The sequence below is a fragment of the Myotis yumanensis genome, unplaced genomic scaffold, assembly GCF_028538775.1.
Source record: "Myotis yumanensis isolate MYYU_CA2020_CCGP unplaced genomic scaffold, mMyoYum1.0.hap1 SCAF_8, whole genome shotgun sequence".
NCBI classification, from domain to species: Eukaryota; Metazoa; Chordata; class Mammalia; order Chiroptera; family Vespertilionidae; genus Myotis; species Myotis yumanensis.
The window spans coordinates 35,039,652-35,326,094 of record NW_027223759.1 but is presented as its reverse complement, the minus strand read 5'-3'; the positions used below and the strand labels follow the sequence as shown (position 1 = coordinate 35,326,094).

The 286,443-nt window shown below is 49.0% G+C and overlaps 1 protein-coding gene across 6 annotated transcripts; it reads left to right on the top strand.

Moving 5' to 3' along the window:
- The first annotated feature begins 45,529 nt into the window (after nt 1-45,529).
- HDAC4 (histone deacetylase 4) lies at nt 45,530-279,050 on the top strand. Of its 6 annotated transcripts, XM_070422528.1 has the most exons (28): nt 45,530-45,613; nt 76,420-76,622; nt 131,281-131,342; nt 156,382-156,453; nt 182,972-183,216; nt 196,863-197,013; nt 205,783-205,903; nt 209,018-209,139; nt 215,246-215,377; nt 217,649-217,761; nt 221,741-221,857; nt 221,942-222,140; nt 225,197-225,435; nt 231,993-232,250; nt 235,083-235,269; nt 236,882-237,015; nt 240,508-240,628; nt 243,047-243,093; nt 246,628-246,735; nt 248,777-248,832; nt 250,789-250,876; nt 252,742-252,861; nt 253,661-253,758; nt 260,573-260,691; nt 262,510-262,643; nt 276,466-276,550; nt 277,406-277,547; nt 277,893-279,050. In XM_070422528.1, the coding sequence occupies exons 3-28, from the start codon at nt 131,330-131,332 to the stop codon at nt 277,930-277,932; spliced, it is 3,261 nt and encodes a 1,086-aa protein (XP_070278629.1). In that variant the 5' UTR covers nt 45,530-45,613; nt 76,420-76,622; nt 131,281-131,329; the 3' UTR covers nt 277,933-279,050. The 6 variants fall into 6 exon arrangements, with proteins under 6 accessions (XP_070278629.1, XP_070278628.1, XP_070278632.1 ...); XM_070422527.1 differs by lacking the exon at nt 131,281-131,342 and having other exon boundaries at nt 205,783-205,897; XM_070422531.1 differs by lacking the exon at nt 131,281-131,342 and having other exon boundaries at nt 225,212-225,435; nt 240,508-240,613.
- Nucleotides 279,051-286,443: the final 7,393 nt, after the last annotated feature.

The following is a 286,443-nucleotide window of genomic DNA, read 5'->3' as shown; positions in this document are numbered from 1 at the left end:
GTAATTACAGGCGGCTGTGGCTCCAGCTCACACGCGTTTAAAAAGTCCGAAAGCAATTACCACGCAGCCTCCCCGTGCTTGGGAAGACGGAGTAATCAGGGCTAATGACACAGCACTTACTGTGTGATCGCCTGCGCGGCACTGTAATTACTATGTAATTAAGTGGTCACCAGTTGCCACGTAAACACGGCTTACACTGGATGTGTCTGTGGCTTAAACAGCCCTACACACTCATTTTAATTTCAAAGTATTGAATGAAAAACAGTTGGTTGGCACGTAGAGAGAACACAGGATTGGAAAACGTAAGGACCCTGGGGAAGGGTGAAGATGCCATTTCAGATGTCAGCTCCACAGGGGCGGGGCGGCGGGAGGAACCTGACGGAGCCCAGGGACAGAGGACAGGGCGGGTCCCCTGCAGGGGAGGCTGTGAGGTGACAGCGGGCTCGAGGGTGTATCACTGTCTGTGGTGGTCCTTTGGAACTTCGGTTTTTAAGAGAATGCATTCCAGACCGTCCCACAAAATGGCTCAGGAAGGACCTCCTCTTTCCCAGGGTAAAGACGTCCTGAGTCGGGCCGTTCAAGACGTGTGTTTTCCTCGGGCAGAGTCCCTGGTCTTGGGCTGGGCAGAGGAGAGGGGCGGCTCCTTCGTAGGTCCCACCACCTGTGAGAGTCTGGGCGGCAGAACCCTGCGGATCCCCTCAGGGAGCAGAGGTCCCTGCTCCACCGCTTGGGTCAGAGGGGAGCAAATCCCTGGAGTTCTCCGCTCTCACCCCTAAGGTGAGAGAGACTTCGTGCCGGAAGTCCTGTGTCCCACTGCACAGGCCACAGGGAGTCCTCTGGGCCGGGAGACAGACAGAGCCTCCGCCTCCACACCATCAGCTGCTGCAGACACTGGGGCCTCTTCCCGGGTCTCCAGAACAGAGCCGGGGGGCCGGGCGTGAGGTCCCCGGTCACCATTTTAAGGCAACGCAAGAAAGTTGAGGGCCTCCCTGAGAGCACGTGGGGAGATGCCCTGTCCTGCAGCAGAGGACTGAATCCCTGAGGACGAGGCCAGGACTTGGTGGAGCCGCAACTCATTACCACAAACTCAGGGGCTTCACATACATCCGTGCCATACATTCTGGAGGTCACAGGTCTGAGAGGAGTCCCACCGGGCTCAGACCAAGGTGTGGGCAGATGCCTTCTGGAGTCTCCCGAGGAGCGAGCATCCGTTTCCTATCTTTTCCAGATTCCAGCGGCGCCCACATGCCTTGGCTCATGGCCCCTCCTCCACCCTCAAATCCAGCAGCGGCTGATTGAGTCCTCAGTGCATCATTCCTACCTGCTTCCGTCATCACAGCTCCTCTGACTCAGACCCTCCTGCTCCCTCTCCCACTGGCAAGGACCTCGTGATTACAGTGGCCCACCCACATAATCCAGGGTAACTTATTTATTTTCAGATCAGCTGGTTAGCAACTCAATTCCATCTGCAACCTTCATTTCCTCTTGCCACATAACATAGCTCATTCCTAGTCCTGGGGTGACGGGTGCGGGACAGGTACATCTTCGGGAGCCATTATTCTGCCTGCCCCATGTGGAGTGGCGGCTCCAGGTGAGTTTCAGTTCTCAGCCACGGCACGTCTTCTGCACACTCACACATGCCACACACAGCCTGCTCCTCCCACAGAAGCAGGAGTGGACGTTTCAGCACACAGATCAGACCAGGTCACACCCCTGCTTAAAACGGCCACTGCCCCATCATGCCCAGGGAACCCCAGTCCTTCCATCCTCAGAGACCCTGCACCACCGCTGCCGCTCACCTCTTCAACTTCAACCTGCCCCTCACTCCTCCTCAGCCCCTCTGCTCCTTCCAGAACTTGATCACTCAACGCCATCCCACCTCAGGGCTTGCCCAAGGCCCTTCCCTCTGCTTGGAACTTTGTTCCCACAGACATTCATGGCTCTCTTCCTCACTAACTCCAGTCCCAGCTCCAATGTTACCTCCTCAGGTAATGCCACCCATCCCCCTAGGACCCCAGTCCTCATTCTGTTATTTGGCCTAAGGAAGCGCAGAGAGTGGGGAGGGAGGGAGAGCCCACCCTGTCAGTTCGGGAAGTGAGTTTGAACGGCTGAGATGCCTGCATTTGTACTCCCACCCCAGGCAGGGCCCCAGGTGCCAACTAAGCTAATTGTGGGGTGTCACCAGGGGTTATTTTCCCATTTCTGTGCTCATTCCTTTGGTACCAAGCAGATTCCTGCTACATATAATTAGCACCTTGACATTTACCAGTGAGGGGTAGAAGTCATCAGTGATTTGGGCTCACCTGGGGCTGCCTGCTCCAAAAGCAGATGAACTCTGACAAGTGAGAGGGATGGGGACTACAGAGTCAGAAAAAATTGTCACCACCAATCGGTACCCGAGATGAAACTCCACCACCCCCACCAGCATGGGCTCAGTCCCCCACTACTACCCCCACAGCCTCCTTTTAATTAGCCTCTCCCTCCTGATTACAGAGGCTCGCACCACATGGGGCCACAGAGCCACAGAGGTGGGGAAGAGAGACCCTGGAGCAAAACGGAACCAAGTGGAAATTGGCCATAAAAGATTAATTAAAGGGACACAGGCACTCCAACCCATCCCCCTGTGTGGGCTTTTAAAGACCTTTGCAGGGAGTCACAGAGCAGGAGAGCTGGGGTCTTAATTTACTCCCTGTGGTTTACTTAAGAAAGGGGATACAAAAGTGCCTGCCTCTCCTGCCCCCAGCCATGAGCTCCTCACACCTCACAAAGGCACTGGGGTGGTCGGTGCGGGGTCGAGGGAGCAATAAGGTCTGTACACGGGCCAGCCAGGTGCTTGCCAGGTGCCAAACAGGTACTGGCAGGCTCCTAACAGGTGTCCTACAGGTACTCAACAGATGCCTGCCAGCTGCTTGCCAGGTGCCCACCAAGGGCTCTGGTCACACTACCTGTCGCCTCCTAGGCCTGAGCACACAGTCTTCTACTCCAACTGTGGTTCTTGATTACCTGCAGCTTCGGTGCCACCTGGGAGCTCATTAGAAATGCCATCTCTCTGTACCCCCATCACTGTCTCCATCCCGTCTTCCTCCCACACTGTGTAAGTGGCCTCTCCCATCATCTGGAGGCTGTGCCCACTGACCTCCTCCACAGCCTCCAGCTGGGACTTCCTGGTAAAGATGCCCCCTGGAGGATCTCCTCTGAGCTCACTGGATAGTCCCACAGGGCAGGGGCCCATGGCACTTAGAATGGAGCTCTCCACCCCCACAAATCGCTCCTCCTTGCTGAAGGGTGTCCCTTGCCCCCACTCCCAAGCTCCAGGTCAGCCCTCCACTCTCCGCTCCCCCACTGTCACCCTTCGTTGAGCCTCACTCAGGTTATGGTCACAGTGCCACCCTTTGGTGTACCTTAGGCCATGACCCAGACTCCTGTGGGTGTCAGGAGTAAGGACCTGAGCTGAGTGAGTAGCCCCCTCTGTCCCTAATGAGATGGTGACTAGGTTTCAACTCGTTTGCCAATTCTGCGTGGTTGGGAAGGGCTGTCTGGAGCATTGTGTTGAGAAGAATTGAGGTGGCACTTGTCCCAGGATGGGGAGCGAGGGCTGAGGCCACCCTGGGGTCCAGGCTCTCTGTCCCTTGGAGGTTAGAGTGCACAGGGCATCCCGCCTTCATGGGCTCTTCATGCTCCCTCTCCTGCCTCCCCAAGAGGGGCCCCCAGGCATGTGGAGGGACCTAAGAGCCCCCTGCAAGGTCACCATTGAGAGTCCCAGGCTGGTGACAGCACCTCTGATACCCCTGGACCAGCTCTACCTCCCTCCTGGGTGTCACTGCCTCTCAGCCGGCCCCACCCTGCTTTCCTGGGACCACAGTGCTCCTGAGACACTCAGTCAAGGCCTAACTTTACAAATGGCAGCCAGGAGCCTCGAGGGGGGTGTGAGGGTGCCGGCTGGTAGTAGAGACTCAGCCCACTGGGCGAGGCCTCCTTCTGTGCCCCCAGGCCACGGCCAGCTCTGTCCCACTGGACAGCACATAGCTCCTGTGTGAGTACCTGCGCCCTTGTCTTCCCTGATGTGGTTGCACTGGGAATGGCCACCCTGGGTCTCTGTCAGCAGCCACCAGCTCTAGCCTGATGTTAAAGAGCCTATTTAGAAAAATGACCTATATTTAGGCAAATCTTTTGCCGATCGCTAAATATCTGTTTAAATACATGAATTAACACATCTGTCAACAGTCCTTAAGAGTGGGAATGAAACACGTTCTCGTAGCGAAAGGCAATTTAAAACAAAACACGCAGCATGTGAGCTGCTCTGAGCTTGGAGCCTTGGGCGGCAGCAGGGCCTCAGTCACCTCTCCAGAAAGGACAAAGGTGCCACAAGGTTGCGGATGGACAGGCTGGAGAGGGGTCTGAATGAGTAGCAGCAAGGAGCACCCCCCCCACACACACACACACACACATACACAGCAGTTGCTTCTCTGGTGTCTGAGCGTCATGGGAGGCTCAGTGCACAACACTGCTGTCAGGAGCAGCACCAGGTCGGGGAGTGGAATATTCATGACATTCTTCAGGGGTGCTTCCAGCTCAGATGGGGTAGAGGCCTGGGACCTGCTGGAGACACTGCTATCAGATCTGAGAGAAGCCTGCAGAGGGGCATGCTGCCACCCCGTGATGGCAGCAGGGTGTCCACAGGGCTCCTGAGACAGGGCAGTCCCCAGGGCCTTGCCCAACTGGGCTTTGAGCCAGCTTCTGAGTCCCTGCCCAGTCGTGTGGAAAAGTATGATTAGAGACTCTCATTCTTCATGTCCTCACAATTTGAACTACAGAGGGCTATATCCTGGGTAAGGGAAAACAAGAAGGAAGTAGCAGAAAAATCCCCATGATCCTGATCAAAATATGGGAACTATAGTTCCTGAGAAATTATAATCACACCGACCCTTGCAGAATTTGCAGCCCAAATTCACATCACCCATGTGGTTGAGAAAACCTCAAGTTTTGAATTTCTTTTAAAGTGTTCATGTACTAAAAATTTCCCTAAATACTGGACAGAAACAAACGCACATTCTCTCTGGAGGAGTACATATTCACCTTAGGCCCCAAAGAATATCCACACAAAATTTTAAGGAAAGATTGCTTCCCACACAAAAGAAACAACTAATCAAACACAACAAAACAAGTCACTATCCATGAGAAAAGTAGAGAAACATCAAGCTGCAAATGCTCAAATGTTCCTGATCGATCAGGAATGTTCAAATGTTATTATTTTCAGTCACAGATTTAGAAACAAGTATATGTACTGTGTTTACAAAAATAAAACACAAACTTGAAACTCTCTGTAGCCCCATAGGAACCCATAGGATGTGACTTATAGGTTAATTGATTCAGATAGAGTGTATAGAAACTAAAAATACAATAATCAATATGATAGAGACAGAATTATCAAGTTCTTAGATACAGCTGAGGAGAGAATTAGTAAGTTGGAAGAAAACTCAAAAGAAATTATCCAGAATGTACCACAGGGAAACAGAGAAACAACAAATATACCTATAATAGAAAAGTTGATACATAAACAATGAAGTGAGAAGTCCTAACATCCTCCTAGGTCAAAGTATCAACAGAGAGCAGAGAATAGAACACAGATAGTAAAGATTTAATGGCCAGAATTATTCATAATAGCTGGAAGACACAAATGTACAGATTCAAAAAGCCCACTGAATCTAAAGTGAAATGCCTATAAATTAATCACAACTAGTCCCACTCGTTAATGAGACTGAATTTCACTAAAGACAAGGGAAAAAAATTAAAATCTGTAAGATAAAATAAAAGACTAGTCTATTCAAAGAAATATGTGTTAGCTAATTTTTGTAGTCAATAATAGTGGAATGAAATCTTCAATGTATTAAGGGGGGAATGGCAATCTAGAATGCTATCATCATAAAATGTATCTTTCAAAAATAAGAAATAAATATGTTTTAGGTAAATAAACAAAACACAACAGAGAATTTTCTATCAATAATATATAAAAGCATATTAATAATCAGTAAAGATACAGGTTTGTACAATAAAATTTAAAACTTAATGAACATATATAGAGCATTGCATTGTGCCCATCAACAGCACAATACACATTTTTCTCAAATACACATGGGATGTTTACAAAAATAATTGACTATATGCTGGACTGAATCACAAATGGCAAGTTCCCTCACTACTGAAATTAAGCTACAAAATAATAACAAAAAATAACTAGAATCCTTATATGTTTGGAAATTAATATGCTTCTGAATTGGATTTGAAACATCACAAAGAACACCAGAAATTATTTGTACTGAACAATAACAAATATCACATAACAAAATTTGTGAGATGCAGGTAATGCTGTATTTAGAGGATAAAATATAGGCTTATGGAACTATATTAGGGGAAAAAAAACTAAACATAAATAAGCTAACCATTCATCTCAGGTCATTTCAAAAAGAAAACCAAAATAAACCCAACAAAAATATCAAGAAAGAATAACATTAATAGGATCACAGATTAATAAAATAAAACATTTATTAGAGCAGATAAACACAGTGGTTATTTGAAAAAAAAAACTAATATTAGTGTCAGTTCTCTGATGAGGCTCATTAGGAATAAATACAGAGGCCCTAAATACAATATTAAAAATAAGAAAGGGGCATCATTACAGATCCTGCAGATATGGGAAAGGTAATAAGAGGATACTGTAAAAAAAATTCCAATAATTGCAAATAAATGTAAAAGTTAGATGAAATGGAAAATTTCTAAACATATATCAAAACTTAAGATAAAATAGAAAGCCTATACTCATTAAAGAAACTGCATCATCAGTGAAATTTTTTTCTCAAAGAATTCCAGATCTAGACAGCATCACTGGAAAATTCAATCAAAACAGGACAGATAAATTGTGTTAATTCCATGCACTAGAATACTGTAAAGCAGTAAAAATGGAGAAACAACAGCTGCACTTGAATAAAACTCACAAATACAATGTTGAATAAAAGAAGCAAACTACAGAAGCATACCTACAGTAAGCTCCCATTGATTTAAACTTCGGAAAGTTGCCCCAAAGAGTTGGGAGACGGCTGCTTTCTGAGAAGGGCGGGCAGACCGTTCTCCCACGGCCAGGACCACAGGAAGAAGCGTTGCCTTCTTTGGAACTAAATCACACAGCTAATTCCAGGACCTGAAACCATCTACGGAACTGAATTGCATGGAACATACCGAGTTTATACCCACCCTTCTTGGTCCTTCACCATTTACTCCTGGCCTAGAACACAGTAGGCACTCTGTAACGTTTTTCTGGTTGAAAACAACAACAACACTAGGGCCTTTTCCCACTTCTCAGCCATATTCCAGCTACCATTCCTATCAAAGACACTGGAAGTTTTAGAGTTGGGAATAAGGAAGGAAAAAGCTCCTAAAATAAACCTAGAAATGTCTCAAGACCCCATTTTATAAAAGTCTTCCATTTGATGTTCCTGACAAGTAGTCCCCCTTTATACTTCCTTTTAGTGCAAGGAAAAGTTCCTAGAGCTTAAAACAGCTCTACCATCAATAACTGGGAAATACCGATACCTCCCACATTATCCCGTCATTCATTCATGCTCATATGTTACAGCAGTACTGATGAGCAGACTTTCTGATTATAAATTGGGCTTTTTCTCTACTTAGTGATCTAATGGGGAAGTCCCACATTCTTAGCAGATTTAAAAAAAAAAAAAAAAAAAAAAAGCCCTCTGTTGCCAAAAAGTTTTCAAAAGTTACTATTTTTGTGAGGCCTGTAAAAATTCAGCACATTCACTCTGTCTGCTGAGTCGGCAGAGTGTAACTCAGGCCCCGTTTCCAGCGCCCTGTTGCCATCTGGGCCTGCACAGATGTTCTGGCAGGGCAGAAGCCTGCAAGCAGGAGGTTTTGTTCATTGTATCAAACAAAAGCAGCCCTGTTAATTTCAGCTCCATTCAGGACCAAGTTGGGGTGGGGGGGGGCGGGGGGGAGAGAACCAATATTTGCTAAGAGGAGAGGTACAAATCAGTAGGGGGAAAACAATTATTTGCTGGTTTTTCAGAGAATATTGCAAATAATGATGGTTCAAAAACCATTAAAAAACTGTTCAAAGAATCGCCTGACACGAGTCTTTTCATCTGTGGCGCAGTTTACCCTCCAGTTCATTCTTCCTACAAAGAACTTGAATCCATGAAAATTTTTGTAGGAATACAAGCTAATTGCTATGCAAATACCAGCCTTCTCTGGTGCAGAACGCTTTCAGCTGGAAGGAACCGCCCAGCAGCCAAGCTCATTGCAACATGCGCCATTGGCAAGGGGGCAGAAGACACCGCCTTACACAATAGGCAGTTTCACAATTCCGAACATTGGGCATTCCTGCAAATGAGCCGATCCCAGCGGCCGCCAAGATCAGCCAAGAAACATGGCTCCTTTTCCTTCCACACCCCAACTAAATGGTCTTCCGTAGACATCATTAAAGCGTTGTGAGACACAAGTGATGGTTATCAGATGCAATCTCGTATAAATAGGCTGTAACAGCAGAAATCATTTTCTCCCTGGGACAAAAGAAGACTTAAGCCAGCGGTTCTCAACCTGTGGGTCGCGACCCCTTTGGCGGTCGAATGACCCTTTCACAGGGGTCGCCTAAGACCATCCTGCATATCAGATATTTATATTACGATTCATAACAGTAGCAACATCACAGTTATGAAGTAGCAACAAAAATAATTTTATGGTTGGGTCACAACATGAGGGACTGTATTTAAAGGGCCAGAAGGTTGAGAACCACTGCTTTAAGCCCAAAAGGGAGTCACTCCCTTAACCTGGGGTTCAGGCTGTTTTGCACAAAGCCAGAGGCCTGCACCTTTCAAGACGCCCTTCGAGGATGTGGCAACTAAGGTGCCTGGAACAAGAAAGCAGGGAGGGGCTCCTGGTGTAGACGATGAAATCTGAGTATTTGTGTTGTTCCAGCTGAAAGGGCTGCCACTAGCAGGACTGACTGTGCATGACTCCTGGTCCCTTCCCCACACCAAGGATATCTCTTGCTTTAAGTGACTTACCCACGCAAATACGGAGCAGGTGAAGATAGCTGCTGACTCTGAGTGATAGATGGGGAAACTGAGGCAGTGCTCACTGTGAACCCGAGGGGGGAAAAGGCTCCTACCAAGAAGGACTCTTGGTGGCTAAGTGGGCTCAAACAAAATAAGATAAAGTAAAATTAAAAAAAAAAAAAAACAAACAAACACAGAGCCTAGCAGCCATTTCTGCACCAGGGGCCTCTCAGGCAAACTGCACTTCAGGGAGGAGCCTCTGCCCTGAACTACAGGCCTCTACACTGAATGCCTGCCTGCACTGTTTCTGCCCTTTGAGCAGACCCTATAGAGGAGTTCTTGGAATCCTATTTCAACCAATAGGCTTGAAGCTGTTCCCATCCAATCAGAGCTGTGCAGCTCTGACCAATCAGAGCAGCTCTATTCTGATCCATCAGGAACCAGGGGCAGGACTTCTGTCTATATAAGCCAGCTTCCCTCTGGCTTGGAGAGTGTTCTCTGACGAAGAATGTAGTTCTGAAACACTAAAGACTTCTCCCGAGCAGAGTGGAGCAGACCAAGCAGAGAGGACCATCATGGACCAGACCGTTAGAGCTGCCGAAGAGGGGCCTGGCCTCGGGGCTGCCTGGCCCGGCACAGCCTCACAGCCATACTGTTTGTGCAGCTGCGCTGTAGCATGTTGAGCTGTTCCACAGCAGTGCTGTTTTCACAGCCGTGCTGTATTACCGTTGAGCTGTTGGCACTAAATAAAGTTTCCTTCTTCACCACACCCCAAATTGGGGATTCCTGTTGGTGTTTGAAACGGCGCCAACAAGCACTGGTTGACATCAATGAACTAACGTGGCCGGAAAGGAGCTTTATGGGCACGGCACAGCAACAGGAAGCTAGGTTCCCTTCCCTTCCCTGTGTCTTACCCACTTAAAGGAGAATCACCTGTGGCCTCGGGGGCTCGGCATCGCTCGTCTCTACACCTGGGTGCTTCGCCCCAAACGACTGGATGTGGACATTTCATTTATCATTCTCTAAGTGCGTTCTTTTACACAAGCAACAAAGTTGAAACACACAGTGCAAAGGTGGAGGAGCCAGGGCCAGAAAGAAGCCAGCACATGTAACCCAAAGGCCAGCATCCTGGACTTGCGTGAATAGAACAAGAGGGTGAGGATCCCTGAGCAAACCACCACTTCCTGCCCAGTTAGTCATGACTCCGCCATGACCTCATAGCCTCCAGCGAGGAGCCGCAAATACGTGCAGCCACCACCAGACCTCAATGATGATGGGGTCCTCTCAGCTCTGGGAGCACACAGGCTATTCTCGTCTGAGTGCCAGAAAACCCCAGCCCCACCTCAACTCCAAGGCACACTGGGCAGCCGCGGGGAGCAGGGACAGTGATGTGGAGGAGGGAGGGAGGCTGCCCATGCTGTCTGCAGCCCATCTCCTATGTGATGTGAGTTGAGAAGCAGTGAGGGTGAGGACTGGCTGTGACCCATGGTCAAAGGGGTGGTGGCTGGGAGTTCAGAGTTGCTGGACATTGGAGCAAACAGGCAGTTTCTTTTTTTTTTTTAATATATTTTATTGATTTTTTACAGAGAGGAAGGGAGAGGGATAGAGAGTTAGAAACATCGATGATAGAGAAGCATCGATCAGCTGCCTCCTGCACACCCCCTACTGGGGATGTGCCTGCAACCAAGGTACATGCCCTTGACCGGAATCGAACCTGGGACCCTTCAGTCCCCAGGCCGACGCTCTATCCAGTGAGCCAAACCAGCTAGGGCTAAACAGGCAGTTTCTGAAAGAGCTGGCCCTTGGGCTGGCCTTGAGGATGGAAAAGAGGCCTCCAGGCAGCTGGAAAAGGAACCAAGGCAGCCCCAGGTAGAGAGCACCCTGGGGACGGGAGTGAGAAGCTGAGAAAAATAGCCGAGTCTGGAATATCAGGCAAAGAATGTCAGTGATGGGGATCCTGTGACCAGCCAGCAGGGCCGTGATGAGAGCAGGCAACAGCGTAAGGGTGGAAGATGGGGACTGGCCCCTGGTTGTTCTCATGGGCAATTCTTGAAGCTCTCTTTCATTGCAAAAAAATGAATTTTGTAGGAATTTTAAATAATTTCCCAGTTTGTTTCTCTGTGTATGTAGGTTTAGGAATGTTAAAGGTCAGTTTCCCTAAAGATGCCTCCTTCCCAATCTCAAGGACCCTTTTCACTTGGGGTGATGCTCTGCAGGGAGTCCTGGGATCCTGAGGGGAGGAGCTGGTGACTGGCTCTGGGCTGGAAATGGAGAAGTTTAGCGGGAGGAGGAGAATTTAGGGTGCATGCAAGCTACTCTCAGACACTGAAAGCTTTATTGTAGGAGACAGAGGAGATACTTGGTGTAGCAGCAGAACAGTCACAGAAAGGAGGGAAGTAAAGAGCGCTGGGCTTCAGCTCAACACAAGGGAGTTCTCCAATTAACCAGACTCCCAGCAGCACCAGGGCTCCCCTACAAGGCACAGAGCTGGAGGACCACCTTCCAAAAGTGTTCTTCAAAATGAGAGTCCTGCTATGACCAGAGACTGAACAAAATGGTGACTATAGCTCCTTCCATGCGAAGGTGCCATGATTGCACCTGCAAGTTCCTGGTGCCGCCCTGGCACAGGAGTTGGGTCGTGAAGCTGTTCCCAACTCTGTAAACATCTAGTTTCCAAACAACATGTGTCTGTTGTCCTTCATGGTGTCCTTCATGGTGGAGCCGGACCTGTTTGCTGCTGCTCCCGAGACTCGAGGTGCCTTGTGGACTTCTCTCCCTTTACCCTGTCCTTTGGTCAGATGACTTTCCAGTGGTGTCTCAGAGCCAACCTGGGCTCCTAAGACCCAACCGTGCATCTTCCAGCTCTACTTTTAGTGACATCACATTAGCAGATTGACATCTGCCACAAGGGGAGTATTTACACCAGAAAAAGTGGCAGATGCTACAAATCAGGGCTTTTTTCATTTCTTGTCAGAAAGCTAGTTGTTAAGCATTTCCCAGCACACCCAGGGCAAAATGCCTAGGTACCCCAAAAGTCAAAGTCTTGCTTCTTGACGTCGTTTCTAGAGCTCTGTCCCCATCCCACACCCAATGTCTGGAACTCACATTCAGCCTCATTCAGGCAGCTGTGCCTGGCTCTGTCTCCCATCCTCTCCACTTTTTCCATCACTCCTGCTGTCTTATAAGATAACAAACATCTGATGAGTGGCTTCGCTGTGCCAGGAGCTGAGATGAACCCTGCACATATGTGAGCTCAATGAATCTCCCAGCTACCCCAGGGAGGTGTCCCCAGCACTCTCCCTTCCCCACAGAGGGGGAGTCTGAGGCTCACAGACCCTCCATGACTCGCCACCAAACACAGATAATCCAACATAATGGTGAATCCAAAACTGGCTCCTCTTTGGGCGAAGGGTGGATCCATTGCCTAGTTCTTGGTGGCAGATTTAGTCCCCTCACAGCCTGAAATTTATCCTTAATGAGGTTGTACCACCCCAGGCAGAAGGGAGGAGAGAGCCAGTGATGACAACTTGCTGAGGAAAATCCACAAAAAGGACCACTTCTACATGGGTTCCCTGAAAGCAATCCTAGACACATACAAAGTGTCATAGGTGCGCAGCTTAACCTTGTGCCTGGGAACAAGGGCAAGTTCTCCGTAGCCGCTTTTCTTCCTCGCAGGCATGTGTGGCTCTGTGTCTGAGAGACATCTGACATGTAGAAACGAGTTCTGGGGCACTTGCAAAAACCTCCAGTCAGTGCTTGGTTTAGTTTAGAAAATTTAGGCTTCCAGACGCTTCAAACAGAAATGCAGCGATCATAGGGCCCCTTTGGACTTCCCATGATCACAAACGCGTGTCCAGAGGGTGGGTCAGGTTCGTCCATGTTTCTAACTCGTGAAGCCCGCTCGGTAAACGTGCAAGACAGAAGGGCCCTCTCCCCTGTCGGATGCAAGGCCATGTCTTTCATGTCAGCAGCTCTCCTCTGACGTGATCGCACCAGGTAGGTAAACGCTGGCCTGAGTTCACCTAACCATCACCTAACCAGGGTATAGAGTTGTGCTCTGCTTGGGGCCGCCGGTCCTGTTTCCACCTGGCCTCCCTCGCTGCCCTGGACCTCGACGCCGGCACCGTCCACATTCGGAGCCTTTGAGCACAGGCCAGGAGCCCTGACCCGGCCAGTGTTTTCACAGCTGTGAGAACACTTTTCCACTTGAGTCTTTAAAAATAGGTTGTCATCCCCCCCGGGAGGCATAATCCAAGCAGAGCCAGGTCCCTTTCCAGCTAACAGAAGTTACAGGCCTGTTGTATGTGTTTGTGCCTCATCCACCAACCACACGGAGCCTGAGTCCCAGCAGCTCCCAAGGGCCGGTGCAGCTCCCATTAACTTGTCTGTGGGGGCATCTCAGAGCCCAGCCCCAAGGAAGGGAGGGAGAGGCCCCAGCCTGAGGCGGTCAACAGCTCAGCCCCAGGGGGTCTGCAGCCTCCTTTTCTTCCAGCTGAGGCTTCACAACAGCCAAGATTCAACTTCAGAGAGAGCCCTGCTGGGCAGAGCCAAGCAGGGACCAGAGACTGGCTTTGGTCCCAGGCCGCCTGCCCCACAGCCTGGCATCCGAGGCCAGAGCCCATCCAAGTGCTGATCCTCGCGTGTCTCACACTGCGTCCTGCAGTGCAGCGGGCAGCCGTTTGGAAACAGGACCGACAACCACGTGGGAAACAATTCTGCAGCTTGTTTTGGTCAGAAGACAAGAGTCCCCAGCTGAGCCCCAAGGCAAGCTCCGGTGGGCACCGGGTGGGCACGGGGAGCAGAGGAGCTTCCATTTTGTGCGTCGACCCTCGCTTACTCCTCTTAGCCCTTCTACCAAAGCCAGGCCACCGGTGGGCAACGAGACGGCAGACTTGGGGACTTAGGCATTTTATATGCACTGCAGTAATTTTCCAGAACAGCTGCCTCAGGACCTGGCCATTTTCCTGGGAAGATGTGCTCCCAGTTTACTGTTAATCCATGAGGAATTCTGAGCGCCAGTACCTTGGGAGGTGGCCTGCGGATGGTGCCGGGAAAAGCAAGGTCTTGCCCGGCGAGGGCAGTTAGCATGGCCACTGGTGGATTATACGGCACTTAGAGGCCCCGGCCCTCACCCCACTGAGCTGAGAGCTGGGACTCCGGCAGGATGGGCACTTAGCTGCCTCAAGGGGCTCACAGGCCATGTAGACAAGCCAGTGGCAGAGGGACCTGTGAGCTACAGCCTGGGGGACATGGGACAGAGGAGGTGCCGTGGTGCACTCTTAGGGACGAGGGGACCAGAGCCTCTGAGTCCTGTCCTGGGACTGTTTTGTGCAGTGACCCAGCACACCGGCAGCGGTGGGAGTCCAAAACCTTGTGTTGACATCACCGTGTACTGTTTCTATCACATTGGGGAAACCAAGGCAATGACGGCCTAGGGTCTTTCAGGAGCTACCACCATCAACTCACTGTTGGCACCACCGTGCCCTGCTAGGGAAGAGAATGTCATCCAATTTTACAGGGGTAGAGTCAGGCTCTAAGAGGTCAATAATTTTGACAAAACGTGCCTGATAGGAAATGGTGGGCCAGGACCGAAGCCTGGAGCCTCTGCCCGTATCTAGTCCTTCCCAGGACTAGCCCCACAGTGAGGCCAGCTCCTCAGTGCCGTGGAGAACTTAGACCAGGGCTCCCGCCTTACACAGTTAAAGCCTAGGGTTTTCCACAGGTTCTTGTTGCTCCATCGTCTCTGCAAACTCCAACCCTCGGGAGCATTTGCACAGAGCACACAGACCGGTCCTCCCTCTTTTCCTCCCTTAAACGGTGTGGAGATGGACGAAGACCACCCGAGGAGAAGAGGAGGGCTGCTCACTCAGAACTGCTGCAGCTGGGGTCAGCCACTGTCACTGTGCTGGGCAGAGACTCGGGGCAGGCAGAGGAGGGGGGCTTCATGGTGAACTGGGGGGAGGCTCGGGTGCTCTGATGGGAACCGGGGGGTCTGGGGAAGATGAGGGGGCTAGCTGGAAGTGGGGCGTCCCATGTGACTGCCTGGGTGCATGATTAGCTTTCTCTGATTGGTCCTAAGTTGGAAGTGAGGACAGAATAGTAGGGAAAATCAGTTATTAATCAAGTTCTGGTTGTTTGGGGCTGATAGTTACAGGATTATTGTTTCACTTCCTGGATTGTTACTAGAGACAGAGATCTGACTTGTGACAATAACAGGTCTGACTTGTACATAAACAGTGGTGGCTCCCTGGGCTGGTTACTATAGACAAGGGGTTGGTCCTGGACTGGTGACTGTAAACGAGGGGTTGTTTCCTGGGCTGGTGACTGCAGGTTGTGCATCAATGCTCTATTTCCATATATGGTCAGGCCACTATCCCTTTGTATTTCAGTAGCTCAACAGATCCCCCCAACCCTGAACGTAGTCCTTCACCCCAGGGACCTGAGGATGCCAGAGGGGCTGCCGGCAATGAGTGCACCTGCGATAATTGGTTCACAGCAAGACCCGCATCCTCTGGAGCTTCACACACAACCCCCCTCCCCCCCCCCCCCCCCACCCCACCCACACACACACCCGGCAGCTCAGGGTCTGCATCGTTAACTACAACTCTAGCCAGAGGGCAATGCCACTTCTCTTATTTCATCATAACTGAATTTAACTTTGTTTTGGGGTCTCCAGACTCAATAATTTTTGGTTTAAAACTCAGTCTCTGTAAGTCCTGGATTCTCATCACTTCTCTGCTCTCCAGGTGGCAGCCAGTACCAAGGGGCCTTCTTTCCACACCACAGTCTGTCCCAAGTGCCACCTGTGGGGGTGTGGCCTCCATAAGCATGACTCTTCCTGTCCAGCCTCAGGCAGAGAGCAGCCTGTCCCTGGTGTGTCTTAGCCGGCCTGATCCTGTGGCCTGGCAAGGCCCCCCATGGACTCGGGTTGCCCTGTTGGTATCTTTCTGACCTTCTGGGTGGCAGATATACCCTCAGGCAGCCTCTTCCCACCTTTTTCTTGGACCTGCCTAGACCTTCCTGCTGCTATGACTGCTCCTCCCCTGGGAGAGACCCTCACCCCTCAGGTTCTACCTGGGTCGTTATGCCACCACCACCACCCCTTGCTCCTTTTGTGAGCCCTAACTTTATTAAAGTCCTTATCTCGACTCCCAGTGTTTAAAGATAACAAGGCAGGTGAGGAAGAGCAGGGGCCTCGCCTCCTGCTCTGGGCTCTCCGTTCAAGTTCTCCTAAGCTCCTCCTCCAGCCCCACCTGCTCCTGCCCCTGGGCATCGAGCGAGAGGCCTTGCTCAGGTACCTCTCCCAGCAGAACTGGCCCAACCAGGAGAGGGCAGCCCAGGTCAAAAAGTGACCAAGAAGGCCAAGGTCGGGGGCTGGGGGGAGAAGTTGCAGGTAAAACCTGTGGCCCCAAATAGGTGCACTTAAGAAGCAGCAGGCAGGTTTAGCAATGATCCACAGCAAGTAGGGTGACCAAGGGAGCAGTGAGAATACCGCCGACCCAGCACAGAGGACCTGGGCGGGCTCTCATCACCCTTCCCTGGCTGTGTGACACAGGGCATCCATGAAGCCTCCAGGTCAGCCACGTCAGCCCCAGGGGGCATCTGGCAATATTTGGAGGTTCTGGGTCCTCACAGCTGGGGATGGAGGAGGTGTGCTCCTGGCCCCTAGTGGGTAGAGGCCAGGGATGCTGTTAACCATCCTCATATGCACAGGACAGTCCCCAACAAGAACCTCCTAGGCCCAGATGTCAAGAGTAGCACACTGGGCTCTAAATTTCCTTTTCTCCAAGTTCTTTTGCAAACAGAGCTGTGCACCTCCAGGAGGTGAGAGGAGATTGTCCCCTGGCTGCCTGCAGGCCAGAGGGTTGTGGGAGGAGCAGCCCCAACTCCACACAGCCTTTTGTGTCCAGGTCTGAATCAGTGTTTCCCTGGAGACCAGGTCCTCTTCATGCGCTGTGTCCAGGGCGAGTATTTCTGAAATCCCTGGGTAGCCGACTGTGGTCAACACTGCTCTTGGGGGACCATATGGGCCTCAGCATGGCCAGCTCCCGCCAGTTCACAAAGATGCTTAGTGGGTGACCAGCACATCACATGCCTTGAGGCACTGCACACATCCTATCTAATAAAAGAGAAACATGGTAATTAGCTGTACCTCCGCTACCCTCCCCATTGGCTAATCAGGGCGATATGCAAATTAACTGCCAGCCAGGCAGCTTGAAGCGAACATGAGGCTTGCTTGCTTCAGTGACAGAGGAAGCCAACATTCCTCACCTGCCGCTGCCAGCCTCTGAGCTTGCAGTTTGAAACATTGTTACAAATATAGAAGCTAAACAAAACCCCAGTAACCTGCTTTCAGCCAGCCGGGATCTCAGAGCTGGAGTGAGCAGGACCGCAACAGTGTTACAATTATAGAACCCAAACAAACCAGATACCTGCTTTCAGCAGCCGAGGCCTCGGAGCTGGAGCCAAGCTGGCCCAGAATAAAAAAAGAAAAAAAGAAGCGGTTGGGAGCTTCAGTCACCCGCCAGCCTGAAAACAGCCCTCAGCCCCTCACCCAGACTGGCCAGGCACCCCAGTGGGGACCCCCACCCTGAAGGGGGTGTGAGCAGCTGCAAACAGCCATCAGCCCCTCACCCAGGCTGGCCAGGCACCCAAGCGGGACCCCCACCCTGATCCAGGACACCCTTCAGGGCAAACCAGCCAGCCCCCACCCATGCACCAGGCCTCTATCCTATATAGTAAAAGGATAATATGCCTCCCAGCACCGGGATCAGCGGAACTGCGAGGCCTCCCGCCACCGGGATCAGCGTGACAGGGGGCAGCGACCAAACCCCCTGATCGCCCTGCGGCTCTGTGTGTGACAGGGTGCGGCGCCCCAACACCCCTCCCCCCACGGGCCCTGCTCTGTGTGTGACAGGGGGGAGCTCCCCAACCCCCTGATGGGCCCTGCTCTGTGCGTGACAGGGGGGAGCTCCCAAACCCCTTGATCGACCCTGCTCTGTGCGTGACAGGGTACGGAGCCCCAACCCCCTGATTGGCCCTGCTCTGTGTGTGACAGGGGGCGGTGCCCCAACTCCCCTATCGGCCCTACTCTGTGAGTGACAGCGGGGAGCTCCTCAACCCCGTGATCGGCCCTGCTCTGTGCGTGACAGGGGGCAGCGCCCCAACCCCCTGATAGGCCCTGCTCTGTGCATGACAGGGGGCGGTGCCCCAACTCCCCAATCAGCCCTGCTCTGAGCCCAACCAGGGGCTGCACCTAGGGATTGGGCCTGCCCTCTGCCACCCAGGAGCAGGCCTAAGCCAGCAGGTCGTTATCTCCCGAGGGGTCCCAGACTGCGAGAGGGCACAGGCCGGGCTGAGGGACCCCCCTTCCCCCCGAGTGCACAAATTTTTGTGCACCGGGCCTCTAGTATGTACTATAAACTCTGGTGAAGGAGGCATGTGGGTCCCTCCCAGTCACTTCCCAGTAGGGTTAGAGCCATCAGTGTCTACTGTGTGGCTGTGGAGAGGTGAGACCTGGCGGGGGCGTTGAGGAAAGGGGACAGAGCCCAGGCCTGTTGTTTGGGGAATGTCCCTGACCTCTCTGGCCTGGCTGCATAAAGGAATGTCCTTCTTACTGACCGAGGCACCCCCGATGAGGACCAAATGAAGTCCTGGGGTGGGGCAGAGTTTGGGAACAATGAGCTGGCTGTGTCCCCGTGGGTCCCGGCATGGTCTGCTCCAGCTGCCTGCTGCTGCACAGACAGGCCATCTCACCTCCTGGCACCACTTCCCTCCTTTCCTTCTGCGTCCCTTCTCTTCTACTGGGCATTCTTGGGGAACCCTGCCTCTTCCCCATTGAGGCCAGAAACTCATCTTGCCATGTCCCCTCCTCGTGTCGCAGAGGCCAAGGGGCCACAGTGCCAGGCCTGCTGGGACTTTCCGACTGGGTACAGAGCAGGATGGCACTGCCCCTGGTCATGACCTGCAGGGGTGCGACTCCCACCTGGAAGAGACAGGCAGACAGGACCTCATCCTCCAGCCGTGTCCGAGTGTGCCCACACCAGCCTCTCGGGTCATCCACACGTGAAACCTCCAAAGAGAGATGTGAGAAGGAAGCAGTGTGTGGCCCATGGAGTGTCCTCCTCTGAAGGCTTTGGATTGCCCCGCTCAGCACTCCGCCTCGCAGCTGCAAATTAAAAGCGTCAGAAATGCGTATTGACTAAAACATCTCCAAGATGGCATGTGATTTCGGTGAGAGGATCTTTTCTTCTTCCTATTCTTTTTCACTGGGCTGTTTCTCACTTTTAAAAAACACAGTCATTAAAGAAGACCCCTAAGGAAATGAAACCCAGAACACTATGTTGAGATATCGTAGACGTTCTGACTTTCAATACTCAATTCCCCAGAAAATTTTGAATTAAGCCAGTTAGTTCCACATTGACAGAAACATGGGAAATTTTCTGGGGAAATTATTCAGAATGAAATGAGTAGCTGATATAGTCTCTCTCTGCTCTCAATCTGCCCAAAGCTATTATTTCACTTATGAAATTTTTATGAATGAGCAACACCGAGACTCCCAGCAGCCTCAATGTGCCAGCAGCCAGCCGTTCGCAAGTGGGACGGGCCTGGAGATGGGCTCGGCGGGGGCTGCTGGTGTCATCTGAGCCTCTGTCAGATCTGTGTCGTGGGACACGCCTGGAGATGTTTTGAAAGCTTAAAAGATAAATGTAACTCCATATCTTAATAAATGACCTTATAAAGTTCACCTTCTATAAGTTCATTAATTTCTAAAGTCACAAACTCCTCAGATCAAAATAGGACACATGACTATAACTCGTTCAATGCTAAACTCTCTTGGAAATTACAGGAGAGGAAAATGTAAATATATGTATATATTTGAAAATAGTCCGTGATAATATAATACCTTAGTTCAATGGAAATGTAATTATTGGAATTTACTGCATAATTGTATTGTGTAATTGCACAATATGAGACTGATCATTTCAATAATTCTTTACAATTCACAATTCTTCAGGAAGAATAATCTTTGTTATGCAGAAATAAGATGTTTTTTTATAATCAGGAAATATTTTCAATAAGGCATAGTCATACAATCTTAATAAGACATTACATAATAATATTGTGTCATTATATTCACAAAATTCAAATATATTGTGCATAATCCAATTCACTTGATTATGTACAATATATTTCTAATTTTCCAGTAGGCATAAAGTAAAAATGACTGGATCTTAAAACATGTATAGGAAAAAACCTTGGCGCAGTAAGAAATAATTTTCATCAAGCATTTGTCAAACATCAATATGACAATACATTCTAAAATACTGTTACCATAATAAAGTAAGAGATATATTCTTTATAATATTCTAAGGATAGCCAAGAAAGCAAAGGTAAATGAGGAAAAGCTGAAAATACTGTGTTTTTATAGACAACTAGTGGCCCTGTGCATGGATTCATGCACATTGAAAGGAAAATAATTAGAAGAAATATTCTAATATTGCTATTTCCCTTTCTCCCTCAGCCCCTGGGAGCCAGGCGGCAGCCCAGCCCCTCCACCTCCGCTGCTGGTCGCCATCGCAGGGTGATGGGTGGGGCAATCGGGCCCCACTCACACCCACCTTGGCCTGGCACCGCCCACTCACCTGCTCCACCATCCCGCCATGATCCCACTCTCCTTGGGACCCATTGGGGCCTGCAGCACCTCCACTGCCACCCCCGGTGGTCAGTGCACATCATAGCAAGCGATTGAACTCTCGGTCTCCCGGTCAAACTCCTGGTTGAACAACCGATCGAGGGGACAGTTGGCATATTAGGCTTTTATTATATAGGATTCTGTTTCTTTGGTTATCATTGTTCTTATCACCTCTGGTCAAAATCCTTCTTTATCGACTTTATGAGTTGGTCAACATTACAAAATCTAGCTGCTGCCTCTGTTGAGTATCCTCCCTTGAAATAAACGAAAGTAAATAAGAAAAGGTAATACTATGAAACAATTTTTAACAAGTCAGTATGAGTGATATTTTATACAAATTAATAGTCAATTGTGAATCTTTAATGCCTGTGAATGAAGATGTTGAATTTAAGAAAAGTAATGAACTGAACCAAATGGTGACATCATACCTTCCTGTATATAATATGACCTTCACATTCCTCTGGGACTAAATCCAGAAGACTTTTTATTGTAGCAGACTCCTTAAAATCACTTTAAGGAAAAATAGGACCAGTGCGTATAACAAGATGGAGGGAATGGGATTCTCTGAGCAGCCAGAATCAGAACTGTTTTTAGGGCAGAATCCACTTTTTTTGCAAACTTTCTTGCAGCAGGTGAATTGCTATGGGTGACAGGTGAGAACCCAGAAGCTCCTGAAAGCCTAGCAGGTAAGTAAGGGTGTGGGGACTCAGCCTAGGTGGTGACCACAGAGAACAGGAATGGTGGCCTGGACCAGTGGTCAGCAAACTGCGGCTCGAGAGCCACATGCGGCTCTTTGGCCCCTTGAGTGTGACTCTTCCACAAAATGCTGACTTCTGAGCATGGGCCATGAAATTTCAATTGCACTGTACGTGCCCGCACGTGGTATTTTGTGGAAGAGCCACACTCAAGGTGCCAAAGAGCCGCATGTGGCTCGTGAGCCGCGCAGTTTGCCGACCACTGGCCTGGACCATCTGCAGGGGAGATTAGACCCTCAGCTCCAATCAATTTTTGGAGAAACTTGGCCGATTCTCCCCATTTTTTTTTTTCAAAGAAATCCAGGAATCTTGGTGTTTATCTGAAATCTCTCACTTTTTAATTCACTCAAAAAATTTATCTGTGGGTTTTTGCTGCAAAAAGCTTTATTGTTTCCTTTGGTCCCAGGCATGGAGGGGGCTCCAGGGTGATCCAAAGGCTGCCTAGTGGTGCCGGAGAGGCTCAGGCAGAAGCCAGACACCGGGGGAGGCAGAGGGGCCCTTCAGAGGCCTCTGGACTCCAAAAGTTCCTGGTCGTGCTTGAGGGGGAGTCTTTCGAAGACACGCTCAGCAGCCTACAGCGGTGAATCAGGTGTTGCCCATCTTCTTGATGAGTTTCACCTGCTCATCCAGGACGTGGGTCTCGGGAAGTCACAGGCTGAGAATCTGTGCGGGCAGAACACAGGGCATGCAGGTCCACAAGGGCCCGGTTCAGGTTCTTCTCCAGGACCACGGTGGCTTCTCTGCTCGGCCAACTGTCAGAAGAAGTGGCCCATGCCCTCCAGAGCCACACTGTCGACGTTGAAATAGAAGCCCAGAGAAAGAAGTGTAGGAGGCCCGCAGATGCAGGGTGACCAAGTGGTTGATGGGGCCTCCATCCCGGTGGAATCATTCTGATGAGTCTGGGAGCTCATGGTTGTTTGGTAATAAGGAATTAAGCTCAGAAACCAGTGTTGGCTGGTCCCGGAAGCAGAGGATGGCTGAGATGGTTCCAAAGATGGCAACTGGAAAAGAGGTTGGAGGGTGGTCGGAGGCTGGAAGAAGGGGCGTCCCTGGGTCTGTGCTGTCCAAACACTATTGAAGCAAGATACAAGTCCGGGAACCACCCAGGGCACTGCCTAAAAAGAAATGGGTTTTAAAGGTGTCAGGAACCCCAGTTTGCAGTTTGAAGCAAGAAAGCCTAACCTGCAGGAGGCCCAAGGATTTCCTTTGATCCTGGGTGGAGCAAAGGAAAAGGAGACGTGAAATACAGGTGCTGTGAGTGTGAAGGGGGGTTATGTCCTTCAGAGCCCACCTCCACTTTCAGCGGATCCCTTAGGTCAAACATGTCAAACTCACGGCCCACAATGAATATTTTTGTGGCCCAGACAATATAACGGTATGTAAAAAACGTTTCAATAAAAATTTTGTAATTTAATTTTTACAATATCCTGTTATACATAATTACTAATAACGAACTATAACATTCACTAATGACTGGTTACTATAATCAGGTTGCATTCATTTCCCTTACATGACTTACTCGCTTTACGCGCAGGCACACCATTTCTCTCCACTAATACTTGCAGGGAATATTTTAGCAGCTGATTGCCATGTCAATTGGTCTTGAACTGACATGTTTGGTGTGTGCAACAGGAAATATTTTGCCTTCGGAGAACAAGAAAAAATAGGTTTATTTGCATTACGCTTATTAATTTGTGCAGTTATCCAATGTCTGATAAGTTAATGTTCAAGAAAAAAATATTAATTTTTATTAAGATGTTCTATTATTTTATGTTAATGATTACTCACTTATTTCAACCCTTTGTATTCAGCATGTCTTTATCGTAATAAACCTACGTTTCTATGAAAATTGAAGCTTTTGGTTTTTTGAAGCTGACATGAACTTACACCTTGTTTATTTGGCCTGTGTTAGCCTTTGAGTTTGACATGCTTGCCTTAGGTTGGGTCACTCAGCCCACTCCAAACCCCTCTCACTCGGCAACTTCTACTGTAGAGAATGGGAGTTAATGAGTCAATGCCCAGCTCCCTTGAAGGTGGTGGTTGCCAGCACCTGAGCAGCACTGCTGTCCTGAATAAAACATAAAACCTTATCAGAATGTAGCTCTTGGCCCCCTTTCCCCTCCTCCTCCCCCTCCCCTTCCTTCCTTCCTGGAATTTGGATGAAAGACGGAGAGGCAGCATCCCTATTGTGACCATGAGGACAAAAGCCTCAAGTTATAAATGGTGAGCAGGAAGAAGGAAAGAGTCTGGGCCCGGAAGGATACACTGGAGTCACTTCACTAGCCCTGGACCATTTAACTCCAGGCTTCTTGTTATGTGAGAAGAGCAAGTGCTCTTTCCTATCTGGGTTCCCTAGGAAACAGCCTAAGGCCAGGATTAGGTGTGGCCTTAGTTCCCAAGAGTGAGGAAAAGAGGCAATAGGCCACGCAGGATGAGAAGGAAGGTGAGGTGAGGGTGCATTGTCACACTGCCCACTGCCTCACAAGGGATCCTAGGCTGTGGAGGCAGGTGCTTCTCCGGACAGGCTAGACCAGTGGTCGGCAAACTCATTAGTCAACAGAGACAAATATCAACAGTACAACGATTGAAATTTCTTTTGAGAGCCAAATTTTTTAAACTTAAACTATATAGGTAGGTACATTGTTATTAACTTAATTAGGGTACTCCTAAGGCTTAGGAAGAGCCACACTGAAGGGGCCAAAGAGCCGCATGTGGCTCGAGAGCTGCAGTTTGCCAACCACGGGGACAAGCAGATCTCTTGGAACAGGCTGTCGGAGGAAGAAGAAAATGGAATCCATCTGCCTGACTCCCTCCCATCTCGTTTCTGATTGGTCAGTGAGTCCCCCACAGGATGTTAACTCCAGCTGACGCCAGGCTGCATCTCAGACCCCTTGGCAGCTGCTCTGGCTGCCTGATCGAAGGCCCTGTGATGTTGTGTGAGGGACAAGGGGACCAGCAGCCCCAAAGCCACTGCTGGTCACTCAGGCTTAACAGCAGCAATGGGGGAGGGGGAAGGTGCCTGGCTCTCCCCAGGCAAAGGAGTAGTCGTCTGGAGAGCAAGTGCCTACAGCTGAGCAGAGCCCGTGGCCCCAGGGCAGGCTGAGGCAACAGCCAGGCCCCGGGGTGGCAGTGCCTGGGTGCAGGAGGTGCCTGAGGCCCGTCTGAAAGGCTCCATCTGCTGTGTTGGGATTAGGCCAGCATCGCAGCACTTGCAGCTGGACTGTGGCTAACTGATTGCTCTTTACTTCTTGCCAAATTTTTAGCAAGGTTTAACAATTCACAAAATGCTTAAACAAATTGTATTTCTTTGGGAACTGTGTGTGTGTTTGTGTGCAAGCAACTTTTCATAAAGCTAAATGTATTAATATTAATTTTGAAATGGTCGTTTGTTTTTAAATAACATCATTTTTACCTTATTGATTTTAAAATGTCGTTTGTTTAGTGACATGTTGGTGATGATAGGTGGCAAATTGTATTCGCATTATCATGTGTTTCTTGTTAAATAATTTTTTTAAACTTTCTCTTTGTAAAGGTTTCAAGCATTACAGAAAAAGCTACAGTCCCCCCTGACTATTACTCCCAGTGATACTCACCCTCACCAAGGTCATCCAAGTTACGGGTTTGGTGTGTAAGTTTTTAGTCCTTTCCTGGGTTCCTGCATACGTGGTTTTTTTCGTCTGAGTTCTGTTTTTTTATCCCACTGATCTACTTTTTTAAATCAGTGGGAGAAATAAAAAGAAACTAAATAAAATGTAAAGATGGAGAGAAACTATTTGCCAATCACATATCCAACAAAGGGTTTGTATCCCGAATATACAGGATGGGGGCTAAAGTAGGTTTACAGTTGTGAGTACATGAAACAGAGAGTTTACTCTTGTATTACTATTTATTAATTATGGTATTATTTTTCATACAAACAACTGTAAAACTACTTTTGCTCCACCCTATATAAAGAACACTCAAAATTCAATAGTGAGAAAACAAACAATGCAATTTTAAAATGAGCAAAAGAATTGAACAGTTTACTAAAGAGGATACAGGGATGGGAAGCAAGCATATGAGAAAATGCTCACTGCTCTGGCTGGTGTGATTCAGTTGGTTGAGGGTCATCCTTTGCACAGACAGGTTACCTGGTACATTCCTGGTCAGGGCACATACCTGGGTTATGGGCTCGATCTCCCAGTAGGGGGCATGCAAGAGGCAGCTGATCAATGTTTCACTCTCACATTGATGTTTCTCTCTCTCTCCCTCTCCCTTCCTCTCTCTCTAAAAATTAAATTTAAAAAAATGCAGGTGTTAGGGAAATGCAAGTTAAAACTACACTGAGGATACCACTATACACTTATTTAAATGGCTAAAATAAAAAAAATACATACATACATGTGAGTAAGTAAGTAAATAAACAGAACATGGTGGCACCCAGTACAGGGTGCAAAGCCCTGGCCTGCTCAGCACTGCAGGTGGAAATGAGAATGGTACAGCCACTTGGGAAAACAGCATGGTGCTCCTTATGAATCTGAACATACACTCACTATGTAAGCCAATGATCCCACTGTGTTGTCCTAGACCAGTGGTTGGCAAACCGAGGCTCACGAGCCACATGCGGCTCTTTGGCCCCTTGAGTGTGGCTCTCCCACAAAATACCACGTGCAGGCACGCACGTACAGTGCAATTGAAACTTCGTAGCCCATGTGTAGAAGTCGGTTTTCGGCCTGGGCGAGTCTATTTTGAAGAAGTGGCGTTAGAAGAAGTGGGGGGTATTGGTCAGTCCAGCGAGCTGAGACTCGGCGCAGGTGGGCTGCGGGATATGCAGCGCCAGGGGGAGTGGGGGGGGGGGGGGGCGGGCGGGGGGAGGCACGCACGATTCATGCACGAGTTGAGTGAGCCAGTCAGTCAGCAGCCTCATTGTGCAGTGGTTAGTGCTAGTCATGTCCGCAAATCGCACGCGGGTGACAAAAGTACCTACTCAAAGCATAAAGTTACCTGTATTTTTCCAACCAGCTGCAAATCCTACAGGTATTTTTGTCATCAATTTAAGAATTGTAATTATTTTGTGTTGGTGGCTTTATTATTATTTTAGCAAAGGCCAGCTTAGGAGTACCCTAATTAAGTTAATAACAATATACCTACCTATATAGTTTAAGTTTAAAAAATTTGGCTCTCAAAAGAAATTTCAATCGTTGTACTGTTGATATTTGGCTCTGTTGACTAATGAGTTTGCCGACCACTGTCCTAGACAAATTAAGACATGCGCGTACCTAAAACCCTATGCACAAATGTTTACAGCAACTCTTTTCATCATTGCCAAAACTGTGAAACAACCCAAGGAAGACCAACATTCAGTGAGACCAATGGACTTTAACTGATGTGGGAAAGGAGGTTAAGAGGCTGGGTTATACATCTAACAGCCTTGTTGGGCTTTGGAAATAAAAGTTGGAGTGTGGAGCCTGCCAAGGGCAGGGAGCCTGGTAAACAACCCCACACTTTAGGTAGAGACCCCAAAGAGCTGAAACCTAGGAGCAATCACATGGCAATAAATTTTTAACAAGTGGTTCGCTAAGATAAAAACTCTTGATTTCTAACATTTGCCAATTTCCATGGTGTAAATATTCCCATCAGAGCCAATTTTTACACTGCCAATATGATCTCCCCAAACACATAATTAGGAGAAGACGCACAAAGTCCGCTCCTGGGAGCCAGTGCAGGCTGGCTCCTGCACACCACTTCCTAGAAGTTAGGATGGACTTGCGTAATCTACCCCATGTCACCAGCTCTGAGTCACCCCCTTGGTGCAGAAAAACTTTCAAACCCTGAAACTGGATTGAAGTGGCCATGGATTGCCAGTGACTCACAGGGGCCTCACACACATGACTCACCTATAAATGAAACTCCTCTGAAAAAAGGGGCATACACCACCGCTCTCAATTGTATTCTAAAAAAAAAAAACAAAACTCTATTCACCACACCACCAAACATGACCAGGCAGACATGAATGCATGAACGACAACCAGTACAAACAACAGACTGAAGACACAGTCTCCTCATCCTCACAGACTGGAATGACCAGGAAAGAGGCCAGACATACTTGATGGTTGATTCCACTTACATCAAGGTCAAAGGGGCAAATGAACTTAGAGTGTTTGGAGATGCATATTTAAGTTGAAAAGTAAAAGAAAATAAAAAGTGAGTACAACAAAAGCCCAGGTTGTGGCTGGTTTGGGCGTGAGAAGGGTCTGGGACCAGGAAGGGCCAGGCAGGGGGGCGGTTCAGTTTCTTCTCCCGAGTGACGGTGACTCTGTGCTCCATGCAGTGATTGGTTAAACTGGAGATGTGTAGTTTCTGCATTTCTCTCTCTATTACATTTCGGGGGGAAGGGGTGTTAAAAGTAATGCGTCATGTCCAAGTCATCTTTATCCAAGTAATCCAGAGTTGATTCAACATTTGAAAAATCTATCAGTGAAACTCTCTATAATAATACATTAATGAGAAAAGAATCTCCAATTTTACTTGCCAAATAAGAAAGCTTGGATGGATTAAAACCACATGTGCATGATTGAAAACAAAACTCTTAGGAAACGAAGAATAAAACTTTTTTACTTGATAAAAAGCATTGACCAGAAATCTAAAGCAAGACACAAAGTTAATGGTCAGTGAGCAGAAGCATTTGTCATCGAAGTCAGAAAAAGGGAGATGTGCTTAGCATCCTCACTACCATGTGGCATTTTACTAGATGTTCCCGCTGGTACAATGGTAAGGAAAAGGAATATGGAGAATAACAATTCAAACAGAAGAGAGAAAAACTGTCCTTCTTTGCTGATATGTGATTGTCTACATAGAACACTCAGGAATCAATCTGTTCCGCGGGCAGGCCTGCCTCCCAGGGCGGCCACTTACAAGGACACAGCGTGCTGGGTCCCTATGTTCGTGCCACAAGAGGCTGGTCAACTAGCAGACTATTAAAATTAATACCCCGGTCAGGTGTCCCAGTTAGTGAACGTTGTCTTGTGCACCAAAAAGTTGCGGGTTCAATTCCCAGTCAGGGCACATACCTGGGTTGCAAGTTTGATCCCCAGTTGGGGCACATACAGGAGGCAGCCGATTGATGGTCTTCTCTCTCTCTCTCTCTCCCTTTCTCTCTCTCTCAAGTCAATAAAAACATATCCCAGAGTTAGGATTTAAAAAATTAATAAGAATTTGCAAGGAGACAGGATAGCAGATCCAGACGTACAACAGTCACCTTGAAAATGTCAAAACAAAACAAAACAGCAAAAAGCCCTTACAATAACAGCAAAAACTGAATCGCCGAAGAATAAATCCAATAGAAGTGTGCCTTGTCTGTCTAAAGAAAGCGGAGAGACTGCATGCAAGGATTTCTGTTTAACCTGACCTTAAGAAAACAGAGAAAAGTATCACACCTGTTGATGAGAAGACTCAAATCACGCAGACACCAACTCTTCCCTAAATGAATCTAAAAGTTCAACAAAATCTCAACAAGATTGCATATGGACCACGGCAAACCATTCCTAAAATTCCTGTGTAAGTGTTAGGCCATGAATAGGACGATTTGGGAGAAGCACAGTGTGGGCACTTACTGGCCAGATATCAGAATACATAGCAGAGTCACCATAAGTCTTGCAGCACGGGAGCAGCATGAACAGACGCACTGGTCCTCAGTCTGTTTCCTGGGGACCCTCGGACAAGGTGCAAAGGTTGAGTCACAGGCAGGAGTTGCAGGGGTGCTCAAAACACTTGTAGAAGATGCTGGGTTTTTCTAGAACGTGGAATTGGGATGTGGGAAGTTTCTGTCATAATGCAAAGGGCAGGAGGCTCCCCACTACCATGGCGACCAGCCCATGCATCCACCATTAAGGAGGATAAAGATGATGGGGACCCAGTGAGGCAGAGAATTGTTTAATAGTTGTATGACCTTTATTCATCATCATAAGAACTTTGTGGAATTTTCCCCAAATACTTAGTGTTTCAGTTTTTAAATTTTATTTATTTATTTATAGTGGTAAAATATACTTAACATAAGATTTACCATTTTGATCATTTTGAAGTGTATAGTTCAGTGGTATTAGGTACATTCACATTGTTATGAAACCATCACCATTCATTATCTCCAGAACTTTGCCAATATCCCAAACTGAACCTCTGCCCCCATTAAACACTAACTTTCCATTCCCCTCCCCCAGCCCCCAGCCACCACTCTACTTTCTGTGTATGTGAATTTAACTCTTCTAGGGACCTCATATAAGTGGAATTTACAAGAAATATTTGTCCTTTTGTGACTGGTTTATTTCACTTAGCATAGTGTCCTCAAGGTTCGCCCACAACAAGGTCCGTTGTAGCAGGTATCAGAATTTCCTTCCATTTTAAGGCTGAGCAATATTCCCCTGGGTGGATGGACCACACTTTAGTTTTGCATTTCTCTATGGACACTTGTGTTGCTTCCACCTTTTGGCTGTTGTGGGTGATGCTGCTGTGAACCTGGGTGTGCAAATATCGCTTTAAGACCCTGCTTTCCATTCTTTGGGGTATGTACCAGAAATGGAATTGCTAGGTTATAGGGTAACTCTATGTTTAATTTTTAAGGGATATTTCAATGTTTGAATGCATGCATTGTTAATCTACTGCAATGTGTTAGCTCTATCAGATGTATCCAGGTACTTTTTTGTGTGGTTTACAGAGGATCCCAAAGCTTGGGGAAGATTTGGGAAAGGAGCAGTTTTTCAGATATGAGTAAGGTAGAATGTAGTGTTTGTAGAACAAACTAAATCTCAGGGATCTCACAGCTTTTATCATAACAGGTCTGCACCCCTTCATGAAGCTGATGATCACAATGGAATGGTGGTGAATGGCAGCCAAAGGCCACCTCCCCAAGGCCTGGCCATGTGGGGCACCTCCCACAAGGGTGCTTGGGGCTAGACCAGCCGTGGGCAAACTATGGCCCGCGGGTCGGATCCGGCCAGTTTGAAATGAATAAAACTAAAAAAAAAAGACCGTACCCTTTTATGTAATGATGTTTACTTTGAATTTATATTATTTCACACAAACACTCTATCCATGCTTTTGTTCCGGCCCTCCGGTCCAGTTTAAGAACCCATTGTGACCCTCGAGTCAAAAAGTTTGCCCACCCCTGGGCTAGACCTTGCTCCCAGGACCCACCCGCTGCCCATCCACATGCCCGTCCACACCGCACTTTTCAGCTACACTAGTGTCCAGGGTAGGAACCTCAGAGTCCATCACCCCAATGCTGGGAAGAAAGAAGGCGGCTCAATTGCTCTCCCTATCTGTGTCCTTTACGGGAGAACAGTTTTGCATCGTTTTCCATTGAATCCACTGTCCCTATTGTGAATCAAGAGTTAAGGGAGATTTTAAAAATTAAATCTGAAACCACAGGATATGTACAAGAGGGTGATGATTATGCTGGGATTTTTATCAGTCGCAGCTGTTCCATTCTGTTTGTTTACTTTCGGGTAGAAATGGTCCTTTGAAATACACGACCAAAATAAACACACTGGCAGCTGTACTTAGCTCCAGTGAGGGAGCCAGCGAGTGGGGCCAGCCCGGGGCCACCGGCGCAGTCACCATGTCAATGGCAGAATAAATAGCCCTGTGCTCTCATCCCGACAATACCCCAGAAGAGAGATCTTCTATGAAAAATCCTACTGGAATCTAGGAATTGTGAAATTCTGTGGAATGTTGCAGTGCCAGCAAAAGCCAAACATTTTCTTAAAAAATACTGAATCTGACATTTAATGTGGTGTTATGAAGAAGCCACAATGATACCATAAAGCAGTTATACTGTCAATAATTATTATATGCAAGTTTTATTGCACACTTACTGTGTGACCAGCATTCTCCTCCATGCTGGGCACCCAGCCATAAAAAGGATTCCTTTCTCATGGGAAAACCAAAAGCGACAAGCAAACCAACAAGTAATATAATTTCAGGTAATGATTAATGTTATAAAAAGTCTCAATAACAACTCAATTTGAATTATTAAACTTGGTTGATCACCTATGTACAGATACATGTTACCTGAATTAGGGTAAAAACTGCTTTTATAAACCCCAGATCATCTCTAACCAAAACTCAATAGAAGAAAATAAGAGCAAAAGAAGTCCTGAGAGACTTTCTGTTTTCCTCAGACACATATAGAAACGCACATTGTTCCTGGATTCGTGTTTCACTTCCATTACATAACTTATTTTAGAATGTTAGGAAATTTTCAGATATGAAATTTTTTATTTCAAGGAAAAATGCCAAAAAATATTTTTTTTTGAAAGGTTGGCATTTGTGCCTCCATCTGAGATCATGAAATCACGGTTTCTGACAGCGTTTCCCTTTTTTCTAAAATTGAAACCACTCTGTGAAGAAGGGACTACTTATAAAAACATCAATTAAAATATCTGTTTCCATCGCGGTGGCACAGTCGTCGTCTGCGGTAACGACCCAGAGATTTACAAGAGATTTCTGTTGACTTCTCACTCCCCGCAACTCGAAATGCATCAGCGGAGAGAAAATGGAACCACAGAGCAGTTGTACAAGGGGACATTGTGTGGGGGCTTCCTGTGAGTGTTTTGCCCCTGGCTCTGAAGGAATGTTCTGGAAGAGGCCATGCTGCGACTCCAGGACCGGAGAACCAACTAGGCGCAAGCCAAAGAATGAGCCGAACAGGTGAAGCCAGGCGGCGCCTCTCCTGCCCAGCCCACGCAGGAGGTTGGTCATCACACACACCTAAGTGTCTACCTCCCTCTCCACAAAGGCACGCTCTTCACACAGCTCTCCTCTGGGAGACATGGATCCTGGGTCCTCCGGGTCAGATTGGAATTTGCCTCCATCTGAGATACAGACTTGACCCTCAGTTAATGTTTATAGCAGGTGTTTCCTATACTAGATAAACACGTGACTGAGTTCAGTAGGACTTCTCTAAATTACAGACAGCTACACAATGTCCACCCTGGTCCTGTTTCACCTCCAAATATATGTGAAAAAAAATCAAATTATACTCCTCCCACTTAGGATAGCCTAATGCTTTAGGCTGCAAGGAAAGGGTGTCCAACCTCAGAAGCTAGAATCTTTCATACAGTTTTTACCTATTGCTAGAATCATTCCCCTCAGTCTCCAAACTCATTGGGTTTATTTTTCTCACAAGTAAGACGTCTGTAGGTGGAGAGCCCACGGCTGCCACAGCTCCTTGCTGGTGTCTTTCAGGATACGGGCTTCTCTGCATATTCTACTCCAGGACCCACAGAAAATCAGCTTCCATCTTTGTGCTCATTGCCTCGTGGTTCCAGCAGGTGGCTGCACCTCCACCATCACATCCATGTTCAAGTATAAAAAATATATATATTGGGAAAAACAACAGGCAGCCCTTGCCAGTTTGGCTCAGTGGTTGGAACATTGGCCCAATGACTGAAGGGTCTTGGGTTCAATTCCCCGTCAAGGGCATGTACCTGGGTTGCAAGTTCGATCCTTGGTCTAGTCGGGACTCAAGTAAAAGGCGGCCAATAGATGTGTCTCTCTTACATCGATGCTTCTCTCTCTGTGTCTCTCCTCTCTTCCACTCTCTCTAAAAATCAATGGAAAAAATATGCTTGGGTGAAGATTTAAAAACAAAAGCAACAATGGGCAGAGGAAGGATGGCGTCCCCTGGTAACCAACCTGACCGACTTCCATCGACATCTTGTTGGCACTGGGAATTTCCAAAGGTCTGGTCTCTCCTACCCCACCCAGTTCCATGAAACTATTCCCCAAACCCAAATCCTGAGTCTGCAACTCTCTGTTCTCAGAGTGCCTTGGTCTCCAGAGTAAAAAGATGTCAGTATTGTCCAGGCACCCAGGGCCAGGTGGGCTTGGAAGCTCTAAGTCAGTGAGCACAGGAAGCAAGAACCCACTGGGACTACAGAACCCGCCCTCTCGGGGGACAGCTGTCAGGGCGGGGCCGGGAGGGTTTCCTGTGTTGGCGGCATGAAGATGAGCACTCCCAGGCTCCAGGCTGCAGTGTGTCAGCACACCGACACTTTCAGTGCCCAGGGGTACATACAGGCTACACCTGCACGGGGCCAACGGATCAATGCGGGGTTGGTGGCTTCTACCTGACTACCTGGTGGGCTGAGTGTTCGGGAGGCTGGCACTGAGGCTCCATTTAACGTTGGGCATTTGCACTTCACCCAAATGACCCTGCCTGAGTTAGAGTGTTGCCATAGCTTTGTGTTCTTTCCTCCCTGAGCCACAGAGATAACCCTGGGAAAGGGCCATGACAGTTGGAGTGCATTCATACACAGTAATTGGCTATCAACTCCCTCGCGAATCTGTTTCGAGAAGAAAAGAATTTCAGAAACTCAAGGTTCGTTCTGGGAGCTGGGAGCGTTGCCTTCCCTGCTGCCCTGTGTTCTGGGGAGCACTCCCAACCCCACCGTGCTCTGCAGGAATGAATTGTTACCAAGAGGGCTTGTGCTGGGCAGGGCCTTCAAGGGCAACAGACAAAACACACAGTCTTTCAGGGTAAGAGCGGAGATTTATGGGCAAAACGCAGCTATTCGGAGACTTTTCAATAAAGATATACAGCCTGAACAAAAGGTAACTGTTTCCCCTAGTCTGTGAAAGCCTGTGAAATTTATTTTTTGCAAGCTTTTACAGTCCGTGGCCTTCCATTCAATCTTGAATAATAGCACTGAATTGAGCTGTAAAAGCTTCCGAAGTTTGAAGCCTTTTGACAAGTTAATTTAGCAGTATGGTAAAAAGTTTTTCCCCAAGATAGAATAAAGCCATCATATCATGAGTGTAGCAGTCATCCAGAGGGAAGAAAACACCATTAGGGTTAGAAATAGTGTGCTTTATGGAGATAGTTTGTGGTTTCGTGTAATCTACTATCAATATTTCAGGAGAAAGACGCTCCACTCATCAGTCAGCTGAAAGTCAATATCTCCACTTAAAACCAACACCCAGGGGCCAGATCACATATATCTTTTATTGGAAAAATAACATTCTCTCCGCAGCTTCCTTTCTGCAGTTCTTTAGATTCTAATTGTGTTGTGAGTGCGTTACAAAGAGGTCTTTTCTTTTCCCTAGGAAAAAACAAAGAAAAGAAAGAAGCAATATTTTCTTTGTCTCCTCCCCACACATACATCTCCCACCCACAATTCTCCAGCTGCTGGGAGCTGCCTTTCCTTGCCCATTCAAACAGAAATAGAATGAGCCAAGTCCTTTCTTTAGATAAGAAGAAAGCCAATGGAGAATGGCTTTTTGTTTGTTGTTTGTTTGTTTATTGTTTGTTTGTCTGGCTCAGGTTGCTTCTCCTTTCACAATATGAAGACAAGAAAGGAAACGGAACTGCCACCCGTCCCAGGTCTCAGGGGTTGTTGCTGAGAATCTTCGGGGAAGGGTAATATTCACCTATAAATAGGATCAATGGTACAGATCCAGCTTTGTCATGCTGGAGAAAGAAACCAAGAAAAATTAATTATATTTAACAGAGAAATGCTGCAGATGCCACCTGGCCTTGTGCCCTGAATATAAATCTCCAAATGTTTCTCACTTGAATATTTTAGTGGGAAAAAATAAAATTTAAATGAAAAACACACATATCTCCTATTATTGTGTTTATGTAGTGATTGCACGGGTCGCTTTGAAGCACTCCTGGGTGGTCGGGCTGGATCAGCCACGGGTCAGGGGTCTTACCCTCGAGCGTGTAGCTAGAGCAGGTCCGTGTGACATCGAGCACCGGCTCCACGCTCTGCATAAGCAGAAGGAGAAAATTGTGATTTCTTACCTTAATAAAAGGACGGCTATTTTGTTGTTCTTATTCTACTAGAGCATTTTAGGAGGAAAATGCACAGTGGGTTGGAGTTGAAGAAGGAGAAATAACAAAATTTATGGTGCTGGCTCAAAAAGGAAGAGTATGCTTCGAAGCAGCTAGGCCTGGGTCCAGACTAATGTCTAATGATGTTGAACAATGACGTCAAATTTGTTAATGTTTCCCTTTGTGGTTTATGCTTTTTTGTAGAAGAAATCTGTGTAAGAAATCCTGCAATGGATCCTAAAACTTTAAAGTCCCCAAACTTTAAAGTTTTGCTTTTTATGTATAGATTTTTCTCCCGTCAAGTTTATGTGTTTGGTGTGAGATTGTATTGTATTTTATTTATTTCAGCATGTTTAGCCAATTCTCCAAGCATCGATTATTTACAGTCCTTCCTCACTGCTGGGTAACACAATCGCTGTCAGAGATCAAGTTTCTGCGAAGATGTGTCGCTGTCTGGACTCTACTCTGTTACACGGCTCTGTCCCTGAGCCAATGCCATGTGATCAGATTCCTGTAGCTTAAAAAAGATCCTGACATCTGGTAAACACACCTCCCCCCACTCCCCCACACATGTATTTATTAAATCTGCCTAGCCTATTCTGAGCTCTTAGCTATTCAATGATTTTCAGAAGCAACTCAATAAAAATTACATTGAAATTATAAAATACATTGGAGAGAATAGCCATTTTTACAATTTTAAGTCTTTCCATCCATGGACATGGTATTCATTCAATCTAAGATCCCATGGAGTAAAAGACTCACCATTATTTTGTGTGCTATGAAGAAAGAAAAAGTCTAATTGATCCATGGCCTATGACACAAAGCTAAGGCACTGTTAATTTTAAGACATATCTGATTTCTGAGAGCTTACCGGTAAAACAAAACAAAAACAAAACAAAACAAAAACAAAAAAAACATGTTTCTGAATTGATGAAATTTGGTCTGTCTCCAGTTATTTGGGTCCTTTTAAAACATCTTTCAATAAAGTTTCATAATTGTCTCCATAAATATACAACATTTGTAAGATCTATTCCCAAGCATCATGAGGTGTTTGCATCATAAATGGTATCTTTACAATTCTGAGTGTTTCTGTGTATAGGAATGTAGTAAACTTTGATATGTGGATGTTAAACCCATTAATCTTCCTGAGCTCTCTTATTAGTTCCAATGGTTTCCATAAAGATGTTTGTGAAGTTATCTTTTTGTAATTGCTTTCTAACACAATCACATTTTAGTTAAAGAAGTTTTGCATGGCCTTGATTTTTTGGAATGTGTTGAGAGTTGCTTGGTGGTCTAGTATGTGGCCATGGCCACTATTCTATATATACCTGATAAGAATCGTTGCTAATTTATAAGTACAGAATTCTTTTAACATGTAAACATTACTATAAAGGTGTTGATTTTATTATTCAAATCTTGTACATCAGTTGTAGAAAGACTAGTGTTCTCCACTATTTTGGGTTTATAAATTTCTCTCGGAACTTTAAACATTTTGCTTTATATTATTTTGAGGCTAAATGACTAGATGATAAGTTGAAACAGATACATCTCCCTGGAGAATTGTCCCTCTTGCCTTTATGTAGTGGCCACTTTGTCTCAATGGGTTCTTTCCTTGGAGCCAGTTTTGACTGATACTAAAGTAACTGGGACTCCTTTGCTTAGTGTTGCATAGAACATCATGTTTTGAATCTATAGACTCTCAGCTTTTTAGTATTCTCATGTTTAGGGCTATCACTTATAAACAGTAAGAAGATGGAGTGTATTTTTAGACCAAACGTGATAATCTGTCTTTAACTGAAAAATTTAGTCTGTTTACGTTCATTGTGATAACTGACCTAGTTGGACTCGGTGCCTAGGGCTATCCTGGGTTTTCTGCTAACCCCACTCCTTCCATGCTTTTGTTTTCCTTCTGTAACTTCTACTGGACTGGTGGATTTCATTCCCCCTTTTCTTGACAGCCCCGCTTTCAAAGTTGAACATTCTATTTCAAGTCTGTTAGTGTTTTCTTTAAAATTTGTAACAAGAATTTTGCTTAACAAAATCTAGACAATACAAGGATCTTAAAATGCTTAAACGCCAATGTCTCTAATCATTGTATTTTATATCCTTGTTTGCTATAGCTCATGCTTGCTTAAATTACTCACACATTTATAGTTTCTCTGATCACTTTTTCTTGCAGCTGATTCGCTGTCTTGGACAGGGCAAGGGGCAGGGACAGGCACCAGGGGGCAGGGGTCCAGGGGGAGGGGCAGGGGGCATCTTGAGGAGCTTCCACTTGGCCTCTCCCACCATCATAACTGTGACTCCACAGGTGAGGGAACCAAAGTGAGGGCTCTGCCATGTGCCATGGACGTCCATCCCAAGCTTAAACTGATGTTCACATATCACTCCTAAATTAGCAAACACATTCTTTTCAGGTATATACAGGGTGGGGCAAAAGTAGGTTTACAATTGTTAGGACTCAAAACAGATTTTATTCTTGTATTAATTATTATTTATTGGTCATTGTACTATTTTCCATATGAACAACTGTAAACCTACTTTTGTTCTACCCTTTGTAGAACATTTACAAACATGGGCCATGGCCACATACTAGGCCACAAAACATAGCATGTACCATGAATCAATACCATCTGTACTTGGAGTGTATCTGCAAACCCCTTAAACTCACTGGGAGACAGATCTGATATGGCAGGAAGAATTCTCATGTAGCCCCAAGATTGAGAGCCACTTAAATCCCTTCCCGCATGCCCTCCTCTCATACGCCTAATTCTTAGAGCCAAGGCACAGCCCTCTGCCACTGTTAGCCACTGTCTCCATGCTTCCAGGGGACATTCTGGCATCCATTCCGGCTCCTGGTGTCCCTTCTAGGATGTGCAATCCTGAGTCACCAAGGAGGACCTGTTGGCCCTGTCCAGCTCTGTTCTGCTCTCCTTGGTCCGCATCTTCAGGATCTCCTGTGCCTACCTGTACATTAGTCAACTCCTGCAGGTCTTTGTTTGATGCCCATGCCTGGAGTTGGCCTTTACTGTAGAAGCAAGAAGGGTGGGGGCAGGTCCTGAACCGGGCAAGCGTCACTTCCTGAGGCTCCTCTTAGCTGAGGCTTGGCAGGCTCTCCTCTGTGTGGGGAAGCTACTTCTGCTGGCCTAGGACCTAGGAGAATGCGGAGTTCAAGGTGTGCAGCCCCTTCTGCAATCAGGGTCGCATTTCTTCTCCACCAGACTCCTGACTTTAGCCAAGGTAGGAAGTCAGCCTCCTGTTAACTCTGCCGCCCTGGCCCTCAGTGCTCAGGCTTGACTTTCTGCACCGTGTGTCCTTCAACTGCAGAAGCTGGGGGCGTCTCTCAGTGCTGCCTCTGTGCCGTGCCCAGAGGTGTCCACTGTCTGGGCTTCTGCTGCCGCCAGTGACAGTGAAATCAACCCCATCGTACTTATGATTGCTGTTGCCTCAGTATCTGCCACGTGCAGGTTCCTGAGCAGAACACCTGTGACAGAGCCTTCTCTGCCTCCCTGTACCGCCCCATTTGCTTCCTTCCCATAGGTGCCTTAGGAACTGTGCTGCCAGGGCACACCATGGTTATCACTCATGTTACTCTAGCAATGGGATCCCATTTCGAGGTCAGCTTCCTAGGCCCAGTGCTGGTGCCATATCTTAAGATGCCTGTGAGTGCCAGGGTGTGTGTGCAAGTCATTAATTTGGGAGGTGATCCCAGGACACAGGTTAGGAGAGGGGGGATGTGAGAAAGAGGAAGAAGGCAGCCAATACAGAGCTGCAGCTCATTGCTAGGGCAACTGGGGCTCATTCTGATGGAACCTTGGGCAATGCCCACAGCACCCCCAGAGTGTCCCACCTGCGGGGATAGGGACATGGTGTCACTACAAGGCAGTTTGAAAGTATCTCCCTAGCATTTCCAGGCTGCCCTCGGGGCAGGAGCCCCAGTCTGAGGCTCTAGAGCAGTGGGTACCCTGGGACTTGGGCTGGGCACCCACATTGTCTGCTACTTGGTTGATGTCCCTCCTTCCCCAGCTTCTCCAAGTTCCTTTGGGAGTCTTTGAGTGGTGAACTCTCTCAGTGTTTGTCTGGGAAATGTCATGATTGTACCTCTATCATGGAAGGAAAGTTCAGCTGGCACAGAACTCTGGGCTAAGCAGTGTTTTCTCTGAGCACCTTGTAAATTTGATGTGGTCCCATCAGCCCAGTGGTCACTCCTTAGGAGGCAACCTGCCATTTCCTTTGGGTGCCTTTGGGAAAGCACCTTTCTCTTTGGCATTGTGCAATACCAATGCTGGGGTGTGTCCAGAGTGAAATACTTTTATTTCTCACCCTTGGGACTTGCAGACTTCCAGGATCTGAGGCTGTCTTCCTTCCTTCCCAGCCATTATCCTGCCCCTCGTTTTTTTCGCGGTAGAGCCCTCTCCTGGTTTAGGGCTTTTCTGCCTGGGCTCCTCAGCACCTCCCTTTAACCTGAGCAGGAGGGGCCTGGCCTGGGCTCAGGCTCTCCAGGACCCACTCTAGCCCCTTCCAGCATATCTTCCCCCAGTGAGTGGGGTCGAGAGGTAGTGCCCATCTGGGCCCATGCTCCCCACTCTGAACCCTGCTCCAGGTAACTGAGGTCCAGGATTCCCTGTCCGAACCGCCAGAAACCACATCCTGAACCCCTGCAGGGGGCTCTCCTCGGGTCCCTCAGGGCTGAGGGGAGGCCAGTGTGCAGGTGAGGGAGAGCTTGGACTAGTGGGCGGGGGTGTCTGTATGCATGCAGGTGATGTGCCTGCAGGTGTGTGATGCGGTGGAGGTAGGACAGAAGGGGACAAGCCAGGGCTGAGGCTCTGCTCTGGCATGGAACCCGGAGGAGGAACTCTGAAGTCAAGACAGTTACACAGCATGTGTGTTGGGGTGGATGGGGGGAGGGCACACAGAGCATGTTTGATGAACCGTTTGTCAGCTTGGCTTGCTCTTTTTAAGGTTTCAGACATATATGTGTGAGCCTCCATCGGCACCCAGGCCAGGGCTGTTCCAGAGCTTCCCTCTGGTCCTCTACATTGCTTGGGGAACAACGCTGGCAAGAGAAAAACAACAAACAAGAGAGTATCACCCTCTTTGGTAGCTTTTGATTGGATCATCCAGATCAGCTCCATCTAAGCAATGATCCAAACCAGACCGGCCAGGTGAGCTTCCCTGCCAGCTATCCTGTGGTGGTAGTTCCAGTCACCTGGCTGGGCATCCTCATCTGCAGTGGGCTTGGGGAGAGAGCTGTGGGGGCCAGGTCTTGGGGCTGGGAGATGAGCCTGAACTCCCCCTTCTCTGCTCCAGGATCCCTCTCTGTTGCCCCGACTCCTAAGATCCTGTTCTTCAGTGACCCACCTGACAGCTTCTCTCAGCTACTCACCCTACTGGGTCCTCAATGAACTTCATCTCCTTTTGGAGAATTTTTAAAAATATACATACCAAAGTAACGCATGTTCACTGGAGGACGTAGAAGGTTGGGATGAACAAGAGAACGTTAATCTGCCATCTCCCACAGATTCCAAAGAAAACATTGGAACATTCCGATGGACATCTTCCTGTCTTTTCTGTGTCTATAAATGTTCCCATTGATAAAAAACTGCACTATACTGTAATGATGTTTTCCTTTTCACGAAAACTATAACGTGAATTTCTTTCTATGATAGTAAACCCCATATTTTTGGAAACTTGGAGATAGATCTCCATAAACCTTTATTTACATATATTCCAATCATTGTTGCTGTAAATCTTTTAGCTAAATCTTTATCAACATCCATGTGTATTTCACTAAGCTAAAGTTCTAGAGGTGAAATCACTGGTGAAAGAATATGCAAAAGTTTTAAGGTTTTATTTGTGTCTTGTTGAGTAGCTAACAGTTTCTACCAATTGACGCTGTTAGTGTGTAATAGTGTTTATTCTCATTGGTTTGTATCAGATACATAAAGCATTGTGCTTCTCTTGTTATTAGGGAGTGGCATGTTTTGTCATGTTTATTGGGCATTTCTTCTTTTGTGTCTGTTCATGTCTCTGCCCGTCTCATTTCTGGAATGTTCATCTTCGCTCTCAACTTTGAAAGCCCTTTTACCTGTGACGTTGATTATGCCTTTTTGAAATAGGATGCAAACTCTTTCCCCAGTCCTTTGTCTTTTAAACTTAAAAATTTAAGTTTTGAACCAAGAGGTCCCACCCCTCCCCCCAAATTGGCACCTCCAATCTTCCTTTTGAGGTAAAACCTCCTTGTGAAAGGCACAGCTCTTGAATTCGGTTAGTTTTGATAAGTCTTTAGCCCTGTGAGATCTCAACCCCAATCAAGACGTCTAACATCTCCATCTCCTCAGAAAGTTCTTTTATGCCTGTTTTCCAATCAATTCTCTGCCTGCCCCACTCCTGCAGAGAACCAGGCTTCTGGTTTCTATCCCCATTGATTCTTTAGCTGGTACCTGAATGTCACAGTAAGAGACACATAGTATAGACTCTTTCGTGAACTTTTTTTTTATGATGTTCTTGACTTTCACCATTTGCATCAGTAGTACATTCTTTTTTTTGTTGTTAATCCTTACCCAAGGATATATTTTTTTCCATTGAATTTTAGAGAGAGTGGAAGGGAGGGAGGGAGAGGGAGAGAGAGAAAGATTGATGTGAGCGAGACTCGTGGATTGATTGTCTCCTGCACGCACCCTGACGGGGGCTGGGGATGAAGTTCATCTGGCATGTCTCTCCCATTTTTGTACTTGTACAATTAATCTTACTGGACTTTCTCCTGATTATTGCACACTTTTAATACTTTGTGAAATAACACTGTACCTTAATTTTTATCATCTAAACGTTACTCAGCCACTGGTCCTTTTTACCATATGCCAACTTTTGGTTGTGTACTGCTTGCATCATTACCCAGGTCCCTGGTGGTAATTTTCTTCAGCTGTATCTTTTAACATGCTGCAATTTACCATTCATTTGCTTCAAAGTTAAGTTATCTTGGGGTAGGCATTTCTACTTAGACTGCTCAAGGTTATCTAGTCATTACTTTTTATTTCAAGATACTTAAAATATTGTAAAATTGTGCATTTTCATTTTGAAAATTGTATTTTCATCTACATAGCTACATTTTCCTAAGAGTCACTGATCAATAATGATATTAAAACCAATCTCTGTTCATTTCTAAAAGGATAGACCTAAAAACAAGCAACTACAAATCTCTGCTGGCCTCATTCAGGCTGAGTTTGTCACAGATGCTCCATCAGGCTTCAGCTGCTCCATCAGGTCTGCCTTGAGGACTATTCTGAGATCGATACTTAAACTGACCTGCTTTGATTTTATTTTCTGTTCTGCAGAGGTTAAAAAAATTCAAACTCAACATTATAAGATAAATAGAAGAACATAATACCACAAAGGATTGATTTTGATTAAATCTGAAATGCTGCTTTTCTCTCCTGAAAAAGCATCTGGGCCATAAATCTTGGAAAAGCTCAAGGGTAAGTTCAGGAGTGATCAAGGCTTATCAATGTCTTTTTTTCTTGATAGAACAGTGAGAAGTGATGGTGTCAATACCTGGGCAGCTCAGGCCTCTCCTCTCCCTCCTGTAATCCAGCAGGTAATTTCAGGTAACCTAGTCACCTCTGGTAATCTCTCCATTGAGTTTTTTCTTAATTTTTTTTTAGAAGTTATCTTTATTGTTGAAAGCATTATAGATGCCTCCCTCTTCCCCTCATTGATGTCATCCACTTCCCCACCCCGTCTACCGCACTATTGTCTGTGTCCAAGTTTTTTCGGTTAATCTCTCTCCCCACCCCTTTCTTCTGAGATTGGTCAGTCTGTTCCATGCTTCCATGTCTCTGGATCTATTTTGTCCATCAGTTTATTTTACTCATTATATTCCACATATAAGTGAGATCATGTATACTTGTCTTTCTCTGACTTTCTAGGAATATATCCTAAAAATAACAAAACACCAATCAGAAAGAGTATATGCACCGCTGTGGTCATAGCAGTGCTATTTACAATATCTAAGATTTAGAAACAGCCCAGTGCCTATCAAAGATGAGTGGATAAAAAGATGTGTACATTTGTAGAATGGAATACTATGCAGCTGTAAAAAAGGATCTCTTACCCTTTGAGACAGTATGGAGAGACCTGGAGAGTACTATGCTAAGGGAAATAAGCCATCAGAGAATGACTTCTCTTCTTTTATGATCAAGTTCTCAAGATCAGTATTATTTCTGTTCCCTCCACCTGCCTGTATATATTTCTGTGCGGTTCAGTAGAATGCTGTCTCTGGGTTCGTGTTACCAGAGCCTGACAAGTAAGAATATATTGGTACTTGAGAAAAAAAAAATCCCTTGAATGCAGTTTTTAAATGATCTACCTAAATTCTGCTTTCTAGGAAAAAGGCTGCTTTAATTGAGCGCCAACATATTTAACCAGATTTTGGTCAGTAAGATCTCAAGTTTTTTTGTTTGTTTGTTTTTTTTTTTTTTTTAGCAATAGTCACTATTTTTCTGTTGTAAAACATTCTGAGAGATTTCACAGTATCCTGAAGGTATAGGTTTTATGGAAGCACATCAATTATACAACCCTTTTAATGTAGAATATAGATTCCACACATCACTCTGATTAAAGGAAGCTTTTTATAAACAACACAACCATAAAGTGCTGCAATCTGAATACCAATGTTTTAGTCTTTTAGTCTATCAAGACTCCCTCTAAGAACTCCCAACGGTGCTACCACCACGTCGGTCTGAACACTCATGACAGGCTGACCAGCAAAACTGTTTCTGGAGTCCAGTGGGGAAGCACAGCCCTGCAGCTCCAGGCCTTGGCCCACATGGTCACCCCAACACTGGGACTTTGACACACTCGGTGCACCGAGGCTGAAAAGCTGTCACACTCCCTGGGAAGGAAACGGCCAGGGGTTGGCGTCGGAGACCTCGCCCAAGCCCAAGCCGCGGCGAGGGCAGCCTAGGTGCCTCACTGAGCCCACGGGACCTCCGGAGGTCCTGAGCGGGACAAAGCACAAACCACCCAGCGGCCTTAAAATGCTGAGCGCTGGGGCGAGCGGGCCGGTCGTGACCGCCGAGCAGCACGGATGAGGCTGTGATGACCGCGAGAGCCCAACGTCCCGGCCACTCAGACTCTGGACGCACGACCGCAGCGCCCAAGGGGTTGGCACCTAGCTCAGCCCGGCCACCTCCCGCCGGCGCAGGCGCCTCAGCCGGCTCCACGCCCGCCTGGAAGGCCCACCGCCCGCGTTCCCGCCGCGGGGCAGGGCGGGGCCCGCCACGCCTGCGCACTACCCCTTCGCACCGCCCCAGCGAATCTGGGCGCACGCAGCGACACGTGACCGTTGCCAGTGTCCAAGATGGAGGCTATGGCCAGGCCCCGCAGGCACCCCGCCTCAGTCCCAGCCCCGGCATGCGCCCGCTAAGCGCGCAGGCACGCGCTCTTGACCGCTGGGCCGGCACGGGGCTGGAAAGTCGGGCAGGGAAACGCCAGGGCCCGTGTTTTCAGTCACTTCCCGCGCCGTGCGCCTTCTCAACGGCGAAGCACCCAGAGGCTGGCGCCTGCAGCGTCCTTTGGTCGCCCCGCCCCCCTGGGATTGGCAGCTTCGGCAGCCAACGGGGTTCAGGACTTGTGCGGGAAGGCGGGCAGGGGTGGAGCATCCCTGCTGTTCGTAGGGCGTCTGGCCTGGCCGTTGGCCTCTGCCGGACGAGGGGCGGGAACAGATGGGGCTGTACTTTGGCTGCCAGCGGACCAATGAAAGGACAGCCGGGCGCTCGGGAAGGGCGGGCGGAGGGCGGGGCCGAACCGTAATTGACGAGCTCTTCATTAGAAACCAGGCAGGAGGGAGGAGCCCGGGAGGGAGGTGATGCAAAGCCGCCGCAGCCAATGGCTGCAGAACTTTCGGCTGGGGGGCAGGGCCTTGGCGGCTGACGGGCATCGGAGCTAGCCTATCAACGCTTGATTCTGTGCTGGAGGGGGGAGCAGCATCATGGTTCAACGTGGGTCAATTTTTTGTGAATGAGGAGGGGAGGTTGTGGGGCCGCCGCCGCGGTGCACTGTCCCCGCCGCCGCCCGCGCTCGAGCCCGCGCGCCCGCCCGCCGCCCGTCCGCCCGCGCCGCCGCCTGAGCCGCCTGGGCCGGGCGCGCCGTGGCCGCGTCCGTGCTGTCGCCGCCGCCCGAGCGCCTGCCCGCCTGCCCGCCGCCAGTGGTGGTGGTGGCGGTGCAGGCTGAGGAGATGCGGCTCGGAGCGCCCGCCGCCGCCGCCGCCGTCTCCCCGCCTGCCGCCGCGGTAAGCGCAGCCCGGTCCGGCCTGGCCCGCGGGCCATTGTCCGCCGTCGTCAGCAGGCCGCCGGCCTCCACGCCCTCCGCCCACCGCCCTGCCCGGCAGGTGGACGCCGGTCCGCGCCCCCGGCCCAGCCCGGCCCCGGCCCGGGCACCCAGGCCGCGCGCGCCGCCTAGCTCGAGGGTTCCCGGGCGAGAGCGGCAGCCGGTCGGGACCGTCCTTGCAACCGAAGCCAAACGACGGCCCTCCGCCGGGGCCGGGAGGGGCCAGGACGGCCGCTCGTCTCCGGGGTCGCACGGCGCCTCTGTCGCTCGGGCCAGGCCGAGTCCCCAGCAGGTGGGCCGGGGGCTCCTGGAGCCCGGCGGGCGCCGTTTATGTAACTTTGTCAGGGCTGTGAGTTTGCAGAAAACCGCCCCTCCCGGGGCTCGCGGCGTGGAGTGCGCCGTCGCGCCGTGTGTGTGCGCGCCCCGGCCCGCGACGGGGTGACGGGTGCTGCCCGCGACCCCGTCTGGGTGCCCGCAGGGTTTCCGCAGGCCGAGATGTGGCTGGTCCTGCCCCGAGGATGTGAGCCGCGTCTCCCGGCGTTGTAAAAACACACCATGGCATTATAAGCAAATTATCTCGTATTTACATTTATCGCTGAATTATTTGACACTGTTACAGCGGGAGACCGTGCGGATCTGTTGGAAAGGCCGGGGGTGGAACCCAGTGTACTCATTTAGGGCACATCAGAAATTTGTAATAACTCGCAGCAGCTGATATAAGTGTTTTCCTTATTGCATGTTGTAAATTGACCTGCTGTGACACAATTTTCAAATAAAGCGTTGTAGAAATTAAACTTAAGTTATTTTAAAACTAATGACTTTCTTAACTAAATCCTAATTGCATGACTGTAGAGACCTACCTAATTGCTTGCTGAGAGCAGCGCTGCCTTGCCCTCGCTGAGGGAGGAAAGGGCCTGGTAGTTACTTCGCTTCCTCTTTTCTCCACTCAGGCTTTTCTGTTTATTCCCACAAACCACCTAAGCATGGAAGGCCTGGGAGTAAACATGCAAACAGCCCTCACCCAGAGCCCGCCCAGCGAGACTGGGGGAGTGCCAGTGGGTCTGTACCTTGGCCTGGTTTCACTTTTTCTTTGTAGCATGGTCATGGTTACCTGGAGTTTTAATTGCTTCTGATAATTATGTGCATTTTGTGAGGGGCGGTGCTGTGATCGTGGTGGTTTCACAGTACAGCCAGGAAAGGTGGTGGTGGTGACGGGAGAGGGAGAGACATTGAATTAAGAAAATCAGCTGCTTGTACACAAATATACACTACAGCATTTACAAAGCAACAAAAGTTATTGCAGAATTTTGCAGTAACTATGGCAACACAATTACTCTATTATCATTGGAAATGCAAAATGCCACCCTGCTAGAAGTTCCTTCAGAATGGAGTTTTGGATATTGAAAATATGTAGATTTTATTTTATTTTTTTCAGGTAGCTCCTGAGAATCCTAAAATCTGTGTTCAATTATCTATTTTTAAGACTGATCAAGCTTTCCCAGATCGTCTACTTACTTGGGTCTGTGGCATCTTGCCCTAGAACTCACATTTGTGTGGGAGGAAAGTGTTTTCCTGCTTTAAAAACACACACACCCTGACACATTGTAAGACTTCTACAGCGATCTGGGCTTTTATTTTAAAGATCAAATACCTTCCTAAAAAGAACAAGGATCAGTCAGAAAAGAAGCAGGGTTTCTACAGCAGGCAGATGTAACACTGCCCTCTTTAGGGTTCTTTCTCCTGCCAGGGGCGCAGGCAGCATGAGTGCCCCTGGGGGAGCACTGGGGCTGGGGGTGGGGTGGATGACTTGAGGATGGTTTGTAGGCCTAGAAGGCCTAGGGACCAAGGACAGATGTGGCCTGAGCCAGAGAGAATGTTCTGTGGTCAGCAGCTTCACAGCCGTGCAAAATAAAAATCTCCAAATGCCATGTTCTCCGAGGCCTTGGGGGCTGTTACTGTAGTGGGATCAATGGAACATGGCATCCTGGCCATGTGCAGCTGGAGTGCGGGTCTTGATTTTCGGTGGTTGGAACCTGCTTTATGAGGATAGGATGCCCCTCATTATGTTTACCAGGAAGACTCTAGTTCTGGAAGTTTCCACACATTGTGGGGTTGCTGCAGTTTAATTTTGTTATAATCCTTTCCTTTTAACTACTGCATATTTATGCCCAGTAATCGACTTCCATTTTCCAGCTTCATTGTGAGGTTTCAATGCAGCATGAACGGCTTTGAATTCTCATCCTTTGATGTTGGGGGTGGCACCAGAGGAAAGGGGACTTTGTGCCGTCTTAATTGCCAGAGCAGAAGAAACATTTCATCACTCCTGTAGAATGCGTCCATACCGTTCTCTATTGAAAACGGCTGGGCTTTCATGGCTCAGAAGCTGCCATGAGTAATAGATTAATACCTGATGTAGGGAGTGAGCCAAACGCAGGGAAGGAGGGACAACTGCTGGTGCTGGGCTGCCTCAGGCGACAGGCCGTGCTGGGCTTTTTGTCCCTGGACCAGAATCAGTGACTGGGGGAAAGGGTACCTAGTTTTGGTGGGAGCTTCAGATTTGGAACCTGGTTCTTCAGCCTGTGAAGCTGGGCCCCAGTCCCTGCTGTTCTAGCCAGAGGGCAAGTCCCTGCCCCATTGGTTGCAGCCCCCACCTTGATCCTGGGGTGGGTGTCAGGGATCAAGTTTGGAAGGGGTTTTTGTTTCAATCTCAGATGGTCAGCATATGCTGTGAACTGCATGGGCTCAGCGCTTTTGGCCTTGACCTTAGAGAAAGGTACAGTGTCTCCTGGTTCAAGTCAGAAGAGGGGCCCCGTGTCCAAAGTGATGCTGCATTTTAGCATACCTTATTAAGTATGTTTATAGAGTGATTCTTTTGGGGAAAATTGTCACTGAAGTAAGAATCGTGAGTTCTTTTTGTAAGGTCATGTTTATTGTCTCTTGGGCTTATGTGAAGAGAAGGGGTGGTTGGGGCTTGTATGGGGTACAGCGTGGGCTGTGTCATCTGCAGCTGCTCAGGATCTCTCTGCTGCCTGCCTATTCTGACATGCCTCCTTCTTACTTTCTGGAAGGACAGTCCAGGGCCCTACATAGGTTTCCTCCACTGTGACCTCTCATAGAACCACAGGGACAGATCAGCATCTGTATCAGCCCATGCAGAAGCCAGAATGCCCCTCCTGGGAGGAGAGTGTTACCCTTACATAGCCAGTGGCTAGCATTTAATGAGCACTTACTTGGGCCACATGCCATATAGGCTCCGTTTCTCTCCCCACAGCCTGAGGTGGCTCCTATTCTGTACTCAGTTTGCAGAGGAGAGACCTGAGATAGAGGTGAAAGTACAACAACTGGCACCCAAATGCTGGTCCCTTCTTCCATGCCTTGGCTTCCAGGCAGTGGTGGTCTTAAAGTTGAAGTTCATTGTAGGTGAGCCCTTTGGGAGAGCACAGCCTCTTTGAGAAGATGACAGTTTGGAATACTTTCTGGGTTCAGTGTTGTGGTCACTGCTGTTGGAGCTGTCCTAGCTGACAGAGTTGCAGCATCCTCTGGGAAGTAGCTCTGGCTTTCTTAGGCTGTCTCCTACTCCTCCAGTGCGCCATAGAATTGGGAGGGATCTTAACAATCCTGTCAGCCAGCAGTGGTGGTTGCATGGAGTGCTTGGATGTCTCCTGAGGCTGCCTGGGGGTAAGTGAGAGTGGTGGAGGACACCTGGTGCTCCACAACCATTTCAGCCAGAGCAGGGTGGCCCTCAGTGTTTTTCTGGAAGATTACCTTGGAAGAATGCTCTCCAAGGACCTAAAACTTTGAAAAACCACTGATTTAATCTGTTATTATAATTCAGCCAGACACCTTAAAGAAAAAATATTGACAGATTTAATATAAGAATCAAAGAAAATTCTCTTTGACAAAAGATTCTGTAAGTGAGGTTAAGAGATTATGGGAGAAAAAATATACAAAAAAGTACCTATATGAGCTTAATTGTCAATATGTAAAGAGCTTTTACAAACCAATAAAAAAGGATGCGCATCCCTATTACAAGAGGAGCAAAGCACATAAATATGCAGATCACAGTGGCTACTGTAAAAAACTCAAGCTTTATTAGTAAAGAAATTCAGCTGAAAGGAGAGCCCCTTTATGCTCATCATATTAGCAAAGGTAAGTTTGATAACACCCATTCGTGGTGTTATTGATAATTTCTATCTTCTGTGGTTTTTGAGAAACTGAAGTAAGTTAATATATGGCAAGTGCTTAGAATAGGGCCTGGCACATAGTAAGCAAAATATGAGTGTTGGCTATTATGATTTTTTGCTCTCCGTAGAGCAAAAAATCATGATTAATTATTCTCCAGAAAAGTTTTATGTGTCAAAATTTTAAGTGGTCAGTCCCCTTTCCCCAGCAATTCTACTAACTAGAATATTTATTCTTAGGAAATAATATGATGAACATAAAGCCATCCAGATGTGCACAGGATATTTTCTTATGTTATTTATAAAGGTGACACTTATTAAATACATTTTGGCATTTCGGCCTGAGGAGTGTGTGTGTGTGTGCAGGCTCCCAGCCAGCAGAAGTGCATTGTGTTAGGAAAGCAGGTCCTGAGTAATACCCAGGTTTTTTTTTTGTTTTTTTGTCTTTTTAAGTATTTGGGTCTAAAGCAGCGGTTCTCAACCTGTGGGTCACGACCCCTTTGGCGGTCGAACGACCCTTTCACAGGGGTCGCCTAAGACCATCCTGCATATCAGATATTTACATTACGATTCATAACAGTAGCAACATTACAGTTATGAAGTAGCAATGAAAATAATTTTATGGTTGGGTCACAACATGAAGAACTGTATTTAAAAGGCCAGAAGGTTGAGAACCCTGGTCTAAAGTGATAATGGTGGTTCTCTGGGGTTTCAGGAAAATGAGCTGTGAGGGACTTTGATTGTCTTTTTATATATAATTCTATATAATAAAAGGCGGAACAACAGGTCGCTATGATGTGCACTTACCACCAGGAGGCAGATGCTCAATGCAGGAGCTGCCCCCTGGTGTCAGTGCGCTCTCACAGGGGGAGTGCCGCTCATCCAGAAGCCAAGCTCAAGGTTGGCCAGCTTCTCCCGCCTCTACGGCAGTGCTAAGGATGTCCCCGTGGGTCACGGCCTAAGTCGGCAGTCGGACATCCTGGACTGCAAGAGGGCTCAGAAATTTCGTGCACTGGGCCTCTAGTGTTATATAACTTTTTGCTCTAAGCATGGAATACTTTTAAAGAGAAAGTTGATTTTCCACTGGGGGAAATACTCTTCAATTACATTATTTATAAGGGAGAAAGACCAAATCCTTGGGAAGTTGATAAATATGCTTAGCATTAGAAGAATTTAGGGGATTTGTTTCTCTGACTTGCTAGTGAGCTCTCTGAGCAGAGAGCTGGCCTCCTGGGTCTGGGTGTATCTGGTGTAGTTTGTCCGTGCTGCAAATGGTATTTTTAGTGGTCTCAACCAAAAGCAGGTTTGTACCCTTCATTCCCTTTCTCAAATCCTGCCTGATGCTGGCCTTTATTTATCAGCCTCTTCTGATAGCACTTGTCTGTTTACTGAGCTTTGGTCCCTCCCTGCTTGCTTCCTTGTTCTCAGTAAGCTCCTCTAACCTCAGGGCCTTTGCACACATTGTTTCATTTCTTAGAACCACCTCTCTTCATCTTCCTTTCCCTCAGCCCCTCAATCCATGCATATCCTTTGACACTTGTTACATATAAGCCTAACATCTTTTCTTCTCCTTTCTGATAGGATTCAGTTGTGCAATTTCAATAGCTCATCATGATGTTAGTGGTTCAGTGTCACCACTAACATCATTACGAGCTGGGGGCTCATGGGGTTGAGGGCCTCCTGCCCACTCTGTCTCTAAGGCCTGGCTGTAGGTGTTCCAGGAATGAATGAATGAGTTGCTGAGGGAAGGGCACAGTGTAGGCCAGTGGCTCTCAACCTTCTGGCCCTTTAAATACAGTTCCTCATGTTGTGACCCAACCATAACATTATTTTTGTTGCTACTTCATAACTGTAATGTTGCTACTGTTATGAATCATAATGTAAATATCTGATATGCAGGATGGTCTTAGGCGACCCCTGTGAAAGGGTCGTTCGACCGCCAAAAGGGTCGCGACCCACAGGTTGAGAACCGCTGGTGTAGGCCCTGGTGGAGAGCTTGGCCGAGGACTGGTGCTTCTCCCTATTCTCTGGAATTGCCTGTTTCCTTCCTGCCACCACCTGGGAACTTCTTGGTTCTGATTTTGGAGATTACATGCTTTTAAGTAGATGCCATAAATAAAAGTGATGTGGATTCTGTGATCCAGTGAGGAATGAGCAGAAAAAGGGCCTCAAACACACAGCTGTCAAGTGGCACATGGTGGGGCCATTGTGCATACAGTCAAGGTGGGTGCACGTGGCTTGTCCTCGGCCCGGGCTTCAGTGTTCCAGGTGGCCAGCTGCTGCTTTTATTAATGGCATTTTCCCATTTTGTTTCATATTGGAGTTAATGACATTGTTTAGTCATTTCTTATTTAACCTCATAATTTTAATATGATACTTTAATATAGTCGTGTATGTAAACATTTTGGAGTCTGCTCTGTTTAAAAACGCGAATGTTAGGCTGTGTGAATTTACTATTGTTTACGAAGTATTCCGTCTGAGTGAGTCAAGTGCTTTTGTTGGATTGATGTTTGCGCTTGAAACAATAAATCGGTTCTTAGGGCCTGAAAGCCCAAGCCCGCCCTCCAAGTAGGAGTGTTCAGCGGTGATGGAATTAAGTCCTCACTAGGGAGCATGTCATCTACCTTCTGCGGTGCTCTTTGCTGGAGTGGTCTTTTTCAGACTTCAGAGAGAAGTTTTGTGATCCCTTATGGCAGTGGTTCTCAGCCTTCCTAATGCCTCGACCTTTTAATACAGTTCCTCATGTTGTGGTGACCCCCAACCATAAAATTATTTTCGTTGCTACTTCATAACTGTAATTTTGCTGCTGTTATGAATCGTAATGTAAATATCTGATATGCAGGATGGATTTTCATTGTTACAAATTGAACATAATTAAAGCATTACAAAAACAATATGTAATTATATGTGTTTTCCGATGGTCTTAGACGACCCCTGTGAAAGGGTCATTTGACCCCCAAAGGGGTCGCGACCCACAGGTTGAGAACTGCTGCCCTATGGCCTCTCTTTGATGGGGGAGTGGTGCTGGTGGTGTTTGGGAGTGTTTCCTGCAGTTTTTAATTGGTCGGTCAATATTTTGCAAATCTTAAGCCTGTACCCAACCCCAAGGTGAGGGGACAGAGAGGGGATGGAGTCGAGCAAATAAATGCTCCTTGCCTGGGGGGGCGGGGAACTCAGTGGCGGATGCAGTGGCAGGTCCTATGACCCCAGTCTCCATCAGGAAGACCTGGCCTCTGCCCACAAGGAGTGTAGTCGTTGGTGGGGTTCTGGGGTGGGGGAGAGGAAACACTCACAGGTGCACCAGGCTGGGGAGGCTGGTGCCGGGGATCTGGGGGCCACGGTGGTAGAGGAGCAGGGCCCACATGGAGGGAGGCAGAAGCAGGGCTGGAAATGGATGTGGTCCTCTTTAGTGAGAGTAGGGCTGTGGCCTCTGCAGAGTGGGAAGGCCATCATGATCAGATGGTGGCCAGCTCTGAGGGTTCCAGGACCAGAGGGCTGAGGAAGGATGAGCTGGAGAGCCTTCCGGACTGGCTGGTGGGGCTGGTCTTCGTGAAGGACTCCCTGCTGCTTCCTTGCACACAATTTGCTTGCATTTCATTGAGGTTTCTGAACTTCTGTTCCTTCTGTTTTTTTTTTTTTTTTCCAAGTGCCATGAACCTGACCTCTCTGCATCTAACCTGGCTGAGGGAATAGAGTGAGGGACACAATTGTGCACAGCCCCAGCCAGAAGCCCCCCCCCCCCCCCCCCCAGCCTGGGGCATGTGTTTGGACTGAGCGCTTCCAGGGAGGACCCTAGGGCACCTCACACTAGGGGGGGGAGGTGGGGGGTGAGGGGGGGTGGGGGGGTGGGGAAGCAGGAAGGGCCATGTCCTGAGGGAGGTGACCGTTTCTTTCCTCCTTCCCTCAGCCAGTGTTCCTGAGAGCCCTCTTCTAGGTCTGGGGCTCCTTGGAGTAGCTGTCAGGACCTGAGCTCCATGGGAGTCATTCTAGAGAACATTCTAGAAGGGACCCGAGCCAACCTTTAATCCAGCTGTTGGTTTTGTACATCTGGAGTCAAAAGCTGATTCTGAGCCCCTCTTGGCCCTCTGCAGGGGCTTTCCTGGCAGAATGCAGGGCTCTGGCAGACCTACAGGTCGTGAGATGGACACTGAGCAAATCAGCGGATGGCGCAGGTTCTTTAAGGACTGATGTTTGAGCCCTGCTAGGGCGAAAGGTTTAGAGTTCTGATTAGCCTGGCCCCCACCCCATTTTTGGGGCTGTGGACACCCAGGGGGAGGTACAGTCATGTACCATGGCCTGGGCCACCAGTGCAGGGCATGGGGTTAATTAGTGAGTGCTAAGAGCAGAACCACTCGGGCTGGGGGGCCCTCGGCCCTGTGGGCCTTCAAAGAATCATATAGACTTCCTCGGCAGGCACTACTGTGGATTGCAACCCTCTCTGCTGTAAATGTATGTACAATTTTGCACTGAAAAGGTCATAATAGGTGGTTTCAGTTCCTGTTCTTTGCAAAACCTTTCTTTGCCAGCTTAAGGGCTGGGTTGTAATTCCTTCCCAGCTTCCAGGTCAGAGGGACACATTGAAGGACATGACACTGGGGCATTTCTGTTCCAACTTTGGTCTCCTCCCCAGTACCTTCTCTGAAGCTGGTGTTCACCTTTAACTAGTTTACTGGCAGCCTGAGCCCATCCCCTGTTGTCAGCTTAGACAGCAGCCCACCTGCAACCTCCTAATGGTCCTTTCTACTCAAGGTCCCCGAGGAAGTGTGGGCCAAGTGGCCTGCCTTTCTCTGGGCAGCTGGAAGTGGCCTCCTCTGCCCACAGCAGCCCTGAGCCCCCAGTGGAGCAGCATCGAGGTCACCTCCTGGCCACTTCCCTGGGCTGATGGAGAGTCGACCTTTTGGATCAAGGAGTTAAAAAAACAACAGTGTGAAATGTGTCCTAACTTGTGCCCTGAAGAAGAATGTCCTTTTGCGTCAGTATGCGTAGTGTTCGGCCAAGTGTGGGCTGCCTTTGGGGGAAGCTATTATTTTCAGAATTCTTTAATGAAGTGGAGGACAGAGCTGAAGGGGCAGAGTGGCACACAGCGCACTCTGCTCCTTCCCAATGCTTTCTTTCTCCTCCTTGTGGCTCCTCTGTGGGCTCATTGAGGTTTTGTTGCAGCCAGGTGCTGAGTAAAGGGTGGAGGTGCGAGTTCTGTTGTGCCCAAGAGGGGTTTCCATGGTTGCAGATATCCTGCTTTCCATGGCTGTGAGTGCTGAGGACACAACATGGGTGTTGAGTCACACCTCGGTTGAGACCCCACCTTCACTGTTGTGCCTCTGTTGACTGGCTGTTATCACCTCGCTTCTGCCAGTTGAATGTTCTGTCTGTAGGATGGGCGATGGGCTCCTCCCTGGGAGCCATTAGGAGGCCGAATGGGGGTGCTGGGCAGTCGACCCTCTCCCTAAGCTCTGCCCCTCTCTGCCCCCTCTCTGTGGGCAGGCCTCAGGTATGCTGTCATCTGCAGGGAACTGTGGGGGACTGAGCCTTTGACTCCCTGAGACCCCTGTGCTGGCTCAGGCCACTCAGGGCATTTTTGCCTGCATCTGTCTGCTGAAGTCCCAGTGGGTCAGATCCTCCTTGAAGGACTTCATTTGGGAGCGAGTTGTTATCTGTCTTTGTCCTCGCAGGCCCTGTTTCTTAGCCTTTGGAGATGTTCTTGAAAGATCAGCAGCACCTGTTACATGGAGCACGATCAGCTTCAAGGGTGCTGCTGTGTGTGTCCCACACATAGGGCTGACCACAGCCGTGCTGTCCCAATGTTCCTGGCTTGGACATGGTGTGATTTGTTTCTAGGCCAGGGCTGTTGAGGTCTCTGGCTCTGAAGGTGATCCATGAGCTAGAGTGATGGAGATTTCTTGCCGGGTCTTCACCTCAGAGCATTGCTTGGTGTCCCGGGATGCTGGCTGCATGTTGCAACGCCAGTTGCAGGTTTCCCTGTCCCGGCTTCCCTTCTTGTCACTGTTCTTTATCATGCAACAGCAGGGAGCCTCAGGGACAGAACATTCTACCCCTTCCTCACCCTCTATGGATGGCAGCGTGGGAAGACCTTGGGAAGGCCGCTCCCCGAGGCAGCTGTGGCTTGAGGGAACCTGCATGGCCTTGGTGTTGGGTTCTGTGTGGAGGGGACTGTAAGCACCAGGACTTAGAGATCAGAGAGGCTGGGTGCTTCTGGTGCCCTGTGGGCATGGCCCTCCACAGGAGATGGTGCTCCATGGGCCATGTGTATGTGGGGGCCAGGTGTAACTGTGTTGTAGGACAGGTGGCCTCTGGCGAATGGAGGAGCATGAAGACAGGAAACCAGATTATGTCCTCCCTGGGATTATGGGAAAAACACTTCAAGGGCATCTTTTTTGTTGTTGTTGTTAATCCTCACCCAAGGATATTCCCCCCACTCCCCATTGATTTCTAAAGAGAGTAGAAGGGAGGGGGAGAGACACAGAGAGAGAAACATCGATGTGAGAGAGATCCTTCAGTTCTCAGGCCAGTGCTCTAACCACTTAGCAAAACTGGCTAGGGCTTTAAGGGAATCTTTTGTGAGTGGCTCTCAGTATTGAGCAGGAGGATATTTCTGGTAGCTCTCCATCAGTTAGTTTCTCTCCATGGCAAGTTCAGAGAGTACTGTGTAGATATTGATAGACTTGCTTCCTCAGAAGGTGCAGGTGAAGGAAGAGTTCAGGTATGGCTTGATCCAGCTTCTCCACACTGTCATCAAGACAGACTTGTTTCTTCCCCCCTTCTTGGGTGAGTCAGCTTCCTGGTCCCAAGAGGGTCCTGCCAGTTGCTGTCAGGGCTGCACACCTGCTAGTTTATGTCACCAGGAAAGAGAGTATCTTTGCCCCAACAAAAGTCTTGATTCACTTTCCTTGGGTTGCCTTAAGTCACCTGTTCACCTCTGAACCGTCACTGTGGCCATGGAATGGAATGTGCTGAATGGTTCAGCCTCTTCCAGAAGCTGGTTGGGGAGTCCTCTTCCCTCATCTGGAAATTACTGTGGTGGGGAAGGAAGGAGAGAGATGGTGATGAGGGAACCAGCTGACAGCATCCTGCATGGAGCTCCTTGCTCTCAGCAGCCCCAGCAGCATTCCACACGGCCTTTTCTGTGAGCCCCAGTGTGTGGTGCCACACTGAACGCTTCACAGACCTTGTCTCATGGAATTTCGCAGTAGCCCTCATTAGAGGAAGGGATGATGCCCATCCGCAGAGGGGAAGTGAGGCCTTGACCAGGACTTCTGTGGCAGTGGATGCCAGGGCATCCGGCCTCCCTGCGTCTCCTTCATGGGTATGACCTGGGCCCTACAAGTTGGGCATGTGGCTAGAACTGGCCAGTTGGCAAGGTGGACAGAGGTCAGGGAAATTCCTCCACTCTCTCCCTGTGTTGCTGTCTGGCAAGACCCTCAGATAGTGGGGCTAGGCCTCCTGGCATCTTGAGTGCTTCCTACTGACCAGTCCCGCTGCCCTCAGAGTTGTGCCCCAGCAACCCAGAGGGACCAAGGCAGTTGTCTGAGGATGTTCTGGGGGCAATGCTGAGGGGGGCAAATGCTGAGGGTATCCTGGGAAGGGTGAAAGCAAGTCCCGGCAGTCCCGGGAACCCCATCAGCCATACCCACCTCTCTCCAGGCAAGGGGTGCATTGGAAAGGATGTGCTTTGGGATCAGATAGATGGGCTTAACATTTGGCCTTCACAACCCTCCAGTGTGTAGGTGGTCGGTTGTCCAGCTCCTCTGTGCCTCAGTCTTCCCACCTGCAAGGTGGGCATGGGGGTTTCTGCAGGGGAGAATTGTTGTCAGGATTGAGTGGGATATGGAGGCCTGTGGCCTAGCTCTAGACCTGCCGAGAGGCACAGGATGAAGAAATGCTATTGCCCTTCCTTAGGTTCATGTGCCTGAGGGTTGGGTAGACCCTGCCCAGCGACCGGTGCCTTAGCACTGTGTGTTACTAAGTACCATCTGTTAGTCCTTCAACACTCTGTGGCATAGAGACCCTTATCCCAGTTGACTGTTGAGGAAGCTGACACCGAAGCAGGAGCAGATGGCTTGATGGTAAGGAATTGGGCCCTGAGCTCCTGCCTTTCTCTCCTTCTGTAACTGGTGGGAATGTGCGGTTCTGCTGTCTATGCCCGAATGGGAGGTGCTGGGCCCATTCTGGGATGCACTTCTGGGTCTGACAGGCCGAGTTGTGAGGGGCTGGCGTGTGTCCTTTCACATGTCCAGGTGTGGAGGGTGTCCCAACCAGAGAGAGAGGCCAGGGACCTCAGAGCTGCACCTCCTCCCAACCCCGAGGATTTCCTTCTCAGGGAGGTAGGGCTTTTCACCAGGGTGGGAGGGGGAGGCTCCCTTGGGCATCCTGTTGCTGTTGGTGGTAGCTGGCCCTGTGGCCCATGCTGGCCAGGAGCACAGCTGGATAGTGTGAGGAACCAGCAGCCCATATGGTGGAGCTATGCTGGATGTGGCCTTGGCCTGGGAGGGTGGGAAGATGTTCCTACCCCTCTCCCTGCTCCAGTCCCTGCCCCCTTACACCTGTGTCCTCCTCTCCTGCCCTGCCTCAGTTGTGCTGCCAAGTGGAGTTGCCCCTGCTTATGGTCACCCAGGACATTTGTTACCGGTGCCTTCTTCTCCCTCTTCTTTAGCCCAGCTGAATTCTGGATGCACAGCTCTGGGAATGCCCCTGACAACCCCCATGACAGGCACACACACAGTTACACAGTGCAGGCCCACATGGGGCAGTACGTGCCCACATGTGCACACACACAGGCACATGTGCATGCGGTGCCACATGGGAAATATGAAAACCCAGCTCCTCTCTTGTGATTCTCATTGAGCTGATTTTAGCCGCATGTCTACGTGCCCATCACTTAATGAGGAACAGTGGAGTTTGTGGAACTTGGTACATCTGATGACGGTTGGGGTGATGAAATTCTCCCTCCATGGAGTGCAACTCTCACCAGTTCCTCATCTCTAGGTATAGATCCTTTGTTTTTTAATCCTTACAAGTTTGGCTTTCTCCAGACAGTTTGGCTTTCTCCTAACTCCCCTTCTCCTGGCCATAGCACTCCTGCCCAGACAGTCATGGCTCCTGTTGTCTAGAATAAAATTCGAGTCCTTTTGTATCACCTGCAGGGTCCACAGGTCTTGGTGTAGGTGCTCTTCCCCAGATTCATCATCTGTGTCTCTGGCCTGGCTACATGGATCTGTTTGGTCCATTTGCTGGGCTCTCTGGCCCTGGTCTTTACTTGTGCTTGGGGCTTCCAGGTCCACAACTGGAGACTCTTATTAGAGACTCATTCTGGTGGCTGGATGGCTCCCTTTCGATTCCATAATGATGGAAGTGTGATCACAGCCTCCATGGAGTTTCTGACCCCTGACCTGTTCTCCTGTCCTCTATCCTCTCCATGCTTTGTAATGGGTAATGGATGAGGCCACAGTTAGGGTCTCTAAGTCCTGATACATCACGCTATCCTTCAGTCCCCGGGGGCAAAGACTCCTCCATAGAAATGGGGGCTAGGGTGTGCTGTTCTTCATTGTCATGGAGGCCTGACCCTGCCTCAGCTGTGCTGCCAAGTGGAGTTGCAAGACTTCTCATAGCTTAAGGTTAAGACTCCAAAAGCAGGTGGAACTTGTCGTCTCCCATCCTGTAGTCCACCTTGCCTTCCAGCACCTACCCTGAGGGGCTGGGCTGAGGCAGAGTCCCCACTGGGCTTTCACTGTTGAAGCTCCATTTCCTTCTGCCCTTGTACCCTGCTCAGTGCTTAGAGCAGCCCCACCTGCTACCCCAGTGTGCAGGGCATGGCTCACTTTCCTTGCAGGCCCTGATGGAGGCCTCGGAACAAAGGAAGCTGAGAGTCAGCGATTCTCCGCAAGGCCTGCAGCAGAGCATTTATCAGAGGGGCTGGGAGAGGGTTTCCTCCCACAGCAGGAGGAGGCCTAGGGTCTGTGACTACACCATACCTGGGCAGCAGGTGTCTGAACTAAGGGGAGAGACTTCCGAAGGGCTCCCAGGGATGCCCCTCTGCCTATAGGTGCTGAGCATCTACATTTGTCCGTCTCCCGCACCCAGGCTCACCGTGTTCTTGGACTAAAGAGCTTGGGATTAGCTGCCTTCTGGTGGCCTTTCCCATTCACGGGTCCCTCCTTGGCACTCTGCAGGCTTTTGTGGTCTCAGCCTCACTTTGCATTCTTATTTCTACTTCATGGCTGGTTTCCTCAGTTTTCTAGCATCAGGGATTGTCCCTGCCTCTGCTGTTTTTACTGGGCTGTGCCTGATGTTTGAACTTGGCGTCCTGCGGTGCTCCCTCAGTTGTTCCAGAAAGGAATACATTATAATTGACTATCAGAACACCCATGTGCTGTGCAGCAGGTAGAAGGCTCCTACCTAGCGGTGGGGGTGGGTGGAGGGGTGGGTGGTGGTGCGGTGGTTCTCCTGGCCCAGCCCTGCCCAGGGCAAGCTCACAGCCAGTCCCTGGGTGACTGATCAGGTCCGCACTGGGGGTCCTGCAGTTATAGGATCAGAGGGCAGATAACAGAAATCATTTCTCTTGTATTGCCTGAGAGTGTAAAGCATTTCTAATATCATTAATATTAAAGGAACTAAATTGGGAGAATAAATCAGCAATACAAGTAATCAGTTACTGTAATTGGGAAAAATTTTAATGATTTAATTGCATATGTGGCAATAGCATTTTTTTTTTTTTTATGACTGCCTTGATAATAAAAGACAGGCTGCTTGTCACAAATGTAAGCAAATAGAGAAATCCATTAATTCTCCTATTAAAAAAACAAACAAAAGGTGTTCCCGGCTTTTCCAGTGACAGTTTAATAATGAGTGCCTAATTTTAATCTGTTCTGTGGTTGCATGCCCTCCCTTGCCTGGGAAACCAGCTAGTATTGGTGTGATTCTCTGCTAGTTGATGGCCCCAGGAGGTCCAAGGGACCTTACCTGAAATCAGCCTGTGGCCCTGTGGGACTCTGTGATTTCCATCACTCTGGCTGCTTTGGGGGCCTGAGTAATCCGGGGAACTTCCTGTTGTGCCCAGAGAGGCAGTCTTAGCTGGTAGAGTGTGTGTGTGGCACAGGGAATTTGGGTGTTGGTTTAATGACATTCCTTTTTAGAGAGAGTCCCACATGCTTCAGGGGTTCTCGCCCCAAGGCGATTTTGCTGTCACTGGTGCAGAGGTTGGGAAACCCAGAACACAGTCCTTGCATTTCTTTCAGCTTTGAAGTAAACTGCACTGCATCTGGAACAAGCTGGATTTGGTTCCCCTGCACAGTCATGTAATAATTCAAGTAGTAATTTTGAAACCACTCCAGGGCAAGTTACACACGTCATATGCGTACCAGCTTGGGGTGAGGAAGTGAAGTCAGCTTTCATTTACTTTGTTTGCATATGAATGAAATGTACCTTTGTTCTCTCCTTTCCCTTTTCTTCCAAATTTGAAGAATGGGTGTGAGTCCCCAGGACTTAACTTTTCCTAGCTAAAGCGAGTTTTTCATGCAGATGTCCTTGGAGATAACCGAGAGGCATGTTGTGCTATAGTGACAAAAGAGAGGAACTTGCTGAATGGAAAATTGCGTTTTTAGAATATGCTAACACGGGGGCCGAGATGTTTGTCTCCTATTGCTCACTTGCGGTGCTGCTGTGCCTTTTCACTGTAAGGATCAGGGAAGGCTGTTGAAGGAAGGAAGGCAGGGCCCTCGCTCCTCATTCCTAGAATCTGTTTCCTTCGTCATAACAGTGCATGTTAGTCATGTGTTCTGGTGACAACTCAGTGACCATGGGTGTACTTTAAATATCCTGATGTGTGTGATGGGGGGTGCGGGTTGCTTTAGTCACTTCCAGTCATTTTCTCCAGTTATTGGGACACAAACGTTTGTTTGCTCAGTCGCATCCTGGAGATGCCGCCGAGCTGTGTAGTTGTGACTCGTCCAGTGTAGTTGTGAGAAACACATAACGTGAAAATTATCACCTTAACCAATTTTAGGCATTCAGTAGTGTTAAGTATATTCACACTGTTGTGCAGCTAACCTCTTCATCTCGCAGAACTGAAACTGTTACCATTAAACACTACTTCTAGTAGATTTTAAAAAATAGATGGTTCTTACGAAACACAAGGTCACCATTGATCCCATGCTGAACACCAACACTAGCTAAAGGAAAAGAAATTTATATAGACAACACACACACACATATATATATATATACATATATATATATGCATATTATAAAGTACATGTGTATAAGTATTATGTTAATATTATATATATAATAAATATATAACTTAGTGAGTCCTGTTAAGTTACATATATGCTAACACGCTGCAGGCTCTTGAATGTGCATAGTGCGTGGTTGGGCTGCAGGGGTTGCTTTCCTTTGGGAAGAGGAGGGAAAGCGACACCTCCTGGGTCCCTGGACAGAGTCGGAAGTCTGCAGAGAGGTCTGTTTGTTTCTTGTTGCTGAAAACCTGAGGCCACACTGTCTGACTGGGCCAAGGCAAAGGAGAGCTTGAGCTGCAGGCGAGCTCCTGAGTGAAAGAGGGGGGCCTGGGGACAATGTTGGGGGCCCAGGGACTAGTGCATGTCAGACATGAGACTGGCCCCTCATCCCTCAGCTTCTCAGGGCTCCCTACCTCCCTGCTTTTCTCTGTCATTACTTGGTCAGAGTTGGCCCTGACCCCTGGCCCTACACCCCTGTCCTGACTGCTTTAGTTTTCTCCCAGCCCTTGTCACCCTGACATTCTGCCTGCTTGTCTCCTTCTAGGAGCATGAGCCCCAAAGCTACTGCCCGTGACCAGGGGACCAGGGGACCAGGGGACCAGGGGACCAGGGGCTGCCTTCCCTGGCTGACACGGGCAGTGGCTAGTCAGGTGCATGTGGATGGGTCTGCTCTGGGAGCTGTGCATCCCCACGGGTGCCGCCCGCTGCTGCCTGGGCAGAGGTGCTGCTCTGGGACCAGTTTCCCTGCTACCTGACACTTTGCCTCCTCCATAGTCTTTTTGAAAAAAACAAAAACAAACAAAAAAACAGGAAAAGTTTAAAAACCAGGCATTTTGGTTTTCATAGAACTTCAGTTTCCAGAGGAAGTTAGAGGTCACTGAGATGAGTCAGAACTGCGCAGGTGAGGTGCTCATTTGGTATTTGGAGATAGAGTCCTGGCTCAAAGCTGAAGGACGTGTTGGGGAATTGTCTCATCCCAGAACCTGTCTGCAGTTCACTGCCCCAAAGGCAGGGTCAGTATCCTGGAGTCGGTGGCCTCTTCACCTCTTGGAACTTTGCCATGCTTTGGCACCTGCCCGGACATGCTGTGAGCTCTGGCCTGCGTTAAAAGGCCGTGGCGTGAATAGAGGGCACTGTACTTCCTGCCTGCATGCTTCGGGGCTGGTGTAGATTTTTCCCAACTGGACCATGTTCTCCCAGGTTGTGGGAAAGTGAGACAGGACACACTGGGGGTCTCACTGGGGCCAAGGGCAGGACCCTGAGACCTGCCTCCTCTTACTTGAGGTGACAGAGATGTGGGGCATCTCATTGTGTAGGCTGGGAGTACCTTGGGGCCGGGCACAGCTAGCAGGACAGGAGTGCTTCATTTAGGGGGGTCTGGACTGGGGTCTGTCCAGCAGCCTGGTCCCAGGTGCCATGTACAGTAGTGGTGCCTGCGTGCAGCAGGCTGACTGTTACCCTGTGGTGATAATCCACAACAGTTTTGTTTATTTTTTAAAATAGAAATAGCTTTGTTGTCTTCATTATAATAACAATGATCCTTGTAGACCATTTCAACATTAAGGAAGTTTAGGAAGTAGGAATTTAAAGGAACCCTGAATTCTACCCCCTCACTCCCTAGGAAACTGGGTCTCTGTGGGGATATCCCTACTGGACAGGCTGATGCTGCGGCTGCCCCTGCGACTCCCTCCACTGCCAGCACTGTGAGCTCTGGGCACGGATTTGCCCTTGGTCCAGACACACATTTATTGGGACCAAAATTCAGAACTTTGGATAGTTAGGATGCCAGAGGCCGAGTCCCTTCTCCCTGCTCTGTGTGTCAGGGCCGAAGCTCTCTGTCCTGGAGGAAGCCAGCAGGGCCGCTGGGTGAGCCGGTCCATTTCAGATCTAGCAAGCAGTCGGTTTCCAGTTTTCCAAATATGCTTAACTTGGCTGGTATCTAGTGATACTCACTGTATTAGAAATGAATACAGAAATTTAAAAAATATTTATTTCAAACAACCCATTCCACAGTGATAAAGATTACATACTTTTTCATAAAAAAGATTTATTTTGTAAAACAGAATAGGTAGTAACAAGAGAGGCACCCTTCTACATTTGTGCTGGTCTTCTCAGTGTCTGCTTATCGGATGATGGGGCTTCTTGTAGCTGCCTCTGCATCTCATCTGTTGTCATTTCACATGACTTGTAGCCCCTGGAAAACTCCTCTGTATATTCGTGAGGGCAAGGGTGAGGAAGGCACATACCATCTCGGTGTTACCATGGAAATGGTCCCGGGACACTTCCACAACCAGTTCAACAGACAGTGGTTTCCATGTGGTTGGGAGGAGTAGGAGGAGAGGTCTCACCTCTGTTTGTGGCAGTTGATCAGGCATTTGGCCTACGGAGCCTCCTGTCACTGAGCTGGTTTTCAATTTCCTGTGACTGTCAGTGATGGCAGTTCCATGTTGTTGGTGAAGCACATGCACTTGTGTTTATGGTGTTAATAGTTGAAAGGTTATGCGGCTGCTTGTCCCCTGCCCTGAGGTGTTCTGTGTAGGACACTGGTCTAGGCCCTGTTTTCCTTAGGGGGTTTACAGCTGTCTGTCTGCTCAGGACACCCTTGGCCTCTGGCTGGTGTATATGGGCTCATGGCCTTTTGATGTTAGATGATCCAGAATTTTACACTTAAAAGTCCAATCTCTAGTCCCTGCCTGCCAGAATCTTAAATATTATTTTATTTAGCAGCTAAAGGAAATAGATATTATTTTATCTGGGTGCTTTATCCATGTGGACCCTTAATCTAAAAAGTTTATTTTATCAAGAAGTTTAAACATATTAGCACTACACCATGGCTGTTTATCAATGAGTAGATGTAGCTCTCTGGAAAAGGAGCCCAGGGCCTGGAAGGCATTTTCTTTCATGGAGAGAATTGATGCTGTTTTGCTCCTGACAGACAGTTGTTCCTATGTACACATGTGAGTGTTTGTGTGTGTGAGTGTGTGTGCACATGCTGTGTGTCTGTGCACCAGGGCTCCGAGGGCCTGGTGGTGCCTGCTGCCAGCACCGGTCCCCTCTGTCCCCAGCATCTGGCCTGGTCTTTCCAGAATGGCTGGAAGGAATCTGCCACTCCCGTATTACTCAGAGTGAGTGAAGCGTTTCCTTTTAGAATGTACTGAAATGAAATTTTATTACTCTCAAGTGTAGAGCCTATTAGGAAACTAAAATATAAATCTGTCCCAACAAATTATGGGGAAAGAAATCTTAAGTCTTCTGTGATGTGACCATCTATATATATAAAAGCCTAAGTGACCGTAATGGCGGAACGACTGGTCACTATGAAGCACACTGTACAGGCAGCGGTTAGGGGTGAGCAGGCAGGTGAGTGGTTAGGGGTGAGCGGTCTGGGATTGTGAGAGGGATCCCAGATTGTGAGAGGAATGTCCAACTGCTGGATGTCCAACTGCAGGAATCGGGCCTAAACCAGCAGTCGGACATCCCTCGAGGGGTCTTGGATTGTGAGAGGGCGCAGGATTCCTCCCCCCCCCACCCGTGCACGAATTTCGTGCACTGGGCCTCTAGTCTATCATAGAATAATACTCTTCTAAAACATGATTGCTAGACTTTATGGTCCATATTTCATTGAGGACGTTCACTGAACAAAACAATGCTTATTAAAAAGCTCACTGTACAAACAGGTCTCAGGAATATCAGTCAAGTCTGTTTTTGATTAAAATTTGAATTAATTTAAATGAATTAAATCCAAATTAAATTATTTAATGGGAGAACGTTTACATTAAAAATTATTTCATGTATACATTTTTCTGTCTGATAACCTGACTCAGGGCCTCCAAGAACTATCCTATAGCCCCTCAGTTTGAATGGCCTGCCCTTGGAACGAGGCCTGTGCAGTGTGAGGTTTAGTGGTTCCAAGAGGGGGTAATTTGACAAATATTCCATGTGTACATGCTGATTGTGAGAATATGGTAGAACTATAAAATACTCATCCATTGCCCAGAAAGTGTAAGGGAAATAATGCAGGTAGAATGGGTCAACCAAGGAGGTTTTATTTTTGGATCTTTCTTTGATGCAAGATGATCTTTGAGGAGTTGATTCATTCAGTCTCTCTCTCTGCTTCCCCCGACTCCCCACCCAGCCAGATTTGTTCAGTGGGTGAATTTCCACCAGGCGAACTGTCTCACTGATCCTTACTAACCTTCTCTTGGATCAGGAAATAGAACATTACCAGCCCCCTTGTTTCTCCTTCCATCTCCCCCCCTTTTCAAGGGTGTCACCTGTTTTCTAACAGCACAGATTAGTTTCACTTGGTGTCAAACTTTATCACATGGGTCATACAGTGTGTACTTTTGTGTATCTGTCTTCCCTTGCAGACAGATTGTTTGTTTGATTCATCTGTGTTGCTGCTTATAGGTGTAGTTTGTTTGTTCTCATTGCTATGCGGTATACTATGATATGACTGTTCTCGGGTTATTTATCCATTCTACTGTTGATGGCCATTTGGGATGTTCCCAGTTTCTGACTACCACAGATTTTGCTGCTGTGTCATTCATGTAAATAACTTTGATGAGCAATCCATTCCTTTCTGTAGGGTATGCACCTAGGCATGGTCTTGCTGGGGCACAGGTGTGTGTAGATTCAGCATCAGTGCTTGTCACCAGGCAGGTTCCCATAGTGTTGTGCCTTTCACACTCATGGCAGAGTTGAGAGTCTCAGTTGTTCCATATCCTTGCCAAACTTGATTTTGCTTTGCTTTTAAATTTTAGTCATTCGCAGTATTCCGTTGCAGTTTTAATTTGTATTTTCCTGTGAGTACAGGTGCTGTGTACCTCTTCATGTGGTGACTGACCATGTGGAATCCTCCTTTATAAAACTACCTGTTCATGTGTTTTGACCATTTTCTTTTTTACTTGGGTCATCTGCTTTTTTAAACTTAGTGATTTGTAAGAACTACCTATATATTTGGGATCCCGGTCCTTTGTAGGATGTATTTTGGGCAAATTAACTTCTGCTCTCTGGGTTGCCTTTTCACTCTTCCACTGTCTTTGATAAACTACAGTTCTGAATTTGATGCATTACAATGTATTTTCCCCCCATTTATGGTCAGTACCTTAAAAAAATATTTAAACAACTATTTAAGAATCTTTGTCTACCTGCAGATCTTTCCCTTTGCTGTCCTTCAGGTTGGGCTTTGTTGTCTGACCTTTAACATGTACGATCCATCTCACACTGATTTTCGTAATGGTGGGTCATGGTTTAGTTGTTTCCACAAAGGTAGCAGTTAACCTAGCAGCTGGCCTGTTTCCCTATGGATTTGGAGTGTACTAGCTTCTGCTCTAATCATATTATTCTATTTGTGTTGGTCTCACTCTGGAATATTCTGTTTTTTGTTTTATTTGTCTAGTTTTATACCAATGTCTTAATTACAGAGTTGTATAATAAATCTTGGTATTTAGTAGCATAAGTCCTCCAGGTCTTTTTTTTCTCTCAAGATTGCTATTCTGGGTCCTTTGTGCATCCATGTAAAATTTTAAAATTACCTTGTCAATTTTCAAAGAATTTCTGGTGGGATTTGATTGAGAATGATTGACTACCAATTAATTTGGGGAACATGGACATCTTAACTATATTGAGTCTTCCAATCCATGCACATAGTATATTCCTCCATTTATTTAGGTATTTAATTTCACTTAAAACATTTCATAGTTTAATGTGTAAGGTTCTTATACTTCTTTTGGTAGATTTGGCCCTGGATATTTGCCGATATTATATGCTATTGTAAATTTTATCTTTTTTATTTTCTGTTTGTTGCTGGTATGTATAATAGATTTTTGTATATTGACCTTGTACCTAATGTTTTGTTGCATGCACTTAGGAATTTTGATAGTTATTGGTAGATCATTTTGAGTTTTCTGTGTACATAGTATATTGTCTGTGAATAAAGCAGTATATGCTTCTTTTTCAATATTTGTGCCTTTCATTTCTTTTTCTTGCCGTGTTGTACTGGCTAGCATCTCCAGCAGGCTGTTGACTAGAAGTGGTGAGTGGGTATCCTGATTCAGAGAAGGCTCTCCGTTGACTTCTTTTTTTAATTTGCATGCTTTCTCCTGAATTGGGGTGCCATAGCCTGTGTGGCATCTTTTTGGTTCACCCACCAGCCTGGCAGGCTGAGGCCGTGGTGAGGAGGTGTATGGACTTTGAGCCATGGTTATTGTTTGCCCATGTGACAGGATGTGGAAGGTGTGGTCAGTGAGAAAACATGTCCTCCTTCCTCTCTGCCACATTTCTTTGTGGTCACTTAATAAGATTTTAAAGAGTGTATTCTCCTAAAGATTTATAATTATAAGACTTTTACTCTTTGTAAGGTTTATTGTCTGTTCCATGAAATTAGGCCAACTAAAATTTCCAAGGGCAGCTGCAGGATGGAAGAACTATAGGTAATCTTAGATCCAAAACCTTTGGTGGAGGAAATATTAGCACACACTGAAGCCATAGTGACACATTTGGTTTCATTTATTCTGTATGGAACGGAAGTAAAAATAAAGAAAGCGATGTCTTTATGTAAATATATGCTTAGTGTCAGAGGCTGCCTAATTAGTAGAGTGACCATGCCCTTTTTAAAGCAGCATGTAAATTAAAATTACAGATTTTTCTCTACCGCTCACCCTCCCCACTGTGGGCTTTGCATTTATGTCATATATCAGGGAAGACTGCAGTCATAAAAGCAGTTGTGTTTCAAGTCATAATATGTTCAACATGTGTCTAATATGTATCGGAAGTATATGCTTTAGTTAGAGATGTACAGATATACACTTCAGACGTTCACCGTGAATAGGTTTCTGAAAGCTTCAGTTTCTGTCATTTTTTGAGATCTCAGAACCATGTGTTTCCTTAGAAAAGCAATGCTTTATTGTTAGTTAAGATGTTTACATCAAGAGAAAAGAACTATATCACACGTGAATTTTATTTTATTTAAATGTTAAATTTCTAGTGTGTTTTATATTGTGAACATTGCATTGGGCTGTTCAGAGACTTTCTGCCTAACAGGATGCCAATAAGAAGGGGAAAAGAGGAGAAATATGGTTGAACAAGTCAGACTGTTATCCACAGGCTCTCCTTTTTGAGTGTGAAGATTTTGCTCTCATTGTGGGATTTTTGTGGTATTGCTTTAGTTTCAGGAGTTTTAGTTTTCAGGTAGAAAATGATTTGTTCTTAATTTTCTTCTCTCTGTCCCACCATTTTCATTAAAATATGCAAATTATGTATTTAGCCAGGTGTTCTGAGGGTTGAGAAGGCTGTTACCTGTTGCTTTGCTGCTCTGCCCACAGCCCTGCTGTTCTCTAAGGCAGTGGCTTCCTGAGGCCACGTGTTTTTGAATTTCTGGAATCTTTTGCGTTAGATGTGGTCCTTAACTTTTTCCTGGAACCCCCCAAAGGCAGTGCACTGTTGTTTTGCAATTCTCTTTGACCTGAGCCCTTTTGAGGTGACTTCTGAGGTGCATACAGGACGACTTTCAAAAAATGTCATTCCCTTCAGCACCTCTAGGAATGTCATACTGTGCCCCACATAATAGAGTAGATCTAGCAGGGCAACCAAGTGGGGCCCCTGGCAGATACACCTTTGTTCTAACATGCCTGTACCTGAACCTGAGTCCTTACCTCCTTTGGTTCACACACTGTGTTCTAGTTACTTGCTTCTAGAAAGAAGGTTCCCAAGCTGGGTGTTGATCCTGTCTCAGATCCTGGAATTGGTTCTTCAGCCTCTATTCCTGGTCCACTGTCGTCTATATTCCCCTAGTCTCGGCTTCTCCAGACCCAGCTCCCACTGCCTTTCTCTCAGGGGGCCATGAGCCCTGGCACAACCTGGCTCTGAGACAACCTTAACCAGAGGTGGTCAGGTGGTGACCATATCTGGGCTAGCAGGGGCCACTGATGGCCATAGAGGAGCCCTGATACTGGAACAGGCTGAGTGGAGGGAGTGTCCAGGGCCTGAGCTCTGGCTCTGCAGAGGGCTACCTCCTGGGGAGGGAGGCCATGTCTGGGTTGGTACTGCTACTTGGCATACCCCAGAGCCCATCCCAGACTCTCTGTACTGCTCAAACACCTACAGGGGGCTCTTGTTTCCCACAGGATGGAGAACACGATATTCTGACAGGCCCCCATTATTTATGACAGAACTGGATTCTGAATAAATTATATCAAAGGTATTTATTTCTCACTAGTTTGGCAATGCATTTAAAAGCAAGAAAAACCTCATATGGTAATAGGGTTACACACATCTACCCATTTTTACAAGTGTACAGTTACATTTTGGGCATTTAGTATATGTAAAAAGAGATAGAGGTGAATGTTGGTAATTGCTGAAGTGGGTGTTAGAAGCTCATTATACTGTTCTGTTCACTTTGTATATGTTTGAAATTTCCATAATACAAAAGCTGTGTTTTAAAGCAAGATAAATTTACAGGAAAACTCTGTAAAATCTTAAAACTTAAATTGCAAATATCAACATGAACACACTTTTTTTCACTTAATGTTTGTATTTCTTACTTTTCACATATGCAAAAAATAAACAGAACCAACCAGGATGTGGGGGGTACCCAAAATGAAATACAAATACTTACAAATGACTCAAGTTCTATCACAAATGCAGCACCCTCTACGCTGAATGGGTGAAGAAGAAAAGAACTGAGCTGAGGAACTGGGGATTGTGGACTGGACTGCAGGGCTGGAGGACGAGAGAATGGGACATGGGCTGGAGCTTCGTGGGAGAATGTTTCTCATGTGGGTGGGTCAGCAGTTCTGAAACTACTCTGTACTAGAATTGAATAAATAAGTAACTTTATTGGAGATAATAAAAACCAAGGTTTCTCAATGGTGGAGAAATAAGTCGAACACCAGGAAATGGGTATGATGTTGGATTGGAATCTGAGAAGGTATACGCATATACTCAGGCTCCTTGGAGAAGTGGTTGATTCCGGGCTGCAACAGGGACATCTTGTGGAACCAGAAAGTAAAGAATGCTTTAAAAAAATGATGTTCTGGCCGCTGTGGCTAAGTTGGTTGGGCATCTTCCCATGCACTGAAAGGTTGCCAGTAAGGTTCCTGGTCAGGACACATGCCTGGGTTGTGGGCTGGAACCCTGGTAGGGGGTGTGCAGGAGGCAGCCGGTCGATGTTATGCTCTCACATTGATGTTTCCTTCTCCCCTTCTCCCTTCCCTTCTCTCTAAAAAGTCAATAAAAAAAAAATCTTTAAACAAAACAAAACAAAACAAAACAGCTGGGGGAGGGTACTTGTCAGAAAAACGTAGGAGTTGACCTAAAGGAGCTCCCAATGGCCAAAGCTTGAGCAACAAAATAAATGATAGCGTTGTATTATAACACAGAGACTAAAATAAATACCTATGAGCCCATGCTGATATAAATAAATAATTGATTAACTAGAGAGATAGAGAAGTGACAGCTCATCCTTGCAGTGAAATGCTAAGAAGTAAGAAAGAAAGGACGGACTGAACAAGAAGAGTCATAGCTGGGATCTCCTGAGGGGCACTGACTGTGGGTGGGCTCTCTCCTTGAGTGACTTTGTAGTTTGGGTTTTTAAGACATTTGTTGATTTCATCTAGATTGTCAAAGTTACTGGCATAAGGTTGTTTCATTTAATATCCATTTGGTCCATGTTAATCTCCTCTCTCATTCTTGATATTAACTGGTCTTCTTTCTCTTTTTTTCTGATCAGTTTAGGTAGAGGTTTATCAATTTTACCAGAGGCCTGGTGCACGAAATTTGTGCATGGGTAGGGTCCCTAGGCCTGGCCGGCGATCAGGGCTGATCTGTGGGGTGACCAGTGGGGCGATCTGCAGGGGTAGCCACTGGCACCCGCCTTGGCTGGCCTGGGGCCTGCGGGTTGGGGGCAGCTCTTGCATTGAGTGTCTGCCCCCTTGTGGTCAGTGCGCCATCATAGCCACCAGCTGTGCCACCGGTTGTTCTTCTGTTCGGTTGATTTGCATATAAGGCTTTTATTATATAGGATTGTCTCAAGGAATCTGCTTTTGTTTAATTGCTTTTTTCTCTTTTCTATTATGTTGATTTCTGCTCTTTGTCATTGTCTCTTCTTTGCTTATTTTGAGTTTAATTTCTTCTTCTTCTTCTTTTTTTTTTTTTTTTTAGCTTTTTAAGGCAACGCCTGAAGTTATTGACTGGAGATCTTTTCTAATACAGGCTTTCAGTGCCAGGAATTTCCCTCTAAGTACACATTGTGATACGTTGTGTTTCATTTTCATTCATTTCATCATCTCAAATACTCTCTATATTTTAATTTCTTCTTTGCCCCATGAAGTATATTAGTTTCCAAATATTTGGAGTTTTCCAGATATCTTTCTGTGCTTGATTTCTTGCTTAATTTCAGTTTAGTCAGAGAACGTATTTGTTTGGCTGGACTTGAGTCCTTTAAAATTTACTGAGACTTGTTTTATGGCCCCAAAGATGTGTATCTTGGTAAATGGTCTATGTGCTTTAAAAAATGTGAAGAATGTGTGTTCTGTTGAATACAGAGTATTCTATAAATGCCTTTTGGTCAGATTGGGTGATAGTGTCATATCTTTTCTGTTTTTACTCGTTTTCTGTCTGCTTGTTCTAATAATTCCCAAGAGCAGGGTGTTGAAATTTCCAACTGTAACTGTAGATCTCCATTTCTCCATACACTTCTATTAATTTTTGTTTGTGTAGGAAGCTCTGTTATTAGCTGCACATGACTATTTAGGATTGTTATGTCCTTTTTTTTTTTTAAAGATGGAAACTTTTTTAAAAAAAATATATTTTACTGATTTTCTACAGAGAGGAAGGGATAGGGATAGAGAGTTAGAAACATCGATGAGAGAGAAACATCGATCAGCTGCCTCCCGCACACCCCCTACTGGGGATGTGCCCGCAACCAAGGTACATGCCCTTGACCAGAATCGAACCTGGGACCCTTCAGTCTGCAGGCCGACGCTCTATCCACTGAGCCAAACCGGTCAGGGCTGTTATGTCCTTTTGATGAATCTTTATGAAATGGCTTCTTTGTCCCAGGTGAGATCCTTTCTTTAATATCTCCTTTATCTGATATTAGTGCAACTGTTGCAGCTTTCTTTTGATTTGCATTTGCATGCTGTATCTTTTTCATCTCTGACTTTTAATCCATCTGTATCTTTATACTTAAAGTGGGTTCCTTGTAAGCAGTATTATACTTGGGTCTGTAAACTTGGGGAAGATTTATTTTACAACTAGAGGCCCGATGCACGAAATTCATGCAAGGCCTTGGCCCTGGCCCCTGCCTGATGCTTCTGTGTCCAGGGCCTCTGCTGCCTCTGCCTCTGCCTCGGCCCCCGCCCGCTGTGGCTTTGTCCTGAAGGAAGGACGTCCAGAAGGACATCCGGTCTAATTAGCATATTATGCTTTTGTTATTATAGATATCAAGTGCATGACCTCCTCTCTGAGTCATTTTCTGTTGTACCTCACATGATGCCTCTTTGAACTCTGGGAAAGTGGGTTCTTGTGTTTTTCTCCAATCTCACAACCTCTGTCCTCTGACTAGGGGGGATGAGTGGACCATTTGATATGGTAATTGATAGATTTGGGTTTAAAGCTACCATCTTTCTGTTTTATATTTGTCACTTTTTGGTTCTTTTTCCTTTTTTGGCCTTCATTTGGGTTATGTTTAAATTGTATTGTTTTTAATTGACTTGCTAACTAGAACTTCGTGGCTCCTTTAGGATTTATAGTGGATAGTCTGCCATTAGGTGATGGTATGGCACACTCCACACCTGGGGACACAGGACTGTGTGCTTCCTGGACCCCCTCTTAGTTTGGGTTATTTTTGAGAGGTTCTTAGTATATGCTATAAATGTCTCAATACAGTATTCTTTTTGCTTTAAACAGTTCTCTTTTTAAGAAACTCATCATAAGAGAACACTTTTACATTTACCTATATGGCTCCCATTTCCAGGGCTCTTCACTTCTGTATGTGGAGCTGTGTTCCTGTCTGGTGTTATATTCCTTCTGCCTGAAGACTCTGTAATAGTTTGTGTGTGTGTGTGTGTGTGTGTGTGTGTGTGTGTGTGTAGATCTGCTGCAGATGGGTATTTTCAGTTTTTGCATATCTGAAAATCTCCATTTCTACCTCACCTTGTGTTTGAAAGCTAACTGCATGTGAGGTGCCAGTGCAGAGCCCTGAGAAGGTGCTTAGCCAACCTTGTGGTGGACACTGGGGTAGGAGCAGGTGCGCACAGAGTTTGGGCAAAACCCAGCTCTGGGTAGAGCTGTTCATATTTGAGGATAAATAAACAGAAAGAACCAACACTGTGGACCTCAGCAAGGTGTCCCAGGCTATGGGGAGAGGGAATTACACTGAAATGCAGAAGGCGAACTTACCTTTAAAAATGATTTATGGTTGAAATCAGAAGACAAATTTCAAAAGACTGGCTGGGAGAAGACGTGACTCCACAAACTGGAGCAGAAGGTCATTAAGAGTGAATGCACGGAGAGGACAAGATAATGGATGAGTTGTAAAGGGAAATGGTTGGAAACAAATGGTTTAGTTAAAATCCACAGTACAAGCTATAGGAGTACAGCTGGTCACATGAAAAATAGCAGTGATGTGAATACCAGAGAACACCCTTGAGAAGATGCCTGGGCATGAGAATAAACAGCAGACGTGCCTGTGGTGATGGAGTGAGTCCAGCCAAATGTAGAGGGATCCTTGAAGAGCATTTCCTGAGCAGAAAGACCAATATGTATGGAAAGGTTCATGTTTGGAGCAAAATAAATGAAAGGAGACTCTTACCATATATCTTCTGAAAACATTTTTTAATTTCAAGATTAAAAATATAATTCTAGCTGAATTCAGACAGAATAAAGTAACAATAGCACCACCACCACCACCATAACTCTGCCCCCAGGTGCTCCCTGAGAAGGAAACACTATTCAGCTGATGGAGTTTTCTGCAATGTGAAGGTTGGGGCAATGTCTACAGATTTTCAGCCAAAAATGTCTGTGAGCTAAGACTTTTATACCCAGCCAAGGTGTGACTTGTGTGAAGGATACAGAACCACCTAAGGTTTATTAAGGGTTTGCAAAACATATCATCTACATTGCCTTTAAGAAAATGATGTTACTTCTGACCAAGAGATGAATAAAAATTCTGAACCTGAGGAAAATATGTCACTGTGTTTCATAGGGAAATAACCAGATACAGAACCATAATATAAAGATATTAGATATTAACCACAGAGTTACAGATCCATGTCCTTGGAAACCACCTGAAGAGCAATCTCGGAGAGGGATCCCTTCCATGGTGTGTTGGCTGGGGTTCTTTGGTTATAAGGCATAGGGAAAGACTGCCCTTGAGTAATTTAATCAAGAGCAGGAATTTGTCACCCTAGCAAAGGAAGAAATGACAGAGGCCCCAGAAGGGCCTTCAGCCAGGGTCAATAGGAGAATTTTCAGAATTACCATTTTTTCAGTGTATTTCTATATTCTGATGATAAATGTAATATCTGCTCATCGCAAAGTTTAAGAAGTCCCTCATGATGCCACTGCCCAGAGCAGGGGCTTGGTGGTGGGAGTTCCTAGACTTGTCTCAGGCTCTCTGTCCAGTGACTGACCTGTGGGCAAGTCTGGTCTTGGGGAGAGGGTTTGATGAGCTGGCCCAGTCACATGCCACCCACCTGGCATGGGGGAGGGGCAGCTCTGTCACCAAGCCTTTCAATTCGTGCTGCCAGGAGTGGTATGGACACTAAAACTGGCTGTAATGTCAGCACAGATAGTAGGAGATGAGGCTGGGAGCTGGCAGTGTGGGCAAAAGGCAAAGGAAAGCATGTCAGGATATTACCAAATGTCTGCCTCTGTGATGGCATCATGGGTGACTTTAAATACTTTCCTGTGATGAGTGCATGTTACTTTATAATGAGAAAATGGAAATCAGCTGAGGAAATGGTAATTGTGGAGGTGGAAACGTGGGGGATGATTTAAGTGAGGAGGGCTTCACACTGGGACTCAGGTTGCAGCTAGGTGAGATTTGGTATGTGTGTGGATGTGGGCTGGATGGGAGTATGCACACGTGGAAACTGGTGGGAATGGGCCAGAGTGACTCCCTGAGACACATTCTCCACCCGTGGTGCCCTGGTTAGAAACGCTGCCCTGCGGATCGTTTCACTCCTGTTCACATGTGTTTACTAACAACCCCAGTGCTTCCTGTCAGCAGAAACGTCCAGATGAATTGTTTTACCAGTTGGTGGTGAAATGATGAAAACATATTCGGGTTTCCTTGGGTCGTCTCCTGACTGGCCTATTTCTGTCTCACCATGCAGGTCCTCCCCTGAGCTGGTGGACACGTTGCTGTGGACCGCCCAGCATTGACGTGGCCGTGGCTGTGGCCCCCGCCCGCTGCTGCATTTGGATGTGTTGGCGGGACTCTGGAGCTCTGTGCAGCATTGTGTCCGTGGAAGTTTCGAGCCATTGAGTTGCGAAGAGGAGCAGACGGTGCTAGCGATGAGCTCCCAAAGCCACCCAGGTAAGGGGCTGTGGGCTGTCCCTGGCAGAAAGGAAGTCACTGCAACTGCAACGTGTCACTGGGTGGTAGACTGGTTCTCTTGACAGTGGCCCCTGGTGGTCTGACAGCACCTGGTGCAGAGTAAATTGCCCTTGGGAAAGACACACTGTAGAGCCCTCGGGAGACTCAGGCCCCGTCTTTGCTGCTTTGCACACTGACTTGAGTGGCAGACGTGTGTCCTAGACACCAGGAGACAAGAATGTTGCTTTAGCGAGGTGGGGTTCAAAGGTCAGTTTGTGATTTGGAGAGTTAATTTCTCACCCAGTTTCTTTGTTCCTGGGGCTCGGGGGTGGGGGTGATTCTGTGACCGGGCCCTGCTGCTGGAGTGTGTTTTATTAGGCCCTGCACTAAGCATGTCACATGATTCAGTCTTCACAATGCCCCGAAAATCTCATCCTGTAGGGAAGGGGTGCCTTGTTCAGGGTCATAGAGTTAGTAAGTGGCTGAACAGGACTGGGAACCATGCTCGTGTGGCCCTTGGCTTCAGAAATGTGTTGTGGGCACCCACTGTTAGGACAAGTCCCAGTGCAGTTGCCTGATGCAAGCCTGAGTCCTGCTTGCTGCCACTCCCAGCTACCTGGCCTGTAAGAGCACTTACAGCAGGTCTATCCTGTGTCCATGTGGGAGGGGTGGCAGTGGCCACCGGACAGAGCTGGGCATCCTCAGGCACCCACACCCCTGTCAGTGTGACTGGGGAGTCCGGGGCTGTGCCTCTGGGATGGCCCAGAACCTGCACATACCCTCCCTCCCTTGGCCAGACTGGAGTTGTCTGAAACTCTGGAGGCTAGGATTCCCAGTTATATTTAGATAGGAAGGCTTTATTGATATAAATTGTTCATGTATTGATTGGTAAAATGTGTAAAACAAATTTAAGCATCTGGATCGAAGTGTGTCAAGCAGACCTTGAGGGGTGCCCAGCTCTCCCTCCCAATGAGGGAGCTGGGCCTCCTTCTCATGTCTGAGCACAGGGGCTGTGTACAGGTATTTCAGTGGCGTGCAGTCATCCCATCTGTGGGCTTCTGTGTTATTTTTTTTCATCTTAATGTATTATGAGCACTTTTCAATGTCAGTATGTGTATAAGTCTAACTTATTTTGATAGCTTGTAGATGAATATTTATGTGGTTGCAGCACTATTTATAGCAGCCCCAAATTGGCATCGGACAATTATATGTATAGTTTGTACTTGCACTTCTATAAGCATCTATCTGCACTGGATCAATTCCAAGAGGCAGAATTATTCCGTCAGTGGGCATGGTGGGTGTGCACGTTTAAAACGTTAAGTTTATTCTCAGATAACTCTAGAACCTGTCATCTTATCTCTTGGTAACCCAGGTGTCTAAATAAAATACAATGTATTTCTCTTTGTTACCTGTGTCTTTGCCAAGAAGTTAATTGAATTTCCTGAAAGCGTTTCTGCCCTTGGTTTCTTGGGCTGAACAACATCTCCCCACCCGCTTATCATAACTTATCATAACCTCCCAAGCCTTCCTTCTCTTTAGGCTTATCTCAGGGAGGAGAAGAGTACTGCGCTGGCTTTCTCTCCCCTGAGAGTCTGCCTTTATATGTGGGTTCGCCCATCCGTGTTTATTGCAATCACTGTCCTGTCTGGCCTTGTGTGTTGTTGCCACCAGCTGACTCCTGTGGTCTCTGTCCCTCCTGGGGTTGGAGACTGAAGATGGAAGAGGGGCTGGAGCTGGTGAGGGCAGGGCTTCCTTGGAGGCTGAGCCTTCTCTGTCAGTGGTGGTGGCATGCTCGGGGCCTAAACTCTTGGGTACTCCTGCTCTCTGCAGTGCTCAGGTGTCCTTCAGGAGCCACCTTTCCTCCCAGAGCAGCCCCTGGAGTTGCAGCAAGGGACCACAAACAGCGCTGGCCTCGCTGCAGGGGGCTGGGCTGGGCTTGGACCTGTACCCTCCCTGTGTGTGGGGCTGTTGTCTGTCTTGCCAGGTGGTGGGTTGATCACTAGAGATTGTTTTCCTGTCACTTTGATCCCATCAGATTTATATTTTCTTGGAAATTCCTCCAAGTTTTGGTCAGCTGAGCTATTCCCCACTGTCTAGCATTGCTATATATCCTTTTATATTTCTGTTTATATTTAGTAAATTAGTGGATTTGGGAGGAAGAGATATAATGAATACTCACTTATTCAGTTTGCTATTTTGAATGGGAAGTTTCTTCAACCCAAGGAGGAGACTGTCTCTCTCATTCCCACTGGACCCGCACTGCACAGCCTCCCTGATGTGGGCCTCTCGCCTCCCTCATAATCCAAGCGGCTTCTGTCTGGCTGTGACCTGCTCTGCCTTGCCCCCTGGAGCCCTCACTGTCCCCCAGAGTCCTCTTCCCTGGGGCCCTCACTGCTCCCCCCTCACTGTCCCCTGGGCCTTCACTGTCCCCCCTCACTGTCCCCTGGGGCCTTCACTGTCCCCTAGGGTCTTCACTCTTCCCTGGGGCCCTCACTGCCCCCCCTCACTGTCCCCTGGGGCCTTCACTGTCCCCCAGGGTCTTCACTCTTCCCTGGGGCCCTCACTGCCCCCCCTCACTGTCCCCTGGGGCCTTCACTCTTCCTTGGGGGCCTCACTGCCCCCCTCACTGTTTCCTGGGGCCCTCACTGTCCCCTGGGGCCCTTGCTGTTGTCTCCTTACTCACACTTGCAGTGCAACTCGCCTTTGCCCTGATGATAAAATGACCTTTTTATTTGAAGTGCTTGATTTTTTCTCTCCTGTTTTCCCTTCAAACTCCCTCTGGTGGGTGAGGCATGCAGTAGGGTTTTATTGCTGTTCTTTATGAACGCCGCCAGAGCTGGGCTCTGGTTCTCTGACGTAAAACTGCTCACTGCTGGTTTTATTGCTCTGAATCAGTGTTTGTACTGATGGGAGCAGCCTGCGGAAAGGGTCTGAATTGATTTAGCCTCAAAGAACTCCTCTTTGACAGTAAGAACAGTGGGAAGAGGTTCTGAAATATGGTGCTTTTTGCCTAATTCCATGCTCCAAACCTTTGCCTGTTGGGATGTGCTGAAACAGATCAGGATGGACACAGGGCCCCTGCCTGGACGAGGCATCCCGAGTGAGAGGGAGGGAACTTGACCCGTGTGGGCCTGTCCTCGGGACAAGCAAAGGCTCCCTTTCCTACCCCGCCTTTGTTCCACTCCCATGTAGACTGCTGGCTGGCCTGTGAGCAGTGTGCTGGGATATGGGAGCCTGGCTGGCTTACTGAGAACTGTCCCTCGGCAGCTTTCTAACACCACCTGCCCCCCACCCTACAATTCACCTTCTTCGCACCATTTCTGCCTGAAGAAACACTGTCAGTCACAAGGCTCATACTGGTGGGCGTTATGGGCCTGTGTGTAGTCATGTAGACTTGACCCTTGATAGGAAACTGGTTGAGCAGGATGGAATTGGGAAACTCAAGGGTTCCATCTCCCCCTACATCTCTGGAAGAGGTGTGTAACAGTGTTTAGTTATAAGCAAGTAATTATTTTAAGGGAAACTTGTATACTTAAGATCAGTGTTTTAATTTGGACCATTCTTTGGTTTCTTAATATTCTATTGAGTCTGAAATATCCCCTCCGCACAAAAGCAGCTAAAAAGTCTTGTCAGCAATAGCTTAGTTGAGTGGTTTGATTTCTTTAGATCATACTAAGGTTTTCATCTGGAGGTCTTCCTGGGGGGGAGGCTCTGCCCTGCTCTGGTCTGAGCTGGGCTGGCTGCCTCAGTCTTTGTGCTCCTGTCTTCCTGTGCTTAATCTTGAGTCTTTTCATTGCAACCAGTTTGGCCACCAAGGTTAGTATATTTTAGAATATGTTTTCTTAAAAAGAAACATTTTTATGTCACTTAAATTGTGCTTTGCAGTGACAGATTGTTTTAGGATACTACAAAGTATTAAGGACCTTAAAGAGAGAAAATGAATTTTGAGGACCTGCATTTAACATAGAGAAGACATCAATTCCAAGCTGCAGATAATAGGCAGGTTCTGGACTTAGTGAGGCCCTAGTTGGGAGAAGTGACTAACCTGAGAGCTGGGGGGTTCCTGGCAGGGGTGGGGCTGAGCCCCGAGGATGCAGGGACAGTAGAACAGTCACTGACACGGGCTGCATGCAGGTGTGTTGGAGGGAAGACTGATCGGAAGGATTGAACTGTTGGGACAGTAGGGCTCTGAGCCTCTTGTGAGGCTTCCTTCTGCGCCTGAAGGAAGGGTTTCAGAAATGCCCCTGAGCCTTCCCACCCCAGGCCCTCTAGGCTGTTGAGGAGCCCAAGGGCCCATTTGCAGCTTGAGCTGTCACTCCTCGATTCTCCACAACATCCACTCTCCGGGAATTTAATCAGTCAGGATTTGTTCTGGAAATCACGGAGACAGAACGACTTCTCTTTCAACCTGCTTCTTTTTTAATCCTCAAATTGTGTTTTGTCTTTAAAAATCACAAATCCTTAGTCGTTATGAAGAGCTCAGAACATTCACTGTCAATAGAGCATTGATGGTTTGTTTTGGCAATTCTCTGAAATCCTTATACAGTTTGTGGAGCATTTGCATTTATGCCCCTTTTTTTCAAAGCCACCATTGTGGAAATGCAAATTTCTGAGTTCTGAGATGCTGAATGTTGGGTGATTAATGACATTGAGATTTAAGAATGAGTTCCCGGATGGATTTGACATACAAACTCAACATCAGAGACCATTGAGTGCAGCTTGGTGCCGGAACCAGAAGCTATAATTGGGATGCCTGGCAGTGGGCAGTCAAAGCAGACAGGTGTGCAGGTGTGCCGCCCCCTCCTGATGCTGGGCTCCAGCAGGGAGTGCTGGCGCAGTTTGGGCTCTGTTTTACCGTAGGTGTTTAAAACTTGTAGTAGTAATACGTTCGTGTTGGTTATGTGCTTGCTCCAAGTCAAAACCTGCTGTGCTTTTAGGCCATAATGAGTAGTGGCTTTGTTCTGGGTTGTGCTCTACAGTTATTTCATTGGTTTTACATGATACGTTGTATAGGGAGCTCCAATGCCATTATTCTCATTTTATAGCTAAATAAATCAGTAATTACTGCTATCCAGTGCTTAGCCAATCAGAGGCCAACCTAGAACCAGAATTAGTCATCTGTCCTTGAGGGACATGAGCCCCCCTGCTGGCAGATGCAGGGTGCCCTGGGCCCACTTAGGAGTTGGTCCTACCAGCGTGCATGGAGCTCCCAGGCCAGGCAGAGGCTCCAGGGCCCTTGGTACAGTGTGGTTCATGAGGTGAGGGGGGAGAGGCGAGAGACAGGTGAGCTGAGTCTAGGAAGCAGAGCATGAGTTCGCCTGCCTGGGTGGGGGATGGAGGGCTGGGCCCAGGGCCCTGGAGGTGAGAGCCTGGTGTGGCAGAGGAAGGAGATTGGGAGTGGAGGGTGGATGTCGGGGGACAGGGGTCGTGAGCAGGGAAGGCTGCTGCCACCTAGGTAGATGTGGTCCCATGGCCCTGTAGGTGTGGAGAAGGGATTGTGGGCCCCTCGTCCCCTGCTCCCTGCACTGTGCCCCCTTTTTGGTTTTTGTATTGTTTATGTTGTGTCCTGAGTATATTATGAACTTTCCCTGGACTCTTTGCCAATCTTTAGAAAGTTGGGACTGAAAGGGCTCATTGGGTGACTGGCAAACCAGAGTCATTGGGGAGATTTGGGTTGAAACTTTTCATTGTGCTTCCACTCAAGATCCTTTTATTTGCTTATTTCATGAAAACATGATAAATTTAGGGGATTATAATGATAAAGAAAAGATTTAATGAGGTGGGAGAGCAGCAGCACATGGCAGGTGATGAGTGCCCTTGGCACTGCAGCAACTCCCAGCTCGGAGTTACGGGTGATTTCCATTGTGCTCACTCGTGGGCAGGTGCCCAGCTCTCTGGGCCCCATGTCCATGCTCAGCTGGCCAGCACCTCTGTCCAGGATAAAACTCACACGGCCTGCTGCCCTGGCCTGAACATAGTGGTAACTTTTTTGGTTCTTGTTGGCTTTCCTTGAACTCCCCATGGGGCTATAGGACTAGATGTATGAGAACCAGAGGGGATGTTTCTTTGAAGGTATGTGCATCCTATTATGAGTGGATTTGGTGGACCTGTTTGCATGGATGTGGCCTCAATGATTGGGGTCTTAACACATTGCGTACCGCATAGAAATCTCTAAGACATACGCCAGGGACCGCACGTTTTTGGGCAAACTGCACGTTATTTAAATCATCATCATGCACTTTAGGTGTTGTTTTTCAATAATTATAACATTTTTATTTACAAAAACAATTAAACAATTAAAGTTCCTAGTACTTTTTAAACGTATGGTACTGCGTAAAACATTTTCCTCTATGAAGAGGGACCAAACACAATTTACATAAGTATCTAGATTCGCTCCTTTTTCCATGTGCGTGAAAAACGAGAACACTCGTGAGCGGTCTTTAACAAGATGGTGCGCGAAACATGAGAAAACTCCTGAGCGGTACGGAATGTGTTAAGGAGGTGGTTTTTTGCTTGTTTGTTTTTGAAGAGCCTTTTCCAGCAGTTTTGTGATCTGATGGGATAAGCCTGCTCTGGCTGAAGGATATTATTTCCAACATCAGTATTACTTATGAGAAGAAAAGAGCAATTGGGTCTGTCTCAAGTTGCTTAAATTGTCTGAGAGAACATTGGTAGCATTTCTCAACAGTTTCCAGTCTGAAATATATGGGCTTCACCTGGATCATGGGTACTGGGCGGCGCTGGGTGAGCCACTTGGCAGAGGCAGCCCTGTGTCCATTGGTTTCTGTGTGTGACCATGCCATCTCTACTGAGGGAATGTCCTTGGGGTTTCTCAGCCCAGCCTGGTTCCCTCCTAAGAGCGGGACCACATTGCCTTGTACAGGCCCTGGCCCTTCAGAAGGATACCTGGCTTTTGGTTTTGCCCTTAGGGGGCACTATGTTGGGGCTTGATAGAGGTTAGCAGTATGGCCAGTAGGTGATCTGTCTTCTTCCCTCAAGAGGTCTCCACTGGGGAGGAAGAGAGCTGCGGAGGACAAGGAGAAGGGTCCCAAGTAGGGTGGCCTGTATTTATAGTCAAAATCCAGATCCTTTTACAGCTGGAAGGCGGTGGGCATCCAGAGTAACCAGGCCTGGCCCACTGCACCTGGCTGGCTGGGCATGCTCCTTCTCACCTGCACGGATTTGGGTCCAAGTCTTCACCTGGACACAAGTGGATAGGCAGCTTATTGTATCAGTTCCTATATTCATTTTGTGACATTGGTTAAAATTACTTATCAAAATAACTTCGTTACCATTGTTTCTACAAGCGAGATTCTACATTTCCGGTTTTATGTAAACTAAATACATAGTTTTCACAAGTTTTTGTTAAATACAGGTTTCCTGTGCCTTCACAGTTCTTTTTGGATACCCTTCAAGTCAATTCTACATGCACGTTCTTGCTAGAAATAGAACTGTATTCCTGGGAAGCTGAAACTAAGCTCTGGGTGGGCAACGACTGCAAGAGTGGGCCACGCCTGACATTCGAGTCCTGCTCCAGAACCTTCCACCAGCGGTTTGTGAAATGCTCTCTGGCAGAGTCTCACTCTTGCCTTGGATACTAATGAAATCTTCTGGGGTTGACTGAGCTCAGAATCCCATGGAACACAGGGGTCTTTGTCAGTCCTATCTATATCATAAAAGGCCCATGGTCGTCACGCCGTAATGCCATCACGACCAAACAGCGGGCAGGGCAGGGGGCAGGGCGGGGCGAGAACTACTAGCTTGGGAGAGCTAGGAGTGGTGATGAGCAGGGCGGCCAGCTGAGGCAAGCAGAAGCGAGCTACTCACAATTTTGTGCGCGCTGGGCCTCTACTAATATATATGTCAAAATCCACGAAAGTCCCATGACAGTTGCAGAAGATTGAGAAAACTGTCTGAAAAAAATAATACAAAGTTATCTTCTCATATTTTATATAGTGATATGTAAATTTTGAACATCAAATTTTAGTTTGGGATTTAAAAAACAAATATGAATAAACTTTGAACTTGAATGGGCCATTGTTATTTATTAGCAAGTGAGTTAGCAAATCCATGTTTACACTGGGTAGGGGGGGGATGGAGGGTCACACAGAATTTGGGGTGCTCTGCAGAGGTTGGAAAGGTGTCACATAAAAGGTGTTTCAGGTACTGCTTGGAAGAAGCCAGGTGGGGACTGTGGCCAGACTGAGGACTTGGGGGGAGGAGATGGTGATGGGAGAGGTTGCCTGCCAGGCCTTGCAGAGGGGTGTGAGGGGGAGGAAGCCAGGCAGGCCCTTGGGATGCACCAATTTTGGACTGTAAGGTGTCCTGGGAGGTCTCAGAGCAGTTCCCGTGGGGACCAAGGTGAGACCTATGCTGTTGGTGGCGTGGACCCCCTGGCTGAGAGCTGGGATCTCACTCTACTCTTTTGTGGCACCCATCTCTTTTCTGTGAGCAGCCTGGGCACCTGGCTGGTGGGCAGGGCTGAGCCACACCTTTCCCCAAGGCCATTAGTGTTGTGGGCGTGTCCTTCTGTATGCCAGGCCTGTGCTCAAACCCATCTCTGGTTCTTTCACTAAGCGTAGCCCCTGAGATTACAAACCTGAGGGGTTCCCTCCATTTCTTTTTCTCCCTGTGCAGACATAGCAGTGTCCGAAAACAAGCCTACGTTCCTTGTTCTCCTTATTTGTCACTTGCCCCCGCTTGGGCTGGATCCAAGCTGCCTGTTTATTCTTCAGTGGCAGGTCTGCAGCCCTCAGCTGAAGCAGTTGTCCTGTTGTTGGGCTCTCGCTGTTCCTAGAAAGCCTTGTCACGCACAACCAGGGCCACCGGGGGTGTATCCTGTCCCCTCTGTCGCCATGTGTGTGGGAGCAGAAGCCGGCTCTGGGTGGATCTGGGATGTACTGTTAAATTCATCCTACTTCTTGGAAGCAGGAGGGGAGTGCAGAGGAGAGGAAGAGCCACGAAATGTCAGACCCAGCAGTGGCCATCTGACTTAGTGGCTAATCACCACCATGTGTAATTGAGATGGAAGCTTTTGATTTTTCTTCCTTGTCTGCCAAATTCAGGCCTCATTTTGTTTACTCTCATGAGTCTTGATTTCTTCTGGTTAAAAAGAGGTAGCTGGTTGGGTTGTCTTCAGATGGGCTCCTGTGGGGGACACTGGAGGCAGGGAGGGCCTTTGTGCCCAGCGGCCTGGTGCTGGTTTCCAACTTCCAGCCTTCCTGGGGTGCTTTTTTATTGTGAGTACTGGGGAATTGCTGTTTGCTGCACTCCCTGGGGCTGTTGTGTGTCACTGATTGGCACCAGCAGTGGAGTGCAGTGGCAGTGTGCTGAGTTTAGGCCATGAATTTCACTTGTGTGATGAGAATGCTCTTTACCTATGTGGTCTTTCTTCCCAAGGCCCAGTCTGACCAGAAAGACATAACATTCCAGGAGAAGCTTGTCCTTTACGATCCCTGTTCAACCACTCAATACTGTCAAGGCCAACCATGACAGGGACAGTCTGAGAAACTGTCACAGCCCAGAGTAGCCAAGGAGGCAGTGTGGGGTCCTGGCTGGCATCCTGGCACAGGAGAAAAACATGAGGGAGGAACTAGGGAAACCTGAAAGAAGTATAATGACATGTCAGTGTTGGTTCATTAGTTGTGACTAATGAACTATAGAAATGTGAACTGGGTGCAGGTTGGTGGTGGTTGGGTCTGTGTGAGCACTGTACTGTCCACTTGATTTTTAATAAAGTCTTGATCAAATTTAAGTTGACACATAAAGGAAACTTGTAGTTATTCCTGCTCACTCATCCTGTTCATGAATAGTGGTTCCCCGGAGATGCTCAGCACCTAGCTCTTGAGACTTTTCTTTTGGAGATTATTCTAAATCGGTGCAAAAGCAGTGTCTTGTCCTTTCTCATGGTTGTGTGTTGCTGTAATGTCATTCATTTAACACCTATCACTGTTGGTGGGCACTGAGTTTGTTTCTAGTCTTCCCACTACTGTTCTGTAAACAGCTGCTGTGAGCGTTGCATTCCTGCGTGAACTTTCTGTGGAAGTGTAACAGGCAGAACACACAGCCCTCTGGGTTTACCTGGTGCTTTCTCGTGGAGGGCATGCCCATGACAGCCGCGCAGGTCAAGAACCAGAGCATTCCGACCCCAGAGCCCTGCATGTTCCCTCTCGGTTATTGCACCACCACCTATCCTGCCCTAGGAATCACTTTCCAGCTTCTAACATGTTATATTCAATTTTTCTGTCTTTGACCTTGATATGAATATAATCCTAAAATACTTGGTCTTTTAGTCTGGCTTCCTTCACTTAACAGTACGCCTGTGTGAGTTTCTGGTGGTATGGCTTCTAGCCATTGTTCATTCCCATGGGTGTATGGTGTTCATCGTGTGGACATGTCTATTTGTTCAGTTATTGAGGACTTTCGGGTGCCCTCTAGTTTGGGTGGGTACATCTGATGCTGCTATAGCGTTTTTATGTGTGTCTTGGGTCTGCACAAGTACACATTTCTTTCAATGAGGCATGTGTATGCCCAATTGGTTTCCCATTGAATGTACCCATTTATGCTCTGACAGAGAGAGACCTAAGAGCTCTTCCGCCCACCATGCTTGGTACTGTTATTCTTTGTCATTGTAGCCACTGTGGTTCACTCTGCCTTTCCCTGATTGCTAAAGACATTGGGCATCTCTTTGCACTTGAATTGAACAGCTAGGTGAAGTACCTGTTCCAGCCTTTTCATTAAAAAAAATGGGTTGTCTTTATTTTTCTCACTGACTGGAGGAGTTATTTATATGGATGAGGGATAAGTCCTTTGTTGGTTATTCCCTTTGTTGTTTTCTCTCTGACTCTGGGTTGCCTCTTCACTCTCTTAATGATGCTCTCTGGTGAATAGAAGTTCTTAATTTTAACATTGTCCAATTTCTTGGTCATTTTATTTAAGCCTCCTTGAAGGTCATGGAGATACTCTATTATTTTGCAGGAGTTTCATTGTTCTGCCACTCACATTTAGATTTCTGGTCCACCTGGAATTGATTTTTTTAAGAAAACACAGTATGACGGACGTAGTAGCTGAGGGTTACTTTTCCCATTTGGATATTCAATTGGCCCAACAGTACTTATTAGAACAATTCATCCTTTCCCCACTGCTCTACAGTGCTGCCTTGTCACAAGTCAAGTATCTGTATCTGGGTCTGCTCTGGCGTTTATTCTTGTCCATTGTTTATGGGTCTATTTCTGTGTCAGCGCAACACCCTCTCATCGAGCTGTGGCTTTATAATTAGTCATGATATCTGGTAATGTGGGTCCTCCAACTGCAGGTCATTTCAGAGGTTGTCTCGGTTCTTCTTAGCCCTTTGCATTTCCATGTGAATTTTATAGTCAGCTTTTCAATTTCATCAGAACACTGGGATCTCTTTAGGGAGTGTATCAATTTGCACATAAATGAATTTGATTAGAATCTTTCCATCCATGAATATGTCTATTTGTTTAGGTCTTCTTTCATTTCTTCAGTTACATTTTGTAGATCGCATTGTAGAGGTCTTTCATTTCTTTGGATAGATTTACTTGGTAGTTTTTTCAATACTGTTTTGCTTTAAAATTTTTATTTTTTGTTTGTGTGCTTGTATTTAGAAATATAATTAACTTTTGGATAGCTTCTTGTCTCTTGACAGCTTGCAGAATTTGCTAATTATTATACTAGCTTAACTGTGGATTCTTTTGGGTGTTTTAATGTATATTGCTAGCACTTGTTTTATTTCTTTTGTGCTAATTTTTAAACCTTTATGTCTTTTTCTTGCTTTACTACATTGTCTAGGGCCTGCAATCAAATGTTAAACAGAGCTGGTGGTAGTGGACACCTGTAGACAGCTGAACAAGACTGTCACAAGGAACATTCTCAGCATTTCATCATTCTGTGTGGAACTGCTGTAGCTTTCTTATAAATAGGCTTCATCCAGTCAGTGCAGATCTCTTCTATCCTTTGGTTGCCGATTGTTCTCATGAGTAGGTGCTAAAATATTAGGTTGAACCACAAGATAGTGCAAATGTTTGATATTTCTTGTACAAAATGGCACTTCCATTGGGTTCAACTTAATAGATTTTTTTCTGCATCTATTAATCATAGGATTTTTCTCCTTTATTTGAGCCATATGATGAATTTTCTTGATGGATTTTTGAGTGTTTAACCAATCTTACAATTTTTAGTAATTCTAACTTGATTTTAATATATTATTGTTCTTATATATTCCTGGATTTGCTTTCTTATATTTGGCATACTTTTTTTCATGTAAATTCATGGGTGAGATTGACTTGCTATTTTCTTTTCTTGAAATATTCTTGTGAGGTTTTGATGTTAAGGTTATGCTGGCCTTTACATGGGATGACGTTTCCTCTTTCTCTGTTCCTAAGGTTGACAGAGTTTTCTTTGAAGAGTTAGATGGTAAATACTTTTGGCTTTGTGGAGCCCACATGGCCTCTGTTGTATGTTTTCTCTTCTTTTTAATTATTTATGTAGCCATTTAAAAATGAATAACTAGTTTTTCCTAGCAGGTCTTATAGGTTGTGTTGGCTCTTGTGTGATTCTCTGGAAGAGTTTATATGAAGTTGATATTATTTCATTCTTAAATATTTGGAAGAATTCATTGGGAAACCATTCTGGGAGTTTTCCTTGTAGGAAGATTTAGAAATTACACCCCGAAGTGTTCAGATTTTCTATTTTTTCTTGTGTCAGTTTTCATGTGTTTTTTTTTTTCAGTAATTTTTCCATTTCTTTTAAATTTTCAAATGTTTTAATGTAAATTGTTTAAATGCCCTCTCCATTTCTTTGTAATGTTTGTGGGAGTTATATTGTCATCTTCTTTTTCATACTTTATATTATTTATTTGCTCTTCCTCTTTTTTCCTTCATGACCTGCTATGATAATTACATTAATGTTTTTAAAGAACCATGTTTAGTTTTGTCGATTCTCTCTATTGGATTTTTAAATAAATCAATTTCTGCTTTTACTGCTATTATTTTCTTTTGTTATTTGGATTTACTTTGCTTTTTAAAAACTCATTGAAATAAATATTTAGAATATTGAGTTTTTTTCAGACTTTCCTAAGAAATATTATTACATGCACTTAAAGCTATGCTTTTCACCTATCTACAGCTTTAGCTGAATTACATACATTTTTATTGTCATTTTCTTTATAATACAGTTTAGAATAATATCTGATTTCCTTTTTTATTTCTTTTTTGACCCATTACATGAAAAAGTATTTTCTTATTTCAGTCATTTGTGAATTTCTTAGTATTTTGCTTTTGTTATTGATTTCTAGTATAATTTCACTGTGGTCATTTTATTTATTACATATAATTTCAGTTCTTGAAAATTCTTTGAGTTTTGCATTATCATTATATGATCAATTTTGTAAATGTTTTATGTATATTTGAGTAGAATATGTTAATTAAGATTTGTCAATTCTCCAATTAAGTGAAGTTTGTTAATCTTGATGTTTAGATTTGTTTACCAATTTCATTGTTTGCTTTTTTCTATCAGTTACTGAGAATGGTATTTAAAAATCCCCAGTTGTAATTGTGAGTTAGTATTATTTCTGTCAGTTTTTACTTTTGTATATTTGAGGCTATTTTAAGCCCATGCAAATTTAGAATTTTTATAATGAAATGTCTGATTTCAGTGTCTATGAGGATCCGCCTTCTCCTTGTCCTCATTCCCCATATGGAAGCTCCATATCTACTCAGACCTCTCCATGTGGCAGGTCCTGGATCTGGCTCAGGTTCCCAGACTCAGCTCCTCACCCTCCATCCAGGCCGGGGCTTGGGTGTCAGCAAATGCCTCTGCGGGGAGAATGGGCCCCAAGTCCTGGCTGCCTCCATAGCGTTCTGATTCTAGCCTTAGTAGTACACACATTTGCACGTGTGTTTTATAATTTTACCAAGCTGCTGTCAGTTGTTAGCTACAGCCAAAGTGGAAGTGAGCTGTACCTGTCAGTGCCAGGGCTGCTGCCAGTGTCATGGTGGAGATGTGATTTTGTTTGTCCCTCGTTCATATCATTCTTGTGTCAGGGTCCCTGGCTGATCTTTCTGTGGCCATGAAATCCCTACTGGTGTATTTGAAAGTGGACTGAAATATACCTGCAGCCTCAAGCTGCTCTCAGAGCACTTTTATTCAGATAGTTTACGAGGTGATTTATGTCGCACCTTGTAAACGGTCAAACCTCCCAGGTCCGAATGCAGGGCACACTTGTTCAGCGCCTTCCTGCCTTCCTGCCCTCCCCACCTTTCCCCCTCGGTTTTTACTGAGTTGTTTTTTTTCTTCCCCCAATATGAATGAAGAATTCATTTCAGATTTACCTTGAGAAGTCATTTGTAGGACGTTGCTTTTCATGCTATTAATGTCATGACTGTACCAACTTTGGTTCCAGCATGGGGCGGGGCGGGGCAGAGCATGAATGTGACACAAGGCCTCTCTTGGCCTCAAGTTTGTCATGCATTGAGCTGGGGCTGAATTAAATGATATCTTAGTTCCTTTCGACTCTGAGATTTCATGATCCTCACATCCAGGTAGTAGCCAAATCCTGAAAGGTTGGAAGTAAGCCATAGATTGGCAGTACATGTTCTAGGAATTTTTATATTTGGGGTTGGGGTGCAAACAACTTCTCTTCTTTAATGGCAGTATTGGGGTGGGGGAGACTGTGGGCGGGAACTATTTTTCCACATTAAAATTTACTTTTTAGTATTCTAACCGATGCATTTTATGTTATATGATTAGGTTATAAATACCAGGTTTGGTCTATTACATTTAGAAGTGCATTTTATTCATATAATTGCTAATTTAAATAATTTAAAAGAACTATAATTTTATTTGCAAATTGAATTATGGATTATTTAGTTTTAAGGAAGCCAGGCTTTATGAACAGAAGACCATCTCAGCGTTGCAGTAAAACAGTACTTCAGTACTTTGTTTTTCTAGAATTTATTCCTCTTTAGAGATAGTAAAACAAACCTCGTGTGGAGGTTAGCTGACCTATAACACTATACCAAGATGGCCTTTGTCACTCCACAGGGTTCATGGTGGGTCAGGGCTCAGACAGTTCTGCCTAGCCCCCTGTAACCTTGGTTGCCTGGAATGGGTACTGAGATCTGTGTCCAGGCAGCTGGCAGGGTCCCCAGGGGTCCTTGTTCAGGCTTTCGGAACTAGGCAGAATAAAGCACTGCCACTTGTCACTCATGCATGATGTCCCCTCCCCTGGCTTGGGTGCCCTATAGAGGACGGGCTGTGGACCCCTTCCTCCCCATGGTCTCCCACCTATGGTGTAGGACAGTGGTTCTCAACCTGTGGGTCGCGACCCCTTTGCGGGTCGAACTACCCTTTCACAGGGGTCGCCTAAGACCATCGGAAAACACATATATAATTACATATTGTTTTTGTGATTAATCGCTATGCTTTAATTATGTTCAATTTGTAACAATGAAATTGGAGGTCACCCCAACATGAGGAACTGTATTAAAGGGTCGCAGCATTAGGAAGGTTGAGAACCAGTGGTCTAGGACAGTGATGGCGAACCTATGACACGTGTGTCAGAGGTGACACACGAACTCATTTTTTTGGTTGATTTTTCTTTGTTAAATGGTATTTAAATATATAAAATAAATATCAAAAATATAAATCTTTGTTTTACTATGGTTGCAAATATCAAAAAATTTCTATATGTGACACAGCACCAGAGTTAAGTTAGGGTTTTTCAAAATGCTGACACGTCGAGCTCAAAAGGTTCGCCATCACTGGTCTCGGAGGTGCTAATGCTGGTAGAAGCCCCCTCCCCCCACTATTGCATAGTCTCCCTGTCAGCATGTCCTGGAGTAGGGAGCAGTTGGTAGGTCAGTTGTTCGAGATGGAGGTGGTGCCCTCTCATTGGTAGCCCTGCGAAGGTGCAGCCGCAGAGCTGTGTGCCATCCTTTTCAGCCAGCAGATGACAGTCCCACAGACCTTGGGTGGGAGGAGCACCTGTTCTGTAGCTGCCATTGCCCCTGCTTGGTGTCCTAGCTGTGAGGATCAGGAAGTGAGCTGGGAGGTACCACTGACTGTCAGGGGTGCAGGATCAGGAGTCGGGACTGCTCGGCCCCCGGGCATGGCTCTGTGCCTATGGAAAACTGGAGGTTGGGCCACTTGGGGCCCTTCCTTGTTCTTCCCTCTGTTCTCTCCTGAGTCTCTGGAAGTGGATGTCTGAGCTCAGACCCCCTCCATCCCCACGTGAGCAGGGCCCCTCCCTCTGAGCTGGCTTCCTTATCTGAAAAGTGAGGACTCGAGGCTGCACTGAGAGGTTGCACCGTGTAGGGTTGTTGTGAGGAGTAACTGATGTGGCATGTAGCCAGTGCCTGGTTGTTCCCTGGATGTCAGCTGCTGTCATCATCACAGGCATCTAGAACCATCTGTAGCCTAGGACCGGTCCCAGAGCATGAGGCAAGTCTCAGTGTAGCTGACCTGGTCAGACTCATGCCCTTTTTGAGAAATATGAATACCCTGTGCCCCTCCCTGTTTGAGATTCCAGAATGCTGTGACATCATTTCTCAAAGCAAGGGTGTTTGCACACATGCAGCCTCCCCTACTCCGGCTGGGAACCACCTGCTGGCCTGGTCTAAATAGTCCCCACCTGATGTGGTCCTGAGCCCAGGCCGCACAGATGGGGGAGCACTGAGAGAGGAGGGGTATGGAGAAGACAGCGGGAGAGAAGCTCATGCAGAGTTGCTACCTTGCCCTGCAGGGTGCAGACACCCCACCCTCCAAGTCCTACTGTGACAAGGGACCAGTGTCAAACTCATGTACTTTAACTTTTTTCTCTTTGGTGATTGTAAACTTTAAAACCCAGCTCTTAAGAAAGGGATTTTTGCAACAGGTGACAGAGTTTGGGGGCACCCATCATTCCTGCAGGTTCTGCCCAGCTGGCACTGGTCCACTCTGACCATCAGGATAAGCCTCTGGAGTGGCCTGGGCCCGGGTCTCTGTTTGGAGAGATACAGCTAGAGGTGGACCGGACTCCCTGCCCCGGTTCTGGGGACCTTCATTTCCCTCTGGTGAGCTCTGCCTAAGCTTGACCCTGTGGCCTAGGAGTGCTGCTACTCTGGTGGCCCTGGGCCTGGAGTAAGAGCTCAGTTTACACTCTCCGCCTTTCAGGCCGGCAGCGGTCGCCAAGTGGTTTCTTAAAAAGAATCCTCTTGCCTGGTTAACTTCTGGCATGCGGCTGGGCTCTTGCGTCAGTAAATCGTCATAAACCCTCCGTTGTCTGGATCAGACATAAACACCAAGCCCAGCTCCACCGCCCCTGACGCTCGGCCAGCGCTGGCGCCCTCAGAGCTGCAGGCGGGGCAGTGGAGGGGAAGGGGTCTTGTGTTCATCCCAAAGCCCTTTCTCCCAGGGCATCACTTGGCACTCGCACAATCTGTCAGGAGGGTGCTGGGCACAGGTGTGATTTATTCACTGAAAGGCAAGTGTTGCTTCCCCCAGCTCCCCTTCTTCCTGAGACGAAGTTTGCCTCTTTCCACTGGGTCTTCCCTAGTGGTGTGGAAGGGCCCATGTGAGAGGGTTAGAACCTGATTTCAGCCCTGGGAACCCTGGGAACCCAGGGGTGTTTAGCAGGCTGCTCGTTGCCCAGATCACAAGCTCCCTGTGGCCTCTGTCATCCTCATTCAAGGCTTTGTCATTGGCACTTGGGATCTTGGAGTCCCTGGGCTGAACTCGTCTTGGCTTTTTTTTTGGAGAACCCTTTTCATCTGAGGCGCCTTGTGGTGCTCTGCACTTCTCATCAAAAGAGGCAGGAATGGGAACTGTTGTCTGCACAGCCCTCAGATACTGTTAGTGTGCTGGGACGGAGCTGAACACAACGTCCCTGTGTCCTGGCTCTCCCTGGGTCCTCTCAGGAGAAACAGCTCGCGCCTCTAGTTTTTTCATGGGTGACTCAGGCAGTTGGCAGATGGTCATTGAGCCCCACTAAGGTGGATGGTGCAAAAATCATGGCTTCCAGAGTGTCCTCAAGGAGCTTACATTTGAGATGGGTGCAGGGGACGACAGTCCCGGAGGCAGTAGCTGGCAGATGCTGAGAGATGTGTCTCAAGGGCCCCTGTGGACGGCCCCTAATGGGCGTGCAGGAGAAGCAGTAAGAAGGTAGGGCAGAGGCACCCAGGGGAGGGAGGTCTGTTGGATGCTAGCTGGCAGAAGTGGGGTGGGGGTGGGCAACTAAATGAGATTTGGCCCGTGCCCTTGTACTTGGCCAGTGGTTCTATAGTCTTGCTTCAGTTTCTGGGCACCTGCAGGGCACAGGATGCACTTGGGAGAGTTTTGTCAAATCCCATCTTGTAAACCTGGCACAGTTCCCACAGAACACCCCATTGATGGAACAACAGCCTCAAGGCCATGCCGCTCCAGCCAGGGAGCTGAGCTGATGGTCTGATTTCAGGATCTTTAGTTTCTACTGTGTACATAAGCTGTGGTGAGGACCATGATTTTAAGGAAAACCTGTAAATGAAAAACAAGTAGGAGGCATCTGTAATGTGAACTTTGTGTAAAATTGAGCAGAGACGGCCCTGTTCCAGTTGAGGAACAGAGCCGAGTCCTGCTCCCTGAGCCCTGGGGCTCCACAGCAGGCAGCAGAGCAGGGGTCTGGACCCATGTGTCCTCTGCTGTAGGAGGGTAGACATGCCACCTCTCTGTGGTAGCCCCTCACCCCGCAGGAAGGGGACAGTGCTCATGAGGCCTAAGACAACCTCGTTTATGCCCTCAGCTCATCTAATGGGATGGGTGCAGCTTTCGTTCCAGGAGGGGACAGTGAGGCTCAGCTGAGTGCTGGCAGAAGCACCAGCTGGTAAGGGCAGGCCAGGGCTGGCCCCGCTCTGTGGTTTCCTGGGGGCTGTGCGTGTCAGAGACTTGGAAACAGTTGTTCAGGAGGCCGTTCGTTAATCGTTACAGTCTCAGCACAGTGTCTCCAGAAACAGGTGCAGATAGCTGGGAACCCTGAGTGAGTGAAGTGGTCTCACTTTGTATCTCATGCTTTGAACTCACAGGGCTGGAGAAGGTTAGAGTTGGGGGTTTAAGAACACGCCGGGGAGTGTCTTCTGTGTGGTCAGAGTTGGCGTGCAGCTGCTTACCTGCCCCGTGTCGCTGTTGAGAACCTCAGGTGCTGTAGATGTGGTGCTCTGGGGCTGGAGCCGAGCTGCAAGGTGCCAACGTGTCTGGGATACCCGATGGAAAGGCCTGGGACTCTCGAGAAATCACATGGGTTCTAACAACAAACTGTCCCTGTGCTTTTTCCCAGTCACTTGCTCTTTTCACTTTTGAGTCTTGAAGATTATTCCCTGTCAATTAGTGAGGCAATCTCTTATTCTCTTGGACACTTGGGTATTATTTCTATTTACCAGCATGTATACCAATTTCTTTGTTCTCTGTGTGTCTCTTTTATTGTGATAAAATATAAATAGCATACATTTACCATTTTAATCATTTCGAAGTGTACAGTTCGGTGGCATTAAGTATAATTCACAATATTGTGTAATCGTCACCACTGTCTATTTCTAGAACTTTTTCATTATCCGAAACAGAAACACTAACTCCTGACTTCCCCCTCCTCTCAGACCCTACGAACCCCCAGTCTACTTGTCTCTGAATCTGTCTATTCTAGGGATCTCAGACAAGTGGAATCATACAACATTTGTCCTTCTGTGACTGGCTTTCTTCACTTGCTACAACATTGTAAAGTTCATTCAGGTTGTTGCATATACTCTAATGTACCGCTCTGCTGTTTCCACAGTGGCTGCACCATTTTACAGTCCAACCAGCAGTGCACACATCCTCACCACACTTGTCATTTTCCCTTTGAAAAAATAATAGCCATTCTAGTAATAGGAGGTGGTGTCTGTGCTTCTGAATTGCTTTTCTGTAATGACTAATGAATCGAGCATCTTTCCATGGGCTTGTTGGCCATGCATGTGTATGTCCCTTTGAGAGAAATGTCTATTCATGTTCTTTGCTCATATTTCATTGGGTTGTTTGTTTTTTGTTGTTGAGTTGTAGGAGTTCTCCATATATTCTGCCTATATGCTTTGTAAATATTTTCTCCCATTCTGTAAGTTGCTTGTTCCCTGTCTATAAAATTTTAAATTTGATGAAGTCTTTTGTTGCTTATCCTTTGATGTCACATCTAAGGACTCATAGCCTAATTCAGTGTCTTGCAGATTTTCCTTTGTTTTCTGCTAAGAGGTCATAGTTTAATTCTCTTTAGGTCACTGATCCATCTTGAGTTAATTTTTGTATATGGTGCGAGGTCAGGGTGCAACTTCATTTCTTGCCTGTGGGTACCCAGTTATCCCAGCACCATTTGTTGACAAGGACCTGGCTCGCTTTTCCATTTGTAGATGAGGACCCAGTTTACTTTTCAAGATTTTCTCTGGAAGTATGAGCAACAGTCCAGGTTGGTATCGATCTTGCTCATCTTCAACCAGGATGTTGCAGCCACATTTACAGTTTCTCCTCCACTTCCTGTCACTGTGTTCCTCATTTGGAACCTTTTCCGTACCCCATTCACTTTGCCTACCTCTCTGGGGATGACAAATTTGAGAACAGCCAACATGGTGTTCTATAGAAGACAGGATAGGCAGACTTGGCTCAGGTTCACTGTTGTTCCACACGTTGGCAGTTGCCTGCCACTCATGTGGGACTCTGCGGCCACTGTCTCTCAGCCTGCCTGCCACATGGAGTCCTGATTAGTATCTACACAGGCATCTGCAGCTCGGTGGCTGCAGCCAGGAGGCAGGTGGGTTGCGAGCAGGGACGTGTAGTATGCACACACGAACACCTTGGCCTTGCCCTGCGCCTGCCACAGCAGGTACACAATAGCAGTAGGCTTCCCAGGAACTTTATTTATTTAGTATAGGATGTATTTATTTTATTTAGATTAAACGTTGTTCTTGTATTTAATTGAAACAAAAAGACCCAAATTGCTATTGTTCTCTTGCTTTTAATTTTCATCCTTCAGCCCCTTTGGTATTGGATGTTGGGTAGTGGAGATTTTCCAGGTTTCATTCACATTGTGACCTGCGGCAGGAGTAGTTTTCTCTTGGGATGCCTCAGGGCTGTGTTTCTTTCAGCTACCTGTGGCTAAATTTTTACTTTGCAAAGGCTAAACTTGGGTTTGAAGTTCAGGATTGTCTTTTGAGTGCTTTAGGTTTGGAAATATTCCTTGGATACACAAAGTTATTTTTGTCTTCCTACAGCTGTTGGTTTTTTTGTTAGCTGCCATCTGATTTCACACTTTCCACTGTGTTACTCCTTAGCAGTTAAAGTTACATCAGCCTTTGTCAGTGCTTAGAAAACACACACCACTGTGTCTGTGTCCCCATCAGATACACTTGTTATAATTTGTATCCAGGGGAAGCTACAAAGAAAATATTTCATTCTGAAATTTTCATTTGTTTGTAAGCTAAAAAATTTAAGAGTAATGCATTTCTTGTCTTTAAAACACACACACACACACACACACACACGCGCGCGCACACACACAGTGTTTTGTGACACTTCTGTGCCTACTTGGAGACAGGCATTTCTTTTTGCATAGGCCCAGTGAGTGTGTCACCTGTTGTCCCCAGCTCCTCCTTCTCTGGGCTCCATGGTGAGCTGCTGGCCTTTCCTCCTCCCCAAAGGGCCTCCCTCCTCCTCTGGTTGGGCTGGGAGCCTTGGGGGAAGCCGGGGCAGAGAGAGTGATTGCCAGCCTTCTTCCCGGCTCCTCCTGAGTGTTGTGTTGTGCAGGGACAGCTTTGCACCTCTGCCCACCTACAGTGGCCCTGCCATAAAACAGTCCTCCAGGGCTCAGCCAGACTTACTGTACTGATTTTGTTTTCCCGAGAGCAGTTTATTTAATGGGAAAACACTCCCCTCACCCAATTTTTTAAAGTTAATATGTCTCATCTCCACGTAAATTCAGACAATGCCAAATGATAGAAAAAGGAAGGAAAGCACCTCATCCCCCCACCAGACCACAGTGACTGAGAGGGACAGATTACGTTTTGTAGAGATTCTCAAGCGGGATCTACAATGTGTATGTGTACCTGTCCTCTTATGTGTGTTGGTATAAGAGCATAAGGTATTGTGATAGCTGCATAATATTCTAGTACTTAAAAGTCCTGGATGGGTGGAAGTTGAATGTTTTATTCTGTAGTAGGTAACATTTGAGTTGAACATTCATAGACACATTTTTATTTGTGGTTGATTACATTTATTATTATTGTTTTACTGGGCTGAAGCCCTAGAAATAGCAATTTCGGGGCTATGCTTACTGCTGGTTACCAGGCAGGTATTGGGCTCTGGTACCAATTGCATTGGAGGTTGCTGGTTCCTCACTGCCAACTGCTCAAAGGGAAAATGCTAGTTTCAGTTGGGAATATTCCTGACAAGAAGGACAGCTGTTACTTTTATTGGCATGTGAGTCTCTGCCCTGGAGGTGCACTTCTCTTTAATGTTGTGTGTGACACGTGGGTGTGCACACAGAGGTTTGCTGCCTGGTGATGTGTGGTGACCGTCTCCAGGAACACTTCCTGTGACCGAGTTCCAGCTGAACTAACCATGCTCTTTGGGGGATACCATTTTTACTTGAAAGAGTGATTTACAGATAGAATTTGGTTGTTCAGACTTGAGTACTTGCCAGATATTTTCTTACAAATGAAGCGAGGCTGTCACTTGAAAGAAAATAAATGATGGTTTGTGTGGTCAGTGATGACATCCAGCTTCCAAGTGAGACATTGTTTACGGCACATGTCTACCTGGGGACAATCTCAATGAGGCAGTCTGTCCACACGACCAAGTCCTGATGTCTCAGGCACACTCAAGATGACTCGCAGGTGCCCACAAAGGCTATGCATCTCTGCGAGGTGGGTGTCTTCCTCACTTCCACCTAACTAACCTGTCAGAGCACTCGGAGCATGGAACAGACGTGAGTGTCCCTGACTTCCACTGAGCCAGACAGCAGAGATCTGCAGAAGGCAGACAGTGTCACCCACTCACAGTTGTCTGTGTTGTGGAAAAGGTACTTACTTTTTCGTAAAAACAGGTAATTTATGTTAACATTCAGTGACACTCATTATTATTGTTAAACTAGTGACTCGGTGCATGAAATTCGTACACATTAAAAGGAAATTAGAGGAAATATTTTAATATTGCTATTTGCCCTTTCTCTATAATAGAAGTGTTAGAGATGAAAGAAAATTAGTAAAATGTATATGAAAATCTTCCTCCTGTCAGAGTCTGGGGCGCACCATGGGAACCAGAGTCAAGTCCCTGCCCACCCATGTGCGCCTCAAAATCGTGCGAGACCCAGACCCGGCCAGCCCCACCCACATTGGGCTAGATCCAGACACAGCCGGCCCCACCCCCATCAAGCCCTACTGGGTGGGGGGATCGCGGCCTCAGGTCGCCTGGCCTGGCGCCAGGGTGGGGGGTGCGGCCTGAGGTCCCCCATCAAGCCCTGCCAGGTGGGGGGTGCGGCCTCAGGTCCCCCGGCCCGGCGCCAGGGAAGAGGGCATGCCTTGAGGTCCCCATCAAGCCCCGCTGGCTGGGGGGCGCAGCCTCAGGTCCCTCGGCCCAGTGCCAGGGCGGGGGGTGCAGCCTGAGGTCCCCCGTCAAGCCCCGCATGGCTGGGGGTGTGGCCTCAGGTCCCCCGGCCCGAGGTCCACCGTCAAGCCCCGCCAGGCAGGGGGTGCAGCCTCAGGTCCCCTGCCCCGGCCCAGCGCCACACAGCCTCAGGTCCCTGCTGATTGCTCATTAAAGATCGTTATGGGAACTCGGCCTCCGCCGTGGGTACAGCCATCTTGTGTTATGGGATCCTCACCTCCCCTGTGGGCACAGCCATCTAGTTACTGCATGACAGTCAATTTGCATATTCACACTTTATTAGATAGGATAGTTTAAAATATTCAGTTCTAATTTCCGATAGTAAATATTGGTAGTAATTGCTACAAAACTGTGAGAACTGTTGATCCAAGCCCTCTGTGTTGACATACATAGGTTCTTAAGAAGCACTTAAACCTATTTTGTCTGTGTGTCTCATCTGCAGGTGCTGAGGAGGCTGAGGTGTCCTGTGCTGGCACAGGGCAGTGCCAGTCTCATCAGGCGCGGGTGCACGCGGGGCAGTGAGCCAGCCTATGCTGAGGGCTTCTTCGTGGTCCCCCAAGGGGGTGGGCGGGCAGGCCTACAGGATGATAGCTCACAGGTGTCGCTGAACAGGACTTGCAGCTGCTATGATTGATGACTTCATGTTTGTGTTGTATTTGTTACATTTAATTATACATGATTATGACTTATTACGTGAATAAGTTCTAGGTGATGAGAATAAATTTGCTGGAGTTTTTGTTCTCATTTAGCATTTTGTCATTTTGCAGAGAGGCAAACTTCAAGGAGGATGGTTGACTAGTGTGGGTCTTCCAAACCCAAACTGTCAGGATCAACATAGTCACACTGAAAATTCATGATGACAGTGTTCAAAGTGCTGAGTAATGAAGAAAAAAAGACAGGAAGAGCCAGGAGAAATCTACAGGCAGAGAGGAAAATCCATTCAATAAGAAGTTTAGGTAGAAACATTCTCAACAAGTGAACTTTTTTGGCCATAAAAATGAGACTTCACATTGTTCTTAGAAATTTAAGCACAGCTTCTCTGGACTGCAGGTGCATAAATGAAAGGGCGTTGCAGGGTCTGGGAACATGGGCCCTGGGCAGATGTCACGTAGAAGAAGGGCACTGGGCTCCATAGGGTCCCCTGACTGTGAGACATAAGTGACCTGCAGACAGTGGGGGCAGTTGGGCTTCTGGAGGAACAGGAAAGACAGTCACCTGGAGGAACGACACTGAGGGAAACTTGGAAAATCTTATTTGAAGGGTTCTCAGCTTTTAGATGGAGAGTTAGGGACCCCAGTGAGAGGTGTGCCAGAGTGCTCATAATGTTAACATGTCTAAACTCCACACTGCAGGAGGCATCCTTCCTCTGCCCCAGGAGAACTGTGAATGGTGGTAACCGAGACATGCTGTGGACTCGGGATTGCTGGTGCAAGAGCCAGCTGGATGTTTCTCAAAAGAAAAGCACCTACTCGTTGGGGGATCACTCAGTTTTTCCCCAAAGTTGATGCAAGGTTGACCCTCCTGCAGATTGCCCCTAAATCTAGAAAAGGTTATTGATGTTTATGAGGCTAAAAGTGCCTTCATCCTAGAAACGTACTAGAGACAGCAATAAAACAAAAACTATAAAGCAGATGTTGCTTATGAGCAGAGACATCAAACCCTAAACAGAATATTGGGAAAGCCCTTGAGAGCGCGTGAGAGATATCCATCACCAAGGGCTTTATTGCAGGATTCTTGCTGTACAGGGGAAGATGTAGAATTCGTATAAATAAGGGAGAATGCCCTGGCTGTGTGCTCAGTTGGTTGGAGCATCATCCTGTGCATCAAAAGGTTGTGGGTTCGATTCCCAGTCTGGGTATATGCAGGAGGAAACCCATTGATGTTTCTCTCTCACGTCAATGTTTCTCCCTCTCCCTCTCTCTCTAAAGTCAATAAAAACATACCCTCAGGTAAGGATAAAAGAAAAAAAAAACATGGGAAAATGTTTTAAGAAGATCAGATAGATAAGTACTCCTGTTATCATAATTAATTAAAAATATCCCCAAACGGGGAGGAACCATAGCTTTAATAAGTAGGTTAAAGATTATTTGAAAGCAGAAACTAGCCTTTCCTACGGTTACTGAGCTAGAGGCCTTGTACTAACAAGAGCCGTGCACTGTGTACTCAGAACAACTATTCTGTGTCCTTCCAGAGGCCCACAATTAAATACTATATAGACCTTGTGGCATCACTTAAAGAAGTAAAATGGAACCACAGTGTACCCACTCCCCTCTCCACAGTGGAGGCCGATCGTGACTTTTGCATGTTTGCTTATCATTCCCTGGCTTTAATGAAAATGTATATAATGTTTCTCAATAATATGGTTTTAGTTTTATATGTTATCATATTATATGTTTTTTATTTTAGATTTTTTTTTAAAACAAAACTGTTTTGGAGAATGATCCATGTTTGTGCATGTAGCTGTAAATTGACTATTTTGATTGGTGTTTAGTAATCCATTTTTTGAATTTTCATAACTAATTTTCCTGTGGATGGCTTATGGCCTGTTTCAGATATTACCACCCACAGATGTGATGTTGTGAACATTTTCTTGTTTATTTTCTGGCACTCATACGCCCTGGGAATGGGGTGCTGGACCAATGGGCTGGTGATGCTTCCCTCTCTGGGCCATGCCAGCCTGTTGCCCTGCATGGCTGTACTGTCTGCTCCGTTTGTCAGCCCCACCAGCACCACATGTCAAGCCTCTTGGGCCGGTCTCATGAAACTGGATCTTACTGTGCTTGTCCCAGATTGCCAGTGAACTTGAGCATCTTGTTTTGGCCACTTGTATCTTCTCATATGTTGTACTCACTGTTCTTTTTAGATGTTTATTTCATTTTCTTACTGATTTGTAGACTTGATATATCTGTGTGCGTACATGTGTGAGCATACATGCACACATGTGTGTGTTTCCTTATAGCAGCTGGATGCAAAGCTGGTTAAGCATGTTGCTTTTTAAAGATATGTCTCCTCTTTTCACTCTGGTCTCTCTCAGTGAATACAGCTTTTTAATTTTAATGTTATACTTATTAGTCTTTTATTATTATTGCTTTCTATAATGTTTATATTTATTTTCATGCCGTGTTTTGGATCTTATTCTGCTGAAGGTGACATCCTTTAGAAATTTCTTAAGCTGCTATAGTAGTAAGTTCTTCCATTTTCGTTGGTCTGAAATGGCCTCTTTCACCTGCACTGTTGGCTGTTGTCACGGGCAGTAGTTTTGGGTGGACAGTTGTTTTTCACTTTGGAAATATTATTGGTTCATTAAATTTTACTGTCACTGTGCAGAGTTCCACATTGGTGTAGTCCTGCCCTTTTTCTCTGGGTGCTTTTACAATCTGTCTTAGTCTTCTAAGCATTTTTACTAAGGTTTTCACTTATCTGTCTTGATACTTCTTGGCCTTCTTGAATCTAGAGATTATTGTCTTTCAAAAATTCTGGGGAGCTTTTAGCCCTTAAGTCTTTCTGTTTTCCTTTTAATTTTGCTATAATTTCAGACTTACAGAAAAGCTGCAAGAACAGTACAAAGAATTACTTTTATACATTTATTTATGCAAATAATTCTTTCAGGACCATTGGAGATTAGTGGGCAAGATGCTGCCCTTCGCCCCAGCTCATCCGGCAGGTATCACCCAAAAGCAAGGGCAGCGTCCCATTGGCCACACAGGACATGGTTAGTATTAGGAGGTCACCAGCAAGCAGTGCTGTCATCCAATCACAGGCCCTACTCATACTTGGCCTGTTGTCCTAATGCCACCTTCCATCTCCCCAGCAAGTCCCGGGTCCTGCATGTCCCCATGCCTCCTTTAATCTGGAATAGTCGTATAGTCTTTGTTTTATGGCAGGACATAAAGTACAGGGAGCTATTTTGTAAAATTTCCCTCAGATTTGGATTTTCTAGTGTTCCTCAAGATTAGGTTCAGGTGATCCCTTTGGGGCTGAAGCCCAAAGTGATGTGTTTGCCAGCATGTCATGTCCAGGGGCCGCATTTCCACCTGGCCTGCTGTGAGGACGCTGACTCTGGCCACTTGGTTAAGGGGGTACTGCCAGACTTCTTCTCTGTGAAGTTACTCTTTTTGAAGTTACTATTTTTCCCTTTGTAATTCACCAACACCTTGTGGGGAGATACTTGGGGACTGCACTGATCCTTGTTACTCCGCAGCACTGACTTGCAGCACTGACCCATCCATTGGTGCTTCAGGCCTGAGTCTGTGATTGGGATGTTGGTACTGGACAGTGCGGTCTGAGGCTGTCATTCTCACTGCATTCACTAGTGGGCTTTCTGCTGCACAGAACTTCCCTTTCTTCCTTTTTGTCTACTCATCTTGTGGATTCTTATTTTATTCACTGGGTTATAATCCTGTTATTATCTATTCTGGTGCCCTATTGCCCCTTCATGTTGGCTCCTCTGTCAGGTCCCCAACACTTTAGAGCCTCTCTTTATTTTCTGGTGCAAGAAAATGGTCTGGTCTCTCCTGTGCCCCCTGCCCTGCCCTGGAGTCTGCTGCTGCTCCCATGAGGCCTGGTTCCTTTCTCAGAGGCTGGTGTTTAAAAAGCAAGTTCTATGTGCTGGATGTGCTCATTGCTTGTAGGCCCTCTCACAGACAGAGCTGGGAAATGGATGTCTTTGTGCACACACACACCACACAACACATACCACACAACAACTACCACACAGCAACCACCACACACCACACAACACACACTACACCACACATACTGCACAACACCCTTCATATAACACCCTGCCATCTCCATCTGTGACTGTGGGTGCATATGAGCCCATGAGCTCACACTGATCCCTCCAGTTAAAATTCAGCTCAGCAGGTTCATTAATTGTCTTTCTTCTGCATGTTTGTTTTCCCTCCTCCCACACTGAGATACTCAGCTCCTAGAATGCACAACAGAAAATAATCTACACCTCTGTGAGAAAACTCCACTATCCAGAGTTCAGCATTTGTTTAAGGTGTGTAGTCCAAATATAGCCCAAATATCACATCCCAAAGCCACTTCGGACAGCTCTCACTGCCTCCACCCTGCCCCAGTGTGCTTATTTAATACCATTTAATATGTGGTTTGGTTCATTTGTTTCTGTTTGTATTTCGTTTTCGAGTTTTTTCCCTCATCTTTTTTAATTTTATTTATTTTTATTTTTCGAGTGCCTGAGATATGAGTGTGGTTCCTAAAGTTCTAACTGTATGGGAAACTAGGCTCAAGAGGTGGCGTCCCCCATCCTGCCATGCTTCTGTCCTTCCCTGGTCTACCCCAACTCCACCCTTGGCCTCCTGAGTCCCCTCTGGACAATTGAGCAAACACATGCACTTTGTTTTGCTTCTTTCTTGTGCAACCGGAACTTCCTATAGGTGGCTCTTCTGCATTTGGTTTCTCACTCAGCCTGTCCTGGAAACCTTCCCCTCCCTCTACAGAACTGCTCCTCATTGTCTCTGACAGTCCCATCTGCTCTGTCCTACACTCAGACATCAGGGCAGGTGACAGCATTGGCCCTTCAGACCAGTGTTCAGTGGGTAAGGTCATGCCCATGCACTTTCCTGTTGTCAGGTTGTATCTTCAGACTTCCTTTACAGAAGGGATTCCTATCAGACAATGAGAAATATACAATTCTGTTAGATTCTGCCAAATTTTCCTGTATGAAGCTTGTACCAATTTGCATTCCTACCAGCAACGTACGAGCATGCCTGTTCCCACATGGTCTAAAGAGCAGAGGAGGTTACTTTTTTTACCACTTTGATAGATAAGAAATGCAGTCTCAGTGTAGCCTTTTTTTTTCTTTTATGCATTTGGCCTGTTTTTTTGTATGGATTTGATTTTTCACAATTTTTAAGAGTCTTTATACATAAGTAATATTAGCTTTTATCTGTGAGATACATTGCAGGCAACTTCTCCCAGTTTGTCTATTGTTTTTTGAATTCTTTATAGTATGTATTTCTTTTGCCATGTAAGCCCCTCCCCACTGTGGTTCAGACTTAGAGTTTTTTTCTTTTTTCTTTTAAGTGCATCTGGATTTGAGTTGCAGGCCATGTTTTCTTTTGGAGCTCATGTGCTTTCCTGCCTTACAGTGAGGTCCCTGAGTCGTGCAGGGTGTGCTCCTGTGTGTGAGATCTGGATCTAGTTTTATCTTTTCCCAAGTGGCTTCCAGTTGTCCCAGCACCACCGAAGAAGCAGCCTTGCTCATCACAGTGATTGTCAAGACTGGAGCTCCATGAGCCTGGTCCATGGGCTTGGCCCATCTGCCTGGCCCTTCTGCCTGGTTATGAGCCTGTCCTACACACTCTAGCATGGGGCTTCTTAGGATATTTCATGTGTGGGAGGGCTCATGGCTCTTCTCTGAATGCTTCTGTAGTCCTCATGCGTTTATCTCGTGTGTCTCTGTCTGTTGTCTCTCTCTTCTCCTGAATTCTGACAGATGCATGTTAGTGTACTTCCTCTGCCCCAACCCCCCCAGCCTCTCTTACTTTTTATGGCCTTCTCTTTTTGTGTTGCATTCTGGGTTATTTCCTTAGTGCCATTTTACTGTTCACCAATTCTCTCTTCAGCTCTACCTAATTGATTACCTCATTCATTTAAATTTTAATTATTATAGTTTTCATTTCTACAAGTTCTATTTGGATCATTGTCAAATGTGTCTGCTTTTTTTATATTAGTGATAACAGCTACCACATAATTTCATCTGCTCCTACATGTTCCTCAGGGGAAGGCTTGGCTGTTACAGCCACTCCTGGCAGATGAGGTCCTGAGCACAGAGGCTGAGGGGGCCCAGGGCTGTGCAGCTACTGAGCGACAGTCCTGGACAGTCGCCTGCTCCAGTGTGACCCTTGCACAACAATGCTGTTCTCCGGCCTGTGGCTGAGATGTGCTGAGATGGTTAGAGCAGATTTCCTATAACTGAAGTCTGTCTTGGCTAAACTCCCACTCTCTGGGTTTTCTGATTTGTGATTTTTGATTGTGACTTTATGCCCTGAGAATGTTTTACAGACATTCTTTGGGGTTGATAGCACACTTGTGCAGGGCAGATGTACGTATTTCTGCCCAGTGCCAGAGGCAAGGCCTGGTCATCTCCAGGCTCATCTGGCTTCTCCCTAAACCCCCTCCAAGTGACCTCTGGTGATGGATTCTTAGAGGAGTCTTCTTTCTTTCTTGTTTAATCCTCAATTGAGGATATTTTTTCCATTGATATCTAGAGAGAGTGGAAGGGAAGGAGGAGGGGGAGATAGAGGGAGAGAAATATCAAGGTGAGAGACACACATCAATTGGTTGCCTCCTGCACGCACACCTATTGGGGCTGGGGAATTTTCAACTGAGGTACATGCCCTTGATCAGGGATGGAACCTAAGACCCTTTTGGTCTGAGGGCCAATGCTGTAACCACTGAGTACAACCAGCCAGGGTGGGAGTCTTCTTTCTTGACCTGCCTCCTTCCAGCAGCGGTCAAATCTGGACATGGGCACGTCCCTCCAGCAGTGCCATTTCCCAGCTTCTCCCCAAGGGAGCCACAGGCCCAGTGCCCCTCTCTGGGCCCCAGTGTGGTCTCCTGCGTGGTGGCCTTTCACAGTGACCCAATGAGCTACAGCCCAGGCAGTGGCCCCAGGACAGCCTTAAGACAGGCCCTGGCTTCCACACCCTTTCCCTCTGACCCCCCAAGTTCCTGCCTTCTGAGAGTTCCTTTACTCTCACTCAGCTCCCGTGTAGAAGGCTTGTCTTGCCACCACATGGCTCACCCAGGCCTCTCCATGCACTGTCACCAGCACTGTGAGTGGGCTTTCTCTTAAGGGCACTTCTTTTCCCAAGAAATAAACTCTATCTGCACATGATGCGAGGCTGTGAGGGCCTGGCCCTGTATCTGTTAAACGATGTAGAAGACTGTGAATAATTTCTGTTGTTGGCATACTGATAGCTTATGCAGAGTCCAAACTGTTATATCAAAGCTCTATTTTAACAGTCACACTGATGTGAAGCCAGTCCCAATCTTTGTGTCTTCAGGGAGGAGAAGGTTCCGGTGTGACGACTGGGCACATCTGCCTGCAACACTCCCCGTGGGCATCCTCTCTGGGCTCTAAGCCCCTTACTTTTATGCTGCTATAATTAGTCACTGGCTATGGTAGGGACACTTACATCAGTTGGTTTTGTCAAGTGATTGTTTTTTCCAATAAGAGTATATTTGAAAATGAAGTGAATCCAAGCAGAAGGCGGCCTCTGCTGCTCAGCACATCTGTGTGCCTGGACGAGGAAGAGGTTAGATAGCGGACTGAGCTTCCAACCTCCCCTCTCCACATTCCTAGGCACAGAGCTCACGCCTAGCAAATGGACTTCTTACCACCAGCCTATAGCCCTCAGAATGTCCCGGCAACATGGTGCAGAGGAGCTCAGGGGACCGAGCACTTTCGAGCTATTAGCACTTCCATCCTCACAGGTCAGAACTGGGAGGAATGTAAAACTTTACTTTATAGATGAAAACGCCCAGAAGGAGCCTGGTTTGCCCAAGGTTTCCTGCTCTTGTCAACCTTGGTAGCCTGGGCCTTGGCCCAGGGGCCCTGCCTTCCACTGAAGCCCTGTCTCTATTTCACCAGTGGTGTCCTCAGGGACAGGACAGAGTGACGATGCAAGATTTCTGTTATTGGTGCTGCAGGACAGAGCTGAGGGCCACTGTCTTGAAAGACCATCGCAGAAGAATTAACTGTGTGTCCTTGGGACACGCTGGCAAGACCCCCATGGTCCTGGCTCCACATGCAGTTTTCTGTTTTAGTAGAAGGCGAATGTGCAGGTTTCATTATAGTTGACACATGAAAGAATGAATTTGAGTTTCCTATGCAACAACCCGGTGGTCCATTTTTCTTAACAAAATTAAATAACAGCTGAGTGTTTGCTTCAGATGGAGGACAATAGGGGACTTTTTTTCTCCTGGATTTTACTATCTTTTTAGACAGTTGAGGAAGAAAGGGCAAACTGTGAAAGCTGGTATGTGCGTGCTGCGCGGGCATCTTTTGTTTCCTTGGTGAACACAGTGGAGGTGCAGGTGCAGGGCCGCATTCCCTGAGGGCACGGTTAGGGAAGGGTGGCTGTGTGTTTGCCTCCTGGCATGCAGGAAGAGATGGCAGTGCTCCTAGTCATGTGACAGAGTCCTCCTCGGAGCCCAGGGCAGAGGTGGCGATGGCAATGAGGTCTCTTAGGAGCCATTGCTGGAGTCCTGGTGAGCGTCTTTCAACTCCATGCCACTCTGCCCAGGGCTTGCCTGCCAGGTCTGGTATGCAGTCCATGCCAGGGTGGTGTCCCTACTTGGTCCTTGCCAAGGAGGTGGTGCATTAGGCCAGCAGTGAGGATGCATGGCTTCTGGTGCTTTTTGATGGTGACAGTTTTATCTCACTGCTGAGATCCCTCAAATCCAAACTGAGAAAACAGGCTGTGAACTTGTGACTTTGGAGTTTTCATTAGGAATTTTATTGATTTTATCTAACAGTCTCCCCACCCCCCAAGTGTTACTTTAGTGCTTGAGGGAACCACAGGATCTTGGCTTTGGGGACTTGTAAAGTAACCTTTTCTTAACTCTTTGTTCCAGGAGAGGCCCAGAGTCACCTGGGGATGGGGATGAGGCTGGCCTGGCCTAGGTCCTTGCTGGGTCACCCTGGGGAGAAGCTGCGGTGTCCTCATCTGTGGGGCTGTTATTAGCAAGTCTCGGCATATTGTGTGAAAATGCAGTGAAAATGTGTTTCTTATTGTTGGTTTAAAACAGAAACATGGAGTCCCCTGTGTGGTTTTGGAGGCCAGCCTGCCCTCCCCCATCGCCTCCCCCTTACCTGTGAAGTGATTACAGGGCTTGTTCCTACAGAGGCTGTAGTGCTCAGTGTCACTTCCTTCCTTGACTCTGATAGTTCCAGCTTGCTGGCTACACTCAGGCTTTCGCATTCCCCTGATACCCAGGAGGAAAGCTAGTGCTGTGTGTGTGGATCAGACAGCTGACGAGGGCTCAGAACAATCCATCCCACTTTGGGTGTGCCCGTGACATGCTGCCCGAGACAACAGCCAGGCTGGCTGCCTGCAGTCTGCGTGCACTGCTGGTGCCAACATTGCGACATGATGCAGAGCCAGCGTGCTGTCCACACCGCTGTGTTTACTCGCAGGTTGTGAAGGCGGCAGGGTGCTTGGGAGTTCTGGGAGCCCCGGGTGGACCAGGCGCTGCCAGGCTGTGGGGCCACCAGGCTGCCGAGGGGTTACTACTCTGAGACTCTTTTCTTTGTGGCGTGGACTAACACTGCCTGACCTAGCAGAAAACTTTGAGCCAGGAAGTTCACCCAGGCCTGGGTGATGCTTCTCAACTTAGGTAAATACTGTCAGCATCTGTGGCAGAGACAAGTGTGGGGTGGTTTGCGATGTGGCCTGGTAGGGATTCATTCTCTCTCAGTGGCTGATTCAGCATGGTGGTGAACACCTTTGCCCTGAGCCCAGGCCCAGCTTCCTGGGGAAAGGCAGCCATAGGGAGTGCAGCCACAGGTCAGACATCTGTGGGCTCCCTCCTCAGGTCCCTGGCCCATGGGCTCAGGCAGCGACTCTGTGCTCTCAAACAAGCCACAGGCACAGAGGGCTGTCCTGGGCACTGGTTTCTTTTCTCTCTCTCTGTTTATAAGAGACCCATCCCCATCCCAAGGAAAGAGTGTCCTGCCCGCTGCCTGAGGCATGGGTTCCCTAGCCCTTCCCTGGGAGTCTTTCCTTGCAGCTGAGGAGGGGCACCTTTGCCTATGGTGACTGAACTGGGACGTGGAGGCCCAGGAGCTGCTCCACTCAGATTTGTGTGCCCAGGAAGGAGAAGTGGGCAAATGGGTGGGTAGAGCACGGCCACAGACCTGGGAAGTGTGGTGGTGCTAGTCCTTAAGGCTCCTGAGCTGCCTGGTGCCACCGATCCACAGAGGCATGGGGTTCTCTGGTTTCTGGGAGCTGCCCCGGGTTTACAGACAGGTGCAACTCTTGGCTCCATCCTTGTCAACAGCTCAGACTTGTACTGAGTGTGATAAAGAATCCGAACCTGCTATAGGCAGGACTAGGAGGGGAGGTGGGACCTGCCACGCCTGGGTCAGCGGGAGGGCCCCTTGGGAGACAGGGCATCCGAGGGAGGTCCAGAGGGAGTTGGGCTCGCAGGCCTGGGCTGGCCGCCAGGGCCAGGGTGTTAGCAGGCTGGATCCATCTTCCCACCTCGCTATTTAGGTACAAGTTTGTGGTTGACCCTGATGCTCAAACAAGCGTGCCTGTACCCTCCAGACCTACAGAGCTCTGTGGGGACCCTGCTGCTGAGGGCAGAGGGTCTGTTTACTCTTTGCCTTAAAGTGACTTTTCTGTTTTGGTCTGACTAGCCCAGACAGAAAGCTCCTTAAGAGCAGGGCCTGACACTCGGTGCCCAGTCATGCTTGAAGAGTGTTGCGTGAAGTCACAGGTCCCTACTTGTCCAGACAGCTGCTGGCCCACTGAATGGTAAAGGGCATTTCTTAGTCTATGACCCATGTTGGTGCAGACAGATTAAAGTCAGGAAGGTTGTGGCCTTGGACATGGCTATCTCATGAGGGGCAGCAGTGATCCTGGTGTTAGGTCATAGGGTGGGGTGAAAGCCCTTTATGTCGGGTCTGTTTCAGAGAAAGCTGTTTCTCAGGTCCTGCTTTGCATGCAGCAAGCCTGGCCTGGCCTCTTCTGTTGAATTTTATTTTGACTCTCCTTGCTGTTCCTTTAGCCCCTGCCCTACTCACATTAACATGATGAGAAAGGACAGCACACTCCACAGGAAGAACCCCAAATTAGGAAAACAACCATATATTTACATGACATCTTCCACAAGCCCCTCCCAGTGAGTGGGATCCTGACAGCTCTTCTCTCATCTGCTCCATGGCAGCAGGGTCGGTCCTTGCTGTGTTTGGGACCACTGTTTGGGACCACTGTTTGCTCAATTTTTTCCTATCATACTTGAAGTAGCTTCTCCCCAGCAATTGTCCAAGGTCCCTGGTGGGGCCAGGGGAGTGGATCTCAAACCTGCTGAGTTAGAGTGATCTGTGTCCTCAAGACTGGAACCCAGTGGGGAGTGGGGGTGGGGTGGGGTGGGGAGAGATGGAAAGTACCCGCGCTCCGCACGTGGTGACAGACCAGACCCCAGGTCCACTGGCTCATGACTTCTGCCCCTAACATCAGCCTTGCATGGCTGTGTATTAATAAGAAAACATTTTGAATTCTCGCATCCCCCCAGGAAGGACAGTTTGCTCCGCAGCTGAGTCATTGCTCTGGGCCCCTGTCTGAGGTTAGTAGTTCAGTTTCTACCTGCACGAAGCCCCCCAGGGGCCAGCTGTCAGGTGTCTACCTCTACCATGGAGCCAGGTTCTTCTTGATCAGGTTGTGGGCCATTCCGGCCACTCTGGAGAACCTCTGTGTTCCTGGCCCCTCACACTGCCTTGCCACGTCCCCCAGGCTCAGGTGAGTGAGGTTCAGACGGCAGGCAGCTGGGAGGGCAGCTTCAGGGAGGAGCATGTGCTCGCAGAGGCTTTTTACTTCCATGCTCCCATAGCCATGTGCATGGCCTGAGGTGCGCTTAGCCTGTGTTCCTAGCGAATGCCCTCACAGCCTCCCCAGTAAGCCGAGGGGAGGGCGGGCGCTGCCCCCACATAAGGCTCCAGAGCTCTCAGGATACTCACAGCCGTGTGCTCCCTTTGGGTGCCTTGATAGCCTTCTTCCCCCTGGGTTGGTACAACACATGTCCCCGTGGTGGCAGGGACTCCTGGCCTTTGTTATCTGATCTTTCCCCAACCCATGTGCGACCACCTTCCTGAACCTGTTGGAGGCTGAGGCCTCTTTCCAGACCTGGGAAGATGAACTCCAGGCCACAGAAAACTCATCCTTTCCTCACATTTGAATGTGGCACCAGAGGTAGAAATTCAGAATGGAATGATTTCAATCAAAGGTACGAAGCAGGTGGTGTCTTTTTGCTGCTGAGGGCATGAGCTGTAAGTGCTGACTTTGAGCTTGGATGGTGCGGCTTCCACGCTAAATTTGGTTGGGTGAGCATTCGTGGCTCGGGATAAACAGCAGTGCTCTGGGGCGTTCACCGAGAGTCCTGAGCCAAGTCTGGCGATCCGAGTATCTGAGTATCGTCTGCTTGTTATGTAATGTAACAACAGGGGTATGAAATAGAAACCATACGTCAGGCAGGGTGGTGGAGCGCTTCCTCGGTGAGCGCTGGGAGTGCACGCCTCGCCTTTTATCCACTGTCACAGGCTCAGTGCCCCAAAGGACCGGAGCGGGTGGCCTCTGGAAGCTGCAGCAAAGCCTGGCCTGAAGGTAAAGTATAAGCTCGGTATGATGAACACTTTTTAGGGTTCCCATGCTCTGCTATTAACCAAAGAGTATCATTCTGAGGGACCTGCTGCCTTGCTACCAGGAATCAACCTAGAGCCTTTGAACTGTGAGGGGATGAGCAGTGGCTTTGTGCCACCTTCTTAGCCTCTGTGCAAAGGTTTTGGGTTTAAGAATGAAGGAGATCCATGTTTCAGCGGTGAGGGGCTTGGTCTCAAGAAAGGAAGCAGACTATGGGCCACACATACAGACCTGTGGGGAGCACAGGTCCGTGGGGCGAGGTTGCTGCCAGCACACAGCAGCTCCCAAACATGGGCACTTGGATGCTCTAGATGTCCTTGGCCCAGCCCCTGTGCCAGCTGCAGGAAAGTGCTTCATCTCTCCTGGGACACCAGCAACCTCCTCACCATGCTCTGTTTGAATGCACCATGAACACAGATCTCTGTCCTTTTCAAATGTGCCAAGTAAACTCACCTAGGTCAGCAGTGAAGCGAGGCTCCCTCGCTGAAAGCAACAGCCACTGGGGTTCATGGCCACGTGTTTCACTCTTATCTAAATTCACAAATGCTGGCTGAGCGAGAGGGACCTGCAGACTCCTCCTTCGCCAGGAAAACCCCCTGGAAACAGAAACCTTGGCTGGGACCCCACCCTCCAAGGCTGCTGTACAGCCTCATGGAAGTGTGACATTCTTATTGGGAAAACCTGTGCTAAATACCACTCGGGTTCTACTGCCATCGGTGTCCCTCTGAACAAGCCCCGTGAGGAGGGTAGGGTCTGTGGCTCCTAGTCCCCGTGTGGACCCCTGTCTCTCTGGGTTCCCACACCTTCCTCTATTAGATGATCATATTCATGGTGTACCTTTCTGGGTGCTACGCCCCATGCTAAATGCATTCATTAAATTTCTTAATGCTCAAAACATACCTATAAAGGTAGGTCTGTTTATGACCTGTAGTTTACAGATGAGGAAAGTGAGGCCCGGAGAGGGTGAGACTTGCCCAGGGTCATCTCCCAGGTGGGGGCTGTTGCTGGGGTCCAGCTCAGTCAGGGCCTCAGGAGACAGCCGGCTGTCTTTGGCTTCTCCCAGCTCATGGTGTGGCCATCTGCTTCGATGGACGCAGGATCTTTGCTTATGCTGCTACTAGGGCCTTATGTTCAGATTGCTGTGAACATCGGAAGAAAGTGGCAGAAATCGTGACAGGACAGAGTGTGACACTGTAGAAATGAGTGCCATAGTTCCTAAATCAGTGGTTATGGGAGAGAACATGGAAGGCTCAGACATCCTTAGTCCACTTTGCTTGTTTTAAGAGAACTTGAAACACCCACCCCAGCAGGTTTGCAGGACCAGTGTGGCCAAGTCAGGGGCTGACAGGCTCATTCTCCATTACAACAGCTTGTTTGGATTCAGTAGTAAGTCGTGTGAAGTGCCATGAGACAGAGCACCGAGTTTGAATTTTCTAGACAAGAGGGGCGTTGCTGCAAAGATGTGGAGGACCTGGCCTTCTTACCACAGGGCCAAGAACCCCTGGCCCTCAAGGCCCCTGCACCCTGGTCCAAGCAGTGGCCCTTGGTCATCACTGGGAAGACCAGTCACATCTCAGCCTTAGGCCCTGCGCTGCTTTGTTTTTAAATATAACCCTCCAATGAAGAGAGAGGCGTGGAGCAGAGGGCCCTGTCCTAGCACCCTACAGCCCCTCTGGAGCAGCGTGGGACTCCAGCTCTTCCTTCTCCTTCGTTTCTCCCTATCAGCATTGTGCCCTCATGAAACAGGGAGGAAGGGCGGGCTGTTTGGAAAAACTCTGTAAGAGCTGGTGAGGGGAGATCGGGTTTTTCTACAGCTCCCAGGCTCACTGGGGCCCAGAGCTGTGCTCTTTCCTGTTTGCAGGAGACTCAATCTGGCTCAATCCACGTTTATAGGACAGAGTCAGGGACAGCAGTTTTTTCTGCTCACTTGAGGGAAGAGGAAGACACTGGGAACAATGGTTGCTTTGTGAAGAGGAGACTTTGGCCGCTAATCCAGAACTCTACCATGGTGGACATGATCTGTAGCTGCCCACTCCCTGCTGTGGCTGTCGAGCACTTCAAATGCCTCTAGTGTGACTGAGGAGCTGAAGTTTACATTTTACTTAATTTTAATTAATGTTAGAAGCCACACAAGGCCCGTGGCTAACTACAGTGCATCACTGAGGAGGCTCTACAGTGAGGACCTGCTCTTCATTCAGTTACTATATCTATAATAATAAAAGTGTAATATGCAAATCGATTGAACGGCCGAACAGCAGAATGGCTGTCCGGATGACCTTCCCGACGACCACGCTATGACACGCACGGGCGCCAGGCCAGCCAAGGCGGGTGCGATGTGATTGGTTGAGGGGTCCCGCCATCACTTCATGATCGATCGCTCCGCAGAGGGAGCAGAGGGAGACCCAGGCCACCAGCCAGCAGGGTGATCCATTGGGGGGGGGGGGGGGGGGGCGCTCCACGATCGCCCCAAAGAGGGAGGCCCAGGCTACCTAGCTGGTGGCGCTGCAGCGGGTGGGCGAGGCCGGCCAGTGATCGCCCTGCAGAGGGAGACCTAGGCCAGCCAAGTGATCGCACCCGACACCTGTCACTTGTAGAGGGAGGTGACCGGTGGTGGGGGAGGGGGGGTGGCTATGCCGGATGGCAAGCAGTGGCAGCAGCGGGGGCAGGGTCAGCTGTTGGCAGCCAAGGGAAGGAAAGCCCTGGTAGACCCTGATTACTAGCCAGGCCTAGGGACCCTACTCAAGGGGTCCCGGATTGTGAGAGGATGCAGGCCAGGCTGAGGGACAACCTCCCATCCCTGCACAAATTTTGTGCACCGGGCCTCTAGTTTGAAAATATAAGCCTTCGTTTTTTTAAACATCCTGGTTGGATAAAAAGAGCTGAATCTGTCACTGCTTTGGCTTGATCCCACCCCAACCCACTCACTTAGGGAGTTCTCTTTTGCTGCTGTGTACACCGTTGAAAATTAGCCAGGAAGTAAGTGTGGGTCATTAGCTTGGGAAATCTCAGTTGCACTGCATGGTGGAGGGACCCCTCCTAGCAGGCTCACCTCTTCTGTTTCTGCATCTTGAGCTCCTTAGCTACTGAGGGGCTCGGAGCATCTGTCTGAGACGAGATCAAGTGCATGTGGGACTGAGTATCCAGATACACTGTAATCCTCTGTCCTGGTTGCTCAACTGCTCTGTGCCCATCTCTGAAATGCCTTGGTTTGGCAGTGGCCACACTACTATCAAAAGAAATATTTTTATCATTGATGTGTTGACTTTTGGGGACCACTAATGGTGGCAGGGTGCCACTTAATTCCAATTTTAAGAGGAAGGTGGTTTTGTGACACAGCACATTTTTGAGGAAATAGTGTTATTCATAGTATGACATGGTTAAGTGTCTGGGAGGTTTTTAGCAAGGAGATGAGAATAGTTCTAACATGTTTTGTGCTATTAGGCAAATGCCATCTTCAGCCCCTGCAGGTGGACAGTGGTGATGTCCACCTTGTTGGGTTCTGGGTAAGTGAGCTTTTCGGTTTTAGGGCTTTGTGGATGTGGCATGTGTTTCTATTCACATGGTCATTCCTGTGCTGTCTCTGGGATTAGATGAAGTAGAGTTAGAATGAGGAGGTAGAGACAGGGCCAGATGCCTCTGAGGATGCTCATCGGGACTTTTCCATGAAGCACTCAGCACAAGGAGACCCCTGAACTCCAGAGACAGTAGTGGCATAGGGACTGTAACTGCGAGGGTTGCTGGACTCGTAGAGTATTTCAGTGTGGACACATTCGAACTTAAGGTGCCTCGAATCTCCCTAAGATGCAAGGCATTAGTGTTATGGGTCCTTACTGTGAGTCAGGTTCTGGAAGCATCTTCTCGCATCCCCGTGATGCCCAGGTGGTCTGCCAGCCTCCAAGGAGCCCCGCTTGTCCAGAGAGACCAGCCAGATCAGTGAGAAGCCTGGGTCAGGTCCCAGGTACCTGTGCTTGTGGACTGACTGTGCAGCATCCCTGCTGAGCCCTAGAATGGGCCACTGGAAAGGGGAGTGGCTTTCTCTAGGGAGCAGAATCTCCATTGCTTCAGAAGAGGACCCTCAGTGTGACAGTGACCCACAGGCCGATGGCAAGCAGAACACTGTGTGCGGGTCAACCCTCCAGCCTGTACCTGTGTCAGTGTACAAACTGTGCTCGGTCTGCTCCTGGCTCTGTTACCCATTTCCCTTATTTAGAGGGGTTCCAATTAGGAGGCCAACAAAAACAGCTCCTTCCTCATCCTGTGGCTCTCAGAAGCAGACTGGATTTGCTGGGGTTTGGATTCTGCAGTGGACAGTGTCTGTGTCCTCAGGAGGCCCCTCCTTGCAGGCTCTGAGCTAAGCCCCAGTCTTCATGAGGTTCTCCCGTGGCATAGTGGCAGCTCAGTGGCACCACGCCCAGGTCTCTGGGACTTCATCTCTAAAGTGTCCACCTTCCAAGTAGGTCACTGCCTTGGCTTAGCAATGATGCCCCTCGTCCCCATTTTGAGAGGTTTGGGGGCACAGGGCTTCCCTGGTTGCTCACCCTAGTCCCCACTCCCGGCAGAGCCCACAGGTCACTGGGTCAGGCTGAGCGGGGGAGGGGATACGCTGACTGGGACCAGCCCTTGTATTAAGTAGCATAAAGTGAATACCTTTTTTAAAATAAAAAAGTAAACATAAATACAAGTTTTGTAACTTTTTTTCTATGCCCCAGGGGATATCTTTGGGAAGCCATCTAGATCACTATCTCATTTCTTTGGCAAGAATAATCGATTATTGAATATCGAGGGAAATTACAGCAAATAGGTCCAAGATCATATGACAGGTCTGGTGAGTGAGGTTAACCATTAACCCCATGTTTTCTAAATTTATCTGCTACCCAGAATCTCTGGATGTAGGTGGAACCCTGATCCCTGAGCCCCACTCCTGGACCTCGGGTAAGCCACCTCCAGAGTTTGGGTGTCTGACAAGCACCCAGTTCACTGTCCCCAAGCCGATTGGGATGCATCGCTGAGGTTTGTTATTTATTGACTGTTCAAGGAAAAAGAGCCAGAAATGATGAGATAAAGGGAAGCCCTGAAAAAAACAGCATGGGTTCTCTTAAATGCCAGCCAGCGTTGTGACCCTGATCCCAGGAAACCTTGCAAAGATATCTGAGGCCACGGGAAATGTCATGACCTTTAGATAACGCTCAGCTGGTTGTCTGCCTTTTAAAAAGAGAGACAATAAGCAGTGAAACAAGCTACCAGCAGAAGAGGTACTCTGGGACAGGGTTTGGGCCTGCCCACCATGGCTGTCAGCAGGGACCATGCACTGGGCTGATAGTGAAGGCTTCCTTTGGATAGCACCCGCGTCCATTCCCAAGGCACATGTGTGGCCATGACTGCCGTGTGTGCTAGATGGTGACACGGACATGTGCAGATGTGCGTTCTGCGCATGACTGCTCTCTGACTGTACAAGCAGAGTGCTCGGGGCATGGCTCCTGATGTCAGTCTGCTTGGGCTCCTGCTTGAGCATTATCCTTTCCTGCCTGGGACCTTGGGCAGTCCCTGAGCCTCTCTGTGCCTCGTCTGTAAAATGGGAGCATTGGGGATCCTGGAAAACTGTTCTCTCTTGAGTGAAAGTTAATGGTCAGTTCATACGAGAGCTCGAGGCTTGGCTGGCTGTCATTTAAGGGAAAGACTGGCAATGGGGCCCAGTGGGAAGCAAATGCAGTGGGAGTTTGCGACAGAGCAGGGAAGCTTCCCCAGAGTTCTCAGTTCCCAGTTCCTAAGATGCTCCTTTCTGGTGTCAGTAGAAGGTGGCTGTGGGAGACACAGGTGGCCGATTTTCCGCTCTGTTCACACAGAATGTCATTGGGAGTGATTCTGTTGCTGCTCTTGATTCTGGTGAGAACATGTTGTGTAAGAAATGAAATGAGGCTCCACGCGGCAGTGAGCAGAAAAGAGCAACTTTGGAGAGGTGCAGGCATGGAGGGTGCAGCCACTTCAGAGGAAGCCCACAGATCTGTGTTCTTTGTCTCTAACCGTAAGGTGGGAACTGTTTGTTGGAGAAAATGCTGAAAAGAATAAAACATTTGAAGATGGGGAAAATTTCCTTTTAATCCTGTCACTGGTTTCAATGTTCTGACCACATCACTATTTCCTTCCAGTCCACTGCCATGTCCTTGTCCTGTTTTGTTGGTTCCTGCGTGACTGGCTCCTTGATGAATGCTAGATTTGGCTATTTTGCATTTTACTCTTTATATTTTGTAATTCCATATTATAGGAAACCCTTTGGACTGATCAACGGCATGAGAGTTGCCTTGGTGGGTGTTGTCCCAAGTTGGCCTGACAGTTGCTTCACACTGGGCCGGTAGAGTCTTTGAGGTTAATTGTGGGGTAAGAACAGGAACAGAATTTTTCTGACCCTCTGGCCTTGTTCTGAGGCTTACCAGTATTGACCAGGTGACCCTCCCAGTATCCCTGGGGAGAGGCCAAGAAGCAGGGGCCAGACCAAGGCCCAATCTTCCAGCTTATCCCTTCCCTCTTGTGCTCCTGCCCTGGGCAGGGTGAGTCCTGACAGCTGCCTTTCCTGTGCCCAGCTCTGCTCTCTCGCCTGAGCCTTGCCCATGATGGACTTTGAGTCACCTGTGAACATTGTTCTGCATCCTTAACTGTCTCTACGCCTGTTCTTCCCCTCCCAGAAGAGACAGCCCCACCCACCCAAAACCCTGGCCCAGACATGGCTCTTCTCTTTCTCTCCACCCTCAACTTTTCATCAGCTTCGCAAATGTTCTTATCCTTTCTAAAAATTGTTTAATTCCTGTGCTTTACTCTGACCCTACTGAAGCTCCGATTTCCCATTATCCTATCCCACGGCTTCTAGAAGAACCTTTCCAAAATGCAGATCTGACCAGTGGGTTGCTGTGGTCCCTGGCGGCAAGGACAAGTCCCTCCATGACTCACCCATCTCTCCGCCTTAGGGCCTTGCTCACCTGCCTGGGGTGGTACATGCATGGTTAGTGGGGTCCTCGCCTCAGCCACCTGGGTATAGAGCACATGAACATGACCTAAACCACCCAGCCTTTTGGGAGGGCACTGTGTATGTGGCAGGATGTGGAGGGTAGGGGAGGGAGGGAATAACTTGGATGGCCTCTTTCTAAAAATGTCTTCTAGTACATTTGCTTCCTTTTTTCTTACTGCAAGTAGATCATTGAAAGCCCTCTGGTGCTTAGCACATACTTGTAATGAATATTTTCCCATTAAAGTCTTTTGAGGAAGGGTGGAGCCAGTGTTCCTGTCTTCAGGGTGTGCATGCCACTGAGATGTGCTAGGACACACATTTGAGCTGTGTGTCCAGGTGACGCAGGTCAGTGTCCCAGTGCAGGGTGTGGATGACCTGAGAGGAGGGTAGCCAGGCGAGGCAGAGGTCAGGGCTTGCAGGCCAGCTGGGTAGTCTCATTTCCTGTCTAGCTCCTTTTTATTAGAAAGAGTAATCTCTTTAATGAAGTTTCCTGTTTATTGTTTGGATGGTAACTGAAGTTGAAAATGTTCTCTTCCCGCTTAGAGGCCCGAATGGGCTGTGCTCATGGGCTGGCTATTAAAGGAGGTCTGTCCACCCCAAGTCCCCATAAAGCACAGCTTCCCTGGCTCCTGGGAACTTGCTTCCATCCCAACCCTATTCCAAAAAAGAACAAGAAAAAAAAAGAAAGAAAAAGAAACTGTATCTTGTCCACCTCCTGCCCCACTCACTCACTGGTCCTCACATGGGAAATGGCACACCCTTTGACCTGATCACTGTTTTGGCATTCATGTCCAGAAGGCATACTCATTTGCTCTTCTGAAGGTAAAGGTGCTCATTTTAAATAAGGGTGAGAGGGTGTGTGTGTTTTTCAGACCCTGCCAAGTGGCCGAGGCTGCTCTGGTTTCTTGCTGGGACTGCCTGGTCAAGGCTGCTCGGCAGATTTCTTGGCTCAGCAGGGTCCATTGGTGTTTACGCGCTGTTGACATTCTCATCGCAGATGCTCTCAAAGGCCTTTGCGTCAGGCCTCAGACTAAGAACAAATGCTGAAAGGGTCTGTGTTCCTGCCACACAAGAGCAGCAGCCAGAGCACTTTGTTTACTGCCAGGCCAGGCCTGGGGCCTCGGGGCCTCACCGTGACTGTCATGCCGAGGCCTCACAGGTATTCTGGAAAAGGCTGCTGCCTGAGTTCCCGCACACGCTTTGCAGCACCAGCATTGCTGAGACAGGTGCCTCCCAGGACTGAGGACTGTGTGTGTCAGAACACCCCATGTCCAGCCCCACTGCCTTGGGGTGGGGATGGCCTCCCTGCGCTCCTCCTGCCGGGAATGCATGGGGGTCTGCAGACAAGGCTGCACGGTGACCTCCTCAGAACTAAGGTTCTGTTTCCTTGCACATGCAGCTGGCCACTTCCAGGAGGAGGCTACAGCCTGAGTTAGGAGCTATCTGTCGGGAGCTCAGGCCCTTTTTCTAGAAGAAGCTGGCGGACGTTTTAAATCTTCTTTACGATATTTAAAATGTGTGGCCTTGGAGAAGAAAATAAAAAGCACCCACATGGATGTCTCCAGTGCATCCTCCCCCCCCAACCTGCCAACCAGCGCTGCGCAGTAGAATTAACCTAAATTAGGAAGATAATTGTTCCCATGTTAATTGTAGGTTGTCCTTTAAAGCTGTTTTCAGTTGTGAGGTCTCAACAGCAGGCTGGCTTGGGCCCAACCCTGCCTTACTGAGCATCTGCTCCCCTTAGAGGCCAAGTTCCAGAAAACAGCAGTGGAATTCGGTCATTTCCTGAGTCACCTATTGCTCCACCATTTCTAGATGACGTTCTTCTGAAGTCCCCACTGTTGACTGCATGTCCCCCACGCCCCTGCCCTCACCTCCACCCCAGGACAACCCTCCCAAAGGGCTGAAAGGCTCGCTCTCAGGCGATATAAACAAATGCTGCTATTTTCAGCGGGCCCCTCAGCATCACAGCTGTTATGGCCTGTGCGCTCACTGCATGGACCCCAGCCCCGCACTTGGCCTTGGCCAGCAGCACCAACTCTGGCAAGCAAGTGATGACCTTAAGCCTTCTTTCCTTGCTAGTTTCAGGTTTCTCATAAGGCCCTCTGGCACAGGCTATAGGCTTTACAACAAAATGGTGCTGTCAGAGCCCACGGGGTGATTCTGTTATGGTTCTTCTCCCTTGGGAACTTGGGTTTCTGTTTGAAGGTACTCAGATGGAACTTGTTCATTTCATCTAAATCTTTTATCGCTGTGAAGTGTTCATCATATTTTCTTATCTTTTGAAATCTCTGCTGGATTTGGAGTTATGTACCCTTTTTCATTTCAAACATTATATATCTTTCTTTTGACCATATTTTGTTAATTTTTAAGAACCAATTTTTGATGTTATTCCCTTTTTAGTTTGCTTTCTAGTTTTTAAATTTCCGCTCTTCTACTTTATTTTGCTGTCATCTGGTATCATTCCTAACTTCTGAGGTTGAATTGCAGCCCATTAGTCCTCAGCCTTTCTCCTATATAGGCTGCACGTTGCCTTGAAATCCAGTGTGAGGCATATCGAACAGGTGCTGGCGCCTAGTATTTTCATATTCATTCCGGTTTTTGAAAGTCGTGTTGATAGGTATACTCCTTTGGTATAGTGTAAGGAGAAGGGCACTTCACCTCTGGGGTGTTTTTTTCTGAAAACATAAAACCCTATGAAAAAAACATCAGACACATCCAACTGAGGGACATTCCACAGAATAGCTGACCAGTACAGCCCAGAGGAGCCAGAGGAGACATGACCACTGAATGTCAGGTGGGCTCCTGGAGCACACAGAGGGAAAACTCAGAAACCTACATGGAGTATGGTCTTTAGCTAATGATAATATATCACTGTTGGTTCATTATTGTGACAAGTGCATCATCCTGTTGCCGTGGAAATAGGGTTCTTCCACGGTGTCATGAGAAAAATATTTCAGGGACCCATACGTACGAGAATGAGGTGTACTGGTAAGATTTATTGGAGCAGTAACAAAGGACTGCCCCCAGCTGCCCAATGTGTCATCCATGACCAGGTGGCTCAGCTCCGTTCTCACTCCGGAAGAAGTCCTGGGCCTGGTGAGCGTAAGTGCCCACCAGGAGGCTCAGGATACAGAACTGTGATTCCATCACCTGGGGCTCCAGTAGTCCAGTATAGTCTCTGCTCCCATCTGGCTAGCTGTTCCTAGCTGCACTCCAGCTGGAGCTGCGCTGCCACACCCAGGACCATGCTTGGACCCAACTTGGACCTGCACTTAGAGCCTCATGGCTGCTACTAAGAGAGAATGCAGGCAAACCAATGGAGGAACGGATACGTGCTACTGAGCGGGGCCTTTGTTAAGCTTTGATTATATTACCTCAGGATTGGGAGAGAATAGGCTTTCTTTCAAGCTAACCAATCTTTTTCTTGATCCTTCATAGGCTTATATTGGGCCCTCCCCCTTATCCAACACAATCCTTTCCTCAGATTTTTCCAGGCTAGACTCTGCCCATTTATGTTGCTATTTGGCTCCTACTGCCCATGCCTCAAAGTTTTGCCTCATCCCTGCACGGTTTTGGTTTCTACAGTGCATAGGAGTTCCCCCTTTATTGTTTATTCCTCCCCATAGTCCAGGCAAGTGGACTGGTTGCCCTCTGGGGAGATGGGAAAGCCTGTTCTTCCTTCCTACCTGGGGTAAAGAGGGAAGTGAATCCCCTTAGTGGGGGTTCGGCTTTCACCTGTGGTGTCTGACGCAGTAACTTCGAGACTTAATCAGGCTTAGGCTTAGCCAGTTTTGTTCCCTTCTCTTTTGTTAATATCGAGCTAGCTGCCTACACTAACAATCCTAATGTCAGGTGTTAACAAACATCCAGTTCTCCTGTAGTGCACAGTCCTCAGAACCTGCAGTGCTCCGGTCATCTCCAGTCCTGTGGTGTCCCAGTGCAGGTGCTTTTCATTCCCTGCTGCATGGCAGACCCTCCTTCCTGGTCCCACTCTTTCCACCTGATGCACATCCCTCAAGAACAGTGTTAGAAGGTCTATTGGTGATAAAGTGGTTTTGGTTACCTGAAAATGTCTCTTATCTCACCCTCATTCTTGAAGGATCATTTAAAACCTCTCAAGAGGACCTTTCCCCCCACCTTTTGCAACAGGTAGGGTGTTCTTCCTGTCTGTGGCTCCTGTGATTGTGAAGTGTGATGCCTGCACAGTGGTCGTCCCTTCCATGTCGGCCTGTTCTGACTGCTAACATTGTCTTCGTCATCACAGTTCTGTGCAGATGTGTTAGGTGTGGACACACCTTTGTCCCTTGGTGTAAGTTTTCCTTCTGTGCTTGTGAATCTGTGCTTTTATCAATGCTAGAAATCCTCAGCCAGTGCTTCTTCAAACATCGTATCGTTTTCTTTGCTCTTTTCGCCAGAGATCCCGAGTAAATAAATGTTGTGCCATCTCATTTTACTCCCTAAGTCTTTCACCTCTGTATGTTCACTCTCAGTTCTGCCTCTGTATCCAGCTAATTTCTTCACAACTACCCTGTCATTCACTCAATGGCTTTGTTGGTCACAGGTACCAGAATGCTTACTGTGGCCAGCTACTCTGAAACAGCTTTGTCTTTGTCCACCTTCTTGGGCATTCACACAGAGGAGTTTGGAACAAGTGTATCTGAGTGCTGTGGCTCGCTTTCTTCAGGTGATACAAATGGTTTCTCACTTTGTCCCCATCTCATGGGATGTTGGCGTAGTTACAAATGAAAGCATGTACAGTGTGAACTTCCATATGGCATGTTCTGTTTTCTTTTTACCAACATGTTTTCTTTCCATGGTTGACAAAACAGAGCCAGTGTGCATCTCAGGTGTTAGGAGGAACTTTTATCAACAGTGACTAGTTCCTCAGCCAACAAGCCTAAAATCCCAGGTTCCTGGAGATTAGTGTGCTTTGGAGAGAGGCTCAAGGGCCCTGTTAGTGAAGGTTCCTGAGGTGGGCTGAACATGGTTCATGGGCCACAGTACACGTTCTGGAATGTGGGGAGGGAAACTTACGAGAGCTACACTCCTGGCTTTGAAAAGGGCTGGAGAAACCCAGCAAGAAGAATTTGCATTTGTTCTTTTTCCCAGAAGGAATATCTCTATTTAATTATGCAGCCAAGCTTCTCTGCTGGGGAGGACATGGAAACATTTTCACTGACTAGCCTTCTTCCAGTTTCTTTCTTGCAGCCCGGCTGGCAGGGGCTAATTCTGGGTCCCATTTGTCACCTACTGGCAGGAGGCACAGTGGGTGTTTCACTGGAGATCTGCAGCTAATGACTTTGCTTCTTTTGTTGTGTTCACTCCTCCCTTTGCCTGTCACACCTGTCCTCCTGGTGGGACATTTTCCTCCATCCGTGCTCCATCTGGGAGCCAGGACTCTGGTTTCTGTTCGGATAGTGGAGGGGACTGACTTTGATGTTAGCGAGGCCAGTCTGCATCCATGCTTTGCATCTCAGACAGTGGCAACGTTGCTCAATTTCTTTGTGCCTCACTCTTTCTCATCTGTCAGATGGGGGTAACAAACCCTATCTCATGCATTTGTCATAAGGCTTAGGGGATTGAGTGTAAGCTTGTAGCTTGGTGCCAGGTAGACAGTTTGTCCATTGATTCATTTAATAATTCATTTATTTAGTCACTGTTTTCAGCACATAAAACAAAGTCTCCTCTGCTGGCACAGATCTCAGGCCTCACCCTCTAGGAGGCAAGTCTCCAGGGGACTGCAAATCATGGCTTTGTTTTTGCAAGTAAAGGCTATTATTATGCTTGAATTTGAAAGTGCTCTGAGATCTAGAGAGGGCACAGGGCCTGTGGGCCACTGCTGCTGAGCAGTCACCTCCCAGCTCCTTTCCCTGCCTGGGGATGTGGCCACACACCTGTCCTGCCCTTTATCTCCAGTTCCTAGACCTCTCTGCAGTTGCTCCTGAATTAGTCTTTCCTGGCTGAAGAGGATGAGTGCTGTGTCAGTGTTAGGGGCAGGGAGGTGGTTGTAGAGGGAGGGTCAAGAAGCTTTTTAGGAGGTAAGCTAAAGCAAGCTAAAACCCTCGGGCAAGTTACTTTGATACATAGTAGGAGATATGTCTCCATACTCAAAAATTTTTCTTTGCAAATTAGACTGTCAAGTATTTTTAAAAGCAGCTTAAATGCTTGTGGTAGCAGGGATCCTGGCTGGGGAGGCACTTCTCAGCAGACTGCCCTGGAGGGCTCACTCAGAGTTAAGTGAACCACACCTTCCTCTCCCCTGGGCTTGCCACTCTCTTGCTGATCTGTTTTCTCTCTCTTTCCCATCTGTGTGGGGGGTTTGGTGACATAATGATCTGAAGCTGATGGTGAGCACAAATTTATTTCTCAGAAACCCCAGTCTCCAGGTGGCTTTGAGTGGTAGAGAACTTGGTGTGGAGGTTGTCCTATTGGGAGAAGAGTTGTCTTACTTATTTGTGTCCGCCAGACCTGAGAACCCGAGTGTTTGGAGTTAGTTAAGGCCAGAACTCCTGGGGAACGTCCCTGCCCAGGATGGAATTGCTGGGAAAGCAGCAGTGCTTGCTGTCCCAGTGCTGTGGGGGCGATTGGGGGACACAGAGGCAACCAGGTCAGGGCTTTGGGGGCAGGCCAGCTGCGTGCAGGGCTGCTCTTCTGTTTCAGAGGACCCAGTGATGCCTGCTATGTGACCTGCATGGCATGGGGCCCTGTGGTGGGAGCAGAGGTGGTTCACCCTTATGCTATTAGTGTCAGCCTTTCGGAGACCTTCAGTGTGCTCTTTTCCACTCAACCTGTGTATGTCTCTTTGGGGTGTGGCCTGTGTGCCCACTTGGACCTGCACTTGGCTTGGACAAAGGCCCTTCTCCCCTGTGCACCTTCCCTCCCAGACTTGGGCCCTCACCCTGTGCCTTCAGGAAGGCCTAACGTGACAGGGAACAGGAAAGAAATTGCTGTGCCCATTCTCAGGGGAAGCTTGGAATGCCAGTCCTGACTGGTGTGCCATCTCCTGGGTTGGTTGTCTCCCAAGCCCTTCCATGGTTTTCCCCTGCCGAGAAGTGCACCCAGGGCCCCTCCTGACTGCTTGTGGTTCTCTAGCCTCATGTGCTGCCCTCTCACCCCGCAGGGCCACCTTCCCTGCACTGCATCGCTGTCAGCCTGCTGTGCCTTGCACATGCTGTTCCATCTGCCTGGAAGGTGTCCCCCCCTCCCGCCCCAACCACCTAGAAAGTTCCTGCTCACCTCCTCTGGGAGGCTTTTCCAACTGAGGCAGGCAATGGGGGGCTGTGTCTTCCTTGTCCCTTGGGGTGGAACTAGGCATCATGGGGGGATTTCTGGGACCCCTCATCTTGTCACCTCCCCATGGGCTCCTAGAAGGCAGGGATCCTGGTGTGCATGACACTGAGGTACTAGAAGTAGGACCAATGACTGAGGTTGGAGCTGGTGTATAAGGGACCCACGCCCAGCGTCCCCAGCGCATGTATGCACGCACCAGCTGAGCAGGCACAGGGCTAGTGGTCACTGCCACTGCCTCTTCACTCCGGTCCCCCTGTCCCCCTATCCTGTTGCTGGTTGGCAGGGCTAGTGTCCGGTATTTCTTTATGCTGTGGCCCTGCCAGCGCCGCCGCCGCACTTAGGAGCCCAAACGTGTGTCTGCGTGTGGAAGTTCAGACCAGCAGCGCCTCCAGAGCGAGGGGAACGTTCTCCGGTGACTCAGCAAGCTTGGGCTCTGCCATTTCTGTGGGAGCGGTGCTGGGACAGTGATGAATCACTTGCTTGCCTCTTGATTTGCGTCAATCAAACCACATGTGAAGAAAGCAGCAGTGAGTGAGGCTTTGCTGGCAGCCTGGCGTCCAGCATGGGGACACTCGCCAGGGACAGCCACAGAGGGCCGGCCGCTCACCCCGGTGGTCCAGGCTGCAGGCTTCCGCCGGCTTCGCCCCCGCCATCCCTGCCATTCCCGCCAAGCCGCAGTGGTAATTATGGCTCTCTCTCTCTCTCTCTCTCTCTCTCTCTCTGCCGGCTTCCTCCACTCTGTCCTGGGTGAGGGACGCTTTCAGTCACGGGAGTGTTTGCAGCTGTCTCCTCTGACCTTTCACAGAATCGTCCTAGGACGTGGCTCTTTGAAAAGGTTCCTTGTAAGACAGATTCCCTTGTAAGACAGACTCACTGAAAAGGCGTGTCACTGCTCCCTGCCCCCATGATATCCCAGAAACCTGATAGGAAGGACGTTTCCAGAGTGGGACGGGCAAGCCTGGGGAGGCTGCCTGCAACACAGTTTGTTCAAGCAGATGCCTCAGAGACTGTGAGACTTTCCCCGGTCAAGGTGTATTCTCCATGTGGTCCCAGGAGCCGTGCCAGAGGAATCCCAGAGATTCCTGTGGCATCTCCAGTTGAGTGTTTGCTTTGTTTGAAGTAGGCAAGTTAAGTTTTTATTTTTAAAGTAACTTTATGGTATTATTGTAGTTTAAATTGTAGCTGATATCCTAATTACTTGGCTAATGACAGCTATGGTTGCATCTTAGGAGGACATTGCCCTCACCTTCCCAATGTCATCTTCTCTCAGTGAACCCCTACCTTTGCCCTGGAAACAAGGCAGAACTCCAGGGCACTTTGGCAGAGATCAGAATTGTGTGTAGGTGCAGCTGCTCTAGGGGATCAGAGAAACTTAGTGCGGGTGAAGTCTTCCGAAGTGTCTCTGAGTAGATTGTGGCCTTCCAGAACGGCAAGCAACCTGCAGACAGCCAGTAAACACCAGCAGAGTAGCCACCACATGGACAGAGTAACCCCAGAGTCCAAATCCAGCCCTGTCATGAGGTAGCTTTCCATTTTTTACTATAAAAATTTTCTAACACAAAAGCAAAAGAAGACAGAATCAGGAATGACCAGGTGGCCATCCTCAACTTCAGCCACACCCAACCAGGGCCAGTCTGGGCCTTCTTCCTCACTGGTGTGTGCACGTGATTCCTGCTGTCTTACATATGTCTAAAAGATACCATTATCACAACTGAAATGTTGACACTTTAATGCTGTCAAGTAGTTATTGTTTAAAACTTCAGTTGTATCAATATTGCTTCAGTATTTTCCTGGTTATTCAAGGGTCAACTGAGGTTCATACAGGACCTCTCTCCCCTTCTTTCTTTGCTTGCAGTTTAAAAAAATTAATTTATTTTTACATACATTATTATGTTAGTTTCAGGAGTATGACATAGTGATTCATTGTTTATATACCTTACAAAGTAATCACCACAATAAGTCTTTAATGGGCTTGTTGACTATTTGTATTTTTATTTTTGGAGAGATGTCTACTCAAATCTTTTGCCTAACATTTTCAAATTGGGTTATTTGCCTTTTTATTATTGTGTTGGAAGGGTTCTTTCTATATTCTAGATACAACTCTTCTATCAGATCTGTGATTTGCAAGTATTCTGTCCCATTCTGTGGATTGTCTTTTCATTTCCTGGATGGTGACATTTGAAGTACAAAAGTTGTTAGGTTTGATGAAGTATAGTTTATCTAGTTTTTCTTTTCTTGCTTGTTGATTTTGGTGTCATCAGAATTATTTATTAAAGTCAATTTGGATCAAAAATTACAGTGCAGGTCTCCTCCTAGGGTTGCTGGCTCTGACTTGGGTACAATGTGAATAAATGCTAAAAGGCTTCTGGGCTAGCAGAGGCTTGTGTCCTTGCCTGGTTGTGCAGTGCTCACGGTGGCTCACTTTCTCACAGTTGTTTTTAATTGAACGTCCATGGGAAAATGGCCAAGTAAATGGAAAGTTTCACAGAGAGAACCGAGTTTAACCATGGTTTTATTCATCGTTATTGTGGGTAGTTTGTTAGAATTTGGCATCATGTTGTGAATTTTCATTGAGATTATTATTGCTGGTCTTGCTGAATATCCTAGCATTAGAGTGGTTCCCTCCGCTCCCCAAACAAAAATTCCACATCATTCGGAATGCTCCCTGTAACATACAGATAGACATTTCCCTATCCGCAGGTTAATTGTGGGACTCTGTATTTCCTGGGAGGGAGGCTAGGGCATGGACTCTGCAACCTGCTGGCGGGGTGCACAACTGGCCCACCAGTCACCCACTGTCATCAGTCTCGGCCACCCCAGCTTCATGTCTACAGTGGGGTGACGGTAGCACCTGCCTGAGAGTCAGGTGGATTCACTGTGGTTGGGTGGAAGCCACAGGGAGGCTGCCGGTTGTAGAGTTTACGTATACTGAACAGTCACTCAGAACAAGGGGGCAGATCTGAACTGTCCAGGTGAGCATCTTGGCAGTGACAACATTGAAACTTAGAATGCACTTTGTGAAATTTAGAAACTTTGGAATAGTCTGCTGCTGTCTTAGGCCATTTAAAGATAAAACATACTGAACACCAACCTTTGTACCAGTTTTTAATTCTGAATCTCCTGTTTCCTTCAGGTATGGTCTGTCAAAGAAACCTAGTCCTTTGATTTGCAAGTGTCTCTTGAGCTGTCTCACTAACCAGGGTATATTTAGTATCAATCCAGATAGTTACTGCCTTTCCCAATGAGGAAGGGTCGCTTCGCGTTTTCCTTGCCACCAGCCAGCCCCCAGTATATGGTTTACTCTGTGTTTGCTTTTTCCAAGGTCCGTGTACAGTGTACTGGTCTGAAGTAAGAGCCACTTAAATCTCCACATGCTGCTCACAGGTAATATTCACACCCATTCACAGCATCAGCTGGTTGTCTTATCCTTTCCATTAAGTGGCTGGTTGGTCTCCTTTTCTTTGTCTCTGCATTTGCTCTGTTTTGCTGCAGTAATTCCTGATTTTTGCACGGTGTCAACTTACTCTTTTCCCCTTCCAGTGGAACACATGGGAGGATAGCTAATGAGTGTCCCTTTGAGGTGACAGTTATTTGCACTTGCCAAGAACTTGCCTCTCTGTCCCTGTTGAATTGCCTTCAGCAGATTTCTGTGTTTATCATCGTGTATTTTCACGTGTACTGATGGGGACAGGCAGCTCTTCATTGGCACAGTTACTCCTGTGCAGCCCCTGGCTCTGTCTCTAGGGCTAACCTCCCTGCTCCAGAAAGGGTGTTGGGCTCTGTGATCTCAGAGCCGCCTGTAAGGAGCTGACTCTTTTTCTCGGAGTCGCTTGTTTGTATCGTGTAAGGACATTATTGAAAGGCAAAGATCAGGCACAACCACTGTGCTTGTTTGAGGAGTGGGTACCTAGGAAGCCTCAACAAGTTCTGATGAGCCATTAATTAGGACGACAGGAAGCAGGCCCCAACCCCATCATGTGTCCTTGTAACTGCTCTTTGTTTCATGTGCACAGTGTGTCCCTTCCCATTTATGGCTGATGTGTAAGATTGGCAGTGTCTGTACGTTGACATGGTTTGAGTCATCTTCTCATAAAACCCTCAGTGAGGAACTTGGCTGCTGAGCACATGGGGGGTTGGCGGAGCCTGAAAGGGCATCAATCCCAGTGGCTGGCCCATGGGAGCCTCTGAGAGTCTCATTTCTGAGTGGACCAGATGGTCATTCTTGATGCTGAGTCCAAGACACCAAGTGGAAAGAGGGGCCTGCTGAGCGTTCCTGGGCGCCGACCCGAAAGGCCTGGAGGTTGCCTGACCCTTGCTCCAGCCTGCAAATCCCATTATGCTGGTTATACACATATGCATACACACTCACATATGTATGTGTGTACATATGTGTGATGACAGGTGCTTGGGTGTTTCCACCTATTAGTAAATTAAGTGCTGATGTGGAAATTTCCACAACGGCTGAGAATACCGTTGCTTGAAGCTCAGCCATACAGGTGACTGGCCCTGTATTCCCTGCCAGAGCTGGTAGCTTCCTTCATGGCAGCTAAACTCAGACCTCCCACCTAGTTGCTTCTTTGTTCCTTTCATTTTGGAGGCTGAGGAGGGATGGGGCTCCTTAAGTCTCTGTTTGAGTCCTGGGTCTAGGGGGGCTCTCCTGTGCTTGTCCTCTAACTGACCCCTTGGTCCCAAGCCCATCATGATCCCAGTGTCCAGAGGTCCCCTGGAGGCCTCTCTGCAGAAAAACTGAGGCTTATTTCTTCCCAGAACCTTTTATTTTTTCCCCTCTCTGTTGATCCTGGTCTATGTTAGGTGGATGAAAAAGCATAAAGAAGTTTGGCTCTCATAGTCTAGTATATAGTTTCCTGGGAAATCTCGTTGGGAGCCCCTCGCATCAGGGACAAGAGATTGGGCAGTCAGCTGGCTACCTCATCACCACCTGGAGCCCCTACTTTCCCCTGGCCTCTGAGTGCTTCCTAACAAAGGGGGCAGGCCATCTCTCCTGGCACTTCTGAGATAAAGCTGTTTGTGGAAATGCTTGGGAAAAGTCAGTGTGGAAGAAGTATTTTGATTCCTTGTTATGATAAGTCAGAACTCTGAGAGACCTTTGTTCACTATCATGATGAGTATCTTTCTCCTCAACATGTGGCTTATTTACTCAGCATCTTTTCAAAATCACACTTCGCCCCAAGAAATTCTAAACTTCCCTCCAATATCTCTTGGCTTGCTTTCTCTTTTTGAGGTACAGAGCTGGGTATTCTCCCCAAGAGGGCCCCTTTGCCGTCCCAGGAGAGGCTCGGGCCTGGAGTAGGCTATTCAGCAGGCCACCAGCTCTTTCGGGCTTGCTGAGAATTTTTTTTGCCTCTTCCAGCACATACTCATACCTTGTAAGGAGGAGCTCAGCAGAGGGAATGAGTGAAGAATTAGACAAATTAAAAAATGACTTGTAAAAAATATTTTCTATTTTGATAACTCTTAGATTTAATTAAGATAAGTGAGAATTCCAATATATGCATGGAATTCATAGGCAGTTCATAGTGTGGTGTTTAGTTTTTTGAAAATTGCTTGATGGTCTTTGTCTTTTTAGGAAAATGCCTTCATTCTTAAATGGGATGGCATTTGAAAGACCACGTGTATGGAATTATACAAAAATCCAGAAGCTAGAAACAATGAGCAATAGTAGACTTCATGTTGAAAACTGACCAGCTGAGCACCAGTAGGCTCTGGTCCTATAAGAGAGAGAGAGAGAGAGAGAGAGAGAGAGAGAGACCTGAGCCCAGGAGCTGAGGCCCTGGGGGTGGGGGTAGGTGGATGCCTTTCCCATGCCCTCAGTCCCCATCACCCTGTTGTGATCACATGCGCAGGGTTGCTGGTGCACAGGCCTTTCGTGCGAGAGATCTGGTGGCCAGCCTGCTGGGCCTCCTACACCCTCCTGGTGCTCCCCGTGAGGAAGTGCTCCTGAGCTGTGGTTTAACATTTCCGGCTTGTGGCTGGTTTCTTGAGTGTACAACTCTCTCTATAGCTGCAGTAGAGCAGGGAACCCTTCCGTGAACAGTCATAGATGTTTGCTGTCTTCATGGCATCTGGAGGGGTTTGGCAGTCTCTTCTGACTTTGGGGAACCCTGGCTGTGATGTGGTCCTGGTGGCCCTGGCAGGGGCTTTGGGGCACTAATGATTTCAGATTTGATCAGTTTCCACATGAGGGTTCAGCTCCAACGTGGAGGAGGGAGTCTGGGTATCCCCACCGAGGCCAGGGAGAGTGGGACCCAGAGGCAGTGCAGGGTTCACTCTAGCACCTGGAAAAAGCGAGGCAGTTGGCTTTGTGGCTTTGAAGGCTGGTGCTGAGGTGGCTGACAGCGGGGGTTTTCTTTGTTTTTAAGAGGCCTGTTTTTGAGTGTGAGCCCCTGGCTTCTTGGGAGGAATGAATTTTTTTGAAGCCACACCCATTGTCTGTCTCAGAGTGATTTCCTGATTTAAAAAAGGTCTGTTGCTGTATTTACTGAGAAGTCACAGGTTTGAAAAGGAAGCCATTTGTGGCTTTGTTTATGAAACCTCTGGAACATTGTTAGAATCTATGATTTTTCTCTGAGATATGTATGTGTCAGCACACCTGTGTAGGAAGGGCCACCTGGGGGGTCAGGTGGTTGAATGCTGAGCCTGGGTCTGGTGCACAGGCTAACCCAGGTAGTGGCATCCTTCCTTTGGTGACACCAGGTTTGGGGGTGGGAGTGGGGGGTGCTCACAGCAGCTGAGGGAGGTGGCTGGGCTGCGGGGTCACTTTAGTTCTTGGCTTCAGTGGTCCCTCTGCTTCCAGGCCCCTGCACCCCTGTCCGCCTGTGGTCTGTTGTGTGATGGGAGAGGAAAGTCCAGGACAGGTGTTCTCTGAACCTGAGAAGTTCTGAGGCAGCCATGCCACAAGCAGCATGGACGTATCCCGATCAGTGTCATGCCAGATAGAAGGAAAGGGGAGGTATCTTGAGGGTGATAGGCAGTCCCCTGCCTCCATGCAGGTGTAGACACCCTGGTACCTCCAGCAGAGTGCAGCCCTCTTATGAGACAGACCCTGGCAGCCTGAAAACTGTGCTCTTTCCTGAGGGTTGGACAGGGACAGAGGTGCTTGCAAAGCTCTCTGAGTTCACCTGGAAAGGCTGACTTGTTCTCTGGCCCACAGCTCCTCTGCAGGTGGGCAGGCGTGAAAATGCAGGTTGTCAAATAGCCCTTTGTTGACCAAAGAGCCTTAACTCACCCATCTTGTCTCCTGTGGCTGTGTCCCATCTGTGTGTGGGCAGCCAGGTTTCTTTCCAGGGTGAACCATGGCATCAGCTGCCCTCTTCCTGAGAAATCTCGCATGAGCACATTCTTCACAGACATTTAAACACCAGCCCAAAGACCCCGCTTCCTGCCACATGCTCTTTCGGCACACTCAAAATGTAAATTGCTTTTGGAAATGCCTGTGCTGAAATTGCAAACCTAAGCCTAATTTGCCTTCAGTGGTACTCCAGTCCTGGCTGAAGGTGGGCTGAATTGATAGAGGCGAAATGTGGATACTGTTGGGGGGGACATGTGTTCCTTCTCCGCGTTCCAGCCAGCATTTTAGGAGGCTCCCAGGGGTGAGTTTTGGGACATGTGCAGCCCAGGAGGGACCTCTGGCCAGGCTGAGTAGACCCCTGAGGGCCTCCCTATTTGAATTGGGAAATGAGCTGCTCCTCCTTCCAGGGCTGTGTGTACCCTTTTATCCTCCCTTTACCCAGCCCCTCCTCGGGGAACCTGGGCATCCAAGTGGCTGAACTCTGTGTGACTCCATCAGGCTGTTTCCCTCCCATGGACCTGGCAACACAGGCAGCATCATGCACCTCTTTGTTCCTATCTCTGTCGAGTGCTTTCAGATATAGTTGATGCCCCTTCTCTTTCTAGAACAAAATCCTTGTGAGCTGCATGCATCACTGCCCTTCGTTCCCTGGCTCCCTGTTCCCGTACTGTGGCAAGGGCAGACACACCCTTAGACCCAACAGTGCCCCTTGGATGCGGGTGCCAAGAGTTACCTGAGTACACCATGGCCCATTCTACCAGGGTCAGGCTTAACCTGCTTGAGGGCTGAGCAGTGGACTGGGCATCAGGAGAGCTCTTCAGTGGACCCTGTGTTGTTGGAATAGCTCTGATTTCTGGGCTCAGAGGCTGGAGCCCAGACAGTAAGCAGAGACTGAAGAGATGTCGAGTTTCTATTCTGGATGTGAAGCAGTGACTGCAGTGGTTGTGTGTGACAGGCTCAGGATCTATCTGTTGGGCAGATCCTCAACCTCAGTCTCAGTCCTGGGGTTGACCTGTGGACTTTCGTGGAGCCCAGTGAGGCTTCCAGCGTGACTCAGGTATGCACAGACGCTCCAGTGACAGAGCCCCTCCCTAACCTGGCCCTTGTCCTACTCGCCTGGGGCACCTGCCTGCTCATGGAAGAGATGCGGGGTTCTGGAAACAGGCTGTCTGGGCAGGCCTCAGAGCCCTTCTCTCACACTCGTGTGGCTGTGCACGCCACAGGGCCTGGGTGCACCTCTGTGGGGACTGTAGTGCTGGCATGAGTGTCGGGACAAGCGCTCTTAGTCTGGACCCTGCAGGGCGGAGGTGGGCCTGTGCCAGGATGACATTGCGTCACCCCTGCCACATCCAGCTTGGAAGGGGCAAGCAAGGAGGTCCCAGTCTGTTTCTGTTAGATTGTAATCTCTGCCTTCACAAAGCTTCCCTCTCTCCTCTTCCTCCTAATTATTTTTAAAATTGCAAGGAAAATACATCTCTTCCATTTATAATTCCGCAGAGAACCAAATTACTACTCTGGCTCTAAAGAGTGTTATTAAACCACTTTTTGTAATTCCACGAAAACTCCCTCTCGCATCATGGAAACTTAGGATCCCTGAGGAGACACCAAGGCAGGAAACGCTTTCTGGTAAAACACCGCCTGCAAGCCCACCTGGTGCGCTAGGCATGGGTCCTGCAGGCGAGTCCTCCCTGGAGTCACAGGTGCCTGAGCTCCAGCACGTTGCCCCTCTCCATGGCCAGGGTTGTGACGGAAGGCTCCTGTGCCTCTGCAAGGGGCTACCAGCACACTCTAACCCTTCTCCACCCCCACCCCCACCCCCACCCCACCCCACCCCACCCCAGGCAACAGCCAGCGTCGCAGCTGTCCCCTCTTTAGGAAGTTGCCTTCTGGTTTTCTCCAGGAGCTCCAGTGCTCAGGCAGGAAGGACAGAGCCATCCACACTGTCTTTGTTTCCTTTTGCTCCCCAGGCCCTGAAAGGAACCAGGGGTCCCTCTAGGCCTGCTTGTCCTTGGGGAGTTGTGGCAGGGTTTTGGTAATAGTTGAAAAGTGTTTCATCATATGGTTGCAGGGTATTATTCCTCAGATGTACAAAATCAGAGATCTTTAGAAACTCCCTGTCGAGGGAGCTGTGCTCAGGCCCAGTGTTGTCCCAGGGACGGAGCCTCGTGTGCTGTCGTCTCATCTGTGGAAACTGGGCCTTTTCTCCATGTCAGCTCGGAAGACCTGCCCCTCTCCCCCCATCCTCATCTCTGGCACGCTTCATGGGTCTGAATGTGTTTTCAGGAGTGACTCAAGCCTCTAAATGGAATTCCATGTATTAGTAACTGCCTCGTGCACACTTCTTGTTTTCTGTTTACCTTTATAGGTGGGTTGAACGAAATTCATCTTAATCTTCACCCCAACCCCTATTCCAAGACACATGCACAAATGTCCCCGTGAAAACATAGTGCTGATGCTGAGCTTCAGTGGGGCCCAGCATCCTGAGACTTGGGAGGTATGCTCAGGTTTTGGGGTGGGGTCGGCCATCCCTTCCCAGACCAAGGCCAAATGGCCCCTGCTCTCCACACTGGGAGCAGGGCTTTCTTTATGACTGCTGATAAGGAAGGGTGCCTGGGCCTCCCTCCCAGGCTCAGGGCAGCAGTTCCCATTCTGGGAAAGAAGGACCCATTAGTGTAGTGCGGTGAATGCTGCCTTCCTGCCTTCCATGGGCTCAAGTCCCCAGGTGAGGAAATGCCTTGCAGGAGGCAGGGGTGAGACCACTGTGGGTAACGGGACCTGGGCACCCTGACCCGGTGGACTGAAGGAGACACCTCTGCCCACCAGGGACCCCAGACCAGATCCTGCTGGTGTTCTCATGAATGATCTGCTCCACATGCATTTTATTGAGGCGGTTCTGCTGTAGTGTTGGGATTGTGGGAGGGAAGAGAGGCCAGTGGAAGGGAAGAGAGAGGCCATTAGGCTGGCTTGAGGCCTTCTGTACTTTGTTGAAAGAGGGTGGAGACCTAGTCTGCTTACTGGACACTGATGAGAACCTGTTCTAGATGCTTTTTATCTTCAGTGATGTGATTGACCCTCACAACAAGGCTGAGATCCCATGCTAGGAGGAAGAAACATGGCCATGATCGCCCCGCTGACAAGTAGGGAGACTGGTGTGAAGCCCACGTGTGGCTCCAGAGTCCACTCCTTGTCACAAAGGTCCTCACATTTCCCTTAGATGGGGTGTCTACTAGGTGCCAGGAGCAATCCCCCTTTCCTTTGTGACAATCTTCTTCATCATTCTCACCAGAGAGCTTTCCATTTTATTAGTCTTTATAGAACCAATTCTTGGTTTTGTTAATCCTGTTTATATCTTTTCTACTTCAATAATTTTTGTTCTTTATTATTACTTTTTTAAACTCTCTGAGTTTATTTTGCTGTTCATTTCTAAACCCTTGAAATGGAACCTTAATATATGTCCTTTAAGGCCACCTTTCTCTCTGCACAGGTGTAGCTTTCTGGTTGTTCACTATTGTGAGACTAGATCAGAGGACCTCATTCACCTTTTCTTGCACTTGTGTTTTTGAAGAAGTCATGTTTATCCATCAAATGTTGTTCAGAGTGTATTTTTCAGAAACAAAATCCCTTCCTGTATGACTTAGAGGAAGAGAGGAATAGCATAAGATGATTAGCAGTGTATCTGGGGGAAATTAGTCAATTTGAAATGAAATTAATACATAAGTTAATTATTAAAGGGAGTTATTGGGAGTGTTTATCTATTATAAATATTTTGGAGTTTCAATGGCAAGTTCATTTTGAGGGGTATCTGAAAGTACCCAAGTTCCCCTTTTCTTCGTAGTCTGTTGCATGAAGACCCCCTTTGGGGGTCGAACGACCCTTTCACAGGGGTCGCCTAAGACCATCGGAAAACACATATATAATTACATATTGTTTTTGTGATTAATCACTATGCTATAATTATGTTCAATTTTTAACTGAAATTGGGGGTCACCACAACATGAGGAACTGTATTAAAGGGTCGCGCGGCATTAGGAAGGTTGAGAACCACTGATCTAGAGGGTCTAATTGGTTAACATATCTGCAGTCCATGCATATGGAAGGGTTAGACTATTTCCAGACATTCTTGATTGGATAGAGATTTTGGAAGTGTAATATATTTGAAATCTGCAGGAACTCAGATCGACTTTTCAGATTATCTGTTTCCTCATTTGTATCATGGTTCATCCATCCATCCAGTCATCCAGTTTCTACTATTCCTGAACTAGTAATTGTTTTAGGATCATTGATACAAAAACTATTAAGATTTCACCCCTCTTAGGAGCTCTTGAGTACTTAGTGAAGTGATCTTAGGACATTGAGCCTTTGGGGTCACCATCCTTGTCTGCAAGAGGGGGGTATGCAGGGTGAAGGCAGAACTTTCAGAGGGAGCTAGCCTCTGCTCTGGTGGCAGCCTTGTGCTGCCCAGTTTTTCTTTTCCAACATCTGTTTTTTTGAGTATATTTTTCCAGCAAAGGAATATATAAAAAGCAACCCTAATTTCCTCTTTAGTCAAAACTATTAAAAAAGAAAATCCCACACACGAAGCCAAACCTCTCCAGAAGTAAATTCGGAATTCATTTTTGGATTTGTTTCTCTCTTGCCTTAAGACTGAAGAAACCTCCCCAAGAACCCAGCACACTTGCTTTCTCCTTTCAGCAAACTTCCTTTTGTGCCTCTAACTCTCTGGAAATCTGTTTCCTACTCTAAAAAAGCAGCTGGAATGCACTAGAGCTGCTCAGCACAAACTACAAAGTGATGGCATTGACTGTGCAAAGCAGATGCTGTTTGCATTCAAATAAAAGACAAACATAATATTTGCATTAATAGAGAGCCTTTGCAAAAGTATTTGCATAAAGTGTTTTATCCTTTCCCAAGTGCTGGTTACTTGGAACTAATTTCTGAGTGCAGCAAAGGATAAGCAATCTTTTGCTGATTATTTCTCAAAAGTAGTTGCTTTTGCACAAGGGTAGCTGATTTCAGAGAAGGGCTCTCCACCATGCAAATGTAGTGTCAAGTGCAACCCTGCATTGATTACTGTCAGTCATATTCCTGGTACTTTTCTGTGTATAAAAGTAGCATTGATGAACTGTTACTCTTCTCAGTGAAGCTCTGCCCAAACTGGGCCAATTTCAACCTTTGCCTCTCCTTCATAGCTCGAAGAAGCCAGGCAGTATTGTGAGGGCTTTGGTACCTGTGCATTGCAGTTTTAAGGATGTATGTTCTTAGTTCTTATGTCATAATGAGGGCGATGTAAGTCAAGATAAAGAAATTAGAGCAAAGGAAAAATGATAGTCTACCAACGAGAAGTAGACCCCAGAAATGCGTATGGTAAATCCTGCATAATTATTCAAAAATCAACTGAAATTCAGCCAGTTTCCTCACTGTCAAAGTGAAGAGGGAACCTTGTTTATTCTTAGTATTTACATTGTTCTTAAGAGGAAACCAATGAGCTGTTTTAGACAGTGACTGCGAAACACAAGTTTGGGGAAACAGTGTTACACATAATGAAAGGGTGTCCGTGACTAGATGAAACTCCGAGTTAACTTAGTATTCAGTACTTACCTATGTTTACTTACATGTTCACTAGTGCTTTACCTCAGCCTCCTTCTAGCATCTTACTTTCCCTTTGGATATGATTTTCTTCTTTCTGAATAATCCTTTAGTTGTTATTTTAGCAATGGTTTCTGAGTGGCAAATATTCTCAAATTTTGTCAAGAAAAGGTCTCTTTTCTCTTTCTTTGGTCTTTTCATTGTTTTTATGACTCAAAAAGCTTCCTATTTTAAATTTAGCTCTCTGACTCTGTGCTTGTGCCTTCCACACTGTCAACCATTTCCCGCTCCTCAATAAGGAAAGCACACTTGACCCTGTCTTAAACACGTTTAGCACAGTGGATCCAACCACAGGCCTTGCTGACATGTTTTTTCATTTTAGACAACTTCACTAGAACTTTGGGTCTCACAGCAGAACTCAGCCTAGGCACAGGCCACATGCAGATTGTGGTGCTTTCCCAACCTTCTTAGTATAAAGGTATTCATTTTATTAGAGACTTTATTGTAGGACCGCCTCTGCCAGTATGTCAAACACTGGACCATTCTGAGTGCTTGTAGATAACCGTCCCCAAAAGAGCCCTTTTTCTTGAACAGTGAGTGCTTTAGCTGGGTATAGAAGTGTAGGTGACTTGTATTTCACTTAGCAGCTTGAAACTGTTTTAATGTCTTCTGACTTTTGTGTTGCTGTCAAAAAGTTAGCTCTCAGCCCTGTTGTTTCTTCTTAGGTAATTTGTGTTTTCATCTTGGTGCTTCTGTTTCCTGTTTGGTGGATATTCTGATATTGTGTTGCAGTGTGCAGATTTGTACTCACCCTGCTTGGGATTTAGCATGCTTTTTAAATCTAAGGACTCTTATATCTCTGGAATTCTGAAATATTCTCCTTTATTAGTGATTTGAATATTACCTTTTCTGTATTTTCTCTATTCTTTACTTCAGGAAGTCAGACTAGATTACCCTATTGGACCACCTTGCCTTTTTACCCATGGTTCTCTCCTCTAGCTTTTCTCCTTTTGGAGCTGCATTCAGGTTAATGCTATAGACCTGTCATCCAGTTCATTCTGAAAGATTCTTTTTAAAAATATATATATTTTATTGATGTTTTACGAAGAGGAAGGGAGAGAGATAGAGACTTTGAAACATTGATGAGAAAGAAACATCGATCAGCTGCCTCCTGCACACCTCCTACTGGGGATGTGCCCGCAACCAAGGTACATGCCCTTTACCGGAATCGAACCTGGGACCTTTCAGTCTGCAGGCCAATGCTCGATCCACTGAGCCAAACCGGTTAGGGCTCTTTTTATTCTTTTTAAATGGTTTTCTATTTCTCTTTTTCCAGAGTTCTTTTATTATAGTTTTTTTCCTTTTATTTAACATCTTACTTTTTAAAACATGCATGCTTCATAGTATTTTCTATATTCTAATATTTGCAGATACGTTGGAGTCCTTTTTTGGACAAGCAGCTGAATTCGACCACTCTTGGTGTTGTGGTGTTGATGGGTTGTTTACATGTATTATTTGTTTGTACTTTTCTACTTTAATTGTAAATTTTTCAGCAGGAGGTTTTTTATTTTTATTTCTTCTTCCCTGCGTCTCTCCCCTTTCCCTTCAACTTCCTCTTCTTCTGCCGTTGGCATCTCATGTGTCCTGGGATGTGGCTGTTTCCCATGAAAGCCATTTTCTTGACTTTCCTGGGATTCCAGGGTTTCCCAAGCTCAGGTCTAGATTTTACCTTAATTTCTAGACTTAGGATTCCAGAACTGTTTAAGTGATGTGAATCTGGAGGCCACACTTGCATGGGCCAGATTTAGGGCTTCAGTTTTTCATAGGAGACTCTTCCCAGCAACCCTCTGCCTCCGTGGCCTGGTGGGAGGAGTTGTCCAGCCCCATTTTCATAGATCCAGGAGTCCTCCAGAGTTCTGCTCTTACGAAGGAGTCTCAGTCCAGCTCTCTGTCAGGACAAGTTTAATGGACGTGCCTGCAGCTCACCCCAGGGCCGGTTCTAAGGACTCTGGGTCTCAGTACACTTGCTTAGAGAGCACCTCCTGTTGTTTTCTCCTCTGGTAGCAGGGTCTTCTCTATCTTACTTTTAAAATTGGGGTGGGATTTTATTTTACTTTATACTCACCATTTCTATATTCTTGTTTTGGGAAGTGAGGAGTCCTTATGGACTAAGTCTGCTAAGGTTCAGGAACCTCAGGTTGTGATAACTTTGTAAATTGTTCAGCTCTGTGTTGTGGACATGGGTAGGCCCTGTGTTTTCCCAGGTGTGAAATTGGTTTTTGCCACAGGTGTCCCTGTTAATTCAGTGTGTCAGCCAAGCTGCACAGACTCGACTACTCTCATTTTCAGTTCCTCTTTTCTTACAGTTGAGTTAAAAGGCTGCCCTTCTTTCTCATTGTCTGTGGATATTTTAATGTAGATCAATCATAACTGAGTACCCACCTAAGGGTGCTCATTTTAATTACAGATTGTTTTCATGCCTAAGCAGTTGGACATAATCTGTCTGTACTGGTGTTAATTGGTTATATAGATTAAGAAAGGCTGCTTTTTTTTTTTTTTGGTGTAGTTTCTACAAATTTTCTTTGCTCCATTATTCTTCTACTCATTGTCACAAACGAATACACTGGGACATGATTGAATTTCATCTGATTTGAATATTGAAAAATATGAAATGAATGTGTTCCAATAATTATGATATCTCATGAGAAGCTGAAGACATGTCACCAATTCAGGTAGTCTGCAAAGCAGGTGACTTTGGGATAAAAATGTCATCAGGCTTTCACTCTGCTCCATGCAGTACCAGGTACACAGGACTCTTGCTGGGAGGCAAGGGTGTAGGGGCTGAGCCAGGGAACATCAAGCCAGGTTTGCTTATAGAGAACAGTTTGGAAAGTGAGAGTGCACATGTTTATGTGGAGAGCAGGGGAGAGATGCTTTTATTTCTACTTCTTAATTCAAAGATTACTCCATTACAAAACAGGCGATAAGGAGAAATAGCCTATAAATTTGTATATATCTAAGAATATATATATATATATATATATATATATATATATATATACACACACACACACACACACACACACACACACACACACACATATATATATGTGTGTGTGTGTGTGTGTGTGTGTGTGTATGAAGGTTCAAAATTTGGAAAGGTTGTTTGCTGTTTAATATGCCATCCTGGCTATTTGGAAATAGTCTACCACTCTCCGGCCTCGTCTGGGCCAGCCTGTCCTTTAGAGAAGAAGAAGTGAGGCCCAGTGCATGCATAGACCTGTTGGCCTGTCCCCAAGAAGGACTTGTGTGGGACATCAAAGCTTTCTGTTGTATTGCTCCTTCCTGTGTCTCTTGATTTTCCTTTAATTACTGCTGAAACCTGGGAAGTAACGCACCTGCTGATGGGAGTGAAAGTCAGAGGACCCACTTCCACACTTTGGTTTTCATGGCACATGGTCCTGCTGTTTGTGAGCAGGTCCTGTGAGCTAGATGTCAGGTGGGGGGCTCACTCAGTGGCCTGATTTAATCCTTTTGGTCCTGTGAGGTGGACATGTCACCCATTTTACAGATGTGGAAAATGAGGCCAGGTCATTTATGTGAGGTCAGGGACAATTAGGAGTGGTTCTGGGCTCTGGCACTCACAGCTGAACCTCGGTGCCACCAGCTGCAGGTGCTGGACTCCTGAGTAGTCATGTGGAAGCCACAGGCTGAAAGAGTCAAAAGGACAGAAATTCATATCCTGTCACCGACATTGGCGTAGTTAACATCTAACAGCAAATTGCTGCTCCTGCCAGTAGCTCTATTTTTAGAAGGTTAAAATAGAACATGATACAGTGTAATCACTGTATTTTTAGAAACTGAAGTTAGCATTGTATAAAAGTGGTTATAAAAGGAATAATGATCAGGTTTAGAGAGTCTGATTTGGGGGAAGCTGTGATCTGTAGAGTACATCCACACTGTGTGTAATGAAAATGTAAGAGTGACTTTTGCAGATTGCAGGCCTTTTCGGAGTAGAACCCAGGAAAGCTAGCTTTTTTGGAGGGAGGGGTGTGCCATGGAATTCTTGAGAAATAATGGTGATAAAGTGACCTTGAGCACACATGCAAGCTTCTGAGCACTTAGCATTGGGCACAGAGGAAGCACACGGTCTGGGCTCTAAGGAGGTGCCTGTGTGAAGCAGGTTGCAGTATCATCATGCACACATCATGCCTGGGAGGCTGGAAGTCTCCCCGCCAAGTCTGCTAAAATGCTAACAGCTGTGGCATTTGGGTAATGTGACTTGTATGTCCCCTCTCTTCCTAAAATAAAAAGATATATTTAAAAATTTTAACAGAATAGATATAACTTTAAAAATAATATGCTGTGCCCTGACCTTTTTGGCTCAGTGGATAGAGCATCAGCCTGCGGACTGAAGGGTCCCAGGTTCGATTCCGGCCAAGGGCATGTACCTCGGTTGCAGACACATTCCCAGTAGGGGCTGTGCAGGAGGCAGCTGATCGATGTTTGTCTCTCATCGATGTTTCTAAGTCTCTATCTCTCTCCCTTCCTCTCTGTAAAAAATCAATAAAATATATTTAAAATAATAATAATAATATTCTGTATATTATTAGGCAATACAAAAATAAAGAAAGGAAAACTAGAAATGATTTAAAGCTTCTGAAACAGAAGCTGCCCCTGTTGAAAGCCCTCCTTTCTGCTGGACTCTGCGTGGCTCTGGCTCTGGGGGCGAGCGGCGGGGCTCTTCAGACTGTTTGGCTGCACTTCTCTCTGCCTCAGGGCTGTAGGTGAACCCTGAGGTGCGTGGTGGATGTCCTGGCAGAGGAAGTTCTTCCCACGACCCAGGTCTGGCAGCTCATCTCCTAGTGCAGTGGTTCTCAACCTTCCTAATGCCACGACCCTTTAATATAGTTCCTCATGTTGTGGTGACCCCCAACCATAAAATTATTTTCGTTGCTACTTTATAACTGTAATTTCGCTACTGTTATGAATCGTAATGTAAATATCTGATATGCAGGATGTATTTAGGCGACCCCTGTGAAAGGGTCATTCGACCCCCAAAGGGGTCGCGACCCACAGGTTGAGAACCGCTGTCCTAGTGTAATTCATGGGACGTCCTCTCTTGTCTTTTTTTTTGCCGAGACCTCTGGTAGCAGGGCCCTGCCGGACATGACAGTCCAGTGTCAGACTGCAGAAAGTGATCCTTCCTATCTGGGATGCGGGCAGGTGGATGGAGTATGATAGCTTCTAGGGAGGAAGCACTTTCCTAGACCCTTAAGGACTGGTTCCCTTGAAATTCACTTCCCCTGGGAAAGGTTGAGATGTCAGGAGAGCCCAGTGTCATGTGTCACTGCTGATGGTGAGCACTGAAACTCTCAGACTTCTGGGTGCTTCCCCACCAGTGAGACAGTACCTCGGTTCTGTACCTACTGTTCCTGCCCCTAGATGAGCTGCTGGAGGGAGACTCCAGCCCCTGACAGCCCCCAAGCAGCAAATGGGGACAAGTAGCCCCTGTGCGGAGCTGCCCTGGTAAGACACAAGGGAGGCCAGGCAGTTTTTGGGTCACACAGACATGCAATTTGTCCCATGGGCACAGTGTGGGTGGGGTTCATTGTCACCCTACTGGTTCTGGCGAGGCATTCCAGGGTCTTTGGGCACATCTTTGGGGCTGATATCTGGGTGCTGAGGATGAAATAGTGTTGTTATAGTACTTGCTCGTCTTCTCTAAGGTCTGTGGCCAGTCTGTGTCTCTGTTAGCACAGGGTTCCCAGAACCTGATGCCATGTGTCTGGAGCACACTTGGCTCCTGACAGCATGTGTCAGAAACATGAAATTAAATCAGGGCATTTGATTGAACCAGGGGACATCTATGCACCATAACAGGAAATGTGTGGCAACTGCGATGTGGCAGGTGCTGCCACTAAGGGAGGTGCTCCAGATGAGGCTGCAGTCTGGAGCAGTGACCTTCCCCATGCACAGTGCCTGTGGGAAGGGAAACTAGTCTGCATCAGGGAGGAGGTGAAACCAGCACAAGGCACCTTCGGTGTAGGTGAGGTAAAACACACTCTCACCTCTGGGTGCTTTGTGCACTTGTTTCCTGGCAAGATTTCTGGGTGGAGTGTATTCCATTTAATATTAAGTTCCCTCTTTTTCTCTTAGCAGCTCAGCTGCAGAGATTGATACATATTTTGAAGGTGAGGCCCCACCCAGGCTGGGCATCTGGGCAGTGGGAGTGAGGGCAGCAGTGAAGAGTGAGTTAAGGGGTGGGCGGGGAGCAGTGGCAGGGCCTATAAACTGGCAAAATGAGTGGAATAGCTAAACTGAAATACATACTATCTTGAATTTTGAACCATTGATAAATCTTGAACATTTTTTGTAATTTTTTTCCTGAGAAAGTCATAAAGTAACGAGAGGAGGTTTTAAGTTCCATTTACTCTTTCAGAATGAACAGGTCAGTGAGACCTGCCTTCTGGGTTCCCAGCCTTTCCCCAGCAAACACACCACCTCTATCTTCTCCTGGTTTTTCATACCTGGGTGATGTCTTTGTTCTGCAGACCCATGTGTCATCCACCCAGAAGTCCCAAAGGACTCACCTTTACAATAGAGCCCACATTGGACCACATCTCCCAGCTCCATGGAGAGCATTCTCATCCTTACCTGGACCATGGAAACAGCCTTCACTCTTCTTTCTGCTTCCATTCTCCCTCTGTCCCCCAGCCCTGGGTCATGCTCTTTGTGGCAGCAGAAAGGAGCCTTCAAGATCAGTGGCCAGCCCGGGTCCTCTCACACTGTTCTGGCTCCTTGGCTCCTTCTACTGGATTCCACAGCACTTGCTCTTCAGGGCCTTCCCCTTGCTGTCCCTGCCTATGACACTCTTGCTCAGGTGGTTTAGATGGCTCCTTCTTGCATGTCTTTCAGGTGTCTGATCAGATGTCACCTCTTCACAGGGCTCCCTCAATCACTTTATCTAAAGGAATGATCCCCAATCACATCCTACCCCCATGATTTCTACTCCCAGCATGAAACTACACAGTTTGCTAAGTGTGTGTGTGTCATGTTTTCACCAGTGGAAGATTAGGGTGCCAGTCTTTACCCCCAGAATTATGACAGTCACTCAATAACCAGTTCAGTAACATTTGTTGAATGAATGAATGATGTGAATTTGTAGGTAGAGTTGGCAGTATGGAGAGATAGACCTGCAGAGTTGGTCTGACCTTGATCATAATGACCTTCACCATGCCTCTTGCTAACTTTTTCATCTTTAAAATGGGGGCAATAATAGTACTTATACCATTTGTTTCCCTGGTGAGTACTAAGCACGCTATAACAGGAATAAACTCTTAGACAAGTGCCTGACCCATAATAAGTGCCCAGTACCACTTAGCTGTTATTTCTGATTTAGAAAGTAAACTTTGTTGTTTTATTCTGGCAAAATATGGCCAGAATGTTAGTTTAGGAAAACTAAATATACTTTCAGTGACTTGGAGCAAATACTGTCCTAAAGAGTGCTAGGAAAGAAAGCCTTTTGACCCCAGGTGACTGTTGGCTGTTGCAACAGCATGGTATCAGCAGACATTTGCCGATGTGACCTCTGGGGCTGAGTGTCCCGTGGGCTCCTGCTGCTGGCATTCAGCCTGGTGGCTTGAGGTCCCTCCGTGGCCGGCATGGTCGAGCATTTCCTGAGTGTGCTGGGTCTTGGTCACTTCTGAAACCTTGCATTAAAGGGAGAGGGCAGAGGCTCCTTTTTCTGTACGAAGGACAAGAATTGCCTCTAAGGCCAGTGTGGCTGGGGAAAGGGTGAGCAGGATCCACACTCTGTTTCCATCTTGCCCGGCCTGCTGGGTTAGGGTGAAGCTTGACTGCTCTCTAGCCACACAGTTAGTATGCCTGCGTGGACTTGCTCCACATGGCTGTTTCTGGTTTATTGTTATGAATTAGGGACTCATTTCTCTTGAGCTGCTTATTAATATGTACCTATTTTCTGGCTTCCTATCACTTAACCACAAGCACCTGTGAGCTAATTTTTAATGCTCATGGAAGTGGCTCATCCATCACGTGGAGGTAGTGCGACTCACATTTTCAGGAGATGCTGTGCCCCATCAGATGCCTTGGCCTACATTCTGTGTCCAGGCAGGATAGAGCAGTAGCATCACCGATGTGTGGGGGAGTGGAGACGAGCTGATTTCGTGCCCTGCTCTTTATAGTATGTTCATTACACTGCTGGGCAGTTAAAAGGTGTTGGTTTAGAAAGCAGGACTCCTGCAGAACAGTGGTAGGTGCTAGGAAGGGTTTGCCTCCAGGTTTTCACAGACCCAGCTGTGAGCCTGAGCAGTGGGAGAAGGGGGTTATTCACAAGTAGATGTCAGAGCCGGCTTCAGTGTTGGTCTTATGACTTGACTTTGGACCTTGCTGATTTCGCCCTAGGGAACCTGTGCAGAGGACAATTCTGAACTTCAGTGAGCCCTGTACAGATTTGGGGTGCTTTTTTGTGGTACTGCTATGTGATTTCTGTTGTCTGCTATTTCTCATACAGACTCAGAAACCTACAGAGTTTATATCCGAAGTTACTGTCCCCTCCTACACCTCTAGTGCTCCAAAACAGCTTTGGAATGACTCACCCGATTCGGTTGTCCCCGTGGGGCAGATGGACGTCCTTTTAGGGGCTGGGACGGATCTGTTTTCAAAGGTGACTGGACATTCTCTCCAGATTTGTCTATATCTCTTGTTAATAGTTGAGCTGGGCTGGGCCACTCAGTGAGAGCAGCTGAGAACGGTGGGTCTCCATGTTGTCTCACTCAGGGAGGAAGGAGCATGACAGACTGGTCCCAGAGGACCAGCTGAAAGACGTGCTGAGAAGCTCCCTCCAGGAAACGTTGCCTCTGACCATACAACAGAGCCAGCTTTGTCTGGCCTTCCAGAGCACTGCTGCCTGGATGCCAGCAATGCCCACCCACCAAGCTGTTGACTCTGCTCAATCCTTGGTGTCCAAGCCCTGTTACTCTCTGGCTCAGTGTTATCCAGTTCTGTGGGGATAGGACAGACCCCACTATGCCCTCAGACCGCTGTTCCTCCTTGCGGCCTGTGCCTTGAGCTGTTCTTTCCCCATTACTGAAGCTTTCTGGTTTGTGGATTGTATCTCAAATAGGTGTGGGTGAGGTAGCCTTTTCACTTTTGGAATTTTCCCAAAGAAAATTCCCAAGTAACCAGCTGTGATCTCCCTTCTGTGAAAATTCCCAAGTAACCAGCTGTGATCTCCCTTGCCTGTGGTATCTTCTTCACTGAGAGCCAGCCTTTCTGCTCGTTGCCCCAGTGCTCTGCTGGGGCACTTGGACACTTGGCCCCGTCTGCCCTGACTGAGCCTCAGGTAATGACACAGGAAACCTTGCTGGGTGTGACAGAAGCAGAGCAGGTGCCTGGGGAAGTCAGCCGCTGCATCATTCCATCCCCATGTGCCAGTGAAAGGGAAGATACAAAACTTTAGATGACAGTGTGATAAAACATCTTTGCAACCTCCAGGTAGGGCAAATTTTCTTGAACTTGACATAAAAAACAAGCTTTAACAGAAAATTGATACCTGTGGTCTTAAATAAAGAGAAGCCATCATTTTGGAGGTGATATCTGCAGTGTGTAATTAACAGAGGATTCCTCTGAAACAGTAAGAGAAAGACAACCCAATTAACAACAACAACAAAAAATGGACAAAAGACTTGAATTCAGATTATCAGTAAGCATGTAGAAAGATGCTTGGTCTCCTTGTCATCCCAGAGGCAAAATTAACTTCAGATGCCTCTTCCTCCCCTCCTGGGTGGGACTGGGTAGTGTATGGGGGGCTGTTCCCCATAATTTCCCCCCCATCCCATCTCTCACAGGTAACACCTGTGTGTGTCTCATGGACTGCCTTTATTGGTCCAAGAAACATAATGTTCTTGTTGGCAGTAAAATGCAGATGCTCTGTAATTATCTATAATAATAAAAGCGTAATATGCTTAGATTGGACAGCCGAACAACCTTTGGGACATCCTTCTGGACGACTTTCCGGACAAAGCCTGGGTTGCGAGGGCCGAGGCAAGCTGCCACGGCTGTGAGGGCCTAGGCAAGCCTCTGTGGCTGTGAGGGCCAAGCCCCTTGCAGGAGTTTCATGCATCAGGCCTCTAGTATAATTTATACTTCTGTCATGAAAGGGGTGGGGTCACCTTCTTCTTCAGTGTCTGAAGGTTTTGCTTTGGCTTTTTCATCCCATAGATTACGTGGGAGTTGTCACAGAAATTGCTTCGGTCCACATTATTTGAGTCCCCGCTGGTTGACCATGCCTGGTCTGACCCGAATGCCCTTGCCCTTCAGGAGGGGGCAGTTGAGTTGTCCCTGGGCGGGCAGCTGTGCAGGTTTCACAGTGCAGCTGGGGCCAGCCTCCCTGGGCCGGTATCTCTGGCACTTGCCCAACTTTGTCAGTGGGTTCCATTGAAGGCCCTGTGAACTCTTTCTGTTCTTTAGAAATTTTGGAAACTTGGACCTGAAAAGTGAAAGAGGGCATGAATCATAACTGGTATGTGCTTTCATCCCTCCCAACCCCTTTCTTCTCTCTTTTTTTCCTAGTGTTGTCTGTCTTTTCCTGCTTTCTTCCTCTTTAGCACAGGTTCCTGAGGTGGAGGAGTCAGCTGTTCCTGAAGCCCTAAGTTGCTGGTACAGGTCCTGGTGAGTGAGCTTTTGCCCCAGATCCAGTTCAGGCTTGGGACTGGTCTAGATGAGACCATGCTGGGTTCTGGGGGTGCCAACTGGATGATCTTGGGCACAGAGCTCAGCCCTGCTGGGCCCTTTCCCCATGAGTAAAGGGTGGGAGCAGGCCAGGTGAGTTGAGAGTGATGTTCCTTTGGCTCCAAAGGCCATGATTCCTGTTAGAGACCTCGGTGCTTATCACTCAAGGTAGAATTCTGAAAGCCATCTGTGCTGCCCCTTGGGATGACACTGAGTTACAGCAGGCAGTTATTTTTAAGCTAGAGCCTGTAATCTTGAAACAGACCCTGCTGTTTCTTTGTGAGTGTGGTCCTGTCAGCTCCCGGTGCACACGTGCTCTTTGCGCACCCATGGTGAATCACATTGTGAGGGGACTTGGAGGACATGCATGCTCCCCACTTCTGTTTTCTGCATGTGCGCTCCTCTATCAGCTCCGTGAGCTAATTAAGTAGCCATTTGCAGACATGAAATACCACAGTCCCATCCAATGGGTTTCCAGATTAGATTCTCCCATGGAGGCAGACCAGGGAGAAAACCTACCTGCAGTGGGTGTTTCAGGGTCCAAGAGGAAGTAGGACTTTGATTGCTTTCTTCCTGTTAAATGTTAGGTTCTTACCGCTGCTTCCTCCTAAAGCTTAGAACTTTCAGCAAAGGACGTAAATATGGAAATTATGCCTAATCCTCATTTCAGCTCACTCTGAAACGCGCTGTCTGAAGCAACATAGCATTAAGGTGTAAGCCTGCGTGGGCTCGTGGACCAGTGTGTCTCCATGGGCACTGGCCTGTACCTGTGTGGTTGTATTCCCACTGTTTGCTGTTTCTTCCTGGCAAAGTGTGTGTTTTGCCTTTTGGCTACCTGGTTACTTGCTGGCAATGCACTTAGATCTGGGTTCTGAACTGTCATCTCAGCCTTTGCAGCCTCTGCCCCTCAAATGTGGTTTCTGCTTTGTCCCAGGATTTGGTCCCAGCTGCACATCCTGAAGTCTCTTTCATGGGAACTGAGATATGGAACTGGATTTGTCAGGCCTTTGCTTGGATATGTCACTGGCTCTGGTCCCTGTGCTGCTTCACTCCAACTTTCTTGTCTTATTACTACGGCGTTTGTGTAGCACGTCACTTACACACATAGGGTGCTGCTGCAAGTATTACATGGAGTTGGGACGTCTTTTCTTTGTAATTAGATTTGAATCCTCCAAGACTAGGGGAGGACCGACATGCCTCTGTGTTCCCAAGCTGAGTCTTTGCCATGTGATCAGGTTCTTACCAACCACATGCCCGGGTCACACACCCAGGACTCAGTCTGGGCACCTGAACCAAGTAATTGCAGGACTCTGGGGCCAGTATTGGAGGCGGTGGTGCTAGTCTGTCTCGTGTCCCAATGTCCAGTCTGTTCTTGGTGGCCCTCATTGTTTGCTTCTGCTCAGAGACATCTCCCAGGCACTCTGTGCTGTTGAGCTCCATGAGGCCTGCCTATCAGGTCTGTCACCTGCCTTCTTTGAAAGCACCTGTTTTTGGCTTTTTGTCTCCCTCCTTTAGTGATGAGGTTACAGCTTCTGCTTATGGTGTCCTGCTGAATGAGTGACTTGGGAGGAGCCGAGGGCAGGATGTTTAGCTGTCAAGGGCTCATGCTGCTGCCCTGCCTTCTGCTGCAAGTGTCTGGTGACAGGCCTCTCTGCTTGCCCCTCTGCAGTACCTGTGTGTTTAGACCCTCCTGCTGTTCGTAGGCAGTTTCACACAGTAGCTCCTTTCTGGAGAGGCAGGGCACCTTAATAGTAACCTAATGCTAGCCCAGAACACTTTCCTACTAGATCTAAGTCAGACTTTATTCCACAAGGATGTGGAACAGTCAGGGTTAGGGCTTGAGTGTACAGGTTGCCTCGATGTCAGCCAGCCCAGCCTGTGTATTGAGCACAGGCACAGTCCTTCTCCCTGACACCGTGCGCTGTGCTCAGCTTCAGTTTACGTATGGAATCTGTCATGCTCTTATCCAATGGCAGGGTTTTGTGGGCTGCCAGCTAGTTCACGCATACGATTATTTTCTGGTGACTCAGTACACCATACCCTAGGCCAGCCGTGGGCAACCTACGGCCCGCGGGTCGGATCCGGCCCATTTGAAATGAATAAAACTAAAAAAAAAAAAAAAGACCGTACCCTTTTATGTAATGATGTTTACTTTGAATTTATATTAGTTCACACAAACACTCCATCCATGCTTTTGTTCCGGCCCTCCGGTCCAGTTTAAGAACCCATTGTGGCCCTCGAGTCAAAAAGTTTGCCCACCCCTGCCCTAGGCCCATGGTCAGCAAACCGCGGCTCTCGAGCCCCATGCGGCTCTTTGGCCCCTTGAGTGTGGCTCTTCCACAAAATACCACGTCCGGGCGCTCACGTACAGTGCGATTAAAACTTTGTGGCCCGTGCGCAGAAGTCAGTATTTTGTGGAAGAGCTGGTATTTTGTGGAAGAGCCACGCTCAAGGGGCCAAAGAGCCGCATGTGGCTCACGAGCCGCGATTTGCCGAGCCGCAGTTTGCTGACCACTGCCCTAGGCCAATGCCCGGAAATGTGGTTGGTGAGCCAAGACTCAGCCCAGCCATACAGTGATTTAAACTACATGGTGAAGCTTTTGAATACTCTGGCGTGCCTTTGACTTACACTTGGGATTGATTTCATGGAGGTTTAATGCATCTTCCAGCTTTAGTGTGGGTGGAGGAACGTATTATTAGGCATCATTTATTCAGGTGTCGAGCATTGAGATCTTTAGGCCTGGGGCAGAGAGTAGCTTCATCCCGCATCGTGGAAGGTCTGTACTGAGCTGGATGCTGCCCTGAGCCATGGACCGCAGTGTGAAATGAGGACACTGGCTGGCGTCTGGGTGTCTTAACTGCTTCTGGTTTTAGCGTTTCATTCAGATGGAAGCTGAGGGTGGACATTGAGGAGGTGACTGGAGGAGGACGGTTTAGGGACGTGTATTGGCTGGTGGAGCCAGAGAGAACAGCCCTTGTTTTCTCAGAGCCCAGCTGTGGAGCCCTGTACAGGTGGTACCCCCCAGCACCTGCTCTGACCCCGCCCATCCAGGAGCTGCAGCTGGACAGTTTTTCAGAAGTGCCTTTTGGTGTTTCTGAAGTGTTCACAGTGGGTTAAAAGTCAGAATATGTATATACTTTGCTGAATTTTTCAGTTTTTAAAATGAATCACTCCATTTATAAATGAAATCAATTTCACCTACTTCTTTTCAGGAGAAAGGTTTGAGACCCATTTCCCATCACTGTCTCGAGGTGTCCGTGTGAGTGGCAATAAAGGTGCTCACAGCCTTAGGTTTACAGTTCTGTGGTCAGGCTAGCTCGGGGTGGTTGTGCTCCAGGAGAAAAGCCTTAGTAGTTGGGCCTGGTGGCCTCAGTGGCCTGCCTCCATCCTTCTCTTTACTCAGGGAGCATGGACTGTCTTAACCCTCTAATATGCTGTTTTCTTATAACTATTTTGGTACCTTCACATGGCCAGAATTGGGGAGGGGGTGCTGACTGTGGGAGAGACTACAAATACCAGCATTTGGTTCTCTGAGCTGCCCAGGAACTGCTGTCCCTGCGGGTGCACAGTCAGAGCTGCTCCATCCCTCTCCCGTGGTCCAGTGCTGGGGGGCTCATGCAGGCCATAACAGAGGGCAATTTGGGGGCCTCACATGCCTTGCCCTCTTCCTCAGATGGTCTTCAGCTCTTGGGAGCACCTTTTTAGACCTTCTTGTGCCACTAATTTTGTCCTTAGATTTTTAACATCTCCAAAGACACACATGGGAGTTGTACAACACAAAATGTGAAGGCTGCACAAAATGTTACCCATTTTGGATACAAAGCAAGGTTTTATGACAGAGTCAGTAGACCTGAAGTTATTTGTTTTTGTCATGATTGAAAGTCTGCCTAAGGGACCTGATGGCTGCTCTGTGCAACTTGTGTTTTCTCCCTTAAGCTGGTAAGGAAAGTACCTTCCACACCGTCATGGGTAAGGACATGCCTCTCACGCAGGCCATTTGACACACTTGTCAGGAGCTAATTTTAAAGAAGCGTGATTCCTGGAAGTTTTGCTAGTTTTCTTTCTTTTCTCTCTGAGACAATGTGGGAAGTCTCAGGCTGTCTACATGCAGCCTTTTACAAGCTTGGGTGGTGGACAGTCTCTGGACCCAGCTCCGCAGTAGCCGGAACACATAGACACCATTCCTAAAGACAGTCCAAGTCTAAAAAGGGATGCAACAGAAACCATCTCTTAAATATTGTCAGTTCCTGGCCAGGTATTTTTCTAAAAGGTTTGTGTCTTCGTCTTTTTTCTTGATTGTCCCGCCCACATACCCACCGCTGCTTTAAGCTAAGCTGCCTCCTGGGGGCTGTTTCCCTCAATAGGCAGGCCATTTGTTAGTGATGGGCAAGAATGAGTAGCTCTTCTGTTGTTATTGTCTTTATGCTTGTGGTCTCTGCAGGAAGGCTGACTTCTGATAAACACAAGTAGGTATAATGTGGTTGCTGATGAAGTAAACCAAACAGCTAAGCCAGATTTTTGGCCAGAAATTGGTGTTTGTCAGTTTGGTAGCTTCACTTGGGGACTATTTTGGTTATTCTACCGAGGGTCTTTTATTTCCTGAGTCAGCAAATGAAAATGACACATGATGGAATTAAAGCCGTCATCTCTAAAGTAAGAAGGACACATACATTATCATTGTTTTCGAGGATTTGCTTCGTGGAGGTTCTGAATGTAAAGTGTTCTCATTGAAATTCAAGCAGTTTCTGAAGCCAAACACTTTCTCTGTCCTGCAGATGGACTTTCTGGCCGAGACCAGCCCGTGGAGCTGCTAAACCCGGCCCGTGTGAACCACATGTCCAGCACCGGTAAGTCAGCGCTCCCAGTCCTGGGGCCCGGCTCACCTGAAGGCTATTTTGAGGCTCCACTTTCCTGGGAGAGCACGGAGAGAAAGGAGTGGAGTTACCAGCTCTATGAAGCTGGGGGACTTTTTTCTGGGGTAAAATAGGCTGCCCGTCCTGGGAATGAAATGGGCACTGACTAGATGTTACTTGAGAGGCAGAGATGGGCCATCCTCTCTGCTGAAGTGCCAGAGGCTGTGTCTGAGCTGGAGCTGGGGCCAGAAGTTCCATGCCAGGGGATGCCACAGGCCACTGGCGGTGACTGTGGCCCCAGCCTTTCTAGAGGTGAACTGAGTCCATGACATTGTTTCCTAAGCCCTTTTGATTTCCTTTTTTTTTTTTTTTACAAAAAAGCTTCAACTGTGATTATAAATCTTTCAGTCCATATATGATATTTCTAAATTGTATGCTTTCAGCAAAGTTTTCCAAGTTTACATGGCCGTGGAAATTTTTTTTCTTTCCTTTTTCTGTAAAACATCTCTCCCCGTGTGGTGTCCTGCAGGGTTTCAGCTCAGAGTGGGTACTGTTTGTTCTTCACAGGCCACTTGGCCTTACTGAAAAGAAAACTAACCTACTGAAGTCCTGGGGTGTGAGTGAGCTATTGTCGCTCCGTCATGTACATGCTCAGCCAGGGCTTTGAGGGCAGTGCTGCTGGACCCTTGCCCTCACCGTGTCCTGAAGGCCTCTGTCTCTGTGGTTTTTGCTCTGTGGCTCCTCCTGGACCCAGGCTTCCTGTGGCCCCTCTGCACACTCCCTCTGTGAGCAGGGCTGGCTGGGACAGGGAGGTGGCAGACCCTTCCTTGGCCCTGGCCCCCATCAGAACCACACATTCACGGCCTCATCTTCCCCAGACCCTTGAAAAAGAAGGCAAAGCTTGCAGCAAGGCTGCGAGTGTCAAAGGAGAGGTTTCTTTCTGTGCAGGGCGGTGCTGAGGTCTGCCAAGGCTCGCCGTTGGCCTTTCCTCAAGCACAGTTCTAGGCTGTTTCTCTGTAGTGCTCCTCGAAGGCGCTTGTTCCAGGACACAGCGCTTGGGCCCTGCAGGGGTGCTGGTCTCCTCTCTTCTATACTCCCATCTGTATCCTCCCCACCTACCAAGCAGTGTACTTTTTACCTCAGGACCTGGGGTGGAAGGTACTTTCAGATGGCTGATGAAGATGCTCGCTCTAGCAATGCTGATTCCCACTCTCTGTGTTTCCTTTGTTTAAACACTGAGTCCTTGTGCACTTGGGCATTTTGAGACAACTTCCTGGTGCCCACCGGGTGTGGGAGGGAGGAAGATTTTCAGTGGCTGTACAGACCATGAGAAGGTGGTAAATGTGGGTCGTGTTCATGTGAGCCGGAAGAGATGGCTTCAAATGGACCTTCTGGTTTGGGAAGCAGTCCCGCTGGCTGAGATCTGATGTGGGGCCAACTCCCACTTCCTGTGGAGACAGACCTTGGACTTCAGTTTGGGCAGAGGGGTTAATTCTCATTCTTCCCCTTCCCCTTAACTTCTTATATGTGAATATCCTTCTATTCCTATTGCTCTTTTTCCTTGTCTTATTAAACTTTTTAAATTATAAACTAGTGCTACCATAAAAGAGGGGAAACATACTAGTATAATCATGTGTGTACAACTGTATTATAACAGATATCCGATTATTATTACTTTTAAGATAGCATCTATTTCCTGGGTTTTGAAGAAGTGAATGGCACGTCATGGGCAAGGCTACACTCTTTCTCCCTTCCCAGAGGTCGTTTGTTGTTTTCCTTCTCGGTGGGGACTTGGGGCACAGACATGGTGGCTGGGTGGGTGTCCTGTGGAAGCCAGGTCATCAGCTCAGAGTTAGGTGGGGAGAGATGCTGAGTTTGGGGATAAGAGAAAGTGACAGATGGTCACCTATGAGAGCTGACATGTTCGAGATTACGTGCCACCTGTGTCGTGTGCTGGGATTATAGGGGACTTAAAAACAGTTAAGTCATTTGTTTCTGAGTCATATTTTTTTTAAGTAAAATACATTTTTTCTTAATTATAAAAGTAACCATGTTTATAATAGAAAAGAGTAATTATACCGAATGTGTGGGATGTTGGTTTCTAGAACGGGAAGACAAGCTTGAGACAGTGTAGACACTCACCAGTCTGATTGAGTGAGTGGTTCCAGGAGGAGGCTGGGCTGTCCAGGACACTGTGGAGGAGAACAGAGCCTCAATGGCAGCAGGATGCATACCAGAGGCGCTGCTGTAACCAGACAGCAGGCTGGAGGTTCCATCCATCCTTTCACTGATCCTTACAGCAGCTTTGCTGGAAGGAAGGCGAGCTCCTTCCTTCCAGCACATAAAGTATAGGGCAGGGACCCATCTCTGCTTTCCAGGTGTGCTTCTGGTGAAAGACAGCTTAGAACATGGTCTGAGCCTTGGCACCAGAAGGGGACGTGGTGGCTGACTCTCGGATGGGCTGCACCAGAGAAGAGTATCTTGTGCAGATTGCTCAGGTCCAACACGGAGGTCCAGTGCCCTCCACACATGTTCCCGCTAACTCCTGCTCCTGTCAGAGTTCAAGCTCTAAAACGAAGGTGGAATTTTTAAAAGAAAATTCTGGAATCTCAAACTCTAGAGAACTTATCCAAACTAATTTTTAAAAAAGTGAGGTTTGGCTTTAGCCATGGATTCCCAAATCTTACAGGGTATTTGACCACCACTCTCTCAAAGGGGTTATTGAATTTGTTGACATTCCTGCTGAGTTTTGGAACAAGAACTGTTTGAGGTTAGCTGGCTTCAGGAGCCTTTGTCGCCTCCCAGGCATGTTTTGCTGTTGTTTGGTTTGCTGAGGGGCCTGCACACAGGTATAGATAGGAGACCTGTGGCCTCAGGGAAAGCTTGGACAATCTTCCTCCATTGGCCCTGGAAGCTATTAATATACCTAGTAAACAGATGCCCTAGGGACAGAACCTTAGCTGGAATGCTTCTCACTTGATACTCCTGGGGTTCTGGATGGGGCACAATAGAGGATTAATGGCCACCTTTGGTAGCTTCTAAAGGCTTCTCCTGCTGAAGTACTGGGCAGGGGTGGTGGGAAGGAGAGAGCTCTCTCTGGTTTCCTCGTTTTGGTGCCAGGCTTGACTCGCTGAGCTGTCATCTTCTAGCTGAAGGAACTGTCACTCAGTAAAGAGCTTCATGCAGTGGGGGCTTTTGGGCACACAGTAGGAGGCTTGCAGGTGAGGTGAACACACAGTACACGTCTGCAGACTGAATGAGCATGTGCACCAGGGTGACAGGTTGTCTGTGGTGCTTTCCTGTCTGCTCATTTGTTTTAAATTTTGGAGTAAAAATGAAACACAGAACAAAAAGATATCAAAGTAAAATCTAGCCGTCTGAAAAACTGGAAAACAGTTCACACAGTTTGATTTACTTAAACGAATGTTGATAATGTTCCCCTTCCCTCCACTGGGTTTGCCGGAGGGGCTCTGTGAGCAGCCATGACTTAGAGACTGGTTTATGAGTGTGTAGCGCACATACTGTAAAACCTGAGTGTAATTATAGCTTTGTCTGTGGAGGGTGCGTTCATGAGTTTTTGGAAATGGCCTCATTCACTTTGGGGAACAGGTGAACTTATGGGCAAGGACAGCTCTAGACCAGAGGGCCCGGTTCATTGGGTGTGGTGCTGAGGAACCCTCAGATCCCAATTTCCCCTCACCATTGAAGGTTCATCACCACTCAGGGTCTGTAGAAGGTGTGACCTTTCGAGCCTACGCGTGTCAAACACCTCTTGCCTGGCCCTTCCTCCTGATCGAGAGCTCCTACGGGCAGTTGCTGTGTCTGGAAGCACTGTGGTGCCAAGAGCAGTCTCTCTCCTGTGGCACAAAGATAAACTATATCTTTCTGCCCCATTTCTCCCCACCTAGCTCCATTGGGGAATGCTCCATTTCCCCCCACATACACCCCCACCCTTGGTCTGTGAGTGAAGGGTCAGGGTTGGGCCTAGCTGAGCTGTGGCAAGGCCAGGGAGCCAGTAGACCTGGGGAAACAGGATCCACCTGCCTCTGATTGGTTGCATGGCTTTGAGCAGGTGGCCTGTCCTCTGAGCCTGGGTGCCTCTCTAGCATCTGGTGGCTGCTCGGTCTGGCAGGGGCCTTAGGTGACCAGGAAGCAAAGCAGGTGTCTGTGGCTGTGCAAAGCTTTCCCCTCTTGTGTTTCTGGTGCCCTCTGGTCTGCCCGTCCCGGCTGCTGGCTCTGCTGCTTTCTCCAGTGTGACTGTCTCTCCCCCCTTCCCTTCGCCAGCCCAGAAGCCTTTGTGATGACACCTAGGACTCACTATTTAAAATGAAGCAAACACTGGGCAGTGCAGGGAAGCCCAGCAACTACATAGTGCTTAGAGTTTTGTTGAGAGCCCCCCAGGAAGCTTCCGTCCACTTCGCTCTTCTCTCTCTGCTCTGTTCTGTGAAGTTACAGGCGTGCTGCTTTCTTAGTCAAGCACCTGAACCTACTGAATAGTTAATGTAGATGTACCTACAGGCTAGAAACCCCCTTGTGTCTGCTGCCCAGGTGCAGGGCGTCATTCACTACCTGGACGTGACACCTGGCCGACTGCAGTCTTCCTCCTGATGGCTGCTCTCCTAGTGGACGGGCCAGCGAACAGGCCAAGGTGACTGCAGGTGGTGGGGATAGGTGTGTTTGCTGGGTGCCACCAGCTCTCAACCCAGTCTCTGTCCTTCGCTGAGGGGTGGTGACCTCAGCATAGTTGTGAAGTGAATGACATTTGCCCTCTGGCAGTGACTCTAAGGTCTGACCCAAAGGTCCTTTTAAGTCCTCTTGGGACATTTGAAAGTTCTACCTGATTATTAGGTGGAGGAAAGGATGTTTTGAATTCTGGTTTTTTTGTGCCTTACAAGTGCCCCCGATGGACAGAATGTGTCCAGGGGTGTGCAATGTTGTGACACCAATTGCGGGGAAAGTGCACTTTTCCTTTTTATTTATCTCCTCTTTCGTTACCAGCGTTGTGTCCTACTCTTTAGGGCTATGGGGTGTGCATGAAATGTTCCTGGAAGCAGCGACTCTGGAAATGAAGTCTAAATGTGTGTCCAGCCAGGAGTAGGGAGAGATGTTAACTCTTGTCCCTGTTCTCTTGGCATTGTCCAATTGAGACGATTTTCGTTTTCTGTGGTCATATTAACGTTTCAGTCACACCCACAACCTGCCATCTAGGAGGTTAAAGTGTCATCTTTTTGGGAAAGGTCCCTGTTTCTGAAGCCTTCCAGCAGTGGGTTCTGTTTGATGGTTGTTGTTTTTTAAATGAGATATTTAGAAGTGTTTTTTATCTGAAGGTATGAAGTTTTTCAAGTAATCTTTTTGCTATTGAATTATAGTTCACTATATTATGGTGGGGAGTGACTAAGCCTTTGAATTTGTTGAGACTTGCTTTGTGGCCATTTTTTATGAATCTTCATCATGTGTGTGACTGAGTTGAGTTCTCCAGTTTAATGCTGGGTCCTAAATATGCTCATTAATTCATTCATTGTTGTAGTAAATCATGCAGAACATCAGATGTGAGAAGGTGATAAGGGCTATGGAGAAAAAAGCAACTGGGACAGATGGAATTCTTGTGTGGTCCGTTCCTGAGATTTTAAATGAAGTGGCCAAGGGAGGCCTCACTGTTGATCCACCAGGCTCATTCGTTCATTCCTTTCTCCAGTCATTCCTTCACCCAGTCATTCATTCATTCATTCATTCACTCAGTCATTTATGGCAGTTGGGCCTTCTAGGTGCCAGTTACTGCCCTTGGCACACATAGACTTATGAATGAAACATCCCCATGTTTGTGGAGCTCATGTTGTACCAGGGGAAGAGGACATTGAACAAATACAATTAGTAAACTGTGACAAGGAAGCAGGGTTGGGGGAGCTGGCAGAGAAGGAGCTGTAGTTCGGGTCCGGCAGGGGCAAGGTGCCTGGGACAGTCAGGAGGCAAGAGAGGAGTGTAGGCATGTGACTGGTGAATCCCTGCTCCAGGCTCTGGCTGGTCACAGAGGGACATGCAGGCCATCTTCAGCAATGAGACTTTTGCTGTGAGTGAAAAAGTCTCATTGAATGAGGAGCTCCTAGAGGTTCTGAGTGGAGTGACCCACCGGCCTTGTGCTACAGAGAATGACTGCTGGACACATGGGGCAGGGGAGGGGCAGGAAGCCTGGTGGAGACAGTGGTGAGAATCACTGTGATTCTACACATGTTAGATAGGATTCACTGAGGCTGTAGGTAGTCTGGGAGGGAAACCCTCGGGCAGTGACTAGAATTTGAGATTGGAGCATCTGGAGGCGGAGTTGCCATGAATCACAGTGGAGAACATGGATGAAGCTGGCCTTGGGGGGAGGTGAGGGCTAGTGTTGGACATGTGGATTGTTGAAAAGTTATGCCCATTAGTGATGCTGAGTAGGCAGTTGTGAACATGAGCCCCAGCTTGGGAGGAGGGCCGAGGCAAGGGTCTTAACATTGGGAGTCGGTGGCATAAAGATGGTATGGAAATGAAATCTGCCAAGGAAACAGACCTCCATGCAACATCTATAAGGTAGACGTTGTGTATAATTTTTTAAAAAAATCTAATGATTAGAGTTACCAGTGTGTTTTCTACCAACTCATACTTTATAGAGTCTCACTGTTTCTCAGCAGAGGTATCTTGTCTGGATCTCTGTTTTGTGTGTCCACCTGTAGAAGCAGCCCCATACCTGAGGTGGGAGAGCTCAGCATCATAGCCCTGGATCACTGATAATTACGGTGGTGATGGCAATAAGGACAGCAATGGTATTTGCTGCCTGCCCGGTTTTCATTTAGCACTTTATGTTCTCCGTCCTTCCATTCTTCTTGAGGGGCCTGCAGGGTGGGTATCTGAGGCTGCTAGAGGCCAGGTAACTTTACCAAGCCTACACAGTGAATTTTAAACAAGTGTCCCAGGTGTTTCTTCTAGACTGAACCTAACCCCCGTTCCCCCACCCCAACACACATTGCAGTCCCACATTTCCAACTGCCTGTTGGATTTTCCTACACCCCACCCCACCTCTACCTCCCCCCTGCCCTCCCCCCCATGACCAACCAAGTTCTTGAAAGAAGCTGCTTTCCCTATTGGACATTTGAGGTCCAGCGGGGCAAGTTGGTTTCCAGAAAGCCCAGGTGGAATGCTTGTTGCTGGCCAGGAGGGCAGCCGCATTCCCACCCCACACTGGAAGAGGCCAGCTTCCCAAGAAGTGCAGCGCTGCTTCAGGTTGGCCTCTTTGCTGCCCTGTCTTCTCTCTCCACCAAGTGGAAGAAACACCTTCTATTTTTAAATATTTCAGCTGTTACTATTAAGTAATATTGGTTCCTACTACAACCCAGCTGTTAGGTAAAATACATAACCAAACGTTTGGAGGTTGCTAAGAAGGAAATTCTGAAATCCATCTTTTGTATTATGTAAACTTGACCTTATGTAACTGAAGTGGCAAGGACAATTGCACAGGAGATTTGTGGCCTTCCTAGACCACTGGAACTATTTTAATTTTTAGATAATGTATTTTTATCCAGTGAGTTTAAGGCAATCAAAACAGCTTTCAGAGAGTAACTTAGAGGTGTGAGCACAGCTAAGCCCAGGTGAGGGGCTGCAGGAGTGGGAGCAGATTTAAATCCAGGGGTCAATACTTACTGGCTGCTGCCCTGGGCGAAATGCTAACAACTCACCAGCCTGGGTTTTCCCACCTGTGGTCTGTCTGGTCACTGCTTTCTGGGCTGTGAGGACTGAAGTCAGTAATACAGTGTAGCTCTTGTACGAAGTGCTGAGTAGTAGAACGTTAGGTTTCTTTTTATGCTTCTATCTTATTGCCTTTGCATTATAATTGTATAACATTAGAGTTCTTGTCCAGTAATACCTTATTTATAAAGGTATGATAGTAAAGTCCCACGTGGATTGCTCTATCTGTCACTTATTTCTGGAGGTCAGGCTCGTTTTTTAGTCAGCTGAGAACTTAGAGCAGGTTTCACCATTTTGGGTTCTATTTATAGTTTCTGGGAAATACATTTGTGCACTTTTTGAAAGCCAAGTTCCCCACTGTGTGCCAGGATTTTATTACAGCTGTTGCTCAATTTGAGCTTGCAGATATTTCCAAAACACAGTGTTTCTTCTTAAGGCTTACAAAAAAATTAGAAACATTAAAAGGGTTTTAAAGAGCTTTAAGGGTGGTTCCGAACTCAGAAATGGTAGCTCTAGCACTTGCTTCATCAGTCCATTCATGGTACAGGGTGCATGCAGATGACTCTGTTCCCTCAGATTGACCCTAGCATGTCCAGCCACACACAGGAGTGTTTGCTTCTATCTTATTGCCTTTGCATTGTAATTGTATAACATTAGAGTTCTTGTCCAGTAATACCTTATTTATAAAGGTATGATAGCAAAGTCCCACGTGATGCCATGACAACACCAGAGCTGTCCTGAAAGTGGGAGAATTAAAGTATGATGCTGCACGTGTCTCTGAGCTGGAGCTGCTGGGGCGGGGCAGCGTCCTGATGTCTTGTGTAGAGGGGCCTTGGAGCCCCTGGGAAACAGCTGTGCAGACCTACATCTTTGCATCAGAAGTAACTATTTTCTTTATTTTATTTTATTTTATTTTATTTTTATTTTTTAAATTTTTATTTTTTGCTGAAAGTATTACAAAGGGTATTACATATGTGTCCATTCCCCCCCCCCCCCCCCCGCCCTTGACAATCCCCTGCCCTCCCTTACCCCCCAGTGTCTTATGTCCATTAGTTATGCTTACATGCATGCATACAAGTCCTTCGGTTGATCTCTTACCCCCCTCCCTCCTGCCCCCCAACCCTCCCTGGTCTTCCCACTGCAGTTTGACAATCAGTTTGAGGCAGCTCTGCCTCTGTATCTATTATTGTTCAAAAGTTTGTAATGGTCTTTATTATCCATGAATGAGTGAGATCATGTGGTATTTTTCCTTCATTGACTGGCTTGTTTCACTTAGCATAATGCTCTCCAGTTCCATCCATGCTGTTGCAAATGGTAAGAGTTCAGAAGTAACTATTTTCTTTGGAATCGGATTTGGAACACGTTTTTGAGTAAAGCTTTCTGCATAGTGTATACAGCATATTATTCTGATTTAAAAAACCATTTAAGTGGTCTGTTAAGAAAAGTTTTGTTTCTTAAAAGCCTGTATAACCAATAATTTCAGCTTGTCATTTAATAGGACTAAGAAAACAACAACTATGCACCAGAAGAGCATCAAACCAAGTAGTGTGGGTGGTGTGAAGATGGCTCTCCACCAGGGAGAACTGTGGCTGAACGTGAGGTTTGAGTTGATCATACATTTGAAGTGATCCTAAAGAACATTGGCATGTGGATGCGACAGCTCTTCTGTTTCCATGTGTCCCACTGCTGGGGCTGGGCTACTTGGGGGCTTTTGTTCTTGTTCCTGTGTTGGTTCTGGTATTTGCAGTAGGGTGTCTCCTAGTGTTGCTACCCTTGGTGGTGTTGGTCTGGAGAAGAAAGATAGGGGTCCAGACTGGTACTTCATCTCTCTGCCTCTTGAGCTGCACCTGCCTTGAGCCCTTACCCTCTCCAGATTCCGGGAGGTTAGCACTGATCTCTGATGCTGTCTGCACTTGTTTCCAGGTAAGATGAGTGGTGCCATTTGGCTGCAAGTGCCACCTACCTAATGGTCCTGTGGCATTTAACAGATGCCAGTTTTCTCTGGCTCCCCATCCTCATCTGGGTGGCCTCTCCCCAACGTTGACCAAGTGGATCACCCTCTTCTAACACCTTGTCCTAAGACCACATGCTCTTGGTGCCTGGCCACTGCCCTTGACACTGGTCCTCAGCTCCTTGACATGTTCTTTTTCATCTCTCCTACTTCTTAGCAGTGAGACATCCCTAGGACTGTCCGTGGATGACTGCTCATTCTTGTTGACTCATCCCTAAGGGATCTCAGTGGTTCCCTCCCACCATATCATAGCTCAGAAACGATCCAGATTCTGCTGCAGTTCACGTTTACAGCTCCAACCTGGATCCTCCTGAATTCCAGTTCCCAGAGCTCTCTGCTTGTCTGGATGCCCACCTGGGTATTTACTAAACATCTCAGACTTGATGTGCCCGAAACCAGATTCTCGATGTCTCCCTGCAAACCTGCTCTTCTCACAGCCTCCATGGATTCAGTGGTACCTTCATTCTGTGCCCTTTCTCCTGCACATTGATCCAGTTAGCAAATGCCATCTGCTGCCCCTAAGATAAGTACACAGGGTTGTTCCCGTTTTAGTGATGAAAATGTTCCAAACTGATTCTTAGTGGTGATTGCGCAACTTGGTAAATTTACTAAAAAAATCATTGAAGAGGGTGAAATGCAGAGTGTACCTCAGTAAAGTTATTAAATGTGTGTGGAACCACCTCGCAGCTACCCTCTCTCCTGCAGCATCATGGCCACCTCCCTGTTCCAGCACCTTTCAGGTTCTGGGGGACCCGAGAGAACAACACCCATATCCTTGTGTTTTCAGGGGGGAGGGGCAAGGGGCTCAGCAGATGGCACACATTTGGATTTGCCTCTCTTTTCTCACGTTAGGGGCTTTCCTGAATGTCAGGCCAGTGTGGGAGTAAGTCTCTAAGAAGCTGGCTGGACTGCTGATGGGCAGGGCCTCTTCATTTCATAGGGTCCCAGATGCCATGACCTGTTGTCTTTTTCTCTTGGCATACTCCTTTCACCAGAGAGTACCTGCTCAGCTCCTCCCTAGGGCACAGACTTCCCACCCACAGCCCCCGCTTCTACTGTATCAGCAGCACCCATTCTGTGCTCTGCTCTGCCGGCCACTTACCAGCTTCCTGGATTCTATGGCTGTCTCCTGGGTGATCGGTTTTTGGGAAAGACTTTGTTCTTTTCTTATTGCCCTTAGAGTGGAGATTTTAGAGGGAGCCGAGTAAGTCCCATCAGCCATGGTCTTCCACCCCTTGAGTGTGAAGAGTGAGGCACCTCCTCAGCTCAGCAGAGGCACTGGGTGTGCAGACCTTGGACACTGCACTTTCAGAATTGGTAGGGAAGCCTCATTGGGCTCCTGGTAACACTCTAGACATTTAAACACCCCAGTTCACCATCATTCTTATCCATTCTTCTTAAAAACACGTCACTGGACTTCAAAATTAAAATCTTCATGACACCAGAATTGTCCTCTCCACATCTTCATCACTCATGTTAGGAACTCTCAGAAGTCTTCAAGAGCGTTTTCCACTTACTTATAAGGGAGATTTTATGTCAAATGGCCCTATACTCAGCGAAATGATTTTATTAAGTGTTAGGCCTGTTAGGGGTGCATTTTGTTTGTTTGGGGGTTTTGTTTGCTTGTTAAAGAAGAGGCAAGAGCAGCTATATGAGTCCTCTGAGATATTTTGAAATGCTGGATTTGAGGGAATGTCTCACATAGCGTAAGAATGTCTTTGCAGCTTTAGCTGATGAATAATTGGGGCTGGAGACCACAGTCCTTCCTCAGACAATGCCCCAAGAATTGGAGTTCCCCAAGTTGGCTGGTTAAGGATGTAATTTGAAAATGTCGGTTTCAAATGCAGATGTCATTGAAATGGAAGTTCCTTTTATCTCAAGATGAAACTCAGCCTATTGACTCCTTCCTCCTCATTAAACACCTAGTTCAGGGTGGTTGTAGGGCCTGAAGCACTCTGGGAGGAGGAACAGGCTGGGAACACTGCGTTTTGCTTAATCATTCCAGCTTTCTGGGATTTTACATTCTTGAGAGATATCATGGTAAGGGCGCCAAGTCTGTGTTTCTACCATTAAAAAGTTATATATTTCCTTCTGTCAAAATTTTCATTTAAAGTTGATTTTGAGTAGGTCAATTTAAAGTGGAACTCAAGTGACTTTGTGAGCAGGAGGTTTTCTTTTGTGCTCGTGTTTCTGACTCCTTGGAGGCAATCGTGAAGATTCTGTGTATCTTTTCTCAGGACATGTATAGATGGTCTGAGTAAGCCAGGACCTGCCTCTTTTTTTGGTGACCTGTCTAAATATAAGTGGTGGTCGGTATTGTGGAATGAGTTGAAAGCTCCATGATGGGCTCTGTGCAGCAGATGCTCCTGCTGCCCAGGCTGGTGAGGAATGCTACCTCTTCTTGTTTCTTCTTCCAGGGTGCTAGGGCAGAGCTGGTCCCCTGGGGAGGGTCGAGTACCCTGCCCCAGCCCCTTCCAGGCCCCAGTCCTACACTGACGTTGGTGTCAATGTTCTTACTAGACATGCTGCACTCTGTTCTAAGAATCTGATAAAATGTTGAACTGTCCTTCCGTTCTTATCATCAGAGGAACTTCCAATAACAAATGAGTCATGTTTGGTGAAAAGTGGAGTGAGATGTTTTCCTGGGTGGATTTGGCGCCTAGCCCTTTTGCTCACAGACCTAGCAGTGAATTCCAGGGTGTATGGTCAACCCCTTGTCATTAACATAAACTCTGTTCTCAATTTTTTGTCTTTTGTCTTTCACTTGCTTTAAAAAAACACACACAAAAAAACTAGTTTGCCATATATGTATGGTTCCTAAAACAGCATCCTGTTTTGTTTCACTTTTTTTGAGCCTTTTTAAAGTGTATGTTACTGATAGAGTCTTCTGCAGCCCCTACTCCCCACCCCCTGCTTCAGTGTTGTTTCTAAGATTCACTCACATCATTTTCATGCTAAACACAGTTACATACTCTTAATCTCCTGCAGGATATGTGGCTCTGTGGTGGCTACTTGGCAGCTTCCAGCAAGCCCTGCTTTAACAACTGTTCTTGCCCCACTCAGATTCACGCCCAGAAGATTTTCAAGTTTGGACATGTCTAGTGTGGAGTTGCTGGGTCCTAGAACCATGATTCAGCTTGAGAAAAGAAAGTCAGTGATTTCCAGAAGGTCCATTCTCATTTATACTGCTACCTGCCCCACTGGCTGCCCCACAGGCTCTCCCAACACCTGGTGACTTGGGAGTGGAGAGGGTGTAATCTCAGGACTCATGCTGGTCTGACTGACTTTCCTTGACTACCAGTGTGGCCTGAGTTTTAGCCTATTTTTTCTTGCCTTAAGAGCCCTTCTTTGAAAAGCCTATTCACATTTCTGGCCATTTTCTTTGGTCTTTTTGGTCCTGGCCTGTAGAAGTTACTCATTTATTATAGATACAAGTTCTCTGTCAGTACTTTCAGTTACATGTGGTGTTGACCATCTTCTTCACATCTCTCTTCCACTTATAAATAGTGTCTAATGAGCAGAAATTCTTAATGAAAATGTAGTCAGATTGATCAGTTTTGTCTTTTATGGTAAGCACTTTTTGCATTTTGTGTATTTCTTTAAAAGGTCATGAGTATATTTTCAAATAGTATCCTTTAAAGATTTTAAAATTTTGCTGGTTATATTTGAGTCTTATTCCATGCAGGATTAATTTTGGTCCATGGGGATGAATTCCATCTTTTCATAAACATAAATGTTAAATACTTTAGCTCTGGTTATCTGCACAGGACCTATTACCACCTTCTTCAGGAGCATCTTGGGGGCTCTGGGTTTATTATTCCATACGAACCATCAAACTAATTCGTGTATGTAGAGGACCCACTTAAGTTATGTTTGGATTTTCAATTGCCTGGCTGATCAGTGTCCCTAACTCCCGTGGGGCTCAGGGGTCAACTGCAGTTTGACAACCATTTTGTCAGCTCATGAACTACTCTGCATTGGATCTATACAGACCAGTTTGGAGAGAATTGATGTCCTTCTGATAACAACTCTTCTTGTTCTTAAATGTGGTCTTTCTGTTCATTTATTTTAGTCATTTAAAATATTTGTCAATATCTTTTATAGTTTTTATTCATAAAAAGTGTCTCCTATCTTCTGTTATATTTAATTGGTACTTTGTATTTTTTAAAAATATTAGGTTTTCTATTTGTTGCATTACTAGTATATTGAAATACAGTTTGTTTTTTACTGTTGTTCTTTTCCAGAACCTTGTTAATGTCCTTATTAGTTCTATTAAGTTCTCTGTAAGTTATTTTACTTTTTTTCTCCTTTTCTTTTTTTTTTTTTTTTTTTTTTGGTGGGGAAGAGCTCTGTATTGGCAATCAGAGAGTCTGTGAGTCAGGGCGATTCTGTTTCTACCCTTTTTGCTTGTGTTATTATACCATAGCCAGCTCCTGAGGTAGCTGGAATCTTGTCTTTTTCGAGGTTCACTATTAAAAGCAATATTTGCTGTGAGTTTTTTTATAGATGCCCTTTTTTTAAGTTAAAGAAAGTCTCTTATTCTTAGTTGGTTAAGAGTTTTTATAATGACTAGTTGTTGGGTTTTATTATATGCTTGTTTTCATTATTTAGGTGATCATTACTAGTGTAGTGAATTACATTTTTAGATGTTCTGTATAGAAATGTGTTGCATTTCTTATGTTAAAATTCCACTTACCTTGGTCTATTATATTTTTTATAGACTGTTAGATTAAGCTTGCTAATAAATTACCTGGTATTTTTGTAGCTCTGTCACGACTGAGTATAATTTTTCTTTCTTACACTGTCTTTTTCTGGTTTTTGTAATAAGAGTTACACTGGCCTCTTAAAATGAGCTCAGGAGTGTGCTTTACCTTTCTGTGCTCTTTCAGGTGTGTGTAGGTTTTTTGTGTGTGTTTTTTCTTAATTGAATGATTAGTTAGTTGAACGGTTGATAATACTGTTTCTGATATGATCTTTGTGGAAATATTTTAAAATATTCAATTTAATTTATGATTAAGGATTACTCTATATTTTTGTCAACTTGGGAAAGTTATTTTTTTTTTTTTAGAAATGTGGTTAATTTATGTAGGTTTTAAAATTGATTGGCCGAAAGGTCTTTTTAAAAAATATTTTAAATCTCTGTGATATCTGTATATTGGTAAGCATGGATATCTGTAATGAATATTTATTATTTCATTCTTCTGGGTCCTATTTGTATCACCTGATGTTGAGACTCCCATTTTGGTTCCGTGTCTGTCTGTACCATCACCTGTGCTGCTGTGAGTTCAGCAGGTTTGCAAAGCAGGAGGCCAGGCAAGTGGGCAGTGGGCAGGTGGGGCCTTCTGCTCTTTGTTGATGGGGTGGGGCCTGTCAAAGGTGATCTTGGCACAGAAGGGCTGCTCCCTTCAGGGTTTAGATTGGCTCCTGGGGCTTGGAGGTGACACACAAATCTGATCATGAAGCTGCCTTGGCGAAGCCATAGCTAGTGAAGATTCGAGGTGGGTCTCCGTCTTTTCTTTTCGTCCCCACGTCTGTGCCTCTGTGCTCTAAGCAGCGACCACGTGCCTTTAAAGAAGACAGTGGTGGGACAATGAAGTTCGAGCTGTTTGTCTATCAACCTCTGGGTCTGTCTCAATTCAATGGGATTTCAACCTGAAAACCTGACGAACTGTGTTGACTGTAAGATCAGGACAGGGAAGCAGCGCTGCTGGTCTTCCCACCGGGGTCCTGAAGTGGATCCCCCACTCCTGTGTTTTCCAGGTAGACTTACCCACTTCTGGTTAAAGTATAGGATGGATTTTTCCCAGTTCTAGGTTTCTCTCTTTACTCCTATAGCAGTGATGGTGAACCTTTTGAGCTCGGCGTGTCAGCATTTTGAAAAACCCTAACTTAACTCTGGTGCCGTGTCACATAAAGAAATTTTTTGATATTTGCAACCATAGTAAAACAAAGATTTATATTTTTATATTTATTTTATATATTTAAATGCCATTTAACAAAGAAAAATCAACCAAAAAAAATGAGTTCGCGTGTCACCTCTGACATGCGTGTCATAGGTTTACCATCACTGTCCTATAGGAACCTACAGTTGGTTTTGCCAGGAATCACTTGATTACTACAAGGGAAGCATCGCTCTATGAAAGGAGAGGTGTCTCCCCAGGTCTGCTGCCACTGCTCCCTCTCCACAATGGCCAATGAGGTGGTTCCTTTGCTGGTGAAGTGCCCCAGCCCGCTGTGTCCACCCTCCCCATGCTTGCTGGCCCCTAGCTGTGTCTGCTTTGGGAACAACAGCGTTGGTAGGGTGCTGAAGGTGTGCTGTCTCTGCCTGCTGAAGGGAAGGCCCCAGGGCTTTGTGCCTGCAGGTGGTCCGTGGACACCACACCAGGACCTGACCAAACCTCTCTCCTCCCCTCCTCTACCTCTCACATGGGGAGCTCATGGGAGGCAGTGCTTCTGGAAGCCCCTGGAAGCTTCTAGAAGGCTGAGTTACCTTAGAGGGTGGGTGCTCCAAGGCAGTGCTGGCTGTCCTGAGGTCTGCAGAGTTGTTGGTACCCAGACGGGATGAGATTGGGGCTTGTCTCCTGGAATATTTGAATCTCTCCAGAGGCTGGGGCCAGGCTTTCCTTGCACAACTTGTCCACAGCTCTATCATCAGCTATCAAACATGCACACCAAGGGTCAGCTGGCACTCTCCTGGGGTTCTCAGCTAGCGCCCTGGCCACCAGCTTTCTGATTGCCCTGTTTACCACCCTCAACGTAAAAAGTGTTTTCTGGGCCCACATTTTGGGGAACAGGGTTCAGGAGCACCTGAGGGAAGGTGGGCTCAGCTTGGCTGCCTCTGGAAACAGAAGAGGCGCCAGCTCCTCCTAGACTCTCATTCTGCCCATTTGCACGAACCCCATGACAATGAGTCTGGGTTGGAGGCTGTGTCCTGGTCCCAGATGGACACTAGGTCACACACTCAGCACCCGCCACGTGCCAGCACTTGTCACGTTACTGGAATGATGGAGGAAAATCAAGGCCAGGTGCCTTCTTGCAGGTCACTGGCTGGATGTGAACTCACAGTTGAGCCTGAGTCCACCTACCATCACTGCCCTGTGCTCTGGCCCACGCTGTGGACATATGGGGAGCCAGTTCTCCAGTGCATGTCCCGTGAGCCAACATCACAGTGGCCCAGCCCAGCCTGCTCGCCTTAGTATTAACTGATTGCAGAACAGCTCCCATCTCATGCTCCAGTGTCTTCCACATTGTTGGCCAGGACATGGGTGTGGAGACAGTGAGTTTGCAGGGCGAACCCTTTCAGCAGCACTGCAGGCTTGCCTTTCCACTAAAACGTTCTCTCTGGTGTCCGCAGACAACTCGGAGATGCCAGTGCGGTAGGGATAGGGTAGGTGGGGGGCAGGCATGACCTTAGGAAAGTCCTAACCAGCTGTGCAAAGCCCCTCTCCTTGGGTACAGACACTGGCCGAGAGTCTACATCGAATTAGTGTATAGAGGGACCTTAAATTTCCTACCAGAGAGAAATATTTTGAAAACTTGTAGTTTGGGAGGTAGTGTGAATTGGGCGGAGGTGCGAGCTAATTTAGGTGAAGCCCACACCTGGTGTAAATTGTAGCTTCTTATTTTAGCTGTGATAAGAATTGTATTAGGGGATTTTCTTTCCAACTCTGCTCTGTGGGCTATGGCAGCTCAGTTGAACTTGTAAACCTGTCTACCTGGTCCTGGGTGGGTGGCAAGACCTGGTCTGGCCAGCCTTTTGCGGCCTTGTGTCAGCCTTGAGCAGAGCCTTGCAGGGCTGATCCTGAGGCTGCCCCAGCCCTAGGACCTTAAAGAAGTAGAGTTGTTCATAGAGAGCTCAGAACTGCAGAGCACTCGAGCAAGGCAATAATTACAGGGCAGACTGGCCTTTGGTCACAACTGAAACCAAAGTCAGAGCTACAGGGAGAGATATGAGTGGTCAGGCAGGCCCACTGCTGGCAGGAAACACACTCGTGGGTGTTTACTCAGAGCTCCAGGTGGGCGTTCCTGGCTTCCGGGGGTGCCTGACCACCGAGCTCTGCTGGAGACCACCAACACCTGCTCCTACATAGTGCAGGCCTGGGTCCTACATTGTTCCCAAGTCCCCAGGCACCCAGCCTGAGAACCACCGCTCAGGGTGACCTGCCCCCTGGGCTCTTTAGCCCGTTCGGCAGCATGGTTAGGATACCCAGGTTCTAGTTCCTGGCTGTCATTTTCATTTGCTGGGTGGCTTTGTGCATGTTGCTCAGACTCAGTGCTTCTCTTTTCCATCTGTCCTATGGGGTATAGCTGGTGCCTGTCACTGTCCTGTGGGATCCTTTATGTTACACATTAAATGAGGTAGCACAAGTGAAGCTAGTCCAGGCCCAGCGCACAGGACCTGCAGTGATGCTCTGGTAGCAACGACAAGGGGACATGCAGGGAGGAGTGCCGCCTGACACCCTCTCCACCTCCAGCGTGGAGCAGAGACCTACCTGCTCTAGTCAACTTCTCACTGACTTGGAAGACTAATCCACTCCCTGGAACTGTGCAAGGAAATCGTGTGTACAGGACACAGAAAGCGTTACATTTACTGTAACATTTAATATATGCAAACCAACTGATACAGGTCTCTCCCTGCCCCACGTGGAGAACAAAGCCTTCCCATATACATCTGTAAAATCTATAAATGTCGCCACTGATTATATTTATTTCTTTTCATTTTGCTCTCAATTGAAAACAGTACAAAACAAAACTCCCTCTTCTTGTGCCATAATTGTTTTTATTCTCATTTTTCAAGTATAATGTAAATAATGGTGAATACTTTCCATAAGCCCATTTCTTTGGCACCACATATATACATGTAATGAGGCAGAAAGAAAGGATATATATGTTCACTTACAAATTAGGCCAAGGTGGGGCCACTGAAGTTATTTACATTAGCCACAGAAGATCATTACATCTTTACATTGAGAAACACTTAAGGCTTCACCTCCTCTTCCCTCTACACGTACACATAGTGTTAAAATGAATAGTTGTAATTCAGTTAAGATCACCTTTGGGGAAAGTGATATTGCATATAAATCAGTATTTTGAATAAAACCTGATATGACTGTTGATTCTTTTGACTGATATTTTTAATAAGTAATGTATTCCGAAGCTCCTTGGCGAGATGGCAGATTGAACATATGACTATAATTTCACTTTCACCCAAAATTCACAAAAACTCCAGTAAAGATCCATGTTTCAGAAGCATCACCCACCCAGCAGCCAGACTGCGGTCCCTAAACACTGCTCCCCACTGGAGGGACCTGTTCTCCTCAGAGAAATGTTTGATGCAATGTGGGGATCAAACAGTGGGCAAGAGAATCAAGCATTTGCCCTGCATTTCTCCTAAAAACTGCTGTCTGAGAAACATGGGTAGTTAATTTGAGTCTCTCCTTATTACAGAAATGGTCTGGCCAACAGTTGAAGGGGGATGGACTGTTGACAACCCCAGTGAGATCATCTGGGCAGTTACCATTGCCGGCTGTTCATAGCATAGGAAAGCCTTGTACGTCATAGGAGCTCCCTGAGCAGGTGCAGAACCTCCTGGGGGTGGTCTTGCTGGGAATCAAAGTGAAACCACCCATGCCTCCAGATCCCTCTGATAGTTTACAGGAAACATTTGGGCATGGAGCCACCCAGGCCTCTGAACACCAGTATGGCTCAGTGGTTGAGTGTAGACCTATGAACCAAGAAGTCACAGGTTCAATTCCCAGTCAGGTCACATGTCCAGGCTGTGGGTTCAATCCCTAGTGGGGGGCGTGCAGGAGGCAGTCAATCGATGTTTCTATATCTCTATCCTTCTCCCTTCCTCTCTCTCTCTAAAATTAATAAAAACGCTTAAAAAAATAACAGCAGAAATTACATAAAACTTGATGGAAAGGTTAAAATTACCTTTAAGGAAATCTCATAGAAAGTTGTGCATAAGAGAAAGAAAAGGAAATGGCAATTTACCACCTAAACAGGGGTTTCAGAAGGACAAAATGAAAAAAGAACTCGGTGAAATAATTCAAGGAAATCCCCACCGAGGAGGACACCAGCTGCCACAGTGAACAGGCCAACTATGTGCCCCACCATGGGCACAGAAGGATCATCCCCAAACACGTGATTCTAAAATTTCAGAACCCTGGGGACAAGAAGATCTTACAAACATATAGAGAGGAGATCCAGGTCCCACAAAAAGGTTCCAGGATCAGAACAGCTTTGCACTTCACAACAGTACTGGCAACAGGCAGAGAGCAGTTCCTTGCAGTCCTGAGGGAGATGGTTGTAAGCTAGAGTCCTGGCACAGCGCCAGTACACAGAGGGAAAATGGATACACTTGCAGACAGGCAGGCCTCCCATGCTTCCTTTTTATTCAAAACATAGATGGAGCCTGAGTTTCCGCAGGGTGAGAGAGTGAAAGGAGAAAGATGAGTGGGCCAAAGAAACCCAGAGATTTACTCGAGGACAGAGACCAGGGACTACCAAACCATTGAGCAGGAGGCCCTGGGCCACCTGGCAGGGTGGAGCCTTTGGGTTTTGAGCAGGTGTGTGGAGGCAGGGCTGACCCTCAAGGCTGCCTGTGCTCCGTGGCCCTGTGGCTTGTAGACAGACTGGTGAGCCTGCCCCAGACTCTTGTTGGCTTGCTGCTGACCTGTTTGGACCATCTGCCCCCCTGGCCCCACTTCGCTGAGGACACCTGTCTCTCCGCAGGCCTTCATGGCTCACACCTGGGGACAGGAGGCAGGTGTGCAGGGCAGTTCTGGTCCATGTGACTGCCCTACCAGATGCCACAATGAGAGTGAGTGGCCCTTGGTGTCCTGGGGACACTCACAACCCTTTCCAGGAGGCACTCTTGTCCACTCTTCAAGCTGCAGGCAGACCAGACTCCAGACTGCATATCTTTTCCTGGGAACCATTACCACTGCCATTGCATTTGTGCTCACTCCTGTCATTAAGGAACACATGTGTAGGAATAACACAGGTAGACTATAACTATAAAGAAAAGTGAAGGATGCCCTAGCCCAGCAGTTCTCAACCTGTGGGTCGCGACCCCTTTGGCCGTCGAACAACCCTTTCACAGGGGTGGCCTAAGACCATCCTGCATAACAGATATTTACATTACGATTCATAACAGTAGCAACATTACAGTTATGAAGTAGCAATGAAAATAATGTTATGGTTGGGTCACAACATGAGGAACTGTATTTAAAGGGCCAGAAGGTTGAGAACCACTGCCCTAGCCAGTTTGACTCAGTGGATAGAGTGTCAACCCGCAGTCCGAAGGGTCCCAGGTTTGATTCCCAGTAAAGGGCATGTACTTGGGTTGCAGGCTTGATCCCTGGCCCTGGTTGGAGTGCATGCATGAGGCAACCAATCGATGTGTCTTTGTCACATGGATGTTTCTCTCTGTCTCTCCCCCTCCTTTCTATTCTTTCTAAGAATATCCTCAGGTGAGGATTAACAAAACAAACAAACAAAAAATAAAAGCGAGGGGCTGCCTGATGAAGTTAGAGTATTGGACGGGCATGTGATATGCAGAGCACACAGGGCCTTCCGGCATCACTCCTTATCCCAACACATGTTTTTCAGTGTGTGGACACATTTCACAGCCATAGGGGAACACGTTTTTCAGTTACATCTCTAATTTACCCCGTCTTCTTTTTCCTCCCTTTCTCCGCCTCCCCAGATAGGCAAAATGTCAGAGTAAGAGGAAATTGTGGTTACATAGTTGCGATATCTATTATTTTTCCCTGGATTTGAATGACTCATTCTTCACTTGAATGGACCCTGAACTTTGGCCATGTTTTCTGAGGAATAGTGCTTCTCTGTGTTTCGTGTCTATATGATGGCATGGCATGGTGTGTGAAGAGAGGACCTAACCACGGAAAGTGACAGTGTCCTTTATGATCACTTACTAAATAAAGAAACAGTATCCCAGATTTCTTCTCTCTGTGGTTGAGAACAGCACAGTCGGCATTTCTTACTGGGCCTTGAATGTGCTCTTTGTGCTTCTGCTGACGTCACGAGTCTGATTGTGTTAATGTATTTCTCATGGCACAACCTATACAAGCAATTTTCTCTCCACCATAAAATATTCATGGGAATACAGGCTTTTTTGTTTTGGTGCTGCATTCTTTAAGTAGAGAAGGTTTGATTGTTTTCTCCAGGGCGCTCTGGGTCAGAGGCACTAGCAACTTCTGCTGGGACCTCATGGCATTTCAGCTAGTTTTTGATACTGAATCAGTACAAGTCTTGTCTGACGCACCCGCTGGAGGCTAGGATGAATGGTGATTGTGACTTCTCTCAGCAGCTGGTGTGCAGGATAGGGCTGGGGACAGCTACGGCCACTCTCCCCACCTGGCGTGTCTGTGTGGGGCACACTAGGGTGAGCAGATAGCGTTTCTTGATCCCTGCATGGCTCTCTGTGGCCCACGTGTGCTGCCACGCTGTGTTTGTGTCTAACTGTAAGTGGAGCATTGTCAGCAGGGGTGGAGGAAAGGCAGGAGCTAGTTTGGGTGTGTCTGACATAGGTAATGTTCGACTTTTCATTCTCTCTGCTCTTTAACTTTCTGTAGCAAAAGAGTGAAGTTTTCTCTGATACCTCAAAAAGGTAAACCGAGGCAAGACTTTATTCCATTCTAACAGCAAATGTGGAGGAAATGCTGCAGTCAGAACAGTGATGCATTCATTGAGGACGCTTCTGCCCCGACTCAGCCACCTTCATACCCCACTCGTTTCACTCCTGGCAGCAGGGAGGTTTGTCTGCAGGTTCATCAGCCACATCAGCATACTCCTCACCTGGACCCATTGCTCTTTGGTGTCTGCAGGAGGACTCACCAGCTACCAAGGAGGGTGTCCTTAGAAGATTCCCTGGGATTCCATACTCAGGAGACTCTGAGGAACATTTGAGTTAACAAGACAAACCTCGGTTTGAATGTGGTGGGTGTATGCTGCCTGCCCCACGTCATTACTGAGCAGGAGCCACCTGAGCGTGCTGCTGTGCCTCAGCATCTTCCATCCTCGTTTGCTTTCCCGAGGCCACCACCCTCTTCTCTTTCAGCACCTGAACCCGCTGCCAGCCTCTCTGCTTTTGGTCCAGCCTCCCCACACTGACTGTCCCCCTGCCCAGGGGGCATCCACAGGGCAGGGGATATGAGCTCCTCTGCCTTGGAGTCCCCATGACCCCCACACATGCACCCGGACCCCTGGTTCCTTGCTCGTGATGCCTCTTCCATGTCAGGGAGATGCAGTCCCTTGCAGGCCTTCTCTGGGCCTTTGTCAGCCCATCCTCCCGCCCCCCAATCTGGTGTCCCATTGTAGGCCTGTGCCTGTGCCCAGCACCCAGCACAGAGCAGGAGGTCCTGCATACTAGCAGCAGATAAATGTGCATGGACATGGTGGCCCATCACAGGTTTGGTTAATAAAAAGGATCCTTTTACAGTTGTTTTTTGTTCTTGTTTTTTATTATTATTATTGATTTTTAGAGAGAGAGGAAGGGAAAGGGAGAGAGAAACATGGATGAGAGAAAAACTTCGATCAGCTGCCTCCCGCATGTCCCCTACCGGGGAGTGAGCCTGCAACCCAGGCATATGCCCTGACTGGCAATCGAACCAGCAACCTTTTGGTGCATAGGACAACACCCAACCAACTGAGCCATACCAGCTAGGGCTATGTTTAGTTTTAAGAGATTAACTATGGGGCATTTCTGATGGCCCCCCTGCCCCATCTATGAAAAATTAGAAACAGGGAGAGGATGAGCTCAAGTGGGCAGTGATGAGTCCTCGGTCTGGCCTGTCAGCAATGGCATTGCTGCTGCATAGAGTCTCAGGTCACTTTGGTACATCTTCTAAGTGGGGTCACACCTGACCTCCCCTGCCATAGTGGCCACCAAAGTGACACTGCTCACAAAATGTAGGTGCTATGCTTATTCATTAGTTCTCTGTGGTTATTTACTGAAGCTAAAGTAGTACTGTTTAACCAGACAAGCACAGTGTGAGAGAGACCCTGTAGGTTGTTCCTACCTCTGAACATAGACCCAGGAATTCTCTCTAAAACAGTGACCGTGTGTGTGTAACCCAGAAAGGTAGGGTCAGGCCTGTCCTTCGAAAGCAAAGTCAAACTCACCTGAGAAGTCCGTCATGTACCTCACCTATAATCTGTGAGGTAATGAGGCAGGTTAGTGGGTTAATGGACAATAACTTTTGGATCTCATAGGTGGATGCAGAGGGAACCTGTGAGGCTGGTGGTCAGTCACAGCAGTGACAGGTTTGGGAGCACTCAGCATTATTCACAGGTGACAGTGATACCCCTCCAAACACATGACCTGAATCCCCTCATGGTGTCGAGTCCCCTTGTTGCTAAGCTTTTTTACTAAGCTCTCTTCCCTGCCCTTCATACGACTTTTTCCTTCAGAGAAAGTCTGAAGCAAATGGAGGAAGATATTGAGTTTTTTTAAAACTGGTATTATTTACCCAGTTTATCCAGTTTGCTATATTTTCATAATAAAATGATCAAAACAAGAAAAGCCGGGGGATTAATAAATCTAGTCTTCTCAGGTTGTATGTGGTGGGGGTGGGTGGGATACCACTCTTCCCTGGGCCTGTTCAGGAAAACACTCTTTATTTGTATAGATTTTGTCACATAAAGATCAAATAAAAACCTCTTAATGGGTCAAGTCTGATACCGAATTAGACAAAAATGCATACATTTAAAAAGTTGGGGGTTGTACTTCACTGATTTGGGGAACAGAAGAGAAACAGTCAGCTGGTGTTTACCCCTGCTTGTTAGTGTTAAAAGAGAGGAGATTGGATAGTTTCTTAAAATGATCAAGTGTGGAGAATTTGTTGGTCGCCCTCTGGGCAGTTCTGTGTTATAGCTGCTTCAGACTCTGAGATGAGAGTATCCTGGGCAGCTTCCAGCCTGTCAGCTTCCTGGGCTCTGCCTCCATGAGCCATGCACTGCACTCAGATGACACATTTGTCAGGACATGGTGCTCAGAGCGCAGTGCCTGCGTCTGCTCGGGGTCAGAACACAGGGCTTCCACACAGCCAGCCTCTCCCTCAGCCCCAGCCTTCCCTGACCTTGCCTTATCAGAAAGGCTAATGTGGGACCTGCCATCTGGGCAATGACCACAGAAATGCTCTGCCCCGAGGGGTGGTTCCATTTATGGGCTGGGCTTTTGTACCAGAACCTATGGGCTATAGGGCTGGGAGCACAGAACTCCTCAGGAACTGTTTATCTGCCACTGGAGGGCTCTGTGGCCTGAGGGCTGGGCATGTGTGTAGTGGGAGTGACTACTTCCAGGCAGACTCCGGGACCAAGTCATATGCATAACTTGGCCTGTGCTAGGGTCCAGGCAGAGACAGCCCTTAGGTAAGAAAACTGGTCCTTGGTGGCCCTGGCCTTTTGAATTGGGGCTCCCATCTGAGTCTTGCAACCCCCTTCAGGGCAAGGCCCCCTTCTCCTGCCCTGGCCTCCGGGTCTGGTGCTTGTCGGTTGATGAAGAAATGTTCCTAGAGCAGATTGGGGAGACCTTTCTGGAAGTGACCGGGGAGCTGTGGGTCTCTGTGCTATGCTCTCCCCTCAGCTCCTTCGGGGGCTTTATGAGCAAAGTCCATTTGGGGGGTGCGGGGGGAGAGCACAGCGTGTCTGAGTACCATTGTGGAAAGTTCTCTGGGCCACAGTGCAAGCCTGTGTTCATGTATTTTCAAAGTGGAAACCTGTCCCAGCAGGAGCACCCACCTTGGGGTTCTCTTGTGATGTCCATAATTGAAAACTTACATTCCTCCTGTGCTCCTTTTCTCGCTTTAATTTGGTATTAATTTGTCAGCATTAAGATTGATTCTGCCAGAACCGGTTTGGCTCGGTGGATAGAGCATCGGCCTGCGGACTCAAGGGTCCCAGGTTCGATTCCGGTCAAGGGCATGTACCTGGGTTGCGGGCACATCCCCAGTGGGGTGGCGTGCAGGAGGCAGCTGATCGATGTTTCTCTCTCATCGATGTTTCTAACTCTCTATCCCTCTCCTTCCTCTCTGTAAAAAATCAATAAAATATATTAAAAAAAAAAAAAAAAAGATTGATTCTGCTGCTGTTTCTAATCTCAGTCACTGGGGCTGTACTCCGCCAGCCTTCGAGCCTAGAAGAGGCCGTGGGTTCTGTGTAGCAGACACAGCTCATGCATGTGCCTGTGCAGGCCAGCTGGGAGGCACTCCGTGGGCTGCAGCCAGTAAACATGTTTGCTGAGAGGGCACTTGCTTCGCCATGGAAACAGGCCCTCGTCCTGAGCATCTGTCTGGACCACTCTGTGACACACACTGTTCTGTGTTTCCAGTACACAGCTCTTCAGTGACTTGGTGAGGAGGAAGCGACACCGCAGTCAGCCTCCATACTTAGTGCTGTTCAACCCTCTCCAGAGTTCTTCCCTTTTCTCCTTGTGACTTTCAAACTTGCTTTCAGAAAAGTGATGGGCCTGCAGTGGCATCCTGTGAGAGAGCAGGGGGCAGTGTGCATGAACGTGTCCTGGTCTCACCTTCATGATGACTGTGATTTTTGTACTTGAAGAGTAGTAGATCCTCTCATAGGCTGCTGAGTCCCTCACTGTGAACCTTTTGGGCAAGAGTTGGGGAGAGGCATCTGAAATGTGAACTGTCCTTCAGCATGCGGATACCCCTTGCTGCTTGCTAAGGGTCTGGGTGGTTGCTCAGGCGGGGGACGCCGTGGCCTGCAGTGACCATGTTCTGTGCTGTGCTCTCTCTGCAGTGGATGTGGCCTCGGCGCTGCCTTTGCAGGTGGCTCCCTCGGCGGTGCCCATGGACCTGCGCCTGGACCACCAGTTCCCGCTGCCTGTGGCGGAGCCCGCCCTCCGGGAACAGCAGCTGCAGCAGGAGCTCCTGGCTCTGAAGCAGAAGCAGCAGCTGCAGCGGCAGATCCTCATTGCAGAGTTCCAAAGGCAGCACGAACAGCTGTCACGGCAGCACGAGGCCCAGCTGCATGAGCACATCAAGGTGAGTCCTGGTTCCAGCACATGCTTTCTCACCATGATCCTAGCTGAGCATGGTCCCTAGCAACCAGCTGCACCGTTAGGACTCACAGGCAGAGACATTCCTCGCCATGCCCCGAAGACAGATCACTGGATGCCTGTATCTTCAGCAGCAGGGTGTTGGCCAAGTAAATTGTGGCAGATGTAGTATATACTGGAAACAGTGTCTAAAGTCCCAGTGTAGGATGTACTTAAAGCAGAGAGAGTGCTTCCCATCTAATTTCACCTGCCAATACATGTCCTGAAATAGGAAAATTACCAGTAGGAATAGTAACCCAGATTATCTCTTGAGTGGTGTCTACCTCTTCTCATTTTGTCCTACTGATGTTTTGTAACTGGAAAGAAGCGTTAACATTTTCTTATATTTAAATAGAATAAAAAAAACTTACATAGATCTTTTTGGGGGGGGGGGTGCTTACTCTATACAAGTATCTAATCATATTCCAGATTTTAAAATGAAATACATAGGAAAGAAACATGTATTAGTGAAATGTAGCGAAGGTACAATATGTAGTTAACAGTCCTGGTGTGATGTGCTGGTCCTGATAAGCTCTCATGGTATTCGAGCCATGCAGGGCAGCATTGCCCTATAGAAATATACAGGGTACGTTACAATTATGTAGGTAATTTTACATTTCCTCGTAGCCACGTTAAAACAAAGCAAAAAAACCCATGTCGTATATGTTATTTATTTCTATGTAACATATTACCCCACAACTTAGCAGCTACAACAATAGACGTGTATTATCCCCTAGTTTCTGTGGGTCGAGGACCCAGGAGCAGCTTAGCTGGAGGTTGGGGCTTAGGCCTGTCATAAGGTTGCGGTCAAGCTGGCATTCAGGGCCACAGGATCCATGTCCAAGCTCACATGTGTTTGTGAACAGGAGGCCTCAGGTCCTTATCATGTGGGCCTCTCTCGCAGCCCCCAAAACACATAGAGTGCATGCGTGTGCTCCCAAAGGCGGGCCCCTCATTGCCCTTCATTGTGTGTCTCTATCAGTCACATGTCCATGCCTCCCCACGTGGACATGGGTTTGCAGGCCCAACACAGCTGTACCTGGCTGAAGGAAGACCTCAGTAACTACCTATTGAATTGCATTGTCCCTCACACTCCTGTCGTCATACACTAATACAGACAGCGCCAGTGTCCTACCTTGCAGGCATGGTTCGTGCCAACCGGCATTAAACATGTCTCATGTAGGAGTCTGTTGAATTGATAGTTTGTAGAAAAAAATGAAATTTTGAGAAATAAACAAACCCCTTGTATATGAGGTCATCAGGGCAGCAAGAATCATCAAGACCCTTGAGAGGGCAGTGCTGCCGTCACAGGGCAAGTGGGCTTCCCGCAGCTTGGTCCTCTGACTGCGCTGGGTCTGGTGTCCTGACCCTGATCCTGTTCTCACCTGGCACTTCAGGAATTTGTATCCCTGCCATGGAGATGGGAGAGTGTCCTTCCCGAGTCCTCATGTCAGCCTGTGCAGGGCCGGCCTGGCCGTTGGATGCTTCTCATGCCCTTGTCACCAAGAGAGCTCAGGCCTGGTTCTCCACACACAGGAAGAATCTCAAGGTCACATGTTCTCTGCATTTTAATCATTTGTTTTTCCATTTAAAATGGAGATCATAAAAGCTATTTAAACTCTGTAATTGTATCATTACATCAGCGGCTTTTGTTTTGATGATTTAAACCCTCTTCCTAAGCTGTCATATTGTTAGTGACATTTGGCAGTCGTGTTTGCCAGACAGAGCTCTTGAGCACACAGTCTAATTAGTGCCATTAAATCATCAGTGAATTTGAGTAGAAACTTGTAAATAAGAAGGGAGTCATTTTTAAAATATGACTTAAATTGTTAACTTTGGGTGCAGAAGACCTTTAATGAGCTCTCAGTGCTCAGTACTGCACGTGACTTTGACAGTTTCTCTGCGAGTCAGGCTGTTTTAGGTACCATGTTCCTGCTTGCATCCTACATGGTTAGTTCTCTCCTTTCCTGAACAAGGTCCCAATGAGCACTGTACCTGAGGCAGGGTGTAAGAGAGCCAGAGTTTGGGGTGTGGGGATATCTGTGCCCAGAAATTGTGAACTTTCACCAACTGGGATAGCACAGATAACTAAAAGACTATTTTCTAGATTTGCTGCTTTGGGAGTTGTTATAGTTTTAATACTTTTTATTTTATAAAAGAAATACGAGTTTTTAGTGTTTCAAATCAAAAAGTGGGGTTAACCAACAAAGCTGCCCCTCTTTGCCCCTCCGCCCGGATTCACAGGCCCTAGACCTCGTCAGGCAAACATTCCCTGTTTAGACAGCCAGCTTTCTCCCTGCAGGAAAGAACCCAGCGAGCAATTTCCCACTTGAGGGAAGAACTGGCTCTCCTCCTCAACCCCAACACACATACACAAGGCCACTTCTTGGGGGCCACTTAGTACTGGTATACTTAGACTTTACTCTGCTTAAAGACCTACTCAGAGTCTCCCTTCCTGTGTCAGTCTGTGTGCGTATTGCTCACACTTGGCACTCAGGGAACCACATGCCCTTCCTGATACAGCTCTGGGGTTTCCCTGGAGTGAATCATTTCTCCCTTCCCATTGGCTTAGGTCCCTCTTTCCTGATGCAAACCAGTCCCACAGTTTGAGAGGCCTTGGAGCTCTTCTCACAGTGGCCACTCACTGATGAGTGCATTTGTAGTTGTCAGCGGCTATTTCTAAGTATAATGATACAATCACATGGTTTTTGTATTTCCAAGTATCTGAAATTGGAATTTATTGCATCTTTAGATCGGGATCAATAATTTAAATATTCGTTTCATGCAAAGGGGAAATGATTTTAGCATCTAAGCCCCACTAGGTCTTTCCTGCTTGTGTGGTGATGCTTACCGTTTTATAGGACTGCAAGGACTGTATTGCAGGAGCGTCTCAGTTACCTTTTGCTGTGTAGCAAATGACCCCAAATATAGCACTTACCACAGTAGTCATTTTGTATGTTGAGGGTTGTTTAAGCTGCTTTTCAGGCCCGGGATTTCTCTCTGTACCTGCAGCAGCGGGGTTGACCTATAATTGCCTCACTCTCTGGTCTGATGTCTGGCAGGCTGTTGGGGGCCAGGGGATTATTTGCTGGTTTCAGAGTTGCAAGCTCAGCAGAAGGGCAAGTGTGTTTTCCCTCTAGGATGTTACTGCCCCACTGGCCAAAGCAGGTCTCATAGCTAAGGTCAGAGTTCCTTTGGGAATAATATCCAAGGGAATGGGTACTGGGGACATGCAGCAACAGGGCCAGAGTGCATGCAGGAGAGATGCTCACTCTCATTCAGAGGGGACAGGGGACATGTTCAGCAGTGACTCGGTCAGGAGTTGGGTGCATGCAGGAAGAAGGGGCAGGACACTGGAAACCCGAGTGCAAGCCAGCTCACTATCTCAGCCACCTTCTAGTTCTGGGATCAGGGGTGCCATCCCGGTATCTCCAGCCATGAGCAGGAATGTTTCTGTAAATGCATGTTGTCTTCATGTTTTGCAGATACTTATATTTTTGTGTTGAGAATGTATCAAACATTTAGCTTTAGTGGTAGACACATATAAGCATCTTTAGTTGGAAGCGGTGTTGACACTGTTGTCTGGAAGCTACCTGGAGTTCTGCTGTCTTGTTTCCCTGGTAGAGGCCACAGCCTTCCCAGTTGGGGTGTTTCTTTCACTCACTTGCTTTGCAGTCCAACCGTTTCTGCAGTCTGTGGCCTATGGATTTGTATCTCTTTAAAAAATACTTTCCTCTGTCCCTGTCGGTGCTTTCAGGGCGGTGGAGGTCAGGCCTATGTTCAGGCGGCCACATTCACCCAGATGTTGGCCCTCCTCTTTAGTCGTTCACTTACAGAACCATACCCACAGACCTTCCTCCTGAGCATCCCAACTGGCGAATCCATTGCACCCCCAGAGGAACAACCCACTGGTAATGTGCCCTGAGCATCATCGGGAGGTGGAGGAGGGTCTGGGGCCTCAGGCCTCCCTAGTGGTTGTATGGACAGATTTAGCCCTATGCTTGCGTTGGCATTGCAGGCTGTGCTGCTGTTATAAGGAATGTTTTCATGGTACCCTCTTTCTAATTGTAAAAGTCATTAGTTAATGATTTGAATAGTTGAAAATTACAAAGGAGAAAATATTGCTCCCGTGCTATTAGGTAGGAAGGCTGTTAATGAAGTTCTGTGATCTTATGTACTAGTAAGCTGTGTATGTGTATGTGTAATGTTACAGAATGAGGTCAAATTCTGGTGTATTTTTATTTACTGTGTTGTCAGCATTTCCCTAAACCATCCCATACACTGCGAAAGTATGATTTTAATGGTTTTATTGTAGTCTTATAGTAAGTCACAATTTAAACAACGACTAATACCCGAATAGTTGAACATTAAGATTATTTTCAGTTTTTCATGTTTTTACTTTCTTTGTGCATGAATCGTGTGCATATGTCTAGACAGAGTAGAAATGGCATTGCTGACCCAAGATAAGTACTTTTTTGTGGCTTTGTTACCCATGTTTATCTCCAAAATCTATACCAGCCGAGTGTACATGTGTCTATGTGTCTCCCTCCCTCTGTCACACATGCACACACACCTTGCTTACTCTATGGACAAAATAGCAAAGCAGTAGTAACCATGACAGGTGCACTTACTGAGTCGTCCTGGGAGGGGCCTTTTGTGCTGGGCACTGCACAGGTGCTCTCCCTCACACCCACAGCTGCCCAAGGAGCTGGTGCCCATGCCTGCTCCTCCACTGATGGGATTGTCCCTGTCCTGCAGTGACCACCCCTCCCTGGCAGTCTGAGGCCTTAGTGGGACTTGTTCCCATTATATTTCCGTTCTGTGTCACATTGTGTCTCTATTTCTGCGATTGTGGGTAACCGTATTTATATATGCTTATTCACTGTTTCTACTAATTATAATTTTTTTTGCTGTTCTTCTGTTGTAGTGCTGGTCTTTTCTTACTGTTGTAGGAGTGCCTATCATAAATTAAGGGTATTATTTCAGTGTTGTCATGTGGCTGTTACTTTTACCCATAATCAGTAGTATCTACTTGTCCTATCCTCATTCACAGATCAGAACATGATTTCTAAGTGGTTAGAAGTGTCACTGTGGTCTCCTAACCAGTGCATGTTTGCCTCGGCTTTCTCCTGGTCCTGTGCTGACACCACACAGCTGTCAGCAGGAGCCCCTGCACCATGTGCTAGTCTCGTTCATATCCGCATGTCTCCTGTCCCCTCACATGGATTCTACCTTTTAAATTCGCTGTAGCCTGTCTTACCCTTAATTCTTCCAGGTGAACTTCAGAATCTTTCCCATAAAGTCCTCAAAACTTATTCTGGAAATGTATGGAAGTTGCAGCGAGTTCATAAATTAATATGTTTTGTAATAACTTCCTGATATTAAGTTTCTAATCTAGGAACACGGTGTTACAGTCTGATGGTTTGAAAACCCTTGTTTTATTTTTTCATATAAGCCTTGTAGATTTTATACTCAATTATTCTTGGGTATTTTATATATTTCTTTATAGAATTATCAAATTTTTTTATTCATCTCAAATTTATAATTGGTTATTTCATGTTCTCTAGGCAGATAGACATGTCATATGCAAATAATTATGACCTCCTTTCTTCAGCTACATTGACTAAAACTTCCTTAACCACTTTAAGATATTGAAAAGTTATCTGTGACAACCTCCTTGACAGCTCATGGGCAGGGCCTGGCCCATCCCATGACTGTGCTCTTGCCAAGGTTGGGCCCCAGGTGTGGATGATTCGTGGCCCTGGGGTCCTGACAGGCCAAGGTTGTTTCCCTAAGGCTCCATCTCTGAACCTGGTTTTGTGGCTTGCAGGAGCTCCGGGGAAGGTGGGAACTCTTTTCCTCATGCTGTGGGCCTCTGGGTCACCCCAGGAGAATCCCTCCTGTTTCTCCTGTGGGGTTACTCAGGCCCCTACGCTCTAGCTTCTACAGAGCAGAAAGCCTTCCCTGGGTCCTAGGTGCAGCGATGGCCTTCTCCTCCTAGAGGAGCTGGTTCGCTGGGTGGTGAGTGTGCTCATCTATGGAGCAATTTTATCATTTTCTAGTGTTCCTCAGGATCCGGGTCATGTTCCTGACAGCCGCATTTCCCTGTTTCCTGTGCCAGTTCAGCTTGTGTCTCCAGTGCCCATCAGGCTCTGCCCCTGGTCAATTGGCCCTTCTCGGCCTCCATTCCCTTTCCCACCTCCTGCTGCTGCTGGGAGGCCCAGGGGACCATCTAAGACCAATTGCATTGCTGTAATTGGTCTCAGAAACCACACTCACTGTCCCCTGCCTGAGTCCCCACAGATGGAGATTCCACATAGGAAACAGCTGTGCTTTTATTCCTTTTCTTTTATGGCAGAGGTTCTCAACCTGTGGGTTTCGACCCCTTTGGCCGTCGAACGACCCTTTTACAGGGGTCGCCTAAGACCATCCTGCATATCAGATATTTACATTACGATTCATAACAGTAGCAACATTACAGTTATGAAGTAGCAACGAAAATAATTTTATGGTTGGGTCACAACATGAGGAACTGTATTTAAAGGGCCAGAAGGTTGAGAACCACTGTTTTATGGGAAATTCTTAGTTTTTTCCTTAGTCATTTTTTTTTTATGGTGATAAAAATTAAGTAGCATTGCCTGGCCTGCGTGACTTAGTGGTTGAGCATCGACCTATGAACCAGGAGGTCACGGTTCAATTCCCAGTCAGAGTAAATGATCCGGTTGCATGCAGGAGGCAGCCAATCAATGATTCTCTCTCATCATCGATGTTTCTATCTCTCCCGCTCCCTTCCTCTCTGAAATCAATAAAAAAATATTTTTAAAAAATTACATAGCATAAAATTTATCGTTTGACTATTTTAAAGTATACAATTCAGTGACATTTAGTTCATTTACAATATATGCAACTATCACCACCACCTAGTTACAAATCATTTTATCAATTTCTCCCCATGCCCTCTTCCCCCATCCCCTGGCAACACTCGTTCACTTTCCGCCTCTATGAATGTGCTCGTTCTAGAATCACACAACATATGGCCTTCTGTGTCTGGCTTCCTTCCCTCAGCATCACATGTTCAGGGCTCACCACATGGTAACAAGCATCGTGCTGTATTCCTCTTCATGGCCGAGTGATATTCCTTTGTCTGAATGGACCTCAGTTTATGTGTCTGTTTATCTGGTGAGAGGCCTTTGGGCTGTTTCCACCCTGGCGATTGTGATAGTGCTGCTATGAACATTCGTGCACAAGTTTTTGTTTGAGCACCTGTTTTCAGTTCTTTGGGGTGGAATTGCTGGGTTATATGGTAATTCTGTGTTACCACTGGACCCCTAAACCATTTCTTTATTGTGGTAAATATACTTATGAAGTTTGCCATCTTACCATTTTTAGGTGTGTAGTTCAGTGTCACTAGTACACTCACGCTGTTCTGCAACCACCGCCAGTTTGATCTTCCTAGACTGAAACATTGTGCCCATTAAATATTACCCATCCCTCAGTCCTGACAGCCACCACTCTACATTCTGTCTATAAATTTGACTACTCTGTGGACCTCATGTAAGTAGCATCATAGCCTGTTTGACTGGAGTAGCTCTTCTCAATGTGGGTATAATGATAAAGTCAAGGGTTGGGGTAGTAGCTGAAAGGTCGATGCTCCTCCCAGAGGTGCAGGCAGGTGGCCCCTTCTCTTCTGGCCTAAGTGGTGAGAAGTAAAAATCATTCCCACATTGTGTGAATTTGTGCTTTTTTGCTAGAAAAGAAGAACTTCTCTCTGTTCATGTCTGTTAGTGTGACCTGTGCTGTTCCCAGGGGCAGGACAGGGTTTTAAGAGCTATTTAGTTGAGGGTATGACTCTTTTCCCTGCGGGGACAGGAAGAAAATTGAAAGGAAACCTGATTCTAATGGCACTGGGAGTCCACTTGGGATGTTTATTCTCTCTTTATTATCTGCCTCAGGTAGCCGAAGAGATGTTGCCCAGAGTCCTGGCTTCCAGGTCACCTGAGGCGACATTAATGAGCTAGCGGGAAAACTCCGGTTGTTGTAACCCTGGCACCTGGGAAGGCTCATGGCTGTGCAGTGCAGACCTGTGTCATCCCTGGACCTGTTTGTGCCTAATTAGAGTGCTAGGAAGCACTGCATATACAACCGGCATGTGGTTTCCAGGAACTCATTCATGGGCAGGTGGATGGCCTTGCTCCACCTGCCTGCTGCCCTAAGGGTCACTGATGGCCACTCTGGCTGCCACACTGGGCTCTGCTTTTCCTTGGCTGCACTTAAGAATATCTGGCTTTATCAGGTGTCCTGCTGACTGTTAATTATGCCTTCCATCTGCAGGCTGCCTATGGTTGTAGGAGAAAAGGAACTCTGTGTCTCCAAAGCAGCAGCTGTGGGAGTTTGTGTCCTGCCTGTCCTACTCCCTCATTCCTCCTCACTGGCTCTACTGCCTTTGCTCTGGTCCCCTATCCCTGGGCTTCGCTCACACCTGCTGTGGGCCCAGCTGAGGTCTGCAGAAGACAAGGGGCTCAGCCCCAGCCCAATCACAGACAGCCTCAGGCCCCTGTGCAAGTGTGCCAGGTGGTGGTGAGGCCTGAGGGAAAGAACTAGGATTCCCAGCATGGGGGGAGGTGCTGGGCTTCATGAGAGTGCAGCTGCTGGAGCCCAGCCTTGAAGGAGAAAGTAGGGTTACCCTGGGTACTGGGGGCAAAGGCAAAGGAAGCACAGGCAGCCGGGCTTGCAGTTGGTCCTCCCTCTCATATCCCTCTCCCTCCAGGCTCCACTTTCTCCCTCTTATTGTCCCCTCTCCTCATTACCTCCTTTACTGCTCCCCCATCCTCACAGCGATGTTGTACCCGCAGCCTCACAGGAGTGGCCCACAGTGCCCTGGACCACACCACAGTGCTGGCGTCTCTGTTGCAGACCTTCCTCTCATAGATCATCATGCTGAGGCCAACCCTTTTTGTCTTTATAACATTTGAGTGGCCAGTTTGGGATGGGAATGTGACTGCCACCTGGGGGATTTGACCCTGGTGAGGAAGAGGGAAGATGATTTTGAAAGTACTGAAATGGGTGCCTCTGGGTATGAGCCAGCACATCCAGTGAGAGGAACATGGAAAGGCTTCTGTTTTTGAGGATCCCTTAACGAATAGCATTTTAGTCCCAAATGGGCTATAGAAACCATGGCCAAACAGCACGTGTTCCTGGATGTGAACAACCAGCCCACCTGAGAGAAATCTCCGTCAGTCAGAACTGTGTTCTTAGAATGGGGGAGGTGTCGGGGTAGGGGTGGCTGCCTGAGAGGCCTCTGCATCTGTGAATTAGGCCACCTAACTGGCGGCTGTGCTGAGGCACAGAGCTCCCGGGCAACTCCCCATGTCACGGTTCCGGCCTTTATGCACATGCTCAGTTTTGCACTGACTGTGCCAGGCTCCTGAAATGCTGTGCATTCTTCAGTGAAGAGGCACTGAATCTGTGCTTTATTTTCGATTTAATCTTTTCAAGAGAAATGCAGTGAAGGAGGTGGCAAAGACAGCTCCTAGCATCCATCTGCTGATGGCAGGGCCCTGCATAGGTTGTGATCGGCCTCAGGGGTGGCAAACCCCCACAAGGGCCGGGTTGCTATAGAGAGGCAGCGTGAAGTTTTTCGCTTCACCCCTCCACCGTGGGAAACATCTGTGTGAGAGGACCAGTGCCTGCCTGTGCTCAGCTTAACATGGGTCACATGAGCACCTGGAGATTCTAGCCCTGGCTGACTCCAGCTCATCTGCATGTGGAGCCTCCTCCGTCCTTTTCCGTGCTGGCCCTAGCTGTCGTTTGTTTAGGTTTGGTGTCTTACCAGCCTCAATGTCAAGGAAGAGAAACAAGAGCATGGTGAACATCTGTGATTAGGGATCTGCTGAGCAGGGCATGGTGAGCCCTGAGACGGCCTCATCTTGGGTGTGGGCAGGTAGCTGGAGGTCTGAATAGGCTGCCCGTCACCATCCTTCATTACATGCCTTGGGACATTTCATGGTGCATCAGTTCTAGTGACTAGCAAAATTTAGGGGTAGACTGGCACAAAACAGGTTGGGCCATTAATGGTTAATAAAAATCCACCTAAGACCATTTCTGTTGAGGCCTGTTAACACACGGGAGACTGGAAGATATTCCTCATTGCTGGCTGTTTGGTTTTTATTTGGAGCCAGGATTTAGTTGTGAGTGGACTGCAGGAATCATTGGACATCAGCTCCCTATTTCCTGAGATAAGGGGAGTGGGTGATCTTTCATATTGTTCTCATTTTCACATTTGCTACCATGAGTCTGCCGTATATTTAAGATCAGGAAGACACCCTTGACTTTCAAAAGGAGCCTTTGACCCCTGTGGGGTACTTGCATGTTTGACCATTAGACATCCTTGGGCTCCTGAGCAGGCTGTGGCTTTCACACCCCCCTCCTCCCCCCGCAGAGTGTGCACATGGCCCATGGGACTCCCCCATGCTGAAATACAGGTACCTACCTGCAACTCCTGCCATTGTATAGGGCACCTCTGGCTCCAAGAACTTGTCTGAATGGTCATGACCTCAGCATTAGTTATTTTGCAGAGTCCAGGCCCAGGGAGGTTGGTTTTTGAGCAGCTTTGTAAGCGTCCCTTTGGTGGTGTTAATGTGCTTTAATGGAACTTGACTGCTACCATTTCTGATGACTGGTTGGTTATTGATCCATAGGATTAATCAGAGGCACTCTGAGAGGGTCAGGTGACAGTTCCCTGGAGGCTGGAAGGTCTCTGTCCTCGGCTGGGGCTGTGGATGTGTACCTGTCCTCAGTTTCAGTCCTTCCATGTAGCAGAGTTTTAGTTCACTTTTGAGAGTAGACATTTGGCTGGGTTTTCACCTGAACATTCGTTTATTCAATTCTAAAGTCAGAGTCAAAGAAGCTGAATTCCAGGAACCTGTGCTTTGATTCTGAGCTCAGTATTGGCTTAAAAGTAAATTCAGTGTTAAACTCTCATTGGAGTAATGGGATTTATTGCTTTGAGGGTTTTTTTCTTAGAAAAATTAAGTTGTAGACATCTTTTTTAAATTGCTCATAATAGTTTCAATCTGCAAAAAATAGCTTATCAACAATTCTTTCTCTATAGAACAGTCTTGACCTTCACTCATGTTAGCGAGATACTAGGTGCAAATAACTCTATGGATTTTACCTAACATGAAAATTAGCACATCTCAAAGACCTGTTTTGTATTCTGAAGACTATACTTCGTGACACATTCATTCATTCCCCATGGTGGAGCCTTCCTGGGTGCTGACAGGCAGTTCATATTTACGATTCCACAGAGTGATGCGTGATTGGGGTCAATAATGCAGATGATCTTTATGTTGTAGTTCACCCTTATTTCCCTAAATCTGTGAGTCTAGAGGGCCGCTTTGTCCCAAGATCAAGAGACAGGCCAGAAATATGACGTGACATTGTGACGGAGGCTGCCAGGGTCTGATTTGTTCCCATCACTTTTGTTTTATGGGCTTTAATATAAATTAATATTGGGTAATGTCCATCCAAATGGGAGGTGGAATGAGATCATACAGTGTAGTTCTGGGGCATTTTGGGGAATCTGAGTTGTTGTTTGTACTTGCTGCTTTCATTAAAACTCCATGACAATATTGTTTTTCTGGGAGTTCTGTAATCCTGTGAATTTTAATCACCAGTATCTGTGGTGGTTGTTTCCAGTCTTTTTGTAAAGATAATTGAAAGATCTCTCTTTCCTTCTGGGTTCTGGCTCAAAAATAAATGTTGAGAAAGACTATTAAGCAAATTTCTGCCTGTTCCTCATTTATAAATTAAATGAATACTGAGCAGCTGAAAGGGAACCCAGGCTGTACTTAGGGCCCTTGGGGTGTAGGTGATACCAGTGGGGAGGGACACTTCATTATAAAAGCTGTTGTCGGAATATCGCTGTAAAACTGTCCTGACCTGAGCAGCAGCAGGCAGCCCGCCGGGATGCACGTTTCTTGAGATTGCCAACGCAGGAGGGCAGGGCTGTTGACACGACTGCTGACCCAGGAATGGGCTGTGCCTCTACCGCAGACACAGCGTGTGGCTCTTGGGCAGGTCCTCTGTGTCTATTCAGACAAGCAAATAGGTCTTCAGGCGGAGGAGTCCTTCATGTGCGCCTGTCCTCAGTGAGTACAACGTCAGCCCCCACAGTGCAGCTCAGAGCATGGTGTCTGGGATCGAAACTAAAAATAAGGGGCATGTTTCACCCCCACTTCATTTATTGTTTTGTCACAAAGGTGTAATTTAGTTTCCCTCCTAAGCAGTAAGAAAGCCCCACCGGTTTGAATTGTTTGCACAGTTCTAGCTGATAGACAGTTCTCAGGAGCTGGAGCTGGGCACTCGACCCAGGTTTTGCTAACTGTTGGTGACCAACACTGCAGAACTAGGAAGCCAGTTTCGTGGTTTAAAACTCCTGGAATTCATCCCTATGGTCTGTTCTGTGAGTGCTGTTTCTCTGGAAGACCACTGGGGGCCTCGTTTTGATCTTAGGATGACATTGCAACATTCAGAAGGAGTCAAGGTCTTTCGAGGAAGACAGAAAACAGACAAGAGGCTTGTGCCACGCTGTTCTAAGTGTTTCCCAGAGATTACCTCCTGTAGTCCTCACAGGGAGGAGTTCAGTACTTGAGTGGAGGGGGGCGGGGGGTTGAGGATGCAGAGCCAGGTTCATGCCGGGCAGGCTGGCCTCAGCACTCTCCTCTGACCCCGTGCCATTTGCCATCAAGAGTGTTGTCAGGTGGCAGGAAGGGCATGGAATGTGCCTGCTAATGTCCACTGTCCCCAGTTCATGTAAGTTGACTACAATATATTTTTGTTCTATAAGAAAGCTCTTAGAAGTGACCCTCGGTATCCATTGGCCTGCCTCTGATTTTTGTCACCAGGTCTTAGGAATTTCTATTCTCGAACACCACAGAAGTAGAAACTTTGCCTGCTGACTCTGTCGCTGTCCCCACGGTCAGCAGTGGGCATGCTCACTGTGGTTCTGCAGTCTGTCTGTGTTTTTTCCTCTGTCTCTAGCTCATCCCTTTTCATCACTAGGTAGTATTCCAGCATGTGAATGCACAGTTTGTGTTCAACTCGGAGGTACATCAGGCGTGGCGAGCCGGGCTGTCCTGCGGGACTGCCATACACATTCCCTAGAGGGCTTTGGGCAGATTTGCCCCATGTCTCTTGGGTGAGTCCCAGGAGTAGGACGGCTTTGCCTTAGGGTGAATGCTTATTTCACACTCTTTTGTGTCATTCTCAAAAAGGCATTCCTAGCTTGCAAGATGACATAAATAAATCTCCCTGTGTATTTTCTTCTAGGATTCAGTCATTTTTATTTTCATTTTTAACACTTAAAAGGTCAGGAGACATCTGGGCCCCGAGCAGCCCGTTTGCGTGGGCACTGCACAGAGTTGGGGTAGAATCATAGGAAACGCAGGCTGTGGGACAGGACCAGCCCCAGTGGCAGCACCTACACAGAGGCGAATTGGTCCTTCGCTGATTCTATGGTGTGTGTGTGTGTGTGTGTGTGTGTTGGTTCTTGTCTCAGCCCCAGGCTCTGACCCGTCTCCTTCCCTCCTGCAGCACCAGCAGGAACTGCTGGCCCTGAAGCACCAGCAAGAGCTGCTAGAGCACCAGCGGAAGCTGGAGAGGCACCGCCAGGAGCAGGCGCTGGAGAAGCAGCACCGTGAGCAGAAGCTGCAGCAGCTCAAGAACAAGGAGAAAGGCAAAGAGAGTGAGTGTCACGTCTAGGCCACACCAGGGCCTTCCTCAGGTCGAGGTTATTTGTGCTCCACTTGCCCCCTGGTCTTAGCATGAGGTGTCACTGCAGGGTCACTTCAAGTGGCTGTTTCAGTTGCTCTCAGCTTCAGCCTCGATAGTGACTTTATCCTCATTTGGGGGCTGCAGGAGCAGTCAGCATGACCTTTGGGTTGACATAAGCATATTAAAGTATATTTGGCAGACTCCTAATAGGTTGGAAAATATTAAAAACCAAGTGGGTATGCGTTTTACCCGTGAGCTCAATCCTGAGTATTTGAAAGTTCTTTTCTTTTGAGAGCATTTTGTGGATGCCTTGAACACAATGTTAGCTTGTGGGACACCCGTAGCTAAGAGGAGACATCGTGACCAACCCCAATTCTGCTTTTTATAGTGGCTGTTCCCCTGTGTCTGATATCAGTGTGGTCTGTTATCCTTAGAAAGGCCCAGACTTGATCTGAGCCTGGAGGCTGCTCTGTGTGCTGTTCCCCTTTGGAAAATTTCCCGAGTCTCTCAGGGAAGAGGCCACAGCCCCCTCTGCTGACTGCACGGCCACTGGACAGAGATTGGCTTGGGCTTGCACAGTGACATGGACACAAGGTGACTGGCCTGAGTAAGGCCTGGTGTATTGACAGTTGCAGCGTCCCGCCCAGACTGTGATAAAAGGAACACTGCCCCCAGGAGTATTGTGCCACTTTCTTTTGACAACTTGTTGCAATGACACATTAGGGCCTCCTCAGCAGAGCCGTGTCCACAGTCCTTGCCTGTCAGCTTCCACCCAATGCCCGTGCTCAGCTAAACTTGTTTGTCCCTGGTCACACTGAAATAAGTCAGGTTGCATATCTGTCCCTGTCAGGGCTTGGGCATTGATGGTTGGGTGAGTTTCCCATCCAATATTCATGAGTGAAAGAAGAAGACTTTATGTGCCTCACCAAGATGCTAAACCTCTAAATTCTCAAAAGTCCTTCAGTTTCAACTTCTGAAAATGATTAGCCATCTGTACAAGTCATTTTAACAAGCTTTTGTTTAAATTTAATATCCATTTCCACAACAGCATTTTATATTTTTAAAGTCTTCTTGTAAAGTATATTATTTGAAACTAGAGGCCCGGTGCACGAAATTCATGTGGGGGGGGGGGGGGGTATGTCCCTCAGCCCAGCCTGCACCCTCTCCAATCTGGGACACCTCGAGGGATGTCCGACTGCCCGTTTAGGCCCAATCCCAATCCCGGACTGCTGGCTCCCAACCGCTCGCCTGCCTGCCAGCCTGATCACCCCCTAACCACTCTCATACCAGCCTGACCGTTGCCTAACTGCTCCCCTGCCAGCCCATTCACCCCTAACTGCTGTCCCCTGCCAGCCTGGTCGCTCCCAACTGCCCTCCCCTGCCGGCCTGGTCACCGCTAACTGACCTCCCCTGCCGGCCTGGTCACCACTAACTGACCTCCCCTGCCGGCCTGGTCACCGCTAACTGCCCTCCCCTGCAGGCCTGGTCACCCCTAACTTCCCTCCCTTGCCAGCCTGGTCACCGCTAACTGCCCTCAACTGCCCTCCCCTGTCGGCCATCTTTGACCACATGGGGGCAGCCATCTTTGTGTGTTGGGGTGATGGTCAATTTGCATATTACCTCTTTATTTGATAGAATTATTATAAAGGTCGTTGTTATTGGTGTATGATAGACATACAGAAAAGCCCCCAATCTTCAGTTTATAGGGAACTCTTGGGGGAAACTGCCCTCAAGGACCATCCTGTGTTACCGTCCCGAAGTACGAGGACAGTCACCACTCCATTCTCCTTCCCAAAGGTAACTGCTCCCCGACACCTAACACCCCAGAGTCATCTCTCCCGCTTCCAAAATGAGTGGGATCATTATCTAGGGGCTCCTGCGTTTCCCTTCTGTGCTTGACGCTGTGCTTGCGAAGCCATCCTCACTGGTGTTCATGTGCTTTTACTGCAGATCAGCCCCTCATGGACGCACCGCCATGTGTGTCCCATGCACTGCAGATATTCGGGCTGTTTTCTGATCAGGGCTGTCACAGTAAAGCTGCCATGCACGTCCTTGGACATGTCTCTGGGTGCAGATGAGTCCCTGTGATGTCGTATCACTGAACCTTAGGGTAGTGTGTGTTCAACTTTCATACCAGATGGTTGTCCAAGTCTCTGTACCAGTTTTTGCTGCCACCAGCTGTGGGACAGTTGCTGTTGCTCTGAGTCCCTGCCAGCGCTGGTACTGCCATCAGTCACTGCCCTGTCAGTTGGGTGTAGCAGCTCCTCATGGCTCCAGCATGTTTCTCTGATTACCAGTGAGATGGGCACCTTTTGCTGTTCCCCATTGTTGAAGTATGCCCATTTGTCTAATGCGCTCTCTTCCTTTCTCTGAATGTGGAGTTGTTCATTTTATGTCACTCTCCTAACATATGTTCAGTCCTGACATAATTTATCTATCCTTCTTAAATTAGAATTAGATTATAATAAAATCTGTACTATTATGCCTATATTGTTTTCTGCATTTTATAAATATTTTCTCTTTATAAAGGGCATTTTTTGTTCTAAAAGTATCTAGCTAGTGTATTCTCTTTATTTTTAGTTTATTTCTCTATTTGTAAGTTCATAGTAATTGTTTTTATACATAAAATTAACACCTTTTACAATCATTTGTTATTACAGCAGTTTACTTTTTTGTTTAAATATTTTTTAAAATATGTTTTTATTGATTTCAGAGAGGAAGGGAGAGAGAGAGAGAGAGAGAGAGAGAAACCTCAATGATGAGAGGGAATCATTCATTAGCTGCCTCCTGCACACCCCCTACTGGGGATGGAGCCCAAAACTTGGGCATGTGCCCCGACCAGGAATCAAACTGTGACCTCCTGGTTCATAGGTCCATGCTCAACCACTGAGCCACACTGGCCTGGCCAGCAGTTTACTCTTAAAATAATAAATATTTTTTCAACTCTGATAGAGCTTCAGTGTGAAAAGCACATCAGGAGAGTTTATTCTCCCTGTGAGATCTGACTTTTGTGCGATATTTGAAAGTAATGACTAACTGAGTGGCATAGTGATCTGTACCACAGCAATGAGGTGTGGTGATGACTGCAGGCTCAGGGGTGGCCCAGTTGAGATCCAGCAGTGAGGACAGAAGGCTGCCAGGAGGAGCTGCACTGTAGACTCTGGTTGGCTGCTAGCATCCTTGGTATTGGAGCACAGATTGGGGCCCTGCAAGGGGCAGATGGGGCACATGGTGTCAGTCACCCTTGTCGCTCTCACTGCATGGCCCACTGGCTCAGATGACACTCCTCTTCTACACCACTGCCTGTCTTATGTGTGCTGACTTCTTTCAGCTGAGGGAACTTCCTGGCTGAGGGTGCAGCCAGGGCACTGACACCATGAGGGATGCGTGAGAGGTGCGGCACGTGGAGCCAGGTGTCCTGGCATGTTTATGTGGATTGGAGTGTGGACAGCGGAATTGTCATTTCTAAAACTCCCGGTGAGTCTACTGTGTGGCCAGGATGAGAACTAGATGATTCCTCTCGCTCTGTGTTAGGAATCTGCATAACCGAGAGGCTCCGGGGCCTGTCACATGTGGCCTGGCCTACTGTACGGGTGCTGCCTTCCACTTCAGAGAGCCGCCACCATAGACAACAGCACCAGGCCTTGTAGGGGGCACTGTGAGGGGCTTCTGTTGTGAGCAGGAAGCTTGCATGCAACCCAAAGCCACAGGAGTGCATGCAAGGCTGCTGTTACATGTGGCCTGCCAGGAAGTCCTCTGTCCTCATTCTCCCATGCTCTGCTTGGAGCTCAGTGATCCTACACATTTTTCTTTAGGGGGAGGAAGTCATTGCTGCTTATCCAAGGATGGATGTTTAACGTATCAGATAGTTGGTCTGTGCCACAACTAACCAACAAAATACCAGTTTTTCAGATTGCTTAAAAGCAGCTCATCTAAATTAGTCCTTGTATTTACCAGAATCTTCCAATACAAACAAACAACATCTTAAGCCTCACAAAATATGAAAACCCTTGACTTTAGAAAACATCTTAGATCTGTTTGCAAGTCAGAAACAATCTCTGCAGCCCTTGTGGAGCAACCCCACTCAGCCCAGCCAGAGCGCCAGAGTGTCCTCTGCTTCTCTCCAAGCTCGTCACAGCGTAGCACCGGTGGTTTCCAATGTGTGGATTTGGGTGGTCAGGTTTTATTAGTCGTAGTAAACTGTGTACGGTGTGAGGATTTGGCACACTGGAGTCGGCTCTGCCGCCTTGAGTGCGGTCCTGTGCGAAGGCCCTGGCGTTGGCAGCTGTGGCCCTGCCTGTGATCAGGCTCCTGGTTACACACTTGGAAATGCAGGGCACACTGCTGTCCAGATTCTTGTTTTTTAAAATTAATTTCTTTTTAAATACTTAATTCAAAATTTTGTTACATTTGTAAACATTTACAGTACTTTTAATTTTAAATAATTCTGCAGGTGTGTTTTTTTTTAAATTTCTAATACCATTAATACCATTCATTTGAAAGAATAGTGAATTCTCAAAATTTGTGGGAGTTATGGTATCTCAGCATTGATACACAATCTTTAATCAGTTAAGTTTTAGTTAGATTTACTACCTTTAAGAATCTGAACTACACTGTCTCTTAATATAAATTTAAAAGCAAGTCTTTGTTCTCTGAGCAGGTCAGAATAAGCATGTCGACTCTCATCACTGTCCTTTATAATAGCTTGGTTGAGAGTAAGGGGCCTTCACTAGGAAACTCATTTACTTTGTTGTAAAAATGGCTCAAAAGGCTGGAGTCAAGACTGAACATCTGATCCTGAAAGTGATCCATTTGTTCCATTTCCTTCCTCAGAGGAACGTGGAGCATAAAAAAAGGAGTTAGGTTCAGGCACAGGCAACTGAAGGTAGCAACAGATTTGTTTAATTCATTGTGTCCACCAGCTCATTCTCCAGCCCCTCAGCCTGGGCCCCCACCTGGTCAAGTCCTCCACCCATCTGCTGGACCCCGACCTGGTCAGGTTCTCCCACCCATCTGCTGGACCCCCACCTGGTCAGGTTCTCCCACCCATCTGCTGGACCCCCACCTGGTCAGGTTCTCCCACCCATCTGTTGGGCCCCCACCTGGTCAGTTCTCCCACCCATCTGCTGGACCCCCACCTGGTCAGGTTCTCCCACCCATCTGCTGGACCCCCACCTGGTCAGGTTCTCCCACCCATCTGCTGGACCCCTACCTGGTCAGGTTCTCCCACCCATCTGCTGGACCCCTACCTGGTCAGGTTCTCCCACCCATCTGCTGGACCCTGACCTGGTCAGGTCCTCCCACCCATCTGCTGAACCCCCACCTGGTCAGGTTCTCCCACCCATCTGCTGGGCCTCCACCTGGTCAGGTTCTCCAACCCATCTGCTGGACCCCTACCTGGTCAGGTCATCTCACCTATTTGATGTGTCCCAAAGTGGTCTAGATCCTCCCACCTATCTGCTTGGTCCCATCTGGTTTACTGTACTTCATATCTCTCTTCCTGTTTATCTTTTTATTTACCTGCCTTTTCTTTAGACAGCCCCCTGCCCCACTCCACCCTGTTGTTTGAGACTTTATCTCTCTTATGTTGGCCGGATCAGTACTAGCACACAGTAAGGTCTCTATAAATCCTCTCAAATGAATAAATGATAATGTACATGAATTATTTTAAAAAGTAGAAATTTTGAGGCATTTGGTTTTTGTTTATTGAAGAGGCATTATTGATTCCAGAACTTGGATTTACAGTGGAAAAATCCTTTGAGAGATGAGTACATAAATCAGAACCAGCAGCTTCCTTTTTGAATTGTATCCTCATGAAGTACAAAGAAGAAAAGAAGATTTCCTTTGCACTCAAAGTCGCAGGTCTGTGCCTTGGCATTACTTGTTTGCTGCAGGCAGGCCTGTGGGGAGCTGAGAGGACGTGCATTTGGGTCATGCCCACTGGCCCCTGTGAGGAGGGACCCGTAACTCAGCCCCCAGCTAAAGGTGGCTGGAGGAGGCCAGTCGGGGTCACTCCTGTGACCACATCACCGTTGGCCACTTCTTCTAAAGTAGACTTGGTCGGACAGGTCAGGAAGGCACTGCATCATTTTAGTTCATTTAGCTGGGTAAGGAGCCTTTCAGATCATTTTAAAGATGAGGAAGTCTTGTTTGGGGAGTTGGGTTTGTTTTCCTTTGATTTCATGAGAGCCTGGTACGGTGCCCTCTCCCACCCTTGAGCAGGTCAAGGAGCCATGGTGCCTGCAGCTGCCCTGTAGCCCCTCAGCCCTGCAGACACCCCTCCTCCTATGAGGATCCTTTCAGCAGCTCAGGGGACAAGGGCATCTCGGTGTCCCAGCTTGGTGGGTGCTTAGCATAAATGGGCCATCATCTCCACTGGGCAGTGCATGTGCCCTGGCCACACCTTCCTGCCCTTGGTTGTTACTGGGATTTATTGTGTGCCCTTCCTGCTGGGGCTGGGCATTTGTTCTTTGCCTTTCTCAGAGTTCAGGAGCCCATGATGCAAGCTTGAGGGTGTGGCCAAAGCAGGGAGAGGTAGTGACTTCCTAAATGAGAGATGTATGAGGTTCTCTCTATTCCTAGAGCGCTTGCAGGTAAGAAATACCATCCCTCCCATAAAGGGAAAGTGGATCCATGTGAATAGGTATTTCTTGAGGTTAGGCTAGCTAACAGGGATTCTCATTTGTTGGAAATTTTTGGGATGTGTTCTTATCCTGCTCAGTGAGAACTCTGCTTCTTGTCTTGCTTTCCATTACTCCTTCAGAGACAGCAGGTGTGGAAGGACCTGAAGGTTATGTCCTTTGACTGCCCATTGGGGTTGTCTTCACCCTCTTCCTCCTCATTATCATCATGCAGTTTGATCACTTTCCTGCAGTGCCAGTGGCACTAAAACATGCCAAGTACTGAGAGATAAAGTGGTAATCTCAACTATTGATAAAGATGTAGGGGACCTGCCCCTGGTGTGTGGCCAATAGGAAGTCACAAGTATTTAAAGGCATTTGGAAGATGCTCCAAGGACTATAATATTAAACCTGTTAGATGTCATCATTTTGATGGTCCCTCCTAAGCACTAATTCTTCACATGGACAGTGTTACTGACTCATACATGTTCTTTGCAGCGTGGTTTCTAACCACAACAAAAGGAAAATCTAAGGATGCCCCACAGTCAGGACTTGATTTTGTAAACTCTCTTTCACTCACTGTGGGAATGTTTTCCCACCATGAAAATTCTGTTTGAGTTTATACAATGATGGGACATACTTAGGCCCATCATTGTTGGGGGATGGACACAGATTCTGAGTAATCAATGGCAGCTCTGAGGAAACAGGGTAGATGTTCACAGGTTGGGTGTGGGAGTGTGAGTTTGGACTTTAATTTCTGTGTGTCTCTTTTGAGATTAGCTTGTTTGTGCTACTTTCAAGACACCCCAACAGGGGACACCAAGAGGCTCTTGTCCCTTGAGCTGCTGGAAGGATCCTCACAGGAGGAGGGGCATCTGCAAGGTTAAGGGGCCTCCAGGGCAGCTGCAGGCACCATGGCTCCTTGACCTGCTCTATGGTGGGAGAGATTATGGCCAACCAGCAACCCAACAAACCACAAAGCTCATGACCTTGACTTTAGTCCAGTTGGTGAAGTACTCTCTGCCTCAGTAGCTGCAAGGCTGGAAGAAACAGAAATGTGCATTCGATATTATGTGTTATATATAATGTCAATATGATTGCAAAGGAACCTGCTGCCTTATGGGTTCAGGAGTGTGGCAGCCTGCCCAGGATGCAGGCTTCCTCCCTGCTGCCATTGCCATGGGAGGGACGTGTCGGTGTGTACAAAGCTTCTGAGAGTCTGCCTCTAGTGCTGTAGTGAGAAAGAAGCCACTCTGCTGCCAGTGCTCAGTCCAGAACTTTTTTATTTATTTATTTTTATTTTAGAGAGGAAGGGAGAGGGGAACATCCATGTGAGAGAGAAACATCAATCAGTTGCCTCCTGCACTCACCCTGACAGGGGAGGATTCAACCTACAACCTGGGTATGTGCCCTGACCGGGAATCGAACCTGCCATCCTTTACTGTACAGGAAAACACTCCAATCAGCTGAGCCACCCAGCCAAGGCCAGAATGTTCTTTTCTGTAAGAACTAGAGGCCCAGTGCATGGATTCGTGCACCGGTGGGGTCCCTCGGCCTGGCCTGCGCCCTCCTGCAATCTAGGACCACTCAGGGGATGTGGGACTGCTGATTTCGGCCCAGTCCCCACAGGCCAGGCCGAGGGACCCCACTGGTGCACGAATCCGTGCACCAGACCTCTAATACGCATATAAGATCTTTGGTTAATCTCTTCCCGCCCTCCCCATTTCCCTCTGAGATTCATCAGTCGGTTCCATGTGTCCATGCCTGTGCATTGAGCATCTGCCCCCCTGGTGGTTAGTGCACATCATAGCTACCGGTCAAATGGTCGCTTAGGCTTTTATATAGAGAGAGATATTAAAGCTTCCTTCAGATGTGGGTTTGTGTGAGGGGATAGTCTGTCTTCATATTGATTGCTTCTGCACTTCTGGTAGAATGCAATTATGTAAAAATCCTTGGTGGGAAGAGGACTTCTTATTAAAGCTTCTTCTGCCTTCTCCTTACTTAGAGAAGCTTCCATGGTGTCAGCAGCCTCCTGAATTACAATCTCAATGTCTCCAGCCCCTTTATACCATTTCAGGGCAGAGCCTCCAGTCACTGCCTTGTGCTTTCTCCCATGCCAGGTGCTGTGGCCAGCACAGAAGTGAAGATGAAGTTGCAAGAGTTTGTCCTCAATAAAAAGAAGGCGCTGGCCCACCGGAGCCTGAACCACTGTATCTCCAGTGATCCTCGCTACTGGTATGGGTAAGTGGGGTGTGGGCAGGGCCCCAAGCATTCAATCTGTGATAGATTTGAGTGGCACCAGTTCTGCTCCTGGAAGGCAGTGGGAGGGAATTAGACACTCCCAAGACAAATAGCAAACATGCTATGAAGGACGAGGTCTGGTGGTAAGACGCACTGCAGTCACCCAGAGGAGCATGGCCCTCTCTTAAAATGACCAGAGCTGGGACCTGCCCATCATTCTTGGCTTTCCTGGTCTTCTCAGGCCACAAAAGGTTCCACTTCATTTGGAACTCTGGTCTCAATTGTCCATAGGCACCTTCTGAATCCCTTCCCCAGGTGTTATTGATTCTTAGGGAGTCAGTAAACCCCTGCAGTGTGTTTATTATTTTTACATAAGAGCCTATGACAGAGACCATCCAAGGGCCTGCTCATGCTGGAAGTCAAAAGTCCTGACCTTGTCAGTGGTGATGCCATGTGCAGGGGGAATGTTCTGTCAGCACGGTTCCAGGGCGCTGACCGTGGACACAGGCCAGGTTTGAAGGGCGTGGCGAGCTTGTGGCTTTTAACACTGACCAAGGTGCTTCACAGATGTTTGCTTTATATTTAGGTTTCTACTGCTCGCCCGGGTAATTTCATGTTGGGAGAAACCCATAGGGTAGTTTTTATAAATCAAAATGTGACTACCATTAATTTCATTGGGAAAAATGTAGCTGTCCTCAAGCTCCAAAGTACTAAAACACCAAATCCCATTGAGGTAACCCCACATATTCCCTTAGATGACATATCAAGTATCTCAATGCAATCTAAAGGCATTTTGTCCCCAGGCCCTTTTCTGTAACCCTTGGCTCTCTGTGACTGCTCATTGCTGGGACACCAGGCTGTGCTCGTGCCATGACCTGCTGTGGTATTTATACAGCTCAACCAGTGACAGTCACACAGGAAGGAAGGCCGTGGGGGTCCATGCAAAGTCATAACAAAGTCCTGAGCCCAGAGCCACCTGAGAGGGTGGGTTCGTTAGAAGTGCTGGGGCAGTGCACTTGGAGACCCCACATTTGGTAGCACCAGTCTGACCTGTGGTCTCTCCACTAGTAATAGTCACAGGTTTTGTCATGGGAAAGATCCACTGTCTAGGCTGGGGTGGCAGGTGGATGCTGGCTGAGTGAGGGTAGCAGTTGGGAAATGGCTGTGGTGGTGTCCACGGAGCTGAGCTGGGGGCAGCAATAATGAAGCTGGGGTGGGGTGGGATGGGGTGGGATCAGGGACCAGGAGGCACAGAGAGGAACCTGGACTATAGACCTGTAAGGGGAATAGCTGGAGGGAGGCTGAGACAGCTGGCGAATAACCTTAAAAGAGATGACCATGGGGTGAGGAGGTCCCAGGAACCTATCCAGAAGAGGAGCAGGGTCAGCGAGGTGAGCCCAGGCAAGTCAGAGTGGGAGGCATGGCTTGAGCACATCAGGGTTGTTGGATGGCTGCCACAGGGCCCTGGAGGAGGGTTAGGGTAACTGTGGGGCTAGGAGAGACTAGGCGGATAGGAGTAGAGGCCATGGTGGTGGGCTCATGGATGAGGGGAGCATGGAGCCCACAGGCTGGGAAAGTGCATCACCTGCATCCAGGAGGCTGCAGAGAACAGGTGGCCTCTGGCAGAGACCGGGCAGGAGCTGTGAGGTTGGAAGTGTAGGGGCTTCTAGGGAGGGGTCCACAAGGAGTGGCTAGGAGCAAGGAAGGGAAGAGGACAGGACTTCGGGACTCACCTGTCTGGCAAGTGGCTGCCCCTAGGATACACTGTAAAACTGATTTGGTAAAGGGTGTTAACCCTCAGACCTTGGATGACATTGTGGGAGATAGTCCCTGGGGTGAGGCCTTCGGGGTCTTAGTACAACTGCAGGTTAACAGGAGGGCTTTGTGCCTGAAGGAGAGGCGACCCATGATGAGGTTGCAGCTGGCCCATGGGTGCCCCTGTCCCAGCCTAGGCTCCCAGCCCAGGCCGCAGGTGGTCCCCTGGAATATGAGAACGTCCTGATGGAGTTTTGTCCCTGTAGCAGTGGGGCGTGGCCTGGCGGGGCTGGTGCCAGGCGCTCGATGGACCAGCCCTGCTCATTGACCTGGTCTCCGTAAGAGACACCTTCTTTACACTGCTTTGCTCTTGAACATTCAAATATCCACCTGTAAGCACTTAGAAGCTCACATTCTTAATTCAAATAGCAGCAGGTGCATGGATAAGAAGTCCTGTGTATTCAAATAAATAGTCTAACAAATTCCAAATAAGTTTGGCAAATTTGTTTTCAGTCATTAAGCAGATTACACAGTTTGAATTTCACAGAATTCATTACACCTCTGGTGCTTCCACAAGACTCAGCTGGCAGTTCCACCAGGACAGAGCTTGCTAATGGTTGTCCGGAGGGCAGCCAGCACCCTCCCTCTGAGGCCTCCCTCTCCCCTGAGCCTCCTTATGGCAGCCTGCCTGCCAGCCATTTTAAGGATTCTGAGTTCTGCATGGCTGTTCATAAAGAAGTAAATGTATAGATCAACTCCAGGGAAGCCTGTCCCTCCCCACAGAAGGAAAATGTCTGCAGTGATTGTGTCCTGGTGGAGGCATGGGTGAAAGCTGCAGGTTCTCTGCTGGAGGGAAGTACCACGTGGCTTCTGCCCTCAAGGACCCACAGACAGCTCCAGCAGTCGTCCCAAAGCCCTCCCATTTCCCCTTACAGCCACTCGCAATCACACCTTTGGTTTCTTACACCTGGAGCCCACCTGTCTGCCCCTGGGCCCTGTCCCCCAGGACAAGCCCCTCTGTCGGTGGTGACCCTGGTGGCCATAGTACAGACGAAGTCAGGAGCCATCTGAGAGCAGTGGCCTGGCAGAGACTTCTCAGCACCGGGTCAGGCGGCGGCGGAGGTGTGGTCACATGATCTGCCTCTCTGTCGGTGTTGGTTTTGGTTTCCTTTCAGGCTGGCCCCAGAGAGGAGGCTGGTCTGCCCAGGAGGCCGTCAGCTGAGCTGGAGCTGATGTCAAAGCAGGGACCATTCATGGGGACAGTGTCTCGGACTTTGGTGTGGCCTGCTCCAAGGAGCCAGGCTACACTGGGTCCATGCCCCACACTCACTAAGCCATGTCTTTGCATGTCATCCCCAGGAAAACACAGCACAGCTCCCTGGACCAGAGCTCCCCGCCCCAGAGCGGTGTGTCGGCCTCCTATAACCACCCGGTCCTGGGCATGTATGACGCCAAAGACGACTTCCCTCTCAGAAAAACAGGTCAGTGTCCCTGTCTGCTGGTGTGAGGATGGGGTGGGCTCTGCACCTGCACCCCCCATATCCCCAAGTCCACCTGGCACTAACAGGAAGCCCTTGCTTATTTTAAATAGGTGCTACTTTATTAGAGCATCATTTTAAACAATATTCTTAAGTATTCCTGTGTGATTCATACCAAAAGCAATGAACGTCATGTATGTGCACCTACTTTTTAACCCTCAAGCTCATTTGTAAACATGCAAACTTACTCTTCTTTTGGTGGTGTGCTGTACTTTGTCCCAGCCTAGAGTGTCCCCTGGTGGGTGTGGGAACACAACTGCTCCTGTGACGGGCCTCGAGGTCTTCTATTGTTGGCTCTCAGTGCTGTCTCTGGGCAGAGCCCACGCTGCGGGGGTGGTTGGGGCCCTGGAGTTGGGGGAAAAGCTGTATGAGAAAGACATCAGGGACATTGCAGGGGGAGGTCTCAGGAGTTTGAGCAGCACCTTTGTAACAAGCCAGAGGGGCGCAGCACCTCTGTCACAAATGTAAACAGGGTGCCGGGCCTCTTGGACTTTCTGCAGCATTGGTGGTTTAAGCAGGCAGTGGCGTTTAAGAAGATGAGAGTGCCCTTGGCAGTGCACTGGGGCTGAGGAAGGGCAGGGCTAGAGCAGCAGGGCCGTCGGGGAGGCCAGGGCCTGAACAGCAGCAGAGCCTGGGCCACAGGGCAGTGTGGGTAATGTGGGGACACCTGCTTAATGGGAATAGTCTGCTGTGCAGCTGTGTTTTTGTAAAAACAAACTTTGTGTTACCAAGAAGATTTCGGTTAATTCGGGACAGAAATGTTTTAAAGCAGTCACACCCCAGGTCTTTTACCCCAACGATGAGGCATTGGGGGTGGGGGCTCACCTGCCAGCCCACCCTAAGACTGAGATGTGGGGCCTCTCAGTAGGTGGAGCTGTGCCCAGAGAGGGGTCAGACCAGGATGCAAAGCTGGAAGTTGCAGGGAAGGAGGTTGAAGCTCAACCTCAGCGAGACTTGACTAGCAGTCGAAGTGAGTGAGAGGAAAGGGCACAGCAGTACGGCCATGTCCCTGGTGCTGACCCCAGAGCCTTGACTAGATGTTGGAGCCCCTCCCAGCCAGAGGTGGGGTCCTGTGAACAAGTGTAAAACCTTTAATGCTGAAGGTGGATGTGGGGCTTCTGTCCTTTCCTCTTTACTTTGAAGGTGTGGTTCTCACTCATCATCTGCCAAGAATGATCTTGAGTTCCCTTAAAAAGAGCGTCCACCAGCTGGACAGAAAGAAGTGTCTGTCAGGGTCTGGGGCCCACCCTCCAATTGCCCTTCACAGCCCCTTTAGGAGCTGTAATTAACCAAGTGCAGACCTGCAAAGCTGGAGTCCATGGTGAGTGGCGGGCACCAGGCTGGGAGGGAGACTCAGGCCAAGGCCCTGCCTCCTGTGCGGAGGGTGCTTGGTGCCCAGGGAGCTTAATCAAGAAATGACTGCACTCTCAGTTATCAAAAGACATCAGTAGCACATCAATAATATTAATAATACGAAGATTTCAGGGAAAATGTTTAAATGAGATCTTGCAGTGAGATGTCCTGTGTCATCCTACAGGTGTCTTCTTTCAAACACTGGACATCTAATTAATTCTAAATAATTTACATCTACATTTCTGCAGAAACAGTCAGTTATGTGAAACTCATTAAATGAAATGTTAGTTACAAAATGCCTTGGATGAATTAAAATGATCACCTTTAACAGGTGTGATGTATAATTAAATAATCCCATGATTTTACCTTTAATTTCTGTTGCCCTGCACACAGTTTGCCCACCTGTCCATCCTTAAGAGGCAGTCTCACGGTGTGTGAGCATGTAACATATATCCTCAATCTCACTGCTCTCCACACATCCTGCTCTCCTGCCTGGGCTTTGGTGGCTTCTGTGGGTGACACTCTCACCTGTCCTGTCTCAAGAGAAAAGCCCATCCATCTGTCCGAGTATTTGCATCCTCAGGGGAATTGGAGCACCCTGCCTGCCCAGCTGCCTAATAATTAGGGAGCTCTTGGCCTCCTATGCCTCCCTCAGGTAGCCTCCAGTGACAAGCATCTGCTTGTGTTTTCCTGAGCTGTTAGGGCACTCTTGATCCTTTCCCCAGCCAGTGACCCATTCCGGCCAGACTTCTCACCCTCAGCCCTTTCCTCAATGCCACAGTCAGAAACCGAGGGAACCGCTGGACACCCCTTGAGAAGACCTCACTGAAGGAAACACTAGCATTTACAGCCAGAAGTCTGGACATCAAGGCATACCTTATTCTACTGGGATGTCAGGTTTCATCTTCTAGCCCTGCCCCTTTCCCAGTGATTGACAGGAGTTGTCCTCTATCTTCAACCAGAATATAAGGGGTCATTTCTAGACAGGGGTACAGAGCAGGTGCCCACCCCCATTGGGTCTTCTGCGTGGAGCCTCAGGGGCTGCCCTAACCCTGGTTTTCTGAGCCTCTTCAAGTCCAGCAGTGACAGATGTCCTAGAAGTGTCAACATCCCCAGCACCTAGTCCATGGGGCAGCAAACGACTTAACCTGAGATTTCCATGAAGTACAGCGTTTGGTTCTACATTCATACTGAGGAAAGCAGGCTCTTCCCCTTTAAAAGCAGAGTTTTGTCACAGTGATGGTGCATATGGATGTTATTGTTCTCCAGTAGCATCTTGGTCATTCTATTTCTGAAGATACTAGCTGCTGAAAAATCTATCTAATAAAGAGGGAATATGCTCATTGACTGCCCCGCCCTCAAATATGGCAGTGCCCACAGCCACAAGATGACTGGCTGGGGAGGGCCCAGGCTGGCAGGAGAGGGCATTTAGGGGCAACCGGGCCGGCAGGGGAGGGCAGTTGGGGGCAATCGGGCCGGCAGGGGAGCAGTTAGGCATTTATCAGGCTGGCAGGGGAGTGGTTAGGAGGTAATCAGGCTGGCGGGCAGAAGTGGTCAGGGGCAATCAGGTAGGCAGGCAGGCGAGCAGTTGGGAGCCAGCAGTCCCAGATTGTGAGAGTGATGTCCGGCGGTCAGACATCCCCCGAGGGGTCCCAGATTGGAGAGGGTGCAGGCTGGGCTGAAGAACGCCCCCCCCCCCCGCCCCGCCCCCAGTGCATGAATTTCATGCACCGGGCCTCTAGTATATATAGAAGTCTAAGCAACAGGCCGACCATTCGACCAGCCAACCAGTAGCTATACGCCCACTGACCACCATGGGGGCAGATGCTCAACTCAGGATTGGAAACCACCGGCATGGAAACATGGAACAGACTGATGAAGGGAAGGGGGGAGGGTGGGAAGAGATTAACCAAAGATCTTATATGCATGCTAAAGGCCTGGTACACGCACGGATTCATATATGGTGGGGTCCCTCAGCCTGGCCTGTGCCCTCTCGCAATCCGGGACCCCTCAGGGGATGTCAAAGAGCTCGTTTCAGCTTGATCCCCACAGGCCAGGGCTGGGGACCCCACCAGTGCATAAATCCGTGCACCGGGCCTCTAGTTGTTTCATAAAGACTTGTAAATGTGACTTCCGATTGATGAAAAAAGACCAGAACCACAAAACAATCTGTTGTCATCCCACCACAACCCTTTCCCCACGTTGTCCATGACTCTGGGACCTCAGCACAGTTTTGCGCTGCATGGAGCCTGTTTTTTCAGGATCCCACCTGGCTCTCCAACACAGTGGCCACTCTCCCCAGCAGGGGACCAGCTGGTTGGCATGGGCATACTGTCTTCCCCGTTTGTTGTACAAAGCAAATCCCAGGCTTTCCTCAGCCTCGTGGAGAATTGTTGCAGTGAGAAAGGCCCGCCTGGGAAAGGAGCCTGTGCTCCCAATGGTCCCTGCACCATGATGGGCCCGGCAGCAGGCCCACAACTTGGCTCCTAGCCTGGATTCACTACTGCAACCCAGGTTCCTGCTCCTCCTTCTAAAACGTTCATCCAGCTCTGCACCTCCCCACATGGATGGCCCCGTTCGCAGTGGCTCACGAGAAGTATCAGTTGACTGCTGCCATGGGAAACCCGATGGGTTTTCCTCTGTCACTGGCTGAAGCTGCCTTGCTGGGCGAGGAAGAGCTCCACAGTCAGCCGTGCCCTCACTGGGTGACGTGGGCAGATGACCCCACCAGGCGCATTTGCCCATCTTGAAAATGGAGCAATAGTGCTCTTAAAAAATGGGCATGACTGTGTTCAGGGGGTTTTAAAGAAGACTTTGTTGTGCTTTTCCAAAGAAACTCAGGGATAGCGAGTGTTGTTCAATACTAGGCAGTTTGTACACTGGGAAAGTGGCTCACACCTTGTTCTGTGTTCAGCCTTCAAACCCACACCTGTCAGACTTGACCTCCTTTCAGTATGAAAAGTGCCCAGTGAGCTCTTGTGCTGATCTTTTCAAATCTACAGGTTTCACTGTTCAGTGGGAAAGCTGCCCTGAGCCCAGTTGAGTAGGGCAGGGGGTTTAGGAAACCCACCACCTTGAAGCATCACATAGAGTACATTTTTTTAAATGAAATATTACATAAGTAAAGCATGCTTATATTAAATTAACACACAAAAGTACGCACCCCGAGTCTTATTTCCCAAGGCAGCTACTGCCAATAGTTTGTTATCGGCAGACAGTTTAGAGCCTGTGTGTTGGGTGTGTGTGGGTGTGGGTGTGTGGTGTATATAGCTGTCTTTTTGTTAAAATACCTGCTCTGCATTTTGTCCTGTAACTCAATTTTTCAGTTAATCTTATAATGGAGGCACCATTCCATGTGAGTATATAAAGATTAATTGTGGGGTGCAGTTACGGTGTTTTGGCTAGGTTCAAACCTCGGACTAATGAAAGGACAGGGTCCTCTCATTGCCACGTGCAAGTCCCAGCTGGAGGACAGGGCCCACCCAGCACAATTATAGCCGACAGCTATGGTTGTAAGCTTGAACCTACGGTCCAAACACGTGGCCCCACGTGCCTTGTGGTAGAGTTCAGGTGCATATAGTTGAGTGAGGTTGGAGCTTACGAGAATGCTGTAAACAACGTGATCACGCCCCTACTTTGCCTTGTGGCATCTGCTATAAAATAAAGACACGGCTTGTGGGCGCTGGCACTGTCTCCTCATCAGGGAGCAGCATCCCACCAAGACCCAGCTTTCATCCTCTTGTCTGTCTTTTCCTTAATCCTTTCACCGCCCCCACCCCCCACCCCCACTCAGTTTACCTTTGGCCACAACAATTAATACCTGATTGGTCAGGGGGTGGCCTGGGTTCTAGGTACAGAAGACTTAGGAACCACCATGGGCTTAGAGTCCCAGGTTTGCAAATAGCTCCGTCCACACAAGCAGAGCTATGAATAAAAACCAAACCAAGCCAAAACACCTGTGGCCTGTGTTCAGATGAACTAGGATGTTGAGACCTGGCTTGGTTAACCCTCATCCCAGTGGGGTTGGTGTTAGTGCCCTTCACAGAGGACACAGGTGCTCCAGCGGGCAGCTTGCTTCTGGGTTTGTGATACGTGGCAGGTGAGCAGGAAAGTGTGTAAGGTCAAAATAATGCCCATGGGACAAAGCCCCAAAATGCCCAGTTCTCAGTTTTCTTCCCCTCTGCTGGTAAGGCACAGTTACAGCATTATTTTTTTTATTTTTATTTTTTTAAATATATTTTATTGATTTTTTACAGAGAAGAAGGGAGAGGGATAGAGAGTTAGAAACATCGATGAGAGAGACATATCGATCAGTTGCCTTCTGCACACCCCCTACTGGGGATGTGCCTGCAACCAAGGTACATGCCCTTGACTGGAATCGAACCTGGGACCCTTCAGTCCGCAGGCCGACGCTCTATCCACTGAGCCAAACCGGTCAGGGCACAGCATTATTTTTGATGACACCACTGACACAAGTTTATAATCCTATATGTGAAGAAATGTAGCCAAAGGCATCAGATGTGTTTTACTCGCTGTTTGAATGATTGAAAATACTCTGCCCATAGGCCTCAGGATAGTGCCTTCACTCAGCTATTAAGCAAATATTTACCCAGTGTGCATATTTTTAAACCACCACAAAATAACCCTGACCCAGGTTGTGTCTGTCTGGCTGTAATCACGTCTCCTTTTCATGCAGCTTCAGAACCCAATCTGAAATTACGGTCCCGGCTAAAGCAGAAAGTGGCTGAGAGACGGAGCAGCCCTCTGTTGCGCAGGAAAGATGGGCCTGTGGTCACTGCTCTAAAAAAGCGTCCCTTGGATGTCACAGGTATGTTAGAAGAGAGTTTAAACCCCACTGCCTGCCCACCAACCCAGCACCACCTTCTCCATGAGGCTCTTTCTTTAGCACCTCTGAGGCTGAAGCCCACCCTGCACACCTGTCCCTGCTCCGGCATTAGTCACTAGGCACAGGGAGCACAACAAAGCTAACAGGGCAGGAGAGGTCTGCAGGAATTCAGATTGAGGTTACTCTGAAGGTGGGGTTTTAACTCATCCTGCCCTGTTAGTGGGGAGTCACACGTGTCTGACCTGCTCCAATGCTAGAACCACTAGAGCATCAAAATGGTTCAGCAAGGGGCCAGCAGGTAGGCAGAAGAGAAATGGGGAGCTCTAGGTCTCCACTTTCTCATAATGAGTGCATTGCTCTTGGATCCCACCTAGTGGTGGAGACGCAGAATACACCCACTGGGCAGAGACCCTTTCCAAGTGCCCATTCTTTCACAGGGATGTACCCCAGGTCCCCTGGTGCACCCCAGTCCTCAGGAGCACCCCCTTACAAGAGTGAATCCCCTATCCAAGATATACCCCACCTCGAGGTACACCCCTGACCCAAGGCACACCCCTCATCCTGAGGGCACACCCCGCTTCCTGGGGGTGCACCATGTCATGAGGGCGCACGTACACAGGACAAAGCAAAGAAGTTGCTTAGAGGTAGCCTGGAAATGGGGGGGGGGGGGGGGGCGGCATTTGCACCAAGTACAGTGTTGGATTGAAAACCAAGGCTCTCGGGACCAGGAGGGCGCCTTCGGCGTTGGTCCTCCCTATGTGAGTGGCCACATCTCACACTCTGAGTCCCAACACCTTCAGGATGAGATAAGTACCTGGAGCCCTGCCCCGCTGCTCTTGAGGTTCCTCAGCCCAGGGGAAACCCAGCCTAGAGCCTACCTCCACATATTTGTGGATTAGTGTAAAAGAATCTGGGGAGCCATTTTTGTCTTTGTCTTCCTTTTTCAATGTGGGGTCTTTCCTCTAGTTGTTCTAGTGTAGAGGCCTCATTTAAAGAAATGAAGAAACGTTGTCTGAAGTCCCTCTTGGTTTCACCAGCTTGACGCTTCTGTGTGAATTAGAGAATCCCGTTATGTTAAAGCACTTGTGTGCCCACGGACACAGCCTGGTTTCCTCTGAGCAGCACCTTGGTTAGGGCCAGCTCTAAGGCCAGCGTTTATTTCTAGGCACACTGTTGGGGAGATGGAACTGTCCCCGGGCTTCTTTCTGAACATTAGAGTGAATGTCATGTCAACCATGACTGCTGATGCTACTGTGAGTCAGGACCTGGCTGTTCACAAAAACGACTCAGGTCCTCGCTGCCCAGGAGCTTTCGATCTAATTCAAGAGACTAGACCGTCGCTCTGAGACAAGTAGCAGACTGGGTATGCAACTCCTGATTGACACTGAGTGTGTTTCATAGAAAAAGCACCCAAAGGAACCTGGGCCAGGACGTGAGGGAAGCTGCACAGGCCAGAAAAAGCTTGAGGGACAGGTGCAGGTGTCCTAGGCAGCACGGCCCTAGTGGCTAGAGGGGCCCATGCTCTGAGCAGAGCTGACTTCCCAGCAGACAGGACCTGGTGGTGGCCATGGTCATAGGTTGGGGCAGAGAAAGCAAGTTCTGTGTTCATGGCCGCTCCCCTGGAACTCAGAAGGCCAACTGGACAGAACACCTTCCTCTCCTCTGTCACAGCAGCAGCGAATGGAGCCCTCTCCCCACGAGCAGCGTGCAGCCACTGTACCTTCACAGTTACTCATACAAGCTGTAGTGTGTTTCCACATAACCCAGATCAGTCGCAGAAACTACAAGCTCTACTTTCCCTGGACCTCGATGTAACTCAGGAAGGATGAGAGGATGTGTTCAAAGTGGACACTAATGGTGCATGGCTTTCCTAGTGACCACAAGTAACCTTTCCCTGCTCTCAGTCATTGGGCTTGTGTGTTTCCTGGCCTTTTGTTTAGAATATTAGTTAGTGTCCAAGGGCTTGTTTTTCTGGTCTTTAAGATCATCTGAAAATGCAAAAGAGAAATAAAATTGATAATGTGTACAGCTCAAAAGTCTCAGCTGTGGCGTCCACAGAACTGAAAGGTTAACAAAGCTAAAAATGGGGAGTGGGCTGCACAGTGCTGTGTGGGGACCTTGGTCATGTTCTCTCCTGCTAGAGTTTGTCCACAAGCTGGTGAGCAGCAGCTCAGGCCCCAGTCAATAGGTGAGTCCCATGACTTTCCTGGGTCTTGAGCCAAGTATGGCTGACGGCATGTCTTTCCACTACAGACTCTGCATGCAGCAGTGCCCCCGGCTCTGCACCCAGCTCGCCCAACAACAGCTCCGGGAGCATCAGCACGGAGAATGGGATCGCGCCCGCCGTCCCCAGCATCCCAGCGGAGGTCAGTGTCCCGCTTTCTGTTTGTTTCCTGCCGGCCCCGAGGCAGGTTCAAAGAGCTGATTTGCTTGAGATGACTGCATCTTACAGTTGTCCTTCAGACTTGACTGTCCAGGTCATGGTGAGGGAAACTGAGGAGCGAGGCAGCCTGCAGAGCACTGGTGTGGACTTCATTGTCTGCCACTCATCACTCGACCTCCTTTGCATAGGACTCAGGAGTTCCCAATACGAGAGTCATGGTCAAAGAACATTTCCACACCCCCCCTTTCCTCCTGGGCTCTTCAGAACACATTAGATCCATCCTCCTCATGAACCACATGCCAATGGTGCCAGCTGCTTGTAACCTCATGGCACAGGGCTCTGTGTGCTGGTTGGGAACAGGAGCCCATTGGAATCCTGGCTGGATGGGAATGAAAAAACGTGTGGCTCTAGCCCAGCCGTGGGCAAACTACGGCCCGCGGGCCGGATCCGGCCCGTTTGAAATGAATAAAATTAAAAAAAAAAAAAGACCGTACCCTTTTATGTAATGATGTTTACTTTGAATTTATATTAGTTCACACAAACACTCCATCCGTGCTTTTGTTCCGGCCCTCCGGTCCAGTTTAAGAACCCATTGTGGCCCTCGAGTCAAAAAGTTTGCCCACCCCTGCTCTAGCCAGTTTGGCTCAGTGGATAGAGCATCAACCTGCAGACTGAAGAGTCCCAGGTTTAATTCCGGTCAAGGGCACATACCTTGGTTGCAGGCTTAATCCCCGGTCCTGGTCAGGATGGACGCGGAAGGCAACCAGTCGATGAATCTCTCTCACATCGATGTTTCCTCTATCTGTCTCTTCCCCTCCCTTACACTCTCTCTAAAAATCAATGGAAAAATATCCTCGGGTGAGTATTAACAACAACAAAAATACTTGTTGTGTATTGAGAGATACACAGCTCAAAATGTTGGCCAACAAGGCACATGTACTTGTGTCAGGAACGCTGGAGCCACACTGGGAGGTGGTTAGGGTGTCAGCATCACAGATTGGGTACAGAGAGGGTTCTGGAATCACTTAGAGGGAACATCAGATGCAGGGGTTGGCGGAGAGAGAAGAAGGGCCTCCTAGGAGAAGAGGTGGATGGCTTCTTCAGCCAGGTGAAGGGCCCCAGGGCCAGCTTCAGGTCATGCCGTTCCCTTGACCAGACCTGAGTCGAGTGACTTTCCAGCAGTAGGTTCCAGGACCTCCACTCTTACATTCATTTCCCTCCATTTATCCCCCCAAGTGTCTCTGGAGCGCCTATCTTGCCCCAGCCCTGTGCAGGCTCGGGACCGAGGGCGAGGGTCCAGCCAAGGGCCTGCTTCTCCCCGGCTCCTCATGCTGGTGGGGAGAGGGAGTCGAGTGGTCCAGTCTTGAGCAGAGAACTTTGCACTTGCTGAGTGGGGATGTGGGCGGGGATCCATGTGGGAAACCTCCTCGCATTGAGTGTCTGGCAAACTGAGCCAGAAATACCGTCTGCTTCGTGCCCAGACAGCTCTACTGAGTGGGTTCTGTGTTCTCAGTTCTAACTGACAGGAGGCCATACTTTATTAGACATAGCTTTTTACTTTCCTCCTTAAATAGAAATGAATCCAACCCTTCCAAAGGGCTGACAGAGTTCTAGACACTATTGATAAGCAGATTTTTGGAAACTAAGATTACTGTTTAATTTGCTTAATCCCCATTTTCTCATCTTTTTCTTTTATACATCTCCTTTTATGACCTTTTCTTTTTAACCTACCTGTTTAAGTGCTTATTTAGATTATAGAACGTTTTGACAGTCCTCCTGGGTGTTCAGGTCATAGCTCAGTGTGGCCTGAAGTTGCGTAGAGCTCAGCCTAGAAATTGCTTCTGGAACAAGATGTCAGGATCATCATGTGGGCAATAGCGATCCTGGGCCCTGATTGTTATTAAAGGTGGGTAGGTATATACCTAATGCTTCATCTTGTAGGGATGCCTTATTTGGGTGAGTTTACATGGTTCTGGTTTAAAGTATGTGTTAATTTTTCCAAGTCACACGTTAATGTAAATTAAGCTAGTGCAAATTAATAGAAGATGTAGGAGGGTTCACAAGAAATGTTAAGAGGATTGGCAGGGTAGTCTTAGAAAATGTGAGGGTATGTAGGTGTACTTTTTGAGGATTGGACAGTTCCCTGAGAGGCACAGAGGCTTCCCAGTCCAGAGGCTGTGTAGGATCCTTGTGTGGGAGGGAGGCAAGGGACCCCTGGATGGCGTGGAGCTCAGCCTCACTATACCCTGTCCCCCTTTATACAGAGGATGCAGGGCTCCCTGTGCCACAGACAGCGGCTCCGTCCAGTTCAGAAGGCTAGATGTGATTGAGGCACGCCTGTGACTAGGGTGTGCCCATGATTGGGGTGTGGCTGGCAGGGTGGTGCCACAGGCACTCTGACCCCAACCCTGGACGTATGCAGAACTGAGAAGCTGACAGAGACATTGACACTGAAAATGCGGGCAAGTCAGCCTACCAAGTAATTCTGAGGCAGCTTTATTTCTAAAAATAACTTAGGTTAAAAAAAATAGCCTTGGTTATAAAGAGGAAGTTACAACCTTGGAAACAATAGAACATCTCTTCTTTCTTGGAGAATCTCAGTTCAGTGGAACCATGGTTTCCTTGGCAGTCACAATCATGTTCCCTAAAACATAGCTTGTTAGTATTTTACTTCTAACAAAATTGCTTTGTGTGGGAAGAGCGCTTTCACAGTCGTCCTTTCATCATTACTGTACCATTGACTACATGAGTGACTACAGGTAGCTGTACAGGTAGCTGCAGCCAGTCTCCGGAACAAGACGTGCTGTTTCCTTCCTCGTGAGGAAAGCCGTTCCATCCTGTTCTGCCTTTAGCACAGAAACTAAGTGTATGTTTCTTGATGACATCAAAATATGACACCATCAACATAGCCACCTGGGGAATCTGCAAGGCAGAGATGTTCACTCTGAGAGTGGGCACTTGTCCCTGCAGGCTGGCAGGGCTGCAGACAGTGACCACTATCTGTAGTAATGTGTAACAGCTTTCAGTCCACAGCTTTTCCCCTGGAAGTGAAATGGTTCTCATCCTTGATTATGTTGTTCACTGTGGGAAGGATGGGAGGAAGTCAGGATGTTCATCCCTCACGTTATTTTTCATCTTGCAGACTTCTGCCACCCCCACCTTCGTGCCCCATGGCAAAGTCACCTATTGGTGGTTTGCTCATTGGCTCAGCGCACATTTGCTGTGCAGGGATGTGCTGGTGAATATGTTTTTTATCAAAGAAGGTTTATTCTAGAAGCAGAAGATGTTAAATATCTCAGTACTTCAACTCCTTGCAGACTGCTCACTGCTCACCCTTTTCTGACTGCCCTTCCAGTCCTCACTTTTGCTGTACACTTAAAATAGTCCAAGTCTTCTTTTTAAAAAGTGTAAGATTTTGTAACTTGTTTTTCTAACTTAACATCACATCACGAACAAGATTCCAAGTAACTTCAAGCCTCTGCCAAACTGGTGCCCCATGTGTAAACGAGCCTGCTTTTGATTTGTGAGCTCTCTATATATTAACCTTTGTCCTGTACTTTGCTACTATTGTCATCACCATTTTTTCCCTTTCATGTGAGGGTTTTTTTTCATCTTTAGTTCCCTCTTTGGTTTCTGCCTCTGATGTTATGTTTAGAAAAACATTCCCAACTCTAAGAATATATTTTAAAATACATTTTCCTAGGTTTTCTTCTTGTAGTTTTGCCATGAGTAAGCAATTTGAATAAAAATGAGAATTTGGTGGATCATGAATATATGTTTTTATGCTTGCCGCCTGCTCTGAAATGTTACACTCACCTACATGCTCTAATCTGTTAATTCATCTTTATATTCTGGGCATGATCTGCCCAGAAGTGTTTTCTGTTGTCCTTCCCCTTGGTGTGGTTGCCCACACTTGGCCAAAGCAGACTCTGTGTGATGGTCGTCCTGTGTTCTGTCCCCAGACCAGCTTGGCACACAGACTGGTGACTCGGGAAGGCTCCGTGGCCCCACTTCCCCTCTACACATCGCCATCCTTGCCCAACATCACACTGGGACTTCCTGCCACCGGCCCTTCTGCTGTAAGTAGGCTTCCGAGGGTCTGTGTGGTGCGGGGCAGCTGTCACAGGCATGTAGCCTAGACGTTACCAGTTGTGCCTCTCCAGGGGGCGGCAGGCCAGCAGGAAGCCGAGAGACTGGCTCTCCCAGCCCTGCAACAGCGGCTCTCCCTCTTTCCTGGCACCCACCTCACGCCCTACCTGAGCACGGCGCCCCTGGAGCGGGACGGCGGGGCAGCTCACAACCCTCTCCTGCAGCACATGGTCTTACTGGAGCAGCCACCCACACAGACGCCCCTCGTCACAGGTGAGCGCTCTGCACGGCATCAGGCCTTGCCAGCTCACAGAACCGGCAAGGAGGCCTGTTCCACCCTGTGTTTCCCTCACTTCCCCCACGTCCGGCCATGTGACATGATGCTCCATGTCTCCCTCAAAGAACTGGGTGGACGACGTGCCAATTACAGGTCCTGCCCTCTCAAGAGGAGGTTGAGGCTCTTCTGGTTTGCGTCTTCCTCTGGGTCAAGCTAAGCAAGTGGCAGAAACACAGACCTGACTTGGGAGGACAGTCGATTTCTATCAGCAGTAAATTTTTATTAAAACGGTGCCCCATCTAAAGGACAGTTGTATTTAGGAAAAAGTGGGAAATCTGTGATGGAGTCTTCATAGCAGTGATGGTGTACAGAGTCACTAAGGATTGCCAGACGTGTGGGGGCTGCGGTCGCCCGTCCTCATCTGGAAACCGTCCTCAGTTTCATTTCTGCCTTCTCGAATCTCTCTCTCTGTTCAGAAGTAAAATCTACAGCAACATTAGAGCTTCACCTCCAAATCTCTGACCCCCAACCTCAGTGGGAAATGCAGGTACCTGCAGACCTCAGAGTCCAAATGTGGCGCACGCGGGTCCAGACGGGGGTTTGGTTTGGTTTTCCTGTTTTATGCTTGTTTGTCCCTCTCGAGCACTTGGTTCCTTAGAGTCACTGGCTGGTCTGGGCTCGGGTCGTGTCCTTCCAGGACCCCTGGGCCCTGTGGGAAGACGCCTCCTGACTGCTTTCCTGCCTTTCCATCCTGTCCTCTAGCTGCCACCAGGTTTCCATCAGGGCCTGGGAAGTCCCCCCGTTGTGCAGCACAGTGCTGTCCAGTGCAGGAGCACTGGCCACATGTGGATATTAACATTGAAACTGAAAGTTAAAAGCACTCAGTCACCTGTGAGGCATAGCGAATGTTCCTATGGCTGCTGGTGCAGGGCAACCTGGACCATTTCCATGGCACAGAAAGCTCTGGGCGGCTGGCTGCAGTGAGGCCCCAGCTCTCAGCTGGAGATACGCTGTGCCAGGCCTCTGAGCCTCTTGCTCCCACGCAGCTCATCAACTAGCCAGTTTTACTCCTCGCTGACTGGCCTGCAGGATGATTCTGGAAGCCCTGTCCTTTTCCCAAAACCCCTTTTTCCATGAGGCCAGCTCCTGTGCCCCTGTCCTGCTCCCATGTGCTCATTCTATGTCAGCTTCCATGGACACTGTGTCTGTCTTGCCTCCTTCCTGGAGCCCAGACCTTGCATTTTCCTACAGCTCTGCCATCCTCTCTCTCCCGGCACCCACACAGTCTGCAATGCCTAGTAGATAGCATAGGCGTAGTAAATATCCCTGTGACTGAGCCCAGTGAGAGCCATGGTGTCTGAGGTGGCTGTGTCTGAGCAGGACCCAGGAGTTCTCACTGCAAGTTTCCTATGTCAGTGTATGAGTCCCCCCAAGTGGACGGCCCACAGACCTATCTGCTTGCTGATGATCTCGTTGGACAGACTGACCAAGTTATACCAGCTCCACACACAAGTGCTCTGGAAACAGGCCCGTGTGGGAGGAGTGGCTGGCCGGGTCAGAGAGCAAGCAAGGTGGAGGGTCTCGGGCACTGTGTCCCCTTCCCCGCAGGCCCTATGGCTCGTATGTTTTCAATTATTAGGCACTCTGCACACAATGTCATTACTCTTGGAAAGAGCAAAGTCCCAGCATTCCCAGAGGCTGAGTTTGAGCAGCTAGCCAGGGCAGCGCATAGAAATCCAGTTCATTTCCAGGTGAGAAGGAAACTGTTTGCAGAGTCCTGGCTTGTTTCTGCAGCTCCACACAGAACTGTGGGCACTGCCTGGTCTGGCCACCCAGCTGAGCACAGTGACCGAGTGGCCGGAACCAAACCTTCAGACCAGTGTGTCCTACTGGCCAGGCCCTGGGAGACGGGCCCCAGAGCTTGGTAGTTGGGTGTGTGCAGGAGGCTGGGTGCTGGGGCAGGCGAGCTTCAGGGAAGGCTTTCTGGAAATGAGCATCATTGCTTAAGACCTGAGGTGGGACTCGGCAGGTGAATAGGTGGGAAGAAGGCCCAGTAGAGGAGCAGGTGTGGGTACCTGGTGGGTTATTCTAGCCTTCTGGTCACTCACAGGGCAGCAGGAGCTGGTGTGCTCAGTTCATTTACCATTTCTCCCAGTCGGACATCCTTGACCCAGGGTCATTTTCAGCCTGAGCAATGTTTAGTGTTTGTTTACCTCAGGTTGCCAGGGGGACATACCCAGGTTGCAGGGGAAGGGGTTTGTTAGAACTTTTTGCCCATAGAACCTTGGAAAAATGGTCAGTGACCTAAACAACAATTTGCAAAAGAAAAACCAGATGGAGGAAAAGCCTACAGAAGGAAAAATATTAAACTTCCTGGTTCACAAGAGAGGTTGCAATTTAAACTGAGATTCAAGTGCAGACACAGCCAGATGTGTCCTGTCAGCTCAGACTCTGGATCTGAACACTTAGCTCAGGTGCAGATGTGGGCGCAGCACCCTCCTGTGCAGCCAGTGGGCCTGGGCGTTGGCAAATCCTTGTAGAAATTTGTAGAAAAAGGTTTTGACCATATCCATCAGGATTGTAAGTGTTAATGCCCCCTTTGTGCATGAAATCAGTGCTTTAAGAGACCCTTAAAAGAACTTGACCCCTGAGGACAGTTTATTTCTCTCACACTTAGTTTCTGTGACAGGGAAGGGCTACTATGGCCTTCCTCAGCTCAGCATGTGGTACTCTTATTGCCCACAGTGCTCTTCAGATCAGAACCTTCTGAGGGGGTGTTCGTACCTGTGAATCTGCCTCTCTGGCAGGGCAAGCTGTTCTGAAGCCTGTTGCACAGAATGCCTGTTGATGGCATTAACCTGGGTGTCAGAGACAGTACCCTCCAAGTGACAGCTCAGGATGCTCGGTGTATGCCTGGAGTCACACCCGCTGGGCTCCAGGGAGGAGGCGCCTGGGCTGCAGCTCATGGTGTCTCTGTCATTCACTCAACAGCTCTCTCCCCTCCTCTCTTCTTCCTCTTCCCCTCTGCTATTTTCCTCCATGTTATCTTCAGACTGGTATCTTTCAGGCCTGGGCGCCCTGCCCCTGCACACACAGTCTCTGGTTGGCGCAGACCGGGTGTCCCCCTCCATCCACAAGCTGAGGCAGCACCGCCCACTGGGGCGCACGCAGTCAGCACCGCTGCCCCAAAACGCCCAGGCCCTGCAGCACCTGGTCATCCAGCAGCAGCACCAGCAGTTTCTGGAGAAACACAAGCAACAGTTTCAGCAGCAGCAGCTGCATATGAACAAGGTGGGTCTGTGCCGTGCGCTCCACGGCCTCACGTCTGTTAGCTCTTTCCTCAGCTTTGCCATCTGGCAGCTGCCCCCTTCTGACCTTGAACGGCTGAGGGCCACAGGAGAAATAGTGGATCTCAGGCTTCCCCACGCTTGGCAAGGACGGGCTTGTGTGCAGCTGGAACTTGGGGGAGTTACCCGTGCGGGGGGATGACTGGAGTGGACAGGGCCAGTTCCCGAGTCCCTGGTCAGTGTTATGTATGTGAAGTGTTCACATCACTGCGTGGTAAATTCCACTCAGCCAACACTTTTTTCTTTTTAAATATGTTTTTATTGATTTCAGAGAGGAAGGGAGAAAGAAAGAAATCGAAACATCAATGATGAGAGAATTATTGATTGGCTGCCTCCTGCACTCCCCACAGGAGGATCGAGCCTACAACCTGGGCATATGCCCTGATAGGGAATTGAACCGTGACCTCCTAGTCCATAGATTGATGCTCAACCACTTAGCCATGCCAGCCAGGCAAGACTTTTTTCTCAAGCATATTTATCTTTAAGCAAACACAAAACAGGAAGTCCCCAACTTTACAGTGGCCTGAAGTCCCCAGAAGCACATGTCCGGATGACTCTACCCTTGCAGTATACTTGTCCATTGGAATAACATCCTCTAGAGGGCTACATCCGGGCCAGCTCACAGAGGCCTGCACACCTGCACAGTCCCTAGAGTTACGGCGACGCCACTCTCAGCAGGAAGTGGTGGGAAAGGGTGGTGTTGCTCTCTAGTGAGTAAAATAGGAAAAGAGCAACTTCGAGTAACGTTTTTCAAATACCAACATTTGAAAGAAAGCATCTTTTAATAGTAAAGAATGAGATGAACCTGTGGAAGACAGTCCAGCATTTCCTCAAAAGGTTAACAGAGTTACCATGGGAGCCAGCAGGCCCACTGCTAGGCCTGTACCCAAGAGAGTTGACAACATAGGTCTAAACAAGGGCTTGCACACCAACAGCAGGACAGCCCAGATGACAGTCAAACAGAATGGGCACAGACAGGCCATGGTGTATCACTCAGCCCTGAAAACATGGTGCTGAGTGAGAGAAGCCAGACAGAAAAGCCCACACGTATGATTCGATGTGGTAGAACATCAGACGGGCAGGCAGTTTGGTGATCGATGGGCACCCTAGGCGGGGTGGGGAGTGGCAGGGGCATGACTGCCAGTGGGAATGGCGTTTCTTTCTGAGGTGATTGAAAGTGTTCTGAGTTAGAGACGTGATGGTTGCACAACTCTGTTAATAGACAAATGACTAGTGACTTACACAGTTCAAAAGTGTGAACTCTGGTACGTGAGTTACCTCTCAAAGCTGCTAAGAAAGAAGTGGATGAGGTAAGAGAAAGCAGCTTTGGTGTTTTCTGAGGGGAACTAGCAGATTTGGGGATGAACAGACTTGATTCTCAACGTGTCTCTTTCCTGGGAAAGCTCATCTGGTCGCGTTCCCTCTTTCAGAGAGACCTCAGTCATTGATCCTCTACCCGTTACACACAGTTAGACTCTTGTCTCTGCCTCCCTGAGGAATGAAAGGGTGGAGGGGGAGAGAGGGATCAGGAACAAGACCTGGAAGGGTCCACACGAGTGTGAAGATGGAGCAAGAGGAGAGAAGACCACCTCTCCGGGGCCGAGGTGCTAAGTACAGCTAGCCCTGCTCCTCTGTCTGCCAGCATTCCCAGCCCAGTTGGGTTTTGGGCACGGAGACTAATCTTCAAAGAAGAAGCCTCTTCCCACTCCATGCTCCCTAGGTTTGCTCCTCTGAGTCTTGGCCTGAACATCACTCATGAGTCCCCCACCTCAGAACTGCCTCCCAGCCCCATCCTGTTACCTTGCTCACCCTCCCTTCTGCAGTGACTACACCCATTTCTCACGTCTCATATTCCTATCTGTGTTCCCTGGTGGCATGTCAGCCCACAAGGATGCAGTCTGTGTACCCTGGTCGACCCAGGTACCTGGCACGGTGCCTGCCAAGAGCGGGTGCTGGTGTGGTTTTGTCAAGAGGGTTGCTTGTTGAAATGCCATCATGTCTTTTGGGGCTGCTCCTCCACTGAGTCCGTCTCAGCCCCCACAGGGTTCACAGGTGGAGGTGGCGGCCACATAGCCCCAGTCCACCCCAGTGTGTTTGCCCTGACAGGGCTGAGGGACGTTCACTCCTAAATGGCCAGCAGACCCCTCTACCCACCAGGCACTAGGGAATGGGCTCCTACCCCACCCACAGAGCCCCCCACCCCACAGGCTCTCCCAGCCAGGCTGGACAAAGCAGTCAGCAGTGGGCAGGCCCTGAACCTGGCCCTGATTGGACAGTAAAGGGACTCTTCACTGTGTGGGAACTTGACATTTCTCCACCTGATGCCAGTTTGGCTTCTTGGTTTTGTTATGTCATTATCTGAGTGGCAGGTTAGGAGGCTTTGAAGACAGGAAACACCTATTCATAGGTGATATGTTCCTGAACAGAGCGACTTGGAAGCTGGGTAATCTCCCTGATTCTGCTACATGACTGACTGACTGACGGTGGGAACGACAGGTGACTGACATGTTTATACACTGTTCTCCCGGCGCTCAGGGAGCCAAGCTCGTATCTGGTACCGTCTGGTGCTGATGTCTCTGCCCTTTGTCTTGGAGCAGGCTGTTCCTAGGCCTCATTACCTGAGGGTACTAGAGCCCAGAGCCTGGCAGGGCTCCCTCCCTGCAGCCCTGTGCCCTGTGCATGGGGATGGTGACCTTCCATGCATGGTCTGCTCTCATTCAGCCTCAGTGGGCAGCCTCTTCAAGGAGAGAGAACAAATGCAACTTGGAGAGCGATCAGCCCTTGAAGAGAGATCAGCCCTTCCCAGTTGCTGCACTTTCAGCAGCCCAACGGGGCTGCTGTGGTTTCCAGAGAATGGCCCATTGGCTAAGAAAGCCTAGGAGGCAGGAAAAATGGACCTAGGAGCTGGCTGGGTTCACCGGGGCGATGACCACTACTCTCCAGCAGTATGTGGGCCTCCCTGTGGGTGCCCAGCGCTCCTATCCAGTGGTGTGTCGGCCTCATTGTGGATGCCCGTGGCCTTGCACGCAGTGTGTTTAATAAAGTTTGCTGGGTGAAGGGACTTTTAGGAGAATGCTTGCCATCAAAGGGAGTGGGGCTTCCAGCTCTGGAGCTGAAGTGAAGCCAGTCTTGTGTGTCTGGGAGCGTCTGAGAATGGCCTCAGGTGTGGTCTGTGTAAGGTGAGCAGGGTGTACAGGGGCAGAAATGCCTTTTCTCTGTTAGAAGAGAATTCTTAAGGCACCTTGACAACTGGAGAAGCTGGCTTTGCTGTGACAACAGTTTCGTCTGTGGTTGCTGAATTCCACATGAGCCCAAGGGGAACTAGCAGAGCTGGGTTGGATGCATTTTCCTTTCATCTGACCTTCCCAATATTGAATATGAAAACTGGGTCTCGTTTATTTGTGTGGTCTAATTATGAGCATGGCCAGTAGTCTTTAAAAATGGGCTGCTTACCAGTTGGCTTTGGCTCTGAACTCATCTGGCTTTTAGAAAATGTGTTGCTCTAATTTGGAGTTGCATTTGTTCTCTTGTAATTGATAAATGAGGGCTCCTAAGGTCCAAAGGCCACTAGGAGACAGAGAGCTGACTTGTTCGTCCAGTTTGCTGCCGATTCTCTGCCAGTGTTTCCTCCAGCATGTTTGCCTGCCACTGCCCCTCCTGCTGCTGGACTGCCGTATGGCCCGGCTAGTGGGAAGCAGAGCTGCATGTCAGTGACGGGGAGGGGGGGGGGGGGGGGGGTCGTCACACAGTGACCTCGGCCCAAGGAGGCTGGCCGCACAAGCTCCTGCATCACTGCTAAGCGGAGACCCTCGCAGTCCTGTGACACCTCTGCATCACAGGGAGGCTTCTGATGCAGTCCACGTGCCACTGCCCTGGCGACATCCCTCCTAGGCACCCTCAGTCTTCAGGCCAAACTCGGGACGTGAAGTGAGCTCCAGGGAGCTGGGCTGTCATGAAGCTCTGAGTATCCTAACTCCTCTGGAGGGCCTGGCAGGCTCTGCTTGGATGCCTCATTTCCCAAGGAAGCTGAGAGGATGGCAGAGGAAGCCCTGGACGTCTGCTATGAGCAGGCTGCTTTGTGTCCCCTCTGCCTGGTTTCTCCAGGAAGAACTGCCGCTGGGCCTTTGCCATCTCCCAGCTCCTTTCTCCTCCCCTTCGATGACCCAGAGCTGCCACCCATCCACCTGCCAGGCCTGGGGCGATGGGGGAAGGGGTGTGCCCTCAGAGGCTCCGTAAGAGTGAAGCTGCAGGAGGAAGGGACTCCACAGAGCCCATCACCTGGAAAGGTGCCCAGGACATTCACTGGAACCGGTGAGACTAAACATTCAGCCCAAAAGCAGCATGTGACAGAGGATGGAGTGCGGCCCACAGGAGGCACACTGACCACAGCTGGAAGCCCACCTGCCCCACAGGGAGTCTGCCCAACTATGTCAGCACCTGCCCCAGATACCAGAGGGGATGATCCCTTACCACATCCAGGGGCCCTTTACAGACACTGGTTGAATGCTTCAGACATGGCAACTTCGGACAAGTCACCTAAACATACACGTGATCTGTAGCTGGACCCAATTTGGACCAGGAAAGGCCATAAGTGACATTACCAGACAACTGAGGGAACTTGAATATTTGTGTGGTCAACAGCACAGCTGACAGTCACTAAGTCTATCAGTGAGACTCCCAAGTGGGTGATTCCCAGGGTTCTGTAGAGGATGGCTGACACATTTGCTGGATTGCATCTCGCAGCCACTGGTAGTCCTCAAGTAGGTCAGCAGAGGAGAGGTTGACCTCTGCCTCATCCCTGTGTCCTTCCATCTATAGGAGAAGGGCGTATGGGATTTCTTAACAATTTTTGAAAGTTTTCTCTAGTTTTGAAATTTAGAAGAAAACGTTGGAAGAAAGTCAGGATTAGAGTAACCTGTCCTCTGAGTACATGTTCCCATGGCCACTCTCCTAACTCTTCAGTATTAATGCTCTGTTTTCTCAAATAGCTTCCTCAGGCAAGCACTGGGGCCCTGGCTGGGCCCTCCATTCCTCATTTACTTTTCCCTGGCCTCCCTCAGGGAGGGACCAGAGCTCTGTGTCTGCAGAAACACCTCACTTCACAGCTGGGCTTCCCGAATGGCCTAGAATTGGCCCTGGGTTACTCTAGCATCCAAATTACCTCCCTTTGGGGTCATCCTCGGGTCACCCTGAGGTGGCCACAGCCTCCTGTTTCCCCCACACCTGCTCCTACTTGGTGCAGATGCTTCCCACAGCCATCTTCATTGAGCTTGTGGAAGGGCACCTCGGAGCAGGTGGCCTATATGCCTCCTCGTAACATCCCAGAGCTGACTCTGAGCCTGCAGGTAGTCGGGACCCTCTAGTCCTCCTCCCCAAGGCAGCGGACAGGCGGACCCCTCTTCCTCTCCTGGCCTCTGGCCTGTTCTCTGTGTTTCCCTTTGTGTGTGTGGCTTCTCTGTCCTCAGTCAAGTCTCTATGAGCCTTGCATGAGCTTCTGCATTTCAACTTCCTGACTGCTCGGTTCTTCCTGACAGCCATCTCCAGTCCTGAGCTGGCTCCTAAACCCTGACTTGGATCCCCTTCTCATGTGGCATTTGAATTTCAGCCTCTCTGAGCCGTTATACCCCCTGCCCTTCCCTCCTGGCCAGCTGCATCCTTCTAGGCAGTTGCCAGCCTCTATCCATACCTGCACCAGGAGCCAGCCCTGCTGCAGCCTTCCACTCCTCTTTCTGGACCCAGCCCCTCTTCTGGCCTTCCATCCCAGCCTTGCTGAGGCCCAAAGTGTCACTCCCAGTGCCCCATTCTCAGTTTGACTGTTAGGACCTACCTGTGGCACAGGCAGGAGTGTGAACCCCCTTTAAGAAAACACAGCCTCTCATGCCTATGGTCTGGAGGTCAAAGTTCATGACATGGGAGCTTTTCAGGCCCAAGGGTGGGGAGCAGGAAGTGGGATGGGGCTGGGGGCTCTGGGGCCTGGTCAGCTGGCAGAGAAGCCCAGGAGGAGGAGGAGCAGATGCAGGTAACCGCCCTAGTGCCCTTTCAGGTCAGGACCTCAGTTACAGTAGGATGGACACAGAAAAGGGATTTCTCGGACAGATGACTAACTGGGCTGAGGGTGGAAGAAGGCAGGCAATGTCCCTCTCAGAAGCTGTGACAGTGGAGGAGGGGACATTGTCCTCTTCCCTTCTCATCCAGGTGCAGAGGTGGGTTGACACCTCTGTCACTGTGTTCTCTTGCTTGGCACAAACACAGTTTCATAAACCAATTGCAGGTCTGCTTCCTTCCCTGCCTGGAGCCTTGATGTTACTTCTCAGCACCGCGGACAGCGCCCATGTTCTGCATAGGTGACCAGCCTGGTGCTAGCCTGGTGCCTGTTGGCCTTAACTCACCCCCCGAGTCCTCTATCCCTTTGTTTCTGAGATGAAGACTCTCTGATGCACCATTCCTTTCTGATGACCTCAGTCACCTTGGGTCACTCTGACTTTCCCTTCACTTCTGTAGATTATCCCCAAACCCAGCGAGCCAGCCCGGCAGCCTGAGAGCCACCCCGAGGAGACAGAGGAGGAGCTCCGTGAGCACCAGGCCCTCCTGGAGGAGCCCTACCTAGACCGGCTCTCTGGGCAGAAGGAGGCCCAGGAGCTGACTGGAGTGCAGGTGAAACAGGAGCCCTTGGAGAGTGACGACGAGGAGGCAGAGCCACCTCGGGAAGTGGAGCCCAGCCAGCGCCAGCCCACAGAGCAAGAGCTGCTCTTCAGACAGGTGACCACGAGGGCGGGGCGGGCAGGGTGAGAGAAGGTGGACAGGGAAGGGGAAAGTGGGCTGGAGCTGGGTGGTGCAGGAGGCAAGGGACAGTGGCCCACATTTCCAGTGGGCAGTGGAAACTGAAGGGCCTCTTCCTTCCACTCCCGCCAGGCCAGGTCTTCCCCCATCTCTCCCTAGTGGTGTGGGAGGTGGCTGAGGTTCTATGTCTGTTTACCTTAGCTGTATCTAGACATACTGGCCATTTGTCCACTGTGGGCATTTATGCACCTACTTTCCAGCCAGCGTTGGCCCAGACTCCCAAGGGATGGTTTTCTTTCAGGTATATAAGCTGTGGTAAACATAAAGCCAAGTGTTAGTAGGATTCAGCATAATCACTAAAGGTCCGGGGAGGGAGATTAATTTTTTAGTTGATCAAAAAGGTAGGCAGGGCCTTTGGAGCCTGAGGAGACAGCAGTGACCAGCCTTGCAGATCCAGAAAAGTAGTGCCAGCCAGGTGCCCAGAGCCAGTAAGGGTTCTGGGCACTGGCACACAATAACCAAACTCACAAGAGACTGGTGAATATATCTGATGAATGATTCAACAAAACACTAGGTCAGCCAGGCAGGCAGCAAGGCCCTCTCGTGTTAAGAGGCCCAAGTGCCACCAAGGAGGTTGCTTACTCCTAACGAACTGCACATGAGAGCCAAAGGGTGCTCTCGAAGTGGAGTGGATCTTGTCCTCCAGCAACAGAGCTCTGTCCAGGGTGCAGGCCCTGGCTTGTCCCCTCCCCTCTCTCCGCTAGATATCCTAGCCATCCAGTTGTGCACCACTGATCTCTGACAGCCCAGGCATGTGGCCCCCTGCAGCTCCCGCACCTCCCCCAGCAGCACCAAGAAAGACACCACCTGTGACACACAGGACCTTAGATTTCTCTAGAGGCCTCGTGTGGGCGGCAGGCCACACCCTTCACCCCTTCTGGGTTTCATGGGGGGCCCTGCAGCTGGCTGCTTGTATAGTGCTTTTTCTGTTTCTCATTCAGAGGGGGACCATCTCAGGCCACGTTCTTAGCACCCAGGCACTAAGCCACTGCTCTGCAAAATGCAGTGGAAATGGCACTTAATGAAAATATAGAGGTTCTAACCAAAGGAACCTTGTCTTCTGCTGTGCAGCTACAGCAGTAGGAGTGCCTGGCTGGCTGTCCTGGCCAACAGGACCCCACAGGGCTTCATTCCGTCGTCTGTGTAGGTCTCGGAGTTATGAAGGAAGCAGATTTCTTATTATAACTGGAATTCATTGTGTTATTAGTACCGGATATGAGATTGGAAAGTACTTATGTAAATTTTTAGGGTAAATATCTTGTAGATGATAAAGCCATCAGCATTTATTTAGGAAAAATAGCCTTGTTGTACTCCAAGCCTGAGGCAGTCATTAAAAACACTAATTTTCTATGTTCTTTGGAGAATAATTAGCAGAGGTCCTCATCAGGGAAACTCAGTGGTGCAAGTAGCAATTTACAGATGTAAACGTGAGACACTATATCTGAGTTTTTGGAAAACCTGTACTGGGAAGAGGTCTGGTTGGTTGTAGGTGGCCGTGAAGCTGGGTGTGAATCCTTCAGGATCCAGGGGAGCCTCCTGCTCAGGTCCTCCCAGCATCTCAGGGCTCTTCCCTGCCCCCCAGCCTGCGGTGTGCCTGCCCCTCCCCCAGGGGCTGGGAAAACAGACCTTCCAGAATGACAAGATTTATACATGAAAACTAAGGCACGATTTGCGGAGGATTTGGCAGGCTCTGCTTTCTCTGGCACCTCAGCCTATAAAGTAGGATGTGGACCCATCCTTCCTTTGCTGTCCCAGGGTGGCCTGGATATCAGCAGCTCCTCGGGCAGGGCGGGGCTGGCCGCAAGGTCATCCCTGCCCTTCGCTCCCTATGGATCTACTATGCCTCCCTCAGGACACACACCTCAGCCTGTCCGCAGCGTCCCATCGGGGTCTTTCTCCCTCAGGCCCTGGCTGAGTGGCCCCATGCTCCACAGACCTAGCACTTCACCTGCACTGCAGCCCTGGGTTGGAGCCCCTCTGTCCCAGCAGCCTCCACAGCCCCTTCCAGAGTCCTCCTTTATATCTCCACTGGCCAGCAGTACAGAGGGGGAGAGAGGTCAGAGACCTGCTGGCTTTTAGGCTTTAGATCCTGGTCGCATTTGTGCTCTTACGAAGCCATTCTTCACACAGAAACAAGATTTTTTTGGGGTGGGGTGGGGTGAGGGAGGACTTTTCATGGATGTATGTGTTTAATTCACCCCTTTCTACTCTGTTTTTTTGTTTGTTTGTTTTTTGTTTTTTCCTGAAAGATGGCTATCAGTCCTGGGATTATTCATGTAGGTCCCTACCTCCTCAGAGGCACAGCCACACCCTCCCGGCCCTGTCACCCCAGCTGCTTGGGCCCTGGGTGTCAGGAACCTGATTGCTCACATCTTCCTTGCTTCAGCAGTCATTCCTGTCATCAAGTGAGGGCATGAGACAGTGAGGGGCCAGGACAGGGAGACGGTGGCAAATGAAGTAGAATTAGCATTTCTCTTCTGCAGTGGGCTTTTCTGCCCAGGTTTCTGACATGCAGAGCAAGTGCTCTTGGTCAAAACCAAGACAACAGAGTTGACCAGAAGGGCTGCCTGCAGGCTGCTGGGGCATCTGGTGGCCATCCTCAGTGTCCATCCAGGTGCCACCGTGCATGGCACAATGGTGAGCGGGTGGAGGGGAGGCGGGCAGAGGGATGAATGATACATGAGAAAAGGACATGCAGAGCCCTTAGGGGTGTAAGGTTTCTTTGAAGCAACAAAACGTGTTTCCCCGTAGCAAGCGCTCCTGCTGGAACAGCAGCGGATCCACCAGCTGAGGAACTACCAGGCCTCCATGGAGGCCGCTGGCATCCCTGTGTCCTTCGGCGGCCACCGGCCTCTGTCCCGGGCACAGTCCTCCCCAGCGTCTGCCACCTTCCCCATGTCTGTGCAGGAGCCCCCCAGCAAACCGAGGTTCACCACAGGTAACATGAGCAGGGAGGGCTGGGGTGGGGGTGGTGTTGGGCCTTGGACTGCCTGGCAGGGCAGCCGGGATTTGACAGACGTCTGTCTGGGAGGTGTGCTTTGGGGTGAGGTGTCAGGCCAGGTGCGGTGTCAGGGACAGGCCACTTCTAGGGCTGGAGGGCTGGGCAGCCTCACACCTGACCCAACCTCCTTCCCTGGGTGGGGGGGGGGGGGGGGGGGTGTCAGATGGATGGCTCACTGAGGCTCCCTTCCCCTGCCCTCCATCTATGATCCTGGGGGCTTTCTCCTGGCATAGAAGCCCACCCTCCCTTCCCAGAGAGTCATTGTCCTCCAGAGAAAGGTCCATCCCAGGCCAGCGTGAATGTGCGTGTGCAGGCTGGACACCTCCCTGTCATCAGCCGGGGCAGTGAACCTGCCCTTTCTCCTCTGTCCCTTCCTTGAGCTGAGCCTATATCTAGGGCCTTAGACTCTGCATTGCTGTCCTCCTTGTTGCCAGTGGTCACGATTCCTACTGTGCTGTTCTGTGTTGCCCCACTTCACCATGCCCAAGCTGGGGCACATGTCTGCTGGTGGAAATCTTGTTTCTGCTTGAAAGGCTCCACACACAAGTCAGGAATGAGAACTGGGTGGTTGAGCCAGGCACCCACTGGGGTCTGAGGCACTGGGCTCTTGAGTGTGCCGCTGCGCAGCCACATCGGCCTGAGGCGGAAGGAAGCCAGGGTTGCTTTTAACACTATTTTCACCTAATGTTTCTTTTCAATGATATATTAACAACAACAATATGTCAAAATTCAGAATGATTTCATCCTTCAAACAATCCTTATAAAATGTCTTAATTTTTTTCACAGTTATATCTAAGTGTGGTTAAGTTCTCTTTGTCAGCTCTTAGAAGGATATTGTCCATTTTCAGAGAAAAGCTTAAGTAGTGATTATCCAGAAATTAAATTGTTGCTTCTCAGAAAGGAGACCAGAGACTGCACAGGTTCATGTGGGCAGCAGGTGGCCCTTCCTGGCAGGGAGCAGATCTTGGCCACTACCAAGATGAGCCCGGAGCACAGCTCACAGCAGAGACCATGCCTTGTATTTCCTCTGAATCTAGGAGCCTTGGACAGTCCAGTCCACTAGGACCGCTTAAAAAAGAGGTTGGTCCCTGGCAGATAGACTTGGCTATTTAGACCAAAATCTCATTTCTAGAAGTCGCCATGGTCCTCTGCAACATGAATGCCGCACAGCATTAATGCTGGAGATCAGAGTCCTAGGGTGGGCCTCCTTTTCGTGTCTTTTTCCTTTGCCTGCTCCCACTGGGCAGGGCACCACACCCCAGAAGTGTTGTTGGCTCGATTCTAGGCAAGTGTGCACCAAAGCCATTGCCCAGTTCACCCTCTCGACCTCTCCTTGGTTTTCGTTTCTATGAACTGCAGTTGAGGGGTTCTGATGAACTTTGATTTTTCTAATGAATCGTCCCTGCAGGATGGGACACGATGTGAGCCTCTGTCCACTTCTATGGAAGTGGTGGTTTGCCGCAAGATGGTAGCTTTCTGGGCTGGTGGTGGGCAGCCTGCTGCCAAGCACCCCTGCTGCTCTGAGGGTCTCGCCACTGCCTCCCTGCAGGCCTAGTGTACGACACACTGATGCTGAAGCACCAGTGCACCTGCGGGAACAGCAACAGCCACCCCGAGCACGCCGGCAGGATCCAGAGCATCTGGTCTCGGCTGCAGGAGACTGGCCTCCGAGGCAAATGCGAGGTAAGGCTGCCCGGAGCAGCAGGGAGGGTGGCCCACACAGCCTGCAGGAATCCGGTGTGGAGTGTGGGACCCTGCGGGGAGGGGACCTGTGAGCATTTCCATGATAAGGACTGGCAGCTTGGGATATTCAGGCCTGCCTTCTGGAAGATGCCCAGGGCTGTTTTCCTAAAAGCCCAAGGCCTCCTAAAGGAAGGCTCACCTCTGTCCTGCACCCTGGTCCCTCTGTACCCGCTGGTCCCCTGCATCCCCTGGTCCACCTGCACTCAGTCCCCCTGCATCCCTCTATCCCCCTGCACCCCTCTTGTCTCTCTGCACCCCCTGGTCCCTCTGTACCCCTCTGTCCTATACCCTGGTCACACGCTGCTCTACTCTCTCCCGGCACACTGTTGCTGAAGCCCCTTATTTTCCGTCTGGTCATTCCCCTGGAGGAACCATTCTGAGGCTATTCTCCCATCAGCTCCCAGGATGCATGCAGGCTGCCCTCCAGCAGGAGCTAGAGAAACAGGGAAACGAGCCCTGTTGCTTTTCCTGTCAGTGTCCTCTCACTTAACATTCCTGAAGCTTCTCCCAGTATGTGGAAAGTGTCAGGTCTGAGGTACCCCTCAGTATCCAAGTTCCCACGGGGCTGTGAATGGTGTGGGAATTTGAGTCACAGTCTGGTCCTGCCTGGTCTGGTTGGAATTTGATTCACGGTCATAGAGCCCCCACCCTCTCTGAGTGGAGTGAGAGGGTTCCAGCTGGTCCTCGGTCTCCCCACTGCCTGGGATAGTGAAGGCCAGTCTCACTCTCAGATAAGGAGGGCCCCCACCTCCTGGCCCATCAGGGCCTGGGATTCCAGTCTCCGCCCACAGATGGCTGCAGTGGTCCCCGGCCTGTGAGGACAGGAAGGCTCTGCTGAGTAACATGAAGGACGGTCTTTCATCCTGCTGATGGGGAAAATGTTTTCACGGAGCGACCCAACTCATGCTCTTTGCCCTGGAGTGCAGCCATCATGAAGGAGTGTAGCTCTCAGGGAGGCCTTGCAATTAGTGGGTGCATGAAGAGGGGCCCAGGCTCGGGGACACCTCACAGTCCTGTCTATGGAGTGGGACCAGCAGCACCCAACTCCCAGGATACTCCAGGACAATGGCCCCGGTCCCCAAGTACCCATTAAGTGGGACACCTGCTGTGTCTCTCACACATTGGGAATCCCACAACACCAGGGATGGGACATGCTGCTCTGCAGAGTGACTCTGGGAAGCTAGGGCCCTGCAGTTGATGACAAACTGTCCATATCTGTGCATCACAGCCCAAGCCACCTGGGCCACAGCTGGGGCAGGCATGTCACAGAAAGCCAGCACATCCAGAACCCTGCTGAGCCCCCCTCAAGTCCCTTCACTTCCCCACTCGAGTCCCCCCACTTCATTCGAGTCCCCCTTCCCTTCTCGAGTCCCCCTGTCCCCCACTCAAATTCCCTCACTTCCCCCCACAAGTCCCCTCACTTTCCCACTCAAGTCCCCCCATTTCCCCACTTGAGCCCACCCCCCCGCTTTCCCATTCGAGTCCCCCCTTGAGTCCCCCCCCCCCCTCCTCCTCCTCTTCCTCCTCCTCCTCCTCCTCCAGAAGCTGGAATGTTTAGGAACTTTAGTTCCCCATCTTTTGCAGTTTTTGACGTGATTTTTGGAGGGAAATGGGGCACAAAGGTCCGGTCCAGAATCCTGTCCTCTAGTGCCCTGGGGAGGACCTTGACCACTAGTGAGGAATGGAGCTTGGCACCTGTTCTGGGTTGCCAGAACTCACCACTAGGGGGCAGCATCGCCTCTGCAGACACAGCTGTAACCTGTTTCTCCTCCTGCAGACCACCCTGGCCCTGCTCCTCCTCCATAGGGCTGCTGGGGCATCTGAAATCCCCATGACCAGCTTCCTGTCCCTCCCTCCTTGTCCCCAAGAGGGTCAAGGAGGCCAGAGGTCTCTGCAGTAGTTTCTCAGCCAGGAAAGCCAATACGGCAAGGTGGGGTGAGACATGAGACGCAGAAGAATAAAGCTTCAACCCTCTTCCACCTCCTTTGGCACCATAGGGGGTGCCCACCTGTCCTCGCTGATGACTGCAGTGGGTCCCTAGACCTGCAGGACTCGGGTACCAAGGAGGGGAGGGGCCTGTGGTTCATGGGTCAGACCCGAGTCAGCACGACGGTCTAGAGGAGACTGGGTGGAAACATGTGGCCTCCGCACAGCACTCATTCAGGGACCCGGGTGGGCTGTGCACCTTGAACTGCACCTCTTGGCTCAGGGTGATATGTGGTCACTCAGCCCAAGGGAGTACAGTGTCCCTGTCACCACCCCTTACACTTGGCTCCCAGCACAGTCCCCTGGATGGAAGAGTACATGGCCTGGCACTGGACACATTTATAGGAGTTGACCCCTGATAGGAGAAGTTAGAGGGACTTCCCAGGATCCCAGATGTCCTAGCCAAGGCCCCTCGCTCTAGGCAGATGACTGTGGGGGTGTCCATTGGGTGGGCTCCCCTGCTCGAGCTGCTGCGTTGGATTCGGCATGGTGCTGAAAGATGAGTGAGTGGATCTTTCCTTGGAGCTTATTCTCCTCCACGCTGAGGCTGGGCCATCAATGAGGCAGCCACAGGCAGCTTGTAGCCAGCTCCCTCTGCTTTTACCTCCTGCTTCAGCACGGTCTCTAGAGGAGCTGCCCTATTCTGAGTAGTTCCAGATCACCCCAGAGGTTTCAGGCGCAGGAGAAGCTGCTGGCCTGGCTCTGTGCTCAGGAGTGTCACGCTGTCTGGCAGCCCAGGGTGTCCCCAGACCACCACCACCAGGGCCTCTGGCTGTGTTCTGACTCTCAGAAACCACTGTAGTGTAAAATGTCAACTTTAATCTCATCTCATGAACTAACCCCTCCTGCTACAAGATCAAGTAAATGTAACTCAACTAAAGAATAGAAATTTTTATGTTAATTTCTGGGGAAATCTGAAAACAGCACTGGAGTCTTGATTTGGGTAATTTCTAAACCAAAGAAAAATACAGATGGAGCGGCGTGGATGGAGATCCAAGGCCGATCTCAGGTTTCTCTGGGCTCCCCAGAAGGTTGCTTCTTTCCGGCACTGGGTAGTGCTCGGGGACGCGGGCCCCAGCCTCCTCTCAGGGAGAACTCAGGAGGCAGCGCCACTGCCCCTGGCAAATCCTCTCTGTTTTTAGTCCAGACCCTGGCAGTGGGGAAGTAGAGTAGTAATTTGATGCCAGATAATTTGTGTGACAGTGAAGGTTAAAGCATTGAAGGCTGGAATTGTCTTTTTAAACATTTTTCAGTTACAATTAAAGTAAGCCCTCCCTGGAAATTTAAGGAACATTGTGTAGGGTGAGGTTTGCTTTGTATTTTGCAATAACCAAATAACTTTCTGCTCCTGCACGTGTACAGTTCAGTTTCCTCTGGGTGGTTGTTTTCCCTTGAACCTGAGCCCACTTGGGCAATATGAGTGACCTCTCCCTTGTGTCCCCACAGTGCATCCGAGGACGGAAGGCCACCCTGGAGGAGCTGCAGACTGTGCATTCGGAGGCACACACTCTACTCTACGGCACGAACCCGCTCAACAGGCAGAAACTGGACAGTAAGAAACGTCTAGGTATTCCGAGGCCTTCCTAACTTTACTGCCCGCGGCTGTTTCCAGCCCTGTGCTCACTCAAGGCCGCTCTGTGCCTGGTCACAGGAGGACATCCCGTCCTCGGCCCTTGAGGCTATGGCTGAGACAGTGAGTGTCACCCACCAGGCTCTGCCCGGGCCACCAGGCAGGGAGAGGCCTTCTCTGTAGGGCCTGCATCCAGTTCTAAGGTGAGGTGCTGGAGGAGGAGTTTTTACCCTGTGTATCTAGTGGGGTTCCAAGTCTTGGTTGTGTCCATGTGTTGTGTACGGTGTGGGAACCACTGGTTTCACAGAATCTGAGACGGCAGAGGTTAGATGCTCGAGTTCCCAGCCTGCCACCTGCCCTCGCCTGCAAGGAGCCTGGTCTGAGCCCTGCCCAATGCTCTGCTGTCCTGAACCCTGTTCCCCATGATGCCTTGGGAGCCCTGGGAAAGCTGATGTCAGGGTGTGGACCGAAGATTCCCTCCACTGTCATGGCCTGGGAGCCGTCAGCCCACAGAGGCACTTTTGTTCTCTGCTTTGTTCTTGCTACTTAACTCAGTTTTTCAAAGCTCAGCTCTTGTGGTTTAAGATATGACATAGGAGGTAGAACCATAAGTAAAAGTGTGGGGACCATTGGCCAGGAGCAGGGGAGAGGTTCCTGGTCCCTGTGGAGGAGGGTGTGGATGTGGTCTCCGTCACAGGATGTTTGTGACGTAGACTATACATGTACATCATGTACACCCTTCATGTGAATGATCCTGCTACTCCCCCCAAAAAAGCAACTGTGTCTCTCAGCTCTGGGGGGTGTTTGGGGGTGTACAGGGCCCTCATCCCGGAGTCGTGGAGAAGGACTTAGGCAGAGGGCAGGGAAGTCTGAGCCAAGGTAGGGGACAGAGGCTACGGAGGGACACATGGCTTGTGGAGGGCTGGAAGCTAGAGCTGCAGTGCAGAGAAGGGCGGGGCATATCCAGAAATGAGCCAGCATTGTAGGGCCAGAGGAAAGGACATCTAGCCTGGGGCCAGGAAGGGTTTGGAAGAAAGGAGCCTTAACAGATGAGGACAGTGGACAGTGGGGAGAGGGTAAGTGGCCTCAGCAGGAGGGACTGACCGAGGAGGCTACATGCAGAAGACAGCCACACAGCATGACCAGCAGTGCCCAGTCCCCGGAGTCTCCAGGATCCTCCAGGAAATGTCACTGCTTCAGCACAGGTTTTGCTGCCTGGAGTGTCTCCTCCTTCTGGGAGAGGGGCCTATGGTCCTGCTGCCATAGCACAAACCAGTAACCCCAACTCCAGCCGCAGGGAGGTCTCTAGTCACAGGGCAGCGTCAAGTGTGTGCAGTTTGCATCCATGATGCTATAAATCACTCTACTTTTTCTTTTCTGCTAAACTTTGTGTTTTAAAATCTGTTCATGTGGCTGTGAGGACACCTGATTGGTTTCCTTCTCACCACTTGGGATCTACTTTAATCTGAGGGTTGTCCTCACCAGGACACGCCACTGTCGTCAGTCTGAGTGTCCCAGACATAGTAATAGCTGGTGATTATCTCAGGTATTAACTTAACCCTAATTAGGTGTTTAAACACGGCTGGGTGGCTTCTCTTCCTCTTCTAATTAAATCCACAAATTCCTGAGTCCCGTGCAAGACCTGTGTAGCGGATGTGCAGGGACAGCTTGGCTGGGCTGCAGTGCACTGTGGACTCAAGGGGGCTGGTCGGTCACCCTCCTAGGTGTTCCTGGAAGTCAGGGGGTCGTCTTCTGACAGCGGTGACCTGGAAAGGGCTGGGGAGGCTTGCTCCTGTGTTCTGGGGCTGGGCAGGCCTTCCCAGATGGCCAACTTCATGCACCATCCAAGTGAACTTCAAACATTTGTCAGTGGGGAGGGGTCTGTCTTTATTCACATTCTAGAAAGATCCCTCTTGTCTGAATGGCTCATTGTATTCCAGCTCCTTTCCCTGTTTACAGCTGGGGGGCTGCTGGGGCCTTGGGACTTAACCCAGCGTTAGGGGCATCGGTGAAGCTCTCTGTGGATCCAGGTCAGGTCTGTTCTTGGGACTTAACCCAACATTAGGGCGGCAGTGAGGCTCACCATGCAGCCCATCAGATCAGATGAATGAGGTTTGCTCAGACACAGCCTTCAGGAGCATGGGGCTGTGCCACGCAAGGTGCACAAGCTCTGGCTGGAAGCAAAGCCCACCCGTGGGTGCCTCCCCTGCCTTAAGGAAGGTCCCGCAAGCCCAGGACCCACTGCCCACCAGGTGCCACCCAGCGTAGGGGGTACAGTTCTATCTTTGAAACTAGGTTGCCCTCAGTTGGGATGTATGATGGTACCCACGCCTTTCAGGAACCCGCAGCATTTCCAGAGCCCACACTGTGCCCTGTGACCTTGGCCCTCTGACCTTGGCTCTTCTTCTCCTGCAGGCTCGCTGACGTCCATGTTTGTCAGGCTGCCCTGTGGCGGTGTTGGGGTAAGTATTTCTTTAATGTGTAAATAATGTCCTGTTTGTTCTCAGGGTCCCAGTGGTCACAGAAACCGCCGCCTCGCTCTCTGCCGAGTGGATAATGGCTGCCAGGTGTTTTCCATAAACGGGCTGGCAGCCGGGCTGCCCTGCCGCTCACACGTGTGGCTTCAAAGGCCCCGTGAGCCTGTGAGCATTTGATGGCTGGACTCGGGCACCTTCCTGGGGAGGGTCGTCTGGCACCATGGCTTGCCTTAGGAAACGGGATCGGGTGTGCGGGCTGGTCTCCTAGCTGCAGAGCAAGGTCTGCTCGTCCCGACTCAGGTGGTGAAAATCTTTGTCCCAGTGTCCAAACCCAAGCCCCAGTGAAGCTCGGGCTGCAGAAGCCTGATGTTTAAGGGCCACTGAAGTTCCAGAAGCTGCCAGCTTGGTGTGTTCACTGCTTGTCCAACTCTGACATACTTTTAAGCAGATCAGATCAGGTCAGGGAGACACTTATGGGGCCCCGAGTTTTAATGTGGGCACTGAACTAGGTGGACTTTCTGGTATGGGTGTCAGCCTCCCTCGGTTCAGGGAAGGTGGGGTCTCCCCAGCCAAAGCCTCTTGAATAAAGAAGGGGCTCCTGGCCCCCACTTACTCGGATGAGGGAGGGTGGGGGCAGGAACAGAGCTGCAGTTTGAAAGTGAGACCGGGCCTCCTCGAGATCTGCTGGCCATGAGGTCCCAGCGACCCGGGAAGTGGCCGAGTGGACAACAAAGCTGTCGGGCTGAAACTGCGCAGCGGCAGGGTGTGCGTGTAATTACAGGTCTCAGGGTGAAACCCAAGGTCTGGATTCTGTTATGGAAATGAAACAAAATTGTTTTCTTCCTGAGTCTTTACAAAAATCGCTGCTTTGAAAATTATCCCGTCAGAAAGCGAATCAGTGGCATTTATTCATCCACCACCAAGCCCTCCTAGAGTTGTTTTATTCTGAATTGTAAGTAGGCTGCAATCTCTTAATTCGGGGCAAATTTCTGGCCAGACTTGAAAAGGTTTGGATTCGCACAGCCCTGCAGCTAGCACGGGGCAAGGCAGGACTTATAATTTACAAATGAAAGCTGAGTGGGACCTTGAGCTGGGTGCCCCTCCCCAGTGTGAGTCCAGACCTGACCGCAGGCTGACCAGAGCCCAGCTCACACCCAGGCACAAGAGGCCCCCAAGCTCGGGGACAAAAGTCCCAGCACATGGACTGGTCGAGGGGAGCCTGTGGGATAATTAGGAGTGAACCGCAGGGTGTCTCTTTCCATTGTTTCCATAATTACCTGTGTTACTGGTGCAGCACAGTCCTCCTCGGCCTCAGCTTCTCCTTCCAGCACCAGGGTCCAGCTGACCTTAGGAGCCCAAGTGTGGGTGGGAACATCAGGAAGCAGTGAAAGAGGCTGCTCGCTTTAAGTTAGCATCTAGGTGTATAACTATTCTTCCTTAACTGTTACATAGAGGCTAAGGTGATTTACCTCTTCTCAACCCGGTAAAAGAAACTGCTTTGCTCACCTCCTGGTTATTACAGGTTTCCCTTAGTGAGGACTTGGTGAGTCCCCTGCTGGCAGGCCCTGGTGCTGAGTCCTGTGCCCGTGCTCTGCACTCCTAAAGGGCCGCCTCGTCTGTCCACCCCGGTCTCTGTGGAAAGCCTTCTGCATCCACTCTGTTCTTTGCGTGCAGTGGGTCCTGCCCTGAATTAACAGGCACATTGCTGCCTCGCTCTAAGCAGGGTCACCTCCTGACGGGGCCACTTGTCCAGGCTGCACCCCCTCCCCAGGACCTCATGCTTCTGGAACTCGGGACTGAGGGCTGACCATTCCAGGCTTATCCACAGTCTAGTGGCCAGCAGCTGGAGGGCCAGCCCTGAAGTAGTGAAAGGTCCTGGTATCCCACTGTGGGGCTGGGGGCTGTTGTTGGCTCTGGGTAGGATGGTACAGGACCCAGGGTGAGCAGGGGGAGAGCAGGGACCTTCGAAGTACGCGCTGTGTGAGTTTACTCCCTCCTCATACTGTGTTACTTGGCCCTAAAGCCCAAATCTTCTCCTGTAGAGAGAAATAACCTGAGTGGTTTTGCCCAAACTGCCTTCGGTCCTCAGAGGAGCAGCCTTGGGGCTGGCCTGCCTATGAAAGTGTTATCCTCCTGAAGGCACAGGCAGCGGTTGGCCACCCCCACTGGCTGTCGGTCAAGGGCTGTCACCTTTGATTTTAGTGAGGTGTTTCTGCAGCCAGGACTGGGTGCAGATGGTTGTGTGAACGGACCGTCCGAGGACAGCAGAGCAGTGTGCCCTAGCACGGAAGCCGGGCTTTGGAAGTTGAATATCAAAGCTGGGAGAGTTGGGGAAGCGCATAGCATTCCTTTGACATTTGGAAACTATTAGAGAACATAGAAGTTTGGTCATTGGGAAGAATAACCCTCGAGAAGTAGCACTCATCAGGCAGTGGCTCAAACCCCTCAGAAATGTACTTTATTTTAAATCATCTGGCTTTGAAGATACAGCTTCAAGGCTTCCTTGAAAGAAGTTCATCCACCCGCATGAATAGTCAGTGTCGTAATCAGGTGGGCAAGAGCTTGTGCATCAGGACACACCTGCCAGGAGGAGTAGGCACAGTTTTGGCAGCAACATCTCAGTAGTGTGCAGCTGCCTGGGCCTCCGTCTCAGGAGTCCCAAAGCATTCAGCGCTCGGAGGAGATGAATTTGGAGAGGAGGGTCCTCATATAGACTTGCAGACACTATATTAAAGATAAACAATCATGTTACTGCACTACTTCTCAGAATCTTCGCTGGGCTTGTCCCAAAACAGGACATGCAGTGTGTGTGGCCAAGGCACATGTCGATGGGGCACAGCGCCCAGGGGCTTTGTGCTTAATCCTGTCCCCCTCTCCCCCTGTTCTACAAGGAGACATTCTTCACAAAACTGAGGCCTGTCTCTGTCTCCTTCTCTCCCAGCCTTAAAAAATCTAATATGCCTCAATAAATAAACCAGTACCCACAAAGAAATTGCTGACATGTCTGCACACAGTGGCCGTGAACAGGCAGACATGCCATCACCTGGGCAGAGCGTGGTGCACAGTCCACCAGGATGTTCCGGGAGACCTTCACTCCCCTCACCCCCACTCCATGCCTCCATTCCTATAGAACTTATCAAGTATTTGGTGCTTCTAATTAAATTCTGCACAAAATAAGGCCATAATTTGGAAAGACCTCTAATTCTTCTCACATATCATTTTGCTAATTGTTAGTTTAACTCGACTGCAGTTGTAGTAAAAACAAACAGGAACTGACCGGGCAACCTTGACATCTGTACTCAGCTTTGAATGTGTCGGAGCAGCTGAGAATACAGTGACACTCCAGCAAGGGCAAACCCAGACACACTGGTGTTGGTGCAGTCACTGTTCTTTTCTTGCTTAGTATTTTTGGCATGCCTTTGAAAAGAGGTAAGGTATGTTCTGTAATTGGTGAGGAAGAGACAGGCTCTGGGACAAGAGCCCACGGCAAGGTCTCACTGTTGAGTGTTGTTTCCACAGGTGGACAGTGACACCATATGGAACGAGGTGCACTCATCGGGGGCAGCCCGCCTGGCTGTGGGCTGCGTGGTGGAGCTGGTCTTCAAGGTGGCCACAGGGGAGCTGAAGGTCAGTGAGCATGCGGCAGAGATGGGCTCCTAGCAGGAAACCTGCCTGGACATTTCCGGGAGAGGGGGAGAAAACAGCCACTGTGACTCCCCCTCTAGACAGGCACAATGAGGCGCAAAGGGGGGACCCTGTTCTGTCAACAGCTGTGAATCAAGAGGAACATTTCCTACATCTGTATAAACATATTACCTAGCTGTCCTCAGAGGTATGGGTCCTCAAGCACTTTATAGTCTTAGAAAGTATTGGAGCACCCCAAAAACTCTTGTGTGTGTAAGTTGTGTCATCAGCATGGACCATATTAGAGATGAAGCCGAGAAACTTTAAAAACATTTATAAATATCTGTATGGCTCAGTAGGTCAGCTGGGTTCTCATAGCTACTTCTGTGTGCTCTCTGGCGACATGCTATTTTGGTTGAAGTACATGAGGAAAGTCAGCCTCACACAGACACGGAATTGGGGAAAGGGGTAGTATATCAATAGCTTTCTGAGGTAATTGTGGATATTCTTTGATGCCGCACCAAAATTCAGCAAGTGGAAGTCTCTTTAATTTAGTTGCAATGTGGCACCTGAAACAGTCAGTGAGCTGTAATTCTTAACATGAAAATCCATTGGCCTGTCTTGCACATTGAATAGATCCCGTGTCTACACGTGACCTGTGTAACACTGGTCATTTGGAAATATGGGCTCATTGGGTGATGCATGTCTTTCCAGCCTTGCCCGTCTCACTGCACATTCAGCACTCAGGACTGTCTTCCGAGTGCCAGGAGGAGTGCTCAATCCAGGTTCCCGAATGTTGGCTCATTTTCACTGAACACTCAGATCTTAGCACGAAGGCTACCACTGAGTGCCACTTTCCCCAAGGACAGCTCACTTGGTTTATTTTTGAGGAAGTCCTATTCACTGCTTTTGAGGAAAACTGGTGCTCCTGCAGGGAGCAGCCAGGCTCAGGTCAGCGGCAGAACTGCTCACACAGCCTCACGCTTCTCCACTTGGGACAGGCGTGTGTTCAGGGTCGAGAGTTGATGACATCAATAAGTTTACTGCTTCATTGAGAACATTTTGCCTTTTCCTCTGCAAATGTGTGGCGAAAATCGCACTGCATGTGGGTGCCTGAGTTCCTGCTATGACACTCTCAGTGGGCCCACCAGTGCATCCACACAGTGGCCAGCACAGTAGGAAAGGTTAGGGTCATTATGACAGCTGCCCCTGGAGGGGCACGGTGCCCAGGGTCTGTGGTCTGTGCTCTTAACACCACTGCACAGAGTCTGTGTGCAGGGAGATGGGTCTGTCTACTGAGTGTATAGACTGACCACACAGCTTCCTGTTGCTGGTGAGACCAAGAGATGCTCATGGAGACTATTTTTATAGTGTATACATTCTGTTCAGTGCACGCATCCTATACAATGTATACATCCTGTGCAGTGTATACATTGTACATTGTATACAGCAGCTACAGAGTGTCTTTAAAGGAGATGGTTTTTTAAAGCCTACCTAACCTAGAGGTTCTAACAGAAGGCAGGGGTGTGCAGCTCCCAGCTTCTGAGATATTTCTTCCAGGTGCTGATGGGCTTGTTTTCCACGTGGCCCACTCCCCTGTATACTGAGCTACAGTGATAATGACAGACCTTCATGTCAAGGCCAAACTGGGACATGACATCTGCCCCACAGCCGAGCCCCTTCTATTTCATCTACACCCAGGGACCCCGTCAGGTTGCTTCCTGGAGAGTCCTGCACTAAGGGTTCTCTCCAGCCCTCCCAGAATTGCACACTGAGCAGTGTCCACCCTGGCCAGCAGGCCAGCAAAGGTAGAGAGTCAGGGATGACTTTCCCTTAGTAACCACAATCGCCTGTAGACTAGCCATCTCAGCAATGCTGCAGTCAGCCCTTTATCCTGTTCCTATCTATGCCCTGGGTTCTGCATAAATCCACATCCTCGAGTGTCCTCTGAGTCTGCTAACCATTCAGTTTGTATGATTTTCTCACTGACGTAAAACCAATCTTTCCTCCCTGTTTGCCCCCACATGTCTGGTATTGTGTGTAGAATGGCTTTGCCGTGGTCCGCCCTCCAGGACATCACGCAGAGGAGAGCACGCCCATGTAAGTAGACACATGGGCCCTGCAGGTGGGGGAGGGGCTGGTGTCTGACTCCTTAAAGGACTGAAGTTGCCACCTGCCAAACCTCCTGTGATGTGGAATGTGCTTGCATGTCTTCCACACCAAGTGTCCCCGATCTAGCATGAGTGACTAACCGAGCAGCTCTGTAGTCAAAGGTCAACTTTGCTGATGGTTGTGATGAAAAGGGAATCGGAGAATGGAAAGGAATGAAAGGAATCCACAGAATTAGTCTAGACAAGTCAGTTGTTAAGTGTGCTGCAAAAAATTGGGAGAGAAAGCTTACATTGTATAGACGAGTCCATGTGGCCCGTCCTTGTTACTGAGCATTCAGGGTCAAACCCTCCACTTGTTTTCAGTATGACCTCTCAGGTAACTGCTTACAGTATGGTGATGATGAAGCTGAAAGCTCCAGGTTATGACCTCACGGCCCGCTCCCTGGACTTTGTTCGGGGTTCGGATTCCCCTGGCTGTGTGCCTCTGAGGCGGTGGCTGAGGTGGTGCATGTGATGTATGGATTGTCCAATCCATCATGTTCGTGGAGAGCCAGTGACTGGTGCACACTCACCTGGGGCAAGGTCACAAGGACTCACTCAGCCTCAGGTGTTGTGCAGAGTGCCTCTGCTGCTTGCAGGGTGAGGTGCCCTCTCACTGGGCTAGGAAACCACCCCAGTGAACACGGTGGCCTCCCCTGGCCAGGAGACAGCCCAGGTGAGTTAGGAGGAGGTGACGTTGGGGCTGTGCCTTGAAGAGTGAGTCGTGGCATGTCACCTGGCAGACAGCACTGTCAGGTGGAGCCAGGAAGGGCAGGGAGGGCAACGCCCTCGTAAAGCCGCTAGACCACAGTGGGACCACAGACTAATCCGTGATACCCAGAGGACCTCCTGTCATTTCAAATCCGGAGTAAGGGAGTCAGAGCAGAGTTTCAGAAGGAATCATCTTTGTGTAGGAAGAAGGAGGTGGATGTGGGTTGGAGTATTTGCAGCCTCATCTGAGAAGTCGCTGGCTGCCCCATGGCCCAGAGCACTCACTCCAGGCCACTTGGGAGCAGGGCCTTGTCTCAGTGCTCAGAGTGACTTCTAGCTTGAATCTCAGTGTTGGATATTCTGAGTAGTAAACCCAAATGACTGCAGTGGGTGACAGAGGTGTTTTCGGTGCAGTTTCTCCGCTGTGCACCGAGCTGTAGCCTCACGTCCTAGGGGGCGGCTCCCAGACTGCAGCCTGGATTCCAGTAGCAAAAAGCAGGCCACCCGGTTCTGTGGGAATTCCACAAAAACAGATTTAGACTGAGAAGACTTTCATTTTTACCTGGATCACTTTCTTAGCTTTTCTTGCTCTCTTGAATAAGACTCTGGAATTAGTCAGTCAGTGGGGTGCCTGTATACATCATTGTCGTATGTCTTAGAACGTGGAAAGATTGGCAGTGAGCAACTAAACTAGGTCACACGTCTGTGTCTGTGGCCCATGGTGTCTCTTGAGAGGCCAGTAAGAGCGAGATGTTGGTACAAAATGAAATGGATTTTCTTACAGGGAGCCTGGCCGTCTGCACACAGGAGACTGGTCTGTCAATCATAAGCATCAAGTAAGGTTCTCAAACTGCTTGATTAGAAACTGTACATTCACCAGACCCTCTTAAACTCTTGATGGTTCTGTTGCAAGTTACGTAAAAACTGATCTAGCTCTGGGCAGTGTGGCTCGGTTGGGCATCATCTGTACACTGAATGGTGGCCCTTTTGATTCCTGGGCAGGGCACTTATCCAGGTTGTGGGTTCGCTCCCCAGTATGGGGCATGCAGGAGGCAGGTCATGGATGTTTACCTCTCTCATCTATTGTTTCTCCCTCTCTCTTCCTCTCTCTCTAAAAAATCTCAAAAAAAAAAAAATACCAAACCTGATCCAATCCTATATTTTTTTCTCCGTTTCTCCTGATTCTCACCTGCAGGGGTTTCTGCTACTTCAACTCCGTGGCTGTTGCAGCCAGGCTTCTCCAACAGAGGCTGAACGTGAGCAAGACGCTCATAGTGGACTGGGTAAGGGGCCTCCCTCACCAGGGCAGGGCTGGGGGAGCTGTGATTCTCGCAGGAAGACTGTCCTGTGTAGAGGGAGAAGGCAAGCGTTTCTGCCTCCTTAGACATCTAGATTTGTGGACCTTAGCTTCTGGAAACTATCTCAAAGGTTCAGAAAATAAAAGCCCAGACCTGTTACGGATCTATTTCCAACTTCAATAGATGATCCTGCCGATAATTGGGTTCCCAAAATGCCTAGAAATGTGCCAGTGGTTGGGTGCAACCCTGGCAAAGCCTCGCTGAGAAGCAGGTTTAGGAGGAGATGGTGCCTCCGTCTGAGAGCACAGGCCGCCCTCTCCCCTGGACCAGTGTGCAGCTTCCCTTGTGAGAAAGCGCCCTTCTTCCCTTGGCACCGGCACCGGAGACCCAGTTTGTGCTGCTTTACGTTCCTTCCCCATTCCCTGTAGGAAGTGCCACTTCTCACAACCCCAGTGCGCCAAAGGGCAAGCTCTAGTTAGAAACGCTGTGACCTCTGAACTCCACAATCAGGGTCATGGGTTCTGGTACTGGAGGTGGATGGTCAAGGTGTTAACTTAATTCTTTTTTTGGGGGGGACGGGGGAGTAAAGGGTATTCTCTTGGGTATTTATGATTAATTTTATAAAATTTTAAGGAAAGAAGTTAAGTACACCAGGTAGGAGTATGACTTATAATGCAAAGTCCTCTCACTTTGGATAAGAAAAACCAAACACAACCCAGGATACTGGGCAAGCTCCCAGATGTGGGTGCTGGTCACAGAGTTCCAGGGGCACTTAGGTGGCTGAGGCCGCGCGACTTATGTGGCCTCAGTGAAAACAGAGTCACTGGCTGCAGTGTGTCTGGCGCCTATGTCCCTGAGCCCTTAGTTGCTCCTAACGGAATAACTAGAAATGCTGGGGAGGCGACAGGTGCCATGTGATTTATAACAGCTCAGCCACGTGATCAGCGCAGACGTGGCTGTAGCAGTTGGCGAAAGTTGGTGACCTATGCGGAACCTTCAGGGAACCTCACTGAGGCATGTGCTGCCATGTCCCACAGGGTACAGGTGGTGTGCACCTGCCGCCTGTCTGCACAGCATCAGTGGTTCCTGGTGGCTGGGACTGCATGTTTGTTTCTCACAACTCCTTATGTACCGTGGTCCCGTGTTTTCTGTAATGAGCACAGATGACTTTTATAAAGAAGAGAAGGATACTAAGCAGTTCTCTGGTATTCCCAATCACTGACATGCAAGCAGCCCCTCATGTGCACACTGTATGAAGGAGGCCCCTTCTCGGTGGCCTCATGGTCCTGGCCAAGGAAGTGGGGCCTAGGGCCTAGTGGAAGCCTGGCCACCCATTGTGGTTAGGAGAAGTGGTTTGTCAGTTTAGTTTGGGATCTGGGCCCACAGTGCCGGGTGCCTTGTGCACCTGCCACTCAGCCTGTGGGATAGGCCTGCCCCGAGTTCCCACTCCCCCCACCCCCACCCCCACCGCTTACCCCAGCGTCAGGCACAGAGCTGACCCTTCGCATGTGCTCGAACATCCGCAGCCATGGTCAGAGGAGGGAGGAAGTGGCTCACTTTTCACAAACACAGCCAAGCAAGAAATTAGTCAAGTGATCTGGAAAACTGGCCTCCAGGCAGGGTTGAAACACCAGCCTTTTGTTGCCAAAAGCCTGCAGTCTATTCTGGTGCTAAGAATTTGGGCACAGTCCCGGGACCCTTCCCTCTGGTCCCTGGGGCCCTCTGACCGAGTCCCCGGGGCAAGGGGCTGGCATCCCTGTGAAGTTAGTGGCCTGGCTGGGCTGCTGGGGGACTGAGCCTAGGAGATATCCTGGCATGGCCCAGACTGAGTCCGCTCTCCCTGTTCTCAGGATGTGCACCATGGAAATGGGACCCAGCAGGCCTTCTACAGCGACCCCAATGTCCTCTACATCTCACTGCACCGCTACGACGACGGCAACTTCTTCCCAGGCAGCGGAGCGCCTGACGAGGTACTCAGGGCCTCCTGTAGGTGTGCAGGACTTTGGGAGGAGGTCAAGGCAGGGCTACCCTGGAGACAGAGTGGACATCTGCACAGCAAAAGCAAGGGCTACCCACTCATGGAAACCCCAGAAGGTGACTTGAGGCAGACATTGGTCTGAATTCCATCCCATGTGTGCACAGCAGCCTGACTTTTGTCTGATGTGTAAGTGAAGGCCTGGAGACCGTTTCCCATTCCAGTATAGGCCGACAGAGGTGTTCCTGAGCAGGGAGCAGGGTGCCCTTCTTCCTCCAGGAATGGCTGCTATGCAGGCCGTGCTCTTGTCCAGTCCCTCGGGCAGGCTGACTGTGCTCTGCTTTCACCTGTGGTGCCAGACATTGGGCCCCAGGACAACAGGCTCAGAGCCTTCATGACACCCTCAGCCCCAGCCAAGCCTGTGGAGGCCCTAGCAGTGGGGAATCCCACCCTAGGAAACAGCTGCTCCACCTCCAGATATTATTTCCCGGAAGGAAGTTGAAAGGGCAGCTCATCTGCAGGCATTTCCTAGTGGCCCTCTGCTGGCCTGTGTCTGTCACTCAGCACAGAGCTGCAGTTCATCCAGGGCCCAGGGAAAGGGTGGCCCCCACTGCATCCACAGGTCAGGTGGGCGGGGCGAGAGCCCCAAATTCTGTGAAAGCATGCCGCCATCGGAGTCAGCATGTCAGGGGTTGTAGGGACCAGTGACAGCTCATGAGGAGCACAGCCACAGCTCTGCTGTGGGACCACCAGGGCTGGTCTGTCGAGGGCCTGAACATGTTTCCTTCCCACAGGTGGGCACAGGGCCAGGCGTGGGCTTCAACGTCAACATGGCTTTCACTGGTGGCCTTGACCCCCCCATGGGAGATGCAGAGTACTTGGCAGCCTTCAGGTAACTGTCCTGGCTTCCTGTCCACGGGCATTTAGGGACCTCCAGGAACTCCACCCCCATGTCTCAGTTCCTGTTGACTTTGACCCTCGCCCTCCTTCATAAGCACCCAGAACCCTCTCAGGAGGACCCTCCAGCGTCCCCCAGGTACACCTTCCAGAGACAGACCTTTCTATCCTTCATGTGGAGGGGCAATGCTCTGAGGCCCTAGCGTGCAGTCTCAGTTCCTTGTTGAAGCTGAAGGTGGAATCTTTGAGGCTGTCTTCTGACCTTTGTCTGCAGAGCTCCAGGCTGTGCACTTTGGGTCCCAATGGTTCAGTGAAGGGGCCAGGAGGTGTATTAGCGAAAAGCGGGTGTTCAAATCTGGAAGGCTGTGGTCTCCTGACTTAGCTTCCAGAAACCTCTTTGAGAAGACGGGAGACAGAAAAAGATCTTCCTCCTTTATTGATAAACTAGATAGCCTCCCCATTCATGCACTTGCTTGGTGTTATTCTGGGCCCTAGAATTGAGCCTCAGTGTTTGCTTTTGTCATCAAATGGTGATTTCTGGTTTGATCTGGGCCAGATTGAAGTAATTCCTATAGCACAGGTGGCCTCTGTTGATGTTAAAATGGCAGAATGGGCAGCTCAGGGTGGGGCAGGGCCTGCGAGAGGAGGAGAGTTTTGTTCAATGGTGAAGTCTGACCATCTCAGAAAACCCAGGAGTTGGTGCCCCGGGGCATCCCCAGTGACTTTCCACCTCCTTCTCTGGAGGCTGAGATTCAGTAAGGACACATCTGGCGAAAGCTTTGCTGAGGGTTCTGCCTCACGTCCCAGTGAGACCTGTGTGGGTCACAGGACCCTTCACAGCATCTGCTCACTCACCTCAGAACAGGGTCCTACTCCCCAGTATCAGCAGGCGTGTGGGGCCTGCAATGGAGAGGCCTTCGGTCTGCAGCTCCAACAACAGAATTGGTCTGTGAAAATAGGAGCCAGTTGCCTCTTGGAAGACCTACTCTGATTGGCACCGAATTACTTTTTCTCCTGGCCTCATTGGTCTAATTTTGATGTTTCTTCTTACTCTATCACAGGGGTGGGCAAACTTTTTGACTCGAGGGCCACAATGGGTTCTTAAACTGGACCGGAGGGCCGGAACAAAAGCTGGATGGGGTGTTTGTGTGAACTAATATAAATTCAAAGTAAACATCATTACATAAAGGGTACGGTCTTTTTTTTTTTTAGTTTTATTCATTTCAAATGGGCCGGATCCGGCCCACGGGCTGTAGTTTGCCCACGGCTGCTCTATCAAATATCGTGGAATTTTGATAATTACCCTGCCTAATTTAAGAGAGAAGGAGGCCCCAAAACATCTGACAATTTTCTCATGTGCACAGTTAAATATCAGCTTCATGAAATCTGAACCCGTGTGGCTTCCGCACCTGGGCAGTCGCTGCATGTGCATGGAACAGCCACTCAGCATCACTGTCCCCTCCTGCCTGAGAACTGGCCCTCTCAGGGGGTTCCTTTTGAAATAGGTGTCCAGATGCCACCGTGAGGGGCGTAAACAGTGCCCAAGTGACTGTTGGTGCCACCCAGGGGACCAGGGCACAACATAGCCCACACCTGGTGTAGTCAGAGAAGTGGTAAAAACTGGGTAGTCTCTCTTCTTTCAGACCATTTTTCGGGCCAGGTTTGACTAGATTGGCACTTGCAGCTTGTCAGTGCCCTGTGCACTCCGATCCTAGGCGGACGTGTTGGCACCTCCTCTGGCATTTCATTGGTGGTGGGCAGGGTGAGGGGCAGCTAGGCGGCCCTGAAAGTCGTCCCCCTCCCCAGGCCAGCCTTTAAGATGAACCTTTCCCTTGGAGTTGCTGTCGACATTCTGTTTTAATCTCCTGCCAAGTGTGTACATGATGATACCTTATCAAATGAGCTTTTTAAAGCTTAAATAACTTCTTTGAAAAGGAAAATTGTGTCGGGTTGTTTTTTTTTATTGATTTTAATGTAAAATAGCACTTTGAAGTTTACAATTTATGGTTCCCTGGGCATTGATCGTCGGAGGGGGAAGAGGGTCAGGATCCGTTTTCCCCTTTCTTCTGTGCTGCTCCCCTTGGGGCCCCGCGGACAGTGCGTGCCTCAGACGGAGCACCGTGTTCCTCAGACCCTGCCTGCCACATTGCATTTCAGGAGATCAAGCCTGCGATGAAGAGGAGATAAGAAAACTGCCCCTAATGAAATCCAGGAGCAGCGGTGCTTTCTCCTGGGGCGGGAGGCTTGTAGGAGAAAAGGGGGCCTAATTCAAACCAGTGGGGTGAGGCTTTGAAGTTGGCTGAGGAGCTGAGGGCCTGGGCTGGAGGAGATAATGGTGCACTTTCCTTAACCCCTCACTTACTGGCAGCCCAGCAGGTCCACCTATCAGCAGTGAGGAAGTGAAATTGGGATTGTCCGTACTCTGATGTCATAATTTGGATTTCATTGTGACATAGTGTCTGAGAGGTGTCAGGGGACCTGCACATCCCAAAGTGGTAATTGCAGTGACCCAGCGATTGAACAGCCGGGCAGGTTCATGTCGCCTTCCCTGGCCTTTCGGGCATGGCGTCAGGTTGAGGCACTTCTGACTTTTGTTATGTCCTTAAGGTGTGTTTTGCTTCTTTCTAACTTTTCTGTTGTGTTGAAATGTCCATGACATTCTGTGTTCTCTCCATGTCTCTTCAACATGTCTCTAAATTTTACCCGAGGACATTCTGCGGTGATTTTAGAAGCAAAAGATGTAAGCTAGAAACTCAGAATTGGGCAGTCTCATGTTCAACTGCCCTGCCCTGGGCGGCGGGAATGGAACAGGTGATCCATGCAGTGCCTGCCCCCTCAGGTGACTCAGACGGGGACCACAGTGCTGCAGCAGGTGCATGTACCCGTGCCCACTCACAAGTCTTGCAGGAGTGAGCTGGCATGGGTGTCAGGGAACAGGGCTTTCCCACAGGAGCCAGTCCAGGCTGTGTGGCTGCTTCCAGGGAGCTGGACTGTGACTCTGACAGTGAGTGTCCAGGGCTCTGACCAGGTGACTAAGGCGGTGTGTTCTGCATGTTTGATGGCTATCTCGTGGCAGTTTGGTGACAGAGTTGGTTCCAGGATGGGTGGACTGCACTAGATTCCGTGGACAAGCCCAGGGAAGGATGGCAACCCTGACCAGGATGGGGAACAGGGTGGGAAGGGCCACCTCAGAATGTTGGTGATCAGATAGAACTGAGGGGGGACGGGGGCTCAAGTGCTGGTGGACGAGGGTAGGGGTAGTGGACAGAGAATCAAGAGGAGCAGGTCTGGGCTGGGCGAAGGACGGCACAACAGGGTCAGTGGAGGACAGTGTAGTGGGGTCAATGGTGTTTTAGCAGATTTCCAGGAAACAGCTGGAAAGTGTCCCTCTATTTGGCAGTTGGTAGGGGGCCACTGGTGACTCAGGGAAGACAGTCAGAAGAGGTTAAGACAGAATGCACAGGAGTGAATGGGAGGTAGGGACAAGAGACAGCAAACACACTGCTCTTCTGAGGACCTGGGGGAGGGGACAGGAGCTGGGGGAAGACACAGGCTCAGAGGCAGGCTAGTGCCCAGTGGGGAAGCTGGGGCCCTGCCCAGAGTGAGGCAGAGGCCAAGGTCAGCTTCAAGCAGCAAAGGGCCCTGGCAGTGGAGGTGGCCTTGAGGACAATGTCAGTGAGGCTGTTGGACCCATGAGGGAGGGATGCTGCGTGGGTCTGAGGCCTCCTGTGGTGGTGACAGGTGGGGTATGGAGAAGCCTACGGAGCAAGACATGGCAAGAGAGGCAGGGAGGGGAAGGGTGAGAATAGGTTAGAGTCAAGAGGCCCAGGGGCCCAGGGAAGGCGTCCCTCCACCCCCGCGGAGGCTACGGGAGGGAGGGAGGGGTGTGCCCACTTCACCAGGATGACCTCTGAGAGGTGAGGAGGCTGGGAGCAAATGGGCCCCCGGTTTCAGAGCATGAGGGAGGGGGACTTTAGGTGCAGGCAGCAGGCTCTGGAGGGGACTGGTCTTCTCAGTGTGGGGGGAGCTCAGACCAGTCTCAGGATCTAGCTGTGTCCTAGCTGTCTGTGCACCTTCTTTGGCCACCATGCCTGTGGGTAAACAGGAGCAGGGCAGGGCTATGGGCATCACCGCCGGTGGCAGCCAGGCCAGAGCAGATGGGTTCCCGTAATTTCTATGTTTGTTCTGATTCTAACTCTCAGTAGAGTTCAAATACTTGATGGACAGTTGCTCCAGCCACTGGCCCAGTGGCTCTGGTGCAAACATGGTTTTTGTGGCTTTCTCAAAAGATGGGACACAAAGCACCAAAGTCACAGCATATAATAAATGGAATTTTCAGTCATCACAATGCTGATTGTTGAAATGGTGCCATCAGTGTGGAAGGCAACCACCTCCTATAAGACAGGGGGGATGGAGGTGGGTGTGGTCTGTCAGTGTGGCAACTGCTGCTCCTGGTCTGGCCGCTCCAGCACACAGGAATGTCCCAGCTGCAGACACATGTTACACATCTACAGGAACAGGAAGCACGTGCTATGGAAGGAAGGCTGAGGAGAGCAGGTAGCACTGGCAGCCCAAGCTTCCAGGCACCTCAAGAGAGGAGGCGTCCACAGGCCCATCTGTGTGGATGATGCTTCCAGGGCACCTGGAGGGACAGATCAGCCAGGGCACAGGGGTGGTGTCATGGCAGGATTGTTAACACAGCCCTGTGCCTGCTCAGGAGCATGTGCTTTGTGTAACAGACACCCCTTTGCATTCACAGAATCTGTGAACTTTGGTTATCACATCCCCATAGACACAATGAAACATGTTAAAATCTGGAACTGGTGCCGGGCATTGAATAGCATCACCATGGTTGTAATGATGTGTGGGGCCGGGGTTGGCAAAGTGGGGTCCTTGTGCCAAATCCGCCATGTGTTTTAAGTCAAGTTTTACTGGGGCACCGTCATGCTAGTGTGTTCACATGGTGCGTGTGCAGCTCACACATGGCCGTGTGGCCCGCAGACTGAAAGCTAGCCAAGCCCATCCAGATCCTGTGTTTTGTTCCTTGGGCCCTGATGGACGGTGCCCAAGGCGCACACCCTGAGGCTAGTGCAGAGGTGCTTCCCGGGGAAGTTTATGAACTGCGCTTGGCCTTGGAAAAGGGAATGCAGCGAACTGTTCAAAACCCAGCCTCGTCCGTCTGCTGTGACTCTAGTGTGAGGTTCCAGAAGCGAGTTTCTCAGCTGCCATTGCCTGTTTTCATGGCAGGCACTCAGCCCCACCTGGAGCAGATGAAAGTCACATGGCACAGCCCACGCTCTCCTCCAGGAAGCGCTGGCTCGGGGTCCTTCAGCACTGGGTGGTGCGTGTTCTCGGAGTAGGGCCAGGTGCTCTGCAGCATGGGTTCTGCAGAGACAGGTGGTGGGTTTTCATCACTCCTTCCACCGGAGACCAGGTGGCTTTTCAATGGGATCGCAATCCAGGGTAGTTCCAGAGTAGAGGAACATTTAAATTTGAGCATGTTTGTGTCCTTTGGCAAAGTTGGTACTTTATGGAGTTGACTTTGCTGACTTAAATGGCAATTTCATTCTGTAATAAAAGTCCTTGGCCATGGTGTCCCCAGGGCTCTGCCGTGGGGAAGGACCATGGGCCATGCCTGGTGCCTGTGACCTCCTCCCCCTGAGGGCCTCTGAAGCTCCAAGTGAATGGAACCAGGACTCAGAGATGAGTCATTGGGTGAGCTGCGGGAGCACCGAGCAGCCTTTGGTGCAGCAGAAACTGTTTGAGCTGCTCTAAGAAACAGATGGAGAAATTGTGAATGCTGGACTTCCCCCATGGGGCTGGGCAACGCGTCAGCAGAGGCTCCCAGCGCATTTAGATCGTCATGTCCACCTTCCTCTGCCCACTTCAGGGACATGGGCCCCAAGCACCTGAGATTCTGCCCACCTTGCCCACCTCATCTACAGAGGGAGGAAGGAGAGTCTGAGAAACAAGCTTAAATGGCAGATGCCACTGCTGAGTTCCAAATTTAATAGTTCTTCAATCAAAACACAAAGCACATGTTTAAGGGACACACTGACCTCATTACACTGCAGGCTCCCAGGTGGTGGTTTTGTGTTCAGTGTTTTCTCTGTATTCAAGTAAACCTTTTTCCTTCTTTCCCTCATATAACTTAACCCCAAACCTCTCAGTGGTGTGTGTATTTTTAACTATCAATTCTCTTTAATGTGACCATCAGTTTTCCCTTTAAAAATCTCAAGTGTAGAATTCCTTTTTAACTAACCCGATGCAGCACCGTTGCAAGTGTGCGTATGGTCATTTGTTGCTAACATGGCCCTTGGGGTGAGTGGAAGGAGGTAGGAGGGCTTCCTCAGGGCCAGGGCTGCTGAAGGGCTCTCCCACCTCCTCAGCCACACGGCCCTGTGTCCCTGGTGCCAGAGGCATGGCTGTGCCCATCTTGAATCAGGGCCAGTGTAAGGTGAGCAGAGCCATCCGCATCTTTGGGGAGGACTCTTAGCAGCCCTGGTAGCTGGCTCCACTTCCCCATGTTGGTGCAGCTGGTGCTGGGCATTACAGACCACCTCCACGGTCTGCAGCGAAAGCCTCGTACAAAACCACCAGTGCGTAGCTCGCCCTAAGCATTCGTACAGGGCCTTGTTGGTTTGGACTTTTTAGATTGTGAAATCTATCAGCTGTCAGATCCCAGCTTCCATGGGAGCCCTCGGCCCACTAACCTTGAGGGGAACTGTGGCAGGCACATTCAGTGACCAAGCAGCCCTCCCCATCTGTGTCCTCGCTGCCTCAGTGTTGCCTTCTCCTACCCTTTGCAGAATGGTGGTCATGCCAATCGCAAACGAGTTTGCCCCAGATGTGGTGCTGGTGTCAGCAGGCTTCGACGCCGTGGAGGGCCACCCCACACCTCTGGGCGGCTACAACCTCTCTGCCAAATGTAAGTCCGGTTTTCAGGAGCTTAACGGGACCTGCTGTCTCTGTGGCCAGCTGTGCTGTGTCTCACATCTCCCCTTCAATGACATTTCTAGAGATGTGACAGTGTGGGCAGCCCCAGAAAACCAATGGAGGCAGCAGGATGGTGTGGACCAGGAGGCCGCAGGCACTCCTCACTGAAGGTCATGCAACTCACAGTGCTAACCTGGGGGGCTTGTGCTCAGCTGGGAGCATACAGGCCACTCTAGGGGCCAGGTCTCCAGTTCGACTGAGAACTGGTGTGGTCGCCCACATTGAGGGCAGGAATAGACCCTAAAGCCTGTGAGGGGGGTAGCTGAGAGCAGGTTCAGTTCAGATTTGGAGGGAGCAGGGAGCCCCAGATTATGGGCTCGTCTAAGGATTTGCATTAGATCAGCGGTTCTCAACCTATGGGTCTCGACCCCTTTGGCGGTCGAACGACCCTTTCACAGGGGTCGCCTAAGACCGTCCTGCATATCAGATATTTACATTACGATTCATAACAGTAGCAACATTACAGTTATGAAGTAGCAACGAAAATAATTTTATGGTTGGGTCACAACATGAGGAACTGTATTTAAAGGGCCAGAAGGTTGAGAACCACTGCATTAGATGAAGGCCCTGCTTTCGTTATGGGACGGAGTCCTGTGAAAATTGCCTTCCCACGAGGGTGAGGCCTCTGCTTATGCCGTCACAGCAAGTCACATCAGAGACCTACTGGCGTGGAACCTCGGTCCACAGAAAGGCCCTGGGCACCCCCACCCCTGCCTGGCCACCACCCTCCCCCCTCCCACCCCTCCGCTGTGGTGGTCACAGAAATCTAGGTCCTGGGACTCTCCCAGGACACTCTGGGGGCCCCTTGTGCCGACCCCATGGGTGCAGATGGCCAAAGAGAGCCTGTTGTCTCTCCCCTCCCACAGGGAGAGTGTGGGTCACCAGAGAAGAAAGAGGTTAAACCAAGGGCTATGCTGGCGTAGCCGTGCTCCAATGTGGGACCCCTCAGATCCACCTGAACCCGGGCAGTGTGGTTTAGTGGCGAGGAAGTGACCAAGCAGCCTGGAGCCTATGTCCCTGTTTCCATCAGAGACAAACCAGGACTTTAGGAGGTTACAGTGCCCACGGCTGCCAGCGTGGGGCCGGGTCTGCCGATGGCCACCTGGCACTGGGGCTGCTGACCAGTATGGCATGGTTTTCACAGGCTCTTTAATAAATGTCAGGCTGTTCTGGCCAAGGGTGGTAATTATCATTACCCATCAGGCGTTTCTGCCTGTGGGAGGGTGACGTGGGTGCAACAGAGGGAACATGGCTATTGATGAAAGCCAGACAGGGATGTCAGAGTCCTAGAGGGGCACACGCAGCATTGATGTGTGTGCCGGAGTGTGTGTTCATGCGTGTGCCCAGCACACCCCCTAACCAGAACCCCTGGCCTCAGGGATGGACATGGCCATGCCTCCGAGGCTGCCCACAGCTGCCCTGCTCCAGGCGCCCTGTCTCCTGGCCTCTGGTCCCCATGTGAGAAAGCCTGGGGGCCCATCCCCATCCCCCAAGCGAGGTGATTTGCAACATTATGAAATCAAAGCACTGAAACCGTAATTCCTGCTCTCACACAGATCAAACAGGATCCCAAACCGAATTCCTCGATGAATTTATTGCGATCGAACCTGGCTTCCATTATGAGCCGCGGTGTGCCAGCCCCCTGGGTCTGTAATGTGATGTAATGCACTTCTGGACGCTTTGATCTGCTGCCAGCGTCGGCCCTGCACCCGCCCTGTCCTCTACTTGTATCTCCCTTTTCCCGTTGCAGGTTTCGGGTACCTGACGAAGCAGCTGATGGGCTTGGCTGGCGGCCGGATAGTTCTGGCCCTGGAGGGGGGCCACGACCTCACGGCCATTTGTGACGCCTCGGAAGCATGTGTTTCTGCTTTGCTGGGAAACGAGGTAGGAGGACTGGAGACCCATGGCTGCTGCATGCAGGCTCCAGACCCAGACTCAGACCCAGACCCAGTGTATGGGCCACTTCACTTGCTTCCCACTCGGTTTTTGATGTCCCCCCCACCCCCACTCAGGCAACACATCTGACAAAACTGCTTGATTATGGCCACAAGGAGGTGAGCAAAAGGATCATCAAGAACCCTTCCTCTTAAAAAGATGGTTCAGGGTCCTGTGTTTTGAAGGGGCTCACCTTCATGTGTGAGTCACCTGGAGAGGACTGTCAGTTTCCTCCTTCAGAGGTTCTAAGGCAGGTTCCAGGAGTGGCGTCTCTGAGAGTCTCGGGCCCTGAGTGAGAGGCCTCTGCCTCCCGGGCTCACAGACACCAGGTCGGGCTCTGCAGTGTCCCCATTAAGGCCCAGGACACAGTCAGGGAGACGCAGTAGCTGGACCAAAGGGGCTCAAGGATCTGGACCAGGGGAGGCAACTTTCGAGGTTGGAGGAGAGCCACGGGGAGAGCTGCACTCCAGGCCAACGTGGGCCAGGGGAGGGCAGGGTGGTGGGAGGGATGCCTTCAGGGATGTCCAGCCCGCTGAGTGGCCACACTTCCTGAAACCTTAAATTCACCCACAGACCTTTGGATATGGGGCCACACCTCTGTCCCCTGAGCCCATCAGAGGTTCATGGAGCAGGTTCAGGATCCCCCTAGTGTAGTTTCTCTTGTTGCTTTGAACGTCACACATGGGTCCTAGAGATGAGCTGGCTGGTGTTTGGGGAGCTCCGGTGAGTGCCCTAGATTAGAGGCCCAACCACACAGAGAGGTGCCAGGGCCCCTGCTCTCATGCCGTCCCGTCCCCTGGGACTCATCTCCTTCACCCATCAGACACGGTGACTGAGCACACTCCTCAGTCGGGTCAGGGCTACCAGGTGTTCAGTCAGGGGCCGTCATCTCTGCAGCTGCCCTCCTGCTGGTCAACACCAAGAGCGCAAGGCTCCTGTTAAGGCCCATCTTGGGTGCGGCACCCTCATAAGTTCATTGCTCAGTGGGGCTCTGTCCCCAGCTTCTGGCCTGTGGGGCTGAGTGCCTGAGAGGCCTCCCCCCGGAGGCAGTCACTGGGAGCCCACCCTGGCCGGTCCTGAGGCTACCCTCTTAGACCCACCCACCCCACTCCCCCCGAAACACAGCTGACAGGGCCCATAAGGCATGTGGGGAGATGCAGAGTGGGGCTCCGAGCAGGTGCTCCAAGCTCCATGTTGAACTTCACTGCATCTGCCACACTGGGGAGATGGCCAGTTGCAGAGAGGTCTCCTGTGATGTGAGGTAGCACTCTGTCCTCGAGCTGTTCCCAGTCCGCGTTATTCCCTGTGACTTGCATGAACTGACAGAAGGTAGGCTGCAGGCAGGAGGAGGAGGGGTATGGCCAGTGTCCTGCCAGGCTCAGGAGGGACAGAGATGACAGGTGGCATGTGGAAGCAAAGGTGAGGTATCACCCAGGTCCGGGCCCCAGCCCAGCTGAGTGACAATAACCTGATGTGGGCTTGGGTCCACAGGAAGCTGTGTGTGTCCTCCCTGTAAGATGGCCTGCAGAGGAGAGCCAGGCCAGGTGCCTTGGGAAGTGGGCACCTGGGAGGAAGGCCATAGCTCTGTCTGCCCCTCTCAAGGGCCAGTCCTAAGGAGGGTGGACTGAGTGAGCACCATCCTTGGGGTGGGGGGATCCTGAACCCATTCTATAACCCTCTGCTGGGCTCAGGGAACAGAGGTGTGGCCCCATATCCAGCATGCTTCCTGGGGCTGCAGTTGTGGTGGAGGTGCTCAGGCTGGAGGAGACAGTAGTGTGGTCCCAGCTCCGTGCAGGCCCTATGACGCTCCAGCCAGCCCCCACTCCCCGGCCCCCTTGCTTGTTGTGGATGGTGTTCATTTTAAGCCAGGTCACAAGCAGATCAAAGGTCCTGGTGGCATCCATGTCTGGTCAGCGGGTTAGCGATATGCTTGAACATTCCCAAATAAAATGCCAGTGTGCTTTTTAAAGTGCTCATAGAATTTCACCTAGCCTTTCTTCACATAAAACAATCTTCTCCCTTTCTAGCTAAAGTTAAAAGGCAACTGACTTATGTATTTAAACCATCCCAAACCTTTTTGATTCTTTGAGTTATTTTAAAATAACAATAGAGAACTGAGCTTTCAACTAGGGCCTGTCCCTTTTTCCTGCTTCACTCTTCTGACAAGAAAATGTTCCTTTACTTACACACATCAAAAAGCAGGAAACACTGGTTTATCAAGGTCTCTTAAAAATATTTTTGATGCAAGAAAGTTGGACGGAGCCCCACTTCTCTGCCCTGCGGCCTTTGAAGTGGATTGATGTACGGCGTGTTGGACGACTTGGTGCACACAACGGGCAGCCAGCTGTGGCCAACATAGCCACCTGGTGGGGAGAGAGGCAGGGGAGAGGCAAGAGCACAGCCTACGATAGGAGACCAGCACTGTGCCGAGGCCCACATTGCTCCCAAGAGCCATTTTATTGAACAGTTTTGGCTTTACTTGCAACTACTGGTGACAACTGACTGTGAAAACTCAAACGTTTTGCAGGAGCAGTGTAAACGGAGGTATAGGGAGTCCAGCAGGTGGAGGGCTGAAATGAGCAGTGAGGGACCATCATTTCTCATGTCACCCCAAAGGCAGCGTTTGGTTCGGGCCAATTTTCTGGTTAATCATGTGGCATAGCAGGGATCAATGCCATCATTTCATTCAACCCAACTCCGAGATCAGTGAAGGAGTTCACAGAGGATGAGGTGGAGCCGCAGTGTTGGGAGAAAAGGCTTTCACTAGAAATTTAGCAACTGTGTTGTTACACTTTGGGAAAGGTGTGGCTGTGACAAAACAGTGATTAAAAACAGCTGTGTGTGTGAGAGGCAGACACAGAGACAGACACTGAGTCCACTCAGTCTGGGAGCCGGTTATCTGCTTTTAGTCGGCCATCTCCCCCTCACTCACACACGCTCATACACTCACACTCACAGGCATATTTGCACATGCTCACACAATCATGCATACACACACTCGCAGTCATGTTTACACATCACAGTCATGCTTACAAATGCACATGCTTGCAGTCATGCTTGCACTCACACTCAGCCATACTTACACTCACAATCATGTTTACACATGCTCACAGTCATGCTTACACATGCTCACACTCCTGGCCAGGGTCACCTCCTGCCAGCAGTAGCCATAGTTTCAGCTGTGTGCAGGCCCATGTGAGGGGCACAGGCCCCAGTGCATGTGTGTTTGCTTTAGGGCAGTGCATGCCTCCTGTCTGTCCAGTCTCCTGAGTCCTTGCTAGCAACACTCGGAAGGTGGGCCCTCGCCCGTCCTTCAAAGGTGAAGGAGCTGTGCCCACACACAGACCATCCTCCTCACCCTGGTCATTGTCACAGCAGGATGTAGGGAAACAGTGACAGTTGGCGCCGCCCCCCCCCCCCCCCCCCCCCGGGCCTCCTTTGTAAAATGGGTAAGAAAGGCATACTAGTTGCCAGCCACCTAGCTCAGCAAAAGGGTAGCTCACAGTCAAGAGTAGGATGCCATCTTGGGCCCTGTCCTTGCTTGCTCAGCAGGTTCAGTATGCCCAGCACTGACTGCCAAGCTCCCACTGTGGGTCCCTGGCAGCAAGAAACTCCTGTGTTCACAGCACTCAGCTTTGGTGACTGATTTTTTTTTTTTTTCAGAGAGAAATGGAGAAGGAAAGAGAGAACCATTAGTGATGAGAAAGAATCATTGATCAGCTGCCTCCTTCATACCCTCCACTGGGGATCGAGCCCGTAACCCAGGCATGTGCCTTGACTAGGAATCCAACCTCCTATAGGTCGATGCTCAACCACTGAGCCACGCCAGCCGGGCTGATTTTATTTTCATACCTCATTCTCTTCCTAGAGGATTTGGCACCTATAAAAATATGAGACAGGAGAGCCAGAAAGCCAGACTGGAGCATGAGGGGGAGATGAGTTTCGCTGGCCCTAGGTCAGTCTAAGGACACAGCACTGTTCTCGCCACACCTTTTCCCCTACTCAGGGAGGGAGTGATGGGGGCTTTCTGAGCATTTGGTTACTGAAGAAGAGCCGCCACATGGCATACCAGCGTCTCCAGCATGTTAGGGTGGCATGTCACCCACTGGCCTAGTTTCCAGGCACAGCAGCTGAGGCCTCCAAGCCTGAGCTGATTGGGAGTGTGGGCTTCGTGTTCTCTGAAACACATGCCCCAAATCTCCCAGAGAGAAAGAATGGGGAAGGGGTGCACTCACCCCGGAAGGCATCACCCTGCCACTCTGCAGGTGACAGGACCTCCTAGGAAGAGCGGGCCGGGGCCTCTCCCACAGGTCTCCCAAGAAACTAGCCTCTCCCAGCCAATGTCGCTCACGGTCGGGCATCGACCCATGCACCAAGAGGTCTTTGGTTTGATACCCCGTCAGGCATGTGCTCAGGTTGTGGGCTCAATCCCCAACAGGTGTACAGGAGGCAGCCAATCCGTGTTTCTATCTCTCTTTCCTCTCTCTCTAAAAAACAAACATTTTTAAAAAAGAAAAAGATCCCAGCCAGTGTTGCTCAGTGGTTGAACATCAACCCATGATCCAGGTCACGGTTTGATTTCCCAGTCAAGGGCACATGCCCGGGCTGTGGACTTGATTCCCAGTGGCGGGGGGAGGGGGGGGTGCAGGGGACAGCCAATCGGTGATTCTCATCACTGATGTTTCTATTTCTCCCTCTCCCTCTCTGAAATCAATAAAAAACATTTTAACACTTGGAGTGGGGGAAACGAGTTAAGTCGGCTCGCGTGAATTGCGCGTACTCCGCGGGAGCCGTCTTAACTCGGTTCATATAGATTTGCGGTGGAGTGCGGGAAACGTGTAAACTCGGGCCGATTGTAACTGCGTATTACCAAATATTTGTTTGTTTGCCGTTCACAAAGATACCTACCTGCGTATGCGAACCGTTTCATACCCATTGGGGTAATAGGTATCATAAAAATCCCTGATTTTGCGCGGGAAACCTAAATAATTGCCCGCGCCATCTTATATTTTGGCAGGAAATTCACCCCACACCGGAGTGTTAAAAAAAGGAAAAACTAGCCTCTTTCTGGTGTCATCCTGGCACATGCACTCTGTGTCCTCCCCAGCCAGGCAGGGTTTTTTTCACATGAGGGCCTGAGGCAGCAGGTGGGGAGGGCTGGGCAGCCTGCCCAGCTGGCCCCCGTTTAGGGGGAAGGGTGCTGTCACCACAGATGTACTTCCTTACTCTGCTGTTTACCAAGTCTCAAGCCTTTAACCTTTTCTAAGAAGGAATTCGGGTTATTCTCTTATGATTTATTTTTGCTTTTTAAAAATTGTTAAACCAACATGAGAACAGGTTACCAACTTGTTACCAGCTTTCCTGGGCCACCTGGTGCTGACTCGGTGGAGGATTCACCGCCCATTCCTCAAGTCACCCTGAAGTAACTATGTAGAGGGACAGGTCTGGTAGTGTCACCACTGGGCCTGACAGGTAGCTGTGGGGTTCCCGTGCGGCTGTGGAAGTGCTCGGGGCAGCAGGGATGTGGGGGGGGGGGGGGGGGGGGCCATGGACATAAAGAGGGAACTGGAGCCACAGGTGGGTGGAAGGACCAGGCTGGCAGCATAGAACTGGGCCTAGGAGGCCCCTCTGAAAGCAGCCACAGGAAGATGGGAGCAGGCAAAGGTGCTGCAGAGAACCCTCTGAGCCACCAGTGTTGTCAGACTTAGGGTAATACTTTGAGGGGTGAGTCCCCTCTTCCTGGCCCCTTTTTCTTAAGTCCAGGCGAGAAGCAGTCAGTATCTCTGGTGGTGGAGCAGAGCCTGGCGCTAAGAGGCGCCTATAAAGGCTCGTGGAAAGAATTGGTTCAGTACAAGCCAGTAGCATCTCATCACTCAGGCTTTATTCCACTTATGCATAGTGGCCTTGCCTTAAAAACCCAGGTCCACAATCGCCCTTTTACCTTCCCTTTGTTATTCAATGAAACCAGTAGAAACACACCCAGTCTCTGCCTTTGATGCTGGCCTGAGTTTGTTTCCTTCTATCCTTCACACGCAGGCAGCACCTCTGTCCACTGCCCAGGTCTCCAGAGAAGCCAGAGATGCAGCCGAGGGCCCTGATCACTCTCCCGCTAGATCGCTCCCGTTCTTTCCCCTTAATTCCACGTAACTTCACATGGCAGAGGGATGTGAGCTCAGGACAAGACCCTTCTTCATGGCTCATGCCTTACTTCACAAGCGAGTGAGAGCTCCACCCCCAGACGCCTTGCCAGGTGCTGGGGACAGAGAGACAGTGAGCCTCAGGTGCTGCACTAATGCTCGGGGATGGGGATGGAAGGGGTGCCGGCCGGCGTGACATGTCACAGGGCTAAGACATGACGAGGCTGAGGGTGACGGGAGGAGGTGACTTACATAACCCTGGAGGGCTAGCCACCACCATTGTATTGGTCCCACTGGGGAGAGTGGCGTGGGGAACCAACTGGAGATGGAGTAACAGCAGTAGTAACTTCCTCCCGTGTATGCACATGCACCCCTCTGCTTCAGAATGACTGATAACTTATACAATGCGTTACTTTTAAAACACTGGTAAAACAAGATTCTAGCAAAATATTAAAGTTGGCACCTAATGATTGGGACACCATAGGCTGTACTGAATAGCGACCTCAAAATCTCAACGGCTTGTTTTCTCCTGGAGCTTCATGTCCAGCAAGAGGCCTGGGGCCCTGCTCCTCATCTCTCAACAAAGGGCCAGTGTCCTGGGGACACTGCTCCTCTCCCTGGTGGAGGCCTTTGGTGGTTACAGCCACCGCAGCCCATACAGTGCTCACCTGTGCCTCTGAGGTAAACGCCAGCAGAGGGAGCCGTGCTCCCAGGAAGCGGCCTTGCTCACCTTTGGAAGGTGAAGTCAGTGTTAGGCGCACAGCCCCCGCAGCAGTGGGTGACGAACCTCAGCAACACTGGCATCCCCACGCTTGACTTCCGCCAACGTGATGGGCGAAACAGCACTGGAGCCAGCCAGGTGGATGGTCATCTCGTCGCCCCGGGACTGAGCATCTTCTCATGCAGGGCCCCTCAGGCTTCTCTTCTCTGTGACTGCACAAGCAAGGGTGATCCCGAGTGGGGGGGTGAAAGGATTAAGGAAAAGACAGGAGAATAATAGCTGGGTCTCGGTGGGACGCTGCCTCCCTGATGAGGAGACAACGCCAGCGCCCACAAGCCGTGTCTTTATTTTATAGCAGATGCCACGAGGCAAAGTAGGGGCGTGATCACGTTGTTTACAGCATTCTCGTGAGCTCCAACCTCACTTAACTACATGCACCTGAACTCTAGCACAAGGCACATAGGGCTACGTGTTTGGACCATAGGTTCAAGCTTACAACCACAGCCATTGGCTATAATTGTGCTGGGAGGACCCTGCCCTCCAGCTGGGACTTGCACGTGGCAATGAGAGGACCCTGTCCTTTCATTAGTCCGAGGCTTAAACCTGGCCAAAACACCGTAACCGTGCCCCACATCTCCCCCTTTACTTTTGTTTTTTAAACACGCCTATTTACATTATCCAAAAAACTCTAAATTATTCAGCATCATCAAAATATCACAGCAAACTTCTGGCTATTAACAAAACCATAAACAGCAATGTTAAGAGAGAACAAAACTCTGGCTAATAACAAAGCAATATCAATGCAAAATCAAGCTACAAACATGTCAACATTTTTAGGACATTCCACCCAGAGTCCTTAGATTTAGCTCCGCAAGATTTTACAGAAAACTGACAGTTCACCAATGCTAGCATAGCTTCCACTTGCTTTTCTAACATCTGCTTGGCCTCAGTCGCCATCTTCTTCAGCTGACTCCATGCTGATATCTTGGCCACTAGCGTAGTAAAATGCCGCTGATGCAAAACTAGTCCCCTGTCTCAGGCTGTTTGGACGGTTGACCTCGGCACTGAGTCCTCACCAGTCCTAGTCAAATCAGCCCTGTCCACGCCGGTGGAAGTCTGGTCCCTTCTCAGCTTCTTTCTTTAGCTGCTGCTGCATGGAAACGAGCAACGCTCGGTAGCTGGAGACTTCCCACTCTGAGTCTGGCGTCTCACACAGGCCCAAAGTCCCAGGGAGCCATCTTGTCGCACAAGCAAAGATAACCAAAGCCTAGAAACAATGCAACTGCCGCACGAGCTTACAATCTAGGTCTAAAATAAAAATTACTTCCTTGAACATCATCCACCACAGCCATCTTCTGCTTTACAGTGGCTTAAACAAACCTAGGAGATTTCTACCTTATTTTGTACCTCCTAATTACTTATTTTCTACCGCCTATTTTCTACCGCTTGCTTCTTGCTGCTTGCTTTCTACCGCTTATTTCTACTTATTTCTCTATTTCTACAGCTTATTTCCTACCACTTATTTTTTACTTATTTCTCTACCTCTAACTATGAACAATAGGTAGGTTTGGCTGCCCTTGCCCAAACCTTTCCTGGGTTGCAACCCCTGCTTATTTCTCTATTTCTACAGCTTCTTTCTACTTATTTCTCTATTTCTACTGCATTTATTTCTCTATGCTAACATAGTCATAAACATGGCTGAAGGAGTAGCTTCCACTCCTTTCTTTTCTGCTATTTGCTGGGCCTCAGTTGTTAGCTTCTTCTTTGCTGTCATCGGGGCAACTCTCAGTCTCTTGAACAGAGGGACAAGGAGCTTCTCTGGGTCCATTGTGGTGTCGCACATATCGTTCTGGCACCCAAATTGGCTGCACTGCTCCTTCTGGAAAGACACAAACAACCTCTTCTCCCCCTTTTTGTTTTAGTAATTGCATTTTAAGAGTACGATTGGCTACTAAATCCTGAAGTGTCTTCCCCAGCCGGCCTATCCTCATACAGAGACCACTGGAGTAAAGACAGAGATCCCACTCTTTTTCTTGCTTGCCTAGAAGGCGACTGGAGAGGCTTAGAAGTAACAGTGAGCTTTCCAAAGGCTTGTCTTAGACCCCCATCATCCCAGTCCTGCCTGCATTGTTCCCTCTCTGCCTCCTCCAATTCTCCTTTTTTGGGAGGAAGCACCTTATCCAGAGGGCTTTCCCCCATAGGAATGGTAGCCCCATGGACTGGAGGAGGTAATGGAGGTGCCGAAGGTATTAAGTGGAATCGGCAGCCTCTAGTCACTTTCTACCATTTGTCTTACATCTCCTGCCACATTCTTCCATCCCCCCTCGGGAAGGGGCTCCAAGTAGTCCCGAATCATAGACCACAAACTGAAGATAGAACTAGAAATCTTCTCTGGGCCTTCGGCTATATAGCAATCTTTAAGTTGCTTCCGCTTATTTCTACCTTAGAAATGCTTCAATTATTTCTACTTACTTTCTGAATTTCCCAAGTTTTACTCCGAGCTAATATTTACCACACTTCGGCTCCCTACCTTTTTGTTTTTTGGCCTTATCTCACTTTTGCTCTTGAAGCTTACTTTCTTTTTACTTTCGAGCTTACCTTATGCGCGCGCCTTTGGAGCCTCCTTTCGCCTGACCACCTTTTTAAATTCCCCCGAACTCAGGCGTGTTCGGATGCCATTTGGGGGGTGGTGGGGGGGGGGGGGTGAAAGGATTAAGGAAAAGACAGACAAGAGAATGTAAGCTGGGTCTCAGTGGGACGCTGCCTCCCTGATGAGACAACGCCAGCGCCCACAAGCCGTGTCTTTATTTTATAGCAGATGCCACCAGGCAAAGCAGGGGCGTGATCACGTTGTTTACAGCATTTTCGTGAGTTTCAACCTCACTCAACTACATGCACCTGAACTCTAACACAAGGCACGCGGGGCCACGTGTTCGGGCCATGGGTTCAAGCTTACAACCACAGCCATTGGCTATAATTGTGCTGGGAGGACCCTGCCCTCCAGCTGGGACTTGCACGTGGCAATGAGAGGACCCTGTCCTTTCATTAGTCCGAGGCTTGAACCTGGCCAAAACACCGTAACCTCGCCCCACACTTCTCATGGAGATCATGACTTTTCCTGTTTGTTTTTTTATATTAGGCCATGTTTGGAAGGACGGACAGGGGTTGAATGGATGGATGGGAGGGGTGGGTGGGGGAATGGAGGGAAGGGTATCTACATATGTGGGAAGGATGGGTAGGTGGACAGTAGAAGTCCCCTCTTTTTCTGTCTCTGGAAGAGTGTGTGTAGGATCAGAATAGTCTGTTCTGTTCCTTGACTGGGACGGCTCGCCTGGGCCCTGGGTTTCCTTTGGGTGAAGATTTTAGATGATTTGAAAAATCATTTAGTGGCTTTGGTCATCCATTGAGGTTTTCTGTTCCTTCTTGAGTTAATTTTGGAAAGTTACATTTTACCAATAATTTACTCCTCCATCCAGGTTTCCGACAGTATCTCTTACTGTCCTTTCATGTCTGCTGTATCTGGGGCCTGGTACTCTTCACTCTGTTTGTGCCTCTCTAGTTTCTCCATTACTCCTGCTGCACTTGTCAATTTAATGGATAATTTCAAAGAATAAACCTTCAGCTACAGTATCTTTTTTTTCCTTTAAAATGTATTTCTTTATGTCCATTAAGCCAAGCTTGCTAATTGTGTTGCCCACATTTTAGTTTGCTCCATCTAAGAAGTCAAAGTCTCCCACTGTGATGGAACATTTACCCATATTTCCTTTTAGGTCTGCCAAGTTTACCTCATACACTTTAAAACAATTTTGCTAAATATGTCCAAATTTTAAATCTTTATATCCTTTTGATGAATTGAGTTTTTTATCATCACACAGTGACCTTTGTGCCAGTTAAATCCGTCATGCCCAGTGCTGTAGGCGTCACGCCAGCCTCCTCTCACGGGTTTTGCAGAGCACCGGGTCTCCTGGCCATGGAGCCTCCCCTGTCCGATGTCTTTTGTACCCAGCATGAGGCAGGGGTCCTGTTACCTTTATACCTTTATGACCCTTGGTTTGAGTGCGTGTTGTTTGGTTTGTTCAGATTCATTCCCGCCATCTGATTCTATGCTATTTGCCCCTTTCCTTGGCTCTCTTTTCTCTTCGTGCCTGTTCTCAACACAGCGGAGGGTTTCCCAACTCCATTTGTCCTCTCTCCTGAGTGGGAAGTTACAGCCAACCAAATTCTCTCAGTCATGATCCTTAAAAATGTTAGTGTGTGCCCTTGACTCGGTCAGTAACCTCACCCTTCCCTGTGCAGTCGGTGTGGGCTGCTCTGGCTACAGGGGACATCAGAGATTAAATGCAGGGCACCCAGATGAACATGCTCATAACACATGACTGGCTCATCAGACACCTACGTGTGCCTAGTGTTTGGTATGTCTGTCTGTAAGTGGGCAGCCCAGCTGCTCCGGTTCTGTGCAGTCATGACGAGTATTCCTTTCCCGCTCCCTCTTTTCTTTATTCTCACTGAGTAGATGTCACTATCACTGCACCATGCAGCCTATTCACTTGCCCATCCTGCACCTGTGCTGTTCTCTTTGCTCCTCATGCCTCCTCATTTCTCAGGCCACTGGGTCATTTTCATTCTGCCTTCAGCACAGCCCAGAGTTTCCCGTGGGAGACACTGTGTGCGAACCTTCCCAGCGTGTTGTTTTAGTCTTTGTTTCGCCCTCACTGTCACTCAGCGAGTCACTCTCTCGGCGTGGAAGAGGTCACACCACTGTCTTCCTGCTCCTCTGCCATGAAGCGAGCGCCGTCTGGCTGGTGCTGCTCCTCTGACGATTGTTTTCTCCAGTTGCTTGCAGAATTTTCTGCAGGTTCGATCCAATGTGCCAATGGTCTGCCAGGACACCCTCAGTGTGGGCACCTATGCTGATTGATGCCTGCCACTCCCTCGGGGACTTGAGGAGGTCAGCACCTGTTCCCGTTTCCACGTCCCTGCCTCCGGGCTGCATCTGACCGTTTCTGCGGTTGTTGCTTCCATGCTTGCTTTATAGCTTGAACTGGTCATTTCAATGGCTGCCGTCTCCGAGGAGCTGAGCTGTGATTTTGGTTGCCTTTCGATTGACTCAGAAGTAGCAGCGTTAGCATACGTGTCTCAGACAGCTTCCTCTGTTGTCACCATCTTAGCTCAGTGTGGGACAAGGTCCCTGCCTGGGAGCCAGCCCTGGCACACTGCCGTTAGCTAAAGCGAGGGACACACTGAGGCTCGCTCGGTTTTCCTGACCGTCCTCTGTTTCCGGCCCCGCAGTGGCCCTGCCGTCCTGTCGCCTGAGTCTCCTCGGCTGTGACAGCTTCCCAGTCTTTCATTGTTCTCACGACCACCACAGTTTGGGGGGTGCTGGTCAGGTGTTTCATAGAGTGTCCCTCCATTTATGTTTGTCCGGTTTTTCCCTCATGATTGAGGGGTGGGGGGGGAGCAAAACCTCAGGGGTCCAGTGCCCTTCTCTACACTTGCTGTCCACGTGGCTCCTCTGCTGAAGGTCACCTTGAGGGCCTGGCGACAGTGGGCTTGTCAGTGTATGTCCCCACGTAAAGGTCCTTTGCTGGAAGTCACGTGTGCAGCCCGCACGTGCTTTGGGGAGGTGGGAGGTGTCAGCTCTGTCATGGGGAGGGCTGTGTACTCAGTCACTTGTTTATGTCAGAGTTCACTCGTGGCTGTTCATGGCAGACTCAGGATTATGATTCAGTCCTGCATCTTGTATTCTGTTTCCTGCTGGCCCTGTGTGTCCCTCGGACAGGCCCCGACGTCTGTCTTTGTGCTCTTTTGTACTCTGCACTGGGAGACGCCCAGGCTCCTCCGTGGTCGGCTCCTCCGTGTTCTCCCCGCTGCCCTGGAAGAGCCGTGTCTCCAGGGAGCCAATTCCTTTCATTGGAGGGTGGTATTAGAGACCGAGATTGCTTCTCCTGGCCCAAGTGCAGTTTGCTGGCTTCTGTGCTTCATGATTGGGAGGGTATGCTCCTTGGAACTGAGCTGGCAGCGCTGATTGGCAACCTCGGGGCCAAGTGCCCATGGAGGATGGACAGTTGCTGTGCCATGTCACGGAACCACCACTACAAGTGCAGGTCTGCACGCTCAGTGTTTAGGACCCAGCAGAGTCTCGGGTGCCTTCGTTCTGAGCTTTTGCCCAGAGCCAAGGCTAAGAACAAAACTGCTTACAGCGGTCTCTGCAAGCACGCCTCTGTGCGTCTGCCCTCCCTGGCTCATCCTAGGGCTCCAGGCATTCCGGCCCCACCTGTCCCCAGTGTGTCTCGGTGGGTTCCAGCTTCTACCGAGCCCCCAGGTCTCTCCAGCGTTTGGAGGCTTATCCAGTTATTTAAAGTTTTTTTAATCATTGTGTTTTCATGCTCTGTTGCAGCCACTCTGGTTTGCCCTGTGGCCCTCTGACTTTGCGTGGGTTCCGCTACCTGCAGCCAGCACTTAGGGAATCGACTAGAGCAGAGGTTCCTTCTGTTCTGCTCAATACTTTTCTTCCATTTACCTTTTCCCCTATTATTAGAAGAAAACCATGGCCAGGGAGTAGTCAAGCATTTTTATTTAAAATACCAGGAATGTGAAAGTGATGTTTCCAAAAAGTGGTAGTTGTTCCCCTGATCTCATGCTGATGTCCCACTAGCCGCTCCCGGACACCGTCTGTGGCCCTGCGACCTGAGGACCACAAGCATCCCTGAGAGTTTCCTAAGAAAAGTGCCCTAAGGAAAATAAGTTTACTTTTGTAAAAGTTTATGTGATAAATCCGAAGCCCACATCTGGCTATTAAAGTTACGTTTCCTCGCTGTTGGCAAGTGCGCTCAAGACACAAGTGCTGGTTGTGAACAGCCCGCCCTGACGTGCACGGGGTTATATTAACCATACAGTCACACGTCTTTTGCAGCTCGATCCTCTCCCAGAGAAGGTTTTACAGCAGAGACCCAATGCCAACGCTGTTCGTTCCATGGAGAAGGTCATTGAGATTCACAGTAAGTTCTCTGGGCCAGGTCTCCAGCTGGGAAATGCTCCTGTGGGAGGGAAAGTACAGGACTCCCAGCCCCGAGTCCCCGCCCTGGGCTCCTCTCATGTCACTGCCGGCTGCTTCCTGGGCCTACAAGACAAGCCTGGCTTTCAGCCAGATTTAATGAGCTGCTGGAGACTCTTGTTGAACCCCCATGTGCTCGCCGCAACCCACTACAATGTGTCTCAGCTCATGTCTCAAAAGTGCCTGCCTCCAGGAGGCTGTGAAGTCACTTGCTCCAGGCCCCCAGCTAGCAGGGTGGGGCCAGGGCGTGAACTGTGTCCTCAGGTCTGGTCTCTTCCCTGGCCCGAGAACCCCACCCCTCCTGCAGACTCAGTGGGGGGTACAGGGCCCCCCTGCAAACTCTGGAGAGTGCAGGGCCCCCTATTTCCTAGCACTTCCCCTCCAACATCAGGTCCTGGGACCCAGGGAGCTGGCAGTGCCCTCTCCTTGTCACAAAGCTCAGTTTGTCCTGGGTCCTTAGGATGGCCCACACTGTGGAGACTGTCTCTCTGGGTGGGTGGGAACCAGGGGTCTCACCTGTGTGTCCTGCACGGTTGTTGGGTCCCTCCTAGCCTTGGAGCTGAGCTATCCCCCTGCCCTGATGAGAACCCCTGGGTGCCAGAAAACACTGAGAGGCTGGCTCTGGGCCAGGCCCAGCCCTCCCTGCAGGGTCCCCTTACTCTGAGCCTCATAGGGACACCCCCATGGTCTTGAAAGGTCCAGTTGGGGACCCCCTCCACACTGGGTGGCAGTCTTCCCATGCCCCTGCCTGCTGGGCCCAGTCCCGTGGTGTCTGTAACCTAGCGCTTCTCTCGCCCAGGCCAGTACTGGCGCTCCCTGCAGCGCCTCCCCTCCACCGTGGCCTACTCCCTGGTTGAGGCCCAGAAGCGCGAGAATGAAGAAGCCGAGACAGTCACCGCCATGGCCTCCCTGTCCGTAGGTGTGAAGCCTGCTGAGAAGAGGTGAGCCCTGCAGGGCCTGGCCTGCGGCACTGCATGGAGGGGACGTTCTGAAGGAGCTTCTCCACACGGGCCCTCAAGGGCATGGGGAGCAGGTGTCCCCATCCAACACGTCTTTCCAGTGTAGGGGACAGCATTTATCCCTGAGCAGGTGGCCCAGTAACACCTGGTCAGGAGCCAGGAATTGAAGGTGGGAGGTGGGTGGGGGAGCGGGGAAGCAGTCCTGTTGGAGGAAGAGGGGCGGAGGACAGGCAGAGAAGGCCCTGCAGTGCTGCCTCTAACCCTCCGTCTGTCCTTTCTCTTCTCTGCTGTGTGCCTTTTTGTCCTCCCCCTGGGGCACTGCCACAGGCCTGAGGAGGAGCCCATGGAAGAGGAGCCGCCCCTGTAACCGTGCCCACGGCTGCGACTCTTGTTTGTCTGTCTGTCTTGAAGCTCCGCCAAGAAAAGTTGCTGTTTCTCTGCATCCTGCCAGGCGTTCTCTCAGAATCCGCAGGCACACCAGGGGCCCAGACCCCAGGTCTCACCGGGCAGGGCAGCCTTACACAGAACCCGGGACAGACGCCGGGAAGAGCAGACACCGACATGCAGGTCACCAGGCTCGCCCTCGGCCCCCCTGAGGGATGCCGAAGAGGGAGGAAGCCTGCGGCAACTCGTGGCAGAGTTGCCCAATTCAGTTGACACGAGGAAAAGAACATGAAAATCAAAGATCTAACAATACAAAACAAACTTGATCAAAACTGGTGCTTAAAGTTTGATGATTAATTACCCACAATTCCACAGTCTCCGTGTAAACCACTCATCTTGTAGCTTTCTTTTTAAAGAGAACGTTTTCTATCGCTCTGGCCTGCCTCTGTGAACCAGAGCGGTGTGCGGTGGGGTTTGCAGCCGGGTGGGGGACAGAGTGGATGAGCATTTAAGAAAAAAAAGTGGACAAAAATGGAAATGTGAGCCTGCAGGAGCCGGCTTTGCTTTCTCAAAGCCATCGGAAGATGCAAGTTTGTGCCTTTTTTTTATTGCTCTGATGGATTTTTGTGGCTGGGTATTCTGAAGTCTGAGGAACAATGCCTTAAGAAAAAAATAAACAGCAGGAATTGATGGGATAGTCCTGTGGCTGGTGGGGCTAGCAGTGCCTGTGGGGCAGGAGGCTGCCCCGTGCTGGCCAGGGCTTTGAGAGCAGGCGCAGGCCGCGGCCGGCGGCTCCAGAGGGCTGCCAATCTGCCGCCCTCATTTTGCTTTATTGCTGTGTAAGAAAAATGGAGGTAGTTCCCAAAAAGTGGCAAATACTGTTGGGATTTTTGAAGTCCAACAAATTTTAAATGAATCCAAAGTGTTCTTTTCTCATACATCATATAACAATTGAGCATCTCCATTGGTTGTGAAGCATGTCCTAGGCACACCTTCAGTGTTACGGTTGGAATGCTTTTTATTAAAAGCAAGTAGCATGAAGTATTGCTTAAATTTTAGGTATAAATAAATATATATATGTATAATATATATTCCACTGTATTCCAAGCTAAGAAACTTGATTCTTATGAAATCTTGATAAAATATTTATAATGCATTTATAGAAGAAATATATATATATATATATATATATATATATATATATATATATATATTAAATGCAGGTTGTCAAGGCCCCTGGGAACGAACGACTTGTGAATTAGCTACCAAGGTGCTTACGGAAAGGGATCTAGTTTGAACTCATGTAGTTTGAAGTCCAGATTGGATCGATTTCAGATCGCCAGCACATTCGCCACTGGCAACTACCACACGTTTGTATTTCATTTTAATTATTTTCTAACAGACCCCTCCCGTTCCACACCTCCACCCACATATGTACCTAATGAGTTTTTATAGCAAGGAATATAAATTTGCTGTTGATTTTTGTATGAATTTTTCACAAAAAGATCCTGAATAAGCATTGTTTTGTGAATTTCACATTTTTTCCTCACCATTTAGCAGTTTTCTGAATGGTAATAATGTCTAAACCTTTTTCCTTTCTAAATTCTTCTTGTACATTTTTTTAACTTTCAACGTGTTTTTTATTGTTTTCACTTTTGTTTGTATGGTGAGCAGTTTTCTGCGCACGGAACTGCTGCCATTGGAGTTTGTTTTCAGAAAGAGCGTCGCCTGTGGGGTGGATCTGGGCTGTCGGTAGCGGCGGGCTTCCCCTGCCTCGCCAGTAGTATTACCGGGTGGTGTGTTTCCCTCCGTAGCAGGTGTGGAGAGGGCCACTCGTGACACTGAACGGTGACTTGCCAGACACCGCAGGCCGTCAGCTTCCTGAAACTCTCATTTAAACTTCTCTGACCACATGGTCAGACTAGCTTCAGTTTTCCAAAGACCTTTTAAGCATGTCAGCAATGCATGGCCCGGCACCAGCCCAGGTTTTTCCGCTGCAGCCACATGGCCTGGCCCTCGCTGCCTGGTGAGCCTGCGGGGACACCAACCTCCTGAGCAGCACAGCCGGCTGTTGCTCCTTTTCTCTCTGACAGAAATGGAACGTCACTTTTACTGGTAACTTATTTTCAGAACTTGAAGCCACCGCTTTCATTCCCAAGTGTGCATTGAGTTCAGACTCGTGGGGGAAAGTGCAGACACGGCGTGCCCACAGGAGGGGACCCCAGCCAAGTCTCTGAGTTTGGGGACATTTACAGGGTAGCTTCTGAGAGAGCCACTGACACAGCCGGGTGTCGACCAAAGGAATCCAAATTCTTGGATTGGCTTGGTCATGGGGATGCTGTTGGTCAGAAATAGGACAGTGGGTTGAGGCAGGATGGGAAGGTCTTGGGGTACGTTTGATGCTTTTCCCTGCTGGCCACTCTGCCCTGCGGCCCACTTGGCAGGAGGAGCTCAGGTGGGATCAGTGCCATCCTTCCCAGCGTGGCGCAGAGCAGTGCAGGGCCCCACTGGTGGCTCTCGGTCTTCTCGGCTCCCTTCTCAAGATCCTCCGGGGACCCTGCTGCCTGCTCTGCCAGCCCTGGTTCTCGGAAGGAATGCATCATCTGACCTTTTTACAGATGATCAGACGGCCTGGACCTCTTGGTGGCCACATTCTCCCTGGGGGTTTACTTCCGCTCACAGAGGCACCGCTGCAGATAGGCCCGGCAGGGAGCCTGTTTCACTTGTCAGCTCACTCCAGCTTCACAGACGTGCAGAAAGCAGAGCCATGTAGCCTTTCTTTTCTGTGAAGACACTCAGCCCCTCTCCATGGCCACCGTCCAGGGCAGATGGCAGAGGGCCTGCCAAGTGTGGGCAGGACCCTGCGTGAAGGAGGGCCCCTCAGCCCTCCCTCTTTGGTCCTTGGACCTTAGCCTTTTCTTCCTTTGCAAAGTCCTTGAGGCACAGGCCGGGGGTCAGCAAGTGAGCACTTTATAGCCCTTCACCGGAAACTGATGCCGCAGGGCCCGGGTGTCACCCAGCCCTTTCAGTTTTCCGGCCACGATGCGTCTGAGCCCCACCAGCAGGCGGCCATCCGGGACTGCACCCGGCTTCCAAAGGGCCTCTTTGTCAAGGTGTTTCAGTTTTTCTTTCTTTTAAAAGTCTGTTTCCAGAGGAAGGACCCTTTGTATCGGTCTGACACTGTGAGTCTGGGTGGCCAGCCTCAGAGTCGGTTGTTTTCAATTTTCCATCGGAACATTCCTCCTTTCCTGGTCACAGCCATGTGCTCATTCCATTCTTTTTGTAGACTTTTGGGCCCACATGTTTTATGGGCATTGATACATATATAAATATATATAAATATATATGAGTATATTTTTTTAAGTTTCCTACACCCGGAGGTTGCATGACTGTACGGCCGGCATGTCTTTATATTGTACACAGATTTGCACGCCGAACTCGGCAGCTTGGGGGAGAAGAAAAATGCCTTTGTGTTCCCCTCTCGTGACATTTGCTGACTCAAAGATGGAGATTTTTCTGTAACGTAACAAACCCTTGGAGGAGAGGGGGGAACGTTTGCGTCTTATTGAACTTATTCTTAAGAAATTGTACTTTTTATTGTAAGAAAAATAAAAAGGACTACTTAAACATTTGTCATATTAAGAAACAAAGTTTATCTAACACTTGTGACATACCAGTAATAGAGTTTATTGTATTTATGTGGGAACAGTGTTCTAGGGGAACTACGCGGAGTTCAAGTGAACTGCCTGTCTCTTCATTTGATTTGGAGGAGTTTTGTTTTGTTTTGTTTCCTTTGTTTCCTTTATCTTCTCGGGCGGGGGGTGAGGTGAGCACTGCCCCCCTGGCCCCATGGCCGTTCGCGCCAGTGGAGAACCGGTGGGTCAGAGCGCCCTTTCCGCACAGCGCGTTGACTTTTTATTCCTTTTAGATGGTGTATGGCTAAGATTTCACTTTACGCCGTCGTGAGCTGTGCGAGCACTGTGGTTTCAGGTTCTACTTTGTACCGACAGGAACCCATTTCTTCCTTGTAACGAAGCCGAGCTGGTTCCTTGCTCAGCTCGCTTTGTCTCTGACATGATTAAACGTCTCCTATGGAAAGAAACGAAAGTGACGCTTCTGTTTGTTTCTTGGTGTGTGTGCTCCATGCTGGAGGCTCTCTTTTCCCATTTCTGAGAATGACACACAGAACACACACGTAAGCGGGGCTGACCCTGTTCACCGGGAGTTCAGCACAGGCCCCGTGGTCCGCGCCATCACCTCCACCTGACGCCTGTGCCTGCTGGGCAGGTTCCCACTGGGAGCGGCCGCCTGCTTCCTCTGTAACTTCAACAGTTGTCCGGTTGTCTGGACCTCCCAGGGGGTCTTTCCTTCGCTCGGTGGGGTCGGAAGTGTCCTCATTTTGTTCTGTTGGGTGGGTCTGCATCGGCTGACGATGTCCTGAAGGCCGACCCCACCTCCACTTCCCCTGGCGCCCAGTTCTTGTACCTCGTCATACAACTTGTTACTCTTGTGGTGTCAATAAAGACCGTGCATTGCCCTCTCACCTCTGGTTTCTGCCTGTGTGCTCTTGTCCTTGCTGGCTCGTGGGCCAGGGCCCGCGGGGCTGGCCCACCTGCACTCAGCCTGGGATGGGGAGTACCTATAGTCCTTGCAGTGTTCTCTCTCCAAACATACTTTGCAACTTTGGGGAGGTGGGCTGGACATGATCTCAGAGGAAGACAAGGCCAAAGAGCGTAGGCTCAGCCCCTTCCCCCAGCTGGGCACATGCCCCCCGCCTCCCCTCCACCCCCACAATCTGTAAACTCCCAACCACAACCTCCGCCGAGCAACACACTGCCACCCCCAGACCATGCCACCATCCTCCTTGGGCTGCCCAGCCCTGGGACTACCTATTGGGGTGACAGATGGGTAAAGGGGGCCTCCTGGGCCGCCGCATGTGGTCCTAGCCCACTCCTGGGGCCTGTCCAAGGTGCTGCCGCCCACTGCACAGCCACTGTCCCTCTACCAAGTCCGGTGCTTACCTCTCCTTTCACAGCTGCCACCCAAGGTACTCGAACAGTCTGCATACAATACCCGCCCCCCGAGTTTGCTCCCTGGGACCCCCCCTAGAATGGGCCACAGAATGAGGTATGTGGAGCATAGCCACCCAAGCTGACAGCAAGACAGGCACAGCTGCCAAGCCACAGCCTGGAGGCCAGGAGTGCTTGGAGTCGGACACGGGGCTGGGGGCTGGGGGTGGTTACATGTTCTCCCTGCCAAACGGGATGGCAGCTGTTGAGAGGCTACAATATACCCAGGGCCTCTTCAGGCTGAAGGTGGATGTTTATGAGAATATATTTATCAACTTACCCCAAACAAGAGGATCTTATTCTTACAGTTCTCATTTCTGAAACCAGCTCTCGGGCCAGGAGGCTCCTGAGGCTGCTTCGGGTTTATTAGAATCGAGGTTTATGTGACACATCTTTTGGGTCATTTTATCTCAAAGTGACTTTTTAATGTATATTACAAAGTGTTGATACTTTCCTACCTTTAGAGAGTCTGAAATACCACAGCCACACTGTGGAGAGCACCCCCCCGTCCCTGGGAGGAACCTGCCCCGAAAATGGCATGTGCACGTCTTGTCCGTGTTTCTGCATTTGTGCCACTGCTTCTATAAAAATAAATCTTGGCCCAGCCGGTGTGGCCCAGTGGTAGAGGGTCGACGTATGAACCAAGAAGTCACTGTTCGATTTCTGGTCAGGGCACATGCCCGAGTTGTGGGCTCCATCCCCAGTGCAGGAGGCAGCTGATCAATGGTTCTCTGTCATCACTGATGATTCTTTCTCTCCCTCTCCTTCTCTCAAACCAATAAATACATATATTCTAAAGTAAATCTTGGTGTTTCTAACGTATATATTTATAGTACATGGCAATGTACTGTAAGTAATGTTTTGATCTCACCATCTTCTCTGAAGCGTGTCACTGAGACCCGTCCACATGGACGGTCACCCACTGGGTTATTCATTGGACGTGCTGTGTGCCGTGTCGTTGCTGACTGTGCACAGCCTACACCCACCCCTCTGGATAGATGTGCAAGCTGTTGCCCATTTTTCTCCCCTGATAGCACTGAAGCGAGCACCCGTGTGTTACTGCGCCCGTGGTGGGTCTGAGCGGAGTTGCTGGTCAGCTGGTGTCAGCGCTGTGAGAACGGTTGCTCCCCGCGTCTGTGCGTTTCCACGAGCAGGGCACTGACTGGGTAAGGTTTCCCACAGCAGCAGCAGCACCTGCTGCCCTGCTTTCTCATGGCAGCCGCCCTGATGAGTGGGGTATCCTGTTTCCACTTGCATGCTCGCTGCTTACAGGGTATCACCTCTATTGCTGTGTACAGGCGACCCCTCACTTCACAGCTCTGCAGACGTTTCTGTGGCTCAGTGTCTGTCTCAGGTTCCATCACTTCTGAGGACACACCCTGCTGTGGGAGCCCTTCCCCTCGCTTCCCTCTCACTGTGGACTGCTCCGAAGGCCCCTCCACACACACACACACACACACACACACACACACACACTGGGCAGCTGGCACCCCCAAGCAAGTCATGCAGGGACACCTAAGAGACAGCACCCCAAGACACAGAGCCGTGGTCCTCTCATTCCTGGTCGTGGGAGTGATGTGCCCTCACTTCTGCCACATTCTGTAGCTTAGAAGCCAGAAGAGGCCAGTGCAGACTCCAGGGGAGAAGATTGCAAGGAGCACATGCACGAGGGGCAGAGACCTTGGAGACTGTCATAGAAGCTGCCCGAACCACCTCCTTCCCCTCCCCTCCCCTCACCTCCCCTCCCCACACCTCACCTCACATGAGGTTGACCACCTTCTCATGGGCATGTTGCTCTGGTTCATCTACAGATGCTGCTGGCTTCTCTATTCATAATCCATCAGTCCCCTCTCCTGGCCCCGCACCTCTCTCATCTGGATCCTTCACCCTCTTCTGCCTTTCACCCCTCTGGTCTCAGCATGGGAACTGGAATGATCCTGCCGCTGTGCACGCCCCTGACTCTCTCTTGCTGAAGTGACACTCATCCTGCCAGCTTATCTGCTGCATCAACTAGCATCTAGGTCTGAGACTGTGAGGTTCACTCCTACTCTCCCAGAGACTAAAACCTCTGGCTGGTTTTGCTCAGTGGATAGTGTCGGCCTGCGGACAGGTTCGATTCTGGTCAGGGCCCATGCCTGGGTTGCGGCTCGATCCCAAGTCGGGGGCGTGCAGGAGGCAGCCAATCAATGATTCTCTGTTGTCATTGATGTTTCTCTCTCCCTCTCCCTTCCTCTCTGAAATCAATAAAAAATATATTAAACATTTTAAAAATAAGTAAATACCTAAGAGATCTGTAATCACCTGGCTGAGTGAGTGATTCTGGGTTCCGTCTTGGCCCCTTTGCCTGTTTGGCTGTCGGAGTTAGGAAGTAGAGAGTTTTAAAATACATTTGGTGCTAATCCTTACCTGTTTTAAGCTTCAAATGTCTTCTAGTCTTTAGATTTTCCCTCTTTTTGTTTTTTCTTACAATGGAAAAAGTCAAACATAAAAGAAGCAATAGAAATAATACCACAAAGAAAGATCATTGGTAAATGACTTAATGAAAATATTAAAACTTCCAAATTAATTACACCGAACTTACCAAGCAGACCAAGAAGCCAGCCCAGCAGGGAGTCAGCCCTTACAGCCCACACAAAGCTCATGCAAATGTTTAAGGTCATGAACAGACAAGTCACAGATGACACAATCTAACTAATAATAAGATAACATGCAAATTGGTTGGGATGCTGTCACATAACAACCAATCAGCAGACTGTCCCCACCCCCTGTGCCAGTCCGGAGAGATGAGACTCGTGTCCCCGCCCCCTCTAATTAATACCCTTTTAATGTGCACAGATTTTGTGCACTGGGCCACTAGTCTATAATAATAAAAGTGTAATATGCTAATTAGACCGGACAGCCAAATGACCTTCCAGATGTCATTCCAGATGTCCTTCCAGACAAAGCTGCGCAGCGGGGGCTGAGGCAAAGGCAGTTAGGGGTGATCAGGCAGGCAGGTGAGCAGTTAGAGGCAATCAGGTAGGCAGGCCAACGGTTAGGGGCGATCAGGCAGGCAGGCGAGCATTTAGGAGCCAGTGGTCCCGGATTGCAAGAGGGATGTCCTGGATTGCGAGAGAGTGCAGGATTGGCTGAGGGATGCCCCCCCCCACCCCCATGCACAAATTTCGTGCACTGGGCCTCTAAGTTGTTCAATAAACCTGGAGAAAACTAGAAGCCTTGTGGGCCATCTATCACGTCCCCGAGGGAGAAGCACTGTTCAGGACCTGCATATGTTTAAATGATTCGACCTGCCAATGCCAGGGAGTGTGCGCACATGTAGGTGGGATGGTCCCGGCCAGAGACAGACGTGAGACAAGGTGTTAAGAACCTGACAGATGACTGTGCCTCAATCTGCTAGCTTCCCTTCTGGGAGTCTGTCCCAAGGA

Coding starts and splice junctions, on each gene's coding strand:
- HDAC4 (XM_070422526.1), top strand. CDS start 76,601: ATGAGCTCCCAAAGCCACCCAG. Junction 76,623..156,381: donor GAGCTCCCAAAGCCACCCAG/GTAAGGGGCTGT, acceptor TCTGTCCTGCAG/ATGGACTTTCTGGCCGAGAC. Junction 262,644..276,465: donor CTGCTTTGCTGGGAAACGAG/GTAGGAGGACTG, acceptor CGTCTTTTGCAG/CTCGATCCTCTCCCAGAGAA.